The sequence below is a fragment of the Hypanus sabinus genome, chromosome 9 (assembly GCF_030144855.1).
Source record: "Hypanus sabinus isolate sHypSab1 chromosome 9, sHypSab1.hap1, whole genome shotgun sequence".
NCBI classification, from domain to species: Eukaryota; Metazoa; Chordata; class Chondrichthyes; order Myliobatiformes; family Dasyatidae; genus Hypanus; species Hypanus sabinus.
In genome coordinates, this window is record NC_082714.1 from 146,068,386 (window position 1) to 146,356,743 (window position 288,358).

General features: G+C 41.0%; 1 protein-coding gene across 8 annotated transcripts; it reads right to left on the reverse strand.

Annotated features, from left to right (window-relative positions):
* Positions 1–1,831: 1,831 nt before the first annotated feature.
* Positions 1,832–212,122, reverse strand: slco4a1 (solute carrier organic anion transporter family, member 4A1). 8 transcript variants are annotated; one of them, XM_059980756.1, is made up of 15 exons: positions 212,062–212,122; positions 156,024–156,127; positions 119,781–119,843; positions 113,864–113,934; positions 79,271–80,150; positions 55,077–55,167; positions 46,481–46,602; positions 31,054–31,165; positions 27,471–27,625; positions 21,577–21,772; positions 20,544–20,709; positions 12,965–13,134; positions 11,184–11,248; positions 9,955–10,103; positions 1,832–8,589 (listed from the first exon to the last, which is right to left on the reverse strand). In XM_059980756.1, the coding sequence occupies exons 5-15, from the start codon at positions 80,022–80,024 to the stop codon at positions 8,443–8,445; spliced, it is 2,127 nt and encodes a 708-aa protein (XP_059836739.1). In that variant the 5' UTR covers positions 80,025–80,150; positions 113,864–113,934; positions 119,781–119,843; positions 156,024–156,127; positions 212,062–212,122; the 3' UTR covers positions 1,832–8,442. The 8 variants fall into 8 exon arrangements, with proteins under 8 accessions (XP_059836739.1, XP_059836738.1, XP_059836735.1 ...); XM_059980755.1 differs by lacking the exon at positions 119,781–119,843; XM_059980752.1 differs by lacking the exons at positions 113,864–113,934; positions 119,781–119,843; positions 212,062–212,122 and adding exons at positions 158,571–158,626; positions 210,946–210,986.
* Positions 212,123–288,358: the final 76,236 nt, after the last annotated feature.

A 288,358-nucleotide genomic window follows, 5' to 3' on the forward strand; every position in this document is an offset into this window, starting at 1 on the left:
TGAAGCCATGGGAGCAGGTGGTGAATGGTTGTATGAGCAGCTGGTGCACATCACAAGTCCTGGTTATGTGACCAACTATGCCAGGCGGACAATCTGTGAAGAGTAGTGATAATGACTGGGGTCACCTATCTTGTAAAGACACTGCCAAAAGAAGGCAATGGCAAACCACTTCTGTAGAAAAAAATTGCCAAGAGCAATCAAGGTCGAGACCATAATCGCCCATATCATACGACACAGCATATAATGAATAACTGACTGTAACTAAAGATTCTTTTTCCAGATTTCAAAGAACATAAGCCCCTGGTACCTGCTCTGCTATTCAATAACATTATGGCTGAAGTGCTCAACACTTCCCTGCCCATTTCTCATGATTGTCAATTTCCAATCCCAATAAAATTTCTAGACCATGCAGCACCAACATACAGAACATTGTTCTCCTTCATTCTTCCACTGTTATTCTTTTTAGAATTGTGGATGACCTCCAAAAATCGATAAAGGAAGAAAATAATGTATTGCAGAGAAAGGAAAGATATTAGTTATGTGAAAGATCTCTTCTGCAGAAACCTAGAATGAAACTAATCTCAGAATGGGTTGATAAAAGTCCTATGGCCTGCACGGGAGGGCACAGTTTTAAGGTGCTTGGAAGTAGGCACTGAAGAGATGTCAGGGATAAGTTTTTTTACGCAGAGGGTGGTGAGTGCATGGAATAGGCTGCTGGCGACAGTGGTGGAGGTGAATATGATAGGGTCTTTTAAGAGTCTCTTGGATAGGTACATGGAGCTCAGAAAAATAGAGGGCTCTGGGTAACCCTAGGTAATTTCTCAGTTAAGAACCTGTTCAGCACAGCTTTCTGGGCTGAAGTGCCTGTATTGTGCTGTAGGTTTTGTATGTTTCTAATAATTATCTGCCCTTGGTAAATCACAATATCAGATGGATCAGCAGTGATTAGTAGAAAGCACTCCACTAGGATTTTGGAAACAAAGTTTAAAATAGAATTAAAAACAGAACAATAACAAGCAACATCTGTGGCAAGACAACTTATTTACTTATTGCCTGTTACACCGCTGGCATGTAGAGCAGCAGTGAAGGTCCTCCATCCCTGGTGGTAGTGTTTGAGGCTTCCTTCCTCATGTCAGTAGCTTCCTCTTTTCACTACTATCAATTATGCAAGTCAGGGAGGAGACACAGGAATACCATTGTAGAAAGATTCTTCATTGCTTCATTACCGGTCAGGGTTGTTAGACCTGAGCTGAACCTCCAAACCCGGAGGACCAGTGGACTTCTCTTAGTCTGACCTCTACCCTTTGACCTGCTTGGCATGGGTGACCCTACCAAGACCCAAAGCATAAAACCCTGACTCCAGTCAACATAACTCTCCCGGCCATTGAGGCATGCAAGTCTCCAAATCAAGAGGTCGTGGTCCTCTTGGCAAGACAGAGTTAAAAGATCTTCATCTGATGGCAGGTAAGTTTTTCTCTCTCCACAGTTAACATCTGACCTGCTCATTCATTGTGGGTTTACAGAATCTACAGTATTTTGTTTGTTTCCCTAGACTTAATGGATTTCAGCGATTTTAGTTGACAGTTCCATACCAGAAATGAGCTGTCAAAGGAATGGTTAAAATTAAGCACACAGGCTGCATCCATCTTGATACTGCTGGAAGCCAATCATTGGTCTAGTCAAACAATCTCACAATGCCAGAGGCTGTTGAAGTATCATCTCCATTGTGCTTTGCCAACTCAATTATATTACATAAGACAGGAAAACACAAAAAAATACGCAGTGCAACTTAATGAGAGGAATTCATGTCAACCATTTTCCACCCATTGAATTAGACAGCTAAATGTGAAACAATTTTTATTTAAACATTTTTGTGCAGAAAATTATACATTGATTGACAGTTACAAAAAACTTGCAAATCCATTCATCTCACTTTCAACATTTCCAATTAAAGAAAGGCATGTAAAAATGCACAATCTTTGTCAGGTATGTTAAACTACATAATCAATGCACATCAAGTTGTCCAAACGTCTGCTTCAACATGGGATCAAAACTTCACCAGCAAAAATACATAGACAATTATATAACAGATTTATAAAAACCTTCTGCAGCAAATCAGATGATCACATGCATCCGGATGTAAAAATATTCTTTTATTTTTCTTCACTAATATTGTCTTGTTATAAAGCCATCAATTGTGCTATATTTATTGTTATATTTTGGTAGCAAAGTAATGGGGCTATAATCAAAATGTTCCTGTAAAATTCAGTAGTACACAATACCCCATTTAGTCTGTGATACTAAACAGGCCCTGCAAAATCAAGTCTTACATGGTTTATCATTTGAATAGAATCAGGTGAGTCCAGACCAAATTTTGGAGGTGAGGGATGATGATGTGGATGGAAAATTGTGAGCAAGGTCCACTCCAACCGTCTAACATTGATGATGTGGTGGGGTTGGAGATATGCAAGATGGGATTGGAGACATGCGAGACAGGATTGGAGGTCAGGTCGCAATTAGGGATAGGAGGTGAAGTAACATTAATGTCAGGTACTTAGGTTGGCTAGGGGGCTGGAATATAAGCAAATAATAAAAAAGGGATAGAATAAAATGTTAATAATCAACTCTTCCATGGACATTAAGATTATTATGCAAGCCTCATACAGACAGTTGGCTAAAATTCCTATACTGTAATCAGTTTTGGTCAAAAATAATACATATAAATTTCCTTCCGCATTTATAGAAATGTACTCAGTTTAATGGTTCAAGAGACTATATTAACTTTAGTGTGAATATTAATTCAGCAAGATAATACACAATTCATTCATATTAATTCCAAATATAATTTATGCCATGAAATAAATAGAGATATGCTAAATATGTTCAGCAATTCCACATGGTATTGCAATAATTCTTAAAATATCTGTTTGTATTAAGACATCTTTTAGAACAAAATACCAATTCGTAACAAATAACCTTATTCAAAAAAATAAACAGAAAATGCTTTCAGCAAATATAAAAGTTATTTTAATTTGTTGTAATAATCATTTTAAATATACAGTATATGGCAGAGGTTAATACATACTGTAGGTAGTCCTGCAAACAAACTCTTTAGTGTGTGCTTTTTTGAGGAAAAAATCTTCAGGGTGCCTTTTTGATAAACGGCACGTACAGAAAAGTGTTATTCTCCGATTTTAGCAATTTATTTGCCAACATTTTGTCACCAAACAAGAATACAACAACAGTGCACTGTTAATTAGCTGATTGATTAAGGATATAAAGGCCAAGCATTCAGAGAACACCACTATTAATAGTGCGCTGATTATGTCTCTATGAATGGTGAAGAAACATTTGCAGCAAATTGCCAAGGTCAGAGAAAACCTCACCATCAACCACCCGAGCTACACATTTTTTGAATTATTTCCAGAACAAGTGTATATAAAACAAAATTTTCAATTTTGCAGCAGCAATATATATCCCAATACACTATGTAATAGGATGCACTGATTTGCAAACTTACCAAAACAGTTCACTGCTCTATATGACAGCTGTTTGCATTTATAACATATATTTAAGAAGAGATACAACTTCATCATTTTCTACCATACATTAACATACTGAGATTAACAGCAACTGTTATAGCAACATGTAAATACTATCCAATCTCAGATCATTCAATCTATTTCCTACCACTTATTCTTTGTTTATTCCTGGGGTTTGCAAACCCCTCGATTAATTGTCAGGGTCCATGGCATAAAAAAGGTTGGGAATCACTGGTTTATTCTGACTGGCTGCGAAACAAATTAGAGCCACCAGAACAGCTCCGTATGTGCCCTAATTTCCAATTCTTAAGTTTTAAATAATTCATGATTTCATTTTTATGTCAAAACATCTCACTTCATGGAAGTTTATGAAGTATCCAAGAGGACAAAGACCCTGGAGCACTTTTAAACTTTACCACCACATTGTGCAATTTATATCTAATAATCTAAATTTAAAATTGAATTGCTTAGTAATACTAATGGAAAATGGAACTCAATTAAAAAACATTCAATTATTTCATTAACACTACATATTATATATAGTTATCAAAATCAAGGCCCATCTGGTTCAAGATGACCAATTTTTCTATTTAGTTCCATCGATCTGCACCAAGAACATAGCCCTCTATACCCCCCTCATCCATGTTCCTATCTATACTTCATTTAAAATTTGCAACTGAATTCACATCCATCACTTTTGCAGACAGCTTGATCTACATTTGCACCACCCTCTGAGTAAAGAAGTTCCCCCTCGGTTTCTCCTCAAATATTTCAACCTTCATCTCAAATCTAAGACCTCTAGCTCTTGTCTCGCCCAATTTAAGAGAAAAAAAAGCCTTACATATTGACCCAATATAAAGAATTAAAGATTAACTTTATGTGTGACTAATCGAAACACTGAGTCAAATGCGTTGTTTGTGTCAACAATCAACACAAACTGAGATGTACCGGAGGCAACTTGCAAGTGTAGCAATGCTTCTGGTGCCATCTTAGCGTGCCCTCAATGTACTAACCCAAACTCATACGTCTTGGAATATGGGAGGAAACCAGAACACCCGAAGGGACCCAGGTAGTCTTGGGGAGAACATACAAACTCCTTACTGACAACAACAGGAATTGAACCGTGATTTTACAGCTGGCACTGTAAAGCATTATGCTAACCACTACATTACCGTGCCGCCCCTGGTGGGAATTGAATGCCGATTTTACAGCTGGCAGTGTAAATAAAACATTATGCTGACCACTAAGCTAATGAACTGTCCCTTATAATTTTGTGCAACCCTATAAGATCTCCTGTCATTCTCCTAAGCTCTGGGAAATAAAATCCTAACGCGTTCAACCTTTCGAGTCCTTTGTAAATTTTTTCTGCACTCTTGCAATATTGGTTAGGAGAGTTTTGAGTTTTAAAATCAAATTCACATGGTTCACATTTTAATATAAGATAAAGGAATAGGAGTACATGTACAGTAGCTTTGAGATTCCTATGTTATTTAATAAACTAAAAGCTTATTTTCTCCCTCAATGCCACTGTGTTTTGTTATTGCCACATACTGTATCTCTAGGAATCCAAGTTCTAAGTTTACCTTAAAACATACTCAAAAACTCTGTAGTCACAGCCCTCTGGGATTGAGAATTCCAAAACCTTGAATCCCTTGCGTGAGGAAATTTCTCATCTGCTGTATATTAATTTGGCCCTTTTCTGATGCGATGACCCTAAGTTGGACATTTTCATAACTGGAGGAAATACTTTCAAGCTGTTATCCTGTCAACCTAATGACGAATTTAATGGTAACATTTCTCATTCTTTCAAACCCAGGGGAAAATTGATAAGTAGCATGAGATTAAATACAACTAACTTCATTTTTTTCCATTTTACAGAATTTTCAATAAATTATAGTGTTGAAACAGCCTATCAACCTCAGCATGGATTTCCTTTCGAAAATCCAAAATCTTTTGAAATATTGAACAATCCTGCATTAAAACTGCTATAACTAATTGCCAGTGTTAAACCTTAACCCTGCATTGGCAAAAAAAAAGTGCTATTCAAAAGTAAATAGAAAAAACATAGCAACTACTTATGCTGAAATATCTAATTAGTATCATGTAACTTTGATTACAGCATGAGACAATTTGATTACATGATAAGTTCCACCTTAATGATTAATAATAAATTCCTTATTATCAATCAAATATTTAAAAAAGTTCCATCATGTCACATAATTATTTCTGTTCCTATTATCTCAGTAGAGACTATTATCCATAAATTAGACTTCCTCCTCTGTGACTAGTACTGATATTTATTTAGACACATTAAAAAGTCAAATTAAGGGAAAATATTTAAAGGAATCTTACGGAATTTTACATACTGATTTCTGTGCTGAAACAGGAATTGTGCAGATCCTATCAAGGACTGCTGGCACAATTAGGCTGCCACATCCTTCCCATGCTCATTGCTGGGAAGGCTGTCAGTTCTTAAAGGACCTTTGCCTATCCCAGCCATCGCCACTGCAGAAAAGTTTGTAAGCTGCTACTGTAAAAATTCATTGCATGACCACAACTCCAATTTTGATCCAAAGTCCTGATTAGGTCCCATGCCCCAAGTAGCTGTGGGGCATAGGCTGAAAATCTGGGATGCACGGCATGGGAATGATGTAGGTGATGTGAAGTGACACCTCTGCATGTATTCTGCAATGACACACGAGACTGACAGGGGCTAGGGTTGAAACACCAATGTGACAAAGGGGAATCTACGAATTTCTGCATTGCTGCCAAATTGCTGCAGGTTCTGCTCCTTTAACATTTTTATGACAGATGAACTAAGGTTATAGATGCATCTTTGTGCTGATATAATCATTGGAATGGCAGCTGTGAATGTGATGAGGTCTGTCATGGGTGTGGATGACACCAGGTGAAGGTCAGACAAATAAAGATTATGTGTCCTATATGTTGGGTGGCAGGGTGGAGATACGTCTCTACCAAAGGAGGAACAAGGCATCTTTCCATCAGCAAACCTGCAGGTCACCGTTGGGAAAGTGCACCACCTGCTTAACCCATCTGTCAGGGTGACGTGAAGCTATGGGAGCCTGTGGTGGATGAGCAGCTTGTGCATATCATGTCCTGGTTATATGACCACTAATACCTTGAAGACAATCTTTGAAGAGTATTGATAATGGCTGGTGTCACCCATCTTGTTAAGATACTGTCCAGAAGAAGGTAATGGCAAACCACTTCTGTAGAAAAATTTCCCAAGAACTATCATAGACAAGACCGTGATCGCCCATGTCATACAACACAGCACATAAAGATGATGAATCTTAATACGTATTCTTGTTTTAAAGGTGGAGTATTTAGTAATAAATAATCCACAAGACACTGAATCTCTTATTTTTACTTCAATACAATATCAACTCCCCCACTCCCAAATCCTCACTAACATTCCCAATAATGACCTTTCCAGTTCTCAATGCTCTGGAACTGTGTCTAGTGCATGACTGGAGTTTTTCCTTCCAAAAAAAAAGATTTTGTGAGATCTCAAGGTGTTGATTTAATACACCTTGAGATGAAATACAATATTTATTGTAATGAAGATATAGTATCTATACACATCTAGTAAATTATTAAAACAGAAGCTATTTCACGCCCATCCCTCTGGGTAACCCTCATCTCAAGCACAACTGGTCACTTTCAGCAACACTTAATCAAGATGGTAATGAGAAAAGAATTACACTTTATAAAAAAAATGCAGACTTTCTGCTGGAAATTCAATTTATTTACATCGCCTTAGGGTCTGAATGGATTTCCATTAGATATAATATTTAAGATTTATTTGATGATTGCCACATTATGATCAACCAACATTAAGCAGGCTTTCATATCTTTTAACAATGATATTTATTTGCTCATTGCTCCATTATTATGACATGGAAGGGTGCCATTTGGCCCATCCAGACTGTGCTAATTTCCAATGGAGCAATCCTATTTCTCTCAGTCTAGCTCTTTGCATTTCTCTTTTCATTTTCTCTCACATGCTATTAACACCACTTCTGATTTTTATGCCTCTCGTCTACATTAAGGGATCATTTATTGAAGCCAATTAACCTACCAGCACACTTTTGGGATTTGGGAGGAAACCAATTTAATTGGCAGAAACACACTAAGAGAAATGCAAACTTCTCACTTGAATTTGGGATCAAATCCTGAGGATGACATTCTAATTGACATAATTCCATTTACATTTCTGGGGCCTGAACTGTGGTCCAAAATAAAATTTCTTTCCTGTACGGTTAACCATTGTTGGTTATTGGAGTGCTTGAGGTTGCACTATGGCAAAACTAGAGCAGAAGACTCAAATAATTGAGGTTTTTGGAAGAAAGAAGAATGATCTTAGTACTAATATCTTATGTCAATATTGTTAAAATGCACATGTAACATAGCATTAAATCATTTACAGTTAAATACACAATTCAGAATTTGTCCAAATAAGAAAGGGCATTGTATAGAAGTAAACAGCTGAAATAAAATCATTACAACCCTACCAATATCCAACAAAGCCTTAAGCGCTATTATATAGCTTGAAGATGTAAACATCATCCCAATCCTCTGTTTCATGTCAAGATCAATGGCTGACATAATGATGTAGAATTCCTGTACATAAGTACAATGTTTTCAAATAAACAACACTGCTTATTCACCTTTAAGAGTTGCTTCCACTGTACACTTGGACTCTGCATATACTTAATTTATACAATTTATAGTGTTAAGCTTGTAAAAAGTCCCAACCTCAAGTAAAAGCTGAGAAGTTTTTGAAAATGTGGCTACCTAGATGAATGTGGTGGATAACATCCAATAATATGAAGTGGCTTGAATACAGTTTTCATTGAATACTGTTTAAGTGTGTTAATTACAAAGTAATCACCGTTTTAACTGTATTTTGTGAAATACCCTTATCTGACTCGTCGTCTCCATTATCCATTGTTGAACTACTGAGGTTAGAGCCTGGTGGCTTGTACAAAAAGAGAGCCAGGAGAAAAAAAACCGACCCCACTGCCTGAAATGCAAAAGAAAAAAGTGACCAGTTAATTTAAGCAGAGAAGACCATCCCTCGTGACACTTTGACTAAATACACAAGGCATCTATGATTTATGTTTGAAACAAAGAACTTAACACAGATCAATTTCCTGTCATCTCCATTCCACCCACTAGAGTTAAGAATTAATTCTTCACATAAGCTGCTTGATCCTCCACCTCCACCACATCCACATCCAAGGATTTCTCAAAGTGGCTGTGCGAGTTGACAGAGTTAATAAGAAGACGTAGGTGTTTTGCCCTTCATTAGTCAGGGGATTGAGTTCAACAACTGTGAGGTAATGTTGCAGCTTTATAAAACTCTGGGTGGACCACAATTTAAATACTGTGTCCATTTCTGGTCATCTCACTATAGGAAGCTTCACAGAAGGTGCAGAGGAGATTTACCAGGATACTGTCTGGACTAGAAGGTATGTCTTATGAGGGGCTTTTCTCTTTGGAGTGAAGGAGAGTGAGAGGCGATTGGATAGAGAGGTACAAAATGATAAGAGGCATAGAACGAGCAGACAGCCAGCACCTTTTTCCCCAGGGTTGAAATGGCTAAAAGAAGGAGGGACAATTACTTTTAAAGTAATTGAAGGAAAGTACTGGGGCGATGTCAGAGGTTAAATCTTTATACAGAGTTTGGTGGGTGCGTGGAATGCTTTGCCAGGTGTAGTGGTGAAGGCAGATACATTAGGCATTTAAAAAACTCTTAGATAGGCACATGGATGATAGAAAAATGGAGCTCTATGCAGCAGGGAAGGGTCAGAATAGATTAAAAGGCCTGTAGTGTGCTATGGTTCCTTAAGGTTGTTATAGCCAGGGTGGTAATAGTACCTTAAAAACAGTCGCTTCAGGCAGATGGGGCTCGTCAGCCATGGTTGGCAGCTGAACTAGGAGAAGGGAAACTCTGATCTCAAACCTCCGCTGCTTTGTGGCTGTACCCCCTCATGGGGAAGGCTTCAGGAGCAAAACCCGAGGGAAAAATCCGGAGCTGGAAATCCCTAAAGCAGCATTGAGTTCAACACTGACTGGCAACTGCTGTGACGCTGCGGGTACCAAACTGTATCTGTCTCTGCCGTTCCTTTGGATTCATCAGTTGGGGGCTTGCTACATGGGCAACATGTACACAGACAGCTAAGACACAACATCCATGGTCGACCCTGACTGACGAAGGCCTCACTCACTCACTCACTCACTCAGTGTGCTGTGCTCTGCTGTAATGCTCAATGTTCAGTGTACCCTCTGAGCCATTACATCGCCACTCCTTTTATTTCAAAATTAGCATGCAGGCAGTGTAAGTTATTTCCTCATCTACGTCACTATAATCATTTGCATATATTACCTTATAAGTTATTCCTGCAATCAGGAGAGCTTTACTCATGGCTGAATTTTGGTAGATATAACATGAGCCTCTCTCAGAGGATTGCTCCTGCCACAAAAGGCAAGAGATGTCAATAACTGAGCCAAACGCAATTGGGCCTGGGATTGCTCCTGTTGAAATTAATGTGAAGGGAAGATTAAAAGAAAGGCATCTGTAATTTATATAATTTTACTATTTCATATTACAATATATAACAAAGCTGCAATATTAAATTTTAATTTTGCCATCAGTCTTCAGAAAATAGGGTTATATTACTATCTATAAGATGATTATTATTATGTAAATAAGGTTGGAATTTCTATTCTTTATACTGTTAATAAAAGGAATTAATTTATATCAGATACAAAATAGTAATAAAAATTTTAAAAATTCAACACATTTAATCCAGCCAGTTATTGTGATTTACAATTTACTTTACTGTTTGCTTGAATGTAGGTATTTTTATAAAGAATAGAAAATATGCTGGATATTAATTAATAAACAAGAAATTATATTTGTGCAGTAGAGCACTATTGATCCTCAGTATTTTAGATTATAACTAATTAAAGTACTAACTGAATAAATAAATTATTATTATTTGAATAACGACAAGACATTTCTGGAGATATTTAGCAGAATAGGCAGAATCTTCTCATCAGAACTGAGAAAGATGAAGGGTCTTGGATCTGAAAATTTAATGCTGCTTCTCTTTGCACAGACTCGTCCTAAACCTGCTGACCATTTCTAGGTCAGATCAGGCCAAATCTGTGGGAAGAGAAGCAGGGTTAACTTTTCAGATCCAAAACTCTTCATCTTGTTCCGTTCTGATGAGGGGGTTCTACCGATCTGTTTTAAAACAGTGCATTTCACTGGATGTTTCAATGTACACGTAACCAATGAAGCTCATCTGTAGTTTTATCTTTCTTTCCAATACCGGCAGTTTTTTCTGCTTTTCTTCAACTATTACCTCAGATAAATTTATAGATTCATTAAAATGCTAGTAACATTCATATTATATTTATAAAATACATTAATAAATCAAAATAGGTAATTTTTATGGCTTTTGGCAAATATTCCACTATAACCAGTGGCCTTTTTATGTGATTAGACGGTCTTCTGCCTATATTTTATTTATAAGCTACTGGGATAACATCATATGTTAAGAATAACCAGAAAACAAATGTAATTAAAAATTGATAAGGTGTCCTTACCTAAAGTACGAACTACGATCCATTGAATACCAAGTGCAAATGATCGTTGACTATCAGGGACACATCTAATCAAATAAAGAAAAATATCCAGTTTAGATAAGATAGAAATATTACAGAATCCTTTATCGCTACCTAACCTTTCAGCTTCACTATCAAATGTTGATAAGCTCACTTATTCATTTAGGAATAATTTCTTAACTAATGGGCAGTCAATTTTGTTCTGTAACAATTCAAAATAAAGAATTCATTGTGAACACAAAAGTTACAGTATTTTGAGATTTTCTTCTGCAGTTTTATTTAAAATACATTCTTTTGCCAGAGGGTAGTGAAGCTGTGGAATTCATTGCCCAGATGGCTAAGAATGTCAAGTTATTGTGTATAGTTCAAGTGCAGGTTGATAGGTTGTTGATTAGTAAAGGTGTCAAAAGTTACAGGGAGAAAGCATGTAAATAGAAAAATATTGTCTGTCAACAATTTGTTTACTTACAGTATATAAAGAACCCGTGGAAAGAATCACAAATAAAATTCACATTGTTAACTGTAGCTGACGGGTAAATCTTGTTTGAAACACACATTTAAACATCATTATTACTCCCTAATTCATCTCATCAAATCTTTCTTAAACTGAGTGGATCAAAGCCATTCAAAAGTGTGTTTCTCTGAATGGTGAAGCACTGTTGATGTTTCCTGATGAAGGGTCTCGGCCCGAAACATCGACAGTGCTTCTCCCTATAGATGCTGCCCGGCCTGGTGTGTTCCACCAGCATTTTATGTGGGTTGTTTGAATTTCCAGCATCTGTCGATTTCCTCGTGTTTCCTCTGAATGGTTTACAGCCAACACGTAACTAAAAGTTAATCACACTAAGTCCTATCCTGCATACGCACATTGGCTACTTTATTGTGTACTTTCTGTAGCTAATAAAGTGGCACTGAGTGTATGTTTGTGGTCTTCTGTTGCTGTTGCCCATCCACTTCAGGGTTTGAGGTGTTGTGCATTTACAGCTGCACATTACTGTTTTAACATGTGGTTACCGTTGCTCATCTGCAACCATATCAGTGCTTCGGACTTCGGCCTCAGAAGCCATATGCGTGCCCACAGACGTTGACTGTGCAACACCTTCGTCTTCCTCAGACTTCGAGAGACTACTACTTAAACCATTCTCCTCTGACCTCTTTCATTAACAAGGCATTTTCACCTACAGAACTACAGCTCACTGGAATTTATTTTTGTTTCTCCCACCATTCTCTGTACAGTCTAGAGACTGTTATGTGTGTAAATCCCCGGAGATCAGCAGTTTCTGAGCTACTCAAATACCCTGCCTGGCATCAACAATCATTCCACAGTCAGTCACTTCAATCGTATTTCTTCCTCATTCTGATGTTTGGTCAGAATAACAAATGATCTCTTGACCAAGTCTGCATGCTTTTATGCATTGAGTTGCTGCCACTTGATTGGCTGATTAGATATTTACATTAATGAGCCGGTGTACAGGTGTACCTAATAAAATGGTTACTAAGTGTATATCGCTGCTTGTTATAAGTGCAGTGGAGTTTTTCCCTACCTGCAGCCCAAGATGTTAACATTTGTAAACATACACCTTATTTACAGTTTACCAAAATAGTTTATTTGGCAGAACTAAATTTCTGCTAACATTCTGTTAACTGAACTTCTAACATGATGATAAATAGATTAAGATTTTAGATGAATCCCATTACAGACAAAGACATGATTTGCGTCATTACAATTTGTGATAAGAAGGCGATTGAACTGGCATTTGTACCTGAGAGTTGCTGTTAGTGCAGGAATGCTGCTCAAAAACGTGAATAAAATTACAAAGAAAAAGAAAGTCATGAACAGCGGCATTTGTGTGCAGGACGAGGCGCATTTTCCGGATTGCGCAATATTCAGACTCGAATTATTCTGCCTTAGACAGCTGCAGTTGTAGTAAATCTGGTAATGAGGGAAAATAAGAGAAACAAAATGTTAACTGTCTCAAATGATGCTGTCATTTGGCTACGTGACTGCTCGGTTTGAAAGGGAATTATAATTGGAGGGTTATGGGCTGAGCGCAGGTCGGAGGGACTAGGTGAGAGTAAGCATTCGGCACGGACTAGAAGGGCCGAGATGGCCTGTTTCCGTGCTGTAATTGTTATATAATCAAGCTGCATGGACACAATTACATTGCATAACTTCAGTCAAACACATTTATTAACAAAGAATGTATACATTATACACCTGGAGATTTGTTTGCTAACAGGCAGCCACAAAGCGAGAAACCCGAAAACCCAAATAAAAAACCACACTTTTTGATACTTCTGTCTTCAGGAGACCCAATAATAATATTTAGCCAACTATAAATACAGATGCCATCATACCACACAGTGCCAGGAGAAGATGGCATTTCATTTATACTACAGAGGGTGAGGTTTGAGTAACCAAAGCAGGGGCAGGATGCGCAGTTCTCTCATCTCCCAGTTCCTCGGGCCACTCCCACCTGTACTCCCCAAGCCTCCCTCTCCTCCAAAATTCCCAGGCTACCTGTGCCTCTCTCAGGTTTGGACTGTTTGCAACTCTGGAGTCAAGGACGGCAAGCGTTAAGACAAAGTGGCCCAGCCAAGCGGTCTTGTGCGGATGTGGACCTACCTCAAGGTTTTTTTTACATTGTGATAGCAGATTGAGTCAAGGTGTGGTCATTCTGTATTGTGGTTTTTGCCATAACTCTAATTTGTCACCAAATTGAACACACGTAGTGCTTTATTGTTGTGAGTTACACAGATAGAAACAGGCCCCTTAGCCCAAATCGTTTGTACTGACCGTGATGAGCTAATGCAATTGGCCTGTGTTTGACCCACATCCCTCTAAACCAGAGGTTCCCACAGACTGTTGGGTTAATGGTAGGGGTCCATGGCATAGAACAGGTTGGCCACTGCTGCCCTAAACCTTTCCAATCCATGCAATTGTCCACATGCCTGTTAAATGTTGTAATTGTACCTGCCTCTACTCACCACCTGCTGTGCAGAAAACCTACCCCTTACGTCCCATTTAAATCTTTCCTCTCTCATTTTAAACCCACAATCCCTAGTTTTGAACTCCCTACCCTGGGAAAAAGACCGGTTATTCATCTTGTGTATGCCCCTCATAATTTTATAAACGTCTATTAGGTCACCCCTCAGCCTCCTTCGCTAAAGGGAAGAGAAGTCCAAGACAATTCAGCCTCTCCTATAATTTAGAGTAGCACACACAAAATACTGGAGGAACTTATCAGGTCAGACAATTCCATGGAGAGGAATAAGCAGTTGACATTTCAGGCCATGATCCTTCTTTCCATAGATGTTCCCTGACCTGCTGAGTTCCTCCAGCACAGTGTACATAATTTATGCTGGATTTCCAGGATCCGTAGAATCTATTGTGTTTATCTCCTATAACCTAAGTCCTCCAGTCTGGTAGTATTGTTGTGAATCTTTTCCACACCATCTCTAGGTTAATGACTTCCTTGCTATAGATCTCCAAATGTGGCCCTTATCCAAGTCTCGTACAGCTGTCCCAATTCCTCTACTCACTGTACTAGAAAAGGCAAATGACTGTTTGTCTACACACATTGGGTGCCACATTCCTTGCCATACTTATATATTTATTGAGATACAGTACAGAATATGCCCTTCTGGACCTTTGAGCCATGCTACCCTGCAACCCCTGATTTAACCCTAGCCTAATCAAGGGGCAATGTTCAATGACCAATTAACAGGCCCGGTATGTCTACAGAGTGTGGGAGGAAACTGGAACACATGGAGAAAACTTACACGTTCCACGGGGAGGACATCCAGACTCCTTACAGATGACATCAGAATTGAACTGTGAACTCCAGTGCTGTGATGTAATCGTGTTGCACTACCTCTACTTTACCACTGCGCCCTTTTGACGATCCATTTTTAACATACAACATTCAACTGAATATTGCAAACCCAGGTACTAAAACCACTGCCTTTATCAAAGTTCAATCTTCAAAGTAAATTTTATTATCAAAGTACATGTATGCCACCACAGACAACCCTGAGATTCCTGTCCCTGCGGGCATACTCAGCAAATCTATGGAATAGTAACTCTAACAGGATCGATGAAAGATCAACCAGAGTGCAGAAGACAACAAACTGAGCAAATGCAAATATAAATAAACAGCAATAAATAATGAGTACATGAAACACTGAGGTAAAGAGTGCTTAAAGTGAGACCATTGGGTGTGGGAAAAATTTCAATGATGGGGCAAGTGAGTGCAGTTATCCCCTTTTATTCAAGAGCCTGATGGTTGCGGGGTAGTAACTGTCCTTGAATCTGGTGGTGCTGGATATACTTCACATTAATAATTTCCGCAGATCAAGGCTATTTATTAACATTCATTCCAAAACTTGACAGCTCACAATCTTTTCAGCATATGTTCATTCCTCATGGCTGAGTAACCCTAGCAACATATTGCACATTTAAATATAAATGCATTAGCACAAGATTTAAATTATCATTTGATTAGTGCATGGAATGAGGTACCCTACATCAAATGTGCAGATGGCTCCAAGTATTGTATGATTTTTGAGGAAAAGCAGAGAAATAAAGACATTTATTGATTAAATTAGAAAGCAAAACTTCAAATCAAATAAATATTAAACAAGGGAATACTACCTAAAGCTGTGCAAGGTCAGCAACACACACAAAATGCTGGAGGAACTCATCTGGTTAGACTACAATGGGAAAGAGTAAACAGTCGATGTTTTGGGCCAATACCCTTCAGCAGGACTGGAAGGAAGAAGAGAAGTCAAAGAAAGAAGGTACTTATTTTGTGTGTGTTGCTTTGGATTTCCAGCATCTGCGGATTTTATCGTGTTTCTGTCCAATGTAAGTTTGGGCTCTGAAGAAAAATACCTTTACTACACAATTCCCAAACTTGGAATGGTTTTCCAGTTTGAGTAATGGAAGAAAAGTGGCGTTCCGCAGGGTCTAAATTGTACAGTACGTTATTGGTCTGGATGACAGAATTGATGGTTTTGTAGCCAATTTTACAGATGACACAAGGACAGGTGGATAGGTAGGTAGCTTTGAGGAAGCAGGAAGTATTCAGAAGGACCTCGACAGGTTAAAAGAATGGGCAAAAAAGTGGCAGATGGAAAACAATGTAGGGAAGTGTATGGTCATGCACATTGGTAGAAGCAATAAAAGTATAGATTATTTATTTTCCAAATGGGGAGCAAATTCAAAAATTGGAGGGACAAAGGAACTTGTGGGTCTTAGTGCAGGATTCCCTAAAGATTAACTTGCCGATTAGTGGTAAGGAAGGCAAATGCAATGTTAGCATTAATTTCAAGAGGAATAGAATATAAAAGCAAAGATATAATTCTGAGAATTTATAAGACATTAGTCACACCACATTTGTAGTGTTGTGAGTAGTTTGGGCAGCATATGTAAGAAATGGTATGCTGGCATTTGAGAGGGCTCAGAGGAAGTTTATGAGAATATCCTGAGAATGAACGTGTTAATGTATAAGTAGCTCATGATAGCTCTGGGCCTGTACTTGCAGAAGTTGAGAAATATGAGTGGGGATCTCATTGCAACCTACTGAATATTGAAAGGCCTAAACAGAGTAGATGTGGGGAGGAAGTTTTCAACAGTGGCAGAGTCTAGGACCAGAGGGCACAGTCTCAAAATAGAAGGACGTCCCTTTCAAACTGAGATGTGGAGGAATTTTTTGAGCCAGAGCCTGATGAATCTGCAGCATTTATTGCCATTGATAGCTGTGGAGGCCAAGCCACTGAGTAAACATAAAGAGCAGGCTTGGTAGGTTCTTAATTAGTAAGGGTGTCAAAGGTTATGAAGAGATAGCAGGAGGATGGGATTGAGAGGGATAATAAATCAGCCACAGTCGAATGGCGAATCAGACTTGATGGGTCATATGGCTTAAATCCATGCCTATGTGTTAAGTGGTTTTATGGTCTTATTCTAAACATCTGTGCATTTAAAAATAAGTTTTGATAGTATGGGAGAAAGCGAGATTAGATGATCTAGTTACATTCAGTTATTTTTATAATATATTGGTTCATTAAGCTTATTTTCAAATTCAATGAAACACTTTAAAACAGTGAAGAATACTCCATAAACGACAGTGACATAAGATAATGATGTTTCATATATATTTCACTATTATATATTATTTCCATCCCATTCACATTCATCTTGATACAGTATATCAAACAACGTAGAATGTTAGAATGGGCTTTAAAACTTTACTTTAGTTCTAAGAGGTCAATAGTTTTCCTTCCAACTGCTTGTAATTAATGCTACTTAGCTTTTTCTCTCCTGCTTCATATAATATATGCAATGATGGGAATGATAATAGTATTTTGATGCTGAATAGGTTTTGGGTGAAATTAAAATAAATCAGATGAACAAAGAGTTTTCAAACTTTGGCTAGTAAATTATCTTCCCCTAATTAGACCCTAAGCAGAGGTAATTATTGGCCTTTCAACCAATTCAGCCTCTCTGCAACTGAAACAGAATCACAAGGTGCATGTGGTAGGGAATTCAGAGGATTACAGACTCCAAGTCAATTCTGTATGTTAGAGACCAGGACGCTTCACTCCATGAGAGGCTGAATGACTTCTAAGCCTGGCTTGATCTGCAGACCAAAGTGCTGACGAGGAAAGCACCTGTCCCCCACCAGGGGAGCAGTCATTTCATCTGGACGAAGCTGAGGTAAGGAAGACCCTGGCCAGGGTCAACCTATGCAAAGCTGTGGGGCTCGATAATATACCAAATCAGGTTCTGAAAGACTGCGCAGTCCAGCTGACAGAGGTGCTGATGGATATATTCAACATCTCTCTGGAACATCCAACGTCCATTTGGTTTTCAAGGAGGCAACCATCATTTCAGTGCTGAAGGCGGCAATAGTAACCTGCCTAAATGACTATCGTCCAGTGGCATTAATATCAAACATTATGAAATGCTTTGAGTGGCTGGTCACGGAGCACATTAAAGCCTTTCTCCCAGCTACACTGGATCCTTTCCAGTTTGCTTATCGTTCAAATCGATCCGCTGATAATGCAATAGCCTCCGCCCTCCATACTGTTCTGTGTTAACTGGAAAATGGAGTCTCCTATGCCAGAATGCTGTATATAAACTTCAGTTCAGCATTCAACACCATCATACCCCAGAAACTGTCTGCTCTTTATCTCTAGTATTTAAAGTTAAGGTACTTTAGTTTGAAATTTATGTGTATTTCATCCGTTATTGTGTGTTCTGTGTGTTTTGAAAACTATTACGCTCTACACCCCGGTTGTCTCATTTCTATATACATGAGATGATTATATGTGTTATATACATGTATATAGTTAAATGACAATAAACTTGACTTGACAGTTGTTGGGCTTTCAACCAATTCAGCCTCTTTGCAATTCAATTTGATCATTGGTGAATATGCACCCTTTCCTCTCCCACCCACAACTTAAGCCATTTCATTTACAACTTTTCCTGTTACAACTTGATGCACCAGCAATAACTCTCGGAGACTGGAAGTGAATGATAGGCTTTTATTAACAGCAAAAAGGGAGCACGACATCTTGGAGACTGAGGGAGGAGCAGTGCCCCAATCGCCTTTATACAGGGGTCTGTGGGAGGAGCCACAGGAGCAGTCAGCAGTCGGGTGTGGCCAGACAGGTATTAATTACAATACAACCTCAAGCAATAACTGTTTCTCCTTTCATAACTTGCTGAATGTTTCCAACATACTCAGTTTATATTTCAAGTTTAGTTCAGAATAGCTGTTCATTCATTAAATCTAATCAATTAATTCATTAAACCTACAAGTTATATGTACTACAAATACCATAAATTGCTCTTCAAATAAACTGTTCCTTCTTTTGCGGACTTCAGTTATATGTAATACATTGGTTTAAGACCATGCTTTATTAATACTGTTATGCTGTTGGGCATTTTATTTTCTGCAAATTTTCTTAAAAGGCAAATCTATATATAAAAAGTATTTAATTATGTTATAAAATAGATTATTTCATTTTTTTCTGTTTAAAATAATAATCCAGTTAATTGAATTAGGTTCATTGTAACTGGACAATATGATTTGTCCTGTTAACATTTTGGCCAACAGGGGTAGCAATTCTAGTGAGAACACAGGAAAAGAATGGGAGCCATTTTTCTGAAGCATGTATGGGATCGAAGAGGTTTTCGAGAAAGAAGGAGAAAGATGGAGAATTGAAATGGGCAACAATTATAGCAGAAGAACACGATGAAATGCTCACAGACCCAAATTTGGAAGGACAGAGATAGATGTCAGAAAATCCTCCTTCAGATGATGGTCTCAAGGAGAATGTGGAGTTAACTTAGTTTCTCAGCTAGCACATGGAATTAGAGAAAAGTCAATGCCTTTTTCCTTGGATGATGCATGGATCTTCTTTTTATTTAGACTGGTTATTCTACGCAAAACCATTTTGGTACCAAAAGTAAACAAAGTGAAGCAAACTGAACTGATTATGCAACAATGATTGTCTGCACACTATAGACTGTGATGGGACTTTTCTTTATTTTGTATTGGATAGAATTATTTTGTTTAAAATATTTTGTCAATTCAATTTTGATCTAAGTTTATACTGGTGTGAGCTAAATAATCGCTTCCTGGCGAATGGTAAATTTGCATGGGTGTGTCAGTATTACTTTTCCTTAGAAGAAACATTCAAACTTTTGTGTTTTGTGTTTGCCTGAATCATAACCACCCGAGACATATTTATTGGAAATGGCTATTTCAACATTATTCCCATGTTGCTATGTTGCTGTTAGTCTGTATTCACAGTAATAGCTAACTCATTATTAGCCTACAGTGAGAGTGGTACATGTAGGAAAACTCTTTTCTTGGGTTTAAGATACCCCAGCCTTTACATATATTTAGGTTTACTAATTTAAAATGTCAGAAACAATTTCTCCATTATTTTGTACTATCCTATGTTTTGCCATTCCATGGCTTCATGCTTCTTAAAGTATGAACATAAATTAAAAAAAGTTATATGTTACCAAGGCTAATTTTATTAGATATATGCATTTATCAGTTGCACAAGTATAGAAAAATGTCCCTGTTTTAGCAATTTTCGAAGACAGCAGATCAATTTCAAATTTGTTATCAGAGTACATTCATTTCACCACATACAACCCTGAGATTCTTTTCCCTGCGGGCATACTCAGTAAATATATAGAATAGTAACTGTAAACAGGATCAATGAAACTCTTTTGGGTGCGCACAACTTCACATCATTCCCAGTCCCTTTCAAGTTTGACCACTAATAAAAATGCAAATTCAGATGTTAAAAGATTACCTTTCTGCCATCTGATGGCAACGTTGAATTGAATTCTAGGCAGCCAGCATGACATGGTGAGTAGTACATTAAACCGTCCGCTCCGCAAACTGGATTGTACAAATCCATTGGACAGTTACAGCCAATATTGCAACTTGCCGTCAAATTGATTGGAGCATCATAAGAACTGTTGAATAAACATGCCTCTGTGTCAATGAGCAATGTTTTTAGATGATCACATCACTAAGGTGTCAAATAAGTCTTCCAGGTCCAATCTTTAAAGGTGATTTTATTGCACTCCTTTAAATTTACGTGGAGGCCAACATCGTCATTAGATTGCAATTATTCCACAAAAGTTCAGCCACAGAAAACTGCCTACTGGTATTGATCAGTTAAATTATTGGGAAGCTTTTCATTATATTAAACATCGAATGAAAATATATAGAATGTATATAAAAAATAAAGCCAATGATAGATAAAACAGAAGACAAAGGCAATGGTAGCATCATAGAGTTATAGAAAACTATAGCACAGAGATATTCCATCAAACTTGTGCCATCGCCTAGTCCCATTGACTTGCACCGAGACCATAGCTCCTCATACCCTCGCCATCCATGTACCTATCCCAACTTCTCTTGAACATTGAAATCGAAATTGCATCCACCACTTGTGCTGGCAACACGGTCCACACTCTCACCACTCTCTGAGTGAAGAAGTTTCCTCTCGTGTTCCCCTTAACTTATCACCTTTCAATCTTAACTTATAATGTCCAGTTGTAGTCTCCCCCAACCTCAGTGGAAAAAAGCCTGCTTACATTTACTCTGTCTATACCCTTCATAATTCTAATGGATAATACAATTAATCAAAAGCAAAGACGAAGGCATCATGTTTCTGTAGATTCCCTACATGTTAGAATCTCGATTACCATTCTCTCTCTGTTACATTCCTAGACATTGTTAAGCACTGATTACAATAGTTAACCTATTAAAAAAAGAGAGGTATGCTTATTACAGTTGAAGTAGAAATTAAATTTGTGTTGATTTTATGCTCATACCTGTCATTGAATGTTGAAGTGAGCCCAGCCATTGGTATGTTGGGGCAGTTAATGCAGACAATGAAGATAGCTAACAAGCTCAAGAATGTCCAAAGGATGCACAACTTAATGATTCCCGCACAACGGAGTTTTAATTTATTCACGATAAAACCACCAAGGAATGTACCACCTCCACCAGCTGGTACCACAATGTACCCTGGAATTGAGGAAAACAGAGTATACATTCAAGAGTTTGTAGTTATAGCAATGATAACAAGGTTAATTTGAGAAATATCTTTGCAGCATTATGTAACACTGGGTCTCACATAAACTAAGGTGATGTTGACTACATCACCACTACTTTTAGAGAAAAGAAATATCAGCTTTATTTGTCACATGTACATTGAAACATACAGTGAAGTGCGTTGTTGGCATTGAATCACATCAGCAAGGATTGTGCCAGGCAGCCCATAAGTGTCATCAGGCTTCCGGTGCCAGTGTAACATACCCTCACTAATGCTACCCCATGCGTCCTATTGCAATGTGAGAAGAAAACAGAGCACTAGAGGAAACCCATGAAGTCATAGGAAGAACATACACTTCTTACAGTCAGCAGTGGGAATTTAAATCCCAATCTTACAGCTTGCACCGTTATGCTAATTGCTATGGTACCTTGGCACACGCAAAGTTTGTACGGACTGATAGGATGAAGTGATCTGTCTGGAGGACATGCTCAATAATGTTATTTTACTGTACCTCACTACATATGACAATAATAAACACATTTAGATTGTTAACAGGTAAATGTTTGTCTATGTACCAAAGGATCTAATTTTCTTGCTCTTTCTGAGACAGCAAGATGAAATCTTTTACACCTACCCCAGAAAGGAAACAGGTGACTTTGCTGAACATCTCGTTGGATGCAGCAGCACTTCTTCATGACTACCTTGATAGTTATTTTGCATTCAACTCTCTGTTGTAGATTAGGAGCCCATAACTCTTTACAATCAGAGGAAACCATATGCTCTCCTCCTGGCACTTGACCAATGTGTCATTGACAACTAGAATAATACGTCATTATTGAAAAAATAAAAATAATCAAATATTTTGTACTTGTAGGCACGTGGGCTGGTGAGTCGGCGAGCTTGAAGTTAAAGCTTGGAATTTGGGGTCCTGTCATCAGCTAGTCTGGGGGCCAATACCTCAGAATGAAGCCTGGAGGTCAATCAGATGTCTGGAAATAAAAGCCCAATGGCTGAAGCCTGGAAGCTGGAGACTAGAGGCCCAGATGCCAGTTCCGTCCTTGGGCTGGAGACAGTCCGTGGGTGGGTGGGAGGCAGGAAAGGGACCTGTTCTGCTGTTACTGTTTTGCCGCTCGTCATGTTCTGTATGTATCTGACGATCATTATGGGCATGCTTTTGTGGCTCCGAAATTTGTGGCGACACTTGTGGCTTGCCCTCATATCTTAAAGTTATGATGGTTGTTAGTGCAAAGGCTTTGTACATTTTAGTCAAGCTGCCTGGCATCCGATAGCCAAGCAAATTTATTACCAAGGTATAGACTAGAGTTTTCCCTTTGGATGAACCTCTATACCCATAAATTATGACACTTACTGGGCATTTCACTTTCAAATCTAATCATCAGTAATATTGCAAATTGGCTTTGGACTTGGGGAAAAATTCTACTAAATTAATCTGCGTTAGTGTTGCGACTCCAAACTGAAAGATTGGGGTTCAAATACCACCGTTCTCTGTTAAGAATTTGTACATTCCCTCTATGACCACATGGGTTTCCTCCAGGTACTTTGGTTTCCCCCCACATTCCAATGCTGTACAGACTAGAGTTAGTAAATTGTAGGCAAGTTATGTTGGCGCGGGGAGCATAGTGACACTTGTGGGCTGCCCCCACCACATCTTGGACCGTGTTGGTTACTGATGATGCAAATCAATGCATTTCACTGTATGTTTTGATGTTTTGACGTACATGTGCAAAGCTTTAACCAAAAGATTAGAGATCTTTAATTTTCTGAACTGAATGAATGCACTTCAGAAAATTCCAGCATTTTAAAACTGAGGCATTACTCAGCTTGGAAAAAACAAACACCAAGAAGTAAGAACAGTGCAAGTGAGGGGTTGGGCGGGATAGCTTAGGATGAGCTCGAGTTCATGGTGGTAGAACCTGGACGACTGGATGATTCTGGGATTGAAAGGCTTATCATATGAAGAGCATTAGATGGCTCTGAGCTTGTACTCACTTGAATTTAGAAGAATGGTGGGTGGTGGGGGGGGGGGGGGAGTGGAGAACCTCATTGAAATCCATTGAATGTTGAAAGGCCTAGACAGAGTGAACGTAGAGAGGATGTTTCCTATAGTGAGGGAGTCTAGGACCGGAGTGCACATCTCAGAATAGAGGAGCGACCTTTTAGAACGGAGGTAGGAGGAATTTTTTTTTAGCCAGAGAGTAGTGAATCTGTGGCATTCATTGCTAGAGGTGGCTGTGGAGGCCAGGTCATCGAGTGTATTTAAAGTGGAGGCTGATAGGTCAGGAAGTAAAAGCTTACATGAAGAAGGCAGGAGAATAGGGTTGAGAGGGAAATGGATCAGTTATGGTCAAATGGCAGGGCAGACTTACTGTGCCAAATGGCCTAATTCTGCTCCTATGTCTTATGGTCTTACGTGCTATTATGTAAATTTTAGGCTGTGAAGCAACAGAGACAAGGATAGCTGTTTCTGAGCATGAGGTGGGGCAGCTTTGTACAGAAACCAGCCATTTCACTGCTGGAAAGAATCTATGGTATGATTGTCATCTGGGGAATTAAAGTTCACTCTGAAGTTTTGAAGAATGCAATTCAGAGGGTTACCATTGTAAGGAATGGAATGGGTGTTCAGAAAATGGAGTTTCTGATGTGGTCTGTTGATAGCAGTATTGGTCATCCCAATATTAAATTGAATGTATATTTTGTCTTTTCTGTATTGCACGTCAGACAAGCAGCAAACAATTCAGAGATTGCGGAGGTAGAGCAGGCTATGACAGTGTGGATGCAGAAGCTGACACCTGATATTTGGGTGATGTCACTGAAATGCATTGTGTGCATGAGAAATGGAACAAAGATAAAATCTTGTGGGACACCACAGGAGATCAGTAGTGACTGTAACAACTGTTGTTTCAGTACTGAGGCAGAAGCCTGGTTGGAGGGGTTCTGGGAAAACAGGAACAAATGAAATTGGAATTGGTTTATTATTGTCACATGTACCGAGATACAGTGAAAACAATGTCTTGCTTACAGATCAGATTACTGAGACAGAACAAGATAAAACAATAGTGGAATTCCACAGAAAAGGTGTAGTGCAGGTAAATAAGATGCAAGATCATAACAAGGTAGATTGTGAGGTCTAAAACTGTGGGAGATTGGAGATTGGTCTACAATTATAACAGCACTGAGCAATTTATTATTAAACTACATACGTACTGCCTTATATTACCTTGAGATTAATTTTATTTATTTATTGAGATACAGTGAAGAATAGGTCCTTCCAGTAGTAATCCCCCAATTTAATCCTAGCCTAATTGTTGGAAAATTTACAATGACCAACTAACCTACCAACCTGTATGTATTTGGATAGTGGGAAGAAACCGGAGCACATGGTCATGGTCATGAGGAGAACATACAAACTCCTTACAGGCAGCAGCGGGAATTGAACACCGGTTGCCTGCACTGTAAAGCATTGCACTAACCACTACACTGCAGTGCTGCCCGACTATGCCACAATCCCATCCCTGCAGGCATTCACACTAAATACAATGAAACACAACGGAGTCAATGAAAAACTGAGGAGAAGGGTCAAATACTGGAAGATTTGGAAGAGAAAATCTTTCTATGGCAAAGGTAGTACACTTAGTTAAGTTGTTCTTGCTGTGTACATAATGTTGAGCATTCTTTGCTCTCATACATATTTGCTGGAATTAAGTCACAGTGACAAATAAAAAAATTTCTACAAGGATGCTTCCAAGATTAATGTAGAGTAAGCACACCTAGATGTAAGGTGAAAAGTATTACATTTATGGAGATGTACAATGTACTGTGTACGTTAATCAAAATGGCTTCTTTGTTTTGTTAAGAGTAGGAATGCTTCTTTGTATGATAAGTGCTTTCTCTTGCAGTTGTTTAGCTTTAGACTTGCTGATATCGGGATTGTATTCATTTGTTGAATGTTATTTTGTCTTGTGAGGCTGGGAGCTTGGGGGTTTTCTCGGTCTTTTCAGGGGAGTCAGGAAGAAGACGCCGAGGAAGGTGGACGTGCACCGCACTGCTCGATCAACCACCGGGGTGGTCCCAGGTGCAAGGACGTGGAGGTCAGAGGAAAGTGACGAGGGGTCGAATGGTTCGATGGTTGAGCTCCAACGATGTGCACTAAACTGACTGAACTTTCATAAGTTGGCGCTTTTACTTTATTTTTTTTCCTTCATATATATTGTATTGCATGGTACTCTTTTAGTTTTAGTAAAACCTTAAAGTGTATTCCATAACGGTATTTGGTGTGAGTTTGATATTGTGTGTGCACGCGGCATAAACTTGATTCTCACAGCACCTGCGTGTACGGGAGGTGGGGCTGGTGAATGGCTGGATCTCCTTTTCCCCCAGACATATACCAGCCTCTAGGGTAGGTGTTAGAGAGAAAAAACCATAAAGCATATGATAGGCTCTTGATTAGTCAGGGTGTCAGAGGTTATGGGAAAAAGAGAGGAGAATGGAGTTGAGAGGGATAATAAATCAGCCATGATGGAATAGCATAGCAGACTCAATGTACTGATTGGACTAGTTCTGCTCCTATGCTTTATGTCTTCGCTGCTAAACTGGAAGCTGGAGTGTCCTTATATCCTCCAACAGCAGAATGAATAAAATACTTACCTACCTTTATAGAAGGGTATGCAGTAGAAATTCATTATCAGTCACTTGTTCTAAATGCACAATAAATAGTGAAGGCAGATTGTGTTTCATTTCAGAAATTTTGGAATCAAACCCTAGCATGTACATATGACTATATAGCGCATCCAACACATGTAACAAAGGGTGAATTTCCATTAGTCTTTGTTGGCTGGTGTATGGTTAACTATTATCATCATTCCTGGGTGTTATTATCTCTGAGAATCTAACCTGGACCCAACATATTGATGCACCTTTAAGTTTAGTGGCTAAATTTCATTAAACATTTAAGGATTTCTTGTTTATGGTTTCTTGCCTAAAACACTTGCAAATTTCAACAGATGTACCTTGGAAAGCATTCTAACTGGCTGCATCACTCTCTGGGATGGGGGTGCTACCGCACAGGACTGAAGTCAGCTGCAGAGTTGTAAACTCAGTCAGCTCCATCATGGGCACTAGCCACAGTAATGTCCAGGATGCCTTTAAGGTGCAGTGTCTCAAAAAGGCAGTGTCAATCGTTAAGGACTCCCATCACCCAGGACATGCACTGTTCTCATTGATACCATCAGGTAGGGGATACAGAAGCCTGAGGGCACACACTCAATGAGTCCGGAACAGCTCCTTCCCCACTGCCATCCAATTTCTGAATGGATCCCATGAACACTACCTCACCACTTTTAAAAAATGTTTTGAACTACTTATTTAACTATTATATTTACACTTACGGTAATGCACAATTTTATTTTCCCTCTATTATTATGCATTGCATTGTACTCTTGCAAAGAACAAATTTCATGACATATGTTGGTGATATTAAACCAGAGATTGATCCTGATCATTTTCACTTGCCAGTTTTATGAAACAACTTTTCACTCAGAACCAATTGAATTGTTTATGGGAATAAAAACAGAAACTCCAAAACTCTTTGCCTGCACTGGAATCCATTAATAAAATTTTTACACAAAACAAAGTAATCAATTCCCTTCTTACCGAAAAGGGTTGCACCTTGAGAAGCGCTCAGACCAAACTGGGATTCCAGGAACTTGGGCCCAAACGTGGACATGCCAGCGATCAGCGTAGCCTCTGTTGCTCCCGACAGGCAGAGAAAGATGAAAGTCGGATTCTTCAGCAACAGCAATGCTGACCTGTCATTTAAAAAGAAAAGTTTGTTAATGAACCTGTGTTTTAAGGGGAGATTGACAGTCAAATTCTTCCTTAAGTCTTTTCATTCTCCTTTTCCATTCACTGTAATAACACCCTAAGACATAGGAGAATTAGGCCATTCTGCGTATCGAGTCTGCTCCATCATGGCTGGTTTATTATCCCTCTCAAGCCCATTCTCCAGCCTTCTCCGCTGTAACCTTTGACACCTTTACTAATCAAGAACCTACCAACCTCCGCTTCAAATAGATCTAACTACCACAGCTGTCTGTGGTAATGAATTCCAGAGATTCCAGTGGTACAGTGGTTACATTTCTCATCTGCTTACAATTGAGAGACCAGACTTCAATTTACTCCCTAGTAACTGTGAAACAGTGGAGGCTGCTGTGTTCAAGTGGCTTCCCTCAGAGAGGCCACTGGATTCAAGTTGATGACCTTGGAGATGTTGAAATTCTGAGATTTATGGTTTGGACTGTAGTTCAAACTCAATGTAGTTCATATTGGCTTCCTTCAGTTCTGTTTTCCTTGCCCTTTTTTCCTTGGGGGTTTGGGGTTCAATGCTTTTGCTGTGTGTGGTCGATCAGTTAGATTTTGTGCGAGGGAGGGATTGGGATGTTTGGGGCTTGTGAGCTTTTGTTTCTTTTTTTCTTTTTGTGTGGCCAGGGGTTGATGTTTTTTCTTCCAACTACTCACTACTTTTTTTAACTGTATTTTATGGCTATCTGGAAAAGACAAATCTCAGAGTTGTATTCTGCATGCATACTTTTGATAATAAAAATGAACCTTTGAGCTCCCTAAAATTCCCACTGTAAATGTCTCAGTCTCCCTCCTTGTCCTCGATGACTCACCTCAATCTCCCCCTTTGAATAAGGCATTAATTTCTCTACTTTGGCCTGGCCTCAAATATTTGACCGGTTTCCAATGAACTCCTCTGGGGGCCTTTCTAACAGCAAAGGGAGTACATTTAATTAAGTTGTTGCTGTTCTGTTCACAATGTTGAATGTTCTTTAGTCTCTTACATATTGGTAGGAATAAATAACAGAGAAATAAAAACTGCTAGTCTAGAAGGAAGTTTCCAAGACAATCCATGGTAAACACATCCAAATGCATGACGTTGCCTCAAGGAATTAGATGTTTGGATCTTGAAAAGCAGCTGAAGTGGAATCGGCCGTGACTGCTGGTGGCAGGCTCATCTGTCACTTACCCCAGATGACGTATCTTCATGAAACGTGAGCTTTTTTTTTGACACATTCTGAATTACAGAAGAAGTGTATTCAAGATACCAGGTTATAATGATTTTTGGGCAAGGGGATGCATGTTGGTTTGTCATTGAAAAGTTCTGCATCAAAAGAGGCACAAGCTGTGGGAGAAACATCAGGACTTGCATATGGTGCATGTGTATGGTGGGACATGGAGGGTGAGGGGAGGAGATTCATGATCAGCTGCTGGGGACAAAGCACAGTCTAGGATGGATGGTTAAGATTAGTAATTAATGGATTGTGATCAGGGTGGAGAGGGGAGAGGTGTTGGTAAGGGTCTGTTTGCAACTTAGATGACTTAATGAGTTTGGCAGTGCAGTTTAGATGGCAACCACGTTCAAGTTGAGAAATGCTCTTCCTCAGATTCCCCTTAAACCTCTTAAATCATTGTCTTAAACCTGCATCCCCTTGACTTAGACACCACCACCATAGTGGAAAGTTTCTTACTATGAATCTGATAACTTTGTATGCCTCTATTGGACTCTTCTGTTTCAAGGAAAACAAAGCCTATCCAGTTGCTCCTCATAAAGAAAGATTATGTCCCAGGCAATAGCTCGGTGAATCTCCTCTGTACCCTCTCCCTTGCAATCATGTCCTTGCTATAGAGTGATGAGCACCAATGCACACAATATTCTAGTCTGTAGCTTAAACAAGATTTTATAAAGTTGTACCCAGACCTTCCTGTTTTATATACTATTCACCAGCTAATGAAGACAAGCATCCCACATGCCTTCTTCACCCTGCTTTCCACCTGTGCTGCTATCTTCAGGCATCTTTGGAACAAGCATTCCATGGTCAAAGTCACTTAGAGCTCATTTCTTCCATCTTCTGATGTTGGGTCTGAACAACTGAACCTCTTGACCACGTCTGCATTCTTTTATGTATTGAGTGAGTCGCTGTCATTTGATTGGTGGAATAGTTATTTTCAGTAAGAAGCATCGTATGGAATAAAGTGGCCACTAAGTGTAAATCAGGCATGGTCAAATGGCAGAGTGGACTCGATGGGCTGAATAGCCTAATTCTACTTAATTGTGTAAATGCCTTATGGAATTAAATGAAGATTTAATCACCAGACACAAAGCATAGCCAAAGAGAACCTGGAAGAAATATTGTGGACTTCAAAATCCACATGATAAATCCCCAGATTTCTTTGTGGAGATTATTTTCATTATAATTCAATTGAATTGTGGTTTTCATGTATATTAACCACTCACTTCCACCCACCAACTAAACCCAAAATTGTGTCTAAGGATATATGCGTAGGAACACAGACAAAATGTTGATAGATAGAGGGAATGTGGCCTTTTTTCCTTGGGGCAACAGAGGGTGAGAGGTGACCCAATAGGGGTGTATAAGATGATGAGATACATTGATCATGTGGATAACCAGAGACTTTTTCCCCAAGGCTGAAATGGCTGACACAAGGTGGCACAGTTTTAAAGTGCTTGGAAGTAGGTACAGAGGGGATGTCAGAGGTAAGTTTTTCACACAGAGAGGTGGGTGCATGGAATGCACTGCCAGCAACAGATACAATAGGGTCTTTTTAGAGACTCTTGGGTAGGTACATGGAGCTTAGAAAAATAGAGGATTATGCGGTAGGGTAATGTGCTGTAGATATCTACGTTCTGTGTTCTAAATGCTGGAGAAACTCAGCAGGCCAGGCAGCATTTACGGTAAAGAGTAGACAGTCGATTTTTCAGCTGAAACTCTTCAAGACCGATGAAGGGTCTCAGTCTGAGATGTCGACTGTTTCCTCTTTTCCATAGATGCTGCCTGGCCTGCTGAATTCCTCCAGCATTTTGTGTGCATTACTTTGGATTTTCAGCGTCTGTAGATTTTCTTGTGTTTGGAATATACACAAGGATTTTTATACAAAAAAAAGAGGAAAAAAAGGGAAAACTGTCAAAGGGAAAATTGTAATCAGGGGCCATCCACAAGCTACAGCCTCAGTAATATAGTGACAATCATGCACTTTCTCAAATGATTGCTATCAGTACTCATTTGTAATGTGGAATCATCTCTCAGTGTTTGATTTAGAATGCTTAAAAACAGCAGGATCTTTGCAAAAAGGATCTATGTTTTAGACAGCAGCGTCTACCAAGATGTAGGTAACAGAGGCAATTAAACAATGCCAGTTCCACATTGTGCACTACCTGGGTAGGTCCCTTAATGTCTTCCCAAAATCTGGCTCCAATGCAGTCTTCTGACTCCCATCCTTCAGTTGATGAGCCTCCGAAACCCTCATCGCCATATAACGCTGGGACTCTAATTTACAAAAGAAAAAAAGCTGTTTAGCTGTGGACTTAGCAAGACATTATACTGTTCTCATCAACCATGAACCTCAATGCCAACATCAAGACCACAAAGTGCATAAATCTTCAGTAACACACACAATATGCTGGAGGAATTCAGCAGGTCAGGCAGCACTAATAGAGGGGAATAAAGCATTTCTGTTTGGGGCTGAGACTAAGTGGTTTCGGCCCAAAATGTCAACTGTTTATTCCTCACCAGCGATGCTTCCTGAACTGCTGAGTCCCTCCAGTATTTTGTTGTCTGGATTTCCAACATCTACAAAATCTCTTGTATTTATTAGTACATAAATCTTTTCTCTTTTAAGCATATATAAATGTTATTTTTTAAACTACATTTTATAATATTGTATTTTATTATGGAATAGCAATGTTTAGAAGAAAAAAATAATGGGAAATTAATGTAAAATTAGTACTTATAACATAAACACAATTTTGTAATGATTCTCTCAATGGTTTCCTTATATTGAATTGGTTTTGTTTCTGCAGTAACTGTTCATGATGAAGGTTAAAAGTTACCCTATGGCTTAGAAAAACGTGGATGTTAAATGATTTTGAATGTTTACTCTTTCTTTCTCTCCTGAGATATTAAAGTTCAAAGTAAATTATATTATCAGAGTACATGTATGTCACCTCATACAATCCGGAGATGCTTTTTCCGGTGGGCATTCTCAGCAAATCTGTAGCATAGTAACTATAATAGGAGCAATGAAAGATCAAGTAGAGAATAGTAGACAACAAACTGTGTAAATGCAAATATCAATAAACAGCAATAAATAACAAAAGCATGAAATAAAAAGACTTAAGGTGAGATCATTGGTTGTGGGAAGATCTCAACAGATGAGAGTAGTTATCCTCTTTTGTTCAAGAGCCTGATGGTTGAGGAGTGGTAACTGTTTTTGAATTGTTCTTCAAGATGGTGCCAGCAATCATGGGTAACTTACTGCTTGATGCAGAAAATTGTCCTCTTTCTCTTACGTGTATTACCTGATTTGAGTATTTCTGGCTTTTTCTGTCCTTGTTGGATTAGAACAGTAACTGTCTAATGCCAAAGGCACAATTAACTCGGATCAATGTTTTAAACTGAAGATACAATTAGCTAGGAAACTAATGCCCCCATTTTGAAATAAGACTGTGTATAGTGTTGTTGGAGTAAGCACCACTCCTGGAGAGAGCTGGGAACTGGGGGTGAAAATTCCTGACTCTCAATTATGGATTAACTTGCATAACTTTGGTTTGATCTCAGGTTACATCACACGTCCCAGAACAGCCTAGGGTGTACCATAGGTGATAAAAGCAAAGCTTTTGCTCCGGAGCACTTATTTAACTTCCACAGGGTGGCACTCATGTGCAGACTATGTACTCAGCTGCTCATCTGGGCACCACCGATCCACATTTCAGAGGAACTCGATGTGTAAGAGTTCAGGATACAATCCACTGGGGGAGAAAACAGTAAAACAGAGATCACCGTCACTGATCTCTGCTTCTGAAGGAAGGATGAAATCGTGTATTACATTTTAAAAGCATGTCTCAAGCAGTGCCAACTCAGCAATGGATTGCTGCAGGTTGTCTGAAGGAATGGTTCATTGCAAGTTATTTGTTCTGTAAAAGTAAAGCTACTTATTTATTTGTTGAGGTATAACGTGAAATAGGCCCTTTGAGATGTGCCACCTGACAATACCCTGATTTAATCCAAACCTAATGAGAGGACAATTTCCAATGACCATTTAACCTACCAATTGGTACATTTTGGACTGCGGGAGGAAACTGGAGCATGCGGAGGAAACCCATGCAGTCCTAGAGAGAACGTACAAACTCCTTACAGGCTGTGGCGGGAACTGGACCCTTTTCACCTGTACTGTAAAGCATCGTGCTAACCACTATGCTATCGTGTTGCCTGATCTTCCTCATAGTTGTAGGAGGTGTATATTATCACTGAGCTGAGTGCAGTGACCGAGATTTCATAGGATGATTGGAGGGAAGTATGAGAGAGCTGGTGTCAGAGGCAGTTGTTTCTTACATAGACAGTGGTGAGTGTGTGGAACGGGTGGTGGTAGAGACAGATGCATTTAGGGACACCTGCGAAACTCTTAGAAAGGCACATGGATTATTGAAAATTGAAGGGCTATAAAGGAGAGAAGGGTTAGATTGATCTCAGAATACATTAAAAGGTCAGCACAATGTTCTGGGCTGGAGGGCCCGTGCTGCACTGTAGTGTTCTGTGATGATTCAATTAGGAGAAGTGTGCAGACACGGAGGTTCGTCATGGTGCAAGGCTGCCGAGAAGGTTCCGGGGTAAAAGAGAGGCACTGCCAGCGGAGTGGTCCTGGAAGGAGCATGAGCAAAGGTAGTAGTAAGTAGGGCTTTGGCGAGGACCAGCCGAGGCGAGGTAAGTTACTTTCAGATCTCTTTTTTTCTCCAATTTAAGAATGGTGGGTATGACTGCAAGGCCAGTTTTCTGCTCAGGGTATCAGATGTGGGATGTCCCGGAGACTTCCAGCCTCCCTGATGGCCACATCTGCACCCGATACATCGAGCTGCAGCTTCTTACGGACCAAGTTAGGGAACTGGAGCCGCGGCTCGATGACCTTCGGCTTGTTAGAGGTGATCGATAGGGGTTACAGGCAAGTAGTCACACCGTGGCCACAGGAAGCAGATAAGTAGGTGACTGTCAGGAGAGGGAAGGGGGCATCAGGTTGTACAGAGCACCCCTGTGGATGTCCCCTGAAAAATAATTACTCCAGTTTGAGAACTTTTGGGGGGGGGGGGTTGACCTACCTGGGGGAAATCAACAGTGGCCGTGCCTGCCTCTGGCACTGAGCCTAGCCCTGTGATTCAGAAGGTTAGGGAACGGAAGAGGATGGCAGCAGTAATAAGGGACTCTATAGTCTGGAGGGCAGATAAACAATTCTGTGGACCTGAAAAAGAAACATGGATGGTAGTTTGTCTCCCAGGTGCCAGGGCTTGTGATGTTTCTGAACGCGTCCACAGTATCCTGAAATGGGAAGGTGAGCAGCCAGAGGTCGTGGTACATGTTGGTACTAATGTCATCGGTGGAAACAGGGAGGAGGTCGCACAACAGTGAGCATAAGAATAGAATGAGGTGGCGGATAAATGTGAAGCTGAAGGATTGGAGCAGGTGGCAGGGATTCAGATTTCTGGATCATTGGGACCTCTTCGGGGGCAGGTGTGATTTGTATAAAAATGATGGGTTATACTTGAATCCGAGGGGGACCAATATCCTGGCGGGGAGGTTTGCTAATGCTATTGTGGAGGGTTTAAACTAGATTTGCAGAGGGGAACCAAAGTGAAGAGGCAGAGGATGGGGTGGTTGGTGCACAAGTAGAGACAGCTAGTAGGGAGTTTGTGAAGAAGGATAGGTAGATGGTAGAGCAAAGTTGAATTCAGCCTGATAGTTTGAGATGTGTCTATTTTAATGCAAAGAGTATCATAAACAAGCTGGATGAACTCAGAGCATGGTTCAATACATGGAACTTTGATGTTGTGGCCATTGCAGAGAATTAGATGTCTCAGGGGCAGGAATGGTTGCTGAATGTACTGGGCTTTAGATGTTAGAAAAAGGACAGGGAGGTAGAGAAAAGAGGTGAGGGGTTGGCATTGCTAATCAGGGATAGTATCAGGGCGGCTGAAAAGGAGGAAGTCATTGGGGGGGGGCTTATGTAATGAGTCAGTGTGGGTAGAAGTCAGAACCAGGAAGGGGTCAATAACTCTACTGGATGTTTTTCATAGACTCCCCCCCCCCCCCCCCCCCCCCCCAGTAGGAACAAGGACATCAAGGGAGGCAGATTCCAGAATGGTGGAATAATAACAGGGTTGTTTTGTTGGGAGATTTTAACTTTCCTAATATTGACTGGTATCTCCTTAGTGTAAGGGGTTTAGACGGGGTGGAGTTTGTTAGGTGTGTTCAGGAAGGTTTCTTGATGCAATATGTAGATAAGCCAACTAGAGGAGAGGCTGTACTTGATCCGGTATTGGGAAATGAACCTGGTCGGGTGTCAGATCTCTCAGTGGGAGAGCATTTTGGAGATAGTGATCACAAATCTATTCCATTTACCATAGCACTGGAGAGGAATAAAAGCAGACAATTTAGGAAAACATTTATTTGAGGTAGGGGGAGATTTGATTCTATTTGGCAGGATCTTGGGAGCATAAATTGGAAGCAGATGTTCTCAGGGGAATACATGGCAGAAATGTGGTAAATGTTCAGGGAACATTTGTATGGCGTTCTGCATAGGTATGTTCCATTGAGGCAGGGGAAGAATGGTAGGGCAAAAGAACTATAGTGTATAAAGGATGGGGAAAATCTAGTTAAGAAGAAAAGAAAAGCTTAAGAAAGGTTCAAGAAATTAGGTACGGTTAGAACTCTAGAAAATTATAATATTGTCAGGAAGGAACTCAAGAATGGAATTAGGACAGCTAGAAGGGGCCAAGAGAAGGCCTTGGCGAACTGGATTAAGGAAAACCCCAGGACATTCTACAAGCATGTGGACAGGAAGAGGATCAAATGTGTGAGAATAGGACCAATCAGGTGTGATAGTGGAAACATGTGCATGGAGTTGGAGGAGGTAGCGGAGGTACTTAATAAATACTTTGCTTCAGCACTCACCAAGGAAAAAGACCTTGGAAATTGTGGGGATGACTTATAGTGGACTGAAACACTTGAGCATATTAGACATTAAGAAAAAGGATGCGCTGGAGATTGTGAAAAGCATTAAGTTAGTTAAGTCGCCTGGACCAGACGAGCTATACCCCAGCTACTGTGGGAAGCATGGGAGAGATTGCAGAGCCTCTAGTAATGACATTTGCAATATCAATAGGGACAGGAAAAGTACTAGAGGATTGGAGTGTTGGCAAGTGTTGTTCCTTGTTCAAGAAAGGGGCAATCAGCATAGCTTTGTCAAGGGCAGATTGCGCTTTACGAGCCTGATTGAATTCTTTGAGGATGTAACAAAACACATTGATGAAGGTAGAGCAGTGGATGTAGTGTATATGGATTTCAGTAAAGTATTTGATAAGATGCAAGGCTTATTCAGAAAGTAAGGAGGCATAGATCCAAGGAGACCTTGCTTTGTGGATCCAGACCTTGGCTTGTCCACAAAAGGCAAAGGGTGGTTGCAGATAGTTCATATACTGCATGGAGGTCGGTGACCAGTGGTGTTCTGCAGGGGTCTGGGTTTTCTGGGACTCCTCCTCTTTGTGTTAACAGGAAACTTACTAAACCACTCTTCTACTTCTTCATCCAGGTCATTTATACAAATCACAAAGATTGGAGGTGTTATGGATTGTCTGGAACTTTGCCAGAGGTTACAGCGGGATATTGATAGGGTGCAGAACTGGGCTGAGAAGTGGCAGACGGAGTTCAACCCAGATAAGAGTTAATTGGTTCACTTTGGTAGGTCCAATTTGAAGACAGAATATAATATAAATGGTAAGACTATTGGCAGTGTGGATGATCTGAAAGATCTTGTGGTCTGTGTCCATAGGACACTCAAAGCTGCTGCACAGGTTGACTGTGTTAAGAAAGTGTATGGTGGGTTGGCATTCATCAACTGTGGGATTGAGTTCAAGAGTTGTGAGATAATGTTACAGCTATATAAGATCTTGGTCAAACCCCATTTGGAGTACTGTGTTCCATTCTGGTCACCTCACTACAGGAAGAATGTGGATACTATAGAAAGAGTGCAGAGATCATGCATCTGATTTTTGGTATCAGATGGGGTGGTTTGAGTGTCTCAGAACCTGCTGATCACCTGGAATTTTCATGTACAATAGCTTCTAGAGTTTACAAAGAATGGTGCAAAAAACATAAAAACACAGTGAGCGGCAGTTCTGTGGGTGAATATGCATTGTTAATGAGAGAGGTCAGAGGAGAATGGGCCAGACTGGTTCAAGCTGACACGAAGGTGACAGTAACTCAGATAACTACGCGTTTAAACAGTAGCATGTGGAAGAGCATTTCAGAATGCACAACACATCAAATCTTGAAGTGGATGGGCTGCAGCAGCAGGAGCCTGTGAACATACTCAGTGGCCACTTCTTTAGGTGCAGCAGGTGCAGAGTATGTATTGCATTTTTAACTGTAGTGTCGTTGCAAAGGATGGGGACAACAAAAGAGTTCACAGTGTAGTTTTTGATGCTCAGCCAGTACTTATACCAATGAAACAATAGTTCTGAGTCTAGGAAATCACTAAATCAAGAATTAGTTATAAGATCCTAAAAGTAACAGATACAGGAAACTGATTAAAGGAAGTACTGATTCTCAATTGCTTTCCAAATTCCAGTTGTTTGATAGCCTTTGTTTTCCTTAGCAATGGGCTTGGTTTGTGTTAACTGCAAACTACACAGCACAGAAGCTAGTTTTTGGATTATAGCTCTATTTTCATAAAGTGGATTTATGGGTTCATCAAAATATAGAGATCCGTGTTATTCTTCTTATGGCATCAGGACAATTTGTCCCACAGACAAAGAGGGAAGAAGGGGAGCAACTTGCTGGGCCAAGTGAAAGATTCACAGTCATTTTTTCTTACAAACAAGATTCATGATTTCACTGATTCCAAGAAACGATAATTACATTTCTGTGCAGGCAGAAGGAGGACTGAAAGCAGTTGTAACATAGCAACCAAGTTCACGAGTATTCTGGAATTGAGATCTTGGTGTAAGACCCCCTACTCAGTTCACAGTGGTGTTGGGTAAAATACGGTCTATACAAAGATAGGCAAATGAACACAGAGGGGAAGAAAATCCAAATGAAAATGATTTGTGCTTGTTTTTGTGTTAGACAAGAAAATTGGAACTTTGAAATTCAGTCACTTGAAGATTACCCAGGAGATTTCTCTGCATTTTTCTTTCCAACAAATATACTTACAGATCAAAATCATTATCCTGAATATGTTCAATGTGTGGTATCATCAAGGCCTACATAACTGAAGTAAAGCTGAACATTGAGGAGAAGTCCAGAATCTCACTCCTCATTTTAGTCCTAAGCCTTATTCTGTTATTTGCTTCTTAATGCCCAAATGGGGAAAATATTTCTTAGGAATTTTGTTTCTCTAAGATTACATCTCCTTCTTCTAAAAGCTAGGAAATAATGACCTTGTTGACTGAACTCACTTAGTTGCAAAATGCCAGCTCTCCAACTCAGGAATCAGCTGAATGAACTTTGCTGCACTCTATCTAAGGCAGCCATTTCTTTCCTTTGCTAAGGAACTCCAATGTCACAGGCTCTGCCAGCGCTGGTGATGGAATGCAGTTATCAGCTGTAATACCGTTGTCTGATAGTTTGAACAAAAAGATACAAGAAGATTACTAGGTGTTCTCAAAACTTATTCTGATTAGGAATCCATGATTTTAGAAATTTAACCAAGTAAATCTTAAGGATTAGAAGGGGAGTCATGAACTGAAAGGGTGTTAAAATATAGTTCAAAGTACATTTATTATTGAAATATGTATACAATATACATATTGTATATGTATATTATATACAATATATGTATATTGTATTTATATGTTACGTAGTCTTGACGACAGATTTTGGGCTGAAATGTCAACTCTCCATTCCCATCCACAGATGCTGCCTGACTAGCTGAGCTCCTCCAGTACATCATGTGTACTGCTCTAGATTTCCAGCATCTGTAATCCCTTTGGTGTATAGAATATACAATCTTGAGATTTGTCTCCTTACAGGCAACCATGAAACAAAGAAACACAATAGAATCCATTTATAAAAGCAAAACAATAGAAGTAAGCAAATAATATTTAGAACTGTAGTTCATGAACGTGAAGCGACAGACACAAAATGCTAGAGGAACTTTGCAGGTCATGTATGGAAGGAGATAAACAGTCGACGTTTCAGGCCTAGCCCCTTCATCAGGACTGGGGAAAAAATACGAGAAGTCAGAGCAAGGAGATGGAGGAAGGGGAAGAAGTAGTACAAGGTGGTAGGTGATAGGAGAGGAGGACAGATGAAGAGCAGGGAAGTTGATAGTTGAAAGAGATAAAGGGCTGGAGAAGCGGGAATCTGATAGGAGACGGTAGAAGATCATGGAAGAAGGGGAAGGGGGGAGATAGGCAGGTAAGGAGATAAGGTGAGGGAGGGAAACAGGACTGTGCGAATGGTGAAGGGGAGGGCAATTACTGGAAGTTCGAGAAATCGATGTTCATGGGATCCTGTTGGAGGTTACCCAGACGGAATAGAAGGTGTTGCTCCTCCAATCCAAGTGCGGCATCTTTGCAGCCGTAGGGGCGGCCATGGAATGAGCAGTAGAATTGAAACGGGTGATCCTGGTTTTCCTGGCAGAAGGACAGTAGGTGATCCGTGAAGCGGTCTCCCAATCCAAGTCAGCTCTCGTCGATTTACAGGAGACCACACGGGATAATCCCAACAGACTCTCAGGTGAAGGGTCACCTCAACTGGAAGGACTGTATGGGGCCTTGAACTGTTGTGAGGGAGGAGGTGTAGGGGCAGGTGTGGCACTTGTTCTGCTTGCAAGGGTAAGTATCAGAAGGGATGAATGGACAAGGGAGCTGCATGGGCAACCATCCCTGTGGAAAGCAGAAAGTGGATAGGAGGGATAGATGTGCTTGATAGTGGGATTCCATTGGAGATAGCAGAAGTTTACAGTGAATCATGTGCTTGGCACAGAGACAACTGGGGCTCATAACCATGGAATATAGTAGATTTTAAGGAAATATTCCAGCTGCAGCCTAACCAAAAATGCCAAAAATTGTGGCCAAAAGAGCACAGATTCAAGCTTTCAGCACAGAAATTCTGACACACTCTGGGCAAAATGTTTTTCTGCACAGAAGTTTTAAACTTGTTTACTTGAAACAGACACAAAAGATTGCAGACAGGGAAGTGCACGTTGGAATTTGGAGCAAAAAATAAACTGCAGGAAGCGGATCAAGAAGCACCTGTGGAGGGGAAGGGATAGTCAACATCCTGGGCTGAGTTGAGATGCTGCAACAGGTTTAACTTTTCACCAGAGTGGGGTGAATCCTGCTGAACGAATGATTACTGAGCAGATTTCATCCAGCCGAGTTGTCACAACAAATGGCTGCAGTGACACCCAGAAATATGTTTAGTTTATTTTAAAATCAACAAATCCTGAAGAGCTGGCCAATCTTCAGTTTGAGATTCATGAACTTTTATTTGTCAGCACCTTTTAAACAAGCTTTCGTCAACCTCCAACTCAATCCAAATTAACTATTCAGAATTCAAGTTCCAATTCACTAAAGTGTAAACTATATTTGGTATTTTATTCAGGTCTCACCAGGAGTCAGACAGGACATCTGCTTGAGTGACAGCTTCTTGCTCAATATTGGTAATAGTCCAGAGTTTCTGGGAAGGGGATGGAAGGCAAACATCCAGCAGTCTTTATTAGAGGATTGACAATGTAGAGAGTCATCAGCTTTAAATGCCTGGGCATTAACATATCAGGTGACCTGTCCTGAGCACAGTGCTTAGATGCAAACAAGAAAAAAGGCGTGCCTGAATCTCCTTAGCAAGTTGAGATGATTCAGCTTATTACTGAACACTCTAACAAAACTCTACACATATACTTTTGAAAGTATCTTGACTGGTTGCATCTTGTTCTGGTATGGCAATTTGAATACGTGAGAATGCAAGAAGCTACAGAGAGTGATGGAAACAACCCATGATATCATGAGCACATCGCTCCCCACTACTGGAAGCAATTACAAGAAGCGCTGTCTCGAGAAGGCCATGCCCTACTATTCAGGCCATGCCATCTTCTTCACTGGGCAGCAGGTACAGAATCCTCGAGCCCCACACTACCAGGTTCAAGGACAGCTAATTCCCTTCAACCATCTCAGTCTTGAACTAACTGTCTTAACTCTTAGCGCTAAAGTAGACTTTGATTTTGTTTTTAATTGCGTTCTTTCTTTTTAAGTTGTATGCAATTTATGGTTTCTTGCAATGCAATTCTTTGATGCAATGTACCTGTGAAGCTGCTGGAAGTATTTCATTACACCTGTGCACAGACATACATGACAATAAGCTTGACTTTGACTTCACATTGAATCAGATTTTAAAGATTAAATCTTTATTCTAATATATTTTTATGCCTGTCATTGCCACTCTCTCATTCTAATACTTAGGACTTAGGGATCTCATTGAAACCTACCGAATGTTGAAAGGACTAGATAGGGTGGATGTGGAGAGGATGATTCCTATGGAGGGCACGGCCTCAAAAATTGAGGGGTGATCCTTCAGAACAGAAGTAAGTGGAATTGTTTTAGCCAGAGAGTAGTGAATTTGTGGAATGCTCTGCTACAGACTGTGGTGGAGCCTAAGTCTGTGCATGGATTTAAGGTAGAAGTTGATCGTTTCCTGATCGGTCAGGGCATCAAAGGATGCCGAGAGAAGACAGGTGTATCGCGTTGATTGGTATCTGGGATCAGCCATGATGGAATGGTGGAGAAGACTCGATGGTTGAATGGCCTAATTCTGCTCCTATGTCTTATGGTCATTTTTTCTTATGGTCATGCTTACTTCTTTTAAAATTTCTTGACCCTCATTTCCAGGGTTCTAAACTAGGCCCAATACCCAGTCCCACTACCCTATCTGCCAACTCTTTGATGGAAGGCTATCTTCAACTTCACTTTGTCAGCTATGGAGGAATCCTTTATCCTGCTGAGAACTTGTGTTTTAAAGGAATTATTCCCCCATTGCTAATAGACTTCCGGTCAGAGTGTGGTCAAGCTGACACGGTTAGGAGGGTAAATGGACTGGAAACTCTAAGCTTCATTTCCTAATTGTATTTGTTGCAGGTTTAATTAGCCAGTATACACAAAAATGGACTGGAATCTTATTCATTTTACAGTCTGGCTGTTTAATATTCACGTAATTAAATGTTGAAACAGAGGTGATACGAGTCCATATTTCTTTTACAGTAGTTTTTCTACGTTCCTTTTTTAGCTAGTGCAAACACTTCCACAGTTGATACGCCTGCCTTCAAAAAAATGGATTCCAGGGTCACAATACAACATGCTCATCCAATAACTTTTTCTAACCCATTAGCTAATCTATTTCTGCTGCCTTTTATGTGGAGGGATCCAGATTCCAAATGCTCTTAGGCTGAAAAAGTTTCCACTCAACTCTCGTTGGAATATCTTGCATTATGGATGGATCCTAGATATGGAGATCTCTGCAAAGGGAGCTAAGTCCTTCTCATTCTTGTCTGCGCTGCTCATAATTTTATGCATCATTTAGATTTCCCATCACCCTCCACTGCTCCAAAGAGAAGGACTCCCAGCTCAGCCAATCTTTTGCTAGTCCTGACAACATGTTTTTTAAACTTCTCCAGTGCTGCTGCTTCCTTCTGGACTGGTCCAACTATGGTTTAGGTTGCAATATGAACTCCCTTTCATTATAAAAACCTTGCCTGTTTAATAACCTTATCTATGTAAATTAGTATACCTCAGGGATCTTTTAATTATTTATTGCAATACAGCGTGGAATAAGCCGTTCCAGCCCTTCAGATATGTCACAAAGCAGCCCCCCATTTAACCCTAACTAACGTACCAAACAGTACTTCTGTTTTGGACTGCAAGGAAACCGGAGTACCTGGAGGAAACCTACATGGTTACAGAAAGAACATACAAACTCCTTACAGGCAGCAGTGGGAATTGAACCTGGGATGCTGGTATTGTGAAGCAATGTGCTAAATGCTACCATGCCGCCCTATACCCCCCTTCTGTATCTTCTGGATATGCACCCAGCATCGTCTGTTCCTTTATACCCTCCCTGCTATGTAATTTGATAATAACATTTACTTTGAACTTTGATCATGTGCTCATCTGCCTCACAGGAATTGGTTAAAATTGCATGCATCACTTTCTTGCTCATCTAACAGGCCTTTAATAACTTGTTGCGGTTAGTACCTTCCTGAAATGTTCACGGCATCCAAGTAGTTTTAATATTTAGTGAAACAGCTTCTCTGCGCACCAGATGAGATCTCAACAGAATCAAACCTGAGAAAAGCAAAGCTTATCTCTGGGAGTGACTTCTTACTGCTTAACCACCTGGACCCAGGTACCGTTCTTCCGGCTGCGTGACACAGCCCCAGGAAACAGTGCAGCTGTGTTTCTTTAGGTGTGGCCTCAGAATAGATGCTAGGCTTCCGGGTCTTTGCTTGCAGAGATGTAGCTCATCTCGCATCACATTGGAGTGCACATTGAATCACCGGCCGCCATAAGCGGGACATCCCAGTGGCCAAACATTTTAATTCCAATTCCCATTCCCATTCCAACGTGTCAATATTCTCGTGCGAAGATGAGGCCACTCTCAGGGCAGAGGAGCAACACCCTATTTGCTGTCTGGGTAGCCTCCTACCTGACAGCATGAATATCGCTTTCTCTTTCTGGTAAACAAACCCCCTCCCCTCTTCCTCTCTTCCCCACTCTGACCTTTCACTTTTCACCTGCCACATTACTTCCCCCTGGGACCCCTCCTCCTTCCCTTTCTCCTGTTGTTCACTCTCCTTTCTTTCAGATTCTTTCCTCTCCAGGTCTTGACCTTTCCCACTTACTGGGCTTCACCTATCACCTTCCGGTTAGCCTCATTCCCCTCTCCACTCATCCCACCATTGCATTCAGGCATCTCCCCCTTCCTTCTCAGTCCTGAAAGACTCAGCCTGAACAATCAAGAGATTCACTGCCAGAGAATATTCATTTCCATAGATGCTGCCTGATCTGCTGAGTTCCTCCAGCACTTCGTGAGCGTTATATTGAATAATGTTGTTTTCAAGAGGCTCTGATTGACTGGGACACTGGGATGTATGCAAAGATGGTTCAGATTTGTAAGCAAATCTTGACAATAATACCAAGACCCTTTGCTTTTCCATCCTTGTTGTTATAATGTAGAATTCAGTTTCCTCACTGTATCAGTCTGCTCGTTAGCATTCATGGACATGTTACAGTCTGAGCAGAATTGATAATGCATTAATTCATTGTTATTCAGAAGCATTCTGCAGTGAAACCAAATCAGTTCGGAATGTTTATATAACACATTAACAAACTAGTTTTGTGACCATAACTGACATAAGATATCCTTGATTAAGGTGGAGATTGAAACAGTAGGTGTGGTGCTGTTCTTGAAATAATAAGCAGTTGAATCAGCTTTGCGTTGTAAAAAAGTGTTGCAGCGTAGGTACACCATGTTTGGGCCATTGTTAAACAGTTCAGTACAATCTAAGTCAAGTACTGACAGAACGCTTGAATTTTTTTTTTCTTTTCCTTCAGTTGTTGAGCTCTTTCAGTGAGATTTGCACCTTTGTTTTAATATTCCTGAAACAGATTAGACACATTTCTTGAGTCAGTCACCTGCCAAACTATCCAACTTCCTAGACATTTCGAAGAAAGCTGGAAGTCATTGTAGGTGAGCTTGTAGACAAAATATCTCAACTTAATAAAAATAGCCCTGTACTTCCCTTTGAACTGACTCTTTCTTATAAAACCTCTTTCCATTGCTGCTGCACGCAAACCCATATTGGTATGTCGAGCTCATTGCAGGATGCTGCACTGGCCACATACTCCAGAGCACAGAGAATATGAGTTTATCCGCATATTGTGTAAAATGTCTATCCATTTACATAATTTCACCCAATATGGGGTGGGAATGGTAGATATTGATGTGGCAAAAATATTAGAAGTATTTGTTTCTGCAATACAGGACATCAATAATATGGGTGAGAGCTACACTGGATGTAAGCTATTGAAACCTGTTGTATCACTCCTGGAGGTTTTGGCCAACAAACAGTGTGCTGGAGGGGTTCAGCAGGTCGAACAGCATCTGTGAACCTGACACAGAGATTTCACGCCAAGTGTCAACAATTCCTTTCCAGGGCAGATGCTGCTTCACCTGCTGAGCTCCTCCAGCAGAGAGCTTGTTGCTGTATATTTCAGTATCTGAATCTCTCATGTCCCTATATACCTGCTCTGTCACCCATATCGTCTTCTGTACTATAACCCACAGCACAGATTCCTTCCTGTCATAGTCCAGTCCTGTGGATGCAAAGACCAATATTTCATTAGCATTCTTAATGTTGTAATTATTTTCTTTATCTGTTCATTAATTTTCAATGAATAATATCCATCAAAACTGAAGTCATTTGTGTTCAGTGCTCCATTTGGAAGTACTCTGCTTTATTTTGTCAGATCTAATATGAATAAAATGACATGCTCTTACCAAATATTTTCCCTGATTTTGAGCATTCATTTAATCATTGCAATCTCGTGCTTTGATTCACACAGCTTATATTACTGGCCAAAGTAAACTGACATATTTTGTTTCCAGTTTATCATTAAAGCCAATCACATAAAGTAAATAGCGGAAACCTACACAAATCCTTGAGGCACTGGACACCACTGTTCTTGCCAATATGACTACTTGCTCATTATCCCTATTGTCCCCCAATTCTTAACCAAATTCGAAATCAAGTCGGTAATACGACTTCTCATTTGGGGTTCAATTTGGCAAGCATTAACTCAAGTAAGACTTGCATTAAGTTCCTTTCGGATGAGTATATAAATAACATCCTGAAACATTGTCTTATTCGTTGTCTTACCACCTTCACATTTGCTTCAACCGATTGAATAAAAAAACCTCGTTGTGGTTTGGAGGCTTGCGTGCGTCAAAGGCCTGTGTAGCTGTGTTGGCTGGAGTCAGGCATTTATTCTTTGACTTTTGGTAGGGTTACCCATGCCAAACAGGTCAGAGGGTAAAGGACAGACTAACAGTGGTCCACCAGTCCTCCGGGTTTGGTGGTTCAGCTCAGGGCTGACAACCATGACTGGTAAAACAAAATTGTTACACAAACAGCAATGAAGGACCCTTCTACATGTGAGTGCGATAGTATTCCTGAGTCTCCAGCTGGGATTTGTATGACTGACAGTAGTGAAGACCAAGGGGAAGTTACTGGCATGATGCAGGAAGCCCTGAACACCGCCAGTGATAGACGACCTTCATTGTTGTCCTAAACACCAGCGGTGTTATGGGTAGTAAGTTAATAAAAGAAACAGCATTCAAACTCAGATCCTTACCTTCCAAATTTAATTCATTAAGACAGGCATTCAAAATTATTCTGTATTTTTCTATTAAACCTACCTTGATACTTTAACTGATGCATTTAGTACATCACATAAATTAAACATAAATGTAGACAATACGATGCCCACCAGTCCATCATGTGGAAGTGCACTCAGCTTTGTCATACTAGTATTATGGTCGTACCTGGTAGTTGTTGAGGGTAACCAAGGATTGGGATTGAGACGATGAAGGCCGCTGCTCCAGCTCCAAGGAATCCGATCCACCACGCGCCAACCCACAGCGGGTCCTCAGGTGTAAGGTTAACCCTGCATCCACCAAGGCCAGCTGTTAGTTTCACTCCATTCATAAAATTATTCAAATTGGAAATAACATTTTCAAGACAAAACATTTATAAAAAATTGTCAATTAGTGAAATTGCTCATATCCTTAAAAATAGTTCAATGCATTTCAAATATTCCAGAGCAGAAAAAGAAAAGGAAGAAAAGATACTTACACTCAGTAAGTATCTTTATGAGGTACACCTGGTCATTAATGCAAATATCTAATCAGCCAATCATGTGGCAGCGTAAAAGCATGGTTGGTTGGTTCAGTTGTTTGTCAGACCAAATATCAGAATGGTGAAGAAATATGATCTAAGTGACTTTGATTGTGGTGCCAGGCAATGTGGTTTGAGTATTGCAGGAAGTGCTGATCTCTTGGGATTTTCATGCACAACAGTCTCTTGAGTTTATAGAGAATGTGTGAAAAACAAAAAGAAACATCACTTGAGCTGCAGTTCTTTGAGCAAAAATGCCTTGTTCACGAGAACGGACCGAGGAGAATGGCCAGACTGGTACAAGCTGATAGGAAGGTGACGGTAACTGAAATAATCATGTGTTACAACAGTGGTTTACTGAAGAGCACCTCTGAATACTCAGCATGTCGAGCCCTGAAGTGGATGGTCTACAGTAGCAGAAGACCACACAGGGTTCCAGTCTTGAGTGCCTATGTATATAACACCTCTAATTCCCTTTCTGAATATCCTAAAGCGCTTTACAGCCAAGTAAGAACAGCAAGACATGCAAGCTGAACTCAGTAAGCTCCCACAGACAGTCATCTGATCATGAGAAGATTATTTTAAAAGAGTGATGACTAAGCAGTGGCCAGGATGCTACAAATTACTTCCTTTGGTTTCTCAATTTAGAGCCGCAGCATCATTTATGTTCACCCTAGAGATTAAAAAGCCCTTTGGCACAAAGACTTTGCTGACCAACCTCATCTCAGCAGTACAGCTTCCCACAGTCCTCCCTGTGCTTTTATAGTGAGACCTGAACACACCAACTCTGACTCTATGGGTCACCAACCCTACGGGTGAGAACGTTACCTGTAGTTCACACAGGATAGTGTATAAAAACACTCCTACAATAAACTTCAGAACCAGATAGCAAACCACACGTAACTGAACTTGCAAGGATAAAGCACATTGCTGCCAGCAGAGCAGTGGTGCAAAGCAGCTGAATTGAAATGTACAGATAATTATTCTGCAGTCACAAGAGACTATTTCATCCACTATTCATTCAAATTAAACATTTCTTCAATGTTTTGACCAGAGAGTTCGATGCTCACAGCATACAGATATATGAATTAGGAGTAACAGGTGGGTGCTTAAGGTTACTTTGTCATTGAATCAGATTAGGTCTGATCCGATTGTAACTCTCACTCCAATTGTACATCAGTCACTTGGTGGAAAATGACACCTTAAATAAGCAATCACTTAAGGCAAGAGACATTACACAGGAAGGCCTGGATAACCCCTAGAGGCTCGTAGGTCTAGATTCTCAAACAACAGGAAACATATTCTCCAAGTCCACCCTGTGAAGAATTTTCAGGCTCTTTTATCTTTTTCAAAACTCTATAGAATACAAGACTTGCCTGTCTGACCTGCCCATTCCTTACATTAATCAAGTAAATCTTCTCTGAACTGCTTCCAGTACATTCACATCCTTTCTTGCATAAGGAGACCAACACGTACACAATAGTCTAAGCGCGGTCTTACAGATGGCTTACGTGATTGAAGTGCAACTTTCATACCACTGTGCTCACTTTCCTTTGGCATTAAATGACAATATTCCACATGCCTTAATTACTAGCTTTACTACATAGTACCTTTTGTACATCAGAACACCCATTCATCCTCCGCATCTCTAAGTTCTGCAAGTGTCTCACACACACAAAATGCTGCAGGAAGTCAGCAGGTCAGGCAAACCTACGGAAAGGAATGAAGTGTCGACATTTTGGGCCGAGCCCCTTCATGAATCCCAATGAAGTGTCTCAAGCCGAAATGCCGACTCTTTACTTCTTTCCACAGATCTTGCCAGACCTAATGTGTTCCTCAGGATTTCCAGGACCTGTAGAATTTCTCATGTTCACCATTTGATAATATGCTTCCTTTCTTATTTTTCCAAAATGAAAAAAAACTTCTCATTTTCTCCCATTATGATTAAGTTGCCAAATCACTGCACACTCACATTACAACCACGAGAAAGTCTGCGAATGCTGGAAATCCGAGCAACACATACAAGGTGCTGGAGGAACTCAGCAGGCCAGGCAGCATCTACGGGAAAGAGTACAGTCGGCACTTCCGTTGCTTGGCCTGTTGAGTTAACCCAGCACTTTGTGCAGTTGCTCCCTCATCTGTCTGTATTCATTTGAAACCACTTTATGACCTTCATATGACAAACTTCCCTACTTGTCTGTGTATCATCAGAAAAAGTTAGCAACTGTAATTTTGATGCCAAAACATACATTCAGGGATCTGAGTAATCTGTAGTGGACACAGAATAAATAGATATGGATCAAATAGTCGGTTGCATAATTATCAGCTTAACATTTTCACTTGGAGTCAACAGGGTGTCAAATACTGAACTTTTTCTTGACCCTTGTCATATCCATTTGAGACAGTTTTTTAGAACCTGATAAACTGTGTCCCAAAGGCCACCTGCCAGAATGTGGCTCAGATTCTAAATGGATTTTCTTCTTTTCAGAGTATTTTTTAAAATCACTTTTCTTTCACATGCAATATTTTATAACTGAGTTGTATTTAATGGTTGAATTTCTTTTCAATGTGGTAGATTGCACAACGTTGCATGGACATTCATTTAATTGAAGGTCTTTAAGCGAGATTACCGGCATAGAATTAAAGGACCCTTGTGGTCATGGTTTGGTAGTTGGTTAGGAAACACAAAAGAGACTGTGAATTAAGATTATAAGAATGTTTAATAGTTGAAATGTAACATTTGGGGATCCCCTGGAAACTACATTGGGGTTTCAGCTTTGTGCTGTATAGATTGGTCACCTGCTTGAGGAACTGGACGATTCTATGTTGAAATTTGAAGAAAAGGTTAAGATACAATTTATAGTAAACTTCATGGATGGGAGCAGAACGTGGCAAAGGTCATATTAAATTCATGAGCAAAACTGTAGCGGATGGAGCTCAATGTAAGGATGTGTTAGGTTAGCCACTTTGATCCCAAGAATGATGAGAATTCTCAGTAAGATGGTCAGTTCATGGGAACTGATTCTTGTATTCCACCCTCCTGTGCTTTCAAGAGGGAAGTACAGTGGAATTTTTGGCTTATTGTGCACTACACCTTATGTGAAAGGAAATAGTTTAACAACTCCAACCCGACTGTAGATTGTTTAATGTCATTTCCAGTACACAATAGTAAAGGAAAACAAAATAATTGTTACTCTAGAATCTATGCGGCTGATCTAAATCAGGGGTTCATAACTTGGCTCCATGGACCCCTTGCTGAATAGTATGGGTCCACAGCATAAAGTTTGGGATGGATGTGATCTAAAGAAAACTGTAGACACTGATAAACACTGATAAAAAACTGAGCAAGCACAGCAGGCCAGGTAGCATGTGTAGAAAGAGTAAATGCTTCATGTCTGAGTCCCCTCATCAAAACTGATGGTAAGTAGTGTAGGTGGAGGAAAGGGCAGTGGGTAGGAGACTATTTGTTTGATGGGGTGAGATAATGTGGCCATTAAGATGCAATTGGGCTTCTTTGTCTCTCTTCCTCGGTAGATGATTCAAAGTACATTTATTATCAAAGACTGGTCTTCTCAGGGACAGCCACGAAACAAAGAGAACCATGTAACCCATTCAAAAAAAACATCAACCCCCCACCCACGCGCAAAGAACAGATGGCGCAAACGGCACAAAGAAAACAAGCAAAAAAAAAACACAGAATATAAGACATCAAAACTATGTCATCAAAAAAGTCCAGAAATATTCATCTCGGCTCAGTTCAGTTCAATCCAGTGCCGTGTCATTCGTTGAAGGCTACAGCGCCAGTCCGCCCGGATCAAAACTGCACACAATAGCAACCAGAAACACATCACAACGTGAATCACAGAGTCCAATCCACATTGGTTAAATCTTGCCCAAGACCCAAGACTCAGGCACCTTACACCAGGAGCAGCGAGAGACTGACCAGTCACTCAGGCAGCTTCTTCTGGCAGTGGTGAGCGGGAGCGAGAGTGAGAGACCGGTCACCCAGAGAAAGATGCTGCTGAACACCATCTCGCCTTCTGCTCTGTTCCTCGTTGATTTCAATGAAACCACTACCGTTTTTCTTTCAACAGATGCTGCCCGATCTACTGAGTATCGTACTGCGATTTACTGATCTACTGATGAAGGTCACGGCCCAAAGAATCAGTACTTTATTCTTCTCTGTAGATGTTATCTGACTTGTTGAGCTCCTTGAGCATTTTATCTGTCCTTCTTTAGTTTTCCAGCATCTGCAGAATCTCTTGTGCTTCTGATCTACTGAGTTTTTCTTCCCAGCAGTTTCTGTTTTATTCCAATCTTATCTTAAAGTATCAAGCACTTTTAATTTTGCCTTATGGCAAATTCCATGTGCAGATGTGTAAAAGTCATGGGGTAAAAACAGATTCTTTTTATTGGGAACAGAATCAGTACTGCTGCCAGCATTTCAATAAGTTGATGAGATACCAGTTCCATCACACACAGAATGGTGGCAGAACTCAGCAGGTCAGGCAGCATCTTTGAAAAGGAATAACAAGTCACTGTTTCAAGCTGAGACCCTTCAGAAGGACTGGAAAGGAAGGGGAAAGAAGCCAGAATAAGCTGGTGGGGGGGGGGGGGAGGTAAGGACAAGCTAGAAGATGATATGTAAAGCTAGGTGGATGATGGAGGTGGGGATGAAGTAAGAAGCAGGGAGGTGATAAGTGGAAAAGGTAACGTTTTAATGAAGGAAGAATCTGATAGAGAGAGTGGATCATGGAAGAAAAAGGAGGAGGAGGGGCACCAGGGGGATATGATAGGCTGGTGAGGAGAAGAGGTAAGAGGCTAGAGTGGGGAAAGGAAGAAGAGGGAAGGGGGAGGGGGAAAAGTTACCAGAAGTTCAAGGAATCGATGTTTATGCCATCAGATTGTAGGTTACATCGACAGGATGTGAGGTGGTGCCCCTCCAACCCGAGAGTGGCGTCATCATGGCAGAGGAGGAGGTCATGTCAGAAAGGGAACGGGAATAGGAATTGACATGGTTGTCCACTGGGAAATTCCACTTTTTGTGGATGGATCTGAGGTTCTTGACAAAATGGTCCCGTAACCAACTTTGGGTCTGTCTCACCGACGTAGGGGTGGTTGCACTGGGACCATTGGATACAGTGGACGACCCCAAAATATTGGCATGTGACACGCTGCCACACCTGGAAGGACTGTCCGGAGCCCTGAATGGATGTGGGAGGAGGTGAATGGGCAGGTGTAGCACTTCTGCTTCTTGCAGAGATAAATGCCAGGAGGGAGATTAGTGGGGAAGGGTGAATGGACAAAGGAATCATGGGAGGGAATGATCTCTGAGGAAGGCGGAAATTAAGAGGGGAGGTAAAGACGTATTTGATGGTAGGGTCCTGTTGAAGATAGCAGAAGTTGGGAAGAATGATATGTTGGATGCGGAGACTCTCAGGAAGGACGCCAGTCCCTACAAGACTTTAGTCACATAGCAAAGTACATATCAAGTTGTCTTCCAAGCATGCAGTGCCTCCACAGGTTCGTACTAAGAGGACTGGATCAGATCCAGCCAGCTGTTGTTATAAGAGGTGTGGTGGATTCAAAGAAGGAAAATGCCCTGCGGTAAAGTGAATTAATTCATGCACTGAATGACGAGACTGCATTCAAGTCTAGGGAACCTCAAAGACAAAGTAAATTTATTAACAAAGTATGTACAGTATATGTCATCATATACTACCTTGAGATTCATTTTCTTGCAGGCATTTACAGGAAAATAAAGAAATACAATAGAATCTATGAAAAATAATACATAATAGAGATCGACAACCAACAAATGTGCAAAAGTAGACAAATCATGCAAAATACTTATAATAAATAGTATGTACAACAGGAGTGTCAGTACAACACAGAAACACAGTTGTGTCAGCACGAGTTGATCAGTCTGATGGCCTGGTGGAAGCAGCTGTCTCAGAGCCTGTTGGTCTTGGCTTTTGTGCTGCGGTACCATTTCCCCTGAGGTAGCAGCTGATATAGCTTGTGGTTGATCCTTCGGGCCCTTTTTACACACCTGTCTTTGCAAATGTCCTGAATCATGGGAAGTTCACATCTACAGATGCACTGGGCTGTCCACACCACTCTCTGCATAGTCCTGCAATTGAGGGAAGTACAGTTCCCATACCAGGCAGTGATGTAGCCGGTCAGGATGCTCTCAATTGTGCCCCTGTAAAAAAGTTCTTAGGATTTGGGGACACGCATCAAACTTCTTCAACCGTCTGAGGTGAAAGAGGTGCTGTTGTGCCTTTTTCACCCCACAGCCGGTATGTACAGACCATGTGAGGTCCTTGGTGATGTTTATGCTGAGGAAATTAAAGCTGATCACTCTCTCAACCCAGATCCATTGTTGTCAATTTGGGTTCGCCAGTCTCTATTCCTCCTGTAATCCACAACAACCTCCTTTGTTTTTGTGACATTGAAGGAAGCCAGGTGGGCATAGGATAGGGGGTTGAGATGAAAAAGGATACATAATATTGTCAAAATACACTCAGTGACCACTTTATTAATAAAGTGGCCACTGTATATACTGTTTGTTCATGATCATCAGTTGCTGTAACCCACTCACTTCAAGATTTGACGAATTGTATATTCAGAGATGGTCTTCTGCACACCACTGTTGTAAAACCCAGCTAGTTGAGTCATTTTCAACATCTCATCAGCTTGAAACATTGCCCATTTTCCTGACTTCTCTCATTAACAAGGCATTTTTGCTCATAGTACTGCTACTCACTGGATCTTTTTGTTGTTTTTTATGCATCATTCTAGAGACTGTTGCGTGTGAAAATCCCAGGAGATCAGTAGTTTTTGAGATACTCAAACCACCCCATCTGGCACCAAAAATCAATCCATGTTCAAAGTCACTTAGATGAGAACTCTTCCCCATTCTGATGTTTGGTCTGAACAACAAAATGAACCTCTTAACATGTCAGCATGCTTTTATGCATTTAGTTCCTGCCACATGATTGGCTGATTAGATGCTTGCATTAATGATTAGTTTAAAAGGTGATTATAAGGAGAAGAGTATGTCATCTGTCAAGGAGTTATGCAGGGGACAAAATGCAGGAAGCTAGTTAATACTCTCGGTGAATTTCCAATATTTATAAATGATAAAACAGTTCTAATCAAAATGGAGCCCAACATAAAGAAGAGATTGATCCGATAGGTGAGAATAGCAACCTTCATAATTGAAGGCATAAATTAGGCATACACAAAAGAAACTAAGTTTGGATGTTGCTTGTTTCTTAATTACTTCAAGTTTATTTCTACAAGTTATGAAGAAGTGCATTCTATGCACTTCCTACTAATAAAATGTCCACATTTCCAATCACCTACAGCATTGCAGCACTGCCATGCCTGAGATCACCCACCTTGATAATAAAGTGTTGGATGGGACAAAGGGTATTCTGCATAGTTGAAGTACTCACTAACTAATTAATTGACTGTGTTTCATTATTTTCATTCTCTATTCTGAGGAACACCTGGGAGAGAAGCAGTCACAGAAGTAAACTGCTTCGAATTAGGAAATCTTATCAAGATAGACAGAAATTGCCGGGAGGAAACCATAGGATTAGAGTTGGGGATAAGTCACAGGTGCTAATGAAAACTTTATTCAACATCAATTCACACTGTTAAGGACATTGGCAAACTTTGCACTATCATTAGCAGTAAAGGCATTTCTCTCTTCCTAAAATACACAAAAGGGGCTTATGAAAATATCAGAATTACAATAAAGATCTGATAAACACTGGATTACTCGGTAATTAGTCATCAAAGGGATAATCCTACAGTACTGACAGAAACACATTGTTAATTATGGGGCAGATATGTTCTGATTTGATGTACATCCTGGTACTGACTCATAGGTAACGCTTTAGTGAAATGCAGAAACATGAAAAACATGATATTAGTGGGACTTATCCATAATACGTCCAATGAGAAATTACAAAAAACAACAACTGGATAAAACCAAGAGTTCAAAGGGGAAAAATCTCCAGGGATGCACCTCAGATAATGTTTACATTGCCCTTGTAAGCTAGTCTCCAACTATTTTAAAGATGTTGAGAAAAGTTACATCTCTTGGGCTTTGGTGGAACAGATTTATAGAAGGGAAGTGAATCAGCCACAAATATAAAGAAAATATCTGGATTGTATCAAAACTTCTGCAGGCATGAAGATTAGAAAGTAAATATCAAAGGTGTTACTCACTTAGTGTTTACCTCGGTGTACATTTGCAGGAAAAAACCCCCGAGTAAGTAACCTGCCGCTGGCCCAATAATTGCTGCTGTGTAGAAAATACCTTGAAATAGAAGCAAAAGTTAGTTACTTCATAAATTCTACATGACTCATATATAAACATGTACACTGGAGAAGAATTACACAACTCAAACCTCAAGACTACTTCGCTATTTCATAAAATCATGGTTGATCCGATTGTTACCTCGATGATCTTTCATGCCCTCATGTACCAAGTACTTATCTGTCTCCAACTTAAATATAATTGACAACCTATGTGAAGTGATCTCCAAACACACCGAGAAAACAGACCTCAGCTCAATCTTCTATGGCCTTTTATTTGGAAACAATGCTTCCAATGCTAGAGTCTCCAACAACACAAAACATCCTCTCCATAGTCACATTGCCGAGACGATTTGGAATTTGTGTTGTTATAATCAAGTCACTTTTTACTTTATTAAACTCCAGCGAATAGGAGTCTCACCCGTCTAACCCTTGTTAATAGGACAACTTACCCATTCCAGGTATCAATCTAAAGTGCTTGCAATGAACTTACATCTTTCCTTAAATAAAGAAAGGAGACCAACACCATACATAATGTTTCAGATGTGTCTCACCAATGCTGTATAAAATAACATAACCTCCCTACTTTTATTTTTGGTTCCCCTCACAATTAATGATACTACTGGAGTCACACAGAAATTGACTTCCATTAAGCACCCATTTATACTAATTCTATCTTTATACTAATCCCATTTTGTTTTGCCTTTATTTTAACCAATCCTCAGAGCAGTGACTGGATGAAAGATCTCAGCTCAAAATATCGACTTTTTACTTTTTTCCCCATAGATGCTGCCTGACCAGCTGAGTTCCTCCAGCATTTGTGTGTGTTGCCCAGATTCTTTCACACCTCTACGGACTTAGGGGCAATTTACAATCATCAATTAATCTACCAGCTGCTTGTATTTGGGACGTGGAAGATTACTGGAGCACCCAGGGGAAGTCCAAGTGGTTGCACCAGGAATTCCACATAGACAGCACTGAGGGTGATGATTAAATTTGCATCTCTGGTGATATGAAGCATCAGCTCCATTAATTATATCACTATGCCATCTCAATCTTTATAAATTTGTGATATCTGTATATTACAGCATTATTGAGGGCTTCTCTGATTTATCTTCCATATTGTTTTTGCTTAGGTAAGCTCCTTCCAGAGGTTTTAAGCTAACCAAAAGCTCTATCCTTAACACACATTATATCAATAGAAATGCAAGTCTATTCTTTGAAGTGTTTTGTATAATGTTCACATACCCTCATTTCTCTTTTATAATCACCAGCCCATTGTTTTCGTGTTTGAAGACTCCTTCATTTGAAGATTGATTGATCTTCAAATGAAGATTGTTCTTCATTTCCTTTAGGAAGTGAGAGGAAACTGGACCACCCATAAACATAAACCTTGGGAAATACATAATAAATGAATTCATGCTTCTATAATGGACATATATATTAAACAGGCAATATCAAGAACAGTTCATTTGAAACTCTGTCTTCCTCATAAGCTTTACACTGGTGCCATGTACAGCTACAACAATCCAGCTTTGATTCTCATCTCCATTGCTGACTAGGTGGCACATCTTCCTTGAGTTCAAATGGTTTCCCCTCTGGGTGGTCCGGTTCTCACCCACTTCCTAAAAGTTTGTAGACTAATTTTCTTCTAGAAGTTTCCCACCAGCGTAAGCATGTGGTAAAGGAATCAAGCCAGACCGACAAGGATTTAACAAAGGAAAATAAAATAGGGAACAAGAATACTCTGGAACTGACTAGACATGTCAAATGATCTCCTTTATAGTGGAAAAAAAAACACACAAGATTATAAGAGGCTTTGGGATGTCAGTGATGAAACATTTTAAAGTATACTTTGTTCTATAAATCACAGCAATACTTCTGTAATATATAAAAATGAAGAGTTTCCAAGCATTATTGACAAACTCATTGTGGCTTTTAGTCAGTCCTGGAGGGTGCTCATGTCGAAAGGCTGACAGAAAAGAGACATGATTTAAAGTGACGTGGATTCAAAAAGGAAGTCAAAAAAGGAAGGTGGATTGTCATTGCCAAATTTTTAGATTTTATTACTGGGCAATTAATACCTGATATTTGAAATGTTGGTTAAGGGATTTGGATTTATCTCCTCGCCCTCACTGGCTAAATTTGTAAACTAAATCTGTACAAGGATTTTCATTGGGTTCTATTTTAGGGACTTCTCTTCCCTTTGCTCTTTCTAAATTACATAAACAAATTGACAATCTGATAGATAAACATGCTCTGTGTATAAGGTTTCAATTTCGGAAAATTTCTTGGGTTGAATCAATTTGTTTTAGCAATTCCTATTGTATCCAATTTCTTTTTCCATCCCTCTATTATGGACCAAGCTTATTTAGCTTGTAAGACTAGAGGTATACTACGATTTTCTGATTTATTTTCGGATAATTATTTCATGTCTTTTGAACAATTATCTAATAAAAATAATTTGCCCAGATCTCATTTTTTAAAGATATTTACATATTTGGAACTTTTTAAACACTGTACTTCCTGCCTTTCCAAATCTAGATTCTATGGGTATTTTGGAGAAATTGTTAGAACTAAATCCTTTTCAGGACTGTGTAATATCAAATGTTTACAACATAATTATGAGAATATGTTCAGAGGCCTTTTATAAGATTAAGAATGATTGGGAAAGAGAACTTAACTTTACTATCCCTATTGAGAATTGGGATAAAATTCAACTAGTTAATTCATCCTCTATATGTTCTAAACATTCATTGATACAGTTTAAAGTTGTGCACAGGGCTCATATGTCCAAGGAGAAATTAGCTCGTTTTTATTCCCATATAAATCCTATATGTGACAGATGTCATTTTGAGATAGCCTCTCTAACTCATATGTTTTGGTCATGTCCGCTTTTGAAAAAATATTGGAAAGACTTTTTCGATATTATTTCTACGGTATTGAACATTGATTTACAACCTCATCCTATTACTGCAATCTTTGGTTTACCAATGATGGAGTCAATTCATTTATCTCCTTCTGCTTCTTGGATGATTGCATTTCTTACATTAATGGCTAAAAGATCTATTCTGTTGAATTGGAAAGAAATTAATCGCTACCACATTTCATTGGTTTTCTCAAACTATGTGATGTTTAAATTTGTAAAAAATTAGAAGTGTCATATATGACCCTTCTATTAAATTTGAAAAGACTTGGAGGCCATTCATTCAATATTTTCCCATGATGTAATTTGACTCTGTTCCAATCCTTTTTCTGATTATATATGTGTAGAGAGGATTGGAGTTGATGACCTCCATGGTGATTCTTTGTCTGTTCTTAGATACTATAAACAGCCCATTTTGTTTTCCCTTTTCTATTTTTTTTAGTTAGTGGTTAGTTTGTTGGATTAGTTCTTGTTTCCTGGGGTAATTTTTTCTCTTTTTCTTTTTTTTCTGTTTTTTTTTTCCATTTTGATATACCTAATTTATTTGTTTTTTTTTGGTCTTGTCCATATTATACTCGTATCACGTATGATTTGTAAGACTTAACTATATTGTACTTACTGCTTAGGTATCCTTTTATGCTCATTTTAATTTTGTAATCCCAATAATTATGTATCCATTTCACCTTGTTGATATTAATAAAAAGATTGAAAAAGAAAAAGTAAAGTGACATGGATTCTAGTTTCACTCATCCTGGCAGGTGCTGTGCTGAGCAAACTGAAATATGAGAGGACGAACTGCTGAATGAATGGTAACGTAAAGCCTATTGGTGAATGTGCAGTAAGCTGTTGACTATGAACTTCGTTGAAATTACACCATCCCTTTTGATCAAAAATCTGTTCTAAAAGAAGTGAAATGCCTCTGTGATTGTTTATGCTTGTCAACATCATCTTCCATAAACTATTTCAGCCTTCTCTTGAATGCCTGATAAAATATGTATTTAAATGATATATTTACTGAAGTCTATGTTGTTGCTTTTAAGGGAGGCACGTAATATTTTTAGTTTTGAATTACATACATTCTTCTTGGGTTCCTACAAATATCTAATTTGTTCTCCTCATGTAAGGACTACTCAGCCCATTGAGTCTGTGCTGAATCTCAAAGCTTCCCCATCAGCCCCACTTCCTTCCCCACTTAACTTGACACCTATCAATTTCCCCTCATTCAGCTCCAACCAACCTACCATGGAGGTAATTTACAAAAATTTACCTATAGGTGCCCCTTGGGGACGTGGGAGGAACTGAAGCAGACAAGGGAAACCCATGAAGTCACAAGAAAAATGTACAAACTCTGGCCAGAGAGCATCCAGTGTCACAATTAAACCCTGGTTCCTAGAGCTATGCAATAGCAGCATTAGATGTTCCATCATTATGCCTTCTATTCCTAATTTTTTTCCTTGTGCTGGTCTTTTAACCTACCCTAAGATCAATCTAAGTTTTCCCTTCTACTTAGTCCTCCATTTTTCTATCATCCTGCCTATCTAAGAGTTTCTTAAATGCCCCTAATGCAGGGGTCCCCAATCTTTTTTATGCCATAGACCAATAACATTAAGCAAGAAGTCTGTAGACCTCAGCTTGGGAGCCCCTGGTCCAATATATCTGTTCCCACACCATCCCTTATTATTCCCCGTGTAACCGACTTACATTTGACATCCCCACCTATACTTTCTTCAAATCACCTTAAATGTCAGACACCTTCACCTTAATCTTTAGTCAATCGCCACCAAACACAACCTATGGATTCACTTTCAAGGATTCTGTTCTCAGTATTATTTATGTATTACTGTTATTTGTTATTTTTGTATTTGCACAGTTTGCCTTATTTTGCACTGTGTGTGTGTGGTTTTTTCAACAATTCTATTGGATTTCTTTGTTCTATTGTGAATGCCTGTAAGAAAATGAATTTCAGGGTAGTATATGGTGACATATATGGATTTTGATAATAAATTTTCTTTTAACTTCTTTGAATTTTGAATCTCCTTTAAATTCTCTTCTTTTGAGATGGGTAGAAGTCAATTACCACATTGTATTCTGAATTCATAGCATATTCAAGGACTGAGTACTTCCAAGTTGCCTGTTGCAGGTATGTAAGAGGTAATTAATAAACATGCACTCAAAAATGGGAGTTTTTGAGTATGATTCACATTTTAAATTAAAAATGCTGGTTGTATTATATTTTAACCTAAGGTTACTTGTGCAACTGCATTTTAGCCTTTCTACAATCATTATACTTCAAATGCAATGCTCCATGCAGCTTAACTGTAGGCTTTTAACCATAGATTTCACTTCGATTTGCTAGCTTCTTTGCTTGTACTATCAATAAATTTGATAGCTTGATCATTGACCAGTGGATTCAGCTGAGGGTATTAAGCCAGGACTTTCAGATACACTCTTAAATTAGCTTGAAGGCCAAAGAAGGACTTTGTATCAGTTACATCAGGTCATGCTCTTTGGAGAAGCACAACTCAACTTCACTTTGCTCTGGAGGTTGATCACACTAAACCCATACTCTTAATTTGGCAGTGAGTTGGTGCATGTGAATACTGAACGTCTGGGACTCCAGAGTATTTCAAGACTAAGCAAGCACATGTTTGAGGAAATCCAATATCATCAGTAGTCTAAAGATCTCAAACCTGATTACCTTCTAATTAAAAATTAGTTCTGCATCTGGTTAGAAACGAGTTTGGTTTGTCTGCTATATTTAGGCATGCTTGTCAAACTACTGTACTGGTGCAGAAGGCTATTAGCTCACTTTCACAGTAGTCCCAAAAATTTAGCTAACAGCATTCATGAATCTGAGCTAAAGTTGGTAGCAATGGAGCAGGAAGAAATGCATCATCAGAGAATGAAATCTCTTTGCCAAAATATTTTGCTCCAAATATATGCAGGTTGTATGTGATTTGAAACATACTGTCAGCGATGAACAGATTCATTACCTGAGCCTCTGCTAGGACTCATGTTCTGTTCTAGTCTTGAAACAGATGAATCTATGGGACTGGGAGTCCACTGGTTGCACTGGTTCAGCAGTAGCTGAAGCCTCCCATTCTGTATCCACATCGTTCCGCCAAGAAAAAGTATAAGGAGCCTTGGTCTTCCAGGGGCTCAGTTCAGAAGAATTGGTATAATTAAAATGCACTACAACTCCTCAACTCACGTTGAACTGTGCCACAACATAGTCTGCTGAAGGGTAATGTTTCTCAGAACCAAGAATTCTAATATAGGAACACACACAAAATGCTGGTGGAACGCAGCAGGCCAGGCAGCATCTTTTGGAAGTAGTACAGTTGACATCTCAGCCTGAAACGTTCACAGTGCTTCTTCCTATAGATGCTGCTTGGCCTTCTGCGTTCCATCAGCATTTTGTGTGTTGCTTGAATTTCCAGCATCTGCAGGTTTCCTTGTGTTTGCATTTTCTAATATAGGAAATTGCATTACATACACACTTGTTCCATTCCATATGTGAATGAGTATATGAATGTATTGGGCAGAACTTTTCTTCAATTTTTATTCATTGGAGTCAATTATTTTATTTTTAAATCAGCAAAATGGAATTTAATATACATACTCTCCTTAATCTTGTACTATTAGGAGCATGACAATCTCATCTCTGCTAATTGAAAGTCCATTTGAACTGTGGAAACATTTGTTCATTTTCAGAAGGGATTAATACACTACCAGCTACCAATGATTCATAAACAAGACATTTTGCAGATGCTGAAAGTCTTGAGCAGCACACACAAAACACTGGAGGAACTCAGAAGGTTAGGCAGCATCTATGGATGAGGATAAACAGTCATGATTTCATTCCAAGATGCTTCATTAATCCTGATGCTACCTGACCTGCTGAATTCCTTCAACATTTTGTGCGTTTTGCCAATGATTCAGTAAGGCACCAAAAACCTACAGAAACAAGCTTTCTAATTTCTGGATAATGCTGAGAGATTTTTATGTTCATCTTACTTGAGGGTATTTGGCACTTAAATCAGGAAAATTTTGTACTGTCCAAAGCTCAGATGATAAATGTTATGCTAATTTTTCTCCCTCATTTGGCCCCTTCTAAATTCCTAGAACGGCAGACAATCACCTTAACACATTACTTTGGAAATGTTAAATGAATTCTGAAAATAACTCATCTTTATTTATCACAGGGTGTGCTTTACAAAGTTTTGCCAGTTACTTTGCTGATCTTTTATCTCCAAAGTGAACGGAAGTCAAGATTTAGAAATGGTTTCAGCAAAGTTACTTTTGGGGAATTTAAGGGGAAGGACTTCTCTCCAGGAAGCTTTAAGTGTGCCAGTAGAGTTCAGAAGGTTGTAGATGGAACCTTTGGAACTGAAATCTGAGAGACCACAATGAGTGAACTGATACATTGCCAATTAACAACGAAGTACAGAACAGAACTCAACCTTGCAGTTCAGTGTCAACATGAAATTGTTCCAAACGTTGATTCTGCACAATCTGCAAATGCTCACTGACAGAACACACCCATATGATCAACAGGAAATGAGTAAAACATGTGTAGGCTGTCATGTGTAGGCTCTGTGTACTTGATATGTCTCAAGTATCAAATCTATTTTGGCTGTAACCTGTTTACTGTTCTCCAATTGTCTCTAGAAGTCAGGACAGCAATTCAGACACAGGAGATCCTGCAGATGCTGGAAATCTTGAGCAACACACTCACACACACACACAAAATGCAGGAGGATCTCAACATATGAAGGGAATGAACAGTTGAGGTTTTGTGCCAAGAGCCTTCAACAGGACTGGTCCAGATAAAGAGTCTCCACCCAAAAGAAAATACTGTTTATTCCCTTCTACAGATGCTGCCTAACCTTCTGAATTCCTTCAGCACATTGACCCAGGGAAATAATTTATTGAAAAACATTTGGACTTTGATCTTTTGAATTTCTAACCATAACAGTTGTCAGACTTTGGATCAACTGGGTTTTTTAATTCCGTGCCCACCCCTAAATATAACCTGTTATTTCAGACCCCAACATAGAATCATGGAATAGTACAGTCGCCATTTGGTCTACCTCATCTACCTCAGCCTGTTGCCTTCCTACTCTGACCCATTTTCCAGTATTAGACCTGTATCCCTCTTCACTTGTCCAGTACCTGTCCTGTTTTAAACACTACCATGGTACTCCCTTCAATCTCCTCCTCTTGCATCTCATTCCAGATATTCATCAGCTCTTCTGAATAATTCACCCATTAGATTTTAATTTACTTCCGCCCACCTTAAGCTTATTCCCTCTAGTTCTGATGAAGGGCCTCAGCCCAAACATCGGTTCTTTGTTCTTCTCCAAAGATGTTTTCATACCTGCTGAGTTCCTCCAGCATCTTGGGTGTGTTACTCTGGATTTCCAGTGTCTGCAGAATCTCTTGTTCTTTGCTCTCTAGTTCTAAACTCCCTTGCCCCAGGAGAAAGATCATCATCATCTATTCTATCTATGCATCTCATAATTTTATAACCTTACTATAAGATCACCTCTGAGCATTCTATATTCCAGCAAGAATGAACTCTGCCTAACCGCTCTCCTTACCACAATAGGGGCCCATTCCAGGCATTATTCCAGTGAATCTCAGCTGCACTGTCTTCGCTGAGGTCCAGGCTTCTCATCCTGGGGTCCATGGTTGGGGCCCATGGCATAAAAATGTTGGGAAACCCTGCTGTAGTGGTCTGCCCAGAACTGTATACAACATTCCAACCAGTGTTTTGTACAGCACCAACATAGCATCCCAAATCTTATACTCAATCAAGTCAAGTTTATTGTCATTTCGACCATAGACTGCTGGTACAGTACACAGTAAAATCGAAACAATGTTTCTCCAGGACCCTGGTGCTACATGAAACACAAAACTACACGAGAATATGTGAGACAGCACAAGGCTAAACTAGACTAGGTAAAACAACATAAAAACTGCACTAGACTACAGACCTGCACAAGACTACATAAAGTACACAAAACAGTGCAGGGCAGTACAATAATTATATAAACAAGACAATAGGCACAGTAGAGGACAAATTGCAATATAATAATAAATGATGTAGATGTCAGTCTGGACTCTGAGTATTGAGGAGTCTGATGGCTTGGGGGAAGAAACTGTTGCACAGTCTGGTCGTGATAGCTCGAATGCTTCGTATCTTTTGCCAGATGGCAAGAGGGAGAAGAGTTTGTGTAAGGGGTGTGTGGGGTCCTTCACAATACTGTTAGCTTTGTGGGTGCTGCGTGTGGTGTAAATGTGTGTAATAATGGGAAGAGAGACCCCGATGATCTTCTCAGCTGACCTCACTATCCGCTGCAGGGTCTCGCGATCCGAGATGGTGCAATTTCCAAACCAGGCAGTGATGCAGCTGCTCAGGATGCTCTCAATACATCCTCTGTGGAATGTGGCGAGGATGGGGGGGGGGGGGGGTGGGAGATGGACTTTTCTCAGCCTTCGCAGGAAGTAGAGACACTGCTGGGCTTTCTTTGCTATGGAGCTGGTGTTGATGGACCAGGTGAGATTCTCCGCCAGGTGAACACCAAGAAATTTGGTGCTCTTAACGATCTCAATGGAGGAGCCGTCAATGTTCAGTGGGGAGTGGCCGCTCCATGCTCTCCTGAAGTCAACAACCATGTCTTTTGTTTTGCTCACATTCAGAGACAGGTTGTTGGCTCTGCACCAGTCCGTTAGCCGCTGCACCTCCTCTCTGTAAGCTGACTCATCGTTCTTGCTGATGAGACCCACCACGGTCGGGTCATCGGCGAACTTGATGATGTGGTTCGAACTGTGTGTTGCAGCATGGTCGTGAGTCAGCAGAGTGAACAACAGTGGACTGAGCACACAGCCCTGGAGAGCCCTATGCTCAGTGTGATGGTGTTGGGGATGCTGCTCCCGACTGAGCTCTCTCAGTCAGGAAGTCTAGGATCCAGTTGCAGAGGGAGGTATTCAGGCCCAGCAGGCTCAGCTTGGCCTATGAAGGTAAGCATACCAATTACTTCTTAACTACCCTATCTGCCCATGTTTCTGTTTTTAGGGAACCAAGTAATCTCACTCCAAGGTCTCCTTGCACATCAATGCCGTGTTTTCCGATGACGATTAGTGATTAGCACCACCCAACCTCTGTCAGGTGCTGCCATCAAAGATTCTCGAATAGCGCTGATGGGCAGGGGATCCAGGGCTTTAGCACAGTGGCAAAAGAGGAGATGTTTCACAAGTTTAATGTCAACTTGACGTCACCATGTGATTCTTTGAAAAGGCTAAATTAGGAAGCTGGATGCAAACAGCAGTAGCATCAGCAGTCTCTGAGTTCCACAGGAGAATAAGGAGTTACAGCATGCAGGATGCCAAAAAGCATATAGGCAAGATGTTGGAAACCTAAAGGCAGAATCTGCCGATGTTGAAAATCTGGAATTAGAACAGGAAATGCTGGAAGCAGCTCAGCGCATCTGTGGAAAGAGAAGCAGACTGAACATTTGGTCAGAACTGAAAATGCTGCTTGACCTGCTGGGGGTTTCCAGAAGTTTCCAACTATCCATCTCACAATGAATTGCTGTGCACTTCACTCCGCATCTGTAAGTGACAAAAAACCGAGGGCCGAGATTTCCTGCATCCTGTTCAATCATGACATTTATAGTGTGAGCAAGTCCTCAGTGAAGCAACTGTTAAGAGACATTTAGACATAAACAGGCAGGGGAATGGAGGGAAATAGACCATGTGTAGGCAGATGGGATTAGATTGGACTGGAATCATGTGCAAAACAATTATTTTGGGTTGAAGCACTTGTTCCTGTGCTGTATGGATATATGATCTATGAGGGCTTGGGTGCACTCAATTGATTGCTAGGTTTCATGTCCCACACAGAAGGCAAAATTTAGCACTCACAAACATCACCACAAAGGTCTGAAACATGAAATTATAAAATAGGAAAGCGTACCTCTAACACATGAGTATGAACACATTGTGGGTGGGATGCAAGTAAACAAGTGGGTAGGGAGTGTGACAAACTGATCTACGGTAACTTTGCCCAGCCATGAAGAACTTAGATAATCCTGCATCCTCCATCTATTGCCTGCTGCTTCTACTCCCACCAGCTCCTCTTGATTCTTTGTTCAGTGTGAGTCAACAGGAGAAAGTGCTCATCCTTCTATAAACTTCACTTGCCCCATCATTGAAATGTTCGCTCAGTCAATGGACTCACTTTCAAGGTCTCTTCATCTCATGTTCTTGATATTTATTGTTTATATTTTTATTATTATTACTTCTTCTTTTGCATTTCCATTTTGTTGTCTTCTGCTCTCTGTTAGAATGCCATAGTTGGGTGGTCTTTCATTGATTCTAGCGCCATAGATGTCATCGACTCACAGAAAAGTACAGCACAGAAAGAGGCTCTTCAGCCCATCTGGTCCATGCTGAGACAATTAAACTGCCTGCTCCCATCAACTTGAACCAGAATTATAGCCCTCCATATCCCTACCATCCATGTACCTATCCAAACTTCTCTTAAACGTTGAAATTGAGCTTCCATGCACCACTTAAGCAGGAAGATCATTCCACACTCTCATGACCTTCTGAGTGAAGAAGTTTCACTTCAGGTTCCCCTTAAACTCTTCACCTTTCACCCTTAACCTGTGACCTCTAGTTGTAGTCCCACTCAATCTCAGAAAAAGCCTGCTTGAATTTACCCTATCTATACCCCTCATAATTTTGTACACCTCTATCAAATCTTCTCTCAACCTTCTACATTCCAAGGAATAAGGTCCTAACCTATTCAATCTTTCCATATAGCTCAGGTCCTCCAGCCCCAACAGCATCCTTGTAGATTTTCTCTGTACTCCTTCAACTTTATTTGCATCTTTCCTGTAGATAGGTGAACAAAACTGCACACAATACTCCAAATTAGGGCTCAAATGTTGGATACAACTTCAACATAATATCTCATCTCCTGTACTCAATACAGTTAACCACATTTTCATTCAGATTGTTGACATAGATGACAACAACGGACCCAGTACCGATCCCTGCAGCACTCCACTAGTCACGGGCCTCCAGTCAGCGAGGCAACCATCTACTACCACTCTCTAGCTTCTCCCACAAAACTAATGTCTAATCCAATTTACTACCTCATCTTGAATGATGAGCAACTGAACCTTCTTGACCAATCTCCCATGCAGGCCCTTGTCAAATACCTTGCTAAAGTCTACACAGAGAACATCCACTGCCTTGCCTTCATCAACTTTCCTGGCAATTTCCTCAAAAAACTCTACAAGATTGGTTAGGCATGACATACTATGCACAAAGTCATGCTGACAATTGTTAATCAGTCCACGTCTACCCACATATTGTATGCCCAGTCCTTGAGAATACATTCCAATAATTTTCTCACTACTGATATCAGGCTCACTGGCCTACGATTATGGTTTATTTTAAAGCCTTTCTTAAATAGCATAGCAACATTGGTTATCCTCCAATCTTCTGGCAGCTCACCTGTCACTCAGGATGAATTAAGTATCTCTGCTGGGATCCCAACTATTTCTGCACTTTTCTCAGGGTCTAAGGGAACAGCTTATCAAGCCCTGATGATTTATCCATCGTAATTTGCCTCAAGACAGCAAACACCTCCTCCTCTGTAATCTGCACAGAGCCCATGAAGTTGATGCCATTTTGCCTCACTTCTATAGACTCTGTATCGGTCTCTTGAGTAAGTATAGATGCAAAAAAAAAAAAAAATGCATTTAACATCTACCTTCTCTCTTTTGGCTCCACACATGGATTACCATTCTGATCTTCCAGAGGATCAATTTTGTACCCCTGCAATCCTTTTCCTCCAAATATATCTGTAGAATCCCTCAGGATTCTCTTTCACCTTGTCTGCTAAGTCAACCCCATGCCTTCTTTTAGCACTCCTGATTTCTTTCCTAACTGTTCCCTTATATTTCTTATACTTCATAAGCACCTGATTTTTCTCTACCTGTCTACACCTGCAATGCACCTCCTTTTTTTCTCAACTAGGGCTTCAATATCTCTTGATAACCAAGGTTCCCTACACTTGTTACCTTTACCTTTTATTCTGACAGGGACATATGTACAAGCTCTGTACTCTCAAAATTTCACTTTTGAAGGCCTCCCACTTATCAAGTACACCTTTGCTAGAGAACAGCCTGTCCCAATCTATACTTGCCAGGTAATTTCTAATACCAACAAAATTGGCCTCTCTCCAATTTGGAATCTCAACCTGTGGACCAGCTCTATTTGTTTTTGCATATTTACTTTAAAACTAATGGCATTGCTATCATTACATGCAAAGTGTTCACCAACGCACTTTTGTCACCTGCCCTGTCTCATTCCCTAATAGCAGGTCAAGTATCACACACTCTCTCATTGGGACTTCTATGTAATGAGTAAGAAAACTTTCCCAAACACATTTGACAAACTCGATCCCATCTAGTCCTTTACAGTATGGGAGCCCCAGTCAATATGTGGAAATTTAAAATCACCTACTCTAACAACCTTATGTTTCTGCGACCTCACAACAAATTTGCTCCTCTAATTCGCTTGGATTGTTGTGCGGTCTGTAATATAGCCCCATTAACATGGTCATTCCCTTCTTATTAGTCAGTTCCCCCCATAACACCTCACTAGATAAATTCTCCATTCCGTCCTGACTGAGCACAGATGTAACATTTTCCTTGTCTAGTGATGCCAACCCTCCTTTAATCTCTCCTGTCCTGACCGGTTTTAAAACACCAGAACCCCAGAACACTGAGCTGCCAGTCCTGCCCCTCCTGTAACCAAGTCTCACTCATGGTTACATTGTCATTATTCCAGGTGTTGATCCAGGCCCTGAACTCATCTGCCTTTCCTACAATACTTCTTGCATTGAAAGATATGCAGCTCAGAATATTCACCATGCCATGCTCAACATTTTGATTCCTGACTTTGAGGTTTTAACATCTGTCTCCACAACCTCTCCACCATCTGTTCTGGTATTCTGGTTCCCATCCGTCAGCCATTCTAGTTTAAATCCACCCCCTCCAACTCCATCCCATGTAGCAGTAGCAAGCTACTATCAGGACGTGTTACAGGAGCCTGGAGAGAGACACTAAATGGTTCAGAAATAGCTTCTTCCCCTCCACTATCAGGTTTCTGAATGATCCATGAACCCATGAATTATTTGTAGATTACCTCATTTCTCTTTCATTTTCACTTTAAAAATGTTTTGTAACCTATGGCAATTTAGTGTCTTTGCACTGCACGGCTGCCACAAAACAAATTATACTTCAAATGTCAGGGATAATAAATCTGATTCTGTATTTTACCATTCTTCCTACCAACTCCCTCTGCAGGTGGACTTACCTACAGTAGCTCCTTCTCACACCTCCATCCATTCTGACACTTGGAAAGTAATCACGTGTTGAGGGACAATGGTGCTGACTGTTAATCTTTCGTAGAGTACCCTGCCAGTTTATTCGTTCAATTATTCATAAGGTTTCAAAGTTCAAAGTAAATTTATTATCAAAGCGCATATGTCACCATATACAACCCTGAGATTCATTTTCTAGTAGGCGTACTCAATATATCTATAGAATAATATACAGAACAGGCTCTTGTACCTGCTTCGGATGGTAGTAATGAGAAGAGGGCATCTCCCAGATGGTGGAGGAGGGCTGTGCCTGTGACGAAGCTGTCTGAGTTTGCAATCCGTTGCAGCTTCTTGTGATCACGTGTATTGGACATTGCATTGAACTTTGGAGGCTCCAGACTAGGCTGTGATGCAACCGGTCAGGACGCTCTCCACAGTACATCTCTAGAAATTTGTAAGAGTCGTCAGTGACATACCGAATCTCTTCAATCCCCTCTTAGCAAAGGACAGCTACTGCTGTGCCTTCTTCACGTTTGCATGATGTGGAATAATATGCACATCAGGATGAAAGGGAATGGGCTGCTGTGTCGTCTCTCCTGACTGGAGAGCTCATTAAGCAGTATGTACCTAGGAGCAGAGAACCACTGACTTGTGGCAAACTTCAGCCAAAGCTTCATTCAAAGGCTGCTGATTCCAAAGAGTATGTACTAATCCTTATTGGCCATAGTCCTAGATCTGCCAGCACATCAGTACAGCGAGTTTAGAGCCACTGATGACTTACCCTTCCATGTCCCATTCTATGTTCTCCACTCAAAATCTCGATCTCACCAGTGTCATTTATTATTACCCTCATCATGCCTCCTCAAACTAACAGGTCAAAAAATCCAAGCAACACACACAAAACGCTGGAGGAACTCAGCAGGCTAGGCAGCAACTATGGAAAAGAGTAGTCGACGTTTCAGGCCAAGACCCTTCGGCAGGAACACACACAAAATGCTGGTGCAACACAGCAGGCCAGGCAGCATCTACAGGGAGAAGTGCTGTCGACGTTTCGGGCCGAAGGGTCCTGATGAAAGGTCTCGGCCCGAAATGTCATCAGCGCTTCTTCCTATAGATGCTGCCTGGCCTGCTGTGTTCCACCAGCATTTTGTGTGTGCTGCTGTTTGAATTTCCAGCATCTGCAGATTTCCTCGTGTTTACCCTTCGGCAGGACTGGAGAAAAAGATGAGGAGGAATTTCTTTAGCCAGAGAGTGGTGAATTTGTAGAATCTATTGCTACAAACGGCTGTGGAGGCCTGGTCATTGGGTATACATAAAATGGTTGATAAGTTATTGATTATTAAGAGCATCAAAGGTTATGGAGAGAAGGCAGAATAGGTTGAGAGGGAAAATAAATCAATCTTAATGGAATGGTAGAGCAGTCTTGATAGGGCACATGGTCTAATTCTGCTCCTACGTCTTATGGTCTTGTTAACCTTGGGGTTCTCCGTGAGTTATCAGACTCAGAGAAGTTGAGATTAAAATTCATTATGTACATTTCAACACTTTCCCATTATCCCACGGGACTATTATCCTACATTCTTCCCATAATGGACTGACTTCTTTAGCTAAAGAGTGGTGAATTTGTAGAATCTATTACTACAAATGGCTGTGGAGGCCTGTCATTGGGTATACATAAAGTGTATAAAGTTGAATGAAAATCATTCACCTTCCACTCAATGACCTAGCCTCCTCAATGAATTTCACAGATTTCAGAGGTACCACCCTCTTTCTAAAGAAATTCCCCCTTATTCTCTGTTCTAAATGAACATCCCTCTATTCTGACGTTGTGCCCTCTGGTCCTAGACCCACTCACTACAGGAAACATCTCCACAATCACCCTAGACAAGACTTTCAACTTTCAATAGGTTTCAGTGAGATTCCCCTTCATTCTTCTAAATTCCAACAGCATAGGACCGCAACCATTAAATGCTCCTCATATGATGAGCCTTTCAATCCTGGAATCACTCGTGAACCTCCTTTGAACCCTCTTCAAGGTCAAAACATATTTTCTTAGATAAGGGGCCCAGAACCACTCAGAATACTCCAAGTGAGGCCCCACCTATGTTATATAAAGCCTCAACATTACATCCTTACTTATATAGTAACACAGAAAACCAACAGCATAATACAGGCCCTTCAGCCCACAATGCTGTGCCGAACATGCACTTACTTTGGAAATTACCTAGGGTTACCCATAGCCCTCTATTTTTCTAAGATCCATGTGCCTATCCAGGAGTATCTTAAAAAACCCTATCGTATCTGCCTCCACCACCGTCGCCGGCAGCCCATTCCACACACTCACCGCTCTCTGAGTAAAAATCTTACCCCTGACATCTCCTCTGTCCCTTTTTCCAAGCACCATAAACCTGTGTCCTCTTGTGGCAGCCATTTCAGCCCTGGAAAAAAGCCTCTGACTATCCAAACGATCAATGCCTCTCATCATCTTATACACCTCTATCAGGTCACCTCTCATCCTCCGTCGCTTCAAGGAGAAAAGGCTGAGTTCACTCAACCTATTCTCATAAGGCTACTCCCCAATCCATGCAATGTCCTTGTAAATCTCCTCTGCAACCTTTCTATGGTTTCCACATCCTTCCTGTAGTGAAGTGACCAAAACTGAGCAGAGTACTCCCGAGTAGGGTCTGACCAGGGTCATATAGAGATGCAACATTACCTCTCAGCTCTTGAACTCAATCCCACAATTAATGAAGGCTAATACACCATACGCCTTCTTAACCACAGAGTCAACCTGTGCAGCAGCTTTGAGTGTCCTATGGATTCGGACCCCAAGATCCCTCTGATCCTCCACACTGCCAACAGTCTTACCATTAATACTATATTTTGCCATCATATCAGACCTACCAAAATGAACCACCTCACACTTATCTGGGTTGAACTCCATCTGCCACTTCACAGCCCAGTTTTGCATCCTATCGATGTCATGCTGTAACCTCTGACAGCCCTCCACACTATCCACAACATCCCCCAACCTTTGTGTCATCAGCAAATTTACTAACCCATCCCTTCACTTCCTCATCCAGGTCATTTATAAAAATCAGAAGAGAAGGGGTCCCAGAACAGATCTCAGAGGCACACCACTGGTCACTAACCTCTATGCAGAATATAACCCATCTACAATCACACTTTCCCTCCTGTGGGCAAGCCAATTCTGGATCCACAAAGCAAGGTCCCCTTGGATCGCATGCCTCCTTACTTTCTCAATAAGCCTTGCATGGGGTACCTCATTAAATGCCTTGCTGAAATCCATATACACTACACCTACTGCTCTATCTTCATCAATGTGTTCAGTCCATCCTCAAAAAATTCAATCAGGCTTGTAAGGCATGATCTGCCTTTGACAAAGACATGCTGACTATTCCTAATCATGTTATGCCTCTCCAAATGTTCATAAATCCTGCCTCTCAGGATCATTTCCATCACCTTACCTACCACTGAAGTAAGACTCACTGATTTATAATTTCCTTGGCTATCTCTACTTCCTTTCTTGAATAAGGGAACAACATCTGCAACTCCCCAATCTTCTGGAACCTCTCTCATCCCCATTGATGATGCAAAGACCATCACCAAAGTTTCAACAATCTCCTCCCTTGCCTCCTACAGTAGCCTGGGGTTCATCTCATCTGGTCCCAGTTACTTATCCAACTTGATGTTTTCCAAAAGCTCCAGCGCATCCTCTTTCTTAATACCTACATGCTCAAGTTTTTCAGTCTGCTGTAAATCATCCCTACAATCAACAAAATCCTTTTCCATATTGACTACCGAAGCAAAGTATTCATTAAGTACCTCTGCTATCTCCTCCAGTTCCTTACAGTTTTCCATTGTCACACTTGATTGGTCCTGTTCTTGCACATCTTACCCTTGTGTTCTTCACATACTTGTAGAATGCCTTGGGGTTTTCCTTAATTCTGCCTGCCAAAGCTTTCTCATGGCCCCTTCAGGCTCTCCTAATTTCATTCTTAAGCTCCTTCCTGCTACCCTTATGATCTTCTAGATCTCTAACATTACCTAGTTTTTTGAACCTTTTGTAAGCTTTTCTTTTCTTCCTGACTAGATTTTCAACAGCCTTCATACACCACGGCTCCTGTACCCTACCATCATTTCCCAGTCTCACTGGAACATATCAATGCAAAACTCCATGCAAGTATCCCCTACAGATCTGCAACATTTCTGCCATACATTTCCCTGAGAACATCTGTTCCCAATTTGTGCTTCCAGATGCCTGCCTGATAGCCTCATATTTCCCATTACTTCAATTAAACGGTTTCCTAACTTACCTGTTCCTATCCCTCTCCAATGCTGTGGTAAAGGAGATAGAATTGTGATCACTATCTCCAAAATATTCTCTCACTGCGAGATCTGACACCTGACCAGGTTCATTTCCCAACTATACTCTGGTCATCTTGAGATGAATCCTAACATTGATTTTGCCTTCCTCATCACCAACTCAACCTGCATATTAACCTTTAGAGAATCATGATTGAGAACTCCCAAATCCCCTCTCACCTCAGATTTCTCAATTTGCTGTCCACTTAGAAAATTGTCTATGCATTTATTCCTTCTACCAAAGTCCATGGCATACACTTCCTGACACTGTTTTCCATCTGCCACATCCTTGTCCAATCTCCTACTCTTCTGCAGCCTCCCTGCTTCCGCACCATTACCTGCCCCTCTTTGCATCGCCTGCAAACTTGGCTACAAAGCCATCAATTTCATAATCCAAATAATTGGCCTGTAGCATAAATAAGAATAGTCCCAACACTGAACCTTATGGAACATCACCATTCACCAGCAGCCAATCAGAAGACTCCCTTTATTCCTACTCTTTGCCTCCTGCCAATCAGCCAATATTCTATCCATGTGAGCATCTTTTCTGTAATACCAAGGGCTGATAGCTTGTTCAGCAGCCCCATGTGCGGCACCTTGTCAAAGGCCTTCTGAAAATCCAAGTATACAACATCCACTGATTCATCTTTGTGTATCCTGTCTGTTGTTTCTTCAATGAATTCCAACCCTTGAGGAAACCACGTTGACTGACCTATTTTATTGTATACTTCTAAGAATCCCAAAACCTCATCCTTAATAATTGACTCCAACATCTTCCCAACCACTGAGGTCAGGCCACTGGCCTAAAATGTCCTTTCTTCTGCCTCCCTCCCTTCTTGAAGAGCAGAAAGACATTTGCAATTTTCCTGCGGAACCATGCCAGAATCCAGTGATTCATAAAAGATCATTACTAGTATATCCTCATTCTCTTCATCTACCTCTTTCAGAACCCAATGGTATAGTCCATCTGGTCCAGGTAACTTACTTATCTTCAGATCTTTCAGCTTCCCAAGCACCTTCTCTCTAGTAATAGCAACAGCACTGCTTCTGCTCCCTGACACTCTTGAACATCTGGTATACTGCGAGCATCTTCCACAGTGAAAACAGATGCAAAATACTCACTCAATTTGTCTACCATTTCCTTGTCCCCCATTACTATCTCTCCAGAGTCATTTTCCAGCAGTCTGATAATTTGCCTCTCTTTTACTCTTTAAATATCCGAAAAAATATTTGGTATCCTCTTTGATATTATTGGCTTACTTTCCTTCATATTTCATCTTTTCACTCTTTATGGCTTTCTTCTGTTGTCTTCTGTCAATTTTTTAAAAAGCTTCCTAAACCTCTAAACTTCCCAATGATTTTTGCTCTATTATATGCTCTCTCTTTTGCTTTTATGTTTGATTTGATTCCATCCTGTCTTTAGAATACTATTTCTTCATTGGGATGCACCTAACCGGTGCCTTCCGAATTGCTCCCAGAAAATTCAGCCATTGCCTCTCTGCCATCATCCCTGCTCATGACCCCTTCCAATCAAGTTTGGCCAACTCCTTTCTCGTGGCTCTGCAATTCTTGTTACTCCTCTGCAAAACTGAAAAAATCTGAATTTAGCTTCTCCCTCTCAAGTTGCTGGGTGAATTTTATTATATTATGATCACAGCTTCCCAAGGGTTCTTTTATCTTAAGCTCCCTAATCAAATCAGAATTTTCTCAAATTCCCTCTCCTGGGATCCAAAACCAGCACCAATCCCCATGAAATTCCCTATGACTATCATAGCATTGCCCTTTGGACATTCATCACCTGTCTTCCATTGGAATTTGCAGACCACATCCTGGCTCCTGCTTGGAGGCTTGTATACAACTCCCATCAGGATCTTATTACCCTTGCAGTTCCTTATCTCTACCCACAACGATTCTACATCTTCCTACCTCATGTCACCTTTTTCCACGCTGTCCACTCTGCCCTCCTGCCTGGCCTTTCATCCAATGTACATCCTTGGATGTTAAGCTTCCAACTTTAATGTTCTTTCAGCCACAATTCAATGATGCCCACAATATCATACCTGCCAATCTCTAACTGCATCCAGTTCTGAAAAATGCGTGCTTTCAAATATAACACCATCAGCCCTGTATTTGTCATTCTTTTTAATTTTGTTCCCGTTGCACTGCAACTCATTCCACTTTCTATAATTTTACCCAATCATCTACCTATCCTTCTGAGAAATCTCACTACTCTGTTTGTATACCAATTGCCCCATCCTCAGCCCTATCACCCAGTTCCCATCCCTCTGCCAAATCAGTTTAAACCCTCCCCAACAGCTCTTGCAAACCTTCCCACAAGGATATTGGTTCCGTTCAGGTTCGGATGTAACTCATCCCTTTTGTACAGTCATAACTTCTCCAGAAGAGATTCAAATGATCTAGAAATCTGAAACCCTGCCCTCAGCACCACTTCCTCAGCCATGCATTCATCTGTCAAGTCATCCTATTCTTACCCCCACTGGTGTGTGGCACAGGCAGTTTCCCCAGAGATTACTACCCTGGAGGCCCTGCTTTACAGCATTCTACCAAGCTCCCAAAATTCGCTCTTCAGGGCCTCTTCCTTCTCCTACCTACTGCACTTCATTGGTGCCAATACGTACCACGGCTTCGGGCTGCTCACCCTCACCCTTTAGAATGCTGGGGACCTGATCAGGGACCTAGCAGGAAACATACCATCTGGGTGCCTCTATCCCATCAATAGAATCTTGTGTCTTCCGTCCTGATGGAATCCCCAATCACTACTGCACTCCTCCACCCTTCCTTTCTGAACCATGGAGCCAGACTCAGTTCAGAGACCCAGTTGCTGAAGCTTCCCCCCACCCCCCCAAACAGTATCCAAAGTGGTATACATATTATTGAGGGGAACAGCCAAAGGGGCACTTTGCACTGGCTGCCCATTTCATTTCCCATCCTGATAGTCAGTCAGGTACCTGCCTCTTGCAACTTAGGGATGAACACCATCCTCCAGTTCCTATCCATCACCTCCTCAGTTTCCTGTATGAGCCGAAGGCCATCGAGCTGTACTTCCTTGCAATGTCCTCCGAGCAGCAGCTAATTGGTACACCTGATGCAGATGTCCCAATTGTTTTATGGGGATTTCCACTGTTAATTCATACAAAACAGCAGTACACAAGATTTGCAGGAAATTGGAACAAGAATTGGCTATGATAGAGAGGGTTTTCAGGTTTGTACCACGAGTAATTTCCTGGCCTGAGTTTGTTTCCAGATATACACACACACGAACATCTCTAATATCAAAACACTGGCTCGAATACATATCAGCTATACATGATGCTTTGTAGTAGATTGTAAGATTAAGTTAAATGACAGCATTAAGCTTTCTGAGCTGATTTTTGACTGTAGATAACAACAAAGAAATGAGAGCAACAAAAGCACAATCTTTTGTGGTTATGTAATAGAATTCAACTTTTGTGTTAAAGGGGGAATAACTACAGTGTACCTTCTGCCATATCGGAGCCTCAGCCGGAGGATATACGTTATTACATTCAAAGCTATTTTGAATTACAGATCTAAAAATGGGGAAAGAAACAAAACATAAGATTGTTTTACATTGAGTAATCTATTTGATGGGAGTCAAAGGTTTAGTGAAAATAGGAAAAATGGATGAAAGCCAACACTTTTTCAGTTCAGGTGATCTGAGTTCAATTTCCCCCACTGCAGGTAAATAGTTTGTATGTTCTCCACGTGACCACATGGATTTCCTCAAGGTGCTCTGATTTCCTCCCGTATTCCAAAGACATACCGGTTGGTAGGGTGATTGGTCACTGTAAGTTGTCCCATGGTTCAGCCAAAATTAAATCGACTGCAGGGCGGAGAGGATTGAAGAGCTGGAAGAGCTTATTCTGCACTGTATTTCAATAAATACACCTGGATAGCAATATTCAGTTTCATAAATCAAATAATACAGTTGCACAGGTGGGCAATGGAAAAGGTTATGGATGATAAAAAAAAAATCTGTGTTTATAACTGTTATTGGCCAAATGTTGAGATTGAAGTCAAGTAGGAGTGCAACTGGAATGTTAAGGTTATATTTTCAGTAGCAAAGTCCTTTTAATAAATTCACATTGTGCTACAAATAATGGAAGAGAACAAAGCAAATAATAACTACTGGGCAAGAATAGAAAATGTGACGAAAGCACTCAGCATTGAAATTTTTGTAAATGATCCAGTGGAAAATAACCAGAGTTATGGAGCATTGTGACTTTGAAATTATATTGTTCTTTATTTACTTATTTAAAGCCAGAAAAATAAATTATTTTTGATTCAATGTGATTGAGCTTCTCAATTCAGGGAATAACTTGATTTATTTGGAATCAAATTTAGTTTGTACCAACTGTGGATACAGCAGATTGGTATTTATCATGCACAAGGGAGTACCACCCACGTGGTGTTCAAATATTTCAGTGTAATTACAAATAGATTTTCTTTCCAAGAGTCAAATGTTTGTTTCCATTGGCAATAAGTAGACTTTAGAGCAGTCATGTGCCCAATATGAACACACTCAAACACTTTACTTTAATCTGAATGAAAACCTAGCTAAAGAAGATAGCTCAGTATTGTAACCATCTTCAAACAGAAAAAAATGCATTTTTTAAAAACATTGCCATCAATTTCAGCAATCTGCTTTGATTACGTCTTCCTCCAGAAAAGAATTGTGAAAAGGAATGTTCTTGTATGGGCTTTGGTTTGGTAATGCAGATCTGCCTGCAGATATTATGAATTACTGATATGATTTCTACGTGTGGAAGCAAGCAGAATTATGCAGTTTTAAGGAATACTATCAGCTGTATTAGCATATTCCAAAGCAAGGTCCATGAGATTTTAGGTGGTTGCAATGGCTTGTTCTCCAATTGTTAAGTCTAATGGTCTAAACTATTTAAATACAAATCTTTGTAAACGTGCAATATTAACAATTAAGTATTTGTTGAATCCATACTTTTCTGCCATCCCTGATATTCCACAAGTGTGGTTTAAATTTACAGGTAGATTGTTAAGTTTGATATGATCTATAGCTGAGTCTTCACTTCATTTGCAGAACTGCCAGCAACACCTTTAGGGTTCTTCCAGGTCTGCCATCTTAACCTTGGCAGAAATTAGTTGGAAGATAAGTGGTGCATCTGCTGATGTTACTGTGGCAGAACATGAAAAGGACATTCTTTGTGTATTTATTTCCTTCTACAAGCAGATATCAGTTTTCATTCATCCCTGACTGGGACAAAGATAGTCACCAGAATAGTCCCTAAGCTCGATTCTCTCATTCATTGTAATGACATCCACATTCCTAGCACTTTAACACCATACATTGCCACATCTCCAGAAACTCACCTATGTAAACCGGAGCATGATTTGACATGACATTTTCATCGAGGTAGGTCACTCCCAGAGTGTAGAGTGGGGTTGCTCCAATGCCATGGAGAAACTGTCCAAACATGAACAGAAACCTGAAGTTGGAATACCTGAAGTCAGAATAGCTCGACGCATCTTTATTATGCTGTGTAGACCGACTGTTGTTGCACAAACCAGAGTCCTCTGTTAAGCCCACTTCATAAGCACTAGTACAAAAGTGAGGCAGAGAAAACACCAGTGACCCCAACCCCATGATTAGTACCCCCCAGCCGAGCCATCGTGGCTTGTGACCACTCCCCCCAAAGTAGCTGACGAAAAGCAGGCAGATGCATGCTGCTATATCATAAGAGCTGGCAATCAATCCACTGTGGTAGCTCTGTAGATCAAACCTCCGTTCAATTGAAGTAATTACAGTATTGATAAATCCATTTACAATCATTCCTTGGAGAAAGGAAGCAAAACAGAGGAAGACGAGTATTCCTATTGGCGTGTTGAAAACCTGCAGACACTTGGGCTTGAACAAACCCCAGCCACACTCATTTTCTGGAGTGCTCTGGTGTGCTTTGTGTTGGTGAGAAACACTGTATACTTTCGTCCCATTGCACCTTATTTTCTCAGTGGTTACTCGATCACTCGGAATCTCTAAATTATCGGTGCTCAAGCGAGGATCATTTAGGTTCAGCAGTTCCTGCCGGGAGCTGAATGAAGCATCTCCTGCTAAATGATTTGACATCTTCCGTTTTAGTCCAAAACCTCTTCCACAATATTTCAGTAAGTGAAGGTAAAGAGAATTATCTCTTCTGATTTAGCAGTCCGTCATACAGTCTTGCACCATGTCTTCAGGATTATTTGTTTCACTCTGCAGAAGAAATAAGCAATTACTATCATCCATGTTATATACAGTAAGGCAAAGCACAGAGAGGCAACATCACAATGCATGGCTGTTATCACATCAACATCCACTTTTAAACCCTTATATGAAATTTCTATATTGCCCCCTAAAACTGTAAATCATTCTAATTTATATTTTGCGCTTAACAGAACAGTAAGAAAATTTATGAGGTAAAGTGTATTTAAGTGGTCCAACAACTTGAGATCAGAATGGATAAATTAAAAACAATGTTGTTGGGGGGGGAGGTGAATCAAAACTAGCCTGCAATTCCCTGATGGAGAAAAAAAAGCCTGTAATTGTTACTTGATCTTGTCTGATCAAGGTGCTTGATTTGGAAATACCATCCTTAAGTGGAGAAGTCCACAGTGCCAACCGGGATGACCAACAGGAGAACTAGGGATAGCACTGCTGACATTCTGAATATATAATCGCAAAAAAAGGGTTCCAAACAAGCACAGATGCTTCACGTAATTTAGTCCAGGTAAATAAAAGCTAGCCAAAATGGCAAGATTCAAGCAATAAAATAGACAGATTTAAGACAGAAGTTTCAATGTCTGGGAATCTGAAAGCTAGAGTTATTAAAATGGAGGAGGGGCAAATCACCAGGATTGGAGGAGGTTATAAATCTTTACGGACATTTGCAGTGCAGGAGATCACTATTCAGCCTATCACAAACACATTAGCTGGAGAAGCCCTAAGCAGCCTTCTCCTGTTTTCCAGCTCACAACCCGGAGTTTTGCAAATGAAATACTTAATCAATTACAATTTAAATGCACTGAGAGTTTCTGCCTTTGTTTTGCATTTTGCAAACCACTATTATCCCATCCTGTTATTGTTACTATTGGAAAGATTTGCTGTGATTGCCCATTAGAAAATGAATCTCAGGGTTGTGTATGGTGACATAGATGTACTTCGATAATAAAATTTACTTCTAACTTTGAACGTAGGGAAAATGACTTCCCTCAAATTCTTATTGTTAACAACTTTTCCAATGTATTTATTTATTTATTTTAAAAGAAATACAACTTGGTTACAGGCCCTTCTGGCCCAATGAGCTGGTGCTGCCCAATCACACCTTGTTACCCATTAACTTACTATCCCTGTCTCTGGAATGTGAAAGGAAACCAGAGGGCCTGGAGGAAACCTATTTGGTCATGGGGAGAATGTACATACTCGTTGCAGACAGCAGTAGGAATTGAATCCGTAATTATAACTGCTACTCTACCGTACCATAGCTATGCTATCAAGCTCTGATTACAGAACTGATTGTTCTTATGCACTTGGACTCGTTTGATTAAAATTTTATACATCAGTTAAATCAAATTCACTCTGCAGTAATGAAACAGTCACAGCCTATCTAAATTCTACTCCTGATAATTTAGTCATGTAACTCGTCTGTGTCTTTTCTAGTACTAGCATATCTTTCTTGCAATACACTGACCAGTAATTGTATGTGTTTTGGTGGTCTATCTGAGAGATTGCTGAGATGGGCAGAGAGGAGGGCATGATGTTAATTAAAGGCAGCTGCAAGAATTTTAATGCTCAGTTTTTCCTGGAGCGTTTGCCCACATAGGCCTGCGAGCACAGGAGGAACGAGGTGCAAGGCCCAGGCCATGCTCTCTTCTCCCTGCTGCCATTGGGATGAAGGTAGAGGAGCCTTAGGTTCTGCACCACCAGGTTCAGGAACAATGATTACCAATCAACCATCAGTCTCCTGAACCAGCGTGGACAAATTTACTCCCCTTAAAACTGAACTTCTCACCACAAAACTGAAGTAACCACTGAACGCAACCTAGGGATTCACCTTCAAGAACTCTACAACTCATGCTCTTGGTATAATTTATTATTTTACTTTTGTATTTGCACAGTTTGTCTTCTTTTATACATTGCTTTCTCATCGGTTTTTGTGTGTAGTTTTTCATTGTTTCTAATGTATTTCTTTGCTCTGCTGTGAATGCCTGTAAGAAAATTAATCTCAGGATAATATGCAGTGACGTATGAGTACTTTGATAATAAATTGACTTTGAACTTTGAAGATAGAAACTAGAGTTTGGGATAAACTCAAGATGACAGAATGAGAAATCAGTCAGTAGGGCACTGGAGTAGTCAAGTAAAGGAATGAAGGATTCAGCAACATTAAAACTAAAACGGAGGTCAAGTTGCATAATGCTCCAGAGATGGAATAATGCAAACTTGGTGATGATGTAGCCTTGAGTTCAGAAGCTCATTCAAGATTTAAGTACAATATTAAGGTTATGAACAGTCATTCACCCTTGGGTACTTACTGGGAACAGACAAGTGTTACCAGCTGGAATATGTAGCATGGACTCTAACATTAAATCAAAGGATCAAAGATTCTTTTATTATCTATGTATCTATGCAGTATACAACTCTGATATTTTTCTTCTCCATTGAGCGAAACAGTGTTTGTTGGTGATGCTGGAATTAGTTTAAGATTGCACATGTACTGAGATATGGTGAACATTATATGTTTGAGGTTTGTGAGCTGAAACGGTGTTGCATGTTAGAGAGAGAGAAAAATAACTAAAGTGAATAGTGCTGCTGGTCAAGAATGATCTAGTCACCTGCCATTCAACTTTCCACCCCACTTCCAATCTCTCTCTGGCCTCCTATGTTGTTCTGAACAAAATTCAAAGTGAACTTGTGGAACAGCAACTCACCTTCTTGGCTTTCTGCTTTTTAAGCCTGAATTCACCAATTTTAGTCTAACATGCCTAGCGTTCAACAGTCTTTTGTTCTCTCCTTGCATGTCAGATTTGATTGTTCTCTCCCCCCCCCCAGACCCCATTTACCTCCTGCAGAAATGCTTTGCACACAATTGTACAGTTGACATCACCATCACCTGTATCATTTATTCTCTCTGTGACTCCTCGCTATCACAGGCCCCTTCCCCTCCATTCTCCTGAACTCAGAACTGATTTCTTTTCTGATATTTTTCCTGACTGATGAAAGTCTGTTGTCCAAAAGTTTGAACAATTTCTTTTCCTAGAGCTAATTTACTGTTTGCTTTATAACCTCCTTTAGGTTGGATATGGTGCTAAAAGTCAAAAACCGCAGGATACAGATAATCGCACCAAGAAAAAAATTAGCTGTATGTTGTAAATGGGAAGGTCTTGCCACTCCAAATTAAGAGTTTTCTTTTAAAAAATATGATATAAAACATAGAACCTGTCAATAGAGGTTGGCAAAGAGACTTCCGTATGTTAAGTTTGGAAAGTCTGTATAATTTATCCTTGAATTACTCTGTACAATGGGTTGGATAAAGAAATTGTGGGAAACACAATACAAATACTTGGCAAGAAGTACATTTCAAATTGAAAACAGAATTGGGCACTGAAGCACTCATCCAATACAATATTTTCAATTTTACTCCATAAAAGGGAGCTGCATAAAAGAATGCAAGTATCATTGTCTCCTCCTTCAGGGGACAGAGTCATAGAGCAAGAAAAAAGAGCCTTTGGTTCAATGCTGATTACAGCATCCTTTCTGCTAGTCCCAGTGCCTCACATTTGGCCTGTAAACCTTGAATCCTATCCAAAAGCTTATTAAATACTGCAATGGTAACAACCTCAAACACACCTTTTGGAAGCTCATTCCAAGCGCTTACTATTTGTGCAAAGTGGTTTCCTGTCCAATCTCTTTTAAATCTCCCCCTCTTATCTCGTGCCAGTGACATCTAGTTCTGGACTCTCGCAACCCTATCAAATCTTCACTCATTCTTCCTATGCGCTAAGAAATAAAGTGCTACACAATTCAACATTTCCCTATACCCAAGTTTTTAAAATTGGTAATTTGTAAAATCTGGACTGAAAATTTTCCACATAGACAATCCACTCAAGTCTGTTTTTTTTTACAGAAAATTCAAATTGTGTTAATATACAACTCATCAGCAAATGCTAAATCCATTGGATCTGAAGTAAAAATCATTTTGCTCTCTATTACACACAAGCATTGAAGGATGACAATAAACAATCTTGAATAAAGCTGAAGCACAGATTTCAACTGTTAATGTCTTTGTCATTTTCATTATAAAGTCTAGGAAGGAAAGCTTTAATATTGCCTGGAAGTTTTAAAAGAATACATATTCCACATACAGACGTGAAGCAGGAACAGTCAGCACTTGGACTGCCTGAGCATGCTTGTGGTTTTCTTTTGCATGATTGTCTTGCTTTGCATAGTCTTTCATTTATACCATTGTGTACATTACTGTATGCGTCTGTAATGCTGCTGCAAGGGTTTTGTGCACCTGTTCCTCACCATGTGCATGTGACAATAAACACATCACCTGACTGGTCTGCCATTCATTAAAATCCAGTTGTCCCCTCATTCCTACCAACTCACCTTTCACCGCCAGATCAAGAATTGGGCACCTCACCCCCACCAAAAAATCAAAGACTCTTGCCACTCTATCGGCAGAAATTTTCAAAGACTCAATTTCAGCTGCTCAAAGCTCCCTTTCTAAACACACAAGCAAATATCAGCCATCAGGAAGAAGGTACAGTATCCTCAGGACTCACACTACTAGATTCAGGAACAATTATTACCCCTCAACTATCAGACTCTTGAATGAGTGGGGATAACTTCACTTCCCTCTTCATTGAACTGTTCCCACAATCTATGGACTCACTTTCAAAGACTCTTCATCTCATGTTCTCAATATTTATTGCTTATTTATTTACTTTAGTACTTGTCCATTTTTTCTGCCTTTTGCACATTGGTTGTTTGTCCACCCTGTTAAGTGTGATCTTCCACTGTTTCTATTATGCTTCTTGGATTTACTAAGTATCCTACAAGAAAATGAATCCCAGGTTTGTATATGGTGACCCGTTTGTACTTTGAAAATAAATTTCCTCTGAACTTTGAAACATCCTCTCCACCCCAACTTTACCATAAACCCCCACCCCCACACGAACTTGCTTCTTTCAATCAACCCATTTTTACTCTTCTGAACTGCATGGATATAAACTTTGCCTGTTCAAATTTATTTCTTAAGGCAAATTAATTATTTCAGATACCAGTCCGATAAACCTGAGAGTAACTTCCAATCTATTGAAACCTTTTTTAAAAAAAAAAATAAAGTACAGGAGCCCAATTCAATGTAACATATACTCAGCAATACATGTACTGTGTTTGAATATATAATTCAAACGGCTGCAGGCTCTGGCATTATAACAATAAACTTCATTTGATTGAGCAGTAAACAGCAGAAAGTTAATGATTGTACAAATACCTTAAAATACAAGCACCATAAATCCAAGTATATATTCACTGTGCAGGTTACAAAAGGATGAAGATGAATCTATAACTTCAACATTCCAAAATCCTTAAACTTGAAGAGTATTTTCTAAACACTGTGAGAAAAAGGTTCCATACTCTTCCAATAGTGTTCTCACCTGCCTAGTCCAGGTGCAATGAGAGGAGTTCTGCTCTTCTTTATGCTTACAAAATGACTTTTTGGGCGTGTCTGACACTAATGTTAGCAATGTGCCAAAAGTCCAAACAGGTTTACGTGTTACTAGATAGATCCCTTACCTTGACAACTAGGAAATAAGAACTGTGCCTTAACTTGTCTTTCCTGTCATTAAAATAGTGACAGGACACGATCAAAACACAAACACTTAATTTCACATGGGGCATCGTCCCAAAATGACAACGGTTCCTTTCCTCCCACAGACGTTGCCTGACCTATTGAATTTCTCCATCGGATTGCTTGTTGCAAGCATTTTAATTGCCTGCTCTGGCTGAGGATATTCCATCCATTGTTGAGGGCAGCAAACAGTTCTGCATACCAACAGTCATATATAATTAAACAGAAAATGCTCAAAACGCACAGCTGTTCAAGCAGCTACCAGGGAGACCGTTTCTATTATAAGAGTTTAATATCATGTCTGCAAATAAAAGCAATAAAGTTATCTATTTTAATCATGTGAGATGATAAAATATAATGAATAATTTATTTTATATTTTAATATATTTAAAATATATTAAACTCTCAGATAGGCACATGGATGATAGAAAAATGGAAGGCTATGCAGGGTGAAGGGTTAGATTGAACTTTGAGTAGGTTAAAATTTCGGCACAACATTGTGGGCCAAAAAGCCTGTACTCTATTGTAATGTTGTATGTTCTACTGATAACTAACTGAAGCTATTGACATCACATTTCATTATTTAAAAAGATTTTGCCACTACTAGACGGGTCACTGAATGTACATTCATAGTCCCCTGCTGCTGTAGCCCATCCACTTCAAGGTTTGATGTTTTGTGCATTCAGAGATGGCCCCTGCACACTACTGCCTTCCTGTCAGCTTGTGTCAGTCTGGCCAGTCTCCTCTGATCTCTCTCATCAATGAGGAATTTTTGCCAACAGAACTGCTGCTCAGTGATTTTTCTTTTGTTTTTTCGCACTGTAAGCTCTAGAGACTGTTGTGGATGAAGACTCCAGCAGATACTCAAACCATCCCGTCTGGCACCAACATTTATTCCACAGTCATAGTCACTTAGATCACATTTCTTCCCCATTCTGGTGTTTGGTATGAACAACAACTGAACCTCTGTATGCCTGGATGCTTTTATTCATTGAGTTACTGCCACCTGATTGGCTAATTAGATGTTTGTATTAATAAGGTGTAGAGGTGTACCTAATAAAGTGACCACTGAGGCTACATCCACACTACACTGGATAAATCCATAACCGAAGCTTTTTCTCTTTGTTTTTACCCTCTGTCCACACTAAAATGGCGATTTTGTCCCCCGAAAACAGGGCTTTTCAGAAATGCTTTCCAGGGTGGGTATTTCTGAAAGCGCCGCTCGGGCAGATCAGTGTGGACGGGGTAACCGGAGAAATCAGAAAACGCTGTCAGACGACAGCGCGCTATTTCATTGTTTTCCTGAACGCAACCTAACAATTTCAGAACAGACGGCAACGAAACTGAAGCCAGAACAGTTAGGAATGTACTCACCAAATACTTTGACCCATAACTTACTGAATAAATAAGTATACTCACTTTGCCCTGTTTTCTGTCCTTGCTTGTATGAAGGTTAAGCAAGTACTCCTCTGACAATAGATGTGTAACAGCCTAATGTAACATTGTATGGAAATACAAGATAATACTGATGCAGACATGTTTTATACATTTAACAAGGTGCTTTATTAATGCAACAGAGTTAGTCAGTTTTTCAATGTTCATCATCAGCCAGGTCATACAGTCCATGAACTCCCTGTCGGTTGTCTCCATACACTTCAGTATTTGTTTTTTTTAAACTTTTAAATCCTCCTGCGTGAAAGCCAACAGCTGCCTGTTGTTTAAGTTTTTCTAGTCTGTAACTGGACGAACGCACACTTTCACAGAGAGATTTGACACCAAACATGTTGCTTGTTTTCGGTAGATGTGTCCTGTGCATGCCCGTAGGAGGAGATTCGCTGAAATATCCATTTCAATGTGGACAGAGATATTTTTTAAAATGCCTAGTGTGGACGCCTATTGTTTTTTTTTACACGAAACCGTCATTTTCAAAATTATCCGGTCTAGTGTGGATGCAGCCTGAGTGTATATGACAAGAACAAACTTGCAAGACCCCAGAGAAGGAATGAGTTGATGGATTTTCCCCTCGCAGTCCCGAAGGAGAGTTTTGGCTGTTTATTCATTTCACAGATGCCTCCAAACCTGCTGAGTTCATCCAGCATTTTGTGCCAGTTGCTTTGGATTTCCAGATTCTACACACTTTTTTGTGTTTATGGAATTAGTAAATTGCTTCAGTAGAGAGCAGCATGCACAGTATGAGTAGAATAGCCTGCTGTGATGCAACCATTCTACGAGAGTGGGAATTGCAGCATAAACACCAGGAACACTTCACTCATTAAATCACTGAAACAAAGGAGCACACTTTCCCTTCAAAGCCAACCCACGCATTGCCACTGCTGCAGAAACAAAACCACTGATGTTCTCTAATGCTTAATGATCTGCTTTGCCAGTGAAAGCAAAATTCTTTTACATTAAGTTGTCCCTATTAAAACACAAGATTTTGAAATTTCCCTGTGAGGAAAAAAATATTTTCCAGAGAGGACTACTAATCCATTCCAAGATCAGAAAGCAACGCTGATGGATGTTTGGTTAATAAGGTAAATCTGAATCATAGAAACTCATGGAACAGAATGTGGCCACTTGTCAGCTGAAAGGGGTTATCCAAATTTATTCCTTTACCGATTTTAATGACACGTCTAAATACTGTTTTTAACCATCAGACTTTCCAGCTGTCAATTTAATAGTATTAGAACATCAGAAAAATGAACTCTATGAAAATAAAAAACAAAAATCAATCTATTAAATGATTAAAATACTTAAGAGCTACAGAAAATGCTCTTTCTTGTTTTATATTGCATTTGAATGGAAAGGAGTACCCATAAGAAGTATTGTTTAAATTCATTTGTAATTCTTTCTGAATTTCATTCAGTTTGAAATATAATGTAAACTACCTGAAATTTAACACTCTCCGTTGCAGCTATTCTTTTCATTCAAATGAATAGATTCACTGGTCACAGTCAAGATCTAACCTGCAGCGGGTTCAATGAGTTGCAAAAAATGCAAGCGTTGCAGCCCCCTGTGGACCCCACATTGGAGATCAGAGAAGAAGCCTCTTCTTCTCCGTCTCTCCAGCAAGATTTAGGCATTTGTCTACAAGTGTAGGAGCTATATTTTTGAAAAGTGTGTGAAGAAATACCAGCAGTTCCATGTGGCATTGCCTGCACTTCAGGAAGATCTACACAGTTAAGCTGCAGAAGGTTGTAAACTCAGCCATCTCCATCATGGGCATTAGCCTCCCCAGCACAGAGGAAATTTCCAAAAGGCGATGCTTCAGAAAGGCAGCATCCATCCATCGGAAGACTTTCAATGCAAGAAAATCTAAGGCAACACACACAAAATACTGGAGGAACTCAGCAGGTCAGGTAGCATCTATGCAAATGAATGCAGCCTCCCCTACATTGGTGACACTCGTCATAAATTGGGAGTCCGCTTCATTGAGCTTCTGAGCTCCATCTGCTAAAAGCAGAACTTCCAAACATTTTAATTCTGAATCCCATTCCTGTTCTGATACGTCACTCCAAGGCCTCCTCTTGGGTAGCCTCCAATCTGATGGCATGAATATCGATTTTTCCTTCTGATAATTTATTTTCCCTCCCCAACCCTTTCTATTCCCTATTTTCTACCGGTCTTCTATCTTTTCTCACTTGTCTATCATTTCCCCCTGGGACCCCCACCTCTTCTTTCCCTTCCTCCTATGGCCCACTCTCCTCTCCTATTAGATTCCTTCTTCTCCAGCCCTTTACCTTTCCCACACAGATGGATTCACCCATCACATTCTTGCTAGACATCTTCCCCTTTCTATTTCATCCCCAAAGAAGTGTCTCAGCATGAAACATCAACTGTATATTCATTTCTATAGATGCTGCTTGATTTGCTGAGTTCTTCCTGCATTTTGTGTGTGATCCATTATTTGGACTGCTACTCCTGTGTCCTACGGAAAGTATACTGCAGGTGTGAGATATGAAGTAAATGACTCTTATTTCAGGTTCTATCATGCACAAAACTCCCACACAAGCTTTGATCGTTAATTGCCTGAGATCTCTGCAAAGTACTTGATATGTAATTCCTAGCTCAACATACTAAACTGGGGCTTCATATTGCAGGAAATGTTGCAGCGGCTTGGTGTGTGGTGTCAGGGACTTGGAGAAGGAAAGAACTTGTAATCAGTAGAAACATGTCTTGCATGTTTGGGCATGTAATGCTTTTGATTATTTCAATTCTCAATATAATTAAGAGGTGACTTCAAAGAGGTGCACAAGATGATAAGTAGTACAGATGGAGTGGATAGCCACTGACATTTTTCTAGGGTGGAAATGGCTAATGCCAGGGGGCATAATTTTAAGGTGATTTGAGGAAAGCATGGGGTGGGGGTGTCAAAGGTAAGCTTGATGTTTTACACAGAGAGTGGAGAATGGGCAGAGCATCCTGACAAGGATGGTGGGAGAGGCAGATACATTAGGGACATGTAAGAAACTCAGATAAGCACAGAAAAAAAAATCAAAGAAAATGTAGGAGGGAAGGATTAGATTGGTCTCAGAACAGATTAAAAGGTCAACACAACATAGTGAGTCGAATGGCCTGTGTTCTATGCAATTTCAATCCACTTGACAGATGAGGAAAATAAAGTTTTAGATGACGTCAGAGGAAAATCTATACATTTATCCTTTAATATATTATTCCCTTGCTCTATCCCTAAAATTGCCATCAGTTCATAAGACATAGGAGCAGAATTAGGCCATTTGGCCCATCAAGTCTGCTCCGCTATTCTATCATGGCTATTTTATATTCCCTCTCAAGCCTGTTCTCCTGCCTCTTCCTTTGACCTTTGTCAAATCAAGAAGCTCCTGCTGCAAATATATCCAATTACTTGGCCTCCATAGACTTCTGCAGGCAATGAATTACAAATTAGTCACTTGGAATAGAATGAGGAAAAAGAACTTCCTGGAGAGTAACTCCGGGGATATGTGATGAGTAAAAACAAGGAAAAGGAAAATGAGGGTCATATTCACCCATTCATGGCCAAGATGCGTTTCTTCTGCTCCTCAGGCAGAGAGATTATTTCACATGCACACTGAACCAGAGAGACACATACAACAGTTCAAAAGGCAGGCATGGCACGTGGTTTGGAATAAAGAATCATTCCAATCTCTAAGGTTCAAGGGTGTTTCCCTTAAATTGATTTCTAATTATCAGCTGTCAGTTGCACATTAGCATCAAAGCCAAAATGGTAATCTTGGAAGTATAAAGGCTTTCAAAACAAGATATTTTACTTAGTGAGGTTGTGTCAGTTCCATCAATTCACCACAAGGCTTGTTTTTTTCCCTCTCCAAAATCAATGATATCATTGATGCCTATAGTGCTAATAAAACTGTCTGTGGGTGTACACAGCAACATAAAACCATACGATATAGGAGAAGTAGGCCATTCAGCCCATTGAGTCTTTTCTGCCTTTCAATCATAGCTGACTCAATTCTTCCAGTCATCCCCACTCACCTGCCTTCATCCCACACCCTTTGATGCCATGAAGAATCAAGAACCTGTCTATCTCTGCCTTAAATACATCCAATGACTTGGCCTCCATAACCGCTTCTGGTAACAAGTTCAACAGATTTACCACCCTCTGACTAAAGTAATTTCTCCAGATCTCCATTCTAAATAGACATCCTTCAATTCAGAAGTGGTGCCCTCTTGTCCTAGAATCCCCTTCCATGGGAATTACAGAACCGGCCTGCTTTCTGCTTGGTCCTATCTTGCTACACCTTAACCACAGCGCTTTCATCCAAACTCTTAAATGTTACAAATGAACTCATCTCACTCTCACACCATCCTCTGAGTGAAGATCCCCCTTGGATTCCTCTTAAATATTTCACTTTTAACCGTCTAGTCCTCTATCACCTCTAGTCCAAACTGATGACATGAACATCGATTTCTCCTTTTGGAAAAGAACTACTTTCCCCTTTGCTCCTTCTTTTCTTCCTCACTATGGCCTCTTACCACTTCTTACCTGCCTATCACCCTGGCGCCCCTTCTTCCCTTTCCCCTTTTCTCCCTTTCTATCGGATTCTGTCCTCGCCAACCCTTTACCGTTCCGACCCTCCTCGCTTCCCCTATCACCGTCCAGCTGTCCACCTCCCCCACCCCCCCCCTTTTATTCTGGCATCTGACTCCTTCCTTTTCAGTCATGAAGAAGGGTCTCAGCCTGAAATTTCAACTATTAATTCATTTTCATAGTGTTGCCTGACATACTGCGTTTCTCCAACATTTTGTTTGTGTTAGTTCTAGTCTTGCCCAATCTGAGGAATAAAAGCCTGCATGCATTCAACTTCATATATTATTCTTGACATAAAGACAAAATATGCTGGACATACTAAACGGGACAAGGAGCATTCACAGGGAAAGACACATTTAACAGCCCAAATCATTTTCATAACTGTCTGCAGCTGCGAATTGACCCATCAGCTTTTACTACAGACTGTGTAGTGGATTCGAATTCCTACACAAGAGGTGGATGTCCCAAGAGCAAGAAAAGTTGTTCGACAGTACCCTCCTGGTTTGTTCCACCAATGATACCGGCAGGCGATAACAAACTTTTGCATACTTCTTACCTGTTCTGCTGAATGCAACACAGCTGAAGCATAGCACAAATTCTGCAAACCCATTTAATTTGATGTAACAAGCTATGATTTAAGTTAATTGGTGTGAGTTAATTTAATTGCTTTCACTTTCAGGTATACACTCAGTGGCCACTTTATTAGGGACACCAGCTTGTTAAAGCAAATATCTAATCAGACAGTCACAAAGTTGCAACTCAGATATAGAAAACCTACAGCACAATACAGGCCTATCGGCCCACAAAGCTGTGACGAGCATGTCTTCACCTGAGAAATTACCTAGGGTTACCCATAGCCCTCTATTTTTCAGAGCTCCATATACCTGCCCAGGAGTCTCGTAAAAGACCCTGTTGTATCTGCCTCCACCACTGTTGCCAGCAGCCCATTCCATGCATTCACCACTCCCTGTGTAAAAAAATTTACCCCTGATATCTCCTCTGTACCTACCTCCAAGCATCTTAAAACTGTGCCCTCTCATGCAAGCCATTTTTGCCCTGGGAAAAAGCCTCTGACTATGCACATGATCAATGCCTCTCATCATCTTATACACCTCTATCAGGTCACCTCTCATCCTCCGTTGCTCCAAGGAAAGAAGGCCGAGTTCACTCAACCTACTCTCATAAGGCATGCTCCCCAATCCAGGCAACATCATTGCAAATCTTCTCTGCACCTTTTCTATAGTTTCCACATCCTTCTTATAGCGAGGCAACCAAAACTGAGCACAGTACTCCAAATGGGCTCTGAACAGGGCCCTATATAGCTGCAAAATTACCGCTCAGCTCCAAAACTCAATCCCATGATTGAGGAAGGCCAATGCACCCTGTGATTTCTTAACCACAGAGTCACTTAATGCACAGAAGCACACAGATATGGTCCAGAGGTTCAGTTCAAATGTCAGAATGGGGGAAGAAATGTGATCTACGTTACTTTGACCATGAAATGATTGTTGGTGCCAGACAGGGTGGTTAGAGTATCTCAGAAACTGCTGATCACCTGGGATTTTCATGCACAACAGTCTCTAGAGTTTACAGAGAATGGTGTGAAAAACAAAAAAAAATCCAGTGAGTTGCTGTTCTGTGGAGAAAAATGCCTTGTGATCGAGAGAAGCCAGAGGAGAATGGCCAGACTGGTTGAAACCGACAGGAAGGCAACAGCAACTCAAGTTACCGCACGTTACAACAATGCTATACATAAGAGCATCTCTGAATGCAAAACATGTCAATACTTGAAGTGGATGGGCTACGACAGCAGAAGACCACACTGAGTTCCACTCCTGTACCCAATAAAGTGATAAATCAGCCCCTCACTGTATTTAATCTTTAACAGAATGCACTGGAGTTATTGAGGTAGGAGGAACGCATTATTAGACATAATGCAGCCTGATTTTGTTTTGTAGCCCATTATCACATGTTAGCTCTGCCACCAATTATGCTGTTCTGTGACTCTCTTTTATCTGGTACTGTCCCTTCACGCCCCTAGTAGCTTCACAGAAGTCATCCCTCGGTTTCCTCCGTAGGTCAGGGTCAACTGATTTGAGCACTACAACATGGACGCCATTCGGGACTGAATCTCTCATTTATCTATCATTTCAGGTCGGGCAACAGCCAGACTGAAGCTCTTTGACATACAGTCTCTCTACATACCTACTGGTGAAGTCTGTGATGGTGTGTCAACCTGCTGTGCAGACTGACCACATCTAAATTGTGAGGTCAAGTGTGCAGAGGGCTTTTCTCATGTTAAAGAGGCAAGTCCAACCCTGGAATTAATTTCTGAAGGTTTCCCTGCTGTTTTGCAGGAAACCTTCCCACTGAGTCCATGCCAGGCTGGACCCGTTACAATGTATTTGTTTGCAAAGAGAAAAGAGAGAATGCCAAATATAATATTTTGAGTTATAAACACAAGAGATTCTGAAGATGCTGGAAATCTAGAGCAGCTAGCACAAAATGGAGGAGGAACTCCAGCATATCAGCATCTATGAAGAGGAGTAAACAGCCCAACATTTCAGGCTGAGACCCTTCATCAGGACTGGGAGGGGACAGATATGAAGCCAGAGTAAGAGGGTGATGGGGAGGGGAAGGAGTACAAGCTGACAGGTGATGCGCGAGACAAGGTGAGAGGGAAGGTGGGTGAGGAGGAATGAAATGAGAAGCTGGGTGGGGGGGGGGGGGAGGTGAAAGAGGTAAATGGCCAGAGAAAAACAAAGGCGAGTGGGAAATAGAAAACAATTCAAGGGAGAAGTTAGAGAAATCAATGTTCATGCCATTAGGTTGGAGGCTACCCAGACGGAATATGAGGTGTTGCCCCAAACATGAGAGAGGCCTCAATGTGGCAGTAGAGGATGTGGGCAGACATGGCAGAATGGGAGTGGAAGTGGAATTAAAATGGGTGAGCACCCGGAAGGCTGGCCTCTTGTTTTGAGTAAATTTATTTAAGTTCCTAATATATTTAATTTATAATAGGCTTTTAATGACTGTAAAGATGGAGGGATGGTTTGGAATAGTGACAGTAACCACATTAGTTCAGGCTTTGGGCTTCCTTCTGAAGGTTGGAAATGATCTCTCATTGTGGTAGGTCTTGCTCAATAGCTGGAGCCTGGTTTCATGGCAGGCCTCCACCCAGAGAACTTCTAAATGAAGAACAGTAAGGTTTAGTTGTCTCTCACTTTATGTCCTCATGCTGGTCAAGACTTTTTTTTAAATGGGAAAACAAATCACCAATAGGAAATTAGATTATTTACATAACCTAACTCCAAAATCAGCATTCATTACTTAATGAGTCAAAAAGGCAGCATTCATTAGATGTATTCCACTGAGGTTGGGTGTTTCTACAACTAGCTGTCATGGGTTAAGGGTGAAAGGGAAAACATTTAAGGGAAACATGAGGGGAAGCTAAGAGGTCATTAGAGTGCAGAACGAGCTGTGAGTGCAAGTGGGGCATGCAAACTTGATTTCAATGTTTAAAAGAAGTTTGGATAAGTACATGGATGGTATTGGATAGGAATGGAGGGCTATGGTCCTGATGCAGGTTGATGGGAGTAGGCAGTTTGAATGGTTTGGCATGAACTGGTTGGCTGAAGAGCCTGTTTCTGCGCTCTGCTTTTCTACGACTCTACATAAAAATGAGAAGTAATTGGTGACATCAAATGTGGACAAAATATGCAAAATCAACATACAATTCTTGAACCCGAGTAGATAGCTTCAGTCACCCTAACAATGGACTAGAACCCATGGGCTCACTTTCAAAGACTCTACAACTTATGTTTTCAATATTCGTTATTATTTTGACTTTTTTCTATTTTGTTTTTACACTATTGCACACTAGTTGTCATTTTAATGTGTCCAGTTTTTCATTGATTCTATTGTGTTTCTCTGTACTTACTGTGAATGCTTGCAAGATAATGAATCTCAGTGCTGTATATGGTGAAATTGATCCACTTTGATGATAAGTTTACTCTTAACTTTGATAATTAGGTCTTGTTCACAAGTAGGAAAAGAGACAAACTTTATTGAATATTATTCAGACAAGTCATTTATATGGTCGCTGAGCATTAAACTGCTTTCTTGCATTTTTATGCCCTACCCCAGTAGGAGAAAAATTGGCATGAGCGGTCCTATATGTAATCGGGCCAAAGGGCTGTATTGCTCCGTAACTTTGATTATTTTTAAATGTGATACTCACTATAAAAGAGAATTGTTAACAATCTTCCAACATGCAGGTGATTAACTGCCAAAGTTTCTATTCAAGGTTATTCCACCTCTCTTCTTAATAAAATTTGTTTAGAAAACCTATCACATTTGTAGCATTGCGTGACTTGTTTACCTGACAATACTCCGTTGACAGGAATTTCAACTAGATAGAAGTCAAATGACTGTTAGAGACAAGAATTTAGTTCCATGCTACAACACATGCCTTGCACTAAATCTGCAAAACCTGTTCTGTAACTACATATATAACAAGGATAAAGGATATTTACATCTCCAATCTATACGGAAAGCACATGCAGAAACCAGGGTGTCATGCGCTAAGTAAGTGGCAGTGGGTAAACAAAATGGAACTGTGTCAATATTGCTTGTTTTGCAAATGTTTTAGTTTTTAAAAGGTTTTAAATAGAAACATCATGCACAAAACCACCAAACGTACAATTTAAGAGCTGGGCTATTGGAACACTTTATAGAGTTTTCAGTTCCCTACTGCCATCACCCAGATCTCATCACGTACAAGGTGTCAGCAACATTATACTGTTTACTTTTTAAACCTGTATCATAAATGCACCTAATTATTAATGGTTCTATTATTTTCTGTTGTGTGAGTTATATGTACTATATTGTACACATCGGTCCAGAGGAATGTTGTTTCATTTGGCGGTATACAGGAATACACTGAATGATAATAAACTTGAACTTGAATTCAAGGCCTGAGGAACAAGAAACTGAATAAATTTATTTTTTCTTAATTGAAATACGGAGCAGAATAGGCCCTTCCAGTACTTCAAGCTCCACCGCACAGCAACCCCTGATTTAACACTAGCCTCAACATGGAAAAATTTACAATGACCAATTAGCCTATCAACTGTACATCCTTGACTGCCTAGAGGAAACACATAAGGTCACGGGGAGAGCGTACAAACTCCTTACAGATAGCAACAGGAAATGAACTCAGTTACTGTTAATTTAAAACATTATGCTAACCACTACGTGCAGTACAATTTACTTGTGTAACAATGAGGATAAGACTAGGGATCTTTTAAAAACCAAAAATGTTAAAAAGATGTTCTTAGGTTTCTTTTTGAAAGTTAATGAGGGGTTTCGGAGATAATGTAAAAATATTTTCCCTGTAACATACTGCTCTGGGTTTCTAGTATCTACTCAAATCTCTTTTCCTGACATGAATCTGTAGAGACATATTTGAATTCACCGCTATATATCAAAGGACCAGCACAAACTATCAAGAGAAATAAAGGGGGTCATGGTAGCCTGGCACTTTTACAGTGGCAGTGACCCAAGTTCAATTCCCGCCGTTGACTCTAAGTTCTCCCTGTGACCACGTGGGTTTCCAAAGATATACAGGCTAGTTAGTCAGATGTGAGTACTTAAGCAGCATCTCTAAATAACATCTTGTGGATGCTTTAGTTCATTTTACTTAGACTAGGTTCAACAGAGCAGAATCTAGTAACAGAATCTATAACAAATTTGAAAACCATACTTTTCTGGAAAAGGGTGCAGAAAAGGAACAAGGCATGCTGACGGTTGGCCCAAGCATCGTGAGCAGAGTATCCCTTTACAATGCTGCCAACACCATTTATAATGGGCAATTGTATCTTGACACCTTAATTATCTTAGGGTGTCAATGTCATGTAGTTCCTTGCTGCAATCTAATAACCAACTTGATACCATTCAGTCATGTCAATGAGTCACGTACAGCTTATGGGTTACAAATGCATTCCAGCACATGTTCTACTGCTGGGTGACTCACGCTCTGCACTTAGAATCAGTCTAAGAATCTGCTGGCATTTGCAGAAGTGAGCAATTGCATTGCTTTATTGGAAAGTCAGCTCAGAATCTTCCCAGTCTCCTGGATAAAATTGTTGCTCTTGCTCCTCCAGTCCTAACACTTTCAGGGGACAGTAACACAGTGGTACGGTCAGCAGAGCTGCTGCCTCTCAGATCCAGCGGTCCAGGTTCAATCTTGAACTCCAGTGCCACTTTTTTTGTGCGTTCTCTCTGTGACCAAGGGAGAGGGGCAGGTTCCTGGGATTCATTGCTTTTTTTTCCTGCATTCATCTAGTTCGGCAGCTTAACTGACCACTCTAGATTGCTCCTTCTGTGGAGACGAGTGGTTGTACTTTGTGGCGGCTGTGCTCGTGGGAATGGGGGAGAGAACAAAACGTCTTGAGGCGGGATTAGTGTTAATATAGGTGTGTGACAGTGGACGTGGGCTCAGTGGTTTCGAGGCCCTGTTTCTGTGCTGTGCGATTCAGTGGCTCGGGGTGGCATGGTGTTGTAATGTATCACAGCACTAATGACCAGGTTCAATTCCTGGTCCGTACGGAGATTGTACTACTTGGGTTTCCCTTGGGTGCTCCTGTTTCCCCCCACATTCCAAAGACATAGGGTTACGGGTTACGATCTGTTCATTGCCGCAGACAGCACGCTACATTGGTGCTGGAAACACGGTGCCACTTGCACATCCTCAAACTGTACTGCATTTCACCGTACGCTATTATGCTTCAATGTACATGTCGTAAATAAAGCTAATCTTCATCTTTAATCCTTTGGTACATCCCCGTATTAAATACCTCCCTGGGCTGAGCACTGCTGTGCTGGAACCCATTGTGAAACCCCGTCCTTTGCCGGCCTCACTCAGTGGGAGAGACTGCCTGTGCGAGCTGGATTGGGCTGGCTACGGTCAGTAGTGAGGCTGCTGAGCACGGAGACATGGGGTTTGTGGCTGAGCAAAGGCTTTCAAAAGAAGATATTTTACTTAGTGAGGTTGTGCCAATTCCAACAATTCTCCACAAAGGTTGCTTTTTCTCTCCAAAATCAAAGATATTATTGATGTCTACAGTGCTAATACATCTGACTGTGGATGTATACAGAAATGGTAGTATATGCTGTCAGCACAGAAACAGACCCTTTGGCCCATCTGAGTCATGCCAGCCTGACTTTCTGCCCAGTCCCATCTACCTGCACCTGAACCATAGCTCCCTATATCCCTTTCATCCACGCACATTGAACAGAAAAACCCAAAAGCAACATAACTGAAGGGCAAGAATATAAAAGCATGGATGTAACGCTGAACTTTATAAGGTGTTGGGTGATCACACTGGAAGCACTGTGAGCAGTTTTTGACCTATAGCTAAGAGGTTTGCAAAATTATGAGGGGTATAGATAGGGTAAATGTAAGCGGGCTTTTTCCACTGAGGTTGGGTGGGACTTCAACCAGAGGTCAGGGGTGAAAAGTTGAAAAGTTTGAGGGGAAAATTCTTCAACGGAGGGTAACAAGAGTGTGGAATGAGCTGCCAGTGGAGGTGGTGCATGCAAGCTTGATTTCAACTTTTAAGAAGAAGTTTGAATAGGTGCATGCATGGTGGAGGGCCAAGGTCCCATTGTAGGTTGATGGTAGTAGGCAGCTTAAGTGGTTTCGTCATGGACTAGATGGGCCAAAGGGCTGTTTCTGTGCTGTACTTCTCCATGACTAAAGGATCTACTGACATTGGAGCGGGTCCAGAGGACATCAATGAGAATGATCCCAGGGATGAAAGGGTTAATATATGATGAGTGTTTGATGTCTCTGAGCCTGTAGTCAGTGAAGTTTAGAAGAATGGTGGGGGGGGGGGAGCTGGAGAAATTTCAATGGCATTTACCAATTAATGAAAGCCTAGATAAAGTGACTGTGCAGAGAATGTTTCCAATAGTGGAGAGTTTAGGACCAGAGGGCAGACCTTCAGAATTAGAACGATGTCTCTTTAGAACAGAAATGAGGAAGAATTTCTTTAGCCAGAGGGCAGTGAATCTGTAGAATTTATTGCCACATACGGCTGTGGAGGCTAAGTCATTGGGTATATTTAAAGTGGAGGTTAGTCAGTGCATCAAAGGTTTTGAGTAGAATGCAGGAGAAAGGGGTTGAAGGGGAAAATGGATCAACTGTGATTGAATGCTGGAGCTGACTCAAAGGACTAAGTAGTCTAATTCTGCACCTATTTCTTATAATATTCTGCCTTGTCATGCTTCCAGACTTTACAACAGAATATAAATCAGGTCTAAGCTGTCTGATAAGAAGGGAAATAGACAGAGCATTAGACTAAGAAACCTTATTGCATTAAACGAAGACAGATTTGCTGGAAAAGTTCGTCCAGTTAGGGCACCTATGGTTAGGGAAAACAGTTGTGCAGAGGATGTTTCCAATAGCGGGAGAGTGACAACCTGCTCCCTCAAAAAATGGAAAGAATGTTAGGCTTGTAGTTGTCAATGCAAGGAGGAATCCTGCAGGGAGGAATAAGGTGCAAGATAAACAGCTGGAAGGAGATGGGTCAAGTCAGGTGGGAGACTATCAAGTCCCATAGCATACAGGGCATTGGATTAGCTTCAGAAGCATTGACTACTGATCTTGGGACATGAATTTGAATACCCAGACAGCAACAGTGATTTTTTAGAATGTAATTAAAAATATCAGTATGATTGGCTATGAAAATACCACATTTTTGCAATCTCTTTGGAGAAGAGGGTGTGTCTATCATTCTTACCCAATCAATCGTGCACATGATGACAAACTCACAGCCGTGTGCATGACGCTGAAATGCCCTCTTAAATTTTACACAAGACCTTTAGCTCACAGGACAAAAGGGCAAGTTACGTGTTAAACTCGAGTACATTTATGAGAAGTCAGAATTGAGCTGACTCTACTACAAATCATTGAATCTTTTGAGCTCACTGGTCTTAAAGTGAGTGATTGGATTGGACTACGGACTCCAGATTTTCATTGTCCTATTGTGAATTCTTAATGAAGAGGACAAATCAAAACATTGACTGCAGATTCTGAAGGTCTAGAATAAAAACAGAGATTGAGTTACAGCTATACAAGACCTTAGTCAGACCCCACTTGTGGTAATGTGTTCAGTCCTGGTCACGTCATTACAGGAAGGATGTGGATACTATACAGAGAGTGCAGAGGAGATTTACAAGGATGTTGCCTGGACTGGGGGGGGGGGGGCATACCTTATGAGAATAGGTTGAGTGAACTTAGCTTTTTCTTCTTGGAGCGATGGAAAATGAGATGAGACCTGATTGAGGTGTATAAGATGATGAGGGTCATTGATCATGTGGATAGCCAGAGGCTTTTTCCCCAGGGCTGAAATGGCTAACACGAGGAGCATAGATTTAAGGTGCTTGGAAATAGGTACTAAGAGCATGTCAGGGGTAAGTTTTTCACACAGAGAGTGACGGGTGTGTGGAATGTACTGCCAGCAGAGGGAGTGGAAGCGGTTACAATAGGGTTTTTTAAGAGTTCCTTAGATAGGTGTATGGAGCCTAGAAAAACAGAGCTATGCACTAGGGAAATCCTAGGCCATTTCAAGAGCAGGTTACCTGATCAGCACAACATTGTGGGCTGAAGGGCCTGCAATGTGCTACAGAGTTCTATGTTCTAAAATGACAGGATACTTGGTAGTGTGGAGGAGCAGAGGGTTCTGGGGTACATGTCCACAGATCCCTGAAAGTTGCCTCATAGGATAGTTAAGAAAGCTTATGGGGTGTTAGCTTTCATAAGTTGAGGGATAGAGTTTAAGAGTCGCGAGGTAATGATGCAGCTCTAAAAAACTCTGGTTCGGCCACACTCGCAGTACTGTGTCCAGTTTTGGTTTCCTCACTATAGGAAGGATGTGGAAGCATTGGAAAGGGTACAGAGGAGATTTACCATGATGCTGCCTGGTTTAGAGAGTATGCATTATGATCAGAGATTAAGGGAGCTAGGGCTTTACTCTTTGGAGAGAAGGAGGATGAGAGGAGACATGATAGAGGTGTACAAGATATTAAAAGGAATAGACAGAGTGGACAGCCAGAGCCTCTTCCTCAGGGCACCACTGCTCAGTACAAGAGGACATGGCTTTAAAGTAAGGGGTGGGAGGTTCAAGGGAAATATGAGAGGAGAGGTTGGTGTGTGTAATGCACTGCCTGAGTCAGTGGTGGAGGCAGATACACTAGTGAAATTTAAGAGACTACTAGACAGGTATATGGAGGAATTTAAGGCGGGGGAGGGATATATGGGAGGCAGGGTTTAAGAGTCGGCACAACATTGTGGGCTGAAGGGCCTGTACTGTGCTGTACTATTCTATGTTTTATGTAAAATACTAAAGAGTATATAGTGTTGACACTGGAGCCAGAGGAGTGGCTTCAAAATCAGGCTTCCCTGTTATTTTAGGATTCATTAATGGTTCCGATAAGATACTGGACAGAAAAACGTCTAATTTAGAATATAATACCTGATGGAGTAGCAAAATACAGTTCTGAAGATTTCAATAGACCAGGACCTTTCTACCTTTTTTAACACCAACAAAGGCCTAGTTATCTGCTGTGAGCATGTCTGCATTGAATTGAGAAATTAGGACAACAATTTATTTTTGAGGGAAGGTATCCTCAGAGATCAGTGCCATGCAGTCCAAACCTTTTCAGCATGAACATTAGCAATTCAAGAACAGAAAATTTTATATTCAAGTTTACAGATGCCTCCATGTTGGGAGTTATACCAAGTTCTGCACAAGGAAGAGGAGGTTAGGAAAAAAACACCAGAAGAAGCAAATGGCCAGACTGATTGGCGTCTGACATTAGAAAAGGTAGTTAAGTGTGGGTCTGTTTAAATTTTCAGTGCCGGAGGTCAACAGAGATTTTTGCCTCCAACATTGAAGGTACTAAGGTACTTGAATAAACTTCAGGATCAAAGTAACACTGCTCCCTGCAAGTTATTTTCTCAAGTGTTTATCCAGTTCCCTTTTAAAGGGACTTATCAATGGTTTCTACCATCCTGACAGGAACTGAATTATAAATCACAGCTGTAAGATTAAAATGTTGAGGTCACAGAACAATTCCCTGTCTCACCTTTGCAGCTATTGACTGCCAATCTAAAATTGCCTTGCACTCTGTTTTCTGTTAACTGGCTACTTCCTCATCTATGCCAATATAACGCACACATTTTCATGCACGCTTACATTATAACAATTCACAGTATGGTACAAGAACAGGCCCTTTGAACCAGAATGTTGTGCAGAGTTAATTCAGCTAATATTGTCCAATTATGCAGCCCTTTTGCCTGCACTGGTCCAAAGTCCTCCACTCACCTGTGACTCTTGGTCACTTAAAAGTGGTCTTTTAAAAGTGTTTATCTCCACTACCACCCCAGTATTGCATTTCAAGCACCCGCCACTCCGTGTAAACAGTTGTACAAATCTCTTTGAATTTACTTTAAATTTAAGCATAGTATGTGCCATTTGGCATATATTTTAGTCAATCTGTTAGTTTGTTATTTTCTCTGCCACTTTACACCTTATACAGTATTAATTTGAATATTTTACTTGTCTGCTTTTTCTGCCATCCTATGTCTTGCAGTCTATTGTTATTTTCAATGATTTACACACTCCCAAGTTTTGTTTCATCCACAAACCTGGAAATTTTAATATGTACCCTCATGCCCATCCATTTAATGTACATTAAAAAAAAGTTCCAGCACTGGCATCAGGGGAACACCACCATCCACGATACCCCAGTGTGATAAATAACCATTTCCCACTCCGTTGATTTTGGTTCTTGCATCGATTTCCCATTTCTGCTGCTGATGCTGACCACAGGCCACAAGTGTGTTGACCAGCTTCTTATGTAGAACTTTAGCAAACATTTTCTGAAAATCCACAGGCAACCTCTACTGCAAGACACTCATCAACCTTTAGTTACCTCTAAAAATTAAATCAGATCAGTCAAACATAATTTGCTTTTCACAACTCATGCGGGCTCTGCTTTATCAATTCAAATGGTAAGCTTATTTATGTACTTACAGATACAGCATGGATCAGACCATACTGGCCAACCCAACCATTTAATACTAGCTGTGGTGAACTACATATACCTGTCTGGACATGTCCCCCCCCCCACCCCCCCGCTGACTGCTCCTGTGGTTCCTCCCGCAGACCCCTGTATAAAGGCGATTGGAGGCACTGCTCCTCCCTCAGTCTCCAGGATGTTGTGTGATGGTCTCTTGCTGCTGACGGTGCTCTCTTCCAGCCAATAAAAGCCTATCTCGACTCACGTCTCCAAGAGTTATTGATGGTGCATCACTAGCACAATTTACACTGACCAAATAGCTTACTAACTGCAATGTCTTTCGACTATGGGAGGAAACTGAAAAATCCGGAGGAAACCCACGCAGTTCATGGGAAGGATGTACAAACATCGTATGTATGGTGCTGGAATTGAACAGGAATTCTGGAACACCCCGAACAGTAACAGCTTCCCGAATAGTTTTTTTTCAAATTGTTTCTGAAAGCTTCCCTATGCCAGTGATTAAAGTAACTGAGCTGTAGTTTTCTGACATTGTCTTGCCATTTCTCAGGTTGATCACTCAGCATGAAATGGGTTGGGTGCAGATGATCATAATTCATTGTGTAACTAGTTGCTCTAGAAGGTATAATCATCATAGCTCTTCAAGTATGTTAAAACTGCAAGACCATAAGAGATAGAAGCAGAAATTAGGCCAATCAGCCCATCAAGTCTTCTCCGCCATTTCATCATGGTTGATCCATTTTCTTTCTCTACACCATTCTACTACCTTCTCCTAGCAATCTTTCAAGCCCTGACCAGTCAAGAACCTATCAACGTCTGCCTTAAAGATACTCAATTATTCAGCCTCCATAGCTATATGTGACAACAAATTCACAGATTTACTACCTTCAGGCTAAAGAAATTTCTCCCCATCTCTGTTCTAAATGGAGGCTGCTCTATTCTGAGGCTGTGCGCTCTGGTCCCAGACTCCCCCACTATAGAAAACATCCTGTCCACATCTACCCTAACTAGGCCTTTCAATATTTGATAAGTTTGAATGAGATTCCCCTTACTCTAAACTCCAGTGAGTATAAGCACAGCATCATCAAATACGCCTTATGCATTAACTCTTTCACTCCTGGAATCATGTTTGTGAAACTTGGCTGGACATTCTCCAATGCCAGAATATATTTTCTTAGATAATGGGCCCAAAACTGCTCCAGGTGAGGCCTCACCTTTATAAAGCCACAACATTACATCCTTGGCTTTATATTCTAGTCCTCTTGAAGCAGATGCTAACATCACATTTGCCTTCCTCACCAATGATTCAACCTACAAGTTAACCTTTAGGGAATCCTGCACTAGGTCTCCCAAATTCCTTTGTACCCTGATGTTTGAATTTTCAGCTCATTTGGAAAATTGTCTACTCTTCTGTTCTTTTTACCAAAATGTATGACCACACATTCCCGACACTGTATTCTATCTCCTTTCCCTATTATTATACGCTATCTAATTCCTTCTGCAGCCTCCCTGCCTCAGCACTGTCTGCCCTCCACCTTTCTCTGTCTCATCCACAAACTTGGCAACAAAAACAATCAATTCTGACATCTAAATTACTGGCATATAATGTAAAAAGAATCAGTCTCAACATAGACCCCTGTGGAACACTGCTAGTCACTCACAGCTAACCAGAAAAGGCCCTCTTTATTCCCATTCTTGCCAATCATCTAATCCTCTAACCATGTTACTATTTTTCCTGTAATACAAGGGGCTCTTATCTTGCTAAGCAGCCTCATGTGCAGCACTTTGTCAAAAGCCTTCTGAAAATCCATGCACACAACATCCACCAATTCTCTGTCTATTCTGCTTGTTATTTCCTCAAAGAATTCTAACAGATCTGTCAGGCAAGACTGCTCCTTAAGGAAACCAGGAAGACTTTGGCCCATTTTATCATGTGCCTCGAAGCATCCCAAAACCTTAACAATCGACTACAACATCTTCTCAACCACTGCGGACATGCTAATTGGTGTATAATTATTGCCTTTCTTCTGACTTCTCCCATTTTTGAAGAGTGGTACGACATTTGTAATTTTCCAGTCCTCTGGAACCACGCCAGAATCTTGGAAGAATCTTGAAAAACCATTACTGAATGATTACCAAGTTGGAATTCTATACTTCTCACATTGTTTGTCTTAAAGAGCCATGAATTGTTGTATCTGCAATGTTCCAATGCTCTGTCCATGGTGCAGAATGAAAGGTTATGCAAACTCCTGTATTTCAGCAGCTCTTGCCCTCACCCCTGTTGTTAAGCTTGGATGCGTCTCATTCGTACCTGGTGACAGGTTTTCTTCAAACATACCCAACCTTTCTAGTGCCCACCATTTTCATCCCACTTTCTCTTATTAGCTCTTTCTTTGGCTCTGGGAGCTTCTTCTTCATTGGTATACAATACAGTAAATTCATATTTTAGCCACAGCTATTGCTCTATGCCTAGATCACCCTCAGCTGGTTATTTTTTGATTTCATTTATTGCAAGTACATATTGTTATCTATATCTGGAGCTCACCAACCATTGGGATTTAAGAGACTGAGACCAATTTCCCAACAAGGAGGTTCACTTGTGTGGTTGGTGAGTGTTTAACTTAAATTGGTGGAAGAATGGAATTTAGTAATAGACCAATTCTCAAGTTGCAGAAACTCAAAAATAAAAAGCAACTGTGCAGATTGTAACATCATAACAGTGAGCTGTTTGTTGGTCCCCCCGCTTGCTGTGGAAGAGGCGGCACCTCTCTGTCCTGAGACAGAGAGACAGACTCCTGCATGTTAAACTGTCGGGCGAACAATGGTTTTTGTTGGATTACAGACCAGGGTCTCTCTTTGGGAGCTTCCTTTTGCTTAATTGGTAGGTGGTGGGCACATGTTGTTTCTGGCTGGAACAAGTGGGGAAGGGTTATGTTTTGCTGCTGTTTGTGTGTGGGGGGGAAGGGGGTTTTGGGGTTTTCTCATTTATCTGTCATTCACTCGTTGGCATTTTCTTCTGTTTCATGGATGTCTGCGAAGAGTACGAATCTCAGGTTGTATACTGTTTACATTCTCTGATACTAAATGGAACTATTGATTGATCGATCTATAAAAATCACTAAAAACTGTAACTCCAGAAATCTGAAATAAAAGAAGTACTGATGAAATTTTTTTGAACATAGAAATCCACACCACCATTCAGATCCTTCGGCCCACAATGTTGTGATGACCATGTAACTTACATGAGAAACTGCCTAGAATTTCCCTACCACATAGCCCTCTATTTTTCTCAGCTCCGTGTACCTATCCAAAAATCTCTTGAAAGACCCTATCGTATCCACTTCTACCACTGTCGCCAGCAGTGCATTCCATGCACCCACCACTCTCTGTGTGAAAAACTTACTCCTGACATCTCTAAACCTATTTCCAAGCACCTTAAAACTATGCCCTTTCATGTTAGCCATTTCAGCCCTGGGATGAAGCCTCTGACTATCCACACGATCGATGCCTCTCATCATCTTATACACCTCTATCAAGTCACCTCTCATCCTCTAAAGAGAAAAGGTGACGTTCACTCAACCTATTCTCATAAGGCATGCTCTCGAATCCAGGCAACATCTTTGTAAATCTCCTCTGCGCTCTTTCTATCGTATCCCTGAAACACAGAGTTTCTCTTCTCTCAAATGCTGCGTGACTTGATGAGTGTTTCCAGTAGTTTTTGTTTATATCACCAATGGTTTCCTCGATTTTCAGCATTAGTGTATGGTTTGCGATGTTTAATAAACAGTCTTTTTAACATGTTTATTTTCTTAAGCTGGAACCAGTGAAGGGCATTCAGGATAAAATTAATGCATTATTAAGCAAACCCTACATGAGCTGTGGAATACGAGCTTGGAAACAAGCTTGACGAACTATTATAATTATAACTCTAGAGTGGCTGATCACACAAAAGAATTCAGATTACCTCAACAAAACTCATATCATTCTGAGAGATTAATCTGAGTAATGCTATGGTAATGTTAATATGAGATCTAGTTACTCGATCATTATGTTTAGGTATAACACTGAAATCTACGTCAGGTCTGATTAATTTAAATATGCCTATGCATTTATTCGGTATCACCTATTAAATTATTAGCCAGAAACACACAGAGAAGACGAACTCCATTCTCTAACATCACTAGTTCTGAAACATACAGTACAAATGAACCAATATTATGCCTTGTGCAATCTTCTAAAATTTATTAGGCTTTGGATGCAGATGTAAGTGTGTCCATGTGTTTAGAAATCTTTAACCAATTGAATTCAGCCTGTTGTGAATGTGCAGAATGCAAGAAAAATTCCAGTTACTGATGAGTCAGCAATGTATGTTGGAAGTTCAGGAAATGCTCCTGTTAATCATCTAGAGTCATAGAAAAGTATAGCACAGAACCAAGGCCTGTGGACCATCTAGTGCATGCTGAACCATTTAAACTGCTTACTCCGATCAAGCTGCACCAGGACCATAGCTGTCCGTACTTATCCATGTACCGATCCAAACTTCTCTTAAACATTGAAATCAAGCTCACATGCACCACTTGCACTGGCTGCTCATTCCACATTCTCACAATCCTCTGACTTTCTGTCAGACTGCTGGCAGGTGGTAAGAGTGGGTTCCCTCACTTCCATCCCTGCGACTCTCCACACAGGAGTCCCTCAGGGCTGTATACTAAGTCCCCTCCTTTACTCCCAGTATGCCCATTACCTACAGCTCTAATCTGCTAATTAAATTTGCCAGCAACACGACATTGATCAGCCTAATCTCAAATAATAATGAGGAGGCCTACAGGGAAGAAGTCATCTCTCTGACACAGTGGTGTCAAGAAAACAACCTCTCCCTCAATGTCACAAAAACAAAGGAACTGTTTGTGGACTACAGGAGGAATGGAGACAGGCTAACCCCTTTTGACATCAGTGGACCTGGGGTTGAGAGGATAAACAGCTTTAAGTTCCTCAGCATCCACATCACCGAGGACCTCACGTGGTCTGTGCACACCAGCTGGAACAACAATGCCTCTTTCACCTCAGATGGTTGGGGAAGTTTGGGAAGAAGCCCCCAAATCCTAAGAACTTTCTACAGGGGCACAATTGAGAGCATCCTGACTGGCCGCATCACTGCCTGGTATGGGAACTGTACTTCCCTCAATCACAGGATTCTGCGGAGAGTGGTGTGGACGGCCCAGTGCATCTGTAGCTGTGAACTTCCCATGATTCAGGATGTTTACAAGGACAGGCGTGTAAAGAGGGCCTGTACCACAATATATTCCAGCGGCTACCATCTGTGAAATGGTACTGCAGCATAAAATCCAGAAGCCAGGACAGCTTCTTCTACCAGGACATCAGACTGATTAATTCACACTGATTTGAGTGCATTTCTATGTTACACTGGCTGTTCTATTTATTATAAATTTTTATAAATTACTGTGATTAGACAGAGACATAACATAAAATTTTTTACTTCTCATGTCTGTGAAGGATGTAAGAAATAAAGTCAATTCAATTCATGTTCCCCTTAAACTTTTCGCATTTCACCTTTAACCCATGACCTCCGACTGTAGTGCCACCCAACCTCAGTGGAAAAAGCTTGCTTACATTTACCCAATCTATACTCCTCACCTATGTTAAATCTATTTCTTTGCTACGTTGAATGCATCCTTGAATGTACTCATAATGCACACTAGAAGACAAATGTACTATGATCAGATTGTATTTTAATTGCTGCTCAGTAAGAGCATCAGCAACTTCTAAATGGCTGATCACATACCAATACAAGATCAGGGGATTTCAGACAAATGCACAGAGTAATCCTTCAGTGAGTTGGTTCTGGATAATACAAAAATTCAACATCTAGTGCAGTGCTTCATTAATATAAATCATACAATTATCACAGCATGAAGGGTGCAATGTTACATTTAACTCAGGTTATAATTATACTGGGAGCATAATATCAAATGAATGGATCAAGTCATCATTCATTTTATTTTTATGCCCATTGTATATTTAAAATGCGATCTAAATCGATTTTGGCTCAGTGATGTACATTTTGTGCGCAATATCAGAATGTTGCAGTGGCAGAGAGAGATCTCAAATCCACTTGACAATGTTGGGGGTCTTTACGATTGTAGTCAGGGAAATGGTCATCAGGTATTACTTTAGCATCTTTTCCCTGTACCAGTACTTTTTCAGATCCAGATGGCTGACCTACAGTCACACATAGAGTATCCAGTTGATCCTAATTGTGGGGCCTCTGCAATAAAATTCAAAGTTTATCAGTAATGATGCTGTACACAGCACAGGAAATGTTACAGATACAAACTTAAAAATTTGCAGCTTGAACATTTGAAGAGCCATAATCTACAGATTTACAGACTTAAAGTAGGGAAGTGAAACCATTTCAGTCTACCAACCTAGTAGTGGCTAGTGTGGGTAGATTGCTTTCTGCATTGTGTAATTCTATCTTGCAAACACATAAACACACACTACTGTCATTTAGAAACAGTATTTTGCCTTGATTTTGCAGGTTCAGTCTGAGCTTCTGCAGCCAAATGAATCATCAAATTTGGAGAAACCCAAGATTTATTATATTTAGAGCAAATTTGTATATGAGAACATTTCTTAGATGTCCCTTGGGAGATGTCATATTGGCCCGAGAACATTCTCTAATTTTCTGGGCTGACTGACGAGGTCAATGTGGAAACTACAGATCTTCCACAGATGGGCCAAGACATGGTAGAGGGACCATCTTGTGAGGTGGTGCATTCCTTCCACTATTTACTTTGGGTTTCTCCACTTTGGGCCAAAAATTCCTGGTGGGCAGCGGAACTGTTGCATCTTTCAGGGAGGCTTTGAGACTCTCCTCAAGTGGTTTCTTCCAGTGTCAGACCCTGGATCAGAATGTATAATCTGAAAAGCCTCGTGCCAGCCCTGTGAACAATGTGGAATGCCCAAAGCCAGCTGTGAAGTATTCGGGTTTCTGAGCTAGAAATACAACATCAGTTCACTTATTCATCCAGTGAACTTGGAGGATTTTGTGCAGAGTGTTGGCATCTCTCCGGTACATTGGGGTGCCTGCTATAGCAGATCAAGTTTCAGCAATGTCCTGATGAAGGGTCTCACTCTTTATTTCTCTCCATAAATGCTGCCTGAACTGCTTAGTTCCTCCAGAAATCTGTGCGTGCAGCTCAGAAGCATCCAGGTGGGAAGGGATCACTGCAGATGCTGAGTACAAGGCCTATCCTTTCATTGCTAATGGTTTGGGTCTGGCCACTGAACTAGACAAACACAATCCGCATATTGTAGCTTCTGTACCGAGGCTGGGTTAATTTTACTTCAAGTGTAGGTGCTAATATGCGATTTGGGATAATGCTGCTGGTGCTTCGAAAAACCCAAATCATCGGTATATACACTTGAAATTCTTTCATAGAGCATATCTAACGCTGAGAATTAGACATCAAATGGGTCTGGTTCCTAACCCATATTGCTCATTTTGCCCCCACGAAACCGTTGGCTCTTTTATACATGTTGTTTGGGAATATCCAGAGGTTTTTGGTTTGTGGGGGAAGGTTATCAGTGTTCTTACAGAACTAAGATAGGTACAATTACCAACGGACCCCGCTGTACATCTTCTAAATGATGACTCCCACCTTTCCCTTATGGAAAAAACACGCAAAATCTGGCTGGCAGGCCTGACTGCAGCTAAGAAGATTGTAGTCCAGTGTTGGAAACCTTCCCATGATATTTCAAGTACTCACTGGCTTTGGAGCCTTTTGGACATTTCTTATCTGGAATTATCATCAGAAGAGTGAACGATGCATAAAAAACACAATCTTAATGTGGACAAATTTGATATCTAACTTAAAAGATCTTCTGTTTAAATAGGAATGCTCTGTCTGTGTATGCACTACTATTCAGTTGGTTGGTGGAGGGAGAGGGGTGGAGAAGAGGATGAGGGGTGGAGAGGGGTGGGGTTGAGGGTTGGGGGTGGCTGGGTTAAACAGTCAAAATGTAATCAGCAACTGGTTATATTGAATGTAATTTGTTGGTGTTGCAATAAAAATTAGTGATTAAAAAGAAGTGTAGGCACTAGTCATTGAAAGCCTTCCCATTAGTCCGGTAGATTAATATCATTCTGTTGGGAAGCTTATTGGATGTGGTGCAGTATTGCAATGAGAAAGATTATACAGAATATTGAGGTAATGACACAATAGTCTTCACAAACTGGGAACGGTGATGAGAGTTTGTTGCTGATCTCGAGTCGGGGAAGTCAAATTAAAGCAACACTGCAGACTGTAATATCGAAACAGCTATTGGTCTCCCTCTCAGTGTGGCAGGAGCGATATCCCTCTTTCTCTCGTTAGTGAGAGAGAGGGCCCTTTGAGATGGCGAGGTGTTGGGATGGGCACCAGTTTTTGATGGACTCTTGATTGTGATCATATTGTGGGCTTTACTGTGCTTGCACGGTGAGTGGTGGGGTTGATGCTCTTTGCTGAAGTAAGTAAGGGGAGGGGGGTTGATGCTTTGGCTGCTGCTTGTGTGTGGGACAGGGTGGGGGGCTTTGGGGTTCTTACATATTTTCTGTCATCCTTTTTTTGGGGGTTTTCTGTTTTGTGGATGTCTGCAGAGCGTAAGAATTTCAGGTTGTATATTGTATATATTCTCGGATATGAAATGCAACCATTGAACCATTGAGTGTTGTAGACCCATTGGTTAGAAATATGTCTTGTATGTTATCATGATGTGAATATAAGATTGAGACTAATAGGCACAGGCAAGTATTGTTAAAAGTATTAGCCTTGTGCAACACCATTCAAAATAAAATGCCTGTGATTGTGGTGGAAAAAGCTCCATTTTAAAGAACCAATTCCCAGTTTTGTCACACCCAAAAAATTAAACTCTACAGATAATGATATTCAACCCCTACCATAGGCCATTAGTCAAGGCATTTGCCCATTATGCCATTGCCATTTAGGGGAGCAAAGAAGGTCCTCCATCTCTGTCTATCCATCCAGCTGCACATAGATAAAGAAGTAATCTTCATTGCTTGTTTTGTAACAATTTTTTTGACCAGTCAGGATTGTTAGCCCTGAGCTGAAGCTCCAAATCTGAGGACCAGTGGACCACTCTTAGTCTGGCCTTACCTGTTGACCTGTTTGGCATGGGTGACCCTACTAAGAGCCAAAGAACAAGGCCCTGTCTGCAGACAACATAGCTCTCTGGGTCATTTAGGCATGCAAGCCTCCAAACCCTACGACAAGGTAGTGGTCCTCTTGGAGGGCCATTGCACAGCATCTCTAGAATAGACCCAATATACTGTTGTTGAAACTATTCCACATATGTGATGAATTAATTCAATCTCTGATGTCAGATCTGCAATGAGATCTTGACTCCAGTTTAAACCTTTTAATACTTTGTTATTTTTTGCACTCTACTGATAAATACAGCACCAGCATTTGAACCGTTGAGTGGAATGCTGGGTTGAAGTTAGGACTGACAGGCTTTTTTGTATGAAATCAGAAACAAAAGCTGACCAAGTTAACTTGGTTCTGGCAGCCTGGGGCTCTTGCAGGCTCCTTAATCTGGAAGTAGCAACACAACCACTAACACACCCATCCAGATAAAGTCCCACAAATACTACCCATGCTAAAAATTCACAACAGTTAATTGTTGAATATTGAAATTTCTGAGGATTTCAAATGTTGCTTCACATTTACTTTAATATGTCTCACATTGTAGAGCAACAGCATTTCAAAAGCTTGGCTCAGGAGAAAAAAATTCACTTTTAATTTGATTTGGCTCAAAGTATTGCAGTATTACTGCCAATCAGAACAGTTCTGAGATGCAATAGTGCGATAAGCCAATGTGAAAGTTATACAAAGAACTGACCTTCATCCACTTTGGAAATGGAAGAAATACAAAGACCTTTCAAATAATTCAATCAAAAGTTGATCCAGGGTCTGTAACACAGTAACAAAAGAGCATTTACCTCTAGTTTTATGATTACTATTTTCTTTCATGAAACATCACAGAATACATTTCTAGTCCCAAAAATGCCAATATGATGACATCACTGTGTGTAAAATTGTCTTTCACGCTTCCAATATTATAAATTCGAAGGATATCAGAGAGTGCAAAAAGGTACAGAATGACCAGTCATAAAAAGCACTGTGCAAAAACAGGACTTTTCATTACATTACGATACGTCTTATCAGTCAGTGCAACACAACTTTAAAAAAAAATTAAAGATCATGAGTGGAAAAGCTGTTCTGGTGAAACAGCAGAAGACTGAAGAAGATTGAAAAGAATAAAAATGTACCTCCCCTAAGTTTCTGACCAGCTGTTCAAAGATCAGTGTGGATAACTGGCCCCGTGAGCAGGTTTGGGTTCATCCTGACACACCTCATGAACTCACGCAACAATTTTGTTGTCAGAATCTAGGGGCTGTTATTGCCAGTATTCAGGAAAATATCTTCAGTAAATGAGGAGACCATTCCAATGGAAAAGGAGGAAAGGAAGAAAGGCCATTCAGTGCGATTGAGAATAACTACTCTGAGTTTTGAAGTTTTACACACAGAGGGCTTGGATTTCATGTTGATAGCAAACAAAAAAAAACCCACTGCCTTTGCAATCATTAGAAACATAGAAACGTAGAAAACCTACAGCACAATACAGGCCCTTCAGCCCACAAAGTTGTGCCGTACATGTCCCTACCTTAGAAATCACCTAGGGTTACCTATATTCCTCTATTTTTCTAAGCTCCATGTACCTATCCAGGAGTCTCTTGAAAGACCCTATTGTATCCGCCTCCACCACCATTGCTGGCAGCCCATTCCACGCACTCACTACTCTCTGAGTAAAAAACTTACCCCTGCCACCTCCTCTGTACCTACTCCCAAGCACCTCAAACCTGTGCCGTCTTGTGCAAGTCATTTCAACCCTGGGAAAAAGCCTCTGACTATCTACACGATCAATGCCTCTCATCATCTTGTACTCTTCTATCTGGTCACCTATCACCCTCCGTCGCTCCAAGGAGAAAAGGAGAAAATCATTATAACAACTATCAGAAAATAACCTATTGAAAAATATCACTAACATTTATTAAGTTAAAAATAACAGATGTATTCCTTTAAAATAGTTTGTGCTGATTTGATCTACGTCATGTTGAATGGCCTATATATTACTGCCAAAATGGAGCACTTTCAAATGTTTTAAATTCTCAGTTTTTCCTTATCCCCTTTTCTCTCCCTTCTAATCCAGTCTCTGACTTCAAACATTTATTTTTCCATTATTATTTCCTAATTCCCAAAATCTCCAGTTACAAAATGTTAGATCGGACGAAAGGGGCAGCAGGGTGGAGTCTCAAAGCCACATTTAATGGGTGAAAGTAATAAGATGTTCAGTGGTTCCAGAAGTCTGGTGAAAGGTCAGATGGAGCAGGAGCACAAGTTTCAGAACAAACTCCAAACCTCAAACCTGACTGAATGTAACACTGGTCAGCTGGCTGTAGTTCAGTCTCCCTGGAAGATTTCTGAGCGCCTCCTCCTTAACTGATTGGACTCATTAATTTAAATTACTATGTCTGCCACAGAATATGCAAATATGTTAATTACAGTCTAGGCATTTGCCACAATCCTCAGAACTAGAAAAACATTTTATAACATATTACATTAGAATATCTGAAGTACGAAACACATATAATTAGGAACAAACTACTGACAAACGGAACATGCATTAGTGAGGGACTCCGGGATTTTGGAATCCAGCAGAGGAGGAGGCAACAAAATAGCAATCATATTTCAGCATTGCACCACCTTGAAGGTAAAAAAAAATATCCCAAGGCACTTCACTTAGGCCGAGGGAAATGTGGATGGGAAGGTAAAGAAAATGAGGATAAGCTTGGTCAAGACTGGGTCCCAGAACAAGTGAATGAATGTAATGCAGTTGTTGCAAAGAGTGGGATTTAGTCAGGGAGTGGCATGATTCTCAGAGATGAGGTAACAGGGATAGACAACTATTGTATAAAGGAGAAAACATGGTGTATTACATCATCCAGTTTCAAAGGAAATTAAAGCACATTAAAATCAAGAGCTATGTGGTCACAATTCAACAAAATTAATTCCTGGTCTCAGTGTAAAGATACACAAATTCCAGTCAGCATTAACCACATTTAGATGTCAGCATTATAATTTTCAGCTATACTGTGTGTGTACAAAAGTGAACTTCTAAAGCAATTAAGAAGAATGCTTTAGTTAAGCTTAACGTTGAGTTTACACATTGAGATTACACATTACACAACCTCACACATTGAGGTTGACGCTGCAAGCTCAAATCAGATAAATTAATCTTCTTTGACTCGAGTCTCCCTCAGGGCTCTACACTTTACACCCTATCTCAACTTCCAACTTGTTACTTCTCCCCACTTTCCACCAATACAAATTCCTAACCCAGTCTCAGCTGTCTGCCTTTACACATCACCCAGTTTATCTAACTTCACCCGTGATTAAGGATTCTTTTCTTTTCGTTGCCTCATTCTTCAAGTGAACATGCCCATTCCAGACCAGCACTGACACCTTGATTCAAATACTCCCAAACCCAGTACCCACTCCAGCTTTAACACTGCCCCCTTTGAGAGCTGCTGGCTGAGTTTACCCGGTCTTCACTTCTCAACTCATTCCACTGATGACTTGCTGAGCCAATAAAAAACCTTGCAAGTGAGCAGGTACCACAGAAGTGCTCATACTCTTTGCAGTTGGTAGCAGAATCACACGAACTAGCTAAAATGCCAGTTTCTAGGCGACCATCAGATTTATGCAAAGTAAAAATTTTTCGTTAAGTTGCTGGAAACATGACAACATTCGCCGTCTGCCCTCAAGCATGCATCTGCACTGTGCTGATGCAGATGACATATTTCACTTTATGCTTTGATGTACATGTCACATATAAAGCTAATCGTTAATACTTCCCTTAGCAAAATCGAGAATTTAATTATCTCAGGACTTTCAATCACGTATACTGGCGGCGTGCTTTGGTTATATGCTGCAAATCGCATTGCCTGCTATAGTGGTGAGGGACAAAAGCAAAGAGCTTCCAGGGGGAAACAGCAAGGAACACAACAATGCTTTATCAATGAAAAGCAAAGAATTGTAGATGTTGGAGCTCTGAAATAGTAAAATAAAATAAAAATTCCACAACTTAAAATGTTTAAAAAAAAACAGAATTAATCTTTCACATCTGTGACTTTTCATCAGATTCCTGCACATCCTGGTTTCTATACCAGATGCATATCATAAACCTGTTTGTGAGACGCACTTCTCGTTTTCTATCATGCTAAACAAATTGCTCATTTAAATCTAGGAGGAAACAACAATTTGCATTCTGTTAAACTACCCTAAACCAAAATCACACCCACCTTCCAAAATTCAGCAAAGGATTCCACAAGACACACAAGTGCCCGGATAAAACCAAACATCATATAATCTTTTCAGTGGCAACCCTCACACTCTCATCTTTAAATGATAGCAATTTTTTGATATTAGATTTAATGGCTTGCCTAAAATCACAAGATCTACATAATTGAATGCATACAAAGCACAGGCACAAGTTATAATCTCAGACATTAATGGAAGTGGAAATAGTTTTTTTTAAGAAGCACATAAAAAAAGTTGGTGGCACTACTCACTGAATCAGTAGGGCTAGTAGCCGTAGACTTGCAGAGACTTTCAAGGCACTCAGTTCAGGTTCCCACTTTCAGGGCTTTAAATAGACGAGCCTAGGAAGTACTGACTCTCAAGCACTTGAGAGTTTTCCTTCCTTCAACAGTGCCAAGGATTGGCTAATCATTACAGGGTTATTTGGAATCCATGCACTCCAAACCTCTTCAACAACAGTTTAATTTGGACATCAAATCGATTTTCCTTTCCAATTGTTTACAGAATAGTGACTTTGAATTGGGATAATATTCAATGCTTAAAACAAATAGCTACCTCCCTTCCGACTGAATACAGTAGACTACAATAGCAAACTTCCAGAACAGACACATCAAAGATTCAGGAATTGGAAGTGCTCATTAATCATAGATTTTATGTAATTGTTTATCAGTGGCAATCGACATTGCTAACAATGCACAGAGATGTACTACTAATGGATAGATCTGTCTGGAGAATGAGGTCCTAAGATTGCTTCATTCAAAACTGATGCCAAGATCAGTCTTGAATGAAGAGACAGCCACTAGGATTTTTGCCTCTGCTATAAACCTTTTTCTTTAACCTCATACTCACATTTCTGCAATCAACCCTAGCAGTAACAAAGCAGAGGAGATCAAGGGCTTTGCGACAATGAGCAACTTCATTCAATCAGCCACCTCTGTTGCTTCCTTCTTATTGACTAGATGGTTGGCTGAAAACCTCTGACCACTGAACCTCACCTTGTCCCGCATCTCTCTCTGTTTTTCTGTTCCAGCCCTTTCATTCATGTGTTAGTAGTTATTGTTAACAACCCTCTCGCAGCCCACCCCTTTTTAAATCGGTTAGCATCGGCTTGTCAAAAAGCTTCATCTCCACCCCTGGAAACAACCACCCATCCTTCCTTTCAATCTTACCAGCAACCTTGTGAAAACTGCAGTTTACTAATCTCATGCAAGTTTTTCCTTGGATTTCCTTGCTTCAATGCCACAAAGCAGGACCGACCCTGTCACAGTCTGAAAATGGCTCTCATCCACAATACCAACTATAGTTATGTATCCATGACAATGTTGATACATTTTGCCCACCGCACTTGATATGGTCACCTTTCTGCGAAGTCTTTTGATTATCCCCACCCTGGGACAGACTGTTCTCCCCACGGGTTTCATTTATGGACAGAAAATCACAACAATGCTTTCCCTTCTTGCTCCCATAACAAACCTTCTGTTACCTCCCATGGATCTCTCAGTGAAGTCTTCCTGTTTACCACCCCTCAGTAATCTCAAACAAAAGCAGGAATATCCAGGTTCTCTCTCAATTCCTTCCCCAAAACCCCCGCTCTGCGCTTTGCCCGAGAGCTCAGCTGACTCTGAAGAATGGTTGGGTCAAAATATTTTGAGAAGATCGAAACCATTTCTTCAGCTCCTGAGCAACACACGCACACACGATGCTGGAGAAACTCGGCAAGGCAGCCAGCAAATATGGAACAGATTCATAGATGCTGCCTGACTTGCTGATTTCCTCCAGCGTTTGGAGAGCGTTGCTCAAGATTTCCAGCATTTGCAGAACTGTGTGTTTATGATCTTCAGCTCCCGGCATGAATTCTGCTTGCGACTACTGACCCTCCACTCTATTGGCTATCAACAAAATTAACCCATATATTAACTTCAAAATGTCACATTTCTGTTGAGATAAGCTTTAGGCCACATACTTAAGCCCTACTTAGACTGTCACTATTTTCATCTGTAAAATCACCCAAATTCATTCCTGAAATTTTCAGACATACCTTTATAAACTATAGACTGGACCACTCAGTCTTAGTAATTTAATCTTCCATAAACTAGAAGTCATCTAATAATTTTCTGCCTATATCTCAGTACACAGCAAATCATATTCAACTATCATACCCGTGCTTTCAGGTCTGCACAAGCGTCATGGTCGACGTCAGTTCCTTTAAAAATGTTATTGCTGTTATTGTATGTCCTGCCCCTCTCTACTTCTAATCTTCTTCACCATTAGCCTTTAGATTTTTTTTTAAAAAAAGAGGTAGAGGATGGTAAAAGGACTTCCTGGCCCAAAGAGCCCACACCGCCCAATTACACCCATGCGACCAATTAACCTACCGAGCCGTACATCTTTGGGATGTGGGTCGACACCAGAGCACCCTTGAGGAAACCCTTGATGAGCTATTGGGGAGAACATAGAACCTCCTTAGAGATAGCAGTGGAATTGGACTTGGGTCACTGTCACTGTCATGCTTACCACTAGTCTACTGCTCTACATTGCTCCAATTTTTTGTAAGATGCAGTTACGGCTTATTTCCAGCTTATTACTTTTACAGGAACTCTAAGAGCAGCATTTATTGTTTAACTCCAACCTCTGGTGAAGCTACTCCTAGAGTATAAAGACCATAAGATGTAGGAGCAGAATTAGGCTATTCGGCCCACTGAGTCTCTTCCACAGGCTGGATCACTGCCTGGTATGGGAACTGTACTTCCCACAATCGCAAGGACCCTGCAGAGAGTGGTGCGGAAAGCCCAGCACATCTGTAGTTGTGAACTTCCCATAATTCAGGACATTTACAAGGACAGGTATGTAAAAGGGGCCTGAAGGATCATTGGGGACTCGAGTCACCCCAACCATAAACTGCTCCAGCTACTACCATCCGGGAAACGGTACCACGGCATAAAATCCAGGAACAACAGGCTCCGGGACAGCTTCTTCCACCAGGTTATCAGACTGATTAACTCATGCTTACACAACCTTATTTCTATGTTATATTGACTATCCTGTTGTATATAATATTTATTATAAATCACTATAAATTGCACATTACAGATTTAGATGGAGATATAACATAACGATTTTTACTCATGTATATGAAGGATGCAAGTAATAAAGTCAATTCAAATACTCCACATATGTTAACCCTTTCATTCCTGGAATCATTCTTGTGAACTTCCTCTGGACACTTTCCAATGTCAGCACACCTTTTGTTGGATAAGAGGCCCGAATTCTTCACAAGTACAGACTAAGTATGGTCTGACCAAAGCTTTATAAAACTTCAGTATTACATCATTGCTCTCATTTTCTAGAACTCTCAAAATGAACACTAACATTGCATTCGTCTTTGTTCCACTGACTCAACCTGCAAGTTAACCTTCCAAGTCCCTCTGCACCTCTGATTTTTGACATTTTTCCCCATTTAGAAAACTGTCTACACTTTTTGTTCTTCTATCAAAGTGCATGGCCATACACTTCCCTGCATTATATTCCATCTGCCACTTCTTTGCACGTTCTCACAGTCTTTCATGTAATACCAAGGGTTTTTTTTATCTTGCTCAGCAGTCTCATGTACAGCACTTTGTAAAAGACCTTATAAGAATTCAAGTAAACAACATCCACTGACTCTCCTTTGTCTATCTTGCTTGTTATTTCCCTAAGGAATTCCCACATATTTGTTGGTCAAGATGTTCCCTTAAGGAAACCATGCTTTCTTGGCATATTTTATCATGCGTTTCCAAGTACTCTGAAAGCTCATCCATAATGGACTCCAACATCTTACCAACCACTGAAGTTTGGCTAACTGGCATATAATTTCCTGTCTTTTACCTCCCTCGTTTCTCAATGAGTGGAGTGACATTTGCAATTTTCCAGTCCTCCCAAACCATCCGAGAATATAATGATTCCTGAAAGATTATTACTAATGCTTGCACAATCCCTTCAGCATACAGAAATGTGTTTCCATAGATGAAATTTACAGGCTTCTTAGTGGTTGAAATCACAGGTTTGGCAAGTGCTGTCAGAATTGTGATACATTTTCTTGAAGTACACATGGTACCCACTGAGGAAGGGTGGAGTAGAAATCGAACATTTAGGTCAGTGGGAGGAACATCAATCAAATGGATTGCTTTGTCCTGGACATTGAGTATCCTGAATGTTATGCAAATTGCACCTGACCAGAGAAGCAAGTGAGTATTCCACAGCAGTCTTGATTTCCATCTTAGAGAGTTGTCCAAAAGTGAGTCACTGGTCAGAGGTACCCAGTCTCTGATCATCTCTTGCAGTTGCTATTTGTGGCTGAGCTATAACCATATAAAATCATATAACAATCACAGCACGGAAACAGGCCACCTTGGCCCTCCTAGTCCGTGCCGAACCCTTAATCTCACCTAGTCCCACCTACCCGCACTCAGCCCATAACCCTCCACTCCTTTCCTGTCCATATACCTATCCAATTTTACCTTAAATGACACAACTGAACTGGCCTCTACTACTTCTACAGGAAGCTCATTCCACACAGCTATCACTCTTTGAGTAAAGAAATACCCCCTCGTGTTTCCCTTAAACTTCTGCCCCCTAACTCTCAAATCATGTCCTCTAGTTTGAATCTCCCCTACTCTCAATGGAAACAGCCTGTTCACGTCAACTCTATCTATCCCTCTCAAAATTTTAAATACCTCGATCAAATCCCCCCTCAACCTTCTACGCTCCAATGAATAGAGACCTAACTTGTTCAACCTTTCTCTGTAACTTAATTGCTGAAACCCAGGTAACATCCTAGTAAAAAGTAGCTACTAGATCCTAGCTACTCAAATTTCTGTCAAATGTGAACTCCCTGCAAAAAAAAACTTGGTGGGAAATTCAAAAATGGTAATACACTGAATATCAAGGATGAAATTTGTGGAAGAAGGCTATCATCTGGAAATTTTATGACAGAAATAACATTAGCCTCTTATCAACTGATGTAGCCCAGGTCTTCCTACAAGCAGGCACGGGCTACCTCACTTGCTGAGAGGCTGCAGATGGAACTGAAGATTGCACAACACTTGGCCAACAGCCCCACTTTAAGAGGGAAAGAAGGTCGCTGATGGCATGTTTTGAACAATGGTTGAATAGGTTGCTCTTTTTACCTTTTGGAAAGGAGAACTGTTTATGGTCCTAAGATTTAAGAATAATCTTAAATCTTAAGATTAAGGTAGAGCATAAAGTTTTTTATAACAGCTATTTGTATTTCTCTCTATATATAGATATATACACACATACACACAAATATATACAACTTGATACCATAAATATCTTTGCGAATAAGAGTCAGTAATGTGACTCTTTCCTCAGATGCTGCTGTTTCCAGAATCACTGCCTTTAAATTCTATTGAGCAATTAACAAGGATTGACATCACCAAATAATTTAGAATGCTGAACTATTTCTGAAAGCGTTGAGTCAGATGATTAAACGCTTTTGACACCAAACTAGATATGAATACAGGTGAAAAGGAGAGGAGAGGGAAGATGGGATAGGTGCTGAGGACAGGACTCCCATAGAATACAGATGCCAGTATGGGTTAAGTTAGGCTAACCAGCCTAATTTTGTCCTACCTATTGTCTGCGATATTAATTCAGTGGGAACTTTACTAGATATACCTGTATACCTGCTGTTAATGCAAATATCTAATTAACCAATCATATAGCAGCAACTCAATACATAAAAGCATGCAGACATGGTCAAGAGGCTCTAACCAATCAGAAGCTAAGGGGTTGCTGGGGCTAAAAATTAGGGGATTATTATGGGATAATGGGCGTGAGGCAAGACACCTTTACAGAATACATAAGACTGTTGGATTAATGGGAAAAGGGGTTAAAAAAAAAGGAAAGGAATTATATTGGTGCAGCTTAGAATTGGGCATACTATGCTCAATTACTCCTTATGTATCGTTGTCATATATGTCATCATTATGCAATAGTTGAATACATTCCAGTTCAAGGTAAACCAAATAAAATTGAAAGGAATCAAATGCAGGCTTCACAACTACCTTTGAGAGTTGATAGTTTGCAATTAAAAACTTTAGCAAGTTATGAAAGCGACATTAATTTAATTCACAATATTGTCTTTCATTATTTATAATCAATAGCGCTTTTTGGGGTAATCAAGTCTTCATTTGATAAAGACCTAGCAGGGGTTTTAATTCCCAACCCTGCACACCACATTCTAGTTGGGGCAGGGAGAGAGGAAGGGTGGGTGCAGTGGAAGCGAGGTGAAGGGAGGAGTGGGTGCAGAGGGGGTGAGGCAAGGGGTGGGGTGGGTGTGGAGGGGGGCCAAAATTGTTGACATTGCTCTAAGTGTGGCCTGACTAGTGTCTCATAAAGGGTCAGCATTATCTCCTTGATTTTGCATTCTATTCCCTTTGAAATAAATGCCAGCATTGCATTTGCCTTCTTTACCACAGACTCAACCTGTAAATTAACCTTCTGGGAGTCTTGCACGAATACTCACAAGTCTCTCTGCATCTCTAATGATTAAACCTTCTCCCATTTCGATAATAGTCTGCACTATTGGTTCTTTTACCTATTCTTCCGATTCATCCAAGTCCTATCATCCACAAACTTTGCCACAAAGCCATCAATTTTATTATCCAGATCAATGACAAACAATGTGAAAAGTAACAGTCCCAATACTGATCCATGAGGAACACCACTAGTCACTGGCATTCAAACAGAAAAGGCCCCCTTTATACTGTAACTCTTGCCTCTTGCCTGTCAGACATTCCTTTGTCCAGTCCAGTAACTTCCCTGTAACACTATAGGATTTTATCTTGTTAAGCAGCCTCACCTGTGACAGCTTATGAAATGTCTTCTGAAAATCCCAGTAAATGACATCCACTGCCTCGCCGTCCACCCTGCTTGTTACTTCCTTGAAAATTCTAACAGATTTGTCAGGCAAGATTTCCTTTCACAGAAATCAAGCTGATTTTGACTTACTTTATTATTTGTCTCCAAGTACCTAGAAAACCCATTCTTAATAATAGACAACAACATTTTCCCAAACACTGAGGTTAGGCTAAATGGCTGATAATTTCCTTTCTTCTGCCTTCCTTCCTTCTTAAACAGAGGAGTAACATTTGTAATTTTCCAATCCTCTGGCACAATGCCCCTGTGGTGAACTACATATACCTGTCTGGACATGCCCCTCCCTGCTGACTGCTCCTGTGGCTCTTCCCACACAGTCTCCAAAGCTTACAGAAAACAGTGAGAAAAGTGAAAAGAAAAAAACATCTAGCGAGCGGCAGTTGTGAAGAAAAATGCTTTTTAATGGGAAAGGACAGATGAGCAATGGCCAGGCTAGTTCAAGGTGACGAGAAGTTGACAGTAACAAAAATAACAGTGGTGTCCAGAAGAGCATTTCTGAATGCACATGTCGAACAGCTACAGCAGCAGAAGATCATGAACATACACTCAGCCAATATTTATTTATTTGCCAATATAGGTAATATTGCAGCCAGCAAGTGTAAATTGATAACCTGGAGAAGGCAGCAAAGTGTAAGTTATCCAAGTTGGCTGATGAGTTAAAAATAGATGGAAGGGAGTACTCCAGGGAAAAACTTGCCAGTTGGAGATTGATGTAGAGAAGTTCAAGGTTATGTAGTTGATATGAGGAATCTACAGATGATTAACTAAAGGGTGAAAGTTTGCAGATGAGTTATACATGAATCACCTCAAGTTAGCTGTAGATATACAAATTGGCACTAAATGGTACATTGGCCTTACATTGGTTTAGAAATGGGCAAGTACTGTACAATTTACAGGATACAAATGAGGCCACACCAAGAGTATTGGAATACTGGGCACAGTTTGGAACCCCTTATTTTAAAAAGGATATTGGAGACAGTTCAAAAGAGTTTCCCTAAGGTAAAGATGACAGCTCAGAAATTTAAACTTGAGTAACTACTCGAGTATCAATGATAACCACTCGAGTAGTTATTGGATTGTTATCAGCACCATCTGGTTCACTATGGCCCTTTAGGGAAAGAAATCTGCCAGCTTTATTTAGTTTGGTTTTGTGTGACACCAGAGCTATCAAAGCAGCTGGCCCCCATCATTGAGTCAACGATTAATCTACTGGAGGAACTCTGCAGCTCATGCAGTATGTATGGGAAAAAAGAAAATGATGACATTTTGGGCTAACACCTCTCAAAAGTCGACAATCCCTTCTCCACTCCCCTCCACCCACATAATTTCCTCCAGCAGATTATGTGCTCCAGATTCCAGCATCTGCAGCCTCCTGTGACTCATAATTGAACCCAGATTGATGTCCACTTAGTTTAACATCAGTCAGCTTAAAAACAATTGCTAGGTTTGTGTCACATCGATGTTCTGAACTCAAGTAATTCATCAGGCTTGTAACAAAGCAGCTCTTCATCGTAGGTTATAGGGAGAAAGCAAGATAATGGGGTAGAGAGGGAAATAAATTAGCAATGATTGAATGGTAGAGCAGTCTTGATGGCCCAAATGGTTTAACTATGCTCCTATGTGTGATGGCCTCATGGTCAATGATACCCATTCCTTCAGGAAGAATAAATGACAGGACTGTTTTAATGCTGCATGAAAATTCTTCAAGCTTTAAGAAATACTGTTTTTTTCTTATTTCCTGACAACAGAAAACTTTGCATAAGGGGCAGTAAGCAATATCCAACACTGTGAAAGAGTCATGGAAAGGGTTTGAGCTCATCTGAGATACCATGGATCAGAAATAGAGGAGAAACAAACTCAAGAAAAAAAGGAAAGCTTGCATGCATGAAAAAAAATTCTCAGTATTCTTCTTCTCTCTCATTTCCACAAGATCTCAAGATATATGAACAGAATTGGGCCATTTGGCCCATGGAATCTGCGCTGCCATTTCATCATGGCTGATTTATCACCTGTCCCATTCTCATTCTCCTGCTTTCTCCCCTTAACCTTTGTCACCCTCGCCCTGATTAATAAAGAACCTATCAAACTCCACTTTAAATATACTCAATGACAGGGGCCTCCACAGCGACCTGAGGCAATATATTCCAGTTTCACCAGCCTCTGGCTACAGAAATTTCTTCTCACCTCTGTACTAATTGAATGTCCCTCTGTTCTGAGGCAGTGCTTTTTGGTTCTAGACTCACCTACTACAGGAAACATCCTCTCCACATCCAGTCTATTTAGGTCTTTCAATATTCAAAAGGTTTCAATGAGATCCCCTCTCATTCTTCTATATTCAAGAATGTACAGGCCCAGAGCCTTCAATTGCTCCTCATACATTAACCCTTTCATTCCCGGCATCATTCTTGCAAACCAACTCTAGTCCTTTTCCAATGACAGTACCTTTTCATAGATTAGCGGCCCAAAACTGCTCAGTGTGGTCTGACCAATGCCTTATTCCTTCATACTTCCTTATTCCTTGTTCCTTCATACTAATCCTCTCAAAATGAATGCCAACATTGCATTTGCCCTCCTTACCATTGACCCAACCTGCAAGTTAACCATAAGAGAATCCTACTCAAGGACTCCCAAATCTTCTTGCAACCCTGATTTTTGAATTGTCTCCCAGCTTAGAAAATAGACTCTTGACTCTCCTTTGTCTATCCTGTCTGTTACTTCCCCAAAGAATTCTAGAAGATTAGTCGGGCAAGATCTCCCCTTAAGAAAACCATGCTGACTTTGGCCTAATTTATCATGTGGCTCCAACTACCCTGAAATCCCATCCTCTGTAATGGACTCAACATCTTCTCAATGACTGAAGTCAAGCTAACTGGCCTATAATACACTTTCTCCCCCCCCCCTTAAAAACATTTGCAATTTTCCAGTTCTCTGGAACCATTCTGAAATCAACCTACAGAATGAAATTTCCATCACTATTGTAACATTGTCTATTTTACATACCTTTTCTATCTCACTTTGTAATTTGTATCCCACATCCTGACGACTAAGATGGGGCACAACATAGTTTGCAGCAGCCACTCCGGAGTTGATATCTGTTATTTGTCAAACGAGGTGCCACGCACAGTCCTAATCTGATGAAAAACAGATGTGGGAGCACGGAGGAACATCTGGAAATCTCCAGGAAGGCTTTCTTCATTGCTGCTGCTGTTGGGAGGTTCGGGTCTCTGCTGAGAAGAACAGGCCCCAAGTCCTCGGGGTCGCGTTGCCGGTGGCTGTTGGCAGGGGTGTCGTAGTGTGCTCAGCAGAGGATGGTGCTCAGAGAGGCTGTGCTGGAGGGGATAGTCGAAGGCTCAGAGGTTCGACGGACTCGAAGTCCGCTGCTGTCGGGGCGCGTTCGCCGTGTGCTGCGTCTGTGAGGCTGAGTCTGGTGCCATGGAAGTCCATAGTGGGGGTACTCCCTTCTGCTGCCTGCGTGGGATGATGAGTCTATCCAGACCCCGACGATTTGTGGAAACTGTATGGTGGCTTCTTTCAAATTTATAGTCTTTTAACATCTTTGGACTATTTTTACTGTGCCCATGGTCTGTTTTTTTTTTAATCAATTATGGTATCGTTTGCACTGTTGTAACTATGTGGTCTTGAGTAGGTCTTGTAGCTTTAGGTTTTGGTTTTTTGGGTGGTAGAGTTGGCCTCCTGACTTGGTGTGCCAGGGTAGTCTTGTATTGTCTGGTGGGATTGGAGCTCCTTTCCGGGAACACGCTAAGATGGTAGTGCGATATTAATACGCAGCAGACTCTCCGGACTCTGGATTGGGGATTGCCAAACATTATGTGGATTTTCTGGTGTAGTCTGTTTAGTCATGTGCTTTTGTGATATCATTCTGGAGAACGTTGTCTCATTTTTTAACTGCATTCTAGTTGTGGTTTCTAAATGACAATAACCTGAACTGATCTGAACTAGCTGGGGGCCTGTATATAATCTCCATCAAAGTCTTTTTACATTTGCAGTTTCTTAACTCTACATCTTCCAATCTTATACAACCTCTTTAAGGATTTGATTTCAGTTCTTACCAGCAAAAACACCCCAATCCACTCTGCCTACCAACCTGGTCTTTTGATATAATGTGTAGCCTTGGATGTTGAGCTTCGAACTATGACCTTTTAGTCACAGTTCAGCGATGCCCACGATATTGTACTAATTGTTGTACAAGATCATCTACCTTACTCGATATACTGCATGCATTCAAATACAAAACCTGTAGTTCTATATTCATCAGCCTTTTCAATTTCTCTTCCCATGCTACACTTCACCTCATCCCTCCAACAGCAACTTTGCCCTGTCACCTACTTGCCCTTTACTACAGTCTCACTACACACTGCAGCTAATTATAGTCCAACTGTTCCGTGCTCTGCCCCATCATTCCGATTCCAACCCCCTGCCAAATTTGTCAAATCAACTTCCCACAACAACTTTTCAGCAACTTGGTCAGATTTTCCCTCTTGCATCCCAGAAACTGCACCAGCCACATAAATACTTCAGTGACTGGTCACTGTATTCCCCAAGGAGGCTTTAATATTAAAACAGCACAGGATATTAGTTGATTGAGCAGGAATCCAGCTACATTGCAAGAGCTCAACACCACCCTGAACACAGCAAACTGCTAGTTTGATATTCCACCCTCCTCCAATTAAGAATTCATTTGCAATGTCAGTGATGTGATGTGAATGGCTTAAAAATGCATTGCAGTTAGCTATCATGAATTTTGTGACAGCACCCATAACTGCTGAGGACATCCAAAACAGGCACCATAGAAATATCATCACTTGCAGATTCCTCTCCAAGTTGCACACGACTGTGTCTGTAAAGTATTATCAGTATTCCTTAAGTTTTATAGATTTAAATCTCAGAACTCAGAGTACCTTCAATAAGGAACTCACCAATAGGTTTCTCACTTGCACTTGAGAACAGAATAATAATGCCAGTGAAACAAGTTCGTCAAATTAGTTACAAGTCTGCAGAACATTCTATTGTTTGCAATTTTCATTCTTGTAAATGATGTCATTTATAAGAACTGAGAGTGGAATTGGAACAGATGCATGCAGTGACACAAAGAAGTGCCAGATTCGCTCCAGGAAGGGTGTACGTGGTCCAACAAAATTTCCCTTGAATCATATTCAAACAATTAAAAAAAAACAGTGCACAAGAACACTTCAGCAGGGAAGGATCTCAGTTGGAAAGGCAACTAAAAATAAAGGCATGCATAAAATTCCTTTTTGAACAGTTTAATTTTCCAGGGCAAGGGAAACATGAAAGTGAAAGATGCTCATCTGTTGAAAAATAGCCCAGTGTGTTACTGACAGAAACAGTGATGCTGGATGCAATAGCACACAATAAAAAAAAACTAGATGAAGGACAATCAGACGAGGATGACACATATGCAGATGCTGCTTGCTCACCTTTTGACAACATGCTGCACAGTGGGAAAATAAACAGAAGAAAAGGGCTGGATAATGCAAATTTAACTCAGCAAACTGCCTAACTGAAAGAAATTTTAAAAATAAAAGCGGACAAAGGTGGTCTGATACTTCCTTGATGCACAAATCAAAGAGACAGCTCCACTTACAGAACGGAACACTGAAAACCCATTTATCATAAGACCACAAGACATAGGAGCAGAACTAGGTCATCTGGCCCATCAATTCTGCTCTGCCATTTATTCATGGCTTATCTTCCCCCCCCCCACCCCCGCCAACCCCATTCCCCAGCGGTCTCCTCATAACCTTTGATGTCATGTCCAATCAAGAACCTATCAATCTCTGTCTTAGTCACACCCAACAACCTGGCCTCCAAAGCTGTCTGTGGTAACAACTTCCACAAATTCACCACCCTCTGGCTATAGAAGTTTCTGTGCATCTCTGTTTTAAATGGACACCCCTCTATCCTGAGGCTGTGCCCTGTTGTCCTAGACTCCTCTACCATGAGAAACATCCTTTCCAGATCTACTCTAGGCCTTTTGACGTTCAAAAGATTTCAATGAGATTCCCCCCCCACCACCAATCATTCTAAATACCAGCAAGTACAGACTCAGAGCCTAAAAACATTTCCTTTCATTCCTGGAATTATCCTTGTGAACTTCCTCTGGACCCTCTCCAATGCCAACACATCCTTTCTTTGATGAGGAGCCCAAAACTGTTCACACTACTCAAGGTGAGGCCTCACCAGTGCCTTATAACTCCTCAGCATCCCATCCCTTCTCTTGTATTCAAGACTTCTTGAAATGAATGCTAACATTACATTTGCCTTCCTCACCACTGACTCAACCTACAAGTTAACCTTTAGCGTGATCAGCACAAGTACTCACAAAGATCTTTTGCATCTCAGATTTTTCGATTTTCTCCTCATTAGAAAATACTCTGCACATTTATTTCTATGACCAAAGTGCAAGACCATGCACTTTCCAACATTGTATTTCTTTTGCCACTTTCTTGCCCATTCTCCTAATCTATCCAAGCCCTTCTGCATCCTACCTGTTTCCTCAACACTATCTGCCCCTCCACCAATCTTCATCATCTTTAAACGTAACAAAGCCAACTACTCCATCATCAAAATCATTGATATACAGCATACAAATAAGTGGTCCCAACTCGAACCCCATGGAACGCCACTAATTACTGGTAGCCAACCAGAAAAAGATCATTTTATTCCTACTCGCTGTCTCCTACCAATCAGCCAATGCTCTAACCATACCAGTAACTTTCCTGTAATACCATTGGCTCTTAACTTGGTAAGCAGCCTCATGTGTGGCACCTTCTCAAAGTCCAAATATACAACATCCACTACATATCCTTTACCTAAACTACTTGCATCCTCAAAGAATTCCAACAAGTTCATCAGGCAAAATTTTCCCTTAAGGAAACCATGCTGATTTTTTCCTATGTTGTCCTGTGTCATCAAATACTCCATAACCTCATCCTTAACAATTTATTCCAACATCTTCCCAACCACTGACATCAGGCTAACTGGTCTATAATTTCTTTTCTTAAAGAGTGGAGTGACATTTGTTATTTTCCAATCCTCTGGCACCATGCCAGACTCCAATGATTTTTGAAAGTTCATTACTAATGCCTCCACAATCTCTACACCATCTCTTTCAGAACCCTAAGGTGTAGTTTATTTGGTCCAAGTGACCTGTGTACCCTTAGGTCTTTCAGCTTTTTGAGCATCTTCTCTTTTGAAATAGTAACTGCACTCACTTCGCTTCCTTCACACACTACAACATCTGGCACACTGCTAGTGTCTTCCCCAGTGAAGACTGAAGCAAAATACTCATTTAGTTAATCTAATATCTCCTTATCCCCCAATATTTCTCCAGCCTCATTTTCTAGTGGTCCTACATCCACTCTCATCTCTCTTATTTTTATTTATCTATTTACATACCTGAAAAGCTTTTACTATCCACTTTGAGATTGTTTGCTAGCTTGCTTTCATAATTCATCTTCTTCTTCCAAATTATTCTTTTAGTTGCTCTTTGCAGGTTTTTAAGTAGCTTCCCAATCCTCCATCTTCCAGTTAATTTTTTCTTTGTTATCTGTCCTCTTTTTTGCTTTTATATTTACTATTTTGCCATTTGAGTATTTTTTCATTTTTGGAATACATCTGTCCTGCACTTTCCTCATTTTTCCCAGAAACTCATACCATTGCTGCTCTGCTCTTATCTCTGCCAGCAGATCCTTCCAATTTTCTTTGGCCAACGCCTCTCTCATACCACTGTAATTTCCCTTACTCCACTGAAATATTACTACGTTAGACTTTACTTTCTCCTTATCAAATTTAAAGTTGAACTCAATCATACTGTGATCACTGGCTCCCAGGGGTCAGTCTACCTCATGCCCCCTAATTGCTTCCAGTTCATTACATAACACCCAATCCAGTATAGTTGATCTTCTAGTAGGCTCAATAAGAAACTGCCCTAAAGAGCCATCTCAGAGGCAATCAACAAACTCACTCTTGAGATCCATTAACAACCTGATTTTCCCCAATTGACTTGCGTGTTAAAATCTCCCATGACTATCGTAGCATTGCCCTTTTTACATGCCTTTTCCATTTCCCATTGTAACCAGTGGTCCATATCCCAGCTGTCATGAGGAAAAGGTTCAATGAGAATTATTTCCACTGAGGTTGGTTGAGACTACAAGGGAGGTCATGGGTTAAGGGTGAAAGGTGAGAAGTTTAAAGTGAACATGAGTGGAAACTTCTTCACTCAGATAGTCATGAGAATGCCGAATGACCTGCCAGCACAAGTGTTGCATGGGAGCTTGATTTCAATGTTTAAGACAAGTTTGGAAAGGTACATGGACCGTAGGGATGTGGAGGGTTATGGTGCTGGTGCAGGTCGATCGGAGTAGGCAATTTGAATGGTTTTGGCATGGACTAGATGGGCGGATGAACCTGTTTCTGCGCTGCTCTTTTTATAGAATCATGTAAAGGTACGAGTGTGCTGCCAGAACATTAGGCGCTAAAACCAACATTAATGTTGGGTTACATCGGCTAGGTGGGAATAGAGGCTTTCTGAAGCAAGTTAATTGGAAAGGTTATTTGACAATTCTTGAAGCATTTACCATCAATCACTAATTCTAGATTGTTCACAAAAGTCATGTTGTTAACATGAAAGCTGTTACAAAGCATCCCCTCTCCAATGTGAACATTCCAGCTTGGACCTCTCCAAAGAGATGATCAATTTACAGCAGTCTGGTAACAAACCTGAACCAGGGATTAATCAAATCAAAGCTGTATTGAAATTACCTTAGCTATCATTTTGACAGTAGTGGTTAAGTTCCCATTGATCAACATTAATATCATGATTGCCAACACCCAAGGTTCTGCAGATGCTGGAAATCCACAGTAACACATACAACATGCTGGAGGAACTCGGTAGGCTAGACAGCATTTATGGATTGGAATAAAGAGTTGACATTTTTGGGCGAAACCCTTTATCAGGACAGACTTTTCCTCTCCATAGAAGCTCTTGACCTGCTGAGTTCCTCCAGCATTTTATGTGTGCAATAATAATTATCAGTCTACTCATATTTAACTTGATCTTGGTCAATGTTTCTAATTGCTCATCTTGAGCGGCCTACAGAGAAAAAAGGTTATGAATTGAAAAGATTTAGTTCAGGCACCTTGCTGTTCGGCATGGGCAATCAAGTCTCTCCATCCATCAGGGTCCCTGACCCTCTGAATTGTAGTTGTTGCCTCCCCTGTTTCTAACCATGATGTTAATCCATCAATCATTCTCATTCTCTGCCTGTCTCTGCTTCTTTTTCCTTTGGTAACTAAATGTTCTAATGTCTCTCCTCGCATGATGTGTCCAAAGAATTCTGATTGCTGTTTTCTGATTTTCTTATGTACATTTTGTTTTCGTTCCCTATAGAACTTCTTCATTGGTTATCCTGTCCATATATGATATGCGTAGCATTCTTCTGAGGAACCGCATTAATTCTTTTTTCCATTGTATTTGTGATGGTCCATGACTCGCAGCCGTACATCAACATAGGAAGAATGTAGCAGCTGAGAGCTCTAAGGTGGATGTCAATTGCTATTTTCTTGTTCGTTAGGATGTTTCTCATTTCGGTAAATGCTGTTCTTGCTTTTATGTCTGTTTTGCATTTGCCATGAGATGTTACCTATGATCCAAGGTACTTGAAGTTGTGAACTTGTTTCAGGATGTCATATCCCAATACGATCCTACAGTTTGGGATATCAGGTTTCTTTGATATTACCATTACTTCAGTTTTCTTTTTGTTTAAGGTTAGGGCAAGTCTTTCGCTCTCTGTGTTGATGGTAGATACCAGTTTCTTCTTCACTGTTTGCTGTCAGTACTGTATCATCTGCATAGTGGAGGTTGTTGATATTGTATCCTCCTATATTTATTCCATGTAGGTCTTGTATGGTTCTCATGATGCTTTCACTGTATAAGAAGAACAGGTCTGGTGATAGAACACAACCCTGTCTGAATCCTCGCTTTATTGACTGATATTCACCAATCTCGTTGTCTATCCGTGTGGCTGCACTTTGTTGCCAGTAGAGATTCCTGATTATTCTTAGATCACTTCTGTCAATATTAATATCTTTAAGCATTTTCATGATAACTTGGTGTTACACTGTATCAAAGGCTCTTGTGTAGTCAATGAAACAAAAGTACAGGTCTTGTACTTCTATTGACCTTTCAATAACATTCCTGAGAATATAAATTGCGTTTGATGTTCCCTTGCCTTTGACAAAGCCTCATTGTTCTTCACTGATCTCTGGTTTAATTTTCCCAAGCAACAGAAAAAAGCTAAAAAGAAATGGATGACAGAAGAAATTCTGACTCTTATGGAACAAAGAAGAAAATGTAAGGAAAACGAAGAGGCTTACGTATCCTTGCATACACAGATAACATCCAAGTGCAAGGAAGCAAAAGAAAAGTGGCTTAAGGACAAATGTGAGTTAATAGAACAATTGCAGAAGACCAACAACAGCAAACATATGCACGACGAGATCAAAGAGGTCACAAATCGGAAGAAAAGCAGGGCAACACCAGGATGTATAAAAGCAAAAGATTATTATGGAAAAAGGATTAAGGAAAAAGGAAAAATAATGGTCAGAATACATCAAAGACCTATACAACAACAAAGACCAAGAGGCAACAACAATGAGGGTGCAGCAATACTGAAAGAAGAAGTGGAACATACTGTGAAGAAAATGTGAACGGGGAAACATTCTGGTTGAACTGTATGAAACGCTAAAAGATTTTGGTGCAGAGAAATGAACAATCTTATTGAATAGAATATACAACATTGGCAAAGTACCAGAAGATCTTTTAAAGGCAATATTCATTGCACTGCCAAAGAAACCGGGTGCAACACAGAGTGTGGACAACACAGAACAATTAGTTTAATGAGCCACCTCGCAAAAATTCTACTTAGAATCATCATGCTCAGAATAAGAAACAAAATTAAACCAAAGATCAGTGAATAGGTTTAACGATTAATAGAAAAAGACTGGCCTCAAAGTAAAGCTGCAAGTGTCTCAGCCCACAAGGTTAACTGTTTATTTCCCCCTCTCGATGCTGCCTGCTAAGTTCCTCCAACACAATAACTTGCACAATATTCCTGAGACGCCTGACAGCAAATAGAAAAAAATACAGGTTATATAATAAATTGTAATAATAATTACAACAATTGATATACAAATTAGACACCATTCGCTCTCTGAAAGACTTTAGCAAATAACCTTTTTTGAAGCAATCTTATCAGTCTTCATTGTTAATTTTTTCTTGGATTCCAAACCAATATATCACCAGAATTATTCACTATAACAACTTGCAATATCTAAATGATTTCAATAAATACTTTAACAGTTCATCATTTTTCCCAAGAGATGAATTCAACTTTCTACGTTTGGCACCAATAAGCAGACTTGCGGGTCTGTAATAGATAGAGAATTTCTTTATTGTGTCTCAGCTGTGAGTTGTAGTGTAGTGTGCCACATGAAAGTTATTGCATTGGCTGTGGCAGAGTTCCAAAACAGATACTGAGATCCTGGTCAGGAAAAGGAGCACAGCCATGTATTAATGTGCAGAGCACTGACACCACTAAAAGATAATGATTATATTGATAAAGATTAGTTCCATTTATCGCATGTACGTTGAAACATACAGTGAAGTGCATCGTTTGTGTCAAAGCAAATCAGCATGGACTGTGCTAAGCAGCTTGCAAGTGCCAGCACACTTCCAGTGCTAACATAGTATACCTACAACTCCCTAACCATAACTGTTTGGCTTTGAAATGTGGAAGGAAACTGGATCACCCAGAGAAAATCCACACTGTCACAGGGAGAACGTACAAACACCTTACAAAGAGTGGCGGGAATCAAACCCTGATCTTACAGCCAGTGCTATAAAGCATTGCGCTAACCACTATGTTTTTCTCCTGCTCTATAGAAGTACACTTAAAAGGAAAATCAGAAGGACAAAAAGAGGACATGGGATAGCATTGGCAGACAAGCTTCTATAGCTATAATAAAAGCCAAAGAGTAGCTCAGAAAGAGTATGGGACACCCTTAAAGATCAATATGGTAATCTATAATGTGGCACTATGGGAGACTGTGAGGTCATAAATGAAGACGAATATTTCCTATTTGTATTTACTGAGGAGAGACTCAGAAGCTGGAGAATTCAGGGAAGGGACTAATAATATCTTGAGAAATATCCACTTTACTAAACAGGAGCTTCTGCTGGTCTTACAGAGTATAGTGCTGCATAAATATCTGGGTCCTCACCATGAGTGTCTTTGGACATTGTTGAATGCTAGGGAAGAAATTGCTGGGGCTCTGTCGGAGATGGTCGTATCAATTTTAGCTGCAGGTTACGTAGATCTGAAGGTGGTTAATTTGGTGCTTCCTTTAAGGAGGACTACAAAGACGAGCAAGGAAATGACTGTCTAGTGAGTCCAACATCAGAGGTGGGCAAATTGCTGGAGGGGATTTTCAGACAAGGATCTACCTGCGTTTGGAAATACAAGGATTGATAAGGGAGAATCGGCTGGCTTTATACATGGGAAATTATGTCTCATAAATTTGAATGAGATTTTTTGAAGAACCAAGAGGATTGATGTGGAAGGTGTAGTAGATGTCATCTATATGGACTTTAACCATATGCTAGGCTGGCCAGAAAGTAAGATCACATGTGATCCAGGGTAAGCTAGCCAAATGGATATAAAAATTGGCTTGATGATAGAATCCAGTGGATAGCAGTGAAGGATTATTTTTCAAATTGGAGGCCAGTGACTAACAGTATCCTATTTTGGTATACTCTATATTCTCAAAGCCATGTTTTGACGTTAACCCAGACTGTGGATTTTACATCGTCTTTGCAGGCAGATGCGGTGGTAAGGCTACTGTGAAATGGAGTCCAGGGCACTCGCACCAAAACACAGTTGCACTTGATATCTTCAGAAAAAAAAACTATCCAGCATATATTTACTATTTTTCCAGTCTTTCATAATCCTTCCTCCAGTCTTGGCTCTTTGAGGATTATGGCTTTGTGTTTTTGGGCCAAAGATGGCTTTAGACAGCACTGAAAAGTGCGTGCATGTCACGGCTGTCAGCGATTTGTTCAGCTTCCTTTGCCCTTCCCACCCACCACCTGTTCTTTCGACCACTGAAATTTTGCTGGACTTTATTCCTCATGTACCTGCAGAATCATTCCCCTTCACTTGAGAAATACTTCAACATTCAAACCCATTATGGTAGACATCAATTGCAGCCATTAAACTATGAACAATGCAGTTCCAGAGGTGTGAGGCAGTCTCTAGGAAAATCTATCTTTATGGAGTCAATGATCTTCTTGTGCAAACAATTCTATTGACTCTGATGTTTGGAGCCAGGTAGATGGAGGTAACAGATCAGATACTAAGCGGTTGTCAAGTCCAGCAGTCATTGTTAGCCATCATATTGTGGGAGATATTGTAGTCCCTTACTCAGAGGATAATGCATTTTGGGCCCTTGGGTATTGTGCTTGTCCCTCTGTTGACATTATGTTTCGCTGTGATAATACTATGCTCCAAACCTTTTGTTAGGAGAGCGACCTTGTTGGATTGACCTGTCCCTATATTTCTCTGTTAATCACTGCTTATTGCAGGATCATGTCTTTCCAGCCCTGGTGATAAGCTTTCTCTTCTGACAGTACAGCACTTTATGGGTGTGTTGTTGTAGGGAGATGTCCTTCCCCCATCTTCTTATTCTGCTTCCTCCCTCTTCCTTTCCAATCCTGATGAAAAGACTTCGCCCAAAATGCCGCGTGCTTATCCCTCTCCAATAGGGGCCGTCTGATTTGCTGAGTTCCTCCAGCATTCTGTGTGTGTTGACTTCGGCTCTCCTAAGCAGATGCAAAACATGTCAATACACTACCTCCTTGTTATCCTGTGATGAACAATCTAAGGAGGCTAGCCAATCAAAGATCAGCTTCATCTCGAGGATGGCGGTATATAACTGGGAGGGTTGGTAGAAATAACACAATTCTGGAGGTGTCTGGTGAATCCTGGTTACTCTGAAATGGACCGCATTCGATACCTAGTATTGGAAGATAATACCACTATCTGTGACCATAGCTGGGGTCTGGGTCAGGAAGTTACAAGCTGAAATGTACCTAGAGCCATCGAGGAGTTAATCACTTTATGCCATTCCAGATTTAATGTCATTGCCGGCAGCTCAGGCAGCATCCACAGTTTTTTAAAAAATGTTGTCCATGCCTTTATTCTTCACAATAAATAAATCTTGACGTACTGAAGGGTGCTCCTGATGAAATTTAATGTTTGAACACTGCTAAAGCAGATTACGGTATAACTTGGACTAGCAGAAATTCTCCTCTTTTGGTGGTTGAATCCCTTTAAACGTATTTGGCAAGCTAGAAAATTTATTATACCACTGTGTAATTTCTTTGAAACTGTAAAACCAAGAGTGTGTTGGAATATTAATCAGAATGACTTGCAATAATCTGGAAAATCTGCCAATCTGGCAGCAAGGTACACGCTGGATGTGTGGTTTACTGCAAATGGTCATTTTACACTAATGTCTGTGTTAGATTGCTCAAAACACACTATCAGATGTCTAAAATGAAAACAACAGTGCAAACATTTGTTATTAGCAACAGTTCTGAAGGGGCCTCATTTATGACCCATAAATACCAAAGTTTATTTTGTTTGAAACTTGATGGCTTTAGAAAGATACTTGTGGTCATAGAAACACTATGTTGGGGGAGCAGCATTGGTGCTGGTGATGCAAAAACACTTAAATAAACTGGGCAAAAAGGCTAGATCCATCCTTGGCTACAACTTGGACTTTTGAACTAGTAGTGGAGAGGAGATCACAAAACAAACTACGAGGGGTGAATGATAATTTCATGGCCTAAGGTAGAAGGAGTCAATTTTAGAAAACTTAGCACATTTATTTTTCAACACAGTCCCCTCCTACATTTACACAGCGGTCATGGAGCATACAGATCTTGGACCTCCAGAAAGTGTCCACAGATGGGTGATTGATAAGTTCATGGCCTAAGGTAGAAGGAGATGAGTTATACAGCTCTCGTTACATGCACATGCAGTTCAACTCTTTGAGTGATTATGCAGGAAGCTTAATATTAATAACTCATCTCCTTCTACCTATCAATCACCCCTGATGAGTTACTACCTTCAAACTTTTTGCATAATCACCCAAAGAGTTGAACTGCATGTGCATGTAACGAGAGCTGTATAACTCATCTCCTTCTACCTTAGGCAACAAACTTATTAACCAGCCCTGCTGTGGACACTTTCTGGAGGTCCAAGAGCAGGCCCCCAGTCCTCAGGGTCGCATTGCCGGTGGCCATTGGCGGGGCTGTCTTACTACACTCAGCAGAGGATGGTGCTCGGAGAAGCTGTGCCAGAGGGGATGGTCGTCGGCTCAGAGGTTCGATGGACTCGGAGTCTGCTGCAGTCGGGGCACTTTCACTGCATGCTGCGTCTGTGGGGCTGGCTCCGATGGAGCTTTCACTGTGCGCAGCGTCTGCAAGGTTGAGTCTGGCGCCATGGAAGTCCATAGCGGGGGTACTCCCTTCTGCTGCCTGCGTGGGATGATGAGTCTATTGGGACTCTGAGGACTTGTGGAAACTGTGTGGTGGTTTCTTTCAAACTTATAGTCTTTTAACATTTTTGGACTATTTTTACTGTGCCCATGGTCTGTTTTTTTAAATCAATTATGCTATTGTTTGCACTGCTGTAATGATATGTTGTAACAATGTGGTTTTGTGCAGGTCTTGTAGCTTTAGTTTTTGGTCTTGTTTTGTCTGGTGGGTTTGGAGCTCCTTTCTGGGGAACACGCTAAGATGGTAGCGCGATATTAATACGCAGCAGTCTCTCCGGACTCTGGATTGGGTATTGCCAAATGTTACGTGGATTTTCTGGTGTAGTCTGTTTTGTCATGTGCTTTTGTGATATCATTCTGGAGGAATGTTGTCTCATTTTTTAACTGCATTGCATTTGTGGTTTCTAAATGACAATAAACTGAATTTGAATCTGAAGATGATAATTTATTATAGGATAAATGCATTCTAAGTAGCAATTAGTGGTTATTGCAATAAAAAAGTGCTTAAACAGAAAATGAGACAAGATATCTAATTAATGTATTGCAGAAAACAATAAACAACTTAAATATTTTTGAAGCAACGGTACAGCAATTATTTAATTTAAATAATTCAAATTTCCTCTGAATAACCATACAACAGGTAATACGTTCTGGACTTTTTTTTGAGGTATGAGCAAGAAGTACAAGATAATGGTATTAAAAGTTCATGTAAATTGTCCAAACACATCTGAGAAAATTGTAACATTCTGGCAGTCTCCATTGGTAAACAAAAAGAAGTACTTCCCTCCTCTTTTAGAACTCATTTGGAACAGTGAATGAATATTTAAACCTTCTGAATCATTATGCTGGCCAATGGGAGGAAGATTGGAAAGCCAGAGTTGAATCTTCTTATTCCTAGACTGCAGTACAGATAAAGATGAAGATACTACATTCTCTCAGATTTAGCAGCTGGATGATCATAGCCATGAAAGAATGGCCTGCAACCTTTGTTTAACAGCTTTCATTCTTTCATGTATCATAGAAATCTTAATCAAGACCTCTTGCCAATGCAAAGCCTTGAAAAGATTTCTGTTCTTCACTATTTTTATTTGTCATGGGTATTTCAAAACATACAGTGAAATGTATTATCTTGTGTCAACAACCAACATAGTCCGAGGATTGTGGCAAGTGGCACCAAGCTTCCAGTATCGAGGTTGCATGATCACAAGTCATTAACCCTAACCATACATCTTTGGAAAGTGAGAGGAAACTGGAGTAACACACACAAAATGCTGGTGGAACGCAGCAGGCCAGGCAGAATCTATAGGAAGAAGTACAGTCGATGTTTCGGGCCGAAACCCTGCGTTCCACCAGCATTCTGTGTGTGTTGCTGGAGTTTCCAGCATCTGCAGATTTCCTCGTGTTTGCGTTAAGGAAACTGGAATATTGGGGGGAAATGGGGAGAACGTACAAACTCCTTACAGGCAGCAGCAGGAATTGAACTAAGTGATCGCTGACACTAAAAAGTGGTTGTGCTAACTGCTACAAGGCCATGCCACCCTTAGTCTTGAACAGGATTATGTATTCATGAAAAACAATTTAAGTTCCTACTCGATAAAGCAGAAAACTAAGTTAATGGAGGTATAATTGTACATTAGGCAACATATTTAGAAATCAATACAAAAAGATACAGTACCTACAACTTCACATCCAGCTTATGATTTATTTGGCTGACTAAAGATTCATTACCATCATATTTCTGACTCCAAATACCTATCATTGCCACTGAAAAGTGGCTCCTATTTGTGGTTCAGAAAAACCTAAAGAAGATACTTATTTGTATAATAGCAGCAGTCAACATTAAGAGATCCAGTTGAAGGTAGGAGTTCTGCGATTTAAATAAGAAACACGCATTTAATGCCAGGGTCATCCCTGCAACAGCTAGCCACAAGTGGTCCAGTCACACAGAAGTTTGAATTCAAAGCCTTACTTTTTGGAACATGCTTTCACTCACCGTGGTTCTAATATACAGCTTTAATCCTGTTCCATTAATCAATCACTTGTGAATTCAATACTGCAATTACTTCTGTGCCAATTTGAACATCACAACACTAATCTCAACTCAACATTCAAGATAGTTCAATATCATTTCCTGTACACAAGTGTAATGAGAATGAAATAATTGTTACGCTGGATCCAATGCAGCACAAAACAAGAAGCCCATAAAAGATAAAGGACACAATATCAATAAAAACACAAAAATACATAATATATTTACAGGGGATGATTGAATGGTTGATAAGTTCATGGCCTAAGGTAGAAAAGGTCAATTTTAGAAAACCGAGTACATTTATTTTTCAACATAGTCCCCTCCTACATTTACACACTTAGTCCAGCGGTCGTGGAGCAGACGGATTTTGGACCTCCAGAAAGTGTCCACAGATGGGTGATTGATAAGTTCATGGCCTAAGGTAGAAGGAGATGAGTTATACAGCTCTTGTTACGTGCACATGTAGTTCAACTCTGAGTGCTTATGCAGGAAGTTTGAAATTAATAGCTCATCTCCTTCTACATTAGGCCATGAACTTATCAATCACCCCTGCTGTGGACACTTTCTGGATGCCCAAGATCCGTCTGCTTCACGACCGCTGGACTAAGTGTGCAGCCTCTTCAGAATATAGAGTCACTGGTGAGCTTTCTTGGTGGCATCTCTACTTTCTGAGGAGGTTGAAGAGAGCTGGACTTTGCACGTCAACACTCACGTCATTCTGCAGATGTGCAATAGAGAGTTGTGCAATTTCAAACTGTAAAAAACTTGATAAAAGTTTTCTCTAGTTCCTCAACTTGGTTTTGAAACAAAAAACTGAACAAGATCAGCCAGTGATTGAATGTGTACGCCCACCGTTTGTATAACCTCCGGAGGGAGTTTGCAGTTAACAAGATTTGAGTATTTAAGGCGCAAATATCTTAAGTGCAAGACTTTGGCTGGCTCTGGTTATAAGTTTTCAGAATCAGAATTATCATCATTGAAATATGTAGTGAATTTGTTATACGGCAGCAGTACAGTGTAATACATACAATATACTATATATTAGAATATGAACTATATATAAAAATTACACACAAGATGCTGAAGAACTTAGCAGACCAGGCAGCAAATATGGACAAGAGTAAACAGTCTATATTTTGGGCAGAGACCCTTCATCAGGTCTAGAAAAAAAAGAGATTTTAAGTCAGAGTAAGGAGGAGGGGGGAGGGAGGAAGAAAAACAAGGTAGTAGGTGATAGATGAAATCAGGAGGGGGAAGGGTGAAGTAAAGAAGTGGAAAGCTGATTAGTGAAAAAAATAAAGGACTGGAAAAGGGGAAATTCGATAGGAGAGAAGAGAAAGGGGAGGAGCACCAGAGGGAGGAGATAAGGTGAGAGGGGCAAATGGGATTGGGAAATGAAGGGGTTCAAAACAAATTGATGTTCGTGCCATCAGGTTGGAAGCTATCCAGACGGAATATAAGGTGTTGCTCCTCCAACCTGAGTGTGGCTTCATCTTGACAGTAGAGAAGGCCATGAACTGACATGTCAGAATTGGAATGGGAAGTGGAGTTGAAATGTGTGGCCACTGGGATATCCTGCTTTTTCTGGTGGAAGTAGGTAGGTGCTCTGTGAAGCGGTCTCTGAATCCACATCGGTTCTCACCGATCTACAGCAGGCCGCACTAGGAGCACCAGATACAGTAGATGACCCCAGCAGACGCACAGCTGAAGTGTCGCCTCACCTGGAAGGACTATTTGAGACCCAGAATGGTAGTGAGGGAGGAAGAGAAGGGGCAGATGTAGCACCTGTTCCACTTACAAGGATAAGTACCAGCTGGGAAATCAGTGGGGACGGACGAATGGACAAGGTATTTCCTTGGGGAGAGGTCCCTACAGAACTCTGGTTAAGAACAAGTAAGTCAATTAAGCAAGGTTGAGCACTTCATCATAAGTGAAAGAGGTGGATGCCATCCTAAACATTACCTTGAAGGCAAGGAACAGAAGAATAATGGATTATCTCACAGGACAAGGACAATAAAAGGTGCGATAATTACTAACCCAAAGACAAGTGGGGAATGATAAAGGAAAAACTGCATTGGATATCTGACAGAAATATGTCAGAAACTTAGGCCTATTCAGTAAATTTCCCTTTCATGGACTTGGGAAATCTATGACAAAGCACTAATGCATTCATTGTGTGTTTATTTTATATACCAACAGTGAAAGAGTAAGCATTGCACTTAACTACATTGTGCCTTGCAGTTACTGGTTTCACTGGCTGCTTGCCAGAGCAAAAATAACTGGCTTTCCAATATGATTCTCTGAAAGCAGATTTTCAGTTTGAACTCGTATCATTAACAGCACCACAGGCAGCTGGACCAAAAGATATTTTATTGGTGACCTGGTGATAATGGACCCATGGTCAACACGTGACTCGCAGCTTAGGCAAATAACAAAGGACATTTTGTAGCAGAAATGCTTTACCCATGCATCTGGTAAAAATTGCTGAGTACTTTAGAAATGCTTTGTTGCAGGCAGTTTATTCAATTAAATTCAAGTTTAATTGTCATTCAACCACACATGAATGACACCCATGAATACAGCCAAACAAGACAATGTTACTCCGGTGCCAGTACACAACACGGTAACAGTCACACAACGCAAAGCACACAGAGCATGTACAAGAAAACAAGCAGCTAAATATATCAATAAGATAGAGCCACACACAAAAAAATGTTCCAGACCCGAGCCTTGAAATCCACAGAAATCTGCAGTCGACCACAATACAACTTGCCTTCTAACGAGTGAACACTGGGAGCAGCACCAACTCCAGTCAGGACATCGCACCACACTGACCCTGGTGGAGAGCACTGGATCCAAAGCCTCTCTTCTGGTGGCTGTAAACAGGCAACACCACAGCTTGAGGTCTGAAGGCTGATTTATACTTTTGCATAGGCTCTACGCTGTAGCCTATGCAAGTGGCCAATGCCATTGTGAGCATTTATACTTGTGCCTGCATCACTCTGCAATTCACTGCCAAAACGCTGGTTGGCGATGGAGTTTCTATGCCACTGTGTTGAGTTTCTTTGTGTACTTCGAACAATGGTGACTGAAACTGAGCGCATCGTGTTGGAGTTGGAGCTAATAAATGTTGAACAAGAATTACATTTATTGAAATTACTACAACGGCGGAGGAGATGGTGTGTAAGGCCATTGAATGGATTGAGGCAGAAGGAGGGTGAATTTTCTGTGCTTGTCTGGCCACTGAGAGACACGTACGAGGAAATGCATTTCAAATATTTTTGGATGTCGGCAGGTAGATTTAACGATTTGGTTCGTCGTTCAGAAGCAACCGGAAATGCATAGGAGGAAATGCGATGCTATCAAGCGGACCAATCACAGATGAGGGGGTCTGTGTTGCCGCAACGCGTAGTTACATGTTTTGGGAGGTGCGCATCAGGCTACGGTGTAGGGTATGCAGCTATGCCATACCTATGGCATAGATTTGTCGCAGAAGTATTAACTGGCCTTAATCCTCACTAGGACCAGCACCAAGCAGCTACACCACCATCTGACCATGCTCACTGACAATAAATGCGTGATAGCTGATGAAAACTAGGACCTCAAGGGTAGTGGGGAGGACAAAGGAGATACAGTCAAGGGAGGTGGGGTTGCACATATAGGACTGCTTTGAGTCAGTGAACTAGATCACCTTCAGGGATACATCTTTAGATCAGAATGAATATGCCACAGTTGTCACTGACTCATCAAGATCTGTGGGGACGAGTGTGTGCCATCAAGAACATACCAGACCTACCCAAACCAAAGCCATGAATGAACCAGGAATTTGTAGACTGTTGAAGGCAAAATCTGTGGCATTGAAGATCAGAGATCCAGAACTAAACATGCCAGGTATGACCTACAGAATGCTATTTTAAGAGCACAAGAACAATTCTGATTGAAGTTAAATATGGAATGAGATGCAGGTTAGCTCTGGTAGGGTTTGCAGGCCATTATTTCCTACACAGCAAACCCTAACATAATGAATAACTGCAATGCTTCACTGCCAAATGAGCTAAACACCTTTAACACACGCTTTGAAAGTGAGAATAAAACTACACCTGTGTGAATCGCTGCAGCACCTGGTGACCATGTAATGTCTGTTTCGGAGGCAAACGTCAAAACATCTTTCATGAAGTAAACCCTCACAAGATGTCAGGCCCTGATGGTGTACCTGGTCGGGCACCGAAAACCTGTGCCAACCAAATCTGTAAGAGTGTAGGAGAGCATCTTCGATCTCTCACTGCTGCAACTGAAGGTTCCCAGCTGCTTCAAAAAGGGCAAAAATAATACCAGTGCCCAAGAAGAGTAGGGTGAGCTGCCTCAACAACTATCACCCAGTTGCACTTACATCTGCTATGATGAAGTGCATTGAGTAGCTGGTCATCGCCAGAATCAACTCCTGCCAAAGCAAGGACCTGGCTCAGCTGACTATTGACACAGTAGAACTACAGCAGATGCAATCTCACAGGTTCTGTAATCAACATTGGATCACCTGGATAATAGCAGTATCCATGTCAGACAGCTGTTTATTGACAGAACACAGCAGGCCATGCAGCAACTCTAGGAAGATGTACAGTCGACGCTTCAGGCCGGGACCCTCGGTCAGGAAGAAACGTCGACTGTACTTCTTCCAATAGATGCTGCCTGGCCTGCTGCATTCCACCAGCATGTAGTGTGTGGCTTGAATTTCTAGCATCTGCAGGTTTCTTCGTGTGAACTGTTTATTGATTACAGTTCAGTGTTCAACACCAACAGAGTGTCAATACAAACCAACAAACTCCAAAATCTGGCCTTTGTACCTCCCTCTGCACCTGGATCTTTTACTTCCTCATCAGGAGACCATGGTCAGTGCCATTTGGAAATAATATCTCCTCCTTGCTGACAATTGACACTGGCACACCTCAAGGATGCATGCTTAGACAACTTCTCTATTCCCTCTACACCCACAACTCTGAGGCTAGGCACTGTTCAAATGGCATCTATAAATTTGCTGATGCTATAAGTAATGCTGGCAGAATTTCAGATGATGAAGAGAAGGCATGCAGGAGAGAGGTAGATCAACTGTTGAGCGCTGCCACAACAACCTCACGCTCAACTTCAGTAAGCCCAAGGGTTGAATGTGGGCTTCAGAAAGGGGAAGTCGAGGGAACACACAGCAGTCCTCAGAGAGATTAGAAGTGGAATGGGTGAGCAATTTTAAGTTCCTAGCTATCAACAAAGGTATAACAATGGCTACATTTTATTAGGAGTTTGAGGAGAATCAACATGTCACCAAAGATACTCACAAGTTTCTAAAGATGTACTGTGGAGAACATTCTAACTGGCCTCGGCACGGTCTTTGATGGAGGGGCCAGTACGCAGGATAAGAAAAAGCTGCAGAACGTTGTAAACTCAGATTGCTCCATCTTCGGCACAGGCCTCCCCCGTATTGAGGACATCTTGAAAAGGCGATGTCTCAAAAAGGCGGCATCCATCATTGAAGACCCTCATCACACAGAAGATGCCTTCCTTTCATTGCTATCATCCAGGAGTAGGTAGAGGAGTCTGAAGACACACACTCAACATTTTAGGAAGAGCTTCTTCCACTCTGCCATCAGATTTCTGGACAAACAATGAAACCATACACTCTACCTCACCATTTATTTCTTTTTTTTTTGCACTACATATGTATATACACATACACACACATTTTATATTTCTTATTGTAATTTATAGTATTTTAGATTATGTATTGCATTGTACTGCTAAAGCAAAACAACATATTTCACGGCATATGGCAGTGATATTAAACTCAATTCTGAGGATAGCAAGGCGGTACGGCAAATGAACGTGTGGCTGAATCATTGGAATCTCGTCTTGGTAGTTTTGATCTGTACGAAAGAGACAGATTACACCCAAACATCAAGAGGGACCAATGATCATGAGGGCTTGGTTGTTGCAAGCAAGAGAAAATCTGCAGATACTGAATGATGATGCAGTTTAGACATTCCACTTGAGGTAAAACGGCAGGGAGTAGAACTAATGTCGAAACCACGTACTGAAAATGTCCAAGAAATGCATCACACCTGGGAAACTAAATATTTTGGAGGTGCAGCTGAAGTGGCTGTGATATCTTGTCAAATGTCTACTTGATTATGGCTAGTACTGTAGCAAAGTAAATTAACTTTAAAATATGATATTCCCAATTAAGCCTATGGGATTTTGTTTTCTTTTCTCACAGTAAACCTAAACCAGGGTGACCTCCAACCCCATGCCAGGCTACCTCCGGGCCCCCAAATTCCAGTCCACAGGCCAGACTCGCAGACATCAGGCTTCTGACTTCTAGGCACCCTGACTCAATGGCTTTGACTGTTGGGCCTTCGACTTCTGGACTCATTGATTTTGGTCTTGGGCCTTTGGGCTTGACTTTCGAAATCAATCTCACAACTAATCAATCACGGGACTTTGAACTCTGGACTTGCATGGACCTCCAAACCTAGGACTCACTGACCAGGGGAGGGTCACCAGCCCTCAGCCACAGGGCCCACCAACCTCAGACATTGACCACAGAGATCTCTGGTCATTGGACTCAGCACCAACCAACCTGACATCTGTCCACATGTGATCACTGGTCTTCTACCACAGTGCCTCTGACCTGGACTCTGGCTTCTGTTCCAACTTCTCATTTACTGCTCCTGACCCCTAACTCCCTTCATCCCTGTCCCTAAACCCTAACCTGTCCTTTAACTCTCTGCGCTACTCCAAAACAAGCCCTGCAAACCTTAAAAAAAAAGTCTGAGCCACAACCTTAATACAGTAGATATCTCATCTCGGCACCATCTTGACTAGAAGAGAAATTTCATCTTCCATTTGGGTGAAGGAAAATTTTACTGGTGCTACACAAGTTGTGGTTGTTTTTATAATAACCATGTTTTAAATTCTTTGTCAGAGTGTGACATTATAAAATAAACATCACATGATGCAACTGATGAAGTAACCAAGGCAACACCTTGGGCTGATGGGAATATCATCCATGTGATATAGCTTGATGGCCAACATTTCTTTCCAATGAGACCTGGTGCAAGTTTAATTGGCAGATCCCCAGGTTAACTGTTGGGGAAATCCTGCCTGCTCATGATGCGCTTTGGGCTCCACATGGATCTAATATCACGAGTTGATGGGGAACCCCTGACAAAGATCAGCCAGGATCTGCCAGGAAGTTCCAGCCCAATGTTTTTATGCAATGACGTGTTTTCAGGGCCAAATAACTGAAATCCCAGAAGCAAAATAACATAATACATAAAATAATTCCCATCGCAGTTTAATGCCAGCGACCCAATGTGCGGACTTCTTCCATGAACAATAGAGCTCTATACTGCAGTAAACAATATCCAGCTATTGAAAAGCTGGGATTATCTTGTGTCTAGTGTGTATATGTATAATATAAAGGGAGAAAATGGACTTTCATATGAGTGGGAATCGTTCAAATAGCCCAGAAAATATACCTTGATCAGCTTGACATCTCATAAAGCAGAACCTCATCTTGAATGGAGCAAGCAGCCGTTTCTTCAATAAAGTTTGCTCTCAGTGCAAATAGTACATTCCTCAATCTTGGTATTTTGACCTTTTGTTTCAGGTTGTCTTACATGAAAAATATTATTTCCTAATAAAGTTGCAACACCAATCATTTTTTAGCCAAGCTAGAGTTTATTATTGCAGACAGAAATCCAACTGCCTTTCTAATTTTCTCTCTTTCCACTTGAATAAAGCATAGATTTCAAGCCCTGATGAAGGGTCCCAGCCCAAAACAGCAACTGATAGATAGATACTTTATTCATCCCCAAGGGGAAATTCAACATTTTTCCAGTGTCCCATACACTTATCGTAGCAAAACTAATTACATACAGTATTTAACAGTATAAATATGATATGCATCTAAAATCACCCTCCCAAAAAGCATTAATAAATAGCTTTTAAAAAGTTCTTAAATAGTTTACTAAAGTGCATTGAGTGGTAACTTAAGGTCAGTCCTAACCCCGGCACTTTAACATGTCTTGCCCCTGGTGGTTGAATTGTAGAGCCGAATGGTGTGGGGGAGTAATGATCTCTTCATCCTGTCTGAGGAGTATTGCATTGACAGCAACCTGCCGCTGAAGCTGCTTCTCTGTCTCTGGATGGTGCTGTGCAGAGGATGTTCAGGGTTTTCCATGATTGACCGTAGCCTACTCAGCGCCCTCTGCTCTGCCACTGATGTCATACTCTCCAGTTCTGTGCCCACGACAGAGCCCGCCTTCCTTACCAGCTTTCACTCTTTTCCATAGATACTGCCTGGCCTGCTGAGTTTGTCCAGAATTCTGTGTGTGTTGTTTTAAATTTCAGGTAGATATCTTTTGGCACATTGGCCTTCACAGATCAAAGTATTGAGTACAGGAGTTAGGATGTTATGTTGAAACTGTTTAATACATTGGTGAGGCCTCATTTGGAGTGCAGTGTGCAGTTTGGGCCATCTACCTCCAGAAGAGATGTAAATACAATTGAAAGAGAACAGAGAAAATTTATAAGGAGGTCCTCCAGTCCAACAGCACGAGTTATAAGGAAAGATCAAATAGTTTAGAACTTTGTTCCCTAGAGCGTAGAAGCTTGAGAGGAGCTTTGATAGAGGTATACAAAACTGTGAGGGGTATAGATAGGGTAAATGGAAACAAACTTCTTCCATCGAGTTTGTGTGAGACTACAACTACAGGTCATGGGTTAAGGGTGAAAGGTGAAACGCTCAAGGGAAGCATGAGGAGAAACATCTTCACTCAGAGCAGCGAAAGTGGTGCATGCGATTTTGATTTCAACATTCAATAGAAATTTGGATGGGGGGGGGAGGAAGTATGAAGAACTATGGTCCAGGTGTAGGTTGATAGGACTAGTCAGCTTAAATGGTTTGACATAGACTGGATGGGACTGTTTCTGTGCTGTGGCTTTCTATGATTCTATGTCATAATGATTTGGAGCCCTTCTGGTCCAATTCAGATACAATTAATATGTTTAAGTGCAGGTATGGGTTTTGCGTCCATTCTTTGCATACATTTTAGCTTCTTTATTGCACTCCTTCCCCATTTCCTACTGTTCTACAGTGCCCTTTTCTCAATCTTGCGTACCCAAAAAATTATGGAGGAACACACAGTCCTGCCCAAGATGTCTGAGATGTCAACTGTTTACTCTTTTCTTTAGATGCTGCCTGGCATGCTGAGTTCCTCTAGCATTTTGTGCATGTTGCTTAGATTTCCAGCCTGCAGATTATGTCCTGTTTGCATTTCCAAAATGTTTGATACACTCTGATTTCACACTAAATGCTTAATTTATTCAACTTGGTTTTGATGTGATGCCATTTGAACATGACCCAAATGCTCACGTAAAAGTTGGTTACATTTCTAGTTTTGTTTTATTTAGCGGTACAACACGGAATAGGCTCTCCTGGCCCATCGATCCATGCCACCCCAGCAACCCCCAACAAACCTGAATTACCCTAACTAATCATGGGGGGACAATTTACAATGCCTAAAAGATCTAGCTGGTACATCTTTGGACTGTGGGAGAAAATTGAAGCACTTGGGGAAAACCTATGTATTCCATGGGTTGGATGTACAGCTTCCATATGGAACGACACTGGGATTGTACTCTGAACTCCAGAATGTCCCAAGTTGCGCTGACTGCTATACCACTGTGGAGACTAGATAGAGATTATCAAGCTGACAATAACATCTACAAGTCATATTGTTCATTCTTCGGCCTGTGAACAATAAGCCTATGAAATTCAAAACAATCACAAGCACCAACCAATGCAGCTTGTTTACAAATGTACATATTTAGAATAGGACAAGGAGATGGGATGATTCCACGCTCTGTTTAAACTTACAGCTCTGCAAAATAGTGACAAAATACAGTAATGATCCATTTGCACACACTTTATGTACAAGTACTTTAGGATGTTTGTAAGGCTATAATTTGCAAGCTTCAACACAATATTAAAAATAAGACTCTTAAACCATGAAAATGCCACATCCTAATAGAATCTGTCTTTAAAACTGCCCATCTCTTTCAGTCAGGACAGATGGTAGGCTTAATTTGTAAAATTAATCAGAATCAGGTTTGATACCACCAGCATGTTGTGAAATTTATTGTCTTTGCAGCAGCACAATGTAATATATAATAAGAAATCTGAATGACAGTAAGTATTTAAATAGTTAAATTAAATAAGTAGTGCAAAAATAGAAATAAAAATGCAGTGAGGTAGTGTTCATGGGTTCAATGGCCATTCAGAAATCAGATGGCAGAGGGGACAAAGCTGTTCCTGAAAGCTGTGCTTTCAGGCTTCTGTACCTCCTAGCTGATGGTAGCGATGAGAACATGGCGTGATCTGGGTCATGGAATCCTTAATGATGGATGCCACCTCTGTGAGGCACTGCTACTTGGATACTACTGGGGCTCATGCCCATGATGGAGCTGACTAAATTTACAAATCTCTGCAGCTTACTTCGAACCTGTGCAGTTGCACCCCCCACCCCATACCAGTTAGAATGCTCTCCACAATACATCTGTAGAAATTTGCGAGCATCTTTGGTGACATACCAAATCTCCTCAAACTCCTAATGAAATATAGCCACTGTCGTGACTTCTTTGTAGCTGTATTAATATTTTGGGTGCAGGTTAGATCTTCAGAGATATTGATACCCAGGCAGATTTTCTTATTTTTTTTTAAACCTGTTGTAATGCACATTGTTCAGCAAAGACTGACAAAGAACACAGAACATTACAGCACAGTACAGGCCCTTCAGCCCACAACGTTGTGTTGACCTTTTAACCCACTCTAAGCTCAATCCAACTCTTCCCTTCCATATTGCCCTCCAATTTTCCATCATCTATGTACTTACCTTCTTAAATGTCCCCAATATTCTGCCTCTCCCACCAACCCTGGCAGTGTGTTTCATGCATTTACCATAGGAAGTACATGTAAAAAAAAAATCTATCTCTGACATTTCCCCTATTCTATTCATATTAGCCATGAGAAACAGTATCTGCATATCCTTGAAGGATGATTAATGGAAATTCTGAATGAACCTCTTGATATTGATCTAATATTTTTTGAAAAACTAATAGGTTTGGCTTTGCATTGCTGGGCCTAGAAATCCAATTTAATACTTCAATATTATAAGACTGAAAAATTAATTTCACCCAGAGTGAAAATCAATTATACAGTAATCACTTTCAGACCATTTACAGCACTCTTAAAATCTCACAAGGAACGCTTCGCCATTAAACTAGCTTTTAAACATACAACCGGACCATTCCTCTGCGAACACTAGGCGGACCATGTTTCTGACTCTATGGTTACCATTTTAAAAGAATGGCTAGCTCTGCTTTTTAAAGTCACCCGTTTCATCCTCAATCCGGTCTAAACGCTGTCAAAACCTTCATTCATGCTGCTTTCATATTCAGCATTAACAAGTAGCTGCACACTTCACTTGGAATGCCACCTTACTGAAAGCTCCAATGTCCTACGTTGCACAAATTTCTATTTGTCATTCATCCACAGTCCACGTTGATTGACAGTCCAATGTACTTCTCATCACAATCTAAGGCCATGCTTACTCCCTCTCTCCATTCGTTACCCCTTCCAGTTCTAGACTTCCCATCTCCACAAGTAAATCTTGGTGTTCAGTCTTATGCAATTATCTACTTGCATTCCATAAATACCTTCAGCTGCTCACGCACTACATTCTAGAATTTTATTCCATGGGCCTCACGTCCTTTGTCTATCCCTTTAGGAAAATCCTTAATGCTCATCTTTTTGACAAAACTTTAGCTCACCCTGCTAATGCCTCCTTCTCTGATGAACATTCTCATCACTGATGGATGGGTGCATGGATGGCAGGGACATGGAGGGCTATGGTCCTGGCCCAGGTCAATGGGAGTAGGCAGTTTAAATGGTTCAGCATGGATTAGATGGGCTGAAGGACCTATTTCTGAGCTGTATTATTCTAGGAGGGGCCTTTTCTGGTTGGCTGTCAGTGACTAGTCGTGTTCCTCAGCGGTCAGTATTAGGACTGCTGCTTTTCACATTGTTTGTCAATCATTTAGATAATGAAATTGATGGCTTTGTGGCAAAGTTTGTGGATGATAGGAAGATAGGTGAAAGGATAGGTAGTGCTGATGAAGCAATGCAATTGCAACAGGACTTGAGCAAATTGGAAGAATGGGAAAAAAAAGTGGCAAATGGAATAGTGTTGGGAAATGTATGACAATGAATTTTGGTAAAAGGAACAATAGTGTGGAATATTATCTAAATGGGAGAAGGCTCAAACACCAGAGGTGCAGAAGGACTTAGTAGTCCTCGTGCAAGACTCCCAGAAGGTTAATTTACAGTTTGAGTCTGTGGTAAAGGTGGCAAATGCAATGTTGGCATTTATTTAAAGGGGAATAGAGTACAAAAATGCTGAGAATTTATAAGACACTAGTTAAGCCGCATTTGGAGTACTATCAACAGTTTTGGGCCCCGTATATCAGAAAGGATATATTGTTATTGGAGAGAGTCCAGAGGAGGTTCATGAGGATGATTCTGTGGATGAAGGGTTTAACCTATGAGGCGTTTAACATTATTTGGCAGCTTTGGGCCTGTACTCACTGGAATTGAAAAGAATGAGGGGTGGGGGTGGGATCTCATTGAAGCCTACTGAATGTTGAGTGTTTACAGAATTGTTTGTGGAAAACCATGCTTCTAGGAATTCTTTTGCATGCCACGTGTTTGCTTGCACCACGACATTCACTGACACCCGGTCGAATCTGTATCCCCTCTTGAACTTCATGGGTGGAGACTGGGGAGTGGTGGTCACAGCCAGCTGAAGTTCATGGAACCATGAGAATAGTTTTCTCACAGTTTGGCCGACGCAATGTTTTCTGCAGTCCCCACATTGGAATTTGTAGACCATGTTGGTCTTGTCCAGTTGCTTGGTTCGTTCTTTTGGTCTGCAAAGTCCTCTCCTCAATGTTGCTGGTGGCTTAGGAGCGACCAAAGTTCTATGTTCCTGGAGCAGTCAAGTCGTCATTTCCGAGATATTTCAAAAGTTTGGAAGGACAACCTGTTTGGTTGCTCCTGAGAATCATGGCTTTCCATGCACAATTCTGTAAACAGACATGTAGACCTTGGTCCTATTTATGAGCCAATATGGGCAAAGTCCAGACCACAACACACAAAGTTTGCCACACAGCCAATCAGCGGTGGGATTTTCTCCCTACATCAAAACTGAGTTTCCATAGTGACAACCAATCAGCTGACTGGTAAGTTTATAAAGGCCAAGCATTTGGAGGACACTGCACTTAACAGTGCACTAGTGATGTCTCCTTGTGCAATACATTTGCAAGAAAATTGCCAAGATTGGAGAACATCTCAACCCAACCATCAACCACCTGACCTACACATTTTCTTAATTATTTGATAAATAGAAAATGTAGCCAATTAAGATGGAAATCAAAACAGCTAATTGAAGTACAATTATAAGCAGATATTAAAAATTTTGGATGAATTTAAATTATAGTTGGACAATAGATAATAAATCAGGGAGAATTTTGCTTTCTTGAGTAACATCATTCATGTCAAAGGTCAGCAGAAAAGAACAAAACCAAATTGTGCAATCATATCCCATGAGAAATTACATAATCACTATTAAAGACAAGAGTGGAAATTTAAAATGCAACTGACTTGGGTGTGGTGGCTAGTGGGGAGAGTAATTTAAACAGAACTGCATATGTACATGTTCCATCACCTCATATTGTGGTGGGGGAGCTGGGGTACTGGAGGCAGTGTTTCTCTGAATATATGACTAACTCTTAGAAGCACCAGCTTTAATCAGTTCATTCTACTTAATAGACTAGTTACATTTAAATATATAACATTTTACAGAATCATAAAATTCATACTTACAAAGCTTTGCCAACAATACAAAATGATGCAAGAGAATTAGGAGTGGCAGTTGTTGGAAGTAAGGTTTCTTCAATTGCCAGAATCTGAACACACTAATATTCCACCTTAAAAAGAAAAAAAAGTTTTATTATTGCAAGAATGAGTCAGCATTGGAATGATGAAAGGATTAAGACCCGCACAAAAGCAAGTCTTTCGGCCTACCACACCCTTAGAAACCATCAAGCTTATGTTTACTAATACTACTTGCATATATTAATTCTATATCCTTCTATGCCTTGCTCATGCATGGAAAATACAGATGAGGCATTCATACTAGCACCAGCTTTAATCAGTTCATTCTGCTCAAAAGAGTAGATACATTTAAATACTTAACATTTTACAGAGTCATAAAATTCATACTTAGGAAACTTACACTGATCCTCAAAGAGATCAACTTGTTATCCTTTGCTTCCAGTACATTTATATTTTAAGTTTCTCCTTCATCTTATTTGACAGGTGTATCTTATTGCCCCTCTTAATTTCCTTTCCAGGTATACTCCAATATCTCTTATACTCCTCAAGGGACTTGCTGGATCCCTGCTGCCTATACCCGAGTGATGCCTCTTTTTTCCTGATTTGACCTTTAATGTTTTCCATCAGTCAAGATCCCCAATCGGACCTGCCTTGCCCTTTTATTTAAAAGAGGACCATGGTGGCCTTGACCTCTCCAAATTAGACTTTTAGAAGCCTCCCACCTGTCAGATATATCTTCATCTGCAAACAGCCTCTTCAAAGCACTTTTGGAGAGAACCCATCTGAGACCAAAGTTAATTTATTATCAAACTACATATATGTTACCATACACTGCTGTGAGAATCACTTTCTTGTAGGCAGTCACAGTAGAACAAAGAATTATCATAGAATTAAGGAAATACTACAGGCAAAAAAAAAGACTTCCCCCCAATCTAGGACTTTGACTTAAGAACTAATCCTATCTTTTTTCCATAACAATCTTTAAAAAAAAACCCTAATTATTCTTAATGTAATTACCATAGGTCGAATCTGTGTTAAAGAAGGCAAATGCAATGCTGGCATTTACGAAGGGTGATTGATATGCTCGTGGCTAAGGTAGAAAAGGTCAATTTTAGAAAACTTAGCATACTTATTTTTCCAACGCAGTCCCCTCCTACATTTACACATTTAGTCCAGCAGTAGTGGAGCATACAGATCTTGGACCTCCAGAAAGTGTCCACAGATGGGTGATTGATAAGTTTGTGGCCTAAGGTAGAAGGAGATGAGTTATACAGCTCTCGTTATGTGCACATGCAGCTCAACTCTGAGTGATTACACAGAAAGTTTGAAGTTAATAACTCATCTCCTTCTACCTTAGGCTGCAAACTTATCAATCACCCCTGATGAGTTATTAAGTGATGAATTATTAACTTCAAACTTTCTGCATAATCATTCAAAGAGTTGAACTGCATGTCCAGGTAAAGAGAGCTGTATAACTCATCTCCTTCTACTTTGGGGTGCAAACTTATCAATCACCCATCTGTGGACACTTTCTGGAGGTCCAAGATCCGTATGCTCCACGACTGCCGGACTAAGTGTGTAAATGTAGGAGGGGACTATGTTGAAAAATAAATATGCTAGGTTTTCTAAAATTGACTCCTTCTACCTTAGGCCATGAACTTATCAATTACCACTCGTATTTCAAGGGGAATAAAATACAAAAGCAAGGAGATAGTGCTGACCCTTTATAAGGCACTAGTCAGACCACACTTGGAGTACTGTCAACAGCTTTGGGCCCCATATTTTAGAAAGGATGTGTTGTCATTGGAAAGGGTCCAGAGAAGGTTCACAAAGATGATTCTGTGAATAAAGGGGTTAACACATGAGGAGTATTTGACAGCTTTGGGCCTGTACTCACTGGAATTTAGAAGAATGTCGGGGGGGTGGTGGGGGAAATCTCTTTGAAACCTACTGAATGTTGAAAGGACTGGATAGAGTGGATGTGGAGAGGATGTTTCCTATGGTGGGGATATCCAGAACTAGAGGGCACAGTCTCAAAATTGAGGGCGTCCTTTTAGAACAGGGGTAAAGAGAATTTGTTTTTAGCCAGAAAGGAGTGAATCTGTGGAAGCCTCTGCCACAAACTGCAGAGGGGGCCAGGTCTGTGGGTATACCCAAGGTGGAAGTTGATCGTTTTCTGATCGGTCAGGGCATCAAAGGATATGGCGAGAAGGCAGGTGTATGGGGTGAGTAGGATCTGGGATCAGTCATGCTGGAATGTGGGAGCAGACTTGATGGGCTGAATGGCCTCATTCTGTTCCTATGTCATATAGTCTATGGTCACTGGTCACAAAATGTTCCCTCATTGACTTATTTCCCCAAGAGGATGATGAGTGAAGTCCCTTCTCCATGGGCCACCTACATATATTTTTCAGAAAACCTCCACAGGCACACTTAGGACATTTGCTCGGGCAAAATTTGTTAAAGCCATGAGGACCTCAGTTAATATTAGAAAAATTAAAATTGTCTGTTAAACCAGCCATATTATTCCTGTACCTATCGTGGTGTCCCTTCGTACTTGTTCCTCTACTTCCTGTTGAATATTGGAAAGCCTGTAGAATAAATACAAAGAGATCACCCTGTTCTTATTTCTAAGAGCTAGCCACATGGTTTCACTGGATATTTCCCTCAGATATTCTCTCCAAGTACTGTATGATCTTCCTCCTCATCAACAGTGCAACTGCCCCGAGTCTCATACCTCCAACAGTCATGCTGGAAGCTTCAATACCTCGGAACTTTCAGCTGCCGCGCCCGCCTATCCCTCAATCAGATTTGCACAATAGCTGTAATATCACAATCTCATGTGCCAATCCATGTCACGGTTCACCTGTCTCTATTATGAGGCTTCTTGCATTAAATGAGCTTAGTTTATCAGACCTACCATGCTCCCTGTCCCAAGGTTTTTACTGTACAACCTTTTTCCACAGGCCTGTTAACTAGCAAATAAACTGGGAGATCTGTTATGACATAAGGGCACCTAATTTTCAGCTGCACAGATTCAAATCCATGTCAAATAATGGCTATTGGTCTCCATGATTGCTATCATTAGCAGTGTCTCCTTATCCCAAAGTACCAATGAACACATTCTAAAAATCAGACCACATTGACGCACACTGCTTTTACTTCCAAAGGGTAATAACACTTAAAGACCATTTTAAACTGACTAGTTCTAATTCAATCATCAAAAGACTATGGTCTAAAATTTTATTGCTACAATAATATCATGAAAATGGTACTATGTGGAGAGGATCATATCTGTCTGTTAGGTTGCTTTTCAACTTTACCCAAATGTATTAGGAAATTACATGAATCATGAAGTGAAGGTATGCATTGCGTTGATAATTCTATGATTAGGTGGCAACTATTTCAATAAAGTAGCACTGAGCAATAATAATAATTATGAGGAGTATAGTTAGAGTAAACGCAAGCATGCTTTTTCCACTGAGATTGGGTGAGACTACAACCAGGGGTCATGGGTTAAGGGTGCAAGATGAGAAGTTTAAGGGGGACATGGTGAGAAACTTCTTAACTCTGAGGGCCATGAGAATGTGGAACAAGCTGCCAGTGCAAGTGGTGCATGCAAGCTCAATTTCAACATTTAAGAGAAGTTTGAATGGGTACATGGATGGTAGGGGTATGGAGGGCTATGGTACAGGTGCAGATCGAAGGGTGTAGTCAGCTTAAATGCTTTCAGCATGGACTAGATAGACCAAAGGGCCTGCTTCTATGCTGTACTTCCCCATGACTATCAGGACACCAGCTTTCTGAAGGGGAGATGACTCCCATAATCACAGTATTGCTGAAAATCATCACACTGTAGTCAATGCTCTGTAGAGTTATGGGCCCACATGAGGACATACAGATTGAAGCATTTATCACTGCCAATTGTTACGTGGGAAAATTACACCTGCATTTCTTCCAAGGGATTCTGCAGATGCTAATGATCTGGAGCAACATGCACAAAATGCTTGAGGAACTTTGCAAGTCTATGGAGAAGAACAAACAATGCATATTTCTAATAAACAGTTGATGTTTCGGGCCAAGAGTCTGATGGAGGGGCATGGTCCGAAACACTAATTCTTTATTCCCCCCCAGAGATGTTGTCGGGCTTTGTGTTCTTCCAGCATTGTGCGTGTTCCTGTATGTGTGTTTCTTATAATAAGACATGTTTTTACAAGAAACTATTTAAATCATTAATGCTCTAGAATAACAAATACAGCAGTTGATGGAATTCTGACATTAACAGAAAACGTTGCAAATACTCAGGACAGACAGCATCTGTGAAGTGTGATGATCTTACATTATATGGAATTAATTGGAAGGATGACTGGAAACATCTTCTCAAATAGATCTTCCAGTATTTCCTGCGTTTGAGGCTGCAAAGATTTAATTACCAAAATGCACTAAGTGTAGAAGTACAGAGAGAGTTAACCTCGGAGCAACTTAGTATCAAATTAGCAGATCACAAGTATTATAATGAATTTCACCTTCCTAACTACAATGTTCACAGACAATAGCCATTGTGCAATCCACAATCCCCGAGGAAAGTGCAGGTTGAGAAAATTGTAGGAACTTGCAAGATAGATCTTAAGCCAGATCTGCCGGCAGGTTATTAAAATTCTACATTTGGCAGTTCACACTTACAGAATAATTGAATTAACCGAGTAGAAAATGTGCACTAGCAAGCTCAGAAGGTGGAAGAGCCCAGTCTGGTTGGCCAGACTCAGGTGAGAAACATACCCACGAGATGCTATACAGAATGGAGCACCAGCTTCCAGACTGGAGATAGTGAGAGCCTGTTTATTATTTCTAGGATTTATTTCACAGTGGCACAGTGGTTAGCGCAGCAATCTGGGTTCACTTCCTGCCACTGCCCTCCAGGAGTTTGTACGGTATTGCTGTAACCATGCAGGTTTCCTCCCACAGTCCAAAGAACACACCGGTTGATGGGCTAAATGATCATTGTAAATTGTGCTGTGATTGCGCTAGGATTAAATCGGGGGACTGCTGGGCAGCATGGCCCCAAGGGCCTACTATGTGCTGTATCTTGATCAGTCAATCAATAAATAAATCAATAAATGCATGCTGCTATAATAATTCATCCAAACAACCATGCCCTCCAACCTGAAGGGCTTCTTTTTTATCCCCCAGTGGATGACCCAGATCCTCAAATTTTCTAAATGAAGCAGTGAAACAATGTATGCATGACATAAGAAGTCACACAAAACAGAAATAATTATTTTTGTAGCTGCCAATGGATTAAATATCTACCACCGCAATGTACTGATTCCTTGGGTATATTCCACCAAATATAACAAAGCAACTCATTTAAGTAGTATCAATAAAACCCAATTCATCTTCAGTCTTCATTCTGAGAAACATGCACCATTCTGCTCCACAGAGTCTTGAGACAAAAATTGCTTTTCAGTGTTATAGGATCAACAGCATGAAACTTCAAATCTAGTGCAGGCAATATGTATTAAAGCTATACGGGTAACAGAATTTTGTCCTTACAGAATTTACAAATCACTACCGCAAATATTTGAACTACAGATTAAAATCCACTCTCCCAGAAGCCATGTGAAAAGGGTAAATGAATAAATATAAAGCTGATCTTTTGTCAACACATGCCTCATAACTTTGTTTTATGAAAATTCATGACACAGGCCGTTTTCTAGGAAATGTAACTCCACAGTAACATAGATGCCTGTCCAACTGTCAAACTTGTGAAGAGTTAACAATCCAGGATAAAAACTGCTCATTGACTCAATCTTTGAATCAATGCCAATTCACACTGCTAGAAATATTACTTTATTCTGCAAGACATAACAGGACTGGAGAGAAAGCAACCAGTTATATGGAAGACACATATTGTTTCAGGTGGTTCCCCCTTACGTTTCTGTTCCACACACTCTAAAACAGGGGTTCCCAACCTGGGGTCCATGGACCCCTCGCTTAATGGCATTGGTCCATGGCATAAAAAGGTTGGGAGCCCTGGCTCTAAAAAGATGGTATCAAAGTTGTGGAGCACGAGTAAAAACTGCTTCTTAAGTGAATGTAATTCATCCTATTCTGGCAAAAGAATTATATGTTCTGATTAAATCTAAGAACAGGCTTTTGTTAAGTATAACCATTGTTTAAAAAAAAAATACTGTTCTATTTATAAGTGAAGGAAATCAAACCTTCCGAGTATTACTTATGCAACAAGCAGTTTCATAGCAATAAAAATAGAAAAAAAAATGCTGAATGTATTTAAAAGATCAAGCAAAATCACCAAGGCATCCCAGGTCCATATCTTTCCATAGAAGCAAAGCAGTGATGCATTCAATCATCCAACACTTCCCATTCTTTCATCGTGTTATTTTGGCCTCTTCCAACTTCCTTTCCAGTCCTGATGATGGGTCTCAGCCCAAAATATCAAATGTTTATTCCTTACACAAGAAAATCTGCAGAGGCTGGAAGTCCAAAGCAATAAACACAAAATGCTAGAGGAATTCAGCAGGCCAGGCAGTGTCTATAGAGAAGAGTAAACAGTCGATGTTTCAAGCAGAGACCCTTCTTCAGGACTTCCCTTGCCGGCTGACCTGTGGAGTTCCTCCAGGATTTTGTGTTGGATGTTCTGTATTTCCAGCATCTGCAGAATCTCGCCCATCTGTTGAGATCTCCTGAATTACATGCAAGCAAGGTAAATGCACTCAGTATTTTCCCCAGAGCTGAGGAATCAACAGCTAGGTTTAAGTTGAGAGGAGGAGAATAATTTAATAACAACTTGACGGGTGACCTTTTAAGAAAAAGATACACATAAGGGTGGTTGCCATGTGGAATCAGCTGCCAGAGACAGTGATAGAGGCAGATACAATAACAAATTTTAAAAGAAGATTAGACAGGTACATGGATTGGAAAGGTTTAGAAGGTTATGGGCCAAATGGGGCCAACATTGTCAGACCAGCTAGGCTGGCAAGGATGAGATGGGCCAAAGGGCCCATCTCCATGCATATGACTGCAAGTGTAAAAACTAAAATTGCTGAAAGCATTCACTCAGTGGAAACGAGAGCAGAAAATACCACGAACAAAAAAGGAACAAATAACTATGAGTAATTAAAACAGTTACCATCTGAAATATTCTGACAGCAAGTTCTGTGCCACCAATTCAATTATTAAATTTCTGGAGTGAGGGTACATTGCTTCCCTTGAACTTCACCAAATTTAACACCTTTTTAAGATTTTAAGATCTCTGCAGATACTGTTGCATGTTAATTTGCTCTCCACAACAATTCCAGTGCTACAGTCCAAAGTCTGGATAGAGTTATCTGATCAACTTGGCCAAAACACCATAATCAGGTCATTCTTCAACGTAAGCAATGTCCCACGCATCTTGGTCCATGCTTCTGTCAATCCACGGCACAAATTTGGTGGTCTCTGTATTACTCTCTGTTCAAACTCAGTTTAATATTTTGAAGACTTTGTAATATATTAAAAATAAATATTAGCTTTGTCTCGTATTCATCAATACATACAGTGAAATGCATCGTCCGAGCCAAACCAAATCAGCAAGGATCGTGTGGGGCAGCCCGCAAGGTTTGCCACGCTTTGGGCTTCAACAGACATGCCCACAACTTACCAGCCCTACTTGTATAGCTGTGAAACGTCAGAGGAAGTTGGAGCACTCAGAGGAAGGAGAACGTACAAACTCTGTAATGACAGTTGTGAACATTGACCCCGGCGCTGTAAAGCGATCCACTTACCTCTGCACGACTGTGTCACTGCAGTGAGCATTTAGTTGCATTCAGTTTGGGTAAAATACACAATGAATCAGCCCCAAACAGCAAGTTCAGGCACAATGAAATATACAAAATAAAAATTCAACTTGTGCCTTGCTGCCAGGTGACAATCTGGAGATCTTTCTCCTGTTACCAATGACGACATGCCTTTGTAATTTTGGCATTCAATACAAACCTATGAGGCTTTGATGAAGCAAAGACAACAGGCAGTTTGGAATGCATTGATAAACTGCTTCAAACAGAAATGCCCATCTTACCTCAGACGAACAAAGCAACACACAGAAAATGCTGGAGGAACTCAGCAGACCAGGCAGCACCTATGGAAAAGAGTACAGTCGGTGTTTCTGTCCAAGACCCTTCAGCAGGACTGGACAAAAAAAAAGATGGGGAGTAGAGTTAAAAGGTGGGGGGGGGGTGAAGGGAGAAACACAAGTTGATAGGTGAAACCAAGTGGGGGGAGGCAGGTTTGCAAGGGTGAAGTAGAGAGCTGGGAAACTGATTGGTGAAAGAGATACAGGGCTGGAGAAGGGGGAATCCAATGTGAGGACAGAAGGCCATGGAAAAAAGAAAAACGGGAGGAGCATCTGAGGGAGGCTATGGGCAGACAAGGAGATAAGGTGACAGAGGGAAAAGAGGATGGGGAATGGTGAAGTGGGGGGCATTACCCAAAGTTCGAGAAATCGATGTTCATGCCATCAGGTTGGAGGCTACCCAGACAGAATACAAGGGGTTGTTCCTTCAACCTGAGTGTGGCCTCATTGCAACAGTGGAGGAGGCCATGGATTGACATATCGGAATGGGAATGTAAGTGCGATTAAAATGGGTAGCTACAGGGAGATCCCACTTTTTCTGGCAGACAGACCGTAGGGGCTTGGCGAAGTGGTCTCCCAATCTACATCGGGTCTTACTGATATACAAAAGGCTACACCAAAGAGCAGTGGACACAGTATATGGCTCCAATAGACTCACAGGTGATTGTTTGGGGCTCTGAATGGCAGTGCGGGTGGAGATGTAGGGGCAGCTGTAGCACTTGTTCTGCTTACAAGGACAAGTGCCAGGAAGGAGTTCAGTGGGGAGGGACAAATGGACAAAGGAGTCACATAGGACACAGGATTGATCCCTGTGGGAAGTAGAAAGTGAGTGGGGGGGGGGGGTGAGGGAAAGATGTGCTTGGTGGTGGGATCCCGTTGGAGCACATCTTATCTAATTACCTAGGAGTTTTGTGAGAATGATCCTGGGTATGAAAGAGTTAATGTATGGTTCTGGGCCTGCACACGCTCATATTTAGAAGAACGACGGAGAGATTTTATTGAAACCTATCGAATATTGAAAGGCCTAGATTAGAGTGGATGTAAAGAGGATTTTTCTTATATTGAGGAGTCTGGAACCAAAGGGACAGCCTCAGAACACAAAAAAGGCTATTTAGAACAGGGATAAATAGCATTTTCTTTAGCCTGAGGGTGGTAAATCTGTAGAATTCATTGCCACAGATGGCTGTGGAGGCTAATTCATTGGTATATTTAAAGCGGAGCTGACAGGCTCTTAATTAGTCAGGACAACAAATGTTATGGGGAGAAGGCAGGAGAGTGAGGTTGAGAGGGATAATAATGGAATGGCAGAGCAGACTTAATGGGCCAAGTACATTAATTCTGCTCCTCTGTCTTATGGCCTTATGGAACACATTGGCTGAAGATGACAGAGTAAGAGTTAATCCAAGTTTAAAGAAAACTTAAATGCCAAATTATTATAAGATCTGGTCACCTGAAGCGTGCAAAGGCCCAAATGTCGCTTTCATCATCCACCACATTCATTTGCGGTGTCAAAACATTTTAAATTTTTATCCATTGTACGCATTGCTCAGTATTTCTCAAATTAATTAGATTCCAGCTAAACATATTCAACCATCAGCTGCTTTCCAATTATGGAGGTACTGTTTCAAAGTAATGATGGTGATTTTGTCAATTCATAGCTCATCAGAAAATGATTGCTCAATATTAATTTCTAATCTTATCTGTTCCAACCACGCGGTCTGCGAGTCAGGTAGGGAAGCACTATAATGCAACTGGACTTTGATGTCAGCTTTAAGATCAATATGATGCAATCTTAAAATTTAAAACATAGCAGGGTAGTTAGGAAAAACATACCACAAAAATGCAGTACTGTAGCGGTGTGCTACAAGCAGCGCTAAAATTACGACACGGAGTCGGTAACTGCAGTCGAAGGAAAAACTTTATTCGAAAACTTCAGCCTCACTTTTAAGCCTCTGTCAACCGGCCCCCCATGGCGAAGAGGCTCCAAAGCTCTGTGCTCGCAAACCCCCGTAGGCTATCTAATTGTGAGTCGGTTCGGATACGCTAGGAAATGAGGCGCTACATAACCCCCCCCCAGAACCGGCGATACACCCCCCAATGTCCACAGCCTGGGCCAGAACCTGCTTGGGAGGTCGGCCTCTGCGCCGAGGCGCCGGAAACTCGGCCGGTTGCGCCAGGTCCACATGGGCCGGCTTGAGGCGGTCCACCGTGAAAACCTCCTCCTTCCCCCCAACGTCCAGCACGAACGTGGACCCGTTGTTCCGGAGCACCGTAAACGGCCCCTCGTATGGCCGCTGCAGCGGTGGCCGATGCCCGCCCCTTCGTACAAACACAAACTTACAGTTCCGTAGGTCTTTGGGTACGCAGGTCGGGTGCCGCCCATGCTGTGAAGTGGGTATGGGGGCCAGGTTACCGAGCTTCTCGCGAAGTCTGCCCAGGACTGCAGCGGGTTCTTCCTCTTGCCCCCTCGGGGCTGGTAGGAACTCCCCGGGGACGGCCAGGGGCGCGCCGTATACCAACTCGGCCGACGAGGCGTGCAAGTCGTCCTTGGGCGCTGTGCGGATGCCGAGAAGGACCCAGGGAAGCTCGTCCGCCCAGTTGGCTCCTCGCAGGCGGGCCATGAGGGCCGACTTCAGGTGACGGTGGAAACGCTCCACTAGCCCGTTCGACTGTGGGTGGTAGGCAGTGGTGTGGTGCAGCTGAGTCCCCAAAAGGCTGGCCATAGCTGACCACAGGCTGGAGGTGAACTGGGTGCCTCTGTCGGAGGTAATGTGGGCTGGTACACCAAAGCGGGATATCCAGGTGGCGAGCAGGGCTCGGGCGCAAGATTCGGAGGTGGTGTCGGTGAGCGGGACCGCCTCTGGCCATCTTGTGAACCGGTCCACGATAGTCAGGAAGTAACGCGCTCCGCGCGACACTGGCAGGGGGCCCACGATATCCACATGAATGTGGTCGAAACGCCGGTGGGCGGGATGGAACTGCTGCGGTGGGGCTTTGGTGTGCCGCTGAACCTTGGCCGTCTGGCAGTGCATGCACGTTCTGGCCCATTCACTGACCTGTTTGCGGAGACCGTGCCAAACGAACCTGCTGGAAACCAGCCGGACAGTTGTCCGGATGGAGGGATGCGCCAAGTTATGAATGGAGTCGAAAACACGTCGCCGCCAGGCTGCGGGGACGACCGGACGGGGCTGGTCGGTGGCGACGTCACAGAGTAGGGTCCTCTCACCTGGGCCCACGGGGAAGTCCTGGAGCTGCAAACCAGAGACTGCAGTCCTGTAACTCGGAATCTCCTCATCTACCTGCTGTGCCTCTGCCAGTGCCTCAAAGTCTACCCCTTGGGAAAGGGCATGAACGGTAGGGCGAGAGAGCGCATCCGCCACGACATTGTCCTTACCCGAGACGTGCCGGACATCCGTTGTGTATTCAGAGATGTAGGACAGGTGGCGTTGCTGGCGGGATGACCAGGGGTCGGATGCTTTCGTAAACGCAAAGGTAAGCGGTTTGTGGTCCGTGAACGCGGTGAAGGGCCGACCTTCTAGGAAGTACCTGAAATGCCGGACTGCCAGGTAGAGCGCCAACAGTTCCCGGTCAAAAGCACTGTACTTGAGCTCGGGTGGCCGCAGGTGTTTGCTGAAAAACTCCAGGGGTTGCCAGCGACCTGCGATGAGCTGCTCCAGCACCCCACCGACTGCCGTGTTTGATGCGTCCACTGTGAGGGCGGTAGGGGTGTCCATTCTGGGATGTACTAGCATTGCGGCGTCAGCCAAAGCTTCCTTCGTTTGAACGAAAGCGGCGGCGGACTCCTCGTCCCAGGTAATGTCCTTGCTCGGACCCGACATCAGGGCGAACAGGGGGCGCATGATCCGGGCAGCTGAAGGGAGGAAGCGGCGGTAGAAATTGACCATACCTACGAATTCCTGAAGGCCTTTGATCGTGGTGGGTCGGGGGAAGTGGCGGACCGCATCTACCTTAGCGGGCAGAGGGGCTGCCCCGTCTTTAGTAATCCTGTGGCCTAGGAAGTCAATGGTATCAAGTCCGAACTGGCATTTGGCAGGGTTGATTGTAAGACCGTACTCACTCAGTCGGGCGCAGAGTTGACGGAGGTGGGACAGATGCTCCTGACGACTGCCGCTGGCTATGAGGATGTCATCCAAATAGATGAACGCGAAGTCCAGGTCCCGTCCCACCGCGTCCATTAACCGCTGGAACGTCTGTGCGGCATTCTTCAGGCCGAACGGCATGCGGAGGAACTCGAAGAGGCCAAACGGGGTGATGAGAGCCGTTTTGGGGACGTCGTCAGGATGCATCGGGATTTGATGGTACCCTCGGACAAGGTCAATCTTGGAGAAGATCCGGGCGCCGTGCAGGTTTGCCGCAAAGTCCTGAATGTGCGGCACAGGGTAGCGGTCCGGTGTGGTAGCCTCGTTCAGCCTGCGGTAGTCGCCGCACGGTCTCCAGCCCCCCGTCGCTTTGGGCACCATGTGCAGGGGGGAAGCCCAGGGGCTGTCGGACCGCCGGATGATCCCCAATTCCTCCATTCTCTGGAACTCCTCCTTCGCCAGTCGGAGCTTGTCCGGGGGAAGCCGCCGAGCACGGGCATGGAGGGGTGGTCCCTGTGTCGGGATGTGGTGCTATACGCCGTGCCTGGGCATGGCTGCTGTGAACTGCGGTGCCAGAACCGATGGGAACTCCGCCAGGACCCTGGTGAAGTCGTTGTCGGACAGCGTGATGGAGCCGAGGTGAGGGGCTGGCAACTGGGCCGCGCCCAGGGAGAACGTCTGAAAGGTCTCGGCGTGTACCAGTCTCTTCCTGGGCAGGTCAACCAGCAGGCTGTGAGCTCGCAAAAAATCCGCACCCAGAAGCGGTTGGGCTACGGCGGCCAGTGTGAAGTCCCACGTGAACTGGCTGGGGCCGAACAGTAGCTGCACCTGACGGGTGCCATAGGTCCTTACTGTGCTGCCATTCGCGGCCCTCAGGGGGGGACCCGGTGCCCTGCTGCGGGTGTCGTAACTCGTCGGAGGTAAAACGCTGATCTCAGCCCCAGTATCGACCAAAAACCGGCGTCCCGACCTTCTATCCCACACATACAGGAGGCTATCCCGATGGCCAGCCGCCGTAGCCATCAGCGGTGGCTGGCCCTGGCGTTTCCCGGGAACTTGCAGGGCGGGCGGCAACGGCGGGCTTCTGCGCCCCACCGCTGGTGGTAGAAGCACCAGTGGTCATTGGGCCGGGGGTTAGTGGGCTCTGCGGCCGGGCCTGGACTGGTTTGCTGCCGGGAGCGTGGCTGGGAGATCTGTGCGATGGACGCCCCGCTCACCTTTTTGGCGTTCCACAGCAAGTCCGCCCGGGCTGCCACCTTCCGGGGGTCACTGAAATCCGCATCGGACAGCAGCAGGCGTATGTCCTCGGGCAGCTGCTCCAGGAATGCCTGCTCAAACATGAGGCCTGTGTGTCCCTCGGCCAGAGACAACATCTCATTCATTAAAGCCGATGGAGGTCTGTCGCCCAAGCCATCCAGGTGCAGTAAACGGGCAGCCCGCTCGCGCCGTGAGAGTCCGAAAGTCCTGAGGAGCAGGGCTTTGAATTCCGTGTACTTGCCGTCTGCCGGGGGCGACTGTACGAACTCCGCGACCTGGGCAGCTGTGTCCTGGTCGAGGGAGCCCACCACGTAGTAGTAGCGGGTGTCTTCTGAGGTGATCCGGCGAACGTGGAATTGGGCTTCGGCTTGCTGGAACCATAGGTCCGGGCGCTGTGTCCAGAAACCCGGCAGTTTCAACGAAACCGCATGAACAGAGGCGGCGTCGGTCATTTCTGGTCCAAAAATCGTTTGGACCGTCGGGGTCACCAATTGTAGCGGTGTGCTACAAGCAGCGCTAAAATTACGACACGGAGTCGGTAACTGCAGTCGAAGGAAAAACTTTATTCGAAAACTTCAGCCTCACTTTTAAGCCTCTGTCAACCGGCCCCCCATGGCGAAGAGGCTCCAAAGCTCTGTGCTCGCAAACCCCCGTAGGCTATCTAATTGTGAGTCGGTTCGGATACGCTAGGAAATGAGGCGCTACAGTACATTATTTTTTACAACCCTATAGTATATTTGATGCTGGTACGAGGAGGAATAATTTTAAGGAGATTGGCGGAAAGTACAAGGCGAATGTCAGAGCTCGTTTTTAATTTAAAGAAACAGAGTGGTGGGTGCATGACTGTGCTTCCAGGGGTGGCAATAAAGGCAGATACTTTAGGGATATTTAAGAAGCATTGAAATGGGCAAATGGATGACAGAAAAATGGAGGGCTACACAAGGAGGAAGGATTGGATTGATCTGGTGTAGGTCAAAAAGTTGGTGCAACATTGTGGCTGAAAGGGCCTGCACCTTGCTGTGACATTATGTGTTCCATGTCAATAGTTATGACCTGATACATTTCACTGATATTAGATTCAGGAATATAATAATTAAAATGCACCATCATTTAAATATGATTTAAATTACTAGAATAATACAAGTTAAAAGTTGTGTAAAGTTATTCTGAAGAAATGCTGGGTTTCAGTAAAAAGAAACACAAACTGTAGACTTGAATCCATTCATTCACAAAGAGAGTACTAATTTGTGGCTTAAAGCAATTAATTATGCTGCCTTAAAGACAGATAATCTTCAGACTGCTTTGTATTACTACTTAAAGTGCTTATAAATGCTCCTGATATGAATTCTGGTGAATTCAGAGCAACGAGTATGAAGCTGGCAGAAATTAGTGCAGTTACCCTACAGTGTTACCTCGTGGTTTATCCTCCTCTAGGAACTACTGAAACCTTCCAACAACATCAAATAAAGTCCAATGGTCCACCGGATGTGCCTAACATAATTGCAAATCAGAGTCATCTGCCAAAGGGAAGCTTATTACTGTTTGATACAGTTGCAGTGAAGATGATTTGGCTCTGCACCATAATCATGTCACATTAATTCAAAAAGTTTTCTTGAAATAACTTCACCAGAAACGTATCTGGTAAACGATCAGGTCACGGTTAGATTTTGATTTTAAAATCATGCCTAAGTGCAAGGATGCCTGTAAGAACACAGTATGTCATGTGGTAGCACCTCAATATATAGTGTAGTACTAGACACAGCTGTTCAGCTGAGAATGACTGTAAAGGATGATGTGTTTATAGTTTCACCTACCTCATCCTTCACTACATCACCACAGAACTTATAGACAGTTGTAACTCACATAAAATGTTAACTTGTTTCTCTTTCCACAGCTAATGCTTAACTGGTTGCATTCTTCCAGCATTTCTATACAGGTTGAATACCCCTTATCCAAAATGCTTTGGACTGGAGTTTTAGAATATATAATGAGATAGCTTGGGATCACCGTAATTTCCGACAGAATTTATGTGCTACCAGTAAGCAGACTTTGTCTTACACTTGATCATCACACACGTGACTTACAGATAAAATTGTTTGCTGAAACTATTAATAACTTGTGTGCAGGGGAACAAAACCAGTACAGCAACATTCAGAGAATACCTGAATCAGCTGATGAACAACAGTAAACAATGGCAGGCTTTCAGTCTCCAACTAAAATGCAATGTTTTGATTAAAAGATTATTATTACACTATTTGTATTTTACTTTTAAAAAAAGGTTTTATGTAAGGTAATAAAAACAATCAGCATTGTAGACTTGTTCTAGTGTTACATTGTTGCTGATGAAAATCTTCAGAGACTTATTAATGAATTCCTCCGTTGTTTTGTGATCAGCAAACAATTAATCTTTAAACATTTTTCAAAAATCTTTAATAAAAATTAATTCTGTGCCTTTTTAAAAAAAATTTCTGCAACCAGTCTGCTACATATTTAAGCATTTCAAGATTTTAAGATTCAAAAACTTTGTCATTCTAACCGTACATCAGCTCTGCAGGGCAGAATGAGACAATGTTTCCCAGGAGCAGTGCAATTGTAACATAACAAATGCTACACTAAATAATAAACATAACAATAAATAGTACAACACAACAACCACATGTCAGTTAAACACAAGTTATAAGTGTCCAGTGCAAGTTAAAAGTGTCCAAGCAGAGTCAGGTAGAGCAGCTATTTAGCAGTCTGACTGCCTGTGGGAGGAAGCTGTTTAGTAGCCTTGTGGTTTTTGTTTTGATGCTCCTGTAACGTTTACCTGATGGCAGAAGAATAAACAGTTCATGGAGAGGGTGTGAGGGGTCTTTAATGATGTACCGTGTCTTCTGCAGGCATCGACTCTGAAAGAGGTCTTGGACAGAAGGTAGGGCGATCCCAATAACCCTCTCTGCTCCCCTAATCACCCTCTGCAAGGCTTTTTTGTCGGCAGCACTGCAGCTGGAGTACCAGGTTGTGATGCAAAAGGTCAGCACACTCTCAACCACGCCTCTGTAGAATGTAGTTAAGATGTTAGTGGGGAGTTTAATCTTCCCACTTTAAGCTTTAAGCTTGTTTAATCTTCCTCAAAAAGTGCAATCTCTGCTGGGCTTGTTTCACAATCCCACTGGTGTTCCTGGACTAGGTGAGATTGTCCGAGATCTGCACCCCAAGGAACTTGATGTTTTCCGCTCTCTCTACTGTGGAGCCGCTGAGGCTGAGATTATCTTCAATTTTCAGTTCATTGGGATGAACATCTTTGCTTGTTTCGTGACCAGCACACCATGAGGTGTATGTTTACTCAGATGCTGACGAATCCACTCTTTCAATACACGATCACTATCTTAATTTTTCCCTTAATGCAGTGTTTTTTCTAGTTTTCATTAACTTCTGTTCGTTAAATATGTGAGGTCATTTCTCAGAATTGCCCGTGATCCACAGACTTCCCAGTCTTTCATGGAATTTTCCATTTGTGGCATCACTTTAACACTCAAAAAAATTCTGGATTATGAAGGATTTTGGAATTTCGGTTAAGGGGTACTCATCCTGTAACTGGATTGCAATGCTGTTGCTATATTTTCACAGTGGAGAGTATCCCAACTGATTGCATCACGTCCTGGTATTGAAACACCAATGGCCAGGAACGGAAAAGGTAACAAAAAATGGTGGATACAGCCCACTCCATCGTTGGCAAAGCCCTCCCCACCATTGAAAGCATTTACATGGAGTGCTAACACAAGAAAGTAACATCCATCTTCAAATACCCTCACCATCCAGGCCATTCTCTCTTCCTGCTACTACCATCAGGCAGGAGGTATAGAAGCCTTAGGTCCCACACCATGAAACTCAGGAGCAGTCACTAACTTACAACCATCTGGCTCCTGAACCAGCACAGATAACTTCAGAGACCACAATGTGAACTGATTCTACAACATACTGTCTCACCTTCAGGTACTCTTTACAACTTAGGTAATCAGTGCTACTCTTCGTTTGCACAATTTGTCATCTTTTTCATGTCAGTTGTTTGTCAGTCTTTGCTAATGTAGAGCTTTTCATAAATACCATAGTATTTCATTATTTTAAATGTAGATGTCTGCCAGAAAATGCATCCGAGGTAGTATTGGGTAAGATACACGGTGCCTATAAAAAGTATTCAAGCCCCTTGGAAGTTCTCATGTTTTATTGTTTTACACCATTGAATCACATTGGATTTAATTCAGCTTTTTTGACACCGATCATCAGAAAAGACTCTTCTGTGTCAAAGTGAAAACATATCTCTACAAAGTGATCTAAGTTAATTATAATTGATTGCATAAGTATTCATCCCTTTAATATGACACACCAGATTATCACTGGTGCAGCCAACTGGTTTTAGAAGTCACATAGTTAATTAAATGGTGATCTGTTTTTGGAGACCTGTGTACAGTCAAGGTGTTTCAATTCATTGTAGTAAAAATAAACCTGTTTCAGGAAGGTCCAACTGCTAATGAGTCAGTATCCTGGCAAAAGCTACACCATGAAGGTGAAAGAACACTCTAAGCAGCTCCATGAAAATATTATTGAAAAGCACAAGTCAGGAGATGGATACAAGAAAATTCACTGAAAATTCCTTGGAGTAGAGTTAAGTTACTTATCAAAAATGGGAAGAATATGGCACAGCTGTAAAGCTGCCTAGAGCAAGCCATCTCAATAAAGTGAGTCATTGTGCAAGAAGGGGACTAGTGAGGGAGGCCACCAAGAGACCTATGACAACTCTGGAGGAGTTACAAGTTTCAATGGCTGAGATGGAAGAGATTGCACACACAACAACTGCTGCCCAGGTGCTTCACCAGTCACAGCTTTATGGGACAGTGGCAACGAGAAAGCAACTGTTTTAAAAAAAAACTTAGGTAAAATCTTGGCTAGTTTGCATGTTTTACATGTGTGAGACCCTGAAGTCAGCTGGAAGAAGGTTCAATAGTCTGATGACTACATAGGTCTTTATTCTTTGGAGCGTAGAAAGTTGAGGGGGGACTTGATAGAGGTATTTAAAATTATGAGGGGGATAGATAGAGTTGACGTGGATAGGCTTTTTCCATTGAGAGTAGGGGAGATTCAAACAAGAGGACATGAGTTGAGAGTTAGGGGGCAAAAGTTTAGGGGTAACACGAGGGGGACTTCTTTACTCAGAAAGCGGTAGCTGTGTGGAACGAGCTTCCAGTAGAAGTGGTAGAGGCAGGTTTGATAATGTCATTAAAAAAAAAAAAATTGGATAGGTATATGGACAGGAAAGGAATGGAGGATTATGGGCTGAGTGCAGGTCGGTGGGGCCAGGTGAGAGTAAGCATTCGGCACGAACTAGAAGGGCCGAGATGGCTTGTTTCCGTGCAGTAATTGTTATATGGTTATATGAAACCAAATTTGAGCTTTTCGGCTATCAGGCTAAACACTATGTTTGGTGTAAGCCAAACAGTGCACATCAAACACGTACCATCCCTTTCGTGAAGTATGGTAGTGGCTGCATCATGTTGTGGGGATGCTTCACTGCAGCAGGTCCTGTAAGGCTTGTGAAGGTAGAGGGTAAAATTAATGCAACAAAATACGGGGAAATCCTGGAGACCTCCGTCCTTTTTCAACTTCTGTAAATGATTTTTACTGATCCTTTGTCTTTTATTATCCCAAATAAAAGATGGAATAATAGAATCAATCTGATCAAACAAACTTATTAGACAAAAAAAAGGAAGGTTCTGAAATAAATATAAAAATTTCAGTAAAATCATCATTTTAACTATATGAGTACGACCAACAAGTGAAAATGTAAGTGGGCTCCATCTACTAAATGAAGATAGAGTCTAAATAGAGTCCGCTAAAGGAGGAAAATTAGCTTTATAAAGATCCTTATTTTTTTTGTAATTCTGACACCTATATATCTAAAGGAATATAACTTTGAAAGGAATATTATCATATGTAGAGACAAATTCATTTAAAGAAGTAATTCACTTTTACTAAAACTTATTTTAAAATTTGGCTTAAAAACAACAGAGTTAATGTCTTGCAGTCGCTCCACTGTATTCATGCATGGTTTGAATGATAAACTTGATTTGATCTGATCTGGATATTGGAGGAGCCAATCACAGGATCAGAAAAAGTTGCAGAGTATTGCAAGCTCAGCCAGCCCCATCACAGGTGCCATCCTCTCCCCCCCCCCCCCCACTGAGAACAGCTTCAAAAGCCGATGACTTAAGGCGGCAGCATTCATCATTGAGAAGCCTCACCATTCAGGATGTGCCCTCTTCTCATTATTACCATCAGGGAGGAGGTACAGGAGCCAGAAGACACAGACTCAACACTTTCGGAACAGCTTATTCCCCTCCGCCATCAGATCCCTGACTGAACCCATGAAAACTACCTCACTATTTTCCTCCCATTTTGCACTATTCTCTTTTTAAATATCTTTTATTGTAACTTATGGTATGGTTTTTACAAAAAATGTATTGCACTGAACTACAGTAGCAAAACAATAAATTTCATGATATAAACACGAGAAAGTCTGCAGACGCTAGAAATCCAAAGCCACACACACGAGGCTAGAGGAACGCAGCAGGTCAGGCAGCATCTATGGTTAAAAAAAAACAGCTGATATATCCAGCTGAGACCCTTCTTCAGGATTGAAGACACCAGAATAAAAGAAATAGTGGGAGGGTAATGAGGATAGTTAGAAGGAGATAGGCAAAGCCAGGAAAGATAAAGGGCTGGAAAGGGAAGGATTCTGATAGGATCATAGGAGAAAAAGTTAAAGTTAAAGTCAGTCCCGAGAGTTATAGACTCATCAGGCTGGTACTTACGCTGTTTTCTGTGGCGTGAAGCGAATGAGAGTACGAGACTCCTCTCCCTCCCCCCCCACCCGGATAGGGCACCAGTCTATCACGAGGTTAACCCCCAGCATCTTGCCCGTACCCATTTTAAGCTGGGTGGACTGGATGTATGGTTAAGTATGGTTAATGTATGGTTAAAGTGCCTTGCTCAAGGGTACCACATGCTAGCTCGGCTGGGGCTCGATCTCATGACCTTCAGATCACTAGTCCAATGCCTTAACCACTTGGCCACGCACCACACACTGGAGAAAGCGAAGGAGGACTAGGGAAGATGAGAGGCAGGTGAGAATAGGTAAGAGGTCAGAGTGGGTACTAGAAGATGAGAGAAAGGGGTGGGAAATATATTTTGTTCACAAGGAAGAGATTCATGGCATATGTCAGTGATAATAAACCTGAAGCTGATATCCATAAACAATGAAAAGGTACAATACCTGGCCATCATAAACATTAAGGAACCAGATTGACAGAGTAAAATGATTATGTTGTTTATTATATAGTTTGTTGTAGAATTGTACTTTTTAAAAATGTATTTCATGTTGGTTTTTATCCAAAGAAATAGGAAAGAGATACAATTCCTGAAGGGAATTTCAAGCGATGCTGTGATCCTTTTGTTCATTTCCCTCTAGTAGGCAGATGAGGTCAAAGTGTAAAACAGTGCCGCGGGTGCCTAACTGCAGGTGGCATTTTCTTCATTGTTTCACCCGAAAGGTGCCATCATGAAAGATGTGGGTGCAGAAAGAGTCTGCAGAGTTTCATCCAGATACCTAGATCACAGCAGAAGTTTTTGCGACAACTGCTCTTTCACCGGAGGCGGAGATAATCTTGCCACCTGTTTTCTGGTGAAGGTCGCAACCTCCGATGAACGTGACTGCAAAGTGAAGCAAGTTCAAACTGTTCATCATCATGTCATATTGTATCACAAGTAAAAGGTCATCTCTGTCTGACCCATGGCCATGATTGTTCCCTACAGATTTTCCCTACAGAAGCGGTTTGCCACCACCTCCTTCTGGGCAGTGCTTTTACAAGACAGGTGACCCCAGCCATTATCAATACTCTTCAGAGATTGTCTGCCTGGTGTCAGTGGTCGCATTACCAGGCTTGTAACATGCACCAGCTGCTCACATGACCATCCACTACCCCCTCCAATGGCTTCCCGTGACCCTGATCGGGGGGGGGGGCTAAGCAGGTGCTCCACCTTGCCCAAGGGTGACCTGCAGATTAGTGGAGGGAAGGAGCGTCTTAAGCAACTTTTGGTAGAGTCGTATCTCCACCCCACCATCCTGTCAAACTATTATACATGCAAAATACTTACCATTGCCATCAAAAGACTATTGAGAAAATGGGATGCCACAGTAGATGGTTTGTCAGCCGATGCTGCAGTGGCATTTGCACTGGACTTCAAGGTGAGTGGTCCCGGGTTTGAATCCAGATGGCTCCTTGCACACTTTCCATCGGGGCTGGGTTGAGAGTCGAGCTAGCAACTCGGCCTCAAATATAAAACGGGCAAATGCTAAAGAAATGACAAGGTTACCACCAGATACGCCACAAGATGTGGAGAGGAACGACAGCAGTAAATGGTTAGATGATTATCGTCAGGCACCTTTCTGGGGAAAATATTTCCTCTGACCTCCTCGGGGTGGCATGGTAGCATAGTAATTAATATAACGCACTGACGCGCCAGTGATTCGGGGTTCAATAACTGCTGCTCCCTATAAGGAGTTCTGAACATTCTTCCCATGACCGTGTGGGTTTCCTCCACATGCTCCTACTGCCTCCCATATTCTAAAGATGGACGGGTTAGTAAGTTGCAGGCATGCTGCATGGGCACTGGAAGTATGGCGACACTTGTGGGCTGCCCACGGCGTATTTTCAGACTATACTGATCAAGGGCAGTGGATATTTTGGGCCAAGACCCTTCATCAGAGTTGGAAAGGAAGGGGGCTGAAGTCTCCCACTACCTCCTTAATCTGTTTTCTGCCTCCTTCCTTTCTAGTCTGGATAAATCGTCTCAGCCTGAAACATCGTCTGTTCATTCCTCTCCATAGATGCTGCCTGACCTGCTGAGCTTCTGGCTGATCCAGCCAGAGGTTGCTGAGTTATCAGTTCCTCAGCCAGTACTGACTGATGGCATGGAAGTCAGAATCCACAGCTGCAGACTTTGAGCACCATACCAGTCATACTAGTTATAGTAAGATGCAGCAGAAAAACAGTCCTTAGTCTCACAGAATCCACACAACCATTTACACTAATCTTACCCAAACTCTTATTTTTCAGCATGCCCCTCAAGCTCCTCCCATAATCTATCAGTTACTACACACAAGGGGCAATTCATTCACAACCTATTTATTTTTGGACATTGGCATTACCAAAAGTTGTTAGCAACACCCTTACTTGCTGGGGAATACACGCAGGGCATTCAAAACAAGAGTGGCAGTGCATTGGATGTATCACTGGTTTTTACCGGCTGTGACTCAAGGTAGTCTAGCAGAAACATGGCCTCACAGCACCCGAGATTCGGGTTCAATCTTGACTCCGAGTGCAGTCCACGTGGAGTTTGTATGATATGCCTATGACCATGTGAATCTTCTCCAGATGTTCTAGTTTCCTCCCACATCCAAATACATTTGGACTAGTATGTTTATTAGCCAGGGTGAGTGACAGAACATTGGGGGAGTTGAGGAGAATGTCATAGAATCAAACAACATGACCTAACCTAACCTTTGACCTAACTTGTCCATGCCAACTATGTTGCCTAGTGAGCTTGTCCCAACTAGAACACAGAACAATAGAATGTTGGTCAGACCATTCAGCCCACAATGTTGTGGTGACCTTGATGACAATCTATGCTGACCAACTTCTTCCTGCGTATCACCCACATCTCTCCATCTGCCTCACACTCATGCATCTAAAACCCTCTTAAACTCCACCAAACTGCCCAATTCCATAACTAACCTCGGTAATCTATGGTTAATATGCAAAACACGTGAGGAGAACAAAACATACAAAACAAAACATTTGGAATTAGTTATAAATGGGTGGTCGACAATCAATGTCCACTTGATGAGCTGCAGGGCCAGTTTCTATGACACATCTGTCTATAGCTCCATATTTAAGATCCTTCTTACATATTCACTGATACTTTTGTCAAATAAGCTGTTTCAGCATCTTCTGCTCAGAGGCAATCTATTTGTTCATGTTATCTAATGTCACGAGCGCAACTGAATAGGCAAATGGGCCAATAGGCCAATAGACTGCTGTCAAAATCATAGACAATCATGACAAGTCCAATTATTCATGGATAACTGCATTATAAACTTTGACAAGAGCTGGCAAGTTATTAAATATGGAAATAAAAAAGTGAAAAGGAGATCATGAGACCCAAGGCTGTTCTGAAAGTTACCTCTATTGCATTTTTTCACTTGCTCCTTATAAGGCTGTTTCTCAGGCTTAAACATAATGGGTGATTCATCTTCTCAACCATAAAATCATAGAACATTACAGCACAGACTTTAATGGCTGTGCCAAACCATTTTTCTGCCTAGTCCCACTGACCTGCACCTGGATCATATCCCTCCATACACCTCTCATCCATGTACTTGTCCAAGTTTTTCTTAAATATTAAAAGTGAGCCCGCATTTACCACTTCATCTGGCAGCTCATTCCACACTACCACCACTCTCAGTGTGAAGAAGCCCCCCCACCAATGTTCCCTTTAAACTTTTCTCCCTTCACCCATGTCCTCTTTTTTTCTCCCCTAGCCTCAGTGGAAAAAGCCTGCTTGCATTCACTCTATCTATACCCATCATAATCTTATATACCTCTATCAAGTCTCCCCTCATTCTTCTACACTCCAGGGAATAAAGTCCTAACCTATTCAACCTTTCTCTGTAACTCAGTTTCTCAAGTCCCGGCAACATCCTTGTAAACTTTCTCTGCACTCTTTCAACCTTATTAATATCCTTCCTGTAATTAGGTGACCAAAACTGTACACAGTACTCCAAATCAGTCTTACTAATGCCATATACAACCTCACCATAACATTCCAACTCTTATAATCAGTATTTTGATTTGTAAAAGTCAATGTGCAAAAAGCTCTCTTTACTACCCTACCTACCTGTGATGCCACTTTTAGGGAATTTTGTATCTGTATTCTCAGATCCCTCTGTTCTACTGCACTCCTCAGTGCCCTACCATTTACCTTGTATGTTCTACCTTGTTTTTTCCTTCCAAAGTGCAATACCTCACACTTGTCTGTATTAAACTCCATTTGCCATTTTTTAGCCCATTTTTCCAGCTGGTCCAAATCCCTCTGCAAGCTTTGAAAACCTTCCTCACTGTCCACTACCCCTCCAATCTTTGTACCATCAGCAAATTTGCTAATCCAGTTTACCACATTATCATCCAGATCATTGATAGAGATGACAAATAACAATGGACCCAGCACTGATCCCTGTGGCACACCACTTGTCACAGGCCTCCACTCAGAGAAGCAATCCTCCACTACCACTCTCTGACTTCTCCCATTGAGCCAATGTCTAATCCAGTTTACTACCTCACCATGTATACCTAGTGACTGAATCTTCCTAACTAACCTCCCTTGCAGACCTTGTCAAAGGCCTTACTGAAGTCCACGTAGATGACATCCACTGCCTTCCCTTCATCCACTTTCCTTGTAACCTCCTCGAAAATCTAATAGATTTGTTAAACATGATCTACCACACACAAAGCCATGTTGACTCTCCCTAATAAATCCCTGTCTATCTAAATACTTGTAGATCCTATCTCTTAGTACTCCTTCCAATAATTTACCTACAACCGACGTCAAACAACTTACTAGTCTATAATTTCCCGGATTACTTTTAGAGCCTTTTTTAAATGACGGAACAACATAAGCTATCCTCCAATCCTCCGACACCTCGCCCAAAGATACTGACATTTTAAATATATCTGCCAGGGCCCCTGCAATTTCAACACTATTCTCCTTCATGGTCCAAGGGAATACCCTGCCAGGTCCTGGGGATTTATGTACTGATTTGCCTTAAGATAGCAAGCACCTCCTCTTCAATCTGTATAGGTTCCATAATCTCACTACTTGTTTGCCTTATTTCCATTGACTCCATGCCAGTTTCCTTAGTAAATACAGATGCAAAAAACTCATTTCAGATCTCCCCCATTTCTTTTGGTTCCATACATAGCTGACCACTCTGATCTTCAAGAGGACCATTTATATCCCGTACTATCCTTTTGCTCTTAATATACCTGTAGAACCTCTTTGGATTATCCTTCACCTCGACTGCCAAAGCTATCTCATGTCTTCTTTTAGCCCTCCTGATTTCTTTAAGTATTTTTTGCACTTTTATACTCCTCAAGCACCTTATTTGCTCCCTGTTTCCTATACATGTCATACATCTCTCTCTTCTTCTTTATCAGAGTTCCAATATCCCTAGAGAAACAAGGTTCCTTATTCTTATTCACTTTGCCTTTAATCCTGACAGGAACATACAAACTCTGCACTCTCAAAATATCTCCTTTGAAGGCCTTCCACTTGCCAATCACATTCTTGCCAGAGAACAACCTGTCCCAATCCACACTTTTTAGATCCTTTCTTATTTCTTCAGATTTGGCCTTTTTCCAGTTTAGAACCTCAACCCGAGGACCAGATCTATCTTTATCCATGATCAAGTTGAAACTAATGGTGTTATGATCACTGGAACCAAAGTGTTCCCCTACACACACTTCCATCACCTGTCCTAACTCGTTTCCTAATAGGAGACCTAATATTGCATCCTCTCTCATCGGTACTTCTATATATTGATTTAGAAAACTTTCCTGGATACATTTTACAAACTCAAACCCCTCTAGACCTTTAATAGTATTGGAGTCCCAATCAATATGCAGAAAATTAAAATCCCCTGCTATCACAACTTTATGTTTCCTGCAGTTGTCTGCTATCTCTCTGCGGATTTGCTCCAATTCTCGCTGACTACTGGGTGGTCTATAATACAAACCCATTAATGTGGTCATACCATTCCTGTTTGTCAACTCCACCTATGTTGCCTTGGTAGACAAGCCCTCTAATCTGTCCTGCCTGAGCACTGCTGTAACATATTCCCTGATGAGTAATGCCAACCTCCACTCCACCCTCATCCCTCTGCCTCTATCACATCTGTAATGTCAGAATCCTGGAACATTAAGCTGCCAGTCCTGCCCTTCCTGTAGCCAAGTTTCACTAATGCCTACAAAGTCATAATTCCACATGTCAATCCACGCCCTCAGCTCGTCAGCCTTCTCCACAATACTCCTTGCCATGAAATAGACACACCTCAGAAGATTATTGCCACCACACACAACCCTTCTATTTGTGACTTTGCATGAACCCTTAACATAATTTATTTTCACCCCCGTTCCCCTATCTACACTGGCACTCTGGGTCCCATCCCCCTGCAAATCTAGTTTAACCCCCCCCCCCCCATAGCACTATAAAACTCCCTGCAAGGATATTGGTCCCCCTGTAGTTCAGGTGTAACCTGTCTCTCTTGTACAGGTCCCACCTGCCCCAGAAGAGGTCCCAGTGATCCTGAACTCTGAAAACCTGCCCCCTACACCAGTTCCTCAGCCATGTGTTCATCCTCCAGAGCATCCGACTCTTACCCTCACTGGCACGTGGCACAGGTAGCAATCCTGAGATTACCACCCTCGAGGTCCTGCTTTTTAACTTCCTACCAAGTTCTCTATACTTACTCTTCAGGACCTCCTCACTCTTTCTTCCTACATCATTGGTACCGATGTGTACCATGACATCAGGCTGCTCACCCTCCCACTTCAGAATGCTGTGCACGCGATCAGAGACATCCCTGACCCTGGCACCTGGGAGGCAACAAACCATTCGGGAAGTCTCCGTTGCGAACACAGAACCTCCTGTCTGTACTGCTATCGAGTCCCCTATCACTACTGTTCTCCTCTTCTTCCCCCCTCCCTTCTGCACTGCAGAACCGGACTCATTGCCAGAGATCCAGCTGCCGCAGCTTGTCCCAGATTAATCGTACCCCCAACAGTATCCAAATAGGTGTGCTTGTTGTTGAGGGGTTTGGCCACAGGGGAACCCTGCCTGCTCTGCCTGCCCTTTCCTCTTCCCTTGCCTGAAGGTAACCCAATTACCTGTGCGTTGCTCCTTTGGTGTGACTACCGCCCTGAAACTGCTCTCTACAAACTTCTCATTCTCCCGAAAGATCTGAAAGTCATCCAGCTTCTGTTCCAGTTCCCCAGCACGGTTTGTTAGGAGCTGCAGCTGGATGCACTTCTTGCAGGTGTCGTTGTCAGGGACACCAGAGGTCTCCCTGACTTCCCACATCCTGCCTGGCATTCTCTCTACTCTAAACAAACAAAACTTACCGGAACCTGCCCTTGCTTCTGCCTGTTCATGTCGAAGCCTCTTGAGCCAAAGCTGTCCCACTCTGACTCAGTCCACTCTGATGATGACCGCTGTATATGGCAGTCTATTTTTAAATCTTTGGCACGCTATGTCACGGGCCTGTGCATTCTAGCCCCTTTCTGCCCGATCAGGAAAAAAAAAGTCTTCTCTCCAAGGTGTCTTTAGTCCTTCACTCTCACCCTCTTACTTCGATTTAAAAGACTATTGAAAAATTCCTCTCCTTTTTAAACCTTTGGCGCACTACGTCATGCACCTGCGCAGTCTAGCCTCCTTTTCCCCCATCAGTAAAAAAAGTGGCTTCTCTCCGAGATGTCTTTAGTCCTTCACTCTCAGCCTCTTGCTTCGATTTTGTGGCAAATAGAAGATTCGCAACACTCAGAAGTAATCCTCTTCATCGCAGTGTTAAATAAGCACCTCAAAGTCCTGAGATTTTACTCTCAGTTCTAAATCTTCTCCTTGGCATACACATTTCAGCCATCTACCCTGTCAAGCCCATTCAGAATAGTAATTCACCTTCCATTTTTTTTCAAACCCCAGAACAAAGGCCACAAACTGCCTAATCTTTCCTCACAAATTAAACCCTTCTTGTCAGACGCCAATCTAGTGAAACTATTGAAGTGACTTTGTACAGAATGACCTCTGCAATCCTCTATCAAGAAAGCAGTTGAAGGCAAATCACTAAATATGTTCAATACAGTGCTAGACATTTTTCTAACGATAACATGAGGAATAAAGGGGGAACACCGAACCATTTTGTTGCATTGAATGCCAGATCAGAATTGAAGGGCTGAAAGTCTTAATCCTACTCCAGCTTTCTGTGTCTGTATGCAGTATGTCCAATGCAAGTGTACCTTCTCCACTGTAACAGACCAAATCTTTGCACGGTACTCCAGTGTTGATTCTAGGAACATAATCCACAGAGCATGAATGCCTCCCTGCACTTAACTGAGTCCATTAGCAGGTACTTGGTAACTTTTGTTCTTGAACAAAGGCACCAGGATCTCTGAGCACCACCATTCAAAAGTCTCACAATATCAATATCACTATTACTGCATTATCAGCAAATTTCTCTGCAACTCACCGTGTCCTTTTATCTCAATCATTTGTTTAGACTTCAAATCACAGCAACAGCCTTGCACTCAATGTCAGTAAGACCATTGTAGATCTCAGAAAGGGCAAGAAGAGGGAACACACACACCAGTCCTCAGAGAGATCAGACGTGGAAAGAGTGAACAGTTTCAAGTTCCTGGGTGTCAATATCTTGGAGGATAAATCCTGGATCCAATACATCAATGCAGCTACAACAAAGTCACTTAGAAAGGACCCCCATCACCTAGGTCATGCCCTCTTCTCATTGCTACCATCAAGTAGGAGGTACAGAAACCTGAAGGCACACACTCAGTGATTCAGGAACAGCTTCTTTCCCTCTGCCATTCAATTTCTGAATTGACATTGAACCTATGAACACCACCTCAATACATATTTCTTTCTGCTTTTGCACTAAATTTAACATATTTTTTAATTGTAATTCATGTCTTTTTTTCCTTTTATGTATTGCATAGTACTGCTGCCGCAAAGACAACGAATTTCATGACATACGCCAGTGATATTAAACCTGATTCTGAAATACAGTAGCTAAGGCTTGAATACCAAACTCCATGCACACCATCAGCTAAAACAAATGAAAACAACCATTCTGTTTTCAGTCAATTAACTAATATTCTATTCATGTCAATATATTATTCTCAATACCATGGCCAATTATGATGTGCACTTTCCACACAGTATTTTAAAGAATACATTTTGTAAATCCAAATCCATTGATTCTCCAAGACCAGTACCTCTGCCAGTTATAAGCACAACTGTTCATTGAATAAACATGTTCTCTAACTGTTCTTATTATCATAAGATCATAAGATATAGAAGCAAAATTAGGCCATTTGGCCCATCAAGCTTGCTCTGCCATTTCATCACGGCTGATCCATTTTTCCTCTCAGCCCCAATCTCCTGCCTTCCCCCTGTATCCATGCCCTGACTAATCAAGAATCTATCAACCTCTGCCTTAAATATACATACTACTTGGCCTCCACAGCTGCCTGTGGCAAGGAATTCCGCAGATTCACCACCCTTTGGCTAAAGAAGTTCCTCCTCATCTCTGTTATAAAAGGACGCCCCTCTATTCTGAGCCTGTGTCCTCATGTCCTAGACCAGGGGTCGGCAACGTTTACCACTGAAAGAGCCAATATGGACCCATTTCCCACAGAAAAGAAAACACTGGGAGCCACAAAACCCGTTTGACATTTAAAATGAAATAACACTGCATACAGCAGTTTTTTTTTTGCCTTTATGCTATGTATAAACAAACTATAATGTGTTGCATTTATGAAATTGATGAACTCCTGCAGAGAAAACATACATTTCTGCATGCAACAAAAACATTTTGAACTCCGAAAAAAAGACGTTGGGTTGAAGGTTACTCCATAGGTAGCCTACCTTGGATCGAAGAATTAAAAGAAAGCACGCACTGGCAGGTGTCAGGCATTGGCAGTGGTGATGTATATTAATAGCGATAAAAAACATGTTGTAGCGGTGTAGCACTACACGCAGCGCTAAAGTAAAGACACTGCAGTCAAAGGTAACTTTATTCAAACTAAACAGCCTTGATTTAAAGCCTCCCTCAACCCATCCCCGTGGGCGCGGATGCTCCAAAAGACACGTACTCACAAACCCCTGTAGGCTATCTCCCTTAGCCGGAGCGGTGGCTAATTGTGAGCCGGTTCGGATGTGCCAGGAAATGGGGTCTCCACAACGTTTTTAGATTGTACAAGATCACCATAATCTTCAAATTTCGAATTACATTTCAAAAACTAACAAACTACGGGGAGCCGCAGCACAGAGATCAAAGAGCCGCATGCGGCTCCGGAGCCGCGGGTTGCCGACCCTTGACCTAGACTCACCCAATACAGGAAACATCTTCTCCATATCCAGTCTATCCAGGGTTTTCACCATTTGATAGATTTAATTTAGGTTACACCTTATTAATCTGAATTCTACCTGGAATTTTATTTTGACCCCTCTAAGTTTTCTGTTGTCATTTCCTTAAACAAGAAAGACCAACATTTTCTAAAATGCAGAACCAACTATTTAGCAGTTCTAAGTATTAAATAAAGAGCCCTTAATATTAACTAGTTCCACCCTACATTGCTGTAATCATGTCTTTGTCATTTTGCCTTTGAACTTAGACCCCCCCCTCAAACTCCCTCAGCAATACCTTCCTCAGCTCTACTAATGTTGTTGATCCCAAAAAAGGATTGTGACAATTGGATCCTTTCTCTCTGACTCTGCAGAATTCTTAATTCAGACAAAACACTGCAGCTGTGAGTGTGAGTGTTGAAGACGGAGAACAAACCTAATGTTCCAATTAAAAAAAGGTTGGAACAAACAGCAAGCTTTACTCTTTTCCCTTCAAATCCCCGACCTTTACACACTGTAAAAGCTGCACTTCATACAAATCACTCGGCATGAACATCACCTGAAGAGCAATGTGCCATGTTTAGTTTCATAGGAAGAGCTTCTCCTCGTACGGATACTTGCTCAATATAGAGCAGTACAAAGCTCAAACACTCACATCATGGGTATCAAGTTAGAGAATGGCATGATATTTTTATGGAGACCAACAAGACCAAAGAGTTGATTGTGGACTTCATAAAGGGCAAGATGAGGGAATACACACCAGTCCTCAGAGGGATCAGAAGTGGAGGCAGCGAGCGTTTTCAAATTCCTGGCTGTCAACACCTCTGAGGATCTATCCAGGCCCAACATTGCAATGCACTACAAATAAGGCATGCCAGCAGCTATATTTCATTAGGAGATTCAGTGTGTCTCCAAAGACTGTCGCAAATTTCTACAGATGTACCATGGAGAGCATTCGAACTGGCTGCACCACCGTCTGGTGTGGGGCGGGGGGGGGGGGGGGCGGGTGGGCAATGCACAGGATTGAAATGAGCTGCAGAAAGGTGTGAACTCAGTCAGCTCCATCAGGGCCACTAGTCTCCCCAGCACATCTTCAAAGAGCAATTCATCGAAAAGATAGCAAGCAGCCTTAGGAATCCCTATTACCCAAGACACACTCTTCTCATTACTGCCATCAGGGAGGAGGTACAGGAGCCTGACAGCACACGCTCAGTGATTCAGGATCAGCTTCTCTCCCTCTGCCATCAGATGTCTGAATGGACATTGAAGCCATGAGCACTACCTCACTACTTATTTAACTTCACACACACACACCTTTCTGTAAATGAGCCTTTATTATGTATAGCAATGTCCTGCTACCACATAAGAACTCATTACACAACATATGCCAGTGAGATTAAACTGGTTTCTGATATTTAATTCTGGAAAGTACTTCAACACAATATAACTTATGTAATATTAATAAATCATAACACTCCAATTCCATAAACAATCCATGAATTATAGAAGCTTTACAGCACCTGGAAGTTGCCCTCCAAGTCACACACCAGTTGAAAAACATCACTGTCCTTCACCATCAGTGGGTCACAACCCTGCAACTGTGTCTCTAAAACCATTGTGAGCATACCCACACCTCAACGACTCCAGCAATTCAAGAAGACAATCCATCATCACCTTCTTAAGGGCAAGTACAGATAAGCAATTAAATGCCAGTGAAGTTCATTTCCCTGGAATGAATACAAAAATTAAAAAAAAAATTCATCATCATATTTTAAATGGTCTCTTTCTTCTTTCCTAATCGAATTAGTTATTTCTTTACTACTTAATCTTTCTGCATATGACATTTAATTCAGCAATTCTATCTTAATTTTTTTGCTCAAATCTAGTCCTATGGAATACAGTTCTAGCAACATGTAGGAAGCTCAACACCACCCAGAAGGTAGTCCATTTCATGGCATCCAGTTTACCACCTTAAGCACGCACTCTCTCCAGCACTCACACACTATATGTACACTGTGTGTAATTCACAAATGCATCTTAGCTACTCACCAAGTTTTTTCTAAAAGCATTTAGCACTTCAGTCACCAAGTGCTTGGTAACACCACAATCTGCAAGTAACACATCATCTTTATTAGGAAATCCTCATTATTGTTGGCTCTAATACCTGGAACATCCCAAGCAGTAATTTTTCACTCTCCCCTCTTGTTCTATTCCCCACTCTATTCTTTTACCTCTTCTTACCTGCTTATCATTTCCCCTTGGTCTGCTCCTCCTTCCCTTTGTCCTATGATCCACTCTTCTCTCCTAATAGATGTCTTCTTCAGCCCTTTACCTTTCCAACCCATCGTCCTCCAGCTAGCCTCATCTCCTCTCCTCAGCTTTTTATTCTGACATCTTCCCCCTTTCTTTTAGGTCCTGAAGAAGGCCCTTGTCCTGTAATGTCGACTATTTATTAATTTCAAAAGATGTGTGTATGTTGCATTGTAGGAATATTGTCTCGATACAGACTGTAGTCACTCAAAACAAAAGTTAATCACCACTTGCTCAAGGGAAATTGGAGGTGGGCATCAAAATGCCCATCTTATATTCATCTCATAAATGAATACATGGATTAGAATAAAAATCTACTGGTAATTTCTTGAAATTGAAATATTTTATAAATTGCAAAATGCAACCTCAGAGTAGGTATTTGTTAGCTTGAACAATGAAGGTAATTGTCAGTAAATACCGATCTCTCTGTGCCTCACTCAGAATCGTTGGAAGAGGTAGAAGCGGTATATCTCTCTCTCTTTCCCAACACTAGCAATATTGCTGTAAACCTTTTCCATAAGATCATAAGACATAGGCGCAGAATTAAAATATCTGGCCCATCGAATCTGCTCTGCTCACTATGGTTGATCAATTTCCCTCTGAGCCCCACTCCACTCCCTTCTGCCTGTCTCCCTTCCTGGCCTGACTGATCAACCACTGCCTTAAATATACTTAATGACTTGTCCTCCACAGCTGCCGGTGGCGTTCACCACTCTCTGGCTACAGAAATTGATCCTCATCTGCGTTCTAAATGGCTGTTCCTCAATTCTGAGGGTGTGCTCTCTAGTTTTAGACCGCCCCCCCCCCCACCTCTCCACATCCACTCCATCAAGGCCTTTCAAGATATAATGGGTGATCTCATTGAAACCTCGCTGCAGATTAATCACATCCTTCCTGGAGAATCATGACCAGAAACATGCACGACATTCCACGTGCAGTCTCACCTGTTTGCTGTCCTTGCTTTTTATTCCCCGTCTTTCTCACATTTCTCTGCAAATTAAGAATCATTTATTCCCAAATGTTCCTCATTCAGATGGAAGGTCATTTACTCAAAACACTGATTCCTCTCTCACCACAGGCTCGGCCTGGATCAGAGTGCTTTCTCTTTTAATTTTAGCATTTAAAAAATAATCTGCAAGTTGGTCACAATTTAACTCAAACCACCTAAATCTGCACATTAACTAATCCATTGTAGATAGCTGCACGGAAAGTTGAATGAGCTTTTGTTATTTGAAACTGGCCCAATGAGATCTACTTCCTATCTAGATCTGCAGAATGTTCTTGAGTGGTATGCTCAAAGGGTTAAGTTCAGCCATTGGACAGAACAGGATCTTGATGCAGAGAAGGTGGTTGCTGCTCCTGCCATTTGCTTGGGACACCAGTAGTTGTTCCTGTAAATCTGAGGCAGTTCAACAACATAGAGTCACATACTTGCCATAAAACTATAGAGGGATGCAGTGCAAGAGAGAGGCTCTTCAGCCCATCGAATTTGTGCTGACCATCAATCACACATTTACAGTAATTCAGTCTTAATCCCATACAACTTCTGATGACCACCAAGCCATGCTCTTTTCTTGCTGCTGCCGTCAGGTAGAAGGTACAAGACTCGCAACACCAGGTTCAAGCAGTTACTACCCCTCAATCAGGCTCTTGACTAAAATGGGATAACTACCACTCACTTGCCCATCCATTGAGATGTTCCCACAACCAATGATCTCACTTTAATGACTCTTTTGTATTTTCAAGCCCTCGAGTTTCTTTTGCTATTTATTTATATTTGTATTTACACAGTTTGTTACCCTCTGCACTCTCGTTGATCCTGTTTTAGTTACTATTATAATTGTTGAAGTATGCCCACAGGAAAATGAATCGCAGGCTCTATGTGGTGACAAATGTACTCTGATAATAAAATTTACTTTGATGAAAGGTCTCACCCTGAAAGATCGACTCATTATCCCCTTCCCTAGATGCTGCCTGACCTGCTGAATTTCTCCTGCACTGTGTGTGTTAATCCCATTCTTTGTTTTTACCACATTGTCATCAACTTCATTGTGCCCTCTCCCCCCCCCCCCCCCCCCGATACACTTGGGGCAACTAACAGTGTCAAGTAATGTACAAACCAGACAGACATGGAAGAAAATCTGAGCACCTAGTGGAAACCCTCACGGTCACGGGGAGAACGTGTAAATTCCATGCAAACGGCTGCCAGGGTCAGGATTGAACTCGGATCTTTGGCGCTATGAGGCGACGACTTCCACTAACTGTCCTCGTTAGCCCAACATTTTAGTGCTTACTACAAATTAGTGGATAATATCAGAGAAGATACTAACGTCTGAAAGCATGTACCACCAGGACCAAGAACAGCTTTTATCCTAGAGTATTAGACATTTCTCTCACACAAAAGACTGACTTCTGTCCTCATCAGCTACCTCGGTGTGTCCTTGCTCCTTATTGTCCGGTTACACTTTCTCTATAACTGTAACACTATATTTTACATTCTTTTATTGTTTTTACCTTTTACTACCCCAATGAACTGATGTAGTGAAATGAACTGTATGGGTAGAATGCACTGGTACATGGGACAATAATAAATCAATTACAAATAATTATAGTACTGTGCAAACATCTTAGACACATGTACAGTATATAGCTAGGGTGCCTAAGGCTACATTGCTCAGTACTGTATTTGTCAACGTGGAGCAAAGAGCGAGTTTGTAAATCAGGAGAGAGCAAAGAGTGTTGGGAATAAGAGTGGAATGCTACAGCATGGGTGTGGGACAGGTGACGGAGAAGGATTGCCAGGGCGGATGGGGAGTTTGGGTACATGAGCATCTGGCCCCGAGTCACAAGGCGAGGTTGCTTGATTCTAAACAACTGTTTTGTTGAGCATTACAGAATGTCTCTCTGATGCTTCTTGCTCCCTCCCCTCTACCAACCATGACTCCCCTCTCCCTTCCCCATTCCCACTGTCAGTCCACAAGAGAGACCCGTATCAGAATCAATTTTATCATCACTCACGTATGTCATGAATCTATTTATTTTTTTGCTACAGCAGTGCAGTGCATAAAATTACAACAGTACTCTGCAAAATTCTTAGGCAACCTAGCAATATACATCTGCCCAAGACTTTTGCACAGTACTGCAAGTATTGTGTTTCGTTAATATAGGTCGTATAATGAACATGAGACTCTCTGGAGGGCAAGATTGCTTGCTTCTGTCTTAAATCTCTCAGAAACAATTGATGAGTTGGTGATACACTGACATGTCCATATACAATACAGTGGATGAAGTATGGAGACACTTTCCTCGATAGCTTGGTCAAACCTCAGACATGTAGTAATAAAAAGGGTTGGTGTGCAAGTTAAAGTGAATCTAAACAGGTTGTTCATTTTATTTTTAAGAAGCTCATCTATTTTTCAGCTGCTGCTGTTTAACAGTCCACCATACACTTTTCCTACATGCTCCCTGGCCTGCTGAGTTCCTCCAGCATTTTGTGTGTGTGTGTGTGTGTTACATGAAATATTCTCCCTTCTGGTAATTCGTGTACCTTGCAGCACATTATTTTAACCCCAATTCCCCTGCTCTGCTTTGCAGAATTTATTTTCTTCCTGATCAATAGATATCCCACTATAAAAACTCACATTCCACTAGTCTCAGTTACATCTTGCATCCCTCTTTTCCCATTGCATTCTGTAGGAACCGTGTGTTCTGTGTTGTGTAACCGCTGGTGAGTAGGGGCCCAGGGAACAGTGTTTGGCTGTCATGCTTTATTTTGTTGCTATATGTAGCTTGGGGCCAGCGGAGGTCACATCTTTGCTGACGGGCTGAGATAACGCTCAATAATGCTTAATTGTATTTTTTTACTTGCTAATAAAGGATCAAAATAACCTATTTGAATTCTATTTCCCATTCTGATATGTCCATCAATGGCCTCCTCCACTGTCGTGATGAGGCCACACTTAGGTTGGAGGAACAACACCTTATATTCTGTTTGGGTAGCCTCCAGCCTGGTGGCATGAACATCGATTTCTCACACCTCATCTCACCAATCAACTTGCCAGCTCTTTACCTCCTCCATCTTCCTCCAGGATTCACTTACCACTTTGTGCTTCTCTCTCCCCTTCCCCCTCCTTTTAAATCGACTCCTCAGCTTTTTCCCTTTAGTCCTGCCGAAGGGGTTCGGCCCGAAAGGTCGACTGTACTCTTTTCTATAGATGCTGCCCGGCCCGCTGAGTTCCTCCAGCATTTTGTGCGCATTGCTCAGATTTCCAGCGTCTGCAGATTTTCTCTTGTTTGTGATCAAAATAAGGAATTCAACTCTTTGGAAAGTTCACTGGGGCTGTCGGCGTGTCACAACTCCACACAGTCACAAGTAGGCGGCAGTTCTTCTGTTTGGTTAGGGATCCATTTTCTGAGTGGCCATACTTTCTATTCCATTGCAAACCATTGGCTCATTTTCTACTTTGAGATACATTTCCCCCATTTTCCTAAAATTGTAATCACATTGCTAATTTAAAGTAATTTTCCCTGCCCCTGGGTTTCTTCATGATCTTGCCCTTATTTGCCACATTAAGCAGCCTTGCAAACACTTTCAAACTCCTTGTTCTCCAAAATCACTGATCATCCATGACTATCCCGTTAACCACCACCCCCTCCCCCAAATCAGACTCCAGATTTTCACAATCCTCATTGTCCACCATTTGAATTTCTTGGCACCTGTTGAAGCTGAAAAAGGAGGAAGAATCCAGAATAAGAAGTGAGGTGGGGGGGGGGTGGAGGGGGAAAAAGGAGTACAAGCTGGAAAACGATAGGTGAAACCAGATGAGGGGGAAGGTAGGTGGGTGGCAGGAAGGGATGAAATGAGAAGCTGGGAGGTGATAGGTGGAAAAAGGTAAAGGGCTGAAGGATGGGAGAAAGGGAAGGAAGGGATAGGCATGTGAGGAGGAGAGTTCAGAATGAACAAAACTGGATTTCTACAGAATCTTTTGTGTTCACCCTTTGAAATTGGCTTCTTAGCTCAAGCCTTGAGTCTTGTATAGTAGGGAAATTAAGGGTTATGGGAATAATGCAGGTAAGTGGAGATGAGTCAGTCAACCACGACCTTATTGAATGGCGGAGAAGGCTAGACAGGGCCTACTCCTGCTCCAATTTCTTATGTTCTTATGTTTTTTCAGGATGCAGACTTGGCCAGTGTTCTTGTTTCAACACATTTTTAAAAAGTTCCTCAGGATGTCACTCTACATCACCGTTATTACATAAAGCCACTGTAGCCGCTCACTTGGAAAATTTGAACACTGCAGGAGCCCAAAGGGAACATTTTGTTGTGAACATTAGGCAGCTTTATGTTGAATGCTGATATGCTGGTGAACAATTTACGCACATCCCATCTCGTACTGAATTGATATTATACTAGGAAATAAAATAGCATCAGTTTCTGGGAAATGTGCAGGGCAGGAACAAAGAGCTCAATAAAAAAATAACTTAAAAGGTTGCAATCTTTATTCAAGGTCCAAGTAACAAACATATGTTCAAAAGACTAAGGTTGAGAAAGTAAAATTTGCTATTTATCACAAACAAGAGAAAACCTGCAGATGTTGGACATTCAAGCAACATACACAAACACTGGGGGAACTCAGCACACCAGGCAGCATCTATGGGAAAGAGGAAACAGTCAACATTTTGAGCCAAGACCCATTATCAGGACTATTTATCATTTGTCCTGCATGGTCATTGACCTTACCAATTTTAATTAGTTTTGGGTATTATGCAATACTGATATTACTGGAAAATAGGAGTTGCCAACTAACAGAAACTTGTAGACAAGATAATGACTGCTTCTGTATAGTGAATTACATTTCATGCCACATGGATTTCAAGACAGAAAGCTCAACTTGAAAGACTCAATGCTAAATTGATCATTACTTTGTCACCAGAATAATTTTATAACACATCTCTCAGAAGTTAATTCTCAAATGTACAGTACATTTTACCCAATTCCTATGAAATAAGATTACATCTTAAAAGTCCGAAAGACCTTGTAATTTAAAACAAAAATGCCCAGATCTTCTGCCAAGTTACAATCGCTAAAAGTAGTGTTTAACGTGCCCAAAGTAAACATTCATGAATTTCAAACTAAGTCATGGGATTTTATATATATATATATAAAGAGAGTAGATGGCATATTTGCTAAAAGCTTCCATCAAATGGCACTGCCTTTGATAATGCAGCACTCCCTCAGATAATGCAGCACTCACTCACTGCACAGGTAGACAAGGAACATGTTGATGACAAGCAACGGGGTATTTTACCAGAAAGGGAATGGTAACCCTAATGGACACTACTCTTATTGACATGCCTAACTAAACATTTATAATAAGTAAAGTCAATTTGCATTCAATGACAGTTTCCAAATTATCAAATTTAAATTCCCTCAATTTCCCCTGTCAAATTTGAAATATAAATAGGGATTCAGTTATGAGAAGAGAATTCTGTGACTCACTTACAGCAATTTGTTTGGGTTATTTAAATAGTTACCATCAGGCTGAAAGTAGCTCTGTACTTCCTCTCTATGATGCTTATTTTATTCTCTGTCACTTTCTCCCAAATCCAACTCTACACACATCACTTCCTCCTGACCGCTGACATTGCCCAAAGCCTTGCTCTGCCACTGTAACCTGAGCTTTGATTTTTGCTTTAGCTGCATTGTATTCCAAAAGCCTAAGTCAATATGGCTCACTACTGGTGGAATTGTCTCAGTCAAAACCTCAGATTTCATAATCGCACGCTACACTGACAAAATGGCATCCTTCATATCAGATGTAGTATATTATACAACCAATGCTGGTGTCATGCACAATCTTACTCTACATGCCATCTAGATTCCTTTCCAATTAGTTAATATACAAGACAAATACAAACCACATTTCCAGAAAAGTTGGGATATTTTCCAAAATGCAATAAAAACAAAAATCTGTGACATGTTAATTCACATGAACCCTTATTTAACTGACAAAAGTACAAGGAAAAGATTTTCAATAGTTTTACTGACTAACTTAATTGTATTTTGTAAATATACACAAATTGAGAATTTGATGGCTGCAACACACTCAACAAAAGTTGGGACAGAGTTAAAATAAGATTGAAAAGTGCACAGAATATTTAAGTAACACCGGTTTGGAAGACTCCACATTAAGCAGGCTAATTGGTAGCAGGTGAGGTATCATGACTGGGTATAAAAGTAGTGTCCATCAAAGGCTCAGTCTTTGCAAGCAAGGATGGGTCGTGGCTCACCCCTTTGTGCCAAAATTCATGAGAGAATTGTTAGTCAGTTCAAAAGGAACATTTCCCAATGCAAGATTGCAGAGAATTTCAGTCTTTCAACATCTACAGTACGTAATATCGTGAAAAGATTCAGAGAATTCAGAGACATCTCAGTGCATAAAGGGCAAGGTCGGAAACCACAGTTGGATGCGCGTGACCTTCGAGCCCTCAGGCAGCACTGCCTACGAAACCGTCATGCTACTGTGACAATTACAGCCACCTGGGCTTGGGAGTACTTCAGAAAACCATCGTTACTTAACACAGTCCATTGCTGCAACCAGAAATGCAACTTGAAACTATTACGCAAGGAGGAAGCCATACATCAACTCTATGCAGAAATGCCAGCGAGTTCTCTGGGCCCGAGCTCATCTCAGATGAACCGGAAGACTGTGGAACTGTGTGCTGTGGTCAGATGAATCCACATTTCAGCTAGTTTCCGGAAAAAATGGGTATCAAGTTCTCCATGCCAAAGATGAAAATGACCATCCTGATTGTTATCAGCAAAAGGTGCAAAAGCCAGCATCTGTGATGGTATGGGGGTGCATCAGTGTCCACGGTATGGGTGAGTTGCATGTATGTGAAGGTACCATTGACTCTGAGGTGTCTATTAGGATTTTAGAGAGACATATGTTGCCATCAAGGCAACGTCTCTTCCCAGGATGTCCATGCTTATTTCAGCAGGACAATGCCAGACCACATTCTGCAAAGGCTACAACAGCGTGGCTTTGTAGACACAGAGTGCGTGTGCTTGACTGGCCTGCTGCCAGTCCAGATCTATCTCCTATTGAAAACGTATGGCGCATCATGAAGAGGAGAATCAGACAACAGAGACCAGATTGTTGAGCAGCTGAAGTCTTATATCAAGCAAGAATGGACAAAATTTCCAATTGCAAATCTACTACAATTAGTATCCTCAGTTCCAAAATGATTAAAAAGTGTTATTAAAAGGAAAGGTGATGTAACACAGCGATAAACATTCCTCTGTCCCAACTTTTGTTGACTGTGTTGCAGCCATCAAATTCTAAATTTGTCTATATTTACAAAGTACAATTAAGTTGGTCAGTAATAACTATTGAAAATCTATTCTTTGTATTTTTGTCAGTTAAATAAAGGTTCACATGAATTAACATATCACAGATTTTTTGTTTTATTGCATTTTGGAAACTATCCCAACTTTTCTGGAAATGGGATTTGAAGAAGAACCAGCACCAGTCTCTGCTGCACACCACTGGTCACCTGTCTCCAACCTGAAAAACAAAATTCTATATCACCCTTGCCATCCTGCCAATTGATATCTAATTGGCTAGTTCACAATCGGTTCCATGTGTTCTTACCTTCGTGATCAGCCTACCATGCACAACCTCAGGAAAGGCCTTGTTAAAGTCCATAATGACAACATCTGACACACTCCCCTCATCAATCCTCTTGGCCACTTTGAAAAACTCACTCAAATTCATAAGTCTGAAGGAAGGTTCTTAAAATGTTTTGACCTGCCCTCATGGTAAACCAAAAATTTCTGCTGTACTGATACACTACCCTTCAAAAAAAAAAGTAACTTCGTCAGCATGACACAACCGAAGTCTCCAATACATCAGGCACAATTTTTACTAGCCCACGCTTTAAGAATACACAAGGTTTTACATTGAAGTCTTTTTTTTTTTTACATCTAGTCCAATTTCATGCTTTATTACATTAAAATTTACACCATGGTACTTCAAGTAGGACTCAAGTTTCTTTGTAACTTGCAAACCCATAATAAGAAGACATTACAAACTTAAAAGATGCAAATCACTCAGTGTTTTACAGTCTTACCTGTAACTTTGCTTCAAAGGTTATGGGGAGAAAATATTCCCTCCTATGTGAATCTGAAGCAGCAAACGCTTGAAGGTTGAACAAATTTTGGCAAACACAGAACAACTGCATGAGAGCCAGAGGTAAAATAAACTCCACTCCCTGTATACAAATTACAAGTTGCAGTTTTGGAATAGGTCAGCTGAGTAATAGCAAATCCAGAACCAAATAGACTTTGAACAACAAGATTAGCATTTATTCCTTAACTGAGAGAGTTAATTGGACACAGGGTGCCTGACAAAATGTACACAAATTGCTGAAGGTCTTTTTATTTTATTGGTTGCTTTCATATTTGGGTGTAAGTAAGAGGAATCTTCTTATATGGACTGAAATTAACCTCTAAAACTACAGATGCTATTTGTGGTGAGGCAGCTTCTCACTGGAAAACTATACAAGATGCAACATTGGGTTGTGTCCATTTATTAAAAATACTATGTGTATTTTTTTTTAAAATTTTAACTAAAAAGTAGACCCAATCTGGTCAAATCGAAAAAAATAATTTCCCTAAACTTAGAACCAAATCATTCATCTTTCTTCAGACAGGTAATAAACACAATAATATCTTAATGAAAAATTCTCTTCCATTCTGCAACTACTGTCCAATGCACAGTAATAGACTCTAACAATACAATTAACCTGCTACCGTGCTTCTATATAGCCACCCATCGAGAAAATTCAACTATGCCAATCAGACTTCAGAGATAACTATCTGCAGCATTTATAGACGCAGTTTCCTTTCCGTAACAAGAACTTATGCAGACATTAATTATCATTGCTGTACTTAACATATGCTGCAGTTGGCAAGTACCCAGGAGGATCCCTGGTATAAAATTGCAAATCTGGTAAAACACATTTAAAAACACCACTTCGGTTTACACCCAAATGATGGGCCAAAATAGGAAATCTGCAATCCCAATGGAAGCTGAAAAGTGCACACCTATCATGCCTTTGCCACTCTGATTACTAAGAAGAGCATCAGAACGGATAAAAACTTTCAGCCACTGAACAATTGCTTACAGAATGACACTATTCGCAGAACAATCTGAATCAGAAAACTTGCAGCTTGCTAGGAGGTTGTTCGGCCCAACATGCATTGTGCCAGTTAACAAAAAGTGCTAATCCTAGCCTAATCCCTTTTTCTAGCACTTGGTCCAGTCTTGCAAATCACAGGTCTTCATGGGTCAGAGCGTTACAGAGCACACAGACCGTGGAAACTGGACCTTGACGCACCGAGTCCACACCACCTATTAAAAATCCATGTGCTGCAATCCCATTTTATTCTTCCTGCATTTCCATCATTCCCCCCACCAAATATTTGCTATTCTCCTGTATACCAAGGACGATTGACAGTACTCTATTTACCCACCAATCTACATACAGATAGGCCAGGACTGAATCTGGGTTCCAGAATTATGCAGCAATTCAATGAGCTGTTCCACTCTGTGCATGTCCAATTCCACCGTCAGTGTTACTTTCAACCTTAACCCACATCCACAGTCTGAAAATCTCTTTCCTCATATATATCTTTCATGACATGTGAGTGACGATAAGCCCGATTCTGATATGTGTCTCTGTTGTGGACTGATAGTGGGAAGGAGGCAGGGAGAGGGGAAATCAAGGCTGGAAAAACGCTTCAGAGAGTAATAAGCAATAAACCAATTGTTTGGAATCAAATGACCTTGCCTGGTGTCTCAGGGCTGGGTGTGTCTGCACCCACACCACCCCCCACCCCCAGCCCTAGCACTCCTCCACTACTTGTCCCTCCCACACTGCTCCACCCTCACCCTTCCCAACATCCTCTGCTCCCTCCACATTTGCAAACTCGCTCTCCACTCCAAGCTGACAAATGCAGTACAGTACTGTGAAAAAGTCTTCGGCTCCCTAGGTATATGCCCCTTAGACTTTTGCACAGTACTGTATGTACTCTAACCCTTCCATCAATTATCATCGATATCCAATTAGGTTATGACCCCCCCCCCCCCACAAAGGATACAAGTTATTCCTATTTAAATACTTTTCCTAAAGGTCATTATAGCCAGGATTGGTAGTGGGGATAAGTTACTATTTCCTATTAAATGCTCCTTATGATGCAAGTCTCAAATAGCCTCTGACAACCAAGTCCAGCTCCTGGCCTTCACATGTGGCTCAGCTACTAGGTCTGGCAGGACCATTTCTACTGAGAGTAGAAGGGGCAAAGGCGGGTTACTGGCACCTTAAAATGAGTTGCTTTGGGCAGATGGGGCTTGTCAGCCGAGGTTGGCAGCTCACCTGGAAGGAAAACTCTGATCTCAAACCTCCACCGCCTTGCAGCTCTACTCACTCATGGGGAAAGCTTTGAGAGTACACCCAGAGGAAGAATCCAGAGCTAAGGTAGTCCTACATTGAGTTCAATGCTAGCAGGAAACTCCAGCAATGTTGCTGGTGCCAAACAGTATCGGTCTCTGCCGTTCACTTGGATTCATAAGCTGCATGGAGAGGGACAGCCTGATATATGGGCAACAGCTTGCTCTCCATATCATACTGCCCTGGCTTATGTACTGGCTTGTGCATCATGTAGACAGCTGGGGTGCAACATCCATGGTTGACCTCAAGCAACAGAGGGCCTCATTACATACACTCCAATTTCTCTCCCTTCCTCATTAAAACAACAAAATTCTACAGAACATTACAGGCCCTTTGGCCCACAATGTTGTGCTGACCATCTAACCTACTCTAGAAACTGCCTCGACTTTCTTTACCGCATAGGTACATGGAACTTAGACAAATGGAGGGCTAAGAGTCTCTTAAAAGACCCTATTGTATTCATCTCTACCACCTTCACAGGCAGTGCATTCCATACACCCACCACTCCCTGTGTGGAAAAATTTACCTCTGACATCCCACTTGTACCTTCTTCCAAGCACTTTGTTAGAGGATTGGGAAGCTTTTAAAATCCAACAGAAGGTAACTAAAGTCATTAAGGTAAAGATGGAATAGAAAATAATATTAGAAGACACCAAAAGTTTCTTCAAATACATAAAATAAACTGTTAGAGGTGAGAGTGGATATCAGACCACTGGAAAACAGTGCTGGAGAAGTAGTAATGGGGGATCTGGAAACGGCAGATGAACTGAGTAAGTGTTTTGCATCAGTCTTCACTGTGGAAGACACTAGCAACATGACGAAAGTTCCAAGTGTCAAGGTCATTACTAGAGAGAACTTTCTTTTGGAAACTGAAAGATCTAAAGGTGGATAAGTCCCTTGGACCGGATGGCGTACACCCCAGGGTTCTGAAAGAGGTGGCTGAAGAGATCATAGAGGCATTAACAATGATCTTTCAAGAACCACAAGATTCTGGAATGGTTCTGGAGGACTGGAAAATTGCAAATATCATTCCACTCCAAGGAGCGGGGGAAGCAGATGGAAGGAAATTATAGGCCAGTTGGTCTAACATCAGTGATTGGGAAAATGTTGGAAGCGATTGTTCAGGATGAGGTCTCAGGGAACTTGGAGGCACATGATAAAAATAGACTCTAGGCCATGGTTTCCGCAAGCAAAAATCTTGCCTGACCCATCTGTGGGAATTCTTTGAAGAATCAACAAGCAGGATAGATAATTACCACCCTATCAACCTGCTCTCAATAATCAGCAAAGTAACAGAAAGAGTCATCAACTGCGCCATCACGCAACACCTACTCAGCAATAACCTGTTTACAGATGCCTAGCTTGGGTGCTGTCAAGGCCTCTCAGCTCCTGACTCCTTCACCTCCCTGGTCCACCTAAATACCAAAGGTGAGGTGAGTGTGAAAGCCCTCAATATTATGGCAGCATTTGATAGAGTATTGCATCAAGGTACCCTAGCTAAAATGGAGTCAATGGGAATTTGGGGGGTGGGAAACCCTCCACTGGTTGGAATCGAACCCGGCACAAAGGAAGATGGTTGTGGTGGTTAAAGGTCAATCATCATATCCTCAGGACATCACTGCAGATGTTCCTCAGGGAAATGTCCTAGGACCAACTGACTTCAGCTGCTTCATCAGTGACCTTCCTTCGGTCATAAGCTCAGAAGTGGAGATGTTTGCAGATGACTAAACAATGTTCTGCACCATATATGACTCCTCGGATAGTGAAGCAGTTCATACCCAAATGAAGCAGGACCTGGACAATATCCAGGTGTGGGCTGACAAGTAACATTCAAACCAAGCAAGTACAGGCAATAACCATCTCCAACAAGAGAGTCTCTAACCATCATCCCTTGACATTCACTGGTATCACCATCACTGATTCCCCTACTATCAATATCCTGGGGGAGGGGGGGTTACAATTAACAAGAAACTGAACTAGTCTAGCCATACAGCGAGTCAAAGGGTAGGAATCCTGCCTTGTGGAACTCACCTCCCGACTCCCAAAGCCTGTCCACCATCTACAAGGCTCAGGTCAAGGGTGTATTGGAATACTCGCCATTTGCCTAGATAAGTGCAACTCTACCAATATTCAAGAAGCTTGACACTATCCAGTACAAGGCAGTCAACTTGATTGCTATGCCTTCCACAAGCAACCAATCCCTCCACCATCAATAAACAGTTGCAGCTGTGTGTACTATCTACAAGATGCATTGCAACAACACACCCAAGTTCCTAAGGCAACACTTTCCATACCCACGACCACTACCATCTGGAACAGTGGTTCCCAACGTGGGGAGTAGCCCCACAGGGGTTAATTTGATTTTTTAAGGGGGGCAATTCAAGAATGAGTTGTTAACAGTGAATTTTTTTCTAGTAAGACTGTGTGAGTATGTGTGTGTGCGAGTTAATACATGTGTATATACAGTATGCATACATAAAAATACTTGTATGTACATGTGTAATTGCGTATATACTGTATATAGTATATCACCATCATTACAACCGTCAAATGGCTTTCATAATTAAATTAATGAAATGACTGATGTAGGAAGGAACGAATGAACAAGTCCAAACGCGTAAGAAACTCGTACGAGGTCGCGCCAATGCTGCTTTTTGCAGTAGCTTTCGGTTCTTGGTGGTTTGAAGGTGTGTACATTGCGTCATCCCTTTTAAACGGTGTATCTGTCTTTGTATGCTGTAGAAACGAATCGGCATTGTTTTATTTATTTATTATTATTATTTTAATATCACTTAAGGTTTTTTTTTTACAATTTCTTAGTAATTTCTTCCTCAGAACTTTACAGTCCTTTGGTTCTTTTATTTTTCTCTTTCATGAATGCCATGTTCTTTGGAAGCTTGTTTAAACCAAGTTAATGGTCTTTTAGGCTTCCTTCAGGTGAATAGGAGTTCACTTTTGGAATAATAATTATATATCACCACAGGGGGCATCAGGATTTTAGAGTTGATTAGGTGGGGAATGGCCAAAAAAAAGGTTGGGAACCACTGGTCTAGAAGGACGAGAACAGCAGATACTTGGGAACACCACTGCTAGGAAATCCCCCTCCAAGTCACTCACCATCCTGACTTGGAAACATATCACCACTCCTTCATTGTCACTGGGTCAAAATCATGGAATTCCCTCTCTAACAGCACTGTGGGTGTACCAACACCTCAGGGACTGTAGTGGTTCAAGAAGGCAGCTTATCACCACCTTCTCAAGGGCAACTAGGGATGGACAATAAATACTGTCTTAGCTGGTGACACCCACATCCCATAAATAAATAAATAAAACAAAGGAGATTTGGTGTATGTTGTACACTTGGATTTTCAGAAGACACTTAACACAGTGTCACACGAGTCTACTTCACAAGCTAATTGTATTACAGGAAAAATTCCAGTATAGATAAAGAAGTTGTTGATTGGCAGGAGACAGAGTGGGAATAAAGAGCCTTTTCTGGTTGGCTGGTAGTGACGAGTGGTGTTCCACAGGGGTCTGTGTTGGGACCAATTTGACTTGTATGTCAATGATTTGGATGAGTGAATTGATGGTTTGGTTGCAAGATTTGCAGATGATATGATCAGTGGAGAGGCAGGTAGTTTTGAGGATGTAGAGAGGCTACAGAAGGACTTTGACTGATTAGGAGAATGGGAAAAAATGGCAGATAGAATAGGGTGTCAGGAAGTTTATCGTCATTCACCACGGTAGAACAAATGAGAGGGTTGACTATTTTCTAAACAGCAATAAAATTAAAAAAAATAAACTAAGGTGCAAGGGGACTTGGGAGTCCTTGTGCAGGATTCCCTATAGTTTAATTTGCAGGTTGAGTCTGTGGTGAGGAAGGCAAATGTGATGTTAGCATTCATTTCATGTGGTCTTGAATTTAAATGTAAAGATGTAATATTGATAAAAATCACAGAGTATTGTGAGCAATTCATCTTAGAAAGGATATACTGAATTTGGAAAGGGTTCAAAGGAAGTTCATAAAAATGATTCCAGGATGAAATGGCTTGACATATAATTCAGAAGAATGAGGGGTGACCTCCTTGACACCTATCAAATGATGAAAGGCATTGATTGAGTGGATGTTTCCTATGCTGGGAGAGTCTAAGACCAGAGGACACCACCTCAATATAGAGGGATGTCCATTTAGAACTGCGATGAGGAGGAATTTCTTTAGCCAGAGAATGATGAATCTGTGGAATTCTTTGCTGCAAGCAGCTGTGGAGGCCAAGTCTTTATGTACATTTCAGGCAGAGGTTGATAGATTCTGATTGGTCAGGGCATGAAGAGATGTGGGGAGGCCAGAGATTGAGGCTGAGAAAACAAATTGGATCAGCCATGATGGAATGGCAGAGTAGACTCAATGGGACAAATGGCCTAATCCTGCTCCTATAGCTTATGGTCTAAAACTTGTCGAAACATAATTAAAGTCTTGAACAACTAACACTCATGCTTGTTGGCCTGTTCCAGCTTCTGTGTTATCAATACATTGATTTTCAAATGTTAAAACTATCATACTTTAATAGGTTAATTTGTATCATTCATTCATTCATTATGTGCTGTGTTTTATGGCATGGGCAACCATGGTCTTTCCATGACGATGATTGTTCTTGGCAAATTCTTCAGTAGAAGTGGCTTGCAATTACTGCCTCCTGAGCAGTGTCTTTACAAGACAGACGATCCTAGCCATTATCAGTACTCTTCAGAGATGGTCTGCCTGATGTTAGTGTTCACATAACCAGGAACTGTGACATCCACCACCTGCTCCCATTGTTTCACGTGACCCTGATCAGGGGTTGGGGATGAAGCAGCTGCTACACCTTGCCCAAGGGTGACCTGCCAGCTACTCGAAGGAGGGAGCACTTCCACACCTCCTTTGATACAGAAATATCACCTGCCCCACCAACCATGGTGATATAATGCTGCTTTTTAGACATTATTAAAATCAATAAAATGAATGTTTTACCGCCAATGTTACTCCTTCTGGAATGAACCATCTGAACTCCATTAATTTCTCCTAACCATACACAAAGACAACATTGCACAGGAAATGATATCATTAGCCACATAATCCAGAGCAGAAAAGAAACTCTCCCAAGCAACTGATGAAAAGCAGCTCCCAATGCATCCCATTCCTGGGGAAAAAAAAAGACATTCCTAGCACTAAAAAATTGAACATCCAAGACTATTTATGCAATGTATGGAGTCTAAACTTGCCACATAATGTTAGGGCTTCTTCTTTCCAATATCAGCAAACTTTAACTTTATGGTACATCTTAATTGCCACTGTTAAACCAGATAATAAAAATTTACTTTTACAAGGAAGTCCTTTCTAAAAACAAAAATCCATGTGATTTTCTGTCTGTACTTATCTGATATTATGGCCTAAATTTTGTGGTAGCAATGATGGAAGTTCAATAGTTATCCAAGTACCTCCATTGATATTTCCGTGGATCTGCTCAGTTGCTGAAACTGCTCCAACATGCAACACTCTGAATGCCTGCTAGACTCAACCAATTGACTGAAAAATCCTCCAAGATATACGCGCCGCACTGAGCGAGTCAGGGCAGCTTTACAGGTAGGACTACAACAGGGACATAGTTACAAAGAAAGAGGGAAAGGAGTAAAGGAGGGATTAAGAAAAAGCAGATTAAAGAGTGAGGAGAAAAAGAGCAATAGATGAAAGAAATATGGCCTGTAAAAAATACATTACCAGTAGTAATATGGAAGAATGAGACTCTGAACTTCCAGAACAAAAGGGGCCAATCTGATGGGCAGAATATCCAAATTCTGTTTATACAGAGTATTTTATGGTCGGGGGATAATTATCTAAACCGATTAATAACATTATTTTGAGGCAACTGTAACCATTGCCCAAATTTACATACCTTTCAAGTTGGAGTCTCCCAATGAGGTGCAGCCAACTGACATAAGGTTCAGTTTATTCTGATAGAAAAATAAGCAGCAAGAGCCTCACAATGCAAGTCTGGGTCTGAATCAACAGTTCTGAAGTAACATGTGTCATTCTAAGATAACATGGGAGTGAACAATCCTGCCTGCTATGAATCAGGTTGGCGACTGCATCACTGTAGATTGCTTTGAAGGGTAAACTGTTTAACTATTCTTATTCCCTTGCATTTCTTCCAAATTGCTTGTTTTGGAAGAAATCATTACAGTTTCCTTCAGAAATTTGTTTTCCCCATTCTTCCTAATGAAGAAATAAACTGACATTATTGAAAATAACCATCAGCTTGTCTACTCTCTGCTCTATATCCAACTCATTTGCAGACACACAACTATCAATAGAAACTCCATTGGTCCAAGTTAATTTCTGGTTCTGTCAAGAAATTAACAAATCTTCAATCCAATTGGTAATAAAATACAGTTTCTTATATAGGCCCCACCTCATCTGCACTTCTTTGAAATAATTCTATAATTACACAAATTCTGGCTCAAAATTCCCAGATGAAGTCTGTAGACAAGTGTAATGACAGCTGGTGTCATTCAATCACCAACAGGAACAAAATGCAGCTGAATAGCTAGGGACTATGTGACTGTCTCCAGCGGATTGGAAAGCAAGTGACAAAGAACCAATGTCTCATAACAAACACAGCATTCAACTATTTCCCGAGCTCAGAAACCTGAATGGTAATCTGTGAATCATATATTTAGATAGTGCGTTGGAAGCATTCCTCCCTCCTATAATATTTCCTGTTTAATAAAAGTAGGAAGTAAAGCCACTTTCTTCAAACTTAATTCATGATGAATTATGTGCTTTTATTTGAAATCATTTTGAAACTTGCCACTGAGTATTAGTGATTGACTGCATCACACTGAAAAAACAGTTGGTGCTTATACAGCAAAATTGTTGCCAAAACATAATGCCCAAGGTTCTGTTGTACATTAAATAAAAATGAATTGCAAAGTCTTTGAACTGTCACACTTTATATAAGAAAAGCCAAGAATGAGCTAATAATATGCAAATTCTTAAATGTTTTTGGGACGTTCAAATGAACAAATGCAATTTTTGTGCTCAATGTTGTGTTTGAAAATCTGCTGCTAGTTTATTGATGTTTTTAAACTCTATATTGCCTTTGAATAAATTTGTTTTCTCAGGATTTTAGCCACCATCTTGAAAACCTTTTAAATGACTTAAAGTGAACAGGGGAGATACAAGAGACTGCTGAAATCTGGAACAACAATCTATGAGACAAACAGTGGTTTAAGTGACATCTGTAGGAGGAAAGGAATTGCCAACATTTTGGTTCAAAATCATCAAGGAATCCCACCATCCAGGCCATGCTGTCTTATTGCTACTGCCATAGAGAAGAAAATACAGGCACCTTAGATCCCATACCACATCAGGTTCAGGAACAGTTATTACCCATCAATCATCAGGCTCCTGATCCAGCCTTCACTCACATTATCGCTGAACTAATTCCACAAACTATGGAATCATTTTCATGGACTCAAACTTAGTATTTGTACAGATTGTCTTCTTTTTCACGTCTATTTGTGTATCGCTTTTCAATGATTCTATCGTACTTAGAAACCCCACATCAGAATTGATTCCCTTCCTCCTACTGATGTTGCTTGACCTGCTAAGTTCTTCTAGCAGGTAGCAGTTGCTTCTGATGAACAAATTTTGCACACGGAAAATGGAATGGAAGGGAAAAACCTTTAATTACTGATTGGCAATGGGGAATAAAGTGAGGAATAATCCTGAAGAGAGAGGCCCAATGGCTCTTGACATGAACAAACCAAACTTGTTGCACACCATATACTCTGCACTACCTGGAATGAGGGAAAATGATGGTGAGAGTCCCATTCAGGACAACAACCAGCATGGGAAAGTGTTAGTTCTGCTGGGAGCAAGAGCATTAGCAGAAGAGAAGTTGAGTTAATCTGAGGGTGCATTTGTGAATTTGGTGAAAGGGAGAGTGAAGTCTGAGAGTAGTATCTAAGTGCATCCTACCTGATAGGGAATGAGGGAGATCTTTACCTCTGAATGTGTTCAGTGATAAAGAGAAAGAACTTTGAAGAAGACAAAAGATCAGCAAACTCTGTGAAGAGCATGGCGATTGAAAGGAGGTAGAATCTCAGCACAAGAACCTTCAGGTTGGATCCATTTACAGGGGAAAAGGTAGTTTAGAAGGTTTGTAATAAGGAGGCCATAAAACAATACGTGGACTCCAAGGCACCTTAATGGGAACAGGAGGAGAGGCCAAAGAATAATACTGCCACGTTGATGCTACTAAAACTTTGGGCAGAACAGCTGGTATAAGACAGTCTCAGGTAAAAAGCTCCACATAAAGCTTCACAAAGTACAAGTCACAGTGCAAAGCAAACACACATTCTTAATGAGAATTCCACCAGGTCTCTTCACTTTACTGGCAATTTCCTCAATATTGTGATTTATACTCTAAATGCAATTTTTTTTGTTTTTAGTAACAGCAACAACATATTCTCATTTAACTTCTTGCAGAAGTCATCTTTATTTCCCCTTTATGCGTTTGTGAATAATCATCCAAATAAAAATAAGTCTTTTACAATAAACATCCAGTAAAAAAAATGTTGGAAGGTAGAAACTTGAACTGCTCCATTCTAAAATTACAAGACAATGACATTATTTTGGAGAGAAATTGCTCATGCATGACTACATATATAGAAGTACATAAAAATATAACAGTATCAGATATAGAAGTAGAATAAAAATCTTCTCCTACAAAACACAAGACCATAAGACATTGGAGCAGAATTAGGACATTCAGGTCATTGAATCTGCTCCACTATTCCATTATGGCTGACTGTCTATCCCATTACCATTATCCTGCCCGGTCCTGCCATAAACAAAAATCCCCCAATTTTAATTTTGCATAAGATCAATGGCTAAGTCCTCACAGCCCTTGGGGCAGAAATTTCCAAGGATTCACCAAGCATCAGGTGAAGAGATCTCTCCTTATTTCAGCCCTTATTTTGAGACCATGACACCTAGGACTCTTCAGCAAAGGAAATGGCTTAGCTCTGTTTTGGCTTGTCAAGTCCTATAGATATTTTTAAAAGGTTAATGAGGACAGAATGATGTACTGGAATGACAAGAGTACAATGAAGATGCACTATATTGGTTGGTGGAATTGGGGCTGAGTTGTCCAATGTGAACAGAAAGAGCAAATGATAAATACAAAATAATCTGTAGATGCTGAAAAACCAGAATGACACATTCAAAATGCTGTAGGAACTCCGCAGACCAGGCAACACCCATTAATGAAGGGTTTCAGTCTGAATCATCAACTCTTTATTCCTCTCCGTGGATGCTGCTTGACCTGCTGAGTTCCTCCAGCACATTATGTGTATCACTCAGAGATAAAGCACACTGGGCCTATATTCTTAAATTTTAAATGGCAAGGCATCTTTCAAGAACTCAAAATGTTAACTGGACGTGAAAAAATAGATGTAGACGTAATATTTTCTCTGGCTATCAGGTCTAGCATATGGAATGATCTTTTCAAGATGGAGAGCTGGCCATTCAAGGCAAACTCATGATGCAGGTTCTTCACCAAAGAGTAGCGAATTTGAGTCATAGCTGTACAACACAAAGTGAACTCTTTATCTCACCACATTCATCCCAACATTTTACCCATCAACATGAATTCCATCTGCCTCTACCCATTTGAAGTCTTGCCTGTCTAAATGCCTCCTAAACATAGAAATTGTATCTAAAAGCACATTCTATATATCAATCAGATATATTGAATGGACAGAGGGCATTAGTTTCCTGGGGTAGAAATGTCTAATAGCAGATGGCATGCATTGAAGGAAAGAGGTCGGTTCAAGGGGGAGGCGAGAGGCAAGTTTTTTTACTCAGTGAGTCATGAATGCCTGGAATACGCTGCCCGCTATAGTGTGAGGGGCAAATACATCAGCAGCTTTCAAGAAAGGTTTGGATAGGCACAAGGATGCAAGGAAGATGGAGGGATATGGACGTGGTGTAGGGAGGAAGGATGTGTGGGTGTTTTTAATTTGTTTTTCATCTGGCTGGGCAGGGCATTGTGGGACAAATGGCCTGTTCCTATGCTGTACTGTTCTATGTTCTAACCACTCTCTGGGTTAAAAAAAATACCTGCTTAGGTCTCCTACCCCTCACTTTAAATCTCTGTCCACCTGTTCTTGATGTTCTTATCAGACCAATTAACGTTTTACTATCTCTGCCCCTCATGATCATATATACTATTAAATAACCGGCAGCCCCCATCACGCCAAGCAGACATACCCAGTTTATCTAATCTCTTTCCATAACTGAAGCCGTCCTGTCCATTCTGGTTAATGTCCTCCGCATTCTCTCCAGTGCAATCACATCCTTTGAATTTGTTACCCAGGAAACCAGTGGCTGAATATATCCGAAAGACAGATCAGTAGATTTTTTTAATATTGTGGAAACCAGGATTAGCATAGGAAACTGGTGTGAGATTTTGTCGAATGACACACTACAGTACAAATGGCTGAATATCGTACACCCCCCCCCCCCCACCTTTATGTTCTCATGTTAGAACTCACCTAAGGAAAAAAAATGCTGGTTCAATAATAGGGGTAAGCAAAATAAAAGTTTCGTTCAGAATACATATTTCGTCTAAAAAATTGGAAAACCAGCTAACTTTGTACGAGCAATGACGTCAATTCATCACACTGAACTGTCCAGGAAATTACGAGCACGTTGACTCTCTGCCAGATACACGAAAACGCGTGACCAAGTGTGGAATTTCTCCCGTGTCAAGAGCAGGAAGGCAGCACCTTAAAGGAGCAGTCGAGGTTAATTTACAAGATATTACCAGAACCTTGCCGTTTGAATAAGTGCCAAGCACCTGTTAGACCATGTAAAACGAAGGCAACCGAAATGACCTGTAGTAACCTCTGCAAACAGTCTTTGTAAAAGAAGCATATTACTTCCAGATCACTGTTTTTCCAATTCGTATTACATTGCGTTTGGTGTTATTTTAAAGAGTAATGTTTTAAAACCAGCAATCTAACCTTCCTAACAGACTAACCCTTCCTAAATACTACAATGTATCAGTTCACCTTTAGTCCACATAACAAAATGCACTGATGTTGCTAATAACACTAGTATTAGCATGAATTCACATTAGTGTTATTTAAATTACAAGCATCGGCGACACAATGAGCTTGAATAATTCAGCCAAAAAAAAAATACGCACAAAGACTCATATAAGCCCGCGTAAATCTAACCGCATGTTGCGAATTGAAGTGAATGATTATGAAATAAATTGGCCGAATTTCCACCACAGGTGATTTGTTCAGGGTCTATGAAGAGGAGCGAGTATAGCTAGCTGGATGGATGAATGCCGCAAGCGAGAAAGGTAAAGAGACTCACATGCAATGCTGTAGATTCAGTGACGGCTCTCTGTCCGTGTTCATGCCCCATTCAAGAAGCACGGCGACAATCAAACCCTGGAAACGATGATTGCCAACCAGCCTAGCCAATGAAAGGACTCATTTTATGGAGCGAGAGAACAAGAACCAATTAGATGCAAGTCGATGAATAATATGTCCACTGAAGATGCAGCTTCTCGGCTAAAATAGAGTTTCGACTCTTTTTAGAAATTCCTGGTATCAAGAGCAATTTTCCATGCGGTGCAAATAAAATCAAATGATTTTTCCCCTTCTTTTCTAGTAAGGGATGTATGATGGTTGTTGTTTAAGAGGAAAGTATCTACAAAATCAAGAAATTCATAATGAATTGAACTATTAATCTACAATGAGTAATTACTTGGCTGTTGAAATACTTCCCTGAAATCTCACTGCATGTTATTTTATATGTCAGTATGGGCGTTTAGAGAATGTGAAAAATTGTTCATTGTGCTTGCTCCAGCATTTTATAAAGATTTTTGTTAACCTCAATGAACTAACCCACTTTCCTGATTTCTTTAATGTCTAAACTCTGTTAACGTCTGACCCGAATATTCTCAGAGAATGAGCCTCCTGAGTACAGAATTTCAAAGTTTCAATATCGTCTGACTGAAATTTTTTTCACCTTCGTCCTGCAAGAGTAATCCTTGGCTTTGAGACTGTCCACTGGTCCTCGTCGAGAAGTTAATTCAGCACCTACACTTCAGACCCCTTAATAACCTTGTATTTGTTAAAAGCCGTTACGTCTCATCCTCTCCAGAGATTATATGCCTAATCTGCATAGCCATTCTTCATACAACATACAACGATGCATTTCACTGTATGTTTTAATGTACACGTGACAAATAAATCTGAATCTTGAACATATCTGCTATCCAGGAACCAATGTGGCAAATCATCAGTGCTCTGTACACTTGCTCCAAATGCTTCCTTGGGTGAGAGGGCCTGTCCTTCACAGTCTTCCATATAGAGTCTCAACGGGAAATATCAAATGCGTCATGAAATGGGTTAACTCAGCAACTGCAGTTCAATGGAATACATAATATAGAAGAAAAAAAATCAATCAACTACAGTATACGTAGAGTAAAAATTCAGCAAAAACTAAAATAATATATATTTAAAAAGTGAAGAAGTGCTCACGGGTTCCAAAGACCATTTAGGAATTGGATGGCAGAGGGGAAGAAGCTGAACCTGAATGGCTGAGTCTCTGCCATCTATTTTCAACCCATTAAGTAATTCCCAGTCCACCCCAGTGGGTTTCCTTCCTGAAATCTGTGCTGTAGCTGTGTTTACTCAATTCAATTCATCTTCTTAGGCAGTTTCTTGGCATGGATAAGCAGCTGTCTCGTTCAGTTCTGTAAGTGTCTATGGTGACTGATGAGGTAAGTCAGTGTGCATAATGGGACCCACAGACCTGGGAGTGAGTGGGTTGGGAGATGCTTGATGAAGTGGGGTAGGTAGAGAATGTATGTGGACAAAGGGCAGCAGCTCCTCTCAAACTACCCACCTGCCCACCCAACTGTGGCAAAATGAAGGGAGATTCCTCTAACTTCTTTCTTAAAGACAGTCACAGTGATAGCAGCTCTGAAATCCCCTAGCATTCACTCTGTTTTCAAACATGGGTGATGAGCTAATTAATCTATAAATTGTTAGCTTCTAGCTGTCATATTTAAGAATTTCAGCAGTATTACTGTCTGCTGCACTTCCTCCTCAAAGTCATTTATGAAAATCATGAAGAGCAGGGGTTCCCAGATCACTGTGGAACACCATTAGTCACTGACCTCCAGGCAGATTACACTCCAAGTACTACCACCATCTGCCTCATGTGAGCTAGCCAATTCCAAATCCACTCTGCAACGTTTCCATGATTCCCATGCCTCATGACTTTATAATAGCGTAAATTTCTTAGAGGACCTCATTCTCTCTAGACCAGCATGAATCACTGCACTAGACCTATAGAACTTCATTAGATCAGTCGGTTGGGAATGTATTCTTCCATTAAGCAATTTCATGTTCCTGGATGTCAAGATCTCTGAGGACCTAATCTGGATGCCACAATCAAGAAGGCAAGATGCAACTATATTCCATTAGGAGTTTGAGGAGATGAGGTTTGTCAACTAAAACACTTGAAAACTTCCACAAATATACAGTGTAGAGCATCCTGACTGGCTGTATCTCTGTCTGGTATGGGGAGGGAGTGTGGGTGGGGCTACAGCACAACATCGAAAAAGTTCCAGAAACTTGTTAAATTAGCTCCATCATGGGTACTAGCCTCCATACTATCCAAGACATCTTCAAGGAGGGGTGCCTTAGGAAAGGGGTGTCCATCATAAAGGATCCCCACCACCCAGGACATGCCCTCTTCACACTGTTACTATCGGGAAGGGGGTACAGAAGCCTGAAGGCACACACTCAGTCACTCAGGAACAGCTTCTTCCCCACTGCCATCTGATTTTTGAATGGACTTTGAACCCATGAACACTGCCTCACTATTGTTTCATTTCTGATTTTTGCTCTACTTATTGTGACTTAACTATTTAATAGACAGATATATACTTGATGTAACTCAATTTGTTCTCTATTTATTTATCACGTATTTCATTGTACAGCTGCTGTAAGGTTAGCAAATTTCATGACATATGCTGGTGATATTAAGCCTGATTCTGATTCTGATAAAGTGTTTTATTCATAAATTATATTCCATTTCCATTTTACATTTTACATGTTTAATTTCCTGTGTCCATTTGTAAGCAACCATAATGACTCAAGCTATTATCTTACATATTGATCAACACCCTTTTCAGTCTGTTTTTATATTTCTCACTACTTTATTCTGTTCTTGCATTATACTTCCTTTCTCTTGATCAAGATCTTGAACTTGCAATGATACTTTATTAAACAAAGTAACATACAACTTCTAGCATTTTTAGCTTGCAGTATTAAAATAGACATAGCTATCGAACAGCTATAGTTTTGAAATTCCTGCAGAAATTTTTTTTTATTGTGAGCCTGAAACTCTGTAACACCAGATCCCCATGTTTCCATTAACATAATTGTTTTTATAATGCAAATTTGTAGGATGTGAATATTCTCAGAACTCGACTACCTCTTTATAGCAGAACTGCCTGTATGGACTGCTGCACTACAGCGGGCTGCATTTTGTTGGATGTTTAAAGTTTATGTGTTTCCGGAGCAAGATATTAATCTAGACAAATAGAGGTAATAACTCTTGTGCCTCATTGATGGTAGAAAGAATTTAGTGAGGCAGATAATGCAACGTCTCTCTGTCACGGATTTGTAGCCACGGTATTTGTAAGGATAATCCAGTTATGTTTCAGATCAATGGGAAATTTTGGAGTTTGATGATGGTGATTATCTCTGACATATATCATGAAATTTGTTATTTTGTGGAGGCAATACGGTGCAGTAGAGTACATAAAAAGTTACAACAAGAAAAATGAATGTACAAATAAATAGTGCAAAAAATAAAAGGAGCAAAATAGTGAGGTCAGATACCTGAAGGTGGAGGGGAAGGAGCTGTTCCTAAAACATCGAGTGTGCATCGTCAGGCACCTGTACCTCTTCTCCAATGGTAGTAATGAGAAGATGGCATGTTTAGGTGAGGGATGGATGCCACCCTTCTTGGGTTGCCCCTTTTGAAGAGGTCCTCGATGGTGAGGTGGCTGAAGCCCATGATGGAGATGGCTGAGTCTACAACCCTCTGCAGCTTTTTCTGATCCTGTGTATTGGTGATGCAACTACCAACTCTCCACTGAATGTGCGTAGAAGTTCACCAGAGATGGTACTGCCATTGAATACTGTATTAGAACAATAAACATGATGACACATGCACATGAGACACAAGAGACCGCAGATGCTGAAATCTGACTGTAGTTGAGGAACTCAGCGGTCAGGGACTACACCAGAACTGAGTGTATAGAGGGAAATAGCAATAAAACGAGTGAAGGGTATGAGCTGGAAGGTGGCTTGGGGAATGGTGGAACCAAGTGACATGGAGGATGATCAGAAGAGATGGGTGAGGGTTTGGAGAGCTTAGAGACAGTAGATGGTGGATGATTGATGGAAGCAAGTAAGGAAGAAAGAACAGGAAAGTGAAGTGGAGCCTGATGGGGGGATAGAAACAAGAAGATAGAGAGGTTCAAAGTTGTTGTGGAGCCACGCCAGGGAGATGGAACCAGATGAAAAGGAACTCAAAAGGTTAAGCCAAGGAGAAGAAAACAATGTTAATAAGTACGAGAAATTCTACAGAAGCTGGAAATAACAAAAATGACTCACACAAATGGCTGGAGAAACTCAGCAGGTCAAGAGGCATCTATGGAAATGAATAAACAGTCAAAGTTTCAGGCTAAGACCCTTCTTCAGGACTGAGAAGGAAGAGGGAAGTTGCCAAAATAAGGAGGTGGGAGGGGGATGGCTGGAAGGTGATAGGAGAAGCAAGATGGTGGGATAGGTCAAGGGATGGAGAAGAAAGAATATGATAGGAGAAGAGAAAGGACCACAGGAACAAAGGTAGAAGGAGGGGACCCAGGGAGCAATAATTGACAGGTGGGATAAATGAGGTCAAAGGTCAGAGTGGGGAACAGAAGAGGGGAGGGTGAGGATATTTTTTACCGGAATGAGAAATCAATATTCATGCCATCAGTTTGGAGACTACTCAGACGGAATATAAGGTGTTGTTCCTCCATCCTGGGGGTGGCTTCATCTTGGCAGCAGAGGAGGCCATAGACCAACATGTCGGAATGGGAATTGAAATTAAAAAGTTTGGTCACAGAGAAGTTGATAAGTAACACATGGGGATGGGAGTAAGAGCAAGGAAAAGGTGAACAAAGAGAAACAGAACGTAGGTGGATTGATGGAAGTGGGAAGGAATATTGGAGGAATGGGTGAACTAAAAATTAACATCTTAATGTTCATACTGTTGAGTTGCAGGCTACCCATGAGGAATATGAGATGTTGTTCTTGGAGCTTGCTTTTGGCCTCACTATGGCGGTGCAGTGGGCCTAGAACACTAGACTGGTATGGGAATGGAAAGGGGAATTGAAATTACAGAGAAATCCTTTTGCCTTATTTAATTAATTCATGTAACCCATATTTTCTGATGTCCACTGTTTGACTGGTGCATTTGTAATTACTTATTTCTTGATGCGATGATTTTAGGCCTATCTCCACCTACTACTGAGTCATTTTGTTTTTACAGTGTGCCACAATCCCAGAAAAGAAGGACTAAAGTAACCATAACAACTGCAATGATCCATAAAGAATATAAAGCAGTGGTAAATCAAGGCAACTGGATTTGCTGTCTTGTCTAGGAGACGTCCCGCCACTCATCCGAGAGGCTTCTTCAGTTCTGATCCATGGTGGGTAGTTTTCCGGCTTATAAACTCTTGAGAGTTGTTTAAAGGTATAGCAATCACATGAAGGCCGTTTAGAATTGTAGAGGTATTGAGAAGATCGTTAGAGTTATTTTTGAATGAACGGAGATGAAAATTGTTGTGGAAACATTGGGGTAGAGATGTTAGAACTGACTTGCAAGTAGCTGATACTGTTCAGGGACGGACTTTCCAGTTTGACAAAAATGGTTTCTGTAACCCATCTTTCAAAACCACCTGTCTTCGCTGTCCAAAATGTACACAATGTTATCATCAAAGGAGTGTTCCTTGTCCTTCAGGTGTAGATATATAGCCGGGTCTTGTCCTGAGGTGTTAGTCCCTTTTTGTTGGGTCATCTATCTTTGTTTTGTCTCACTCTGCATTGGATAGCATATACAACATTGCTCTATTGATGTTAGAGTTTCTGTATGCGTTTGTATGTTTGAAAAACTCAGAGATTCGGTGTTTGCTGAAAATCCTTCTGAGTTTCTCTGAAACTCCAGCTACATGTGGGATGACTATGTTTTTCCATCTATTTTGCTTCTTACCTCTGTCTGTTGGGCTGATGTCCCTCCTGTTTTATCTTGTTGTCTTTATGAAGGCCCAGTAAGGGTAGCTGCAAGCTTTCAAGGCTTCTCTCAAATACTTGTGCTCCTTGTCTTTAGCTGTAATGATGGTGGCCACATTTTTGGTGTGATTATATCAAGTCAAGTCACTTTTTATTGTCATTTTGACCATAATTGCTGGTACAGTACACAGTAAAAACAAGACAACCTTTTTCAGGACCATGGTGCTACCAGAAAAGAGTACAAAAACTACACTGAACTATGTGAAAACAACACAGAAAAAAACTACACTAGACTACAGACCTACGGAGGATTGCATAAAGTGCACAAAACAGTGCAGGCATTACAATAAATAATAAACAAGACAATAGGCAAAATAGAGGGCAGTAAGTTGGTTTCAGTCCAGGCTCTGGGTATTGAGGGGTCTGATAGCTTGGGGGAAGAAACTGTTACATAGTCTGGTCGTGAGAGCCTGAATGCTTCGGTGCCTTTTCCCAGATGGCAGGAAGGGGAAGAGTTTGTATGAGGGGTGCGTGGGGTCCTTCATAGTGCTGTTTGCTTTGCGGATGCTGCATATAGTGTAAATATCTATAATGGCAGGAAGAGAGACCCTGATGATCTTCTCAGCTGACCCCCTATCCGCTGCAAGGTCTTGCAATCCGAGATGGTGCAATTTCCGAACCAGGCGGTGATGCAGCTGCTCAGGATGCTCTCAATACAACCCCTGTAGAATGTGATGAGGATGGGGGTGTGGGAGATGGACTTTCCTCAGCCTTCACAGAAAGTAGAGACGCTGCTGGGCTTTCTTTGCTGTGGAGCTGGCGTTGAGGGAGCAGGTGAGATTCTCCGTCAGGTGAACACCAAGAGATTTGGTGCTCTTAACGATCTCTACCGAGGAGCTGTCGATGTTCAGCGGGGAGTGGTCGCTCCGTGCCCTCCTGAAGTCAAAAGCCATCTCTTTTGTTTTGTTCATATTCAGAGACAGGTTGTTGGCTCTGCACCAGTCCGTTAGCCGCTGCACCTCCTCTCTGTATGCTGACTTTTTGTTCTGGCTGATGAGACCCACCATGGTCATGTCATTGGTGAACTTGATGATGTGGTTCGAGCTGTGTGTTGCAGCACAGTCGTGGGTCAGCAGAATGAACAGCAGTGGACTGAGCACACAGCCCTGGGGGGCCCCCGTGCTCAGTGATGGTGTTGGAGATGCTGCTCCCGATCCAGACTGACTGAGGTCACCCAGTCAGGAAGTCTAGGATCCAGTTACAGTGGAAGGTGTTCAGGCCCGGTAGGCTCAGCTTTCCAATCAGTTTCTGAGGGATGATTATATTGAATGCTGAACTGAAGTCTATGAACAGCATTCGAAAGTATGTGTCTTCTGACAACACCAAACTTATGATCAAATGGGTGATGAGAGTCAAACTATAGGTAGTGACTTCTGTGGGTTGGTTTCCAGAAAAGATCAATATCTAGATGTCCATTTTCTTTGATAAGTACTGCACAGTCTAAAAAGGCCAGTCTACTGTTCTCAATGTCTTCTCATGTAAATTTGATGTTATTATCCACCCACCAAGAATAATCATCATAACAAGAAATAAACAATTACTAATGTGCCAGTTAAACAGTGGACATCAGACAATCTGGGTTATATGAATTAATTAAATAATGATGTTACTACCCACCATGGATCAGAACTGAAGAGGCCTCACGGAAGAGTGGTGGGACGCTGTCTGGATAACACAGCAAGTCCAATTGCCTTGTTTTACTACTGTTTGATATACAATGACCTGGATGATTGAGGACCTTCAAAGACATGATCCATAAATAAAATTCATGAGCATATATTCAAGGCAGTTAGGCGTAGACAATAAATTCAGCCACATCAGTGTTATTTGCACATGGAAAATTGATATTAATAATAGCTGGCCCATCTAGAACTATGTCCTGCAGTTGTCTTCTTGAATTATTTTTACCATCATCATTATCACTATGTGCCTTGTTGTATTATGTAGGTAATCATGGTCTCATGACTGATTGTTCTTGACCTCCTTCTTGGTAGTTCTTTAGAAGATGGGTAACCTCAGCCATTTTCAATGCTCTTGAGAGTTTATCTGCCTGGAGACAGTAGTCACATAAGCAGGACTTGTGACATGCACCAGCTGCTCCAATAGCTTGAAGTGACCCTGATTAGAGGACGAAGCAGCTGCTACACTTTTCTCAAGGGTGACCTGCAGGCAACTGGAGGGAAGGGGCATTTTACACCTCTTTTGGTATAGATGTATCTCTACCCCACTACCTTTTCACCATTTTAGGTACAGTACAGGACATCTTAAGGAGGAGTTTCAAATGATAATATATTCGGGTCTTTAACATTTCTCTTTGCCAGACGTGTTGAAAATATCTGGTCGCATTGCATTATCCTATACTGCCCACGATTGCATTTGTTTTGTGAATGGTGCAAAGTAAATCAGACGTGATCAAATAAAAGCAAATCATACAAAACATGCAAATGAATGCAAACATGCTAAAGGAAACAACAAATATTAAAACCAGCGCTGAAAGCTCAAGCAGGAGTTCCTTATTTATGAAAGGAAAGGAACTAATTTAATTCCTAGAGCTGATAACATCAAAGGACATGGAACATCTGGAACTTTCTTGGTTCATCCCATTCCCACCTGACATTGCCTACCACCTCCGAGGTTGTACTACTTCTCCTTTGCCCATCTCTTATACTGGCTTCTTCCCTTTTCCTTTACAACTCTGATGAAAGGTCTAGGCCAGAAATATTGACTGTTTATATTCATTTCCATAGCTGCGGCCTGACCTGATGAACTCCTCCAAGGTTTTGTGCATGTCGTACATACGTGCAGAATGTAATTCTTAATGTTTCAACATCGAACATCCTGGCAGATGTCACATTTAATTTTCTCATGTACAAAACACGACTTCATTGTTGAATTCATTTATGGGAAGAACTAGTGCACAACTAGGGTAGAGTGGTAGGTGCATTTAGTCCTATGTGTTGAACTTGTTTTCAGGGATGTGAAAGAGCGGTAACTAATGCCATCCCTGGTTACCCTGAGAAGGTAATGGTGAGCCCATCTTCTGAACTGCCACCATGTGAATGGTGATAGACCTGCCAGAGAGCAGCACAGAAACTGTTCACAGTGTCCATGGTGACCATCAAGTATCTTTCTATATTCATTTCATTTACCAGCATTCAGCTGTTGACTTATCTGCCTTGTTGACTGAAGTGCTAATCAAGATATTTCTTAAATGCTGTGAAAGTACTGCATTCCTCGTGAGTTGACAGGGTATTCTAGGATTTGGATCCAGGGCAACAAAGGAACTATTTTTTTTAATGCAACACACACAACATGATGGAGGAAATCAGTAGGCCAGGCAGCAACTGTGGAAAAGAGTACTTTTTTTAATGTCAGCACAGTGTAAGATCTGAAGATTTTGATGGTGTACCAATGTATCTGTGACCTTTGCCCTGCCAGGAACTTAGCATCTCAAGTAAACCTAAGGAGTTCCATCATATGGATGGCAGTCACAACTTGGTGATGGTTGGACCAGTTACTTAAGATTTTAGGATGGATGTCAATCAAACCAATGCTTTGTAGAGTGTAAAACAGGGGTTCCCAAACTGGGTCCATAGACCCCTCGATTAATGGCCCATGGCATAAAAGATGTTGAGAATCCCTGGTGTAAAAGAATGTTGATGGAATTGGACTCATCTAGGTAAGTGGAGAGTATTCAGAAATACTTACTGACTTCACTTTGGTGATCAGGAGAATGAGACCCTTACTTCAGATAGCCTTGGATCTGACTTGCTTGAACATACACAATATTTGTGCACCTGGTCCAATAGGTTCAAAGACAATTCTTGGGATGTTGATGGAGGAAGAATGTTTTTTTTCAGAGGTCTGAGATCAGTCTTTACGAATGGCAATTGCTGAACTAAACCTAACCTAAGTTTTGAGAACAGACCACATCAGGAAACTTTTAACAACTGCCTCTAGAACATTGGTTCTTATTACAGGTGAAATGAACATTAGGAGCAAACCTCAGAGCTCCTGCTCTGTGTAATTCATGGAGGAAATTGCACAGTTGACTTTTTGAGTCAAGACTCTTCATCTAGTCTGTTAATATTCAGGAACCTGAGTAGACCTAAGAAATGTTAGGTTCTATGATATTGTGGCAGAGATAGATCATCCACTCTAGCTGGAGATAGTTGTGAATGCTTCAGCCGTATGAAAGGGAGAATGTTCTTGGAATTTCCTCCATGTATCAGTTCATTAATTGTTCCTCATTACTCAGGACTGCACGCGGCAGGGTTGAAGATGTTGCATCTGATCCAGCTGTTTTTGCTAACTAATAGTTTTATTGTTTAGCTTCATCACTTTGCCACCATTATTAACGGAGAGTGAGGAGTATGCCTTTCCATAATGTTTCAGTTTGTGGTATACAGTTTCACTCCACTCTGCTTGATAACCCAGTGTGCGTCACAACTTCACAACTTCCAGCTGCCAGAATTTTCACATATCCCTATATGATAAACATATGTAGCACAAAGAAAGGCATCCCCATTGTCAGGATGGGACTTCATCTCCAAAAACTCTGCAGTACTGAGATTGATGAGAATGAGTTCAAGGAGGTCTTTCCATCATATTAGTTTACACATTTCCTTATCCTCTCTTTGAGTCTGCCTGTCCTACTGAAAATTTCCACCTATTTTAGCCTTAGATTTCTATGGCACAGTAGTACTTTGTATATAAATATCCAGTGACTGATCAGGCGTGAGTGAGTTTGCGTCTCCCTATATTACTGAATGGCAAAGTGGTGGATGCCAGCAGCAGTGGTGAAGACGCTTGGGGTGAGCTGTCATACAGTACGTTCCTATAGATAGTATTTGAATATGCAAACAGGTCCAACTTGTTGGATTGCCGGATTTGTATGAGTACTCCTAACTATATTGCAGAACGGATGCCATTAATATCGATCCCTTTTGATGATAAGAAAGAGACTGTTGGGGACAATTATCCAGCTGCTCAGGTTTTGGCATTCTGTTTTGGGAGAAACCATGCGGGAGTAGTCTATTCCAACCCAACTTGCCTCATACTATGATTGCAGCTTTAAGGAACTTAAGCCTTAGTAACCCCCAGTGGGATAAGCATTTTAAGGAGTGGTATTTCCCGATGTACGATTTGTTTAATTCAAAGGTCCCAACTCTGAAAGTGATTCCTACTTGGTAGAGAAGCAAAAGGATTATTTTTGCAGGTGGTATGATGCACATAGGTCAAACCAGACAGTGGAATACAGCAAGTATAAGAAGGAACTGTGTACTGAGATGACAGTCTGCACTGAATGGCACTGTGAAGGCAACCATTCCCTGGACACTGAGTGGCACTTACTGATTATGCAGCTCCCAGACCTATCCATGCCTCCCTATGGGGTGGTATGCATGTTGCTGTCCCGTAAATGTGGCAATGTACACATAGCATCTCTGTACCCCGGATGAGCACCTTGCCAACGCTGGTCGTTGCAGGAAGAGGGCTATCACAGAGGAAGAAAGGTTTTGGATGATAGCCATTTCCAGTTTGGCATGGCCGGACTGCCCCTTGGAATTGATATAGATGGCCTTAGATTACCTGCCCGCAAAGAAACATGGTACTTGTGCCGTTACTAGCAAAGAATGCTGCACCTACACTCCTGATGAGTTGGGGAACACCACTCAGCTAGCTAATTATGTCTGACAGTCAGTGGATAAGATTAAATGAGGGACCAGCTCCATAGCTGCTATACTCTGAAAGGAGTCTGGTGGCCTACCGTAGTACTCTGTGGGGGAAGGGGAACTATTGGGCTTACAGTTCTGCATATTGTGCTTTTTGTGTTTTATATGTAGTTTAGTGGGGCTTTTGCGGGGGGGGGGGGGGTTGAGGACCAGACTGATGTGGAGTCAAGTCTTCCGGGGGGGGGGGGGGAGGTCGTAATGTGAAGGGTTAGCTTATTTGCTGGTTGAAAGCTGCTTCCACCACACCGATTGTTAATTGAGCAGTTTGAAGGATGCAGCAACCTTTTCCCGTTGGTTGCCTTGTGTGCCACAGCACCGGAGTCCAATTCCGAACACCTTAGGGGTATAAGATTAGCACATACAGGATAATCTCTGGCTTTTTGTTGTCTCCAGGGGTTCGTCTTCACACAGAGGTTATGATCAGTGCTGAAAGGTTGTTGGGAAAGTACGCTGCAGTTAAAGGAGAGCCCATGCACATACTTAACTGGGTATCTGTTTGACTGTTCAGTTTTGTAGATGTGTAACTTGGGGAGACTTAATGAAATACCTGTTAAGTTTGAAGTGTTACTGAATGTTTCATGTCGTTCTTTTTGTAACAGGGTGGCTAAGATGCTTGGCTGGATATTTAACTGTTTGTCTGTAAATAAATGTGCTTATTTGTAATTAGTATCTTCTGTCTCACTTATCAAACCTGTGAACCTGCTTCATCATTACAGATACCCCATCAGATGATCTATATGATCTATTCTGAGCCCAGCATAGATACAATCACAGGGAAGGCACGGCAGTAATATTATTTTCTCAGGAGATTAAGGACTTTGACAAATGTAGGGTTGAAAGTATCCTGGCTGGTTACATAATTATCCAGCACGAAAATTCAAGTGCAGAGGTAGAGTATGTAAGAGGCTGCAGAGAGGAGTGGACACAGCAGAATATATTATGGACACATCCCTCTTCACCATCTACATGAGCTGCTGCCTCAAGAGGCAACATTTATTATCAAAGATCACCATCTTCTTGCAACTACCATTAGGCAGGAGGCATAGAAACTAGCTTCAAACATAGCTACTTCCCTTCACCCATTGGTTCTGGAACCAACCTGCACAGATCTAATCATTACCTCTCTACAGCAATATTATGAATACCTTGATCACTTGGCGCTAAAATGGACTCTTTGGTACTGAGTTCTTCGGGCCTGTGCAGGGCATCAGAGAACATTGATTTCCAATATTTTTAGGGCACATGAATTGGTTAATTGTTCTTTGACATGGATCATTAATAGTTTAGAGTTCCTTTTTTTTTCTTGAGAGTTACTCTTTGTAATGCAGTCTCCTGGTGCCTTCTGTTTAAATTTATTTTAAGTTTATTTTGATAGGGTCAGGGATTCCATGTTACTTGTATTATTTAAGTTGGCACCCTATTGGTGCTAATTGTGGGGTCCTAGTTTTGAGAATGTTACTTTTCCTGGTGTCACTCAGCTGAGCCACCAATGTTCTGTTGGAATACTTACAAATAATCTCAGGTCATCATCTCTACATTGGAGTCGGTCTTTCCTCGGCACTTGGGTTCCAACATTGCCAGTGTACATCATGATACTCTGTTCTGATTGTGTTCTTCCATGTAAAAATTATGTACAAATGCTGCTTATACGTTGCCATCTTCCTGAGATGCTGCTGCAAAGAGGTGTTTAATGGCACCTGTACATACATATATTTGTGATATGACAATGAACTCAACTATGAGTCTCCCTACTCAACTTTGACTTTTATTATTCGCCATCCTTTGAAGAAATATACGGCAAGTTGGATTACAATGCATCTCACAAAGAATGGCACCCAGACACAGATCAGAACAAATATATGTATTAAAATATGTTTTAAGTAATTGCATATGCAGTGACATATGGGAAAGGCAGACTGAAGTTACATAGGTAGAATTTCTCCTAGGGTTTCTGTCAGTTTTCAAATAGCTTATGCCACATCTTGATTGCAATTGCCTAAAGAGAATTCAGTTGCTGCATCATTATCATTGGGAGCACTGACAGCCAGACTGGAATGAGGAGATTGTTGGAGTATTGTTGGTTCAGTGATAGGCTTAATGTTGCACTGAGAGATCATTTAGTTGTGGAATCTTTCAAGAAAGCATTCAAAAATGACTCCTAACTGAAGCACACTTTACACTTAATTAAGCAGTTGAAATTGCAGTATCAATGGAAACAGCAGCCAGAGATGCAATTGAACATAGAACATAGAATAGTACAGCACATTACAGGCCCTTCGGCCCACAATGTTGTGCCGACCCTCAAACCCTGCATTCCATATAACCCCCCACCTTAAATTCCTCCATATACCTGTCTAGTGGTCTCTTAAACTTTTCTAGTGTATCTGCCTCCACCATTGACTCAGGCAGTGCATTCTACGCACCAACCACTCTCTGAGTGAAAAACCTTCTTCTACATCCCCCTTGAACTTCCCTCCCCTTACTTTAAAGCCATGTCCTCTTGTACCGAGCAGTGGTGCCCTGGGGAAGAGGCGCTGGCTATCCACTCTATGTATTCCTTTTAATATCTTCTACACCTCTATCATGTCTCCTCTCATCCTCCTTCTCTCCAAAGAGTAAAGCCCTGGCTTCCTTGATCTCTGATCATAATCCATACTCTCTAAACCAGGCAGCATCCTGGTAAATCTCCTCTGTACCCTTTCCAATGCTTCCACATCCTACCTATAGTGAGGCGACCAGAATTGGACACAGTACTCCAAATTGAGTTACCATCAGGAATGAAAATGAGCGTGAACAAAATTGTAATGTCTAAACAGAAGGTTGCCTGGCCAAACAAATTGTGTTGCTGTTGTGACAATTGCTCACATACAACAGACAATGCAGGTTTAAAGGCAAAACTTGCAGAAAATGCAACAAAGTACAAAGAGCATGTCAGGCAGAGAAAAATATATGGTCTGCACAGGGAAGAGAAAAAAATAAAAAGACAAGTGCAGTTTCAAAAGGAGCATGCTGTTGATGAATTATCTGATAATGATGAGAGTGACACAGGACTAGGTAGCCTTGAGATTTATAAGTGTGAAAACGAACAAGAAATAAGCTAATTGGCTTACACCAGAAATGAATGGCAAATTAATTAAAATGAAATTGAACGCTGCTCGACTCTTTTAGTTGTTTCACAAAATTAGTTTGAATGGCATTTCAAAGGTATTGGACTAAAGCCTGCAGATATCTAGCCAAGAACATTTTCTGGAGAAGAGATAACTCCTGTGGAAATGACATTCATAACAGCAAAGGACAGCAACCAGCAAGTGACACAGGGTTTGTATGTGGTAAAAACAGGAGGGTCAGCATTGTGCGAACATGAGTGGCTGAGTCAATTACAACTTGTTTGGAGACCTGTCCACCTCTTGCATCCCACATTCCTTGTAATAGAGTCAACTGAAAGCCAATTAAGATGTACTGGATGACTGTTGCCTCAGCAGTGTTAAGGTATGACACTGTAAAACTGAAACAAATCAAGGGTAAAATACTGTTAAATGAAAATGCCATACCCAAGTTTTGTAAAGCCTATCCAGTTCCATATACCACCTTTGATAAAGTAGCCAGTGAGCTAGATCACATGGAGCCTGAAGGAGTTATTTCTAAGGTTGAGTGGAGTTCATGGTACCAGTAGCCAAGAAGAATGGGTCTGTTAAGTTCGATGATTTTAATGGGGGTGGGGGGGGGTGAGAGAGGGAGAGAGAAAGATTTGGAAAGAGAGTGGCATATGGAGAGGGTAGGAGTGAGGAAGAGAGAGAGAGGGAGACAGGAAGAGGGAGATCATGTCACCTTGTGAAATGTACACACCTCGCTTAAAGTAAAAACAAAATTAGACTCATAGTCCCGGCTCCCTTCTTTTCCTTTCAATTAGTTTAACGTTTTGATGTTTTGGGTTACAAAATATAACATAATCTGATCTATCACTATAAATCTTCGCATCCAATGCAGGCTGTTGTACACTAGCCTGAGCATACCTCTCAGTACAGTGCATGGGATTTTATTGTCTCAAATTCAACAGCAGTGTGAGCAATAGCAGGATAACCACAAGTGCCTGTCATTTGTGCCACTTGGTGCCATGTAACCAAGCCCATAAAATGGTGCCTATCATCACTCCAATCATGAAGCTTTCCATGCCATTCTCAAAGCTTCTCTAAAGGCCAATTTACATGAAGTTGTTACTGTTAAGCTTCTTAGGCAGTACCAAAAAAGACTTAACATGCTCAAGAGAACAATTTTTCAAACCAAAGATATGTATTGAAAATTCTTTGGTGATTATTGTTGGACTGGGAATATCTGGAAGTAGACATTGGCCCATTTCCAGATATGTTAAGTTTACATATCATCTTGAGTGAACAGTTTTGCAAGTACAGCTGCATTTTTACTATCAGCCTCATTGGGATGTTCGATAATATCAGTCTTCAGAGGTATCTTATCAATGTTGACACCATCTACCAGAATGAAATATGAACAGCAATAATAAGTAGATGCTTAACAAGCCGCTTCCAGAATTTGTTTGCAAGCTGAAGAAATTATCTATGCTCATGTGATCAACGGGACAGATTTGTCATCTTGTTTACAGTATTCAGCAGGGTGTGTTCTATGAATATGCTGAGTAAGTCAATGTTTGGTATCCTGGCATCGTTGAGTCCAGAGTTTGAGGCCTAGTGTTCAGTGCTCAGCAGCTCCTTCAAAGTTCAAAGTACATTTATCATCTTAGGATGTGTACTTTATAGAAGCTTGAGATTTGTCACAGTCAGCCACAAAACAAAGTAAACCAATAAGACCCATTAAAACAAGAGACCTCAAACACCTAAGGTTTGATAGAGAGATAAAAAATGCAAACACTAAAATCAAGCAAATAGCATTCAGAACTGAAGTTCCTGACGTGACTCACAGACACTAAGCCAGGCATCATTGCAGCCGATTCCAAAGCCCATTAGTTGCAGGCCACATCCTCAGCTCATCGCAGAGACGAGTAAGCCTTGTGGAGCAGCCTGTCCTTCACCTCCGGCTTCGGCATCCTGACCTTTTCAATCTGGCCCAATGCTCAAATCATCCAAACCACACATTGTTCCTTGCGTCTCAGACCCAGGTTGAGCCTCAACTCTGCTTGGCCTCGGTTCTGCCGCATCGGTACATTGGCTTATTCCCCGCTTTTGAGTCTGGGCCAGGCCACTTCTATTTGGTCCTGTACCTTCAAGACTTCAGTTCACATGGCAAAAATGCCAGGTCGTCCAGGAGTTTCGAAAGCTCAACTCTGACAAGGAAGATACAGGCTATTGTTTACGTGTGATTCATTGAGTATTTACTTGTTTTCTTTGTTTTATTTTCCACTAGAAAGTAGTTACTGAGCTTCATCAGCACCACCTTAATCCGAGGATCAAGGCCCAGCAGTCGAATCAGAAGTTGACTGGAGCCCTGCGTATATGAATATCTGCAAGTCCACTGGGGAAGTCGAAGCCCGACAGCTGTGAGCTCAAGTCCAAGTACAAGTCAGCTGAAGGTCGATAAAGATGGCCTGTCCCAGAGGTTAGGGGACTGTGTATGTACATGGGTGGGAGGGAGGAACTGGGCTTGCTTTGCTGCTGTTTTGTTGCTTGTCATGTTCTTTGTTGATTTGCTGAACATTGTGAGCATGCTATGTTGGCACTAGATTGTGTGGTGCCACTTGAAGACGGCCCCCAGCACACCCTTGAGCGTGTAGGTCGTTACCGCAAATGGCACATTTCACTGTGTGTTTCAATGTGTACATGATTGATAAACTAGAATCTTGAATCTTGATACTGATACAATTTAATGATGGAGAGGAAGGAGGCTGAAGGAAGAAATAAGGCTTCTTAAGGCTTTAAGAGTAAACCTAGCAATTATTAGCCTGTAAGTTTGACGTCAGTGGTGGGTAAATTAATGGAAAGTATTCTTAGAGATGGTATATATAATTATCTGGATAGGCAGGGTCTGGTTAGGAACAGTCAACATGGATTTGTGCGTGGAAGGTCAAGTATGACAAATCTTATTGAATTTTTTGAAGAGGTTACTAGGAAAGTTGACAAGGGTAAAGCAGTGGATGTTGTCTATATGGACTTCTGTAAGGACTTTGACAAGGTTCCACACGGAAGGCTAGTTAGGAAGGTTCAATCATTAGATATTAATATTGAAGTAGTAAAATGTATTCAACAGTGGCTGGATGGGAGATGCCAGAGAGTAGTGGTAGATAACTGTTTGTCAGGTTGGAGGCTGGTGACTAGTGGTCTGCCTCAGGGATCTGTACTGGGTCCAATGTTGTTTGTCATATACATTAATGACCTGGATGATGGGTGGTAAATTAGGTTAGTAAGTATGCAGATGATACTAAGATAGGTGGCGTTGTGGATAATGAAGTAGGTTTTCAAAACTTGCAGAGAGATTTAGGCCAGTTAGAAGAGTGGGCTGAAAGATGACAGATGGAGTTTAATGCTGATAAGTGTGAGGTGCTACATTTTATTAGGACTAATCAAAATAGGACATACATTGTAAATGGTAGGGCATTGAGGAATGCAGTAGAACAGAGTGATCTAGGAATAATGATACATAGTTCCCTGAAGGTGGAATCTCATGAGGATAGGGTGGTGAAGGAAGCTTTTGGTATGCTGGCCTTTGTAAATGAGAGCATTGAGTATAGGAGTTGGGATGTAATGTTAAAATTGTACAAGGCATTGGTAAGGCCTAATTTGGAGTATTCTGTACAGTTCTGGTCACCAAATTATAGGAAAGATGTCAACAAAATAGAGAGAGTACTGAGAAGATTTATTAGAATGTTACCTGGGTTTTAGCACCTAAGTTACAGGGAAAGGTTGAACAAGTTAGGTCTTTATTCTTTGGAGCGTAAAAGGTTGAGGGGGGACTTGATAGAGGTATTTAAAATTATGAGGGGGGTAGATAGAGTTGACGTGAATAGGCTTTTGCCATTGAGAGTAGGGGAGATTCAAACAAGGGGACATGAGTTGAGAGTTAAGGGGCAAAAGTTTAGGGTAACACGAGGCGAACTTGTTTACTCAGAGAGTGGCAGCTGTGTGGAATGAGCTTCCAGTAGAAGTGGTAGAGGCAGGTTCAATTTTGTCATTAAAAAAAAAATTGGATAGGTACATGGACAGGAAAGGAATGGAGGGTTATGGACTGAGTGCGGGTCAGTGGAACTAGGTGAGAGTATGTGTTCAGCACAGACTAGAAGGGCCGAGATGGCCCGTTTCCGTGCTGTAATTGTTATATGGTTATCACACCATCAATGTCATCCACAGACAAACACTCAGGACATGCTTTAACCACATCCCACCCTCACTCACTCTACTACCTCTTCTGATGCATAGCCATCCATGGTACAGTATTCAGCCTTTTCCATAAACGGTTATAAGCTAGCTTCAGCAAAGAGATTTTGGCCACAATACACAAGCATGCAGCATTACAAAGCCAATTAAGGACTGAATATGGTTTTTGTTTCACAACAGCAAGGTCAGCCCTTTGCTCTGGTAACATTATTAATTTCAAGGAAAAGGAGTAGCAAGTTTCCAGCAGTTTATTGATCTATAAATGCTTACTTTATCCATTGTTTATATTACACCATAGGACCAGAAGACATAGACTGTTCAGTCGATGGAGTTCTCTCTGCGATTCCATCATGATTTATTTTCCTTGTCAATTGCATTCCCCTGCTTTCTCCCCAAAAGCTTTGATGCCCTTACTGATCAAGGACCTATCAAGCTCTGCTTTAAATATACCCAATGACTCAGCTCTCTATGGCAATGAATTCAGCACCATCCAGCTGAAGAATTCCTCCTCATCTCCATTCTAAAGGGACATTCTTCTAAGCTGAAGCTTTGTGCTCTAATCCTAGACTCTCACACTATTGGAACATCCTCTCCACATCCACTTTATCTAGAAGAAACATGAAAATTCAGTAGAACATTTGGTGCTGTTTGCCAACAGGGAATTCATCTGAAAATGACAGCGAAGCTCAGAGCTTCCCCTAATTAAAGATTTAACCATTTTGCAATATTGCGAATGGATAGCTTGTGATGAATCAAAATCCTGTGAGTATTAAATCATTAACACTAGAAAGTCTGCAGATGCTGGAAATCCAAAGCAACACACACAAAACACTGGAGGTGCTCAGCAGGTCAGGCATCATCTATGGAAATGAACAGATAGGCTTGATTCGTGAGGGTATAGGTTCTTGGTTAGTAAGGGCACCAAAGCTTCAGGCCAAGATCTTTCTTTGGGACTGAGAAGAAAGGAGGAAGATGCCAGAATAAAAAAGTGGGGGGAGGAGAAGTAGCTTAGTTGGAAGGTGATAGGTGAAGCCTGGTGGGTGAGAACGGTCAGGGGCTGGAGAAGAAGGAATCAGATAGGAAAGGAGAGTGGACTGCAGGACAAAGGGAAGGAAGAGGGGACCCAGAGGAAGAAATAGGCAGGTGAGGAGATATAAAAGGTCAGAGTGGGGAATAGGGGGGGGGAATTTTTTTTAAATCGGAGAAAGAAATCGATAATCATGCCATCAAGTTGGATGCTATTAAGATGGAATATAAGTTCTGCTGTGAACCAGCTGGGGGTTATCTACTGTGTCCAGTGCTCTTGATGTGGCCTCTCAATTACTGGAGTAGATGGGATCATTCTGTTCCTGCTGGTCTTTCAGTCACTGCTTGGAATCATAGATACAGAAGATTCAAGCTAGTGACCCGGAACTATCATCTTGCAGGCCTGACAGTACAGGTACAGAGAATGATGTGCTGAATTTGAACTTGCAGACAAATTGGAACAGATCATTAGCCTCTGGGCATGGAGTATAAAGTTTGGGACACTATGTTCAAAGATCATAGTACATACGTACCACCATATACTTCCCTGAGATTCATTTTCTTGTGGACATTTATGGTATTAGACAAAGAACTTCACAAAATACTGACCAGACCATAAGTTGGAGTATTATGTGCAATACTGGTCATCATATTATGGGGAAGAACATAGAAGAGATTCACCAGGAATTTGCTTTGATTGGAGGATTTTATTTACAGGAAGTGATTGAATAGGCTCCTCCAAGAAGACTATAATCTTGTCATGATTTGAGGCTCGCATGCCTCAATGATGTGAAATGAGGATTTAACCTGGTCCCAGCATATTGATGCAGCTATAAAGAAGGCAAGACTGTGGCTGTATTTCATTGGGAGTTTGAGGAGATTTGGTTTGTAACCTAAAACACTCCAAAATTTCTACAGATGTACCGTGCAGAGCATTCTGACAGGCTACTTCACCATCTGATATGGGGGAGAGGGGTTACTGCACAGGATCAAAAGAAGCAAAAGAAAGTCATAAAATTAGCCAGCTCCATCTTCGGTACGAGCCTCTATAGTATCCAAGACATCTTCAAGGAGCAGTGCCTCAGAAAGTTGGCGTCAATCATTAAGGACCCCCATCACCCAGGACATGCCCTCTTGTCATTGTTACCATCAGGAAGGCGCTACAGGAGCCTGAAAGTGCACACTCAGTGATTCAGAAACAGTTTCTTCCCCTCTGCCATCTGAATCTAAATGAGCGTCGAACCCATGAATACTACCTCACTTTTATTATTTCTGTTATTGCAGTATTTTTATATACACACACACACACACACACACACACACATCTTACTGCAATTGAGTTATTTTTTTCATGTATTGCATTGTACTGCTGCTGCCGCTAAGTGAACAAATTTCACAACATATGCCAGTGATATTAAACCGGATTCAGATCAACAGATGAAAGTGTAGAGGCCAGACTAAGAGTGGTCCTCTGGTCCTCCAGGTTTGGGGGGGGGGGGGATCAGCTCAGGGCTAACAACCCTGACTGGAAAAACTAAATTGTTATGGAAACAGAACTGAAGAATCCTTCTACGCAGGAGTGTGACGGTATTCCTGAGTCTCCTCCTGGGACTTGCATGACTGGCAGTAGAGAGAACCGAGAGGAAGTTTCTGCAGAAGGAAGCCCTGACCACCAGAGATGGAGGACCTTCATTGCTGCCCTAAATGCAGGAAGTAAATTGAATAGGCTGGGTCTGTTGTTGTTGTAAAAAAGGACCTGGTAACACAAACACAAATTCAAGAGAAGCACTCACATCTAAAGCATTTCAGTATTTTATCTTTTATACCTTCATTAAAGCAAAAAAGATGTTAAGACTAAAGTTAAGAAGGAAGAAGAACTCTAAGCTGAGGATTTGCAGTCCCAGGCTAATTATTTATGTCACGACATCATTAAAGTCATGATGAAGCATGAAAATGTTTTGGTCATCAGAAATTGACCCTGCAGAGAAAGGAGTTCAAGTAACCCCACAGCAGCTGATTTTAATTAAATAACACAGAATTGAAAATTAGCACCTGTTATTGTTGTAATAGCCCATTAGGTTCACTAATACATCTAGGAGAATGAAATCTGCCAGTCTGATCTTGTGACTCTCAAGACGAACAACAAATATTCCCTTCAATATCCCAGTAGTCCATGTAGGAATGGAAATGAAGTGCCACTCTTGCCAGTAACTTCTGTATCTGAAGAAGGAATGCAAAATTTAATTTAATTACATGCAGATGAGGTTAGTGTTGGTACTGTATATGAAAAAGGTTTGTATGTATGTGATGGGTTCAATTTAGTGCTGTACAACTGTATGACTCTATGCAATAATATAAAATAAAAGTTTGTTATGCCTCTTATATTGGAAAAGTAAAGAAAGTTTCAGTTACATTTGCATGAGGGAGTCAGTATTTTTTTTAACATAATGCATTCATAACGAAACTCATTTTAATCTTTTGCACTAGCTTGAGATTTAATTTGCCCGAACATCAGCCTAAGCGCAAAACTAACATTATGCAATAGAACTGGTAAAACAATACTTGTCAATTTTTAAACAATTTCTTATGCATAACAGGTGCATTTTAATTTTTAAACTAAGTACCTGAAAATACGCAGTTTACTCCATTACTGGCTGACTTGTGCAAGTGAAGCAGTGCTTCATTGCAACTTGTAAACCATTTTCATGAATTTTAATTAGGTTAATGAAAGATAGAATAACACATAAATCCTAATGAATATCAGGACATATTGAAAGAATAAAGCATAAATGATTCTTGGATTCATAAGCAGGATAAAAGCAAGGAAGTAGCAGTTATCCTACATGAAACATGCTTAGAGTTGCGTGGCCAGTTCTTGTCTGAGGAAAACGTTTTCCAGAGTGCTTCAAATGATAAGGAATTTTAACTTAACTATATAGTTAAGCTAGAGATGCTCAAGTTATTTCATTTAAATCAAAATGTTGAGACAATATTTAATAGTTATGGATGTCATCAGAGGGAAGGTGGAGGAAAGTTGTTCCCCTTTTGTATGTTCTAGGAACAGATTTAACTGTTTGGGTGTGATGGGGATGAGGGAAGAAGCAGTTTTTCCCCAACACCTCAAGGCCTATTAAGTGGCAAGAAATATTTATGCCAAACTAGTTCCCGGTAATGACTATCTCAAACTGGAATGTTGGATCATTCACCACATAAAAGAGTAACCGGCAGCACTTTCTATTCCAATATATTGCCTTCACAGCATCAACATCCTAACTTCACCATTGACCAGAAGCTCAGCGAGACCAGTCCAACAAATACTGTGCCTACATAAATATGTGAAAGGTTATTCTGGAAAGAGAGACATCTCTCCTGATTTCTATAATCTATATGGCACCTGTGCAAAGGGTATGTGTTACTTGCATAAATAAATGCAGCTCCAATTATACTCCAGATGTTAAACACCATTGAGAGCAAAGACTCAACATCACAAAGACACCTGCATCACTGGTCCCCTTTCAAGATTGCAACATCAATTTTCTCAAAGGTATAGTCCAAAACTCACTAACAGCTCCACTGAAGCCTGAAGTATCTTCCAACCCCAGGTGGAGAAGAGCAGCAGAATGTCCTGAGGAAGAAACACTGACCTAAAACTTCTTCTGGTTTCTCTTCCCTCAAGTGCTACTTGATAGGCCAAGTACATCCTGTGTTTCTGTTGTAGTTTCTGATTTCAGTGTCGGTGGTTTTATTTGGTTTGCGTTACAGACGGACCTTTATCACACTGACTGCAACAGGTCAAAACAACAGCTCACCAAGGTCATTTGTGGATCGGCATTAAATACCGGCCTGAGCAGCAGGCACCCACATTTCATGAGAGAAGTAATGTCTATGCTTTTGCCAATGGCTTTATGGAGTTGACAATGTGACAGTGTTCCTATCTGTAACCAACACATGGCTATAGAGCACTGTTTGAGTAGATTACAGGGTAAGTGTCAGACTGACAGATAAGAGTCAAAAATCAGTGTGTCAGTATATATAAGGACTCAGAATAGAACAGGCCCTTGTATAATATCTGTGTTGATTATGTTGTCATTTACAATCCAATCTACCCACACATTGTCTATATCTTCTCCATTCCCTGCCTGTTCACATGCCTGTTTAATTGCCACTTAAGTTTTGTTATCATATCTATAAAGACAACTGATGACAGCATATTCCAGGCACTTGGCGCTTTCTGTGTAAAAAAAAACTTATGCAACGCAACTCCTTTAAACATTGCCCCTCTCACCTCTTGCATTTGACAGCCCCACCAGCCGTGAAAAGAATATTCTATCTACCTTATCTATGACCCTAAATGTTATATACTTTTATCAGGTCACCACCAATCTCCAATGCGCCAAAGAAAACAAGCAAAGTTTGTCCAACCAGTCCTGAGAGATCATGTCCATGAGACATAGGCACCAAGTTAAGGCATTTGCCCCATCGAGTTTGCACTGCCTTTTTCCATCACGGCTAATTTATTATGCCTCTCAATCCCATTCTCCTGCCTTCTCCATGCAAACTTTGATGCCCTTATTAATCAAGAACTATCAACCTCCACTTTAAATATACACTGCCATCCACTCCAAGCTATCTGTGGCAATGAATTCCACAGATTCTGCACCTTGTGGCTGAAGAAATTACTCCTCATGTTTGATGTCCTTTATTCTGAGGCTGTGCCCTCCAGTCCTAGACTCCTTCACCTTAGGAAACATCCTCTGTCTAGGCTTTCAATATTCGATAGGCTTCAATAAGATTGATCCTCATTCTTCTAAACTCCAGTGAGTACAGGACCAGGGCCATCAAACACTTCTCATATGGTAACCCTTTCATTCCCAGGATAATTCTCGTGAACCTCCCCTGGCCCCTCTCCAGTGCCAGCATAAATTTTGTTAGATAAGGGGCCCAAAACTGCTCACAATACTGCAAGTGTGGTCGTCCGGTGAATGCCCTATAAACCCTCAGCATCACATCCTTGCTTTTATATTCTAGCCCTCTCAAAATGCATGTTAACATTGCATGTACCTTCCATTCCACCCACTCAACCTGCAAGTTATCCTTTAATCCAGTCCCAGCGCTTCGCTGTTGAACCTCTTCTGCACTGCCTCAAAGCTTCCTATAATGGGGTGACTGGAATTGCATACAATACTCGATAGTATAACTTACCCAAAGTTTCATACAGCTGCAAAAATTCTTACAAACTTTTATACTCAATGGCCTGACTCATGAAGTCATGTGAGTTATATAACTCCTTTATCAGCCTGTGTACTTGCATTGCCACTTTCAGGGACCTATGGACTTGGATCACACGATCTCTCTGTACATCTGCTAGGGATCCCGCCATTCCCTTACATTTGAACTCCCAACATATAACATGTCAGATTGGTCCAGATTGACATCTATCTGCCACTTCACCATCCACATTTCCAAATGATTTGCATCCTTTTGCATACCTTGACTTACTATTCACAACTCAGTCTATTTTTTCATCAGCTAGAAATTTACAAATAATTTTTGACAATAGTATTACATATCACAAATGACAGATGTCGCAGCGCCGATCCTTGTGGAACACCATTGGTCACAGTCCTTCTATTAAAATAAAATGGGAGTGGGGCACAGTAGCGGAGGGGTTAGCATAACACTATTACAGTGCCAATGACCCAGGTTCAATTCTGCTATTGTCACTCTCTCCATGATCATGTGTGTTTCCTCTGGGAGCTTCCGTCTCCTCCCTCATTCCAAAGACATATGGCTTAGTGGCTTAGTTAGTCACATCAGTCTAATTGGGTGGTGTAGGCTCATGGCTGGACAAGATAGGCCTGTAACAGTGCTATTAAAAAAATTTCTGTTTTCTCTGACCGAGCTAATTTTGAGTCCAATCTATCAAATCTTTATGAACTTTATGTGTTCTTATTTCTGGATCAATAGATATGTGGGGATTTGGTTGAGTCTATATATACATTTACCCAGGTACCCTCATCGATCATCTTTGTGACACAGACATGATGCCTACATCACAAATAGCATTCCACCAAATGTATGGCAAAACATGTTTAAATTTTAAAAAACAGTTAAGTTTAACTGGATTTAACATCAACTAATAATTTACTCTGTGTTGAGGATCATGTCAAGGCTTCAAAATCACTCCCTTTATTTTGATGGATGTTACGCAACATTATTGCATACAGATTAAAATAACTGAATTTGACTGGGAAATATCATTGGTGCCTATGAGAAATATAAAATTCTTGCTCACACTAAACAAATACAATTTCCTCCCCTTTCTTTGGCATTGTTAAATATTATGGGCTTTGCTGCCTTCCATTTGCAAATTGTGGAAGCTGCATAGAAGTGAATCTCCTCATTGTTGTTTCTATATGGCGAATGATAATATGGTGTCAGGTTTCCAGTAATAACTTCACACCTTATGGACTTTGCTTTGAGATTATCAACAGAAAACATTGGAGTGACTCAACATATGACACAGCATCTAGAGGCATAGATAAGATTAAAAAATAAAATTAACAAATTACATCATTAGAACTGCAAAACAAGTTAGTTTTAAATTGCAAGTAAGGTGGAAAATGGATAAAACAAAGGAATAGTGCTGATAGGTTTAGGCCATGCATACTGTAGGGACCCTCATCCAGTCATGATAGAGAGCTTGTGAGCCTGTGACCTCCCAAGAGCAATGCCTTCTGGTGTTTAGTCATCACGTGCTTAGCTCCTGGTAGGGTCATCCATGGTGGTAAGGTCACTCCAGACAAAGAGTGATCCAACAAAGACCTCAGCAGAGGAGCTGGCGGAAGATGATGACAGTGAAGGTGGAGAAAGGTTGATGTTGTGAGGAGTCACTAGTTGTCTTTCACTCCATGCCATGGGGCCCTGACCTCGATCTGTCAAGGACTGTGTGACAGCTGCCTGTGCATCAGCCTCCCTACATTAAACTAAGTGAGGCACGGGCGTTCTCCATTAAAGGAAGCCATTCTAACTGCTTAGTTGAACATCACTCTTGACTCGAGGGATCGAACTAACACTACTGTTGAGATAAGTTATAAAACAACTGGCCAACAAGTTAATGACAGTAATTAGAGAGGAAGAGAGAAAATGAGCAAAAATTATGAGATGGGAACAGTTGGAAAGAGCAGAGGATTGTTACTTACTTACCTAACCTCATCGCCACTAATGTGGCGAAGGCCACCAGGAGCAGCTCGCCAGAGTCCTGTGTCCTAGGCCAGTTTTTCAAGTTGTCTCCAGGTGTAGTCCATCATATGTCTTCTAGGCAAAGATCCTTCCTCTCCCAGGGCTGAGGTCTTCAGAACTTCTGCTGGCAGTTCTGTGGCTCGCAGTTTTTACAGGATGGGTTTGTGGGCCCCATTGCCCAACCTTCCTCCTTCCACAGCCAGGCTTGGGAATATCCATGGAGGAGTTAGAGGATTGTAGAATTGCAAAATTCAGGGCTGCCACTTTGGCCCAAAAATTCGGGCTGCGCTGATGTAGCGATGAAAACCATCCCACTAGTACAATGGGTGACTCTCAGCATATACTGTAGGTATAAGAAAGTGAACTACCCAAGGCTGGAGAATTTGTTTTAGAGATGGCAGGCTGCAGCTCACCCAGATGGAAGATGAGGTGTTGTTCTTAGAGTTATAGAGTCATAGAAAAGTACAGCACAGAAACAGGCCCTTTGGCCCATTTAGTCCACATCAAATCATTTAAACTGCCTAGTCCTGTTTACATTTGAACCTCACTACAAAAACACAAGAGGCCAAAGTGGAAGTGTGATAGACAAATGAAATGACAGGCACAGAGTTCTTGAGTCACCATAGAAACCTTCACACACAAAATGCTGGAGGAACTCAACAGGCCAAGGCAGCATCTATGGAAAATACAGTCGACGTTTCAAGCCAAAACCCCTCAGCAGGTCTATTCCCAGAGCATCAACTGTACTCTTTTCCATAGATGCTGCTTGGCTTGCTGAGTTCATCCAGAATTTTGTGTCTATTGCTTAGATTTCCAGCAAGTGCAGATTTTCTCCTGTGTGGGACAGAAACCTTAACTCAGCTTTTTTTTCCAGCTGACCTTTTCCAGCATTTCATGTTTATATCTTAGATTTTACACAACTGCAGGTTTTGATTTTCATTTGTAATGCACTGTTGGTTTTCAAGTATGTGTATCGGTTCACAGGGTCTGGAGCAAGATTATGCTGGTCTGCTGTTCAAGAAGTCAGGGCTGAACTGATCTTGGCCTCAATGCCACCTCCGCCTGCTCTCCATTAACCTTTCACCCCACTTTTAAAAATTATGTCCAATTATGTCAAATATGTACAACCTTAGAGCCATCTGAGGTAGGGTTTTAAACTTTAAAGTCCTCAGCTCTCTGATAAATAGGTGATTGTCTATGAGAAAGCTCTCCCCTCAGTTCTCTACAACTGCTTTCATCTGATAAGCTTTACAACTTTCTCCCTCTCTCCCTTTCTGTCCAGATGGCTATCATTTGTTTGTTATGTGCTGTGTCATATGATGTTGGTGGTCATGATCTTTCCATGACCATGATTGTTCTTGGTAAATTTTTCTAAAGAAGTGGTTTGCCATTGCTTTCTTCTAGACAGGTGACCCCAGTCATTGTCAATACTCTTCAGAGACTGTCTGCCTGGCATCAGCGGTCACATAACCAGGACTTGTGATGTGCACCAGCTGCTCATGTGACCATCCAGCACCTGCACCTATGGCTTCTCATGACCCTGATCTGGGGGGTGGGAGCTATGCACGGGCTACACCTTGCTGAAGGGTGGTCTGCAGGCTAGAAGAGGGAAGCAGCACATTATACCTTCTTTGGTAGAGACGTATCTCCACCCTGCCGTCGAGATGGTCATCACTGAAAGGAAAAGAGCAGTTTATCTCCCTCAGCCTGAAAGTGTCCTCTCCTCAGTGAATCTGAGACGGGAATCTGCCTGGTTCAGTTCTCTAGTTCTCTGGCTTATCCCTTAGAAAGAACATAGAATATAGAACAAAGAGGGTAGTACAAACCCTTCAGCCCATGATATTGTGCTGACCTATTAACCTATTCCAAGATCAATCCCACCCTTCTCTCTCCCATAGCCTTCCACATTTCTTTCATCCATGTGTCTATCTGTGAATCTCTAAAATGTCCCAAATATATCTACCCCACCACCACCCTGGCAGCACATTCCATCAACCCACCACCGTCTGTAAAACATCTATCATTGGCATCACCCCTAAACTTTCTCTCTGTCACTTTAAAATTATGCCCTCTCCTATTAACTGTTTAAGGTCTGGAAATCTCCAGGAAGGCCTTCTTTGTTGCTGCTGCTGTTGTGAGGTCCGGGTCTCTGCTGGGAAGAACAGGCCCCTAGTCCTCATGGTCGTTTGTTGGGTGGTAGAGTTGCTCTCCTGACTTGGTGTGCCCGGGTAGTCTTGTTTCGTCTGGTGGATTTGGAGCTCCTTTCCGGGGAACGCGCTAAGATGGTAGCACAATATTAATACCCAGCAGCCTCTCTGGACTCTGGATTGGGGATTGCCAAACGTTATGTGGATTTTCTGGTGTAGTCTGTTTTGTCGTGTGCTTTTGTGATATCGTTCTGGAGGAACGTTGTTTCATTTTTAACTGCATTGCAGTTGTGGTTTCTAAATGACAATAAACCGAAATTCAATTCAATTCAATTCAGTTCAATTTCTGCCCTGGCAAACAGGCACTGGCTGACTACTTGATCTATGCCTCTTATCATTCTTATATTCCTCTGTTGAGACACCTCTCATCCTTCTTTGCTCTAAAGAGAAAGCCATAGCTCACTCAGCCTCCCCTCATAAGACATGCTCTCTAAGTGAGGCATCATTCTGGTAAATCTCTGCACCCTCTCTAAAGCTTTCACATTTTTTCCTATAATGAGGCAACCAGAACACAATATTAGAAGTGTTCTCCAACCAGAGTTTTATAAAGTTGCAATATTACCTCACAGTTTTTGAAATCAATTGCCTGACTAATGAAGGCCAATGAGCCTCTTGACCACCCTATCAAATTGTGTGCCAACTTTGAGGGATCTATAGAGGAGAAACCTATTCTTCCATACTGCTCAGAACCCTGCCTCTAACCCTGTACACTGCCTTCGAATTCATGTGTATAACTTAGACCATAAGCTATAGGAGTAGAATTAGGCCTTTTGGCCCATCGAGCCTGCTCCGCCATTTCATCATGGCTGATCGAATTTTCATCTCAGCCCCAGATTCCCCACTTCTCCTCATGACTCTTCATGCCTGGACCAATCAAGAATCTATGAACTTCTGCCTTAAATATACATAAGACTTGGCCTCCACAGCTGCCTGTGGTAAAGAATTCCACAGATTCACCACTCTCTGGTTAAAGAAATTCCTCCTCATCTCCATTCTAAAAGGACACCCCTCTATTCTGATGCTGCTTCATCTGGTCTTAGACTCTCCCACCAAATGAAACATTCTCTCCCTATACACTCTATCAAGGCCTTTCACCATTTGATAGGTTTCAATGAGGTAACCCCTCATTCCTCTGAATACAGGCCCAAAGCCATCACATGCTTTTCATATGACAAGCCGTTCAATCCTGGAATCATTTTTGTGAACAACAACACACACAAAATGCTGGTGGAACACAGCAGTCCAGGCAGCATCTATAGGAGAAGCACTGTCAAAGTTTCGGGCCCGGACCCTTCGTCAGGACTAAACGAAAGGAAAGATAGTAAGAGATTTGAAAGTAGTGGGGGGAGGGGGAAATGTGAAATGATAGGAGAAGACCGGAGGGGGTGGGATGAAGCTAAGAGCTGGAAAGGTGATTGGCGAAAGTGATACCGAGCTGGAGAAAGGAAAGGATCATGGGACGGGAGGCCTCGGGATAAAGAAAGCGGGGGGGGGGTGGGGAAGCACCAGAGGGAGATGGAGAACAGGCAAACAAATCTATAGGGAGGAGCACTGTCGACGTTTCGGGCCAAGACCCTTCGTCAGGACTAACCGAAAGGAAAGATAGTAAGAGATTTGAAAGTAGTGGGGTGGGGGGGGAAGGAAGTGCGAAATGATAACTCTTAGCTTCATCCCATCCCCTCCGGCCTTCTCCTATCATTTCGCATTTCCCCCTCCCCCCACTACTTTCAAATCTCTTACTATCTTTCCTTTCAGTTAGTCCTGACAAAGGGTCTCGGCCCAAAACATCGACTGCTTCTCCTTGTAGATGCTGCCTGGCCTGCTGTTCCACCAGCATTTTGTGTGTGTTGTTTGAATTTCCAACATCTGCAGATTTCCTCGTGTTTGATCATTTTTGTGAACCTGCTTTGAATCTTCTCCAGTTTCAGCACATCATTTCTAAGATAAGGGGCCCAAAGCAGTTGACAATACTCCAAGTGAGGCCTCACCAGTGCTTTATAAAGTCTCAACATTACATCCTTGCTTTTATATTCAGGTCCTCTTGAAATGAATGCTAACATTGTATTTGCCTTCCTCACTACAGACTCAACCTGCAAATTAACCTTTAGGAAATCCTGCATGAGGACTCCCAAGTCTCTTTGCACCTCAGTTTTTTTGAATTTCCTCTCCATTTAGAAAATTGGCAAACCTTTCATTTCTTCTACCAAATTGCATGACCATACACATCCTGACACTATTCCATCTGCCATTTTTATGCCTAGTCTCTTAATCTGTTTATCTTTCTGTAACCTCTCTACATCCTCAAAACCACCTGCTTCTCCACCTGTCTTCATGTCGTCTGCAAACTTTGCAACCAAACCATCAATTCCATCATCCTTATCATTGACATATAACATAAAAAGAATTGTTCCCAACACCGACTCCTGTGGAACGCCACTAGCCAATCAGAAAAGGCTTCCTTTATTCCCACTCTTTGTTTTCTGCCAATCATCTTCTGCTTTATCCATACTAGAATCTTTCCTGTAATACCATAGACTTGTAGCTTGTTAAGCAGCCTCATGTGTGGCACCTTGTCAAAGGCCTGCTGAAAATACAAGTGCACAACATCAATCAATTCTCCTTTGTCTATCTAATGCACCATCAATAACTCTCCGAGACATGAGGCGAGATACAGGCTTTTATTGACTGGAAGAAAGAACAAGCAGCAATTGACCACCATACTACATCCTGGAGACTGAGGTCAGGGCCCAGGCTCCAATCGCCTTTATACCGGGGTCTGTGGGAGGAGCCACAGGAGCAGTCAGCGGGGGGTGGGGGGGGGGGGGAGGTGGTGGTGTCCAGACAGGTATATGTAGTTCACCACACTGTCACTTCACATTTTTTTGGATTGAACTCCATCTGCCTCTTCTCAGTCCAGCTCTGCATCCTGTCAATGTCTGGTTATAACTTATGAAAACCTTTTACACTATCTACAAACACCATCCTTCATGTCATCTGGAAATTTACTAATACACTCTTCCAGTCATTTATACCAATCACAAAGAGCAGGGGGCCCAGAGCAGGTCGTTGCAGAACACCACTGGTCACAGATTTCCAGGCAGAATACACTCTATCTATTACCAACCTCTGCCTTCTGTGGGCAAGCAAACTCTGAATCCACGGAGCCAACACCACTGGTCACAGATTTCCAGGCAGAATACACTCTATCTATTACCAACCTCTGCCTTCTGTGGACAAGCAAACTCTGAATCCACGGAGCCAACTTTCCCTGGATCCCATGCCTCCTGACTTTATAAATGAGCCTACCATGGGGAACCTTGTCAAACCTTATTAACATCCATATGCACAACATCCACTGCACAACCTTAATAAATCTGTTTTATCACTTCCTCAAAAAATTCAGTCAGGCTTCTGGGGCACAACCTGCCCTCACAAAGATGTGCTGATTATTGCTAATCAGTTTATACTTGTCCAAGTACTCATAAATCCTGTCTCTCCAATAGTTAGCCCATGACCGACATAATACCTACTGGTCTACAATTCCTTTTTTCTTACCCCTATTGCCTTTCTTGAAGAAAGGAATAATATTTGCCACCATCCAATCATCCGGTATTACTCCTGCGCGAATGCAAAGATCACCACCAAAGGATCTGCAATCTTTTCTCTTGCTTCCTATTGTAACCTGGGGTATATCCCATTTGATCTAGGGGAATTATCTACTCCAATTTTTATCAAAAGTCCCAGCACTTCCTATTTCTCAACATCAACATGCTTGTAGCAAATCAGCCTGCTTTACGCTGTTCTCACAAATGCCGAAGTCCCTACCATTGGTAAATACTGAAGCAAAGTATTCATTAAGGACTTTCCTTACTTCTTTCGACTCCAGGAGCACGGTTTCTCTCTATCCCTGAATGGTCCTCCTGTCATCCTCCTGTTCTTCATGTATGTGTTGAATGCTATAGGGTTTTCCTTCATCCTACTCACCAATAACTTCTCATGCCCCTCCCATCTTAATCTCCCTGTTAGCTACTTTTGTAACTCTCCAAGATCTGTCTGATCTTTGCTTCCTAACCTTATGTTTGCTTCTTTCTTCTTCTTGACAAGGGGTTCCACATCTTTTGTCAGCTATGATTCCTTCACCCGACCATCATTCCCCTGACTCAGGGATCACCCCTATCCAGAATCCCATGCAAGTACTCATTAAAGAACTTTCACATATCCATTGTGCATTTCCCTGTGTACACCTGTCCCCAATTTAACTTCCAAGTTTCTGTCTAATAGCATTATATTTTGCCCTCCCTCAATTAAATACTTTATTATTCTGTCTACACCTATCCCTATCCATGAATGTGTTAAAAGTCAGGAAGCTGTGGTCACAAAGATCTTGTAAGTAATGTTACTTTGAAAGCAGAATACTCAATAATCTCTCCACGCCCCCCCCCCCCCAACTTTCACTCCTATGTAAAACTAACTTGCTTTATCTCACTCCCAGTTGTGATGGAGGGTCCCTGACTTAAAATATAGTGTGTTTATTTTTCCTGGCCTGCAGAGCATGTCCAACATTTTCTGTTTTTACTCATCACATAGGGGGCAGGCCGCCATTGTCTCAGCATATCGAAGTAGCTGCATTTTAATGCCACATGAGGTTGCTCGGTTGGCACGCCTATAAAAGTACTGACACTGTCTAAGAAATAGTGGAGATTTTTCTCAACTGAGGCCCTTTTGTACTTCAATGGATTTTACTTTCCATCTACTGGCCTTACAGAAGGAGACCTATAAAACTTTGAGGATGCTCAGATTCCAGATATAGGATAATACAGCACAGGAACAGGTTGTTTGGCCGACCATGTCTGCACAAGCAATGATGCTAATCTAATCTAATCTATTTGTCTAAACATGATCTGTAGCTCTCTATTACCTGCCTGTTCAAGTGTCTGACCAAATGCCTCTTAAAAGTACCCATTGTATCTGCTTCCAGCACTTCATCTATCAGTGCATTCCAGGGACTAAGAGAAATTTAATTTTTTCTCATTAATCTCCTTTAACCCTTTTTCCTCCTCATCTTAAACCCACCCACTTTTATATTTAACACTTCCATGCTGGAAAAAAAGGCTCTGACACTCTAGGGAAATCAACCCAAGGTTTTCCAACCTCTCCTTATAGCTAATATACTCCAACTGAGGAAACACCCTGATGAACTTCAGCACCCTCTCTAAAACTTCCATATTCTACCCGTATTGTGGTGACCAGACAGTATTCCACAAATACCTAATGAAAGTTTTATCTGTCTACAACATGACTTCTTGACTGTGTGGTGAAAAAGGCACAACAGTGCCTCCTTCACCTCAGATGGCTGAAGAAGTTTGGTGTGGGCCCCCAACTGCTAAGAACTTTCTACAGGGGCACAACTGAGAGCATCCTAACCGGCTGCATCACTGCCTGGTATGGGAACTGTACTTTCCTCAATCACAGGACTCTGCAGAGTGGTGCGGACAGCCCAGCACATCTGCAGATGTGAACTTCCCACCATTCAGGGCATTTACAAAGACAGGTGTGTAAAAAGGGCCTGAAGGATCACTTGTGACCTGAGTCGCCCCAACCACAAACTGTTCCTGCTGCTACCATCTGGGAAGTGGTACCACAGCATAAAAGACAGGACCAGCAGGCTCCAGGACAGCTTCTTCCAGCAGGCCAATAGACTGATTAATTCATGCTGATACAATTGTATTTCTATGTTATATTAACTGTCCTATTGTACATACTATTATATATCGCACATTGTGCATTTAGACCGTGACATAATGGTAAAGATTTTTACTCCTCAAATACATGAAGGATGTAAGAAATAAAGTCAATTTAATTCAATTCAATTCAATACAATGCTCTTGGCATTGGAAGGCAGGGTAAGAAATGAAGTTTTGAGCAGTAATAGATCTGAATTCAGACGTCATTGCACTGTCGGGGTGATTTTTCACTTGGATGCTTCCAGCTAATACATATTGAGAGACTGCACTCTCTTAACCTATTATTTTCTATTCTTTAATAGATGAAAAACCAAGGCTGGATGTGAGCAAATTTTTCCACATCTGTTCTGGCATGTGTTGGGAGCCCTTCACTGGACCATTGCCTTCTCACTAACATTAGTGAGAACACCTCTTTCCTAGATGAGCTAAACCTTGCGCTCGATTCCATGTTGCCGACACTGAGCCGGTGAGGAGACCTACCCCTGATGCTACCTGCACCTTGGTCATCCCTGAGGCCAAAGTACACAGGTGTTTCCAGCGAGGCTGTGGGAGCGGACGGCACCCCAGGGTGGGTACTCAGGATGTGCATGGCACAACTGGCTGGTGTGTTTCCAGGCATTTTTAATCTCTCCCTCTCTCTGTGTAATCTCTCCCTCCTGCTTCAAACCATACACAACAGTGCCTCTTTCACCTCAGACAGTTGAAGAAGTTTGGTGTGGGCCCCCCAAGTCCTAAGAACTTTCTATAGGGGCACAATTGAGAGCATCCTGACTGCCTGCATCACTGCCTGGTATGGGAACTGTACTTCCCTCAATCACAGGACTCTGCAGAGAGTGATGTAGACAGCCCAGCGCATCAGTAGATGTGAATTTCCCACCATTCAGGACATTTACAAAGACAGGTGTGAAAAAAGGCCCAACGGATCACTGGGGACCTGAGTCACCCCAACCACAAACTGTTCCAGCTGCTACCATCTGCTACCGGCTGCTGTGGAAACGGTACCACAGCATAAAAGCCAGGACCAACAGGCTCCAGAACAGCTTCTTCTACCAGGCCATCAGACTGATTAATTCGTGCTGATACAGTTGTATTTCTATGTAATATTGACTATCCTGTTGTACATACTGTTTATTATAAATGTCTATAAATTGCACATTGCGCAATTAGACAGAGATGTAATGTAAAGAGTTTTATTCCTCGTGTATGTGAAGGATGTAAGTAATAAGGTCAATTCAGTTCAATTCTATTAGATTCATGCCCCATCCAATGAAGGCGAGTGTGTCGTGTTTCTTCTTAATCATCCTACACGTTTATGTTGTCACTTTGAGGGAGCTATAGATACATAGCCCAATATACTTCCGTACATCAATACTCCTAAACTTCTTATCACTTGGAGCAACATACAATCTGCTGGAAGAACTCAGTGAGGTAAGCTGCATCAGTCGAAAGTGTCAACATTTCAGGTTTAAACCTTACATCAGGGCTTAAATCAGTCCTGGTGTAGGATTTCAGCCTGAAATATCAGCAATTTCTTTTCTCCCACTGACACTGCTGAGTTCTTCTGGAAAATTGTGTGTTGTCCCAGATTCCAGCACCTGCAGTCTCTTCTGTCTCCTTCTTACCATTTCCATTTTTATTTAACCTCCCAAAGTGCAACAACTCATACTTGCCCAGTTAAAACTCCGATTATAATATTTCTGCCTAAATTTTCCACTGATTTATATCACGTTGTAGCAGTTGATAACCTTCTTCACTATCCAGCATTCCACCAATTTCCATGTCATCTGCAAACCTACACATCAGACTACTTATATTTTCACCAGGTCATTTATCTATATCACAAATAATTAAGGTCTCAGCACTGACCCTAGCAGAACTCTCCTGGCCAGAGACGTCCAGTCAGAAAAACACTGCCTTCTATGATCAAGGCAAAGCAGTACCCAACTTACTGACCCACTGTGGATTCCATTTGACTTCATCTTCTACATCAGTCTTGACAAATACTCCAGTGAAGTCCAACTTAAACAACATCCACTTGCCTACCCTTATCTACCACCTTCACCGGTCTCTAAAATAACTCTACCAAATGTGTGAGACTTTTGCTGTACAAAACAACGTTGACTTTCCCTAGCAAACATGAGGAAATCTGCAGATGCTGGAAATTCAAGCAACACACACAAAAATGCCGGTGGAACGCAGCAGGCCAGGCAGCACCTATAGGGAGAAGCACTGTCGACGTTTCGGGTTGAGACCCTTCGTCAGGACTAACTGAAAGGAAAGTTGGTAAGAGATTTGAAAGTAGGAGGGGGAGGGGAAATGCAAAATGATAGGAGTAGACCGGAGGGGGTGGGGTGAAGCTGAGAATCAGAAAGGTGATTGGCAAAAGGGATACAGAGCTAGAGAAGGGAAAGGATCATGGGACGGGAGGCCAAGGGAGAAAGAAAGGGGCAGAGCACCAGAGGGAGATGGAGAACAGGCAGAGGGGAAAAAAACTAAATATGTCAGGGATGGGGTAAGAAGGGGAAGAGGGGCATTAACGGAAGTTAGAGAAGTCAATGTTCATGCCATCAGGTTGGAGGCAACCCAGCCGGTATATAAGGTGTTGTTCCTCCAGCCTGAGTGTGGCTTCATCTTGACAATAGAGGAGTCCATGGATAGACATATCAGAATAGTAAGTTCATGATTTTTCAGAATGGAAGTAATTCATTTCCCAGAGAACCTTCTCAAACAATTTTCATGCAACTTATAGTAACTCAGTCTCATGGGACTATAATTTCATGGTTTACCCATGTTACCCTCCTAAAACAGGGGTAAGACTTTGACTAAACTCCCTGTTCTCTGGGACCACACCTGTGGTTAATGGGGAATACAATGAGTTCTATCAAACCCAGCACCACCCCCCACCCCCCAACAATCACGTCCTTTGCCTCTCTCAGTATAGAATCCTAGGACAGATTCTATTTGGTCCTGGAAAATTATCCCACTTCAATGTTTCACAATACACACACCACTTCCTTTCTTTCTTAATCAATCTTTTTATTGATTTAAAAAGAGCATATATAGAAGCAAGAGGAGAATTAATTGAAATATATATATCAATAGCAATACATACAGAAGGTGAAATAAACATTATCAAAATTATGCATAGTATTAATCTGATATAGAATGTATAATAAGGAAAAAGATAATTAATTCTCCTCTTACCAATTCATAAGAAGAAAAGAAATTTTTGAAATTTTTATATGAAAAATAACCCACTATTCTGTACAAAAAAAAACAAAAAGGGGTAAAAAAAAGAGGACTGGGCAGTCCATCCTGAGAGTAAAACCAAGAAAAGAAAGACTTTCTGATCAAATCCAAAACTTTGAAAAAATAACTGGAAGAGAGTTAGTACAAAAATCAATAAATCAAATCATATGAAAATATTGAATAAAGGTCACCCAGCTTTCTTCAAATTTAAAGGATGTATCAAATGTCCGACTTCTTATTTTCTCTAAACTTAAACAGACATGATGGAGGAAAGCCAATAAAAAACAGTAGGTGGATTAGGATCCTTCCAACGACTCTCCTAGCCAATACAATTGAAAAGGCTATCATCCACTGAGCGGAAACAGGAATAGATCCTGCTTCCAATGAAATAATCCCAAAAATTGCTGTATGTCAATTTGGTTGTAAATCCAAATCCAAGACTTTTGATAAAGTTTTAAAGACATCTTTCCAAGAGCAAAACATGTGAGTTAAAGTGGCCACCACGATATTACATCTATTGCAAATAGGATTGATATTGGGAAAAATACGGGCTATGTATCCTTTGACATATGCGCCCGGTGCACTACCTTGAACTGTACCAAGGAATGATGGGCACAAATAGATGAAGTATTTACCAAATGAAAAATTTTACTCCATTGATTATCTGAAAGTAACTCTTGAAATTCCAATTCCCAAGCACCTTTAGTTTTATCGTTAGATATCATTCGTAAATTCAATAACCATTCATAAATTGTAGCTATCAGTCCTTTTTGAAGTGGTTTAACCTGAAAAAGGGTACCTATCATATTAGGTGGATAAGCAGAGGAGTAACCTGGAAGCAAGATACGAAAAAATTACTAATTTTTAAATATCTAAAAAAGTGTGCATTAGATAAATCATATTTATCCACTAACTGAGTGAAAGACATTAAACAATTCCCTATAAAGAAATCTGAAAAAGTTATTATTCCTTTGGTTTTCCAAATTAAAAAGGCCTGATCTAAAATTGATGGTTTAAAAAAATAGTTAGGATGGATTTTACTAGAAAGGACAAAATTATTTAACTCAAAAAATGCAAAACTGAAACCAAATTCTTAATATATGTTTAATAATGGGATTGAGGTGTTGTCTACCAATCTTAGAAAGCAAAAAAAAGAAAGAGGAGCTCCCAGTAAAGAGGCCAAAGAATACCTCTTCCCTGAGTTTTTCCTCAAATCCACCCATAAAGGACAGTCATGTATGTCTGAATAATGAATCCAAAAGGTAATATATCAAATATTAATTGCCCAGTAGTACAATCTAAGTTTTGGCAAAGCCATACCACTGTCCTTTTTAATTTCTTCAAAAAAGGTTTACTCAGTCTAGGATTTTAATTATTCCAATTATAAGATGAGATTTTAGAGTCTATTCTATCAAAAAACATTTTAGGAACAAAGGAAGGGATTGCTTGAAATTTATATAAGAACTTCGGTAGAACTATCATTTTAATAGCATTAATTCGACCAATTAATGATAGCATCATAAGAGACCATTTAGAAAGTATTTCTTGCATATAATTAATTAATGGGAGAAAATGATATTTATACAGGTCCTTAAAATTTTTAGTAATTTTAATGCCAAGGTAAGTAAAATGATTTTTAGCAATACTAAAAGGTATTTGATCATATTGATCCAAGTGATTATTAATAGGAAATAACTCACTTTTGTGTAAATTTAATTTATATCTAGAAAAACTACTGAATTCTGAAAATATAGATAACATAGAAGGAATAGATTTCTTAGGATCTGAGATATAGACCACTTCCTTCTCAGCATCCACGTGCCCTGGAAGACCATCACACCATCTCACCGACACTCATCCACTTCTCTTTTTTTGCAAAGTACATATTAAGGCCATTTCTTACTGCCTCGGGCCCTATAGTTCCCTCTGTTGCCCTTGAGTCAAGTCAAGTCAAATCACTTTAATTGTCATTTCAGCCATAACTGCTGGTACAGTGCATAGTGAAAATGAGACAATGTTTTTCAGGACCATGATGTTACATGACACAGTACAAAAAACTAGACTGAACTATGTAATAAAAAAAAACAACACAGAGAAAGCTACACTAGATTACAGACCTACACAGGACTGCATAAAGTGAACAAAAAAAAGTGAACCTATGCTTTCTCTGGCAGGCTCCTTGCTCCTCATATATGTGTAAAATTCCCTCGGACTTTCTTAATTCCACCTGCCAAGTATATTTCATGTTTCCTTGTAGCCCTCTTTAGCTTAAGCTCTTTATAGATTTAAAGAGTTTTATTACACTGAAATAGGCCCTTTGTCCCAACTGGTTCAAGCTGACCAAAATGGCCTGTAAATATCACATATATATAAACTTTTGTATCTTTGTACCTGACCAAAGGTCTTTTAAATGATGTTAAATTGGTGGCAGAGTGATATTCTCTGCCTAAGGAAGTCTAAGGTGCTCCTTCCCTCTGCTGGCCTGCAGGTCACCTTTGGGCAAGGCGTAGCACTTGCTTAATCCTCCCAAACAGGGTTACATGAAGCCATGGAAGCAGCTGGTGCATGTCACATGTCCAGGTTATGCGACCGCTGATGTCAGACAGACAATCTCTGAAGAGTGTTGATAATGGCTGGGGTCACCCATCTTGTAAAGACACTGTACAGAAGAAGGCAAACCACTTCTGTAGAAAAATTTGTCAAGAATAATCGTGGTCGTGAGACCATGATCGCCCATGTCGTACAACATGGCTCCGAATGATGATAATGAATATATCTGCCTCAATTATTTCCTCTGGCAGCTCATTCCACATATGGACTAACTGCTGGCTGAAAACATTGCCTCTCAGGTTCCTACTAAATCTTTTCCTTCTCACCTTAAGCCTATGCCTTTATTTCTTCATTCCCCAATCTTCAGAAAAATACTCTGTGCATCCACCCTATCAATGCCCCTCATTGTGGGTTAAAAATCTGTGTGTAATCTCAGTGATGTCTACAACCAACCAATAGTGTTCTCTTGTCTATTACACTGGGCAATAAATTTTTTTGTAGGTGTTGCTTCCTTGGAATCTTTTTTTTGTTTACAAAGGACCAGTTAAAGCTGAACATAAATACAATTACAGACTACTTGTATCATGTAGGAATTTGGAGAAACAAGAAATTAAACTTTATTGAATATAATGCATTAAATTGCATAACGATGCTGATGCTTTGCAATTGTTCAACTAAGCTAAAAATATCTTGTTGATGATTTTCATTTGTACTCAGTTTCTTAGGCTTCTCTCTTAAGTGTCCAACAATAATCAGCCAGCATTGATGGATTCCAGTTGCCCTGATACCATTTCTCCATGACTGTAATGTTACAGAGAAACGTGTCACCCTGCTCGTTACTGACAGCGCCAAGATTTGCAGGGAAGAAGTCTAAGTAAGAATGCAGAAAATGAATCTTTAGTGACATGTCGCCCTACATGGTTTTGTAGGCTTGAAGCATATTGTCAACCAGCTGTATTAGTTCGGTGCTCTGTAGTTGCCAAGAAAATTTTCAGCAACATCCTTGAATGCCTTCCAAGCGATTTTCTCCGGTCCCACTAGAAGTTCTTCGAATTATCTGTCATTGATGACCTATTTGATTTGTGGACCAACAAAAATGCCTGCCTTAATCTTGGCATCAGTTATTTTGGGAAATATCTGTCTCAAATATCGAAATTCTTCACGGAAATTTTTGTGCCTGGTGACAGCAGATTCCATCCTTGCATTCTTGAACCCAGTAATTCTTTCTGCTTTTGCCTTTGATAAACCTAAGTCTCTGACCAGGTCATTTCGTTCAGATTGAGTTATCAGATGAGGCTCACTCGACATAAAGGGTTCAAAATCTACATCAGTATCAGTGTCATTTTCCATTCTGGTTCATGCGTCTTGGCACCTTCAACTGCTTCCTCTAGGCTCTGTGTCCTGTTTTTCTAAAACCTGTCCTCCCATGAGGCATCTGCCTGCCTAAACATACCCAGGCATGCCTGGACAAAATAGAAAACATTTTAATTGACTCGAATTATGAATTGAAATGACAATATAAGCCATTACAAAAAATGGTGTGTGATAGAGAAATTGCATGCTGATTTTCATGATCAGCAGCCTAAAATCCATAAGATACACCCAAAAAATATTAAGGAAGCAAAATCTTTGCTGTCCAATGTTATAGTTGGTTATTCCATTTCTTTTTATATATTCTTCTTATTCATTTGAAACTTGATGGAGATAAAGGTTTAGAAGAGGATCGTTTTTATTGTTAATGCTTCGGGAGAGAATATCCTGAGGCAGTAATGCAAGGACTGCCAGTGCAGCACGAGAAATAACTTGAAAATCGACAAACTACAGATGCCGGAAATCTGTAATAAAAACTGAAAATGCTGGAAATGCTCAGCAGGTCAGGCAGCATCCGTGGAGTGTAAAGAAAGAGTTGATGTTTCAGGACTGATAAACGTTCTTAGTTTTGAATTATTAACTCTGTTTCTCCCTCTACAGATGCTGCCTGATCTGCAGAGCATTTCCAACATACTCTGCTTTTTTTGTGACAAATGAGTTAGTTAATTAGTATTCAAAGTTCAAAGCAATTACTTACTATCAAAGTACATATATGTCACCATATACAACCCTGAGATTCATTTTCTTGTGGGCATCCTCAACAAATTTAGAGAATAGTAACCATAACAATCAATGAACAACTACCCAACTAGGGTGCTCAAGCAGGGTGCAGAAGCCTGGGCAAATGCAAATGAGGAAACAATAAAATGAATAAATAAGTAATAAATATCAAGAACATGTGGTGAATAGTCCTTGAAGTGATTCCATTGTTTGTGAGAATGTTCAAGTGAGTTAGTGTATTCATGTAAACATTTACTTGGAATTTGCAACACGGGTGTATGGGCAGTTCAGCAAAATATTTTTAAAACTGGCATAATTCCTAGTGAATTCATTTAGAATATAATGAAAATTGAGAAAACATGGCTTAAAACAAACAATTTGGTTGTAAGAAGAATGCAAAACTTCTACTGTGTTCCGTGTTTAGGACTTATTTGCGTTCATTAGTGAAAACTGCAGTCACATTTTCCTATATGCACATTTAGCACACTAATTGCTATATTCAAGAAAAGAATAAAGGGCAGCATTTTCTGCAAGTGTTGAAATTCATGGTAGTGGAAGTGCTTGCATGGCTGTTAAACCTACTCTCAACTTGAAACCTCCCTTCACAAGTTCTTCAGACCCAGGCTGACTATGAAAGTTGCCAAAACAACCTTTTGGTTTTTTTTAATGCAATTTCTTCTGATGCAGTAACGGACATTTAAAACACAGGAAATGAATTTAATGCTAAATAGCAAAATAATTGAAAATTTCAGTAAACAGAAATGAAAATTGTATTAATTGCTCCTGCTTTGAAAATGTAGGCATAAGTTTACAGCCTGATCTAACCACAAAATTCTTCAAACTTTTGGATAACAAACAGAACAAAGTTAGTGAGTAACAGGAGATTGGGTAGAGGGTGAATGATAGGGAAATTTTATGGTGGTTTTCATGATCAGCAGCCCAAAATCCATAATATAGACCCAAAAGTATTCAGGAAACAAAATCTTTGTTGTCTATTGTTATCAAACACATCCACATCCCAGAAGGGAGATCACCAAGAATTTAAAATTTTAAAAATTTATTTAGAGATACAGTGTGGAATAGACCCTTCCGACTTTTTGAGCTGTGACACCCAGCAACCCCTGACAACCTTGATTTAATTCTAAACTATTAACAGGACAAACACAATGACTAATTAACCTGCCCAGTACATATTTAGACCGTGAGAGGAAGCCAGATCACTCGGGGAAAAGACCCACATTTTCATACATACAGAGAGGGCAGAATTGAACTCTGATCTTTGACATCCCAAGTTGTAATAGTGTCACACTATCTGCTACACCTCTGTGGTGCCCATGGAATTGTCTTCTCCTTGAGAAGTGGAGCTAATTGTGATTAAAAAGTAAGTTAATTCAGCTTGCACCAGGACCACTCTATAGCTTTTTTATCTGTAACACTTAGAACAATCTTTAGATTATTTGGATTCCAATGACCTTCTCACTTTTTTTCCTGAATTCATCATGTGATATCTTATGTAATACTGATAAATTAAATGCATGAAAGGCAAAATACCGGCGAGCAGTTATGATATGGACTGGTGAATCAGACCAAACCAGTTCCTGTGAATGCTTCCACTTCTTTCTCAAATAAAGCAATCCTTCTCCTTTTACAATTCCACACTCATTGCTCTAAGAAATGTGGGCAAAATGTGGAAGCACTCACTGGAACCAGTGGAATTGAATCACCTGTTTTACAGTTTATTGCCTTTCATAAATTTAATGAATCAGTATTACATAAGATATTACATACGAGTTCACAAAAAAATCATGTGGAAGTGGTTGGATCATAACTGGTCTAAAGATTGTTGCAGGTGAGAAGACCACAGACTGGTTTCCTGCCTATTTTTTATTTCTCAGACTTTGTCTGATTTCAGCTTCCTAAACCTAACATATACTTCCTTTTCCTTTTTGACTAAACTTACAATATCTCATGCCACCTGTATCTTTCATCTTCATAGAAACATGCTGGTCCTGAACTCTAACCATCTGGTTTTTAAAAGACTTCCATAAGTCAGATAATGACTTACCCTCAATCAGTCTGTAATAGATTCCCACATGGCAAGTTCAAATCTAACTCTTTATTGTAAATCTGCTCATGATCTGATTAAAATATGCATGAAACATTACAGCAAACCATGTCAATATTACAGTATTACCTGTGCCCTGCCAATAAGCTTACTGGAAAGCAACACTGAATCCAAAATATATACCCCGAGATTTAAACAACTCTCTCATTGACTTTGCTGTAATGGATGAACCGATGACAACATGGCCAATTTAGACTTTTCCAGCTGAGAATTGTTTCATCCCACTCACAAAATACTTAAGATGACACAAACAAAGTGTCTTTTCCCTGGATGGTAAATAGTCCATAGCCCTGAAAAGTAAGAGGAACCTTTTCTCCTGTCAGACTCCTTCTTCTACTGCCTTTTACCTTTCCCCCCAACATCTCTCAGCTTCTCTCCCCTCTCCCATCCACCTATTCTCCACCTCACCTGGCTTCACCTATCACTTTCCATTGTGTACTCCTTCCCTTCACCCTACCTTCTTATTCTGACATTGTCACCTTCCTTTCCAGTACCGATGAAAGGTCTCCACCAAAATGTCAACTTCTTCTTCCTCTCTAGATGTCACCTGACCTGCTGAGTTCCTCCAGCATTTTGTGTGTGTTACTTAGTTTGCAAAGCCACTTGTTTTTCTGTGCTTGACCATTCTGTCATTTAGTTAACACATTTAATAAACTAAAATAGAAGGCATTTCTTCCAGTTGCTAAAATAAGTGACAGCAAAGCACTAATAACTTGTGTCTGAACCTAACTGCTGGACATTTATTTCTGTTTGTGGTTATTGGCAAATATTGCAAACTTCTAAAATGGGTATCTCATTTAGACTGTGACAACTATAGACTGATCGCTCAAAAGGTAGTCATTAGCTGTACCAAGAGTAAGATCCAGAAAAAGCTTATAAATTAAGTAGCTTAAAACACTGGAAAGCTAAGTTTATATAAATTTGGTGTGACAGAGCACTGAGAGATTATGTCTGATAAACAAATGCAGCAATAATGGCTCTAATTGTATACTGAGTCTCCAGCAATGTTTGTGGATCTCCTACTTGTAGAGTACGGCTTGTTAAATAACAAATTATCAGTACTCCTAACTCATATTTGAATTAGTGGGATAAACAAAGTCAGCAGCTCAAAGCTAAAGAAACTAGAAGATTAGAAGAAGATTTAGAACATAGAACCTAGGTCCACAATCTGTGCTGACTATGTCATCTATTCCAGACACTACCTAGAATTTCCCTACTGCATAGCCCTCTATTTTTCTAAGCTCCATGTAACTATCAAAGAGGCTCTTAAAGACCCTATTGCATCCACCTCAATCACTGTCGTTTGCAGAGCATTCCATGCACCCACCAGTCTCTGTGTGAAAAACTTATCTCTGACATCCTCCTTGTACCTACTTCCAAGCACCTTAAAATGATGCCCCCTCGTTTTAGCCACTTCAGCCCCGGGAAAAAGCCTCTGGCTATCCACATGATCAATGCCTCTCATTATCTTTTAAACCTCTATCAGCTCTCCTTTTATTCTCTGCTGACCAAGGAGAAGAGACCAGGTTTGCTCAGTCTGTTCTCTTAAGGCATGCTCCCCAATCCAGGCAACATCCTTGTAAATCTCCTCTGTAACCTTTCTATAGTTTCTACATCTTCCTGTTTTGAAGTGGCCACACTGGACACAATACTTCAAGAGGGGTCTAACTAAGGTCTAATATAGCTGTAACATTACCTCACAGCTCTTGAACTCAATCCCATGTTTGATAAAGGCCAACACACCAAATGCTTTCTTTACAACATTTGACAACCTGCGCAGCAGCTTTGAGTGTCCTATGGACACGGACCCCAAGATTTCTCAGATCCTCCACACTGTCAAGAATCTTACCATTAATATTATATTCTGTCTCCAAATTTGACCTACCAAAATTAACCACTTTACACTTATCTGGATTGAAGTCCATCTGCCACTTCTCTGCCCAGTTCTGCATCCTATCAACGTCCCGTTGTAACCTGTGACAACCCTCCAGACTATCCACAACACCCCTAACTTCTGTGTCAACAGCAAACTTACTAACCCACCCTTCTACTTCCTCATCCAGGTCAGTTATAAAAATCATAAGGGGGGGGGGTCCCAGAACAGATCCCCGTGGAAAACTGTTGGTCACTGTCCTCCATGAAGAACCCAAACCAACTACAACCACCCTTTGCCTTTTGCGGGCAAGCCAATTCTGGATTCACAAAGCAAGGTCTCCTTGGATCCCATGCCCTATTATTTTCTGAATGAGCCTCACATGGGGAATCTTAACAAATGCCTTACTGAAATCCATATACACTACATCTACTGCTCTATCTTCATCAATGTGTTTTGTTACATTCTCAAAGAATTCAATCAGGCTCGTAAGGCATGACCTGTCCTTGGGAAAGCCATGCTGACTATCCCTAATCAGATTATGTCTCTCCAAGTACTCATAAATCTTGCCCCTCAGGATGTTCTCCAACAACTTGCCCACCACTGAAGTCAGACTAACTGGTCTATAATTTCCTGGGTTATCTCAACTCCCTTTCTTGAACAAGGGAACAACATTTGCAAACTTCCAGTCCTCTGGTACTTCTGCTGTCCCTATTGGTGATGTAAAGATCATCGCCAGAGGCTCATCAATCTCCTTCCTCACTTCCCACAGTAGCTGAGGGTATATCCTGTCTAGTCCCTGTGACTTATCTAACATAATACCTTTCAACAGCTCCAACACATCCTCTTCCTTAATTTCTACACACTAACGTGTTTCAGTCCACTGTAAGTCATCCCCACAATTGCCAAGGTCCTTTTCACTGGTGAACACTGAAGCAAAGTTTTCATTAAGTACCTCTGCTTCTTCCTTTGGCACATGTTTCCACTGTCACTCCTGATTGGTCCTATTCTCACATGGCTCATCTCTTGCTCTTCACATACTTGCAGAATGCCTTGGGGTTTTCCTTAATCCTGCTCACCAAGCCCTTCTCATGCCTGCTACTAGCTTTCCAAATTCCATTCTTAAGCTCCTTCCTAGCAACTTTATAATTTTCTGGAGCTCCAACAGTATCTCGTTTCTTGTACCTTTTGTAAGCTTTTCTTCTTAATTTGATTTTCCACATCCTTTGTATGGCATGGTTCTTTTACCCTGCCATCCTGTCCCCGCCTGGATGGAACACCCCTATGCAGAACATTCCCTGAACATTTGCCACATTTCTGCTGTACATTTCCCTGAGAACATCTGCTCCCAACTTATGCTCCTAAGTTCCTGCCTAATAGCATGATAGTTTCCCCGACCCCAGTTAAATGTTTTCCCAAATTGCTTGCTCCTATCCTTCTCCAGCGCTATGGTGAAGAAGATAGAGTTGTGATCACTACCTCCAAAATCTGACACCTGACCAGGTTAATTTCCCACTACCATATTAGGTTCAGCCTCTCCTCTAGTTGGCTTATCTATGTATTGTGTCAGAAACCTTCCTGGACACATCTAACAAACTCTACCCCATCTAAACCCCCTCCTCTAAGAAGATGCAGGTTAATATTAGGAAAGTTGAAATCACCCATCACAACAACCCTATTATTGTTGCACTGTTCCAGAATCTGCCTCATTATCTGCTTCTTGATGTCCCTATTATTACTGGGTGGTCTATAGAAATACACCCAGTAGAGTTATTGCCCTCTTCCTGTTTCTGACTTCCACCCACATGACTCAGTAGACAATCCCTCCATGAACTCTTCCTTTTCTGTATCCATGATACTATCCCTGATTAGTAATGCCACTCCCGTACCTCTTTTGTCTCCCGCCCTGTCCTTTATGAAACATTTGATAGAGGTATACAAAATTATAAGGGGTATAGATAGGGTAAATGCAAGTAGACGTTTTCTACTAGGTTGTGTGAGACTACAACCTGAGGTCATGGGTTAAGGGTGAAAAATGAAAAGTTTAAGGGAACATGAGGGGAAACTCCTTCACTCAGAGGATCGTGAGAGTGTTGAACGAGCTGCCGGTGCAAGTGGTGCATGCAACCTCAATTTCAATGTTTGAGAGAAGTTTGGAAAGGTACATAGATGGTAGGGGTGTGGAAGGCTATGGTCCTGGTGCAGGCAGTTCAAATGGTTCAGCATAGATTAGATGGGCCAAAGAGCCTGTTTTTGTTCTGTACTTTTCTACGTCAGTGCTTATGTTGCGAAGAAAATAGCAGCTGAGATGAATGATCTTGTCATGTCCGCGTTCCGGATCACAGTCTGATCCATGGATCCCCTATTCTGGTTGTTTCTGTTTTCCCTTGTTCTGTTGGGCGTCTTGATTGAGGCAGCTGCTCCTCATTTCAGACTTGAACATAAATAGCTCAGGGTCCAGATATTCCTTTGCTGGACCGTCCCCGTCAGAATCCCCATTAGAATCCCCATCGGAATCCCCGTCAGAAACCCAGACAAGCAGCGTGAGAAACTAATTCCAGGAAGCTCAGCATCGGAAACCCAAGACAAGAAGCTCGTTACCAGAAACACGTGACCTCAGCCAGTGCTGTAAGTCTGGACCATTATTGGAACTACTGAGTATCGTGGACTCCAGGTTGCCTCTGTGTCCTGTGTCCAAGAAGAGTCCTGGCTCTGTGTCCTGTGTCCAAGAAGAGTCCAAGTCTAGTTAAGTCTGAGTCTGTCAAGTCTGAGTTCCCGGTCAAGCCGAGCCCGAGTTCTAAGTCAAGAGTCAAGTCAAGACCCAGGTACCTAGTCCTTGCTAAGACCCGAGTTCTTGGTCAAGTCCAAGTCCCAAGTTCTAGTCAAGGTTTTCAAGTTTGCTATTCTATGTTCACGTCCAGGTTGATAGTTCTTCCTCACTCCTTGGCATCCCTAGTATTCTTAATGAACATAGTCCTAATCATACTACTTCAGTGCCTGTGTCTTGCACTTGGGTCCGCTCCCAACGCCCTCGTGTGACTGAACGGCCCAGTCAAACATGGCTCCAGCAGCACAGACACTGTCGTTAAACTCTCGCTATCCAGGGTTCCCTCTTGTTGAAACCCGTCCCACCCGCCCGGGTCATTGATGATCTGGTCAAGCCTGTTGGATCACTAGGAGGCTCCCATGGGGAGGGGGGGGGGGGCGTTGGGAGAGTGGTACTATCAATGTCTGGTCCGTGGATTCCATATTCCGGTTGTTTTATCTGTATTTCCTTGATCCGTTGGGCATCTTGATTGAGGCAGCTGATCCTCATTTCAGGCTTGCAACATAAATAGCTCAGGGTCCAGATATTCCTTTGCTGGACCATCCCCGTCAGAATCCCCATCGGAATCCCTCTCAGGTTTCCTGTCAGAAACCCAGACCAAGCAGCTTGGCATGAGAAACTAATTCCAGGAAGATCGGCATCGGAAACCCAAGACAAGAAGCTCGTTAACAGAAACACGTGACCTCAGCCAGTGCTGTAAGTCCGGACCATTATTGGAGCTACTGAGTATCGTGGACTTCAGGTTGCCTCTGTGTCCAAGATGAATCATGGTCCTGTGTCTTGTGTCCAAGAAAAGTCCCAGCCCTGTGTCTTGAGTCCAAGAAGAGTCCCAGCCCTGTGTCCTGTGTCCAAGAAGGGTTCCGGCTTTGTTTCCAAAAAGAGTCCAAGTCTAGTTAAGTCTGAGTCTGAGTTCCTGGCCAAGTCGAGCCCGAGTTCCTGGTCAAGCCAAGTCCGAGTTCAAAGTCAAGAGCTAAATCAAGACCCAGGTACTAGTCCCTGCCAAGACCCGAGTACTCAATCAAGTCCAAGTCCCAAGTCCTAGTCAAGGTTTTCCGATTTGTTATTCTACATTCATGTCCAGGTTGCCTCACTTATTGGCATCCCTATTATTCTTAATAAACATAGTCCTGTTCATACCACTTCAGTGTCTGTGTTTTGCATTTGGGTCTGCTCCCAACTCCCTCATGTGACAGATCTAGAGATACTTCAGCTGGGAAATTTGGCTCAATAAACAATAAAACTGCAAGAACATTGTAAAACCCATCTGTTTTAGTAATGTCACTCTGGATAGGAAATCTATATGTGAATTCAGGTCTTCTAAACTTCCCAGCAATGATTCCATGCTTGGCCTAAAGATAGTTGGGGTTAGCCACTAAATGATGGACTTCATGGAACTGACCACATTGAAAGAACAAAAATAAACCAGAGTGTGTGAAGCACTATCTTACAGAATCCATGAAAGTTGCCAAGTCACTTCCATTGGAATACTCTCGCCTCTGTAGAAAGCAGGACAGATGCACAGCAAATCATTGTCTTATAGTTTAGTTCTTTGGTATAACTGAAAAGATATGATAGTTTATTGAAAATTTCAATCTAAAGTGACACTTGTTCAAAGAAGTAAAACAAGCCATTATCTGTATGTTTCTGCTGCTTTTAATTATAACTTGCCTTGAAAACCATGCAAAGGAAAACAAAATTATCACAAACATAAGAAATTCTGCGGATGTTGGAAATCCTGAATAACACACAAAAAAACTGCTGGAAGAACTCAACAGGTTACCATATAAACCATATAACAATTACAGCATGGAAACAGGCCGTCTCAGCCCTTCTAGTCCGTGCCGAACGCTTACTCTCACCTAGTCCCGCTGACCTACACTCAGCCCATAACCCTCCATTCCTTTCTTGTCCAATGTTTTTTTTAAAGGTTAGGCAGTATCTATGGATCGAAACTTTCTTGGTCCGAAACATTGGCTCTTTTCATAGATGCTCCCTGATCTGTTGAGTTCCTCCGGCATTTTGTGTGTTACTCTGAAATTGGTCATTGTCATTTATAACCATTGTTTGCATTTTAATAGGTAGAAACTCTCCAATTCAGAGCTCTCCTTGTGGTGCTCTGTCCAGGAGAGCTTCCCAGAAAAGTTTCAGCACTGCAAAATTGTCATCCAAATTGCAAAAGGTTTTTGATTTATCAACAGGCTTTGAAGACATTTGTGGTGTACAGATGAAATTGGAAAATGTGAGACCTTATTTTACAAGGTAAATTTCTAAAATAATATCACTGATTATAATAATTTCAGAGTATCCACAGTCAAATAAGTTTGCAAAGCTTTCAGTAATTTATTCAGCTACATTCCCTGATCTCTTTTATTCTCTTCTGCTCATTTCCGTGATGAAGTAAAAGTCCTCCTTTTACATCTTCCTAAGATTAACTTCCTCATACTTTGCTACAAGTGGCTTAGCTGCTTGCTTGAGGAAGGAACCTTCTTGTAGTTTGTCTACATCATGTGTATCATGATGGACCTTGTATGAGACTGTATACTTCTCATTTGATACCGACTTCAGGGGAAATGTCTCTTCTCTCTATCTACTTATCATCAGCAGCTGTACACTTAGCACCATTTCAACATTCAGGTTCCTGGACATAATTGTTTTGCAGGAGCTCATGTGAGAGAACAATATATCCCTCATTAACAGAAAGGTTCAGCAGTGGATGTACTTTTGTGGCAATGGGTAAAATTCCATCTTCCCCAGAACGTACTGGTGCACTTCTACACTGTTATCATGGCATTGACTGTTTGTACATAGAACTAAGTTAGGAAACTTAATACGCAACTTATAATTAATCGAAGTTCACACTTTATTATCTCTGCACAAATAACAATGTAACTAAGTTAGCCCCAGGCCAGCAACTTAGAACATGAATTCTACTGTTTTCTCTGTATCAATACTCACTTAGACAACTTTTCCAATTTATAACACCGAAATAGGGGATCTCCATTGGCCAGATGATCGATCCTTTCTTCTCCCAGCTCCTGACATGGGGGTTATTCCTGGCGATGGTGTTTCTCCAGAGTTATTGCTCATAGCACAGTCAAAGCGTCCTCTTGTATATTCATTTCTTATCAATTCTAATGTTGCATTCCAGTGTCACATGTCTGACCTTTAACACCTTTTTATTGGCTCTGCTCCAATAATGCCCTCTTCCCAGCAAGTGACAATTTGTAATTCATGTGTAACATCTGCATAGCACCCATCTTATCACGCAACTAGTCGCCGCACTCTTTGAGAAATCAAATTACACTAGGTGCCAGAAGGCTAGCAGAAGATTCTAGGTATCAGACGGAGGCAATGAATACTAACCATACACTTCTGGGGATAAGTTTTGTTTATGAAAAAAAAGAATATGTACAAAATATTTACATGAGCAAGAACAATTCAAAATTCCAACATTCTGTTTAGGTTCCAAATCTTAGATATCAAAAACACAACAAATTCCTTTTTAATTAGAATCAGTGAGATTCCTTTATTACTCTAATCTCTCTAACTAATTAGGTCTAGTGTTTACCCAATTTAAAAGTTTAAAGACTAAACTTTACCTTTTATTTATCCCTAGTTGGTTAGAAAACCAAATATAATTACTATTCTTAAGTATTATACTGTACACCTTTGGGTTTAATTAACCTGGGTTATGCATGGCTCTTTGCTCTCAATCAGCATGAACTTGATTCACATAAAACAGATACTGACTCCAACAGTCAGAAACCTGCATTACATCCAGCCAAAGAACATGTCGCAAATAACTTCTTATTCAGAAAAGATCTCTCGTCCAGCAGTTTACTTGAAGCATCATTGTGTCTTCTTTGAAACACTGATGAAGCCAAGCAACTAACACAAAAAATGGAGGATGTAAGACATCTCCAAAAAATGGCAGCCTCCATCTCCAGGCACATCACAGGAACAAAGACATTTGATATGTCTACCCTCACTGTCCTTGACCCATTCGGGTTTGATGTTTTCTTCCCTATTATAAATCTGTATGGCTAACAATAGCATGCATTCTCACATCAGCCATTACTGTCTGGTTTGGTGCTGCATCCTTTCACAATTAACAAAAAACTCAGTGAACTGTGAGGTCAGCTGGCTGCTGTTTACTGTCACTACAGGACTGAATGTGGCCTGGATAAAGAAGTGAGCAGAGAAAGTCATTATGGACACTACCCACCCCTACTATCTGACTTTTCCAAAAGCTCCCTTTAGAAAGCAGTGGTTGGTGACCAGTGGTGTGCTCAGGGGTCTGTTCTGGGACCCCTTCTCTTCGTGATTTTTATAATTGACCTGGATGAGGAAGTGGAGGGATGGGTTAGTAAATTTGTTGATGACACAAAGGTTGGGGGTGTTGTGGATAGTGTGGAGGGCTGTCAGAGGTTACAGCAGATAGGATGCAAGACTGGGCTGAGAAATGGCAGATGGCATTCAACCCAGACAGGTGTGAGGTGATTCATTTTGGTAGGTCAAATATGATGGCAGAATATAGCATTAATAGTAAGAATCTTGAGATTGTGATAGATCAGAGAGAGCTTGGGGTCTGAGTCCATAGTCACTCAAAGCTGCTGCACATGGTTCACTGGCCTTCATCAACCATGGGGTTGAGTTTAAGAGCCGAGAAGTGATATTACAGCCTTATAGGACCCTGGTCAGACCCCACTTGGAGTACTGTGCTCTGTTCTGGTCATCTCACTACAGGAAGGATGTGGAAACTATAGTAAGGGTGCAGTGTAGATTTACAAGGATGTTGCCTGGATTGGGGAGCATGCCCTATGAGAATAGGTTGAGTGAACTTGGCCTTTTCTCCTTGGAGTGACAGAGGATGAGAGGTGACCTGATAGAGCTGTATAAGATGATAAGAGGCATTGATTGTGTGGATAGTCAGAGGCTTTTTCAATGGCTAACACAAAAGGGCACAGTTTTAAGGTGCTTGGAAGTAGGTATAGAGGAGATGTCAGGTGTGGCGTAGAGGGTGGTGAGTGCATTGAATGGGCTGCTGGCGGCAGCGGTGGAGGTGGATATGATAGGGTCTTTTAAGAGACTGCTGGATATAGACATGGAGCTCCAAAAAATAGAGGGATATGGGTAACCCTAGGGAATTTCTAAAGCAAGTATGTGTTTGGCACAGCATTGTGGGCTGAAGGGCCTTTATTGTGCTGTAGTTTTTCTAAGTTTCTATGTTTCTAGAACTATTAAAATAAAAGCTTCGTCCCATCTTAAAAAGTTCTTCCCCCAGTCATTCTGCTCAACCATTCTAGTTAGTACCTCAGCAAACCCTACATTCTACTACTCCCAACACTGTACTGCACTTTAAACTACTTTTTATGTAAAGCTGGAAATACATGCTGGGATTTATTTTTCCACATTTTATTCCATCTCTATCCTTTAACCATTAATTTTATTAGGATTTGACAATTTATATATACTTTCTTCTTTATAATTGTTGAATATTTTTTTGCATGTTTTGTATTGACCAGCACACCACTGCAAATTCCCAACATATATAAATATATATGCCAGTTAAAGTTGCTCCTTCATCCTTGATCCTCAATTCCTGTTAAATCGTGAGACACTTTACAATAGCAATAGTGTTCTATAGTTAGGTCCTGTTGTCTTTTTCTTCTTCACCAGTTCCTCCAACTGTACATGCCATTTAATGGGATCTCTAGGAGTCTGACATCACGGCACTGATCCTTTGACCTGTGCAGTTTTCAAGTCAAAGTATCTGATTGGAGGGCAGCTCTCATTTATGTTGTTTTATGGTTCATATAAGATAACAGATCAGTTGTGCACATGAAATTTCCGTGGGTGAATTGCATGCTGAGCATTCCTCTAACTGTGGAGTCTATTGTCCATCTGACCAGAATTTAGATTGAACTACAATTATTCATAGATGCGTACGGATGGAGGCAGGAATGCCAGAACCATGGTCTCTGTTTAGCAAAAAAAATCCCACTGATTATGAACAAGAAGGCAAGAAGAAATTGAAAGTTCATGGAAAACTGGCACAGTCATACAATGGGTTGAATGTTTGGCAAGGAATGAAAAAAAGTGTAGATTAGAAACTACTAATTTAATTAACTAAAAGCACAGTATAAGGAAAATAGCTTACAAAACTGTTCAGTATGTGGATGGGGGGAATATTTTCACTTTCCTCATATGACCTTTATTTTATTGCCTAAATAATCATAATCAAACAGTATTTCTCAAAACTGAAACATAAATGCTTCAAATACAGAAAACTTTCAACCTTCTCCAATCAATCAATTTTAGTGTTTGCGCTGAATGATAAAAAGGAGTGCATAGTTTCTCCATTAGAGTTTCTATAATGAGTGATAGATCAGAAAGTTACTGTGAATTTTTCTTTATGAGGGAATTCTTTGTGGTTTGGAACATGGACCAAATGCTCGAAGTGGGAAAAAGTCAACTAAACAATGCCTCAATAATGAGCTGGTCTACGTGAAGAGCAAAAATAAAGTGAAAGGAACAGAAAATGCTGGTAAGTTACACAGGGTCAGGCAGCATATGGAGAGGGGGAGAGGGAGAGTGAGAGTGAGAGAGAGAGAGAGAGAGAGAGAGAGAGAGAGAGAGAGAGAGGAAGGGAGGGGGGAGGGTGGGGAGACAAGGAGAGAGAGATTACTAACCTGAATCATTAACTACATTTCTCTTTCTATTGATTATTCTTGATAAATTCAAAGTTCAAGATTCAGTTTACTTATCAAGTGTACATCAAACCCTACGATGAAATACATTGTTTGTGTTAACAACCAACACACACAAAGGTGCATGTCCAAAATGCTTGTCAGAACAATGCAGAACAGAGCAAACACCAAAATAGCAAAACCCCTGTTCTTCCCTCCCACCTATCCACATACACAGTCTTCTAATCCCTAGAACAGGCCGTCACTTTGGAAGAAGATTGATGGTAAAGAATTCAGCAAAGGCACTGGATGAACTCAGAAGGCTCTTACTTTGGAGGTAAAAAAACAAAAGCAGCCACTAGGGCAACAGTGAGAAATATCATTGACAACTTCACAATGTATTGTATGAATAATCCCGATCACAAGTAATCTTGAGATTCAATGTCATTCAGAGTACCTGCTCCAGTAAAATGTACGCTCTGGCAGTGACAGGTAAAGAAAAGAGGAACAGGGAGCTCAAAGACAAACAAGATAAAATCTGCAGATGCTGAAAATCCAAGCTAAACATACAAAATGCTGGAGGAACTCATCGGACCAGACAGCATTTATGGAGCATCTTCAGCCCTGCTGAACTGTCTCGGCCCAAAACATCAACTGTACTCTTTTCCATTGATGCTGCCTGGCCTGCTTGGTTCCTCCAGCATTTTCTGTGTGTTACAGGGAGCTCAATAATGTTTTCTGTTCTGCAGATGATATCAAGTATATAAATCTTCTGAATCATAACTTCCAAATAATTCAAAGGATAAATGAGCAATCCTGGCTCCCATTTCTATTTCTGTCAGTTCCAGACAATCTAATTAATGAAGGGGTGCTCAAGCCAAAACTGAAAAGGCAGCAACTCTTTGACAAATCCAGTTTGGAATGGGAAGGGCCAAATAACTAACTAACAAAGAAGTGCAATCATAATTATCATTATCATACAAAGAACATTGCCCAGAATAACACACTGCATTATTACATAATTCTTCTAGTCTGGGTTCTGCTGGAGGTACTCTTGTCTCTGAGATAATGATATTGCCTGTTCCCTCAGGCAGAATAAACTATCTAAGTACTGCTTCAAAGATGATTAAAGAAATTATTTTCAATCACATGACCAATGTTTGTCACCTAAGAAACATTGCTAAATTAAACTATCTGGCCAGGCTCATTTTGCTCTCTTTGGGAGGTCTCTGTAAGCAAGCTGACTGACACATTCTTCACTAGGCTATTACCTCTCCCATCCACCTGGCTTCACCTGTCATCTTCCAGTTGGTCCTCCTTCTCCTCTACCCACCTTTTTTTAATTCTGGCATCTTCCGTCTTCCTTTCCAGTCCTCAAGAAGAGTCTCGGCCCCAAAACGTCAACTGTTTATCCATAGATGCTGCCTGACCTGCTGGGTTCCTTCAGCATTTTATACGTGTTGACTGACACATTTCCTATATTACAACACAAAACTAATGTGTTTATTGTTTCCAGTGCACTTTTGGACATTATAAAAAAAATTGTGCAGATTTTGCTTTTTTTGGAGTGGTTATGGTGACTAAAATATCATTGATAAGAATATCAATGAATCAGATATTAATCCTTTTGTGTGTGATTTAGAGGATAAGGGATCAGTAAGGTAACAAACAACATCACTGCAGTTTTAAACATACTCAGTCTGAGCATTGCCATTCCTGTTCATTGGATGAAACACTGGGTTGAAAGAAACTTAACTTTCAGAAGTGAACTTTCAAAAGTACCCTACTTTTTGCAGGGTAACACTTTCATGACTTTTGCATCTGTGCGAGAGTCACCAGGTCGGATCCAAGCCTTTGATTTCAAAGAGCTCACTACTGACTTCAGAGGTGGAGTTCACTCATGTTGAAGGGAGGAGCTGGATACACCTCGCTTCTGGCCTCACAAATTTACACCAGCTGTGGCTTGGCTCGTGCATGAAATATGAAATGTGTTCATATCTATTTCTGAATCAGAACTGGGTTTAATTTTACTGACATATGTTGTGAAATTTGTTGTTCTGAGGCAGCAGTACAATGCAATACATAAAACACTATAAAATTATAATAAGAAATATATATATATATATATCTATATATAAATAAGTAAGTACATAAAGAAGAAGTGCAAATAGAGAGCAAAAATAGCAAGGTAGTGTTCATGGGTTGGTTCATTGTCCTGATGGCAGAAGAAAAGAAGAAGTCCTTAAAGTACTTAGTGTATGTCTTCAGGCTCCTGTACCTCCTGTCTCATGTTAGTAATAAGAAGAGACCAATTTTTGAGTGATTGGAGTCCTTAATGATGGATACTGCCTTTCTGAGGCATCACTTTTTGAAGATATCCTTGGTGCAAGGGAGGCTAGTGCATATGATGGAGCTGGCTGAGTTTACAACTGCCTGCAGCTTTTGATTTGGATGCCATCACTGATGTAAATGCAGGAGGATGCGCTCAGTGACTGCTTTCTGAGGGACTTCCTATTTCTTATGTAAGTGCCCACTGAGTGTATGTCCATAGTCTTCTGCTGCTGTAGTCCACCCACTTCAAGGCTCATCGTGTTGTGCTTTTTTTGCACATCATGTTTTAATGTGTGGTTACTTGTCGCCTTACCGTCAGCTTGAACCAGTCTGGCCATTCTCCTCTGACCTCTCTCAGTAACAAGACGTTGAACAGCCACTCACTGGATGTGTTTTTTGTTCTTCGCTCCATTCTCTGTAAACTCTAGAGAACAGTGTGTGTGGGTGAAAATCCCAGGAGATCAGCAGTTTCTGAGATACTCAAACCACATCATGCGGTACCAACAGTCATCCCACAGTCAAAATCACTCCGGTCAAATTTCTCCCCCATTCTGATGTTTGGTTTGAATAGCAAATGAACTTCTTTACAATGTCTGCTTGCTTTTTTGCACATTGCATGTTTAGCTAGTTATATATTTGCATTAACAAACAGTTGTACAGTTGTACCTAATAAAGTGGCCACTGAGTGTATTTTATCTTTGACTTTATTAGAGGTTTTCAGAAGCAACTGAAAAGATCTTTAATAGTAACAATCTACCAAAAATCCATCAAGGGCAGGCCCTCAAGAAGCCCTGTCATCTCTCCTGTATCATTCTGCTTTATGGAACAGTTGCACAGCAAGGTATGTGGTTGATTAGGGCTGCAATGTGTTGGAATGGCTGCAGAGATTACAAATGTGAGGGATGAAATCACTGGGCATTATCTTCCCCACTGAATGAATGTGATTGTGGAATGGAGATGTGAAGTTCAGCCTCTTTCATTAGTCATGTTAGAACATAGATCATAGAACAGTATAGCACAGAAAAAGGCCCTTCAGCCCACAATGTTGCGCTGATGCAATTAAATCAGTGATCAAATGGGTAACCTAACTAATCCCCTCTGCTTACACAATGTCCACATCCTTCCATTTTCCTCACATAATGCCTCGCAAAACATAAGCATAAGAAATAAAACGGACGATCTTGAAATTCAGCTACATATTGGCAAGTATGAATTTGTGGCCATCTCTGAAACTTGGCTAAAGGATGGCTGCCATTGGGAGCTGAACCTCAAAGGATAAATGGTGTATTTGAAAGATAGGTTAGCAGGTAGAGGGAGTGGTGTGGTCCTGTGTATAAGAAATAATATTAAATCATGAGAAAGGGGATGACATAGGATCAGAAGGTATAGAGTCTCTACGGGTTGAGTTAAGAAATGACAAGGGTAAAAGGACCCTAATGGCAGTTGTATACAGGCCTCCAAACAGCAGGCGGGATGTGGGTTACAAATTACAGCAGGAGATAGAAAAGGTATGTCAGAAGGGCAACGTCATGATAATCGTTGGGGTTTTTAACATGAAAGTGGATTGGGAAAACCTCAAGAGAGAGAATTTGTAGAATGTCTAAGGCGGGGGTTGGCAACCCGCGGCTCCGGAGCCACATGTGGCTCTTTTACGTCTGTGCTGCGGCTCCCTGTTGCTTTAGGAAATAATTGGTTGTGGCGACCCTTTTCCTGGCACATCCGAACCGACTCACAATTAGATAGCCTACGGGGGTTTGCGAGCACAGAGCTTTGGAGCCTCTGCGCCATGGGGGGCAGGTTGAGGGAGGCTTAAAAGTGAGGCTGAAGATTTCGAATAAAGTTTTTTCCTTCGACTGCAGTTACCGACTCCGTGTCGTAATTTTAGCGCTGCGTGTAGCACACCGCTACATGGTCAGTATTTAATTAAAATGTATTTTATGTTAGTTTGTTAGTTTTTGAAATGTAAATCTAAATTTGAAGATTATGGTGATCTTGTACAATCTAAATAAGACGTTGTGGCGACCCATTTCCTGACACATCCAAACCGGCTCACAATTAGCCAGCGTTCAGGCTAAGGGAGATAGCCTACGGGGGTTTGTGAGTACGTGTCTTTTGCAGCATCCGCGCCCATGGGGGGCGGGTTGAGGGAGGCTTAAAAGCAAGGCTGTTTAGTTCGAATAAAGCTATCTTTGACTGCAGTTTACTGACTGCGTGTAGCACACCGCTACAACGCGTTTTTATCGCTGGCTGTCCAGAGGGGAGGTGCTGAAACGCTTTGTCGCGTGTCTGGAAGAAGTGAAAACTTTCCTGGGCAGCAAAGGGCTCACCTTTCCTGAGCTGGAACAGCCAGAGTGGCTGGAAAAGCTACACTTCATGGTAGACATGACAGCGCACCTGAACACGCTGAACACAGCTCTTCAGGGGTAAGGACGTACAGCCCTGCACATGTTGGAGGATGTTTTGGCATTCGAGCGCAAGTTGACGTTGCTTGCCAGAAATTTACAGAAAGGCACATTGTCTCACTTCCCCAATTTGAGAGAGTTCAAGCAAGGTCACGACATGATAAATTCGGAGTATTTACATTCTGCAATCACCGCAATGCAAACATCGTTTGGGAAACGCTTCTGTGAGTTCAGAGAGGAAAAAAAAACACATTATCCTTCCCAGTCACTCCCCTAAGCATCGATCCATCCCTACTGAATACGACTGCATTGTCAGGTGTGAGTCAACCTGAACAAGGATGATAAATATTTTAATTGCCTATTATTTTACGTATATTCATTTGTTTTCATTGTTCAGTGAAATAGTCCTTTTATTTTTCAGGTTGACAGCTGGCTGACGTTATTTTTGGTTTGCTGCTGGCGGCAAATTTAAGTTTGGCGTTTTTCATAAATACAAGAAGGACTCAAATAGACGTTGAGTATTTTACTTAAAAGTAACCTTCAACCCAACGTCTTTTTTTCGGAGTTCAAAATGTTTTTGTTGCATGCAGAAATGTAATTTCGTTTTCTCTGCAGGAGTTCATCAATTTCATAAATGCAACACATTATAGTTTGTTTATACATAGCATAAAGGCAGAACAAAATGTTGTATGCAGTGTTATTTCAGTTTAAATGTCAAACGGGTTCTGCGGCTCCCAGTGTTTTCTTTTCTGTGGGAAACGGGTCCAAGTGGCTCTTTCGGTGGTAAAGGTTGCTGACCCCTGGTCTAAGGGATGGCTTTTTAGAACAGCTTGTTGTTGAGCCCACTAGGGGATCAACTGTGCTGGATTGGGTGTTGTGCAATGATCCGGAGGTGATAAAAGAGCTTAAGGATCTCTTAAACCAGAATTAAAATCTGGTTATTGGTGTAGGTTCATCCTACACCTTATACTTAAGTTAAAGTGTGTTTGCGTCATATTAATTGTTTTGCCTTATACACTTTAATCATTTAACTACATATTTGTCTATTAACTTTGTTCCTTCGAAGGTATATTTTTAATTCTTTGAAGGTGAATTTTTCCTTGATTAAGATGATGGTTTTTTGGAAAGATTTTTGGTTTTGCTTAAGATGGCGTTATGTTTATATTTTTCACGTTTCTTCCGTACAATGCATCGCTTATCTTAGCTTAAATATTTTTTGTTTTGTCTGGGCCAGAGCCCGATTTATAAGTTTTTTTTTAGTGATTATATTTTTATTCTTTTTACAACTAACTATACTTAGAAATATGGTTTTTATTATAGCGATTTTAATTTTTAAAGTTGGGGTGATTCTTTTATATATATCCTTTTTATATGGAGTGTTCTTCAGCTGACATGGGGGTAGGATTAGTCTTACTTTTTCTCTTTTTAAGTCATATTTTGGCTTTTTCTCTTTTTCTCGGGGGGTGGGGAGATGGTCTGTTTTCTAATTCTATTTTTTTTGTACCAGTTTGTGTTAGTTTTTTTATTTGGGCTGTTTTTGAACTTCAAATATGTCTGTGTTGTCATCACTTCCGGGTCTTCTCACTACTTTTGTTCCTCTTCCGGGTGCATGAGTTTATAAGTTGGTTAACCCTTTTTATACCAAAGGGTTGATTATAGAATTATGGCTCAGACCATTAATTTTGTGTCTTGGAATACTAATGGTTTAAATCATCCAATTAAACGAAAGAAGATTTTCAAAGTATTCCAAAGACTTAATGCTCATATCATTTTTGTACAAGAAACTCATGTGAGGAGGGAGGACAAATTTCGTTTTTTTAGATTTTGGCGGGGTCAACAATATCACGCAAATTCGAATGCTAAAGTAAAAGGAGTTTCAATTTTTATTGACTCCTCTATTTCATTTGTTCAACATGATATTTTTTCGGATCCGAATGGCAGATTTTTGTTAATTACGGGTTTACTTTGTAATAAAAAGGTTGCTTTGGTTAATGTTTATGCTCCAAATGTGGATTGTCCTGACTTTTTTAAGTCTTTATTTACTTCTTTACCCAATCTAAACGAATATAAGTTAATAATGGGTGGTGACTTTAATTGTTGTTTAAATCCTCTGATGGATAAATCTTTATCTATTCAGACTTTACCTAATAAGTCGGCCACTTGTATTAACTCTTTTTTGACTGACAATGGAGTTTTTGATATTTGGAGATTCCGGAATCCTAATGACAAAGAGTTTTCTTTTTTCTCACATGTTTATCACTCTTATTCAAGAATTGATTATTTTTTGTAGACTCTTGTTTTATTCCATTGGTAATCGGTTGTAACTATGATATTATAGCTATCTCTGATCATGCTCCGTTATTACTTTCTATGAAATTTACGGATACAGCTTCTAATGCTAGACAATGGCGATTCGACTCTACCTTGTTGCAAGACTCTGAGTTTATAAAATTTATGGAGGAGCAGATCGACTTCTTCTTCTCCACTAATTCTACAGATGATATTTCCTGCGGAACACTTTGGGACACTTTTAAAGCTTATATACGTGGACAGATTATTTCTTATTCTGTTGGTTTGAGGAAACGTATCAAGATGGAAACTCTTTTATTGGTTGATAAAATTAGATTGATAAGAAATATTCGATTGCTCCTAGTAAGGAGCTTTACAAACAAAGGGTTGAACTTCAAATGGAACATAGTTTATTACTTACATCCTCGATTGAAAATCAATTAATGAAAACTAAATCTGATTTTTATATACATAGTGATAAATCTGGTAAACTGTTAGCTAGTCAATTGAAGAATGCTTTGGTTAAACGTCAAATTACTAAGATTGGTCAGCAGAATGGGAATTTGACAGTTAATCATGATGAGATAAATAAGGCATTTCAAGATTTCTATACCTCCCTGTATCAATCTGAATTTCCTCAAGATTATAATACCATGTCTGATTTTCTTGGGAAATTAAATTTTCCAAGATTATCATCTGATGATCTTTTGATATTGGATACTCCTATTATGGATGTAGAAATTAAAGGGGCTATTTCCTCAATGAATTCTGGGAAAGCACCGGGTCCAGATGGTTATACAGTTGAATTTTTTAAATTTTTTTCCGCTACTCTTTCCCCTTGGTTAGGTAAGGTTTTTGAGGAAGCCATTAGATTAGGGAATTTGCCACAATCTTTTTATAGAGCTTCCATTTCTTTAATATTGAAGAAAGATAAAGACCCTACTAACTGTGCTTCTTATAGACCTATATCTTTATTGAATGTAGACTCCAAGATTTTTTCCAAGTTACTGGCATCTAGATTGGAGAAGGTATTACCCAAAATTATTTCAGATGATCAAACTGGCTTTATTAAAAATCGTTATTCTTTTTTAACATTAGGAGATTGTTGAATATTGTTTATACTCCCTCACATGATACTTCAGAATGCGTGATTTCATTAGATGCGGAGAAAGCATTTGACAGAGTTGAATGGCCTTACTTATTTAATGTGTTGGAGAAGTTTAATTTTAGTCCGATATTTATATCATGGATTAAATTGATTTATCATACTCCAGTGGCCTCAGTGTTTACCAATAATCAAAGATCTCCCTTTTTTCGCCTATTTCGGGGCACTAGACAGGGATGTCCTCTTAGTCCATTACTATTTAACATTGCCTTAGAACTTTTGGCAATTGCCATCAGACAATCACAGGATATTTTGGGTATTAATTGTAGGACAGATATTCATAAGTTATCTTTGTATGCAGATGATTTATTACTATTCATTTCTAACCTGGAGAAATCCATTCCAGCAGTTTTATCATTATTGGCTCAATTTAGTGAGTTTTCTGGGTATAAGTTAAATCTTAATAAAAGTGAATTGTTTCCTTTGAATAAACGGGTCCCAATTTATGGAAATTTACCTTTTAAATTAGTTAATGACTTTTTTACTTATTTAGGGATCAAAATCACAAAAAACCATAAAGATTTATTTGGATTTAATTTTTTACCCTTAATTGATCAGATTAAAGGTTTGTTTACTAGGTGGTCACCTCTGTCTTTATCTCTAATAGGTAGGATTAATGCTATTAAGATGGTTATTTTATCTAAGTTTTTATATGTTTTTCAAGCGATACCAATTTTTATCCCAAAATCTTTTTTTACTAATGTTGACTCTAAAATTTCTTCATATATATGGCAGTATAAAAATCCCAGGTTAGGTAAAACATATTTACAGAAGACAAAAAAGGAAGGCAGGTTAGCATTACCTAATTTCAGATTTTACTATTGGGCAGTTAATATTAGATATTTGTTATGTTGGTTGAAAGATGTGGGTGGATCTTTTGGCCCTTGTTGGGTGAGTTTGGAAACTAAATTGGTATCAGCTTATGCTCTGGGTTCTATTTTAGGGACTTCTCTCCCTTTTGCTCTTTCTAAATTGCCGAAATGAATTGACAACCCGATAGTTAAACATACTTTGCGTATATGGTTTCAATTTCGGAGATTTTTTGGGTTGACTCAATTCGTTTTAAATAGTCCTATTGTATCTAATTGTTTTTTTCACCCTTCCATTATAGATCAAGCTTATTCAGCTTGGAAAACTAAGGGATTACTAAGATTTTCTGATTTATTTTTAGATAATTGTTTCATGTCTTTTGAGCAATTATCCAACAAATATAACTTGCCGAGATTTCATTTTTTTAGATATTTACAGACTAGACATTTTTTAAGTTCTGTACTCTCTACGTTTCCAAATTTTGTGCCTTCAAATACTTTGGAGAGTTTATTTGAATTAGACCCTTTTCAAAAAGGGCTTATTTCAAAACTTTATAATATAATTATGAAGATACGTTCAGAGCCTCTTTATAAGACTAAAAAGGATTGGGAAAGAGAGCTTAGTTTTAGTATTTCTAGTGAGAATTGGGATAGAATTCTTCAATTAGTTAATAGATCATCGTTATGTGCCAAACATTCATTAATACAATTTAAGGTCGTACATAGGGCCCATATGTCCAAGGATAAATTAGCTCGTTTTTACTCTCATATAAGTCCTATTTGTGACAGATGTCATTCTGAAATTGCGTCTTTAACTCATATGTTTTGGTCGTGTTCATTTTTGGAGAAATATTGGAAAGATATTTTTGATATTATTTCTGCGATTTTGAATATCAATTTACAACCTCATCCTATTACCGCAATTTTTGGTTTACCAATGTTAGACTCACTGCATTTATCTTCTTCAGCCCGTCGAATGATTGCATTTCTAACTGATGGCTAGAAGATCTATATTGTTGAATTGGAAAGAAATTGATCCTCCCACTGTATTTAATTGGTTCTCTCAAACTATGTTATGTTTAAATTTAGAAAAAATTAGAAGTGGTACTTTTGAGACTTCTATTAAATTTGAAAAGTTATGGAGACCATTTATTCAACATTTTCATATTATGTAATATGACCCTGTGCCAAATTCATTTGATTTCCCAGCTTTTAGCTTATGTATGTTGAGAGGACCGGAAGTGACGGCATTGATGAACACTTATTTTTGTGAGATATTATAAACAGCCCACTTTTTTTTTCCCTTCTCTTTTTTTTGTTTCTTTTTTTTATTACTTATTAGTTATAGTTATTAGATTAGTTAGTTTTGCATTATAAAAAAAATTGTTTTTTTTCTTTCCTTTTTCTGTTTTCTTTATATTATACATTATGAAATATTTAGATTTACTATGTCCATACATATATCTTATGGCTTAGGTCTTGGTAAACCCATATATATTGTAACTATTATGTATGTTTTTTTTCATATGTAAGGGAATGTGTATGTTGGTAATTTCTTTATCAATATATCATTTGTATTCTGTCCATATTACTAATACTAATAAAAAGATTTAGAAAGGAAAGAGCTTAAGAAACCCTTAGGGAACAGTGATCACAATATGACTGAGTTCACTTTGAAATTTGAGAGGTAGAAACTAAATTCCAATGTGTCGCTATTTCAGTGGAATACTGGAAATTACAATGGCATGAGAAGGGAACTGGCCAAGGTTGACTGGAAAGAGACACTAGCAGGAAGGGCAACAGACCAGCAATGGCTGGAGTTTCTGTGAAAAATGAGAGAAGTGCAAACAGATATATTCCAAAAAAGAAGAAATTTGTGAATGGAAGAAGGACACTACCTTGGCTGACAAGTGAATTCAGAGCCAAAGTAAAAGCAAAAGACAGGGCATACAAGGAAGCCAGAGCTAGTGGGAAGATAGCGGATTGGGAAGCTTTTAAAAACTTGCAGAAGGAAACAAAGAAGGTCATTAGGAAGGAAAAGAGAAATTATGAAAGGAAGCTGGTGACTAATATCAAAGAAAATACTAACAGTTTTTTAAGTTCATCAGTCAATGAAGGTGAATGAGCAAGTGCAACAGGCAGTGAAGAGGGCAAATGGAATGTTGGCCTTTGTTCCAAGGGGAATTGAGTACAAGAGCAAGGATGTCCTTTTGCATTTGTACAGGGTCCTGGTGAGACCACACCTGGAATATTGTGTACAGTTTTGGTCTCCAGGTTTAAGGAAGGACATTCTGGCAATTGAGGAAGTGCAGCGTAGATTCACTAGGTTGATTCCTGGGATGGCAGGGCTGTCTTACGCAGAGAGATTGGAGAGATTGGGCTTGTACACACTGGAATTGAGGAGATTGAGAGGGGATCTGATTGAAACGTTTAAGATAATTAAAGGATTTGATAGGATTGAGGCAGGAAATATGTTCCAGATGTTGGGAGAGTCCAGTACCAGAGGGCATGGATTGAGAACAAGAGGTCAGTTATTTAAAACAGAGTTGAGGAAAAACTTCTTCTCCCAGAGAGTTGTGGAGGTGTGGAATGCACTGCCTTGGAAGACGGTGGAGGCCAATTCTCTGGATGCTTTCAAGAAGGAGCTAGATAGATATCTGATGGATAGGGGAATCAAGGGATATGGGGACAAGGCAAGGACTGGGTATTGATAGTGAATGATCAGCCATGATCTCAGAATGATGGTGCAAACTCGAGGGGCCGAATGGTCTACTTCTGCACCTATTGTCTATTGTCTATTGTCTAAGTATATAAATGGTAAAAGAGAGTTGAGAGTAGATATAGGATCAATAGAAAATTACGCTGGAGATACTGTAATGAGAGATGCAGAGATGACAGAGGAACTGAATGTGTATATTGCATCTGTCTTCTGCAGTATACCAGACATTCGGGAGTGTCAAGGAAGTGAAGTTTGTGCAGTGAAAATTATGAGTGAGAAGGTGCTCAGGAAGCTTAATGGTCTGAGGGTGGATAAATGTCCTGGACCTGATGGATGCACCCTTGGGTTCTGAAGGAAGTATTGGAGAGATTGCGGAGGCATTAACAATTACCTTTCAAGAATTGATAGATTCTACCATTGTACCGGAAACCTGGACAATTGCAACTGTTACTCTGCTATTTAAGAAGGGTGGGAGGCAGCAGAAAGGAAACTATAGACCTGTTAGCCTGACATCATTGGTTAGGAAGTTGCTGGAATCGATTCTTAGGGATAAGATTACAGAATACCTGAAGGCACATGACAAGATAGGCCAAATTCAGCATAATTTCCTGAAGGAAAATCCTGCCTGACTAACTTACTGCAATTTTTTGAGGAAATTACAAGCAGGGTAGACAAAGGAGATGCAGTAGTTGTGGTGTACTTGGATTTTCAGAAGGCCTTTGACAAGGTGCTGCACATGAGGCTGCTTAGCAAGATTATATCACATGGAATGACAGGGGAGTTACTAGCATGGGTGGAGCATTGGCTGAATGGCAGAAAACAAAGAGTGGGAATAAAGGGATCTTATTCTGGCTGGCTGCCAGTTACCAATGGATTTCACAGGGGTCAGTGTTCGGACTGCTGCTTTTTACGATGTATGTCAATGATTTGGACTATGGGATTAATGGACTTGCGGCTAAATTTGCTGATGATATAAATATATGTGAAAGAGCGGGTAGTGCTGAGGAAACAGAGAGCCAGCAGAGAGACTTAGATAGATTAGGGAATGGACAAAGAAGTGGCAAATGAAATACAATGTTGGAAAGTGTATGGTCATGCACTTTGGTGGAAGAAATAAATGGGCGGACTAGTATTTAGATGGGGAGTGAATTCAAAATGCAGAGATGCAAATGGACTTTGGAATTCTTGTGCAGAATACCCTAAAGGTTAACTTCCAGGTTGATTCAATGGTGAAGAAGGCAAATGCAATATTGGCATTCATTTTTAGAGGTACAGAACATGAGAGGAGGGATGTGGTGTTGAGGCTCTATAAGACACTCGTGAGACCACACTTGGAGTATTGTGTACAGTTTTGGGCTCCTTATTTTAGAAAGAATATACTGACGTTGGAGATGGTTCACAGAAGTTTCATGAGAATGATTCCAGGAATGAAATGGTTACGATATGGGGAATGTCTGGCAGCTCTTGGGCTGTATTTCCTGGAGTTCAGGAGAGTGAGGAGGGACCTCATAGAAACATTCCAAATGTTAAAAGACTCAGACAGATTAGAAATGGCAAAGTTATTGCCCATAGTAGGAGAGTCCAGGACAAGAGGACACGACTTCAGGATTGAAGGACGTCCATTTAGAACAGAGATGCAGAGAAATTACGTTGGTCAGAGGGTGGTAAATTTGTGGAATTTGTTGCCACAAGTGGCAGTGGAGGTCAAGTCATTAGGTGCACTTAAGGCAGAGAGATTTAGGTTCTTGATTAGCCAGAGCATCAAAGGGTAAGGGGAGAAGGCAGGTGAGTGGGGATGACTGGAAAAATTGAATCAGCCCCTGATTGAATGTCAGAGTGCACTCAACGGGCTGAATGGCCTATGTCTGCTCCTATATCTTATGGTCTAAACATTTCTGGGAAGTCTTTAATGTAACACACACAAAATGCTGGTGGAACACAGCAGGCTGGGCAGCATCTATAGGAAGAAGCACAGTCGACATTTCGAGCTGAGGTCAACAGCGCTTCTCCATATAGATGCTGCCTGGTCTGCTGCATTCCACCAGCATTTTGTGTGTGTTGCTAGAATTTCTAGCATCTGCAGATTTCCACCAGTTTGTGAAGTCTCTAATGTATCTATCTCTACACAATCCCAGGCAGCACATTCCAGGCATCCATGACTCACTGTGTAAAAAACATATTTGCCCCTTACATCTCCTTTGAAAGTATCCCCTCTCACCTTAAATGTATGTCCTCTGGTATTAGACAAGTCAACCCTGGGAGAAAGGCCATGACTGAAAGTTCCTGCTGAAAGCATTCACCATGCTCATCACTGAGAGAGCCAAGATTTTTGCAGGTAAAAGTGGTGGGAAATCAGAGAATGAATTTTTAGTGACATGTTACACTTCATGGTTTTGTATGCTTGAAGCATGTTGTCAACCAGCTGCACATAGTTTAGTTCATGTAGTTGCCAAGAGAATTCTTAATAATGTCTTTGAATGCCTTCCATGAGATTTTCTTTGGTCCCACTAGAAATTCTTGGAATTACCTGTTATTGATGATTTGTTAGATTTGTGGACCAACAAAAATGACCTCCTTAATCTTGGCACCAGTTATTTTAACTTGAATTATGAATTGAAATAACAAATACAGGTGATTTGTAATAAATTGTGCATGATAGGGAACTTCATGGTGACTTTCACAATCAGCAGCCCAAAATTCATAAGATAGACCCAAAGGTATTCAGTAAGCAAAATCTTTGTTGTCTAGCGTAATCGTATAAACCTCTATCAGTTCTCCCCTCAGCCTGCAGAGAAAACATCCCACGTTTGTCCAACTTCTCATTACAGCACATGCCTTCTAATCTAGGCTGCATCCTGGTAACCCTCTTTTGCACCCTTTACAAAGCCATGGAAGACTCTCACAAATTTCTATAGGTGTACCACTCTAAGTCTTTTCATGGAGGATACAGTGCACAGGATTGTAAAAAGCAGCAGAAAGTTGTAAACTGAGCCAGCTCCATCGTGGGCACTAACTCCCCAGTATCAAGGATAACTTCAAAAGGCATTGCTTCAGAAATGGATCATTAAGTGCCCCCACCACCCTCTTCTCATTGTTACCATAAAGAAGGAGCTATAGGATACACACTCAACATTTCAGGAACAGCTTCTTCCATCAGAATTCTAAATGCAAAATGAGCCCATGAACACAAACTGCCAGTTATTTTTGCTCTTCTTTTGCACTACTTATTTAATTTTTAGTACATATTTCCTTTTGTAATTTATAGTTCTTTTTATAATTATGTATTACAATGTACTGCTGTCACAAAACAGAAAAATTCATAACATATGCCAGTGATATTAAACCTGATTCTGATTCTGATTCCAAAAGCCTCGACATCCTTCCTATACTGGAACTAGAACTTTATGCAGTCTAACTAGAGATTCACAAAGCTGCAACATAAGTTCTTGACTTTTGACTTCAATGCCTCGACTAATAAAGGCAAGCATGCATATGCCTTCCTAACTGCTCTTAGCAGCGTACTGAATCATTGCATTTGACCTACCAAGGTGCAGCACTCCACATTTCGCCAGGGTTAAACTCCATCTGCCATTTCTCTGCCCATATCTGCTACTGATCTATATCCCACTGTTTTGTTTGTTAATCTTCTACACTTATCCACAACACCACCAATCTTTGTATCACCTGCAAATTCAGTAACCCATTCATCTACATTTTCATTCAGGTCACAAGCAGCAGAGTTCCCAGTACAAATCTGTGTGGAACACTACTAATCACAGACCTCCCTTTGACCACCACCCTCTGTTTTTTATGGGCAAGATAATTCTGTACATAAATGGTCAATTCATCATGGATCCCATGCATCTTAATCTCCTGGATTAGCTTCCCATGAGATAACTTGTCAGACGCCTTACAAATATCTGTGTAAACAACAACAAACACAGCTCTACCTTCATCAATCACTCTGATCACCTTGTCAAAAACTGCGATCAAGTTCGTAAGACACAACCTGCCTTGCACAAAGCCATGCAGGCTCTTCCAAGTTAGGCCAAAGTTCACCAAATGCTTGTAGACCTATCTCTAAGAATTCTGTCTAGTAACTTCCCTACCACTGACATGAGACTCACCAATCCATAATTTCCTGGTATTTCCCTGTTTCCCTTCTTGAACAATGGAACAACATTAACTACTTGTCAGTCCTCCAGGATCTCACCTGTGCTGAGAGAGAACACAAAGATATTGGTCAAGGCCCCAGTAATCTCTTCTCTTACCTCTTTGAATAACCTGAGATATTTCTCATCAGACCCCGGAAACATCCACCTTAATGGTCTTTCAGAGACTCAACACCACCTCCCCCTTTACTTCAAAATGTACTAGCATATTAGTATGCTCAGCACTGACCTCCCTATCTTCCACATGTTCTCCTCGGTAAATACTGATGTAAAATACTCATTCACATCCTCTACATTTATGCAAATGTTCCTCCCTTTATTCTTGAGTGGTCCTACCCTCTCCATAGTTTTCTTCTTGCTCTGGAAGAGCTGTACATATGGAATGCCTTGGAATTCTCTTTAATGCTACTTGCCATTGACTTTTCATGGCTGCTCCTGGTTTTCCTAATTCTTTTCTAAGATCTTTTCTTGAGATCTTTTCTGGCTTCTTTTTAATCCTCAAGGACTCTGTTTAATTCGAGTTTCCTAAGCTTACTTCTGTACCCTCTCCCCAGCATTCAATTGCCTTGAATTGAACTAAATATCAGCCCATTATATTTATGTTGAGAACATGAAATTCCTTCCTGCCCATGTTTAAATCCATCATGATTAAGTGCTAACAAATGACCAGTTTCCAAGTCTCATGTCAGTTTCTCAGATGACAAATATGCTCAGCGAAGACAAAGAGAAAATTTAGTCTTAGCTGTTAGTCTCACTGCCTCCAACCTTAATACGTAGAGATGACTCATACCCCATATCTATGCCAATTTATGGTTTCTCTATTCTCACCCCTACAGCTAAAGATAATCTCACCTCCCCTACCCCAACACAAACTAGCTGATCAATGCTCCCCAACCAAGTACCTTGAGCCAGACTTACACTTGAACAAAGTGCTGGCCTATCCCTGTGCTCCCTTCCCCTCCAATATCCTAATGCTAAGTGCTGTCTTACTTTTCTTCACACTCCCAGTCCAACAGCATGTACTGGTTCCTTCTCCAGCCCAACAGATGTGCCGCAGATAGAACTCTCACTGCTTGCATCGCCACCTTCCATGGAGGGACCAGTGCACAAGATCAGTAAAAGCTGCAGAAGGTTGTAAACTCAGACAGCTCCAACATGAACACAATCCCCCAACCCCCCCCCCCCCCCCCACCATTGAGGATGTTGAAGATGTGGAAAATGTGATGTCTCAAAAATGTGATGTCTCGTTCCGCACCCCAGTCACACAAGGCTCTTATTGCTACCGTCATAGAGGAGATACAAGAGCTTGAAGACACACTCAATGTTTTAGGAACAAATTCTTTCCATCTGCCATCAGGTTTCTGAACAATCAATTATCCAACTTATGAACACTACCTCACTACTTTTGCTCTCTTTTTGCCCTACTTATTTAATTTAAATTTTAATATGTATATTATTGTCATTTACAGTTTTTAATGTATTGCACTGTTTCTGCTGCCACAAAACAACAAAATTAATGACCTATGCCAGTGATATTAAACGTAATTCTGATTCTGAAATACCGGTCTTTTCTCCCCCCAAACCTTGGTTCCACTCCCTTGCACTCCAGTGACTTTTCAACTCTCTACCAAAGGCTGATGCTGCCCTGAAGCAACAATTGGTGGGTGAGCTTGCCAGTCATACACAAAACCTAAGAAGTGACTAAATGCAGCATTCGCTATATGCCGAGCACCAATGCCCACTTCACCAACCACCCTACTAGCCATGGTAGAGACTCAAGCCCAGTCTTGGTATGGATCAATCGGAGACACATTTTCAGCTCCACATTTTCAATGGAAAGGCAATAAGCACAGAATATTTTAGCTCTCAGCACCAGTGCCCTTTCAGCATAACCCTTCAGGTGAATTCAGATCTCTAGGCAACAAGGTCCAAATTGCACTCTTCTTTTTGGGAAACTGAGGTTGGCTAGCTTTTCTAGCAGTTTCTTTTTTGCTTCTGATCCCAGCATTTGCTGACCCCTTCTGGAAGCACTTTGAAAACCACCACATGCCCCTTTGTTCTGTGAAATGGGTGATGGAATATTATAAGAACACAACAGACATATCAATTTTTGGACAATATTTGGGTGATTGTAATTTGGATGATTGGTTTATTGCCATTTGCACTCTGTGATCCATCTGTAACCATATTAGTACCTATAAACATATCAGGCAAGGTTGGCCTTCACAGCTGGCCATTCATTCTTTCTGTTCAGTTGATGTACCACACTGCTTTCAACAGCCAGTGATCTCCACATGAATTGCCATCTTAAGTGCATACGATTTTTAAAAAATCTCTATTGCTTGTATCGCATTAATAGGCTTACTTTCATGTTCACAGTTTTGGTTCAAAGTTAACATAAATTTATTATCTAAGTATATATGTGTCACCATATACCTACAACCTTGCGTGTACAATGTATGCGTTATCAGCACCTCCTGTATGGTAGTGAGACTTCGACTATCTTCTCCAAGCAGGAGAGGAAACTCAATAGTTTTAACCTGTGCAGCCTTCGCCACATCCTCGGCATCACCTGGAGAGACAAAGTCCCTAACTATGAGGTCCTCTCCCGTGCTGGACTTCCCACAATGTTCACGCTTTTAAGACAACGCAGACTGTGCTGGCTGGACCATGTCCATCGTATGAAGGATGGTATACTGCCAAAGGACATCCTCTATGGAGAACTAGCAACAGGCAACAGAAACGTCGGTAGACCCAGCTTCGCTTCAAGGACCTCTGCAAGTGTGACATGAAAGCCTTAAAAATCAACACAGAGTGCTGGGAGGATACGGCAGATGACGGCAACAAATGGCAGGGTACTCTTCAGCAACACCTAGAGCAAGGCGAAAGAGTGATCCTGAGTCAGTTTGAGGAGCAGAGAGCTAAGCAGAGAGCACAGCGGACAACAATTCCACAATGGCCTACGCATGCAGCAACTGTGGCAGAGCCTGCTGTTCTGGGTTTGGCCTCAATAGCCACAGTCAATGCTGCTCAACAAACCAGTGACTACCAGATGCGCAGTGCCCACTGTTGACTGTGACAGCCGGAGGCCGCACACATGTCTACAAACTTGAGATGTACTTTCCTGCAGGCATTCACTATAGAACACAGAAATATAACAGAATTAATGAAAGCTACACACAACCAAAGACTGACAAACAACCAATGTGCAAAAGAAGGCAAGATAAAAAAAAGTAACTAAATAATACTGAGAACATGAATTACGGAGTCCTTGAAAGCGAGTCTCTAAATTGTGGAATTGATTCACAGCTGAGGAGAGCGAAGTTGGGCTGGTTCAGGAGCCTGATTTTGAAGGGTATTAAGTGTTCCCAAACCTGCTGGTGTGGGACTTAAGGCTGCCATACCTCTTTCCTGATGGTAATAGTGAGAAAAGAACATGGCCTGGATGGTGGAAGTCCTTGATAATGGATGTTGCTTTCTTGGGGCAGTCCTCCTTGTAGTTGTGTTCTTTATCCAGTCTCACATTGCTTCTTTACAGATACATTTTTGATTTACTCTTATGCTCTTTCTCATGCTTTACAACACTGAATTCTCATCAGCTGCTGAAAATATCATTCACTAATTTGACATGCTCAGTCATGCTTCACGTCTCTGCATTTTAC

Bases quoted from the DNA above. Each gene is read 5' to 3' on its own strand.
- slco4a1 (XM_059980750.1), bottom strand. From the start codon at position 80,024: ATGTCAAATCATTTAGCAGGAGATGCTTCATTCAGCTCCCGGCAGGAA. The intron at 46,603-55,076 runs GTGAGTAACACC...TGGTGGATGCAG, and splicing joins TACACCGAGGTAAACACTAA to GGTTAACCTTACACCTGAGG. The intron at 27,626-31,053 runs GTAGTGCACAAT...TTTAAATGACAG, and splicing joins ACATTAAGGGACCTACCCAG to GTCAGCATTGCTGTTGCTGA.